General features: G+C 37.8%; 9 protein-coding genes, 1 long non-coding RNA gene and 1 pseudogene across 20 annotated transcripts in view; 9 read left to right on the top strand and 2 right to left on the bottom strand.

The window, feature by feature from the left end:
- LOC139976397 (uncharacterized) overlaps positions 1 to 2485 on the top strand; it is an 87034-nt gene extending 84549 nt beyond the window's left edge. The window contains exon 24 of the mRNA XM_071985103.1: positions 1123 to 2485. Within this exon, the coding sequence (XP_071841204.1) occupies positions 1123 to 1239 (117 nt within the window). The 3' untranslated portion in view covers positions 1240 to 2485. The remainder of the gene's footprint in view (positions 1 to 1122) is intronic.
- Positions 2486 to 31660: 29175 nt separating this feature from the next.
- Positions 31661 to 38050, top strand: LOC139975696 (uncharacterized). Of its 2 annotated transcripts, XR_011795841.1 has the most exons (4): positions 31661 to 31741; positions 35807 to 36016; positions 37058 to 37163; positions 37652 to 38050. It is a non-coding gene; the product is annotated as an uncharacterized lncRNA (long non-coding RNA). The 2 variants fall into 2 exon arrangements; XR_011795842.1 differs by lacking the exon at positions 35807 to 36016 and having other exon boundaries at positions 31663 to 31741.
- A 46806-nt stretch (positions 38051 to 84856) lies between these two features.
- On the top strand, positions 84857 to 85086 carry LOC139976564 (U2 spliceosomal RNA; annotated as a pseudogene).
- A 2370-nt stretch (positions 85087 to 87456) lies between these two features.
- On the top strand, positions 87457 to 110730 carry LOC139976396 (uncharacterized). The gene is made up of 16 exons (XM_071985102.1): positions 87457 to 88052; positions 90683 to 90838; positions 96178 to 96495; positions 98745 to 98777; positions 99591 to 99635; positions 101483 to 101527; positions 102304 to 102336; positions 106373 to 106417; positions 107522 to 107608; positions 107869 to 107893; positions 108033 to 108103; positions 108201 to 108243; positions 108772 to 108824; positions 109221 to 109379; positions 109831 to 109941; positions 110549 to 110730. Exons 1-16 carry the CDS (start codon positions 87572 to 87574, stop codon positions 110728 to 110730), a joined length of 1887 nt encoding a protein of 628 aa, XP_071841203.1. The 5' UTR covers positions 87457 to 87571.
- Positions 110731 to 111555: 825 nt separating this feature from the next.
- On the top strand, positions 111556 to 121110 carry LOC139975687 (fibroblast growth factor receptor 3-like). The gene is made up of 14 exons (XM_071983797.1): positions 111556 to 111604; positions 112709 to 112795; positions 113056 to 113080; positions 113220 to 113290; positions 113388 to 113430; positions 113959 to 114011; positions 114405 to 114566; positions 115018 to 115128; positions 115736 to 115899; positions 116217 to 116336; positions 116827 to 116941; positions 117552 to 117645; positions 118153 to 118234; positions 118485 to 121110. The coding sequence occupies exons 3-14, from the start codon at positions 113061 to 113063 to the stop codon at positions 118599 to 118601; spliced, it is 1152 nt and encodes a 383-aa protein (XP_071839898.1). The 5' UTR covers positions 111556 to 111604; positions 112709 to 112795; positions 113056 to 113060; the 3' UTR covers positions 118602 to 121110.
- A 14143-nt stretch (positions 121111 to 135253) lies between these two features.
- LOC139975909 (solute carrier family 22 member 13-like) lies at positions 135254 to 160456 on the top strand. The gene is made up of 10 exons (XM_071984197.1): positions 135254 to 135864; positions 138207 to 138310; positions 139608 to 139762; positions 140085 to 140253; positions 143192 to 143339; positions 145004 to 145095; positions 147848 to 148056; positions 150238 to 150346; positions 152225 to 152434; positions 153178 to 160456. Exons 1-10 carry the CDS (start codon positions 135460 to 135462, stop codon positions 153266 to 153268), a joined length of 1692 nt encoding a protein of 563 aa, XP_071840298.1. The 5' UTR covers positions 135254 to 135459; the 3' UTR covers positions 153269 to 160456.
- On the bottom strand, positions 160061 to 166454 carry LOC139975910 (uncharacterized). The gene is made up of 6 exons (XM_071984198.1): positions 166257 to 166454; positions 165117 to 165293; positions 164237 to 164377; positions 162712 to 162822; positions 161440 to 161705; positions 160061 to 160501 (listed from the first exon to the last, which is right to left on the bottom strand). Exons 1-6 carry the CDS (start codon positions 166341 to 166343, stop codon positions 160486 to 160488), a joined length of 798 nt encoding a protein of 265 aa, XP_071840299.1. The 5' UTR covers positions 166344 to 166454; the 3' UTR covers positions 160061 to 160485.
- An 8332-nt stretch (positions 166455 to 174786) lies between these two features.
- LOC139975604 (kelch-like protein 36) lies at positions 174787 to 180225 on the top strand. 3 transcript variants are annotated; one of them, XM_071983643.1, is made up of 2 exons: positions 174787 to 175260; positions 176991 to 180225. In XM_071983643.1, exon 2 carries the CDS (start codon positions 177019 to 177021, stop codon positions 178711 to 178713), a length of 1695 nt encoding a protein of 564 aa, XP_071839744.1. In that variant the 5' UTR covers positions 174787 to 175260; positions 176991 to 177018; the 3' UTR covers positions 178714 to 180225. The 3 variants fall into 3 exon arrangements, with proteins under 3 accessions (XP_071839744.1, XP_071839742.1, XP_071839743.1); XM_071983641.1 differs by lacking the exon at positions 174787 to 175260 and adding an exon at positions 175280 to 175441; XM_071983642.1 differs by lacking the exon at positions 174787 to 175260 and adding an exon at positions 175280 to 175476.
- LOC139975606 (tRNA pseudouridine synthase-like 1) lies at positions 178451 to 188293 on the bottom strand. Of its 5 annotated transcripts, none has more exons than XR_011795800.1 (10): positions 188149 to 188292; positions 186652 to 186748; positions 186144 to 186204; positions 185183 to 185370; positions 184172 to 184321; positions 183550 to 183781; positions 182682 to 182844; positions 181886 to 181960; positions 180374 to 180578; positions 178451 to 178588 (listed from the first exon to the last, which is right to left on the bottom strand). XR_011795800.1 is itself a non-coding variant. In XM_071983644.1 (9 exons), the coding sequence occupies exons 2-8, from the start codon at positions 186702 to 186704 to the stop codon at positions 181902 to 181904; spliced, it is 906 nt and encodes a 301-aa protein (XP_071839745.1). In that variant the 5' UTR covers positions 186705 to 186748; positions 188149 to 188293; the 3' UTR covers positions 178466 to 178588; positions 181886 to 181901. The 5 variants fall into 5 exon arrangements, 1 of the variants encoding a protein (XP_071839745.1); XR_011795802.1 differs by having other exon boundaries at positions 188204 to 188250; XR_011795801.1 differs by having other exon boundaries at positions 188138 to 188162.
- Positions 188294 to 188373: 80 nt separating this feature from the next.
- Positions 188374 to 255789, top strand: LOC139975603 (arf-GAP with coiled-coil, ANK repeat and PH domain-containing protein 2-like). 4 transcript variants are annotated; one of them, XM_071983638.1, is made up of 28 exons: positions 188374 to 188571; positions 199545 to 199602; positions 207945 to 208003; positions 208848 to 208908; positions 210246 to 210299; positions 211816 to 211874; positions 213206 to 213389; positions 213845 to 213889; positions 218125 to 218220; positions 221553 to 221627; positions 223107 to 223207; positions 226074 to 226125; positions 227124 to 227224; positions 228020 to 228137; positions 228295 to 228365; positions 231284 to 231345; positions 232328 to 232391; positions 233106 to 233175; positions 234391 to 234485; positions 239355 to 239533; positions 240652 to 240729; positions 241644 to 241667; positions 250100 to 250197; positions 251384 to 251500; positions 252363 to 252472; positions 253003 to 253113; positions 253631 to 253683; positions 254174 to 255789. In XM_071983638.1, exons 1-28 carry the CDS (start codon positions 188519 to 188521, stop codon positions 254281 to 254283), a joined length of 2358 nt encoding a protein of 785 aa, XP_071839739.1. In that variant the 5' UTR covers positions 188374 to 188518; the 3' UTR covers positions 254284 to 255789. The 4 variants fall into 4 exon arrangements, with proteins under 4 accessions (XP_071839739.1, XP_071839738.1, XP_071839741.1 ...); XM_071983637.1 differs by having other exon boundaries at positions 240649 to 240729; XM_071983640.1 differs by lacking the exon at positions 241644 to 241667.
- Positions 255790 to 266279: 10490 nt separating this feature from the next.
- LOC139975911 (arylsulfatase B-like) overlaps positions 266280 to 288358 on the top strand; it is a 26894-nt gene continuing 4815 nt past the window's right edge. Inside the window, exons 1-5 of the mRNA XM_071984200.1 lie at positions 266280 to 267757; positions 284012 to 284198; positions 284968 to 285149; positions 286626 to 286833; positions 288276 to 288358. The exon at positions 288276 to 288358 is cut by the window's right edge and continues 173 nt beyond it. Coding sequence (XP_071840301.1) covers positions 267398 to 267757; positions 284012 to 284198; positions 284968 to 285149; positions 286626 to 286833; positions 288276 to 288358 — 1020 coding nt within the window. The 5' untranslated portion in view covers positions 266280 to 267397. The remainder of the gene's footprint in view (positions 267758 to 284011; positions 284199 to 284967; positions 285150 to 286625; positions 286834 to 288275) is intronic.

The following is a 288358-nucleotide window of genomic DNA, read 5'->3' as shown; positions in this document are numbered from 1 at the left end:
ACTTTTTTCCCCTGACCTAATGTACTATACCTGCTAAAATATCACCTTTGCAGTAATTAAACTTACCGACTAAAGCATGTCTGATTTCCAGCGAAAACATCAATGGGACTTTAGTGTGTGGTTTTCCCACGTGTAGTAATGTCAATGGAGAAGCGCCATTGACTTACTGTGTATGATCGTTTAAACAACGTTCCATCGGAAGGTTTCCCTTGCATATGGCAAAACTTGAAGCAAACGTTCGGGATTGTGTTATCTTTTTCAATGAAATATTAAAATAAAACTGCTTATCCACTAAAGGTAATAGGCATCGGCCCGATTGTCACAGAAACTAATCGGTACTCGGTAAAGCTGATTATCATTTAACAGGTCGAACTCTAATCAAGAAATCTTTACCATAATTTGGGTTTTTGTCACACCGTAACATTGGAAAATAGTGTTGTTATAATCTACTAAAATGTGTATACTGACAATTGAAAGTTCTACATTAGCTGGTTATATTTTGAGCAAATTTATTGCTTAAAATTGCCGATAATGCAGTCAACTTTTTTATATAAGATTCTTTCCTATGACATGCAATGAATGAATGACACACACACACTTAAACCGTATACCGATCGGAGAGTTGTATAAATGCACACATTATGTGAACATATGTACTGTACTCTTAACTGTGAATATGGGGACATATGCAAGTGTCCCTCTATCATACTAAAAATTGTTTGAAGTACGTAAAGAAGACACAGTTACTATCGCTTTTCTGATATATCTGTCAATGAGTTGCATAAAAGATGCGATCCAAGTTCCATGCATTGCTATCAATCCCTCCAGTCTGCGGTGAATTTATCCTTAACGACGCATTTGCATTAAGACTTATATGTGGCTTTAAATGGAAAGTCCATCCAAGGTGGGTTTTTTGACGGTGTCCTGGTACTGTACACTTTAGGGTTATATATATATATCTATATATATATATATATATATCTATATATCTATATATATATATATCTATACCTATATCTATATCTATATATCTATATATATATATCTATATCTATATATATATATATATAGTATATATATATAGTATATATATATATATATATATATTTTTTCGGTTCATAGATATTCGAAAAGCTAATAGAAAATAGTTTCTATGAGATACCGGTATCAAGTTTGTACACACCGATGGGGCGGAGCGTTCTTTCATCTCCAATCAGACAGCCGGATGAAGGTGAATGATCCCAAATTTCGAACGAGAGGCAGGCTTTAAAATATGCAGAACTATGAAAGAATCACGTAGTACCGTATTTAAATAACAGAATAGAACCAGAGAGAACAAAAGCAAACTGACATCGTTCGTATTGAGTGTATACCGTGTTTGATTCTCGTATTTCACCGTTCTCCATACACGCTTTGCCTTATGCATTTTCAAAACCTTTAACAGCTTATATTTCAGTATAGACTAGATAGTGATGGTTAAACAATATCAGTTTAAGTTGTTTGCTGACTGTGTTCATATTCGAAGCAGAAGCAATTTCAATTATTTATTATCATCGTCATCGACATCATTAAGTGTACAACTTCTTGACATATCGGCTAACTCCCTCTCAAGAGATATAATTTGGTAATATTTGCTTTGTGTAAAACACAAATCAATATTATGGGGTTCCTGTGTCAGTGTACGCAGCGTGACCAAACAATATTTGTATCGCGCTTTGTAACTGGTTTTAAGCATGTTATGTGTGATAAATATAAAATTATTCTTCTTTCTGCAATCTGTATATAAAATTACTGTCGGTTCTTGTATTATTTTACATCGTAATAACTGTATTTTATATTTCAATCTCGTCTACTCTGTGCATTTGTTCACTGACAGTGTACTTCTTATCATACACATTTAATTATAATTATGATGCGATGAAAATATAATTAAACGTTGATTATACCTGTGTTGTACAACTTCATGTGCCGATGACCTGCATGGCTAATTGTAAAGTTGCATTAATTCTGTGATATCGGCTTGAATCAATTGGGGTATGATCTTCTTCGGGTATCTTATTGATTCTTCCAATTTATGACACTGAATATATTACTCTTTTAATATTCATGTTGGTACATGATAGAGACGTGTGTCAGAACAGTCTTGTGGTATGGTCATGTACTGGGTGGGATGATCAGCGTTGGCGTGGAAAAATTGTCGCCGCCAAAATAACGATTAATTTTTTGCTTGTTTAAATTGGGGTTTTTTTCGGTAGCATAACGTCAGTGTTTCGACATGACAAATCAATGTAAATGTTGCTTGAATAAACCCAATTGTCCAACCAAGAAAACATTTCTTTATATTTCATTGAATTGTTGGTGTTTATCTTCAAGAATAAAATGAACACATTTCAATTGATATGTAAAGTGACATGTGCAAAGTGGATGTGTCGAACGGTTCAACAGATTTAGATTCAACAAACAAGCACATGTGTAAAGTAAACATGTACATGCTCTCAACCCCAGTCCCCTTACATCTGGACTGTGACTGTGTGATCATCGTCTGGTAAGCATCACCATTCCCCTCGAAAGGGAACAGATACTAAACATAATCTTAGCTGAAAAGCATTCCAAATATAATGTATCTTTCCATGTTGTACACGACTCATGATACTATAATTCACATGCCAGACATGTCACACGTCAAAAGTTGAAAATACTCAGAATTATCTCAATTAATACAATATTCATCATTAAAGGAAATATCTTGTATCTTGGTGTTAATATCTTTGTTTTGTTTATACGTATACTACGAATAGCAGGCTTCAGCTAAGAATCCGTAAAACGTTTTAATTTGACAGTTTTGGGAAAGGTATTGTGGAATATACAGTGCCTTGGTGTGAATAGGCCTAACCATTGCTTTATGAACAATTGAAAGTTTTTACGACTCCGAGTGTGCTTTGTGTCTTATTCCTCACTCTTTTCACTGCATTATGAAAGTATATGAAACTTTTGTATGCTGACTTAGAAACACGCCTTTACGTGTGCAAAGATCATTTTGTGAATATTTTTAGTCGTTTACATATCACTAAAACAATAACACTATTAATCATATCATAAAGGAATGTAATAACGTTTATATTGTGTTATCAATAGCAACCTCCCACCACCCCATCGCATGATATCATACAAGGAAATGACATTATTGCACAAGGTTCACATATTAGTCATTACGATTAAACAGCACAATGGAAATTCCGTAATATAGGTAAAAGTGTTGTTCATGATATAACCTCATAAGCATCTGAGAACAAGCAAAACTGCTTCATATGTAAGAATAAAAAATTCGTTCTAAAAACTGAATAGTTTAGTACTTAGCGACAGGAAGTTATCTAATCTACCATAGTGAGTATTCTTCATAAATGACTGCGCATACCTTCAGTTTCTGAAAGATTGCTTTAGATCTGTTTTTATTCTTTTAGTTTCACATGGGCTTAAATTCTGATGGCAAATGGCAAGGTGACATTACTGAAATACTGAAATTGCTGACACTGTACGAGTTCGTACTTCAAAAGCAGATTGAATGATGCCATTATGGTAAATAAGTGGAAAATATTTGGCTTTTACGAGCGAAGTATACTAGTGGTGCTTCACTCTCATTACCGTCGTTTTGCATACGTCATATCATGTTCCTTTTGTTAGAATGGCTTCTTTGAGTCCTCGAAATATAATGTTATGGATCATATTTGTGCAATGTGAATGAATTAATCAAATGTGATATTATTGACCTTCCTGAATTCTTGAAATTTAAAAGGAAAAAGATGAATTAAACGTGCATATAACGTTTTCTAAGCACGTACGTTATATGGTACCTTTCATCTATTATGGTAACGAGGATTCTAAACACCACAAAAAGGCGACCAGCAAGCAACGAAACAAAACACCCCTCCCCAGCACACCAGTGTCCAACAAAGGCAGCCCCAACTGGCAAATTTCCCCCTAAAAATCTATATCGCTTCTGTTCCTCCAAATATTTTTTTTTTTTAAACAACACGGTGTAACACAGGAACAGAACAAACCGGACGGTCCATCCCATATAACTAAAAGCCCTGTTCCACCGACTTTGAACGGTCTCCTTTTACACGGTCGGTCAAACTCTGAAACAACTCCCACAAGCTTGAAACAAAGGAACAATCCCCAAAAACATGATCAGTACTCTCTAAGCTGTTACAGCCGGTCCTTGGGCACAGTCCATCACCCAATCGCCAATGGTACATGTGAACGAGGGCCGGCTGTGAGAGGTCAACAGGGGGCAACTCAATAAGAGCGGAACAAATTACACGCACCACCCTGCTTGGAGTACTACCCTGCTATGGCCTAAGAGTTGTTCTCCTGCTGCTTTTTTGGCACTTTTCCTGAAAGAGAACATTCGGGCGGATTGTCATAGACGACGACGAGTCAGCTTCAATGTCAACATTAAGTTTATTTAAGGTGATCCTAGCAGGTTAGGGTCATGTACCATAGATCCTATTGCTCAATTGACACATGCTTTTGCAATTTGCTTTCTTGCATTGCAATTGCAAAGAGATATCGTATAGTTTTAACACATTGACATAGTCCTAGATTTATCCATTTTATTAAATGTTTTCTTTTAATGGGGTTGCAATAAAAATAGATATTTAAATAATCAAACATAACCAACTAATCAACCAAGTAAACAATCAATCAATACTGTAAAATAAAAGCAAGCCTTTGTCAAAGTTAATGTACAGTAAAGGCTGTTAAACGAACTACAGTATTGATTAGATGAGCATGATTTATATTGCTCTGTATTACACAGCCTTAATTTTTATTGATGAATCTTTCTTAGATGATCAACAAAGCAGAAGGATTACCTCAAAAGGCCAAAAAAGGACATGTTTACGTCGGAACCGGGTAGTATTTTCGGAACCAGGTAGCAATCAGTTGGGCGGGTACTTGGGTTACTTGTGCAAACACTAGTTTATATCAATCTCATATCAAAGCTTTAAAGAGACTATTGCAGCGGGATCAAGACCTTTTCTGTATCATAACATGACACAAAATCTTAAAATTTTGCAAGAAAATTGGTATGTGTAGCAATTGAGATGTGAGACGTATACATCTCCCATGATCACAGAAACTGCAACAAATCAACTAATTGTATCTTAAAGATCTGTACTTACTGGCCCCATATTAAGCATGCTATCACTTTAAAAGCTTATGATATTACATTCTAGCTGTAGACTTAAAAAAAAAGTTACAAAAAAAAGCTCTGACTTCAAATTAGCCTGGAAATATATATACATCATTCTTCTTATGTTTTTCACTAGTATGTGTTCTTCTGGTACAGTTCAGTTTGCAAAGACGATGAAAAAATAAATGTTGTTAAACTGATTGATTCTGAGAGGTTCAGATCATGTCTAGCTTGGCTTGAGCATTATCTCTTGTAGAGTTGGCATGTTGAATGTTGGAACTTGGAATACAGCAAGCACACTTTAAGTTACATATAAACTCTGACAAAATGCTTTGTACTAAGTTTAACTGGAAAAGATACAAAATTTAACAATGTACTGTACCTATTTTGTCATCTATCCAACAAGATGTCAATGAAGTGTGATCTGTTTTCTCTTTGCAGTAGTTAATAGCTGCCTGCAAATGGCTAGTTTTTCTTAATCTTGGACGTAACTTCATCTACAGGTCTGAAATACAAAATAGGTGTAAGATGGATGGTCACAACTCTTCTAAGACTAAAGTAACAGTATAGGCCTAGGATATGTTATGTTACTCTATGAGTATTATACATAGATGTGACTGAGTTCAAAGACACCCTTCTCTAATCTGCACTATTTGAACAATTGTGTCTGGCCATAAATGAGTAAAAAATTGTAGACAAGTCAAGCATAGCAGGCTGGTGGGATTTATCTCCAAAAGGTAGGTTGAAGCGTGAGCATTCTCATTATGCTCCCTGTTGATTGAATATACAATCTTATATGGACTAAAATGAAGTCAATCCACTTCCATAAGTCATGCAGATTTTGATTAAACAATTGTCCAGCCTAAGCTCAAATTTATTGACAGCCAAACCTTCCAATATTTCCCTATCAAAGCATTGTTCAATTGAAATTACACAATTCACATTACACTAACAAATCAAAAACCAATTGCATTTCATCAGAAAAAGATGATGATTGAGAACTCCTTGGGTCCTTTATTCAAAGAAAATGTCCCAAGACCACGGTAGTACTTTATTGTTCAAATTGTTGAGTGGTAATGGCAGTGGTGACAGCTGCTTTGATTTGCCAGCATGATAAATGTGATACTTACTTTCTTAGTGAGGATGCATTGAATTAGTTGAATTTGCGATTGATTAGCCTACACGTAGTTTGTAAGTTGTAGGACTACCAGTACTGCAGTACCTAGTACTAGGTATCACCATTCAATACATTACACGCGCAGTAGTAACTAACTGTAATATAGTAAAGGCTTCATGATTGACGCACCCTCGTAATTGACACACCTTCAAATATTACTAGCAACGATACAGCAGGCCACCTAAACATTTTGCAGTGTAGCAGAATTACATATTTCATCAGCTTGAATCCATTTCAGCTATTTGCTGACCAAATTGTGGTTTTTCTTAAGCTTTTAACACCCTCCACCAAGTTTTGAACGTTTCTTGGTCATTTGGAATCTTACACCCTAAAAATAACCAACATTACCTCAATATGATACCACTTATCTCTGGGACTTGACCTGTCTGAGCTTAGAGGCTCAGAGCATAGCAAACTGCATACAAAGTCAATTGATGTATACTAAGGCCTCACTACACTACACTACAGTTAGCTTATCGACGAATGTGTCAATTTAGGGGTATGAAAGAACAAAGTGGCTATTCTTACGACTAGTTGTAACAATAATTCCCTTTTGCGCATACGCAGATGCTATTTTTACGACTAGGAGTACTATTTTTACGACCAGGAGTAACAATAATTTCCGGTTAGGGTTAGGGATGGATTGAGGGTTAGAGTTAGGGTTAGGGTTACCCCTACTTCATGCGCAGTTGCTTTATTTACTTTGAATTCGCATGAATTCGCCGATGTCATAAGAATAGTTTATAAATAATTGTTACAACTAGTCGTAAGAATAGCCACGGCCATGAAAGAACTTGACATGGCAGACATTTTGAGGTCAAATTCTGCTCAATTGTACAGTGCATAAGCACAGAACCCTAAATATTTAGAGATCATTACATTTCTGAGGAACTACACATATGAAAAACACATACAGTTGAGTGATTTGGATTTTTCCTTGATATACAGTACATTGTTGATCAAATCCTATAGGCTTAAGTGCGTCAATTATCCCACCATGATACTAGTAGTAGTAACACGTAAATTTAGGCTACAATTCTTTTGAACAGCAAGGAAGCCCCAAAGCCCCCTACTCATTACCTTCAAATATAAACAAGTAGCCTAATGAATGAGATAGGTACTTGTTCGGCTCGGCACACTCGATACCTCCTACCCTATAGTACCTAGCTTACTGTAGTCTTGCCTAAGGTACAGTATGCCATACAACCGGCTAATATGCAAAATTTCCATCCAATAATACTGCTGTTAGTGGCGACAAGTTTCACATAAAGTATATTGGATATTCAGGCAATGCGTAAGCCTTGGTTTCAAGTGAGCACCTTATCGGTAGTCTTTCACCGATAAAATTACAGCTAAAATGAGATACTTACGTTGCTGGATGATATACAGGATGCAATGATGTGTCTTTAATACAAATTCTGGATGTCGCTGATATATATATCCTAGTTTTCCCGTATATTGCGCGGAAAGTTGAGGTTAACATATATCCTACCTACACCGTATGCGAAAATAACGTTATATACACTGTTGAGTGAGGCTCAGATTGCACTGAAAATGCTCTTTATAGCAAGAACATACAAACAATTCTAAGTTAATTTCTGATAAATACCATCATGTTGGCTACATACGAAGAGAAATTTGTTTACACAACGCACGATACTTGAATTGGTAATGCCTCAGACTTATGTTTACCAAGAAGTTGGTAAACATATGCCCAAGGTACACATAGGCCCCAGCTACCACCCACGAATGTAAACATATGCCCGCATTCATAACTATATATATATACATATATATATATATATATATATACATATATATATATATATATATATAAATATATATATAAATATATATATAAATATATATATATATATACATATATATATATACTTATATATATGTACCCGATTACCCATTGATATGACTGAATTTAAAATAAGCCTAACAATGCATGGATTAATGTAACAACTTGTACCCTGCTTTCTATAGTCATAACGGGAAGTTTTAGACCAAAACGCTCACAGCGCAAACTAAGAATTGCCTGTGCAGCAAGCACAGCTTTGCGGTTCATCTGCTGACCTACTTTCCCCCCGCTGCGGAGAGCGTCAGGGACTGTTCCATTATATATTAGGGGGTTAATACCAATGTAATACTTGGTCGAACCCCCACTACGACTTGTACTTGAATTAGTTTATTGGCTACAGTATCAGTAATAGTGTCTTATACGCAGCTAGTATAGACCTTACACTGTAAGGCTATATTGCGTGCTAAACAGTACAGAACTATAGTCTTTAGAACAACTACATAACCCACAAACTGTGGTTTGGTACGTTCCAACTTGGTCGTTTCATCGCGTGGTCAGAAACAGGTTCAAAAGGATACAAAAATGTCACTTTAGAGGTATTATTTTCAACCGAAATGACAATTTATTGAATGAATAAAGTCTTCTGAAAGTTACTGAGAAGCATTTTGAGTTAAATCTAACAATAACTCAGGATATCACAATAAAACGAAGACAACAACAACACTTCTTGACTGCACATTCACCAACGTGTACTGAGTACATTATTGTGACGTCATGTCGATTGAGAACAAAGGGAAACAGAAGGAATATCCCTGATTTCTTTTTAGTTTGTAATTTGGCGTAAGGTTCTCATTGGTCAATTCAGTTAAGAATCGGTAGAAAACGTGATAACTATTCATAGTTTAATTCACCGTTTGAACTGGGATTATAGGACTTCGCATACAAAAGTTACGGTGCAAAAATAGCCCACACAGTGCGGAAAAACTAGGGTTTTCAAGTGTACTCTCATTGAAAATATCCTAAAATCACTTTTTTAATTAAAAATTGGCGTAAGGCTACCAAAATATATATGGATTAAGGCATACACTACAAGAAAGCTAACAGGTTAAGCTTGCGAAATGTAGATGGTCCAAAATGATTGACCCAATACACATGAAGATACATGTCAAAACACACACAAAATGGCTTTTGCGCTACACAGTTAAGGACCCTCTCGGAGTGCCGTGAGCGCTATGTTCCGTTATGTCATATATATTTATGCATTAAAATTGTGAATAATTGAAACAATATCCAGATTTGTGAGCTTTGACATAAAATTTGAAAGAAATTTGTCCTATTTATGATATAATAATATTTCGATTTATTTTATATAAAAAAGATTCCTTTCTATATTTGGTTTTAATTAACCAAGTCCTAAAACTACGTTTGATACATAAACGATAATTGAATATATTCTGTACAATACCCTTCTTATTGAACCTAAACGGTGACACTAATTAAACGACATACTTCTGACCCTGTAATAAACACAACTTAAATTGTGAAAATTTCCAATGCCGTTCGTTAGAAAGAAGTACTTTCAATATATTTAAATTGAGTATGCTCTGAATTATGAAAGTAAAACCAGGAAGCAGATTATGTGTCTATATTACCTTTCCTACGAAAACAAGTTACCCAAAACTGTTTCGATCAAGAAATGAAATCACTTCCTTAATTTATTCTACACAAGATCAAACAATATTCGAAAAAGAAACAATGAATATTCACCTGACTTTTTAATCATTGAATCGAATATAAAAGATAAAACTATAACTATGCTGAACAAATATTTAAATTGTTAAATGAAAATGAATGGCAACCACCATTTCAAAATTAAGTGTATCATATGACAAGATAATCAGAGAAGAGAAAATGATAGCATTTATTATATAATATACCTTTACAAACCGATCCTTATGGTAGAATACTGACATTTGACAATTACAAGTATTTTCCGTCGTTATGTATATTATAGTTAAGGGTTTGTAAACGTCTCTGTGGTTCTGGAACTATCATTTTTAGTATTTGTGCTAGACTCTATAGACAATCGTTTGGTGTTCAATGTGTTTCTTTTATCATCATTTCTGATCATATTTTGCTTCAAGAGACCTTTCTTGGTATCGTCTGGCTAGCCGTTAAGGTCAAAGAGATTTCAAATTATTGATTATTCCGTAGGACAGAATGAGTATTCTTTACGATTCCAGATGTGCCGTTACTTCTTTCCTCGGCTTTGTACATATCCTTTTGGATGAGTGCTTTCTGATTTTGTGATATTAGTTTTTTTATTGACTCAAGATATATTATAGGTGTTTAAAAGGTTTTGGATCTTTTCCTATTGGTGTTTGGGACAATGTGATGTCATGTTTTAGAGAACTAGTTTACGCTGTAACCAAGTAAAATTCATTATTTTATGTTTTAGCGCTGTTTGCGTTCATAATTAGTTATTTGGGTTTTGCTTTTATCATATTGTTTTTTATTTGTGATTCAAATTCATGTAGCGTATTGTGGTCTGGATAGATTGCTTAGCATTTGTCAATCTATATGCATTGTTTCATAATGGTGTTTACATTTAGTTAAATTAATTTTACAGATGATCAGTATGCGGTAGGCGCATTATTTACAGCTTTCAATAGCATGACCCAACTACCAGCGGTAGAACTCATCTTATATCAATTCTCCGTATCACCGATTCCCTTGACTCTAGATTCATATTTCATCGGGCACTTCGCGGACCTCTCGTGAGCTAACCTCGTGGTACCTTCAACACTCATTTTATTGAAGTTATAACAAAAACAATCTTCTCATTGGTAAGGTGTACAGGTTACTCGCCGTAAGTGTCCTCTGATATCCGCCGTATAGCACTTATCCACCCTAGCATTTCACTATGTGCCAACCAAAACGCCTCGTTTTACCTGGAATAGCTACGGTTTTAAGAATCTACTTTAAATAAAAGTTAACTTACGGTGGTTGACAGATAAGATAAACTTCAAATCTCAGTGAGAGGATCTTCAGGTAAAAAGTCAGACTACAAAACCGTGACAGATTAAAGCACAAATATCAAGCATCCTACTTGCTTTTGTTTTGTTATTTATGATTTCATTGAACTGAAATACACAGCAATTTTGGTGAATTTATCGCGAAAAGAAAAGAACGAACGTTTCTTCACAATTCTACGCACTTTATTTTTTCCATTGAAGTAGAGTAAAAAGGGAGTAATAAATATAATGACTATAATACTATATGAGGGTGTACATCTAGGTAGTCTACAGTCAACCAACACATGTGTAATCAGAAGAATATGTATAATATTATGTTCTCTTTTTTTACATGACACGCACAGCCACGACGACATACATCCCCACGTTGACACACAATATACGGTCCGCCTAGAGGCTCACCAACCCCTCCGGCCCAAACGCCATCCCCTGGCTACGCTGATATTAAATCTTCAAACGTGAGTCTCCGTTACATCCTACTTATCTTACATTTCTGGTCTTTATATATTTCCTATGTCTCTATTAAAATTACACAGAAGTCTCTGTGATTTGTGGTTTGTCCATTTACCCAGCCTAATGACGCTTATACATTCAGCGGATTGAGAGAATTGGAAAGAAATACATCTAATTCACTTGAAATGGTTGGCTTAGGTTCTAAGAACTGTCTTTTGTATCACAATATTTACACCATATTAGAACAATATAGGTAACAATATAGGTATTAATATAAAGTCTAATCATTTAAATACATATCATTTATTCAAAGTAGAGAGCGAGGGCAACTCACACGCAAACACCTCATGAACATGATCAAAGCATGTTCAATAAAGGCGTAATGAACAGGCTTTAAATGTATTCATGTTGGTGTTACAGTGTCACATATTTTGTATTCAAAGAAATGTAACGGGTGAGATGAACAAGCACTTCGTACTGATTGATAAGCGATCTAACTGTGTTTCATCTCGAAGAACTTTAATCATGTTACTGCTTATCGATCTATTAATTATATTTCTTTCTTTCTTTGTCCTCGTTGAAGCATTCATGATCTTTCTTCGGGATCGGCAAGATGACATCGGTGAACTTACTTAAGAGTCAAGAACTGTAGAAGACTTGCTCTAATTTAAGTTCTATGTCGATCTCAGTGGATATTGTTATCACAGCAGCTGATTCATAAGTGGGGGTGTTCACCACTTCCCTCATTTTAACCTAACATCAACATTTAAAAGTAGCACAGTTGCGCTTAGACCTAATATTAAACATAATTTATAGTTTACAAATTCCTCAGATTGCACAATTTTCCATAAGGATGCTGCCAACATACCCACCGCCTACATGGGAGGGATCGACCAAAGGGCAATCCATTTCCTTAAAAAAAAACATGGATTCGCCCCAATTAATAGTTTGATATCGCCTACGAGGAACACGGGAACATGCAATGAAACCATCTTTGTGAGGCAGCAGCTTTCATGAGAGATTATGTTGGGGTAGAAAGTGATATTATTAATACATGAGAGGGCCAATTCAACTGGCTGACCAACTTTGAGAATATGATTGTTGTAAAAGAGTAGGAATGTTGGAAGACGTGACTTTTGTTAAATAACAATAATGTTTAAAAGTTAGCGACGTTAAGACATAATTAATATTCTTTTAAGATGGTAAAAAACGATCAAATGAACGAAATGGAAGATAGAAGGTTGGTTAAAGTAGGAAATATAGGAGGTTAACATTCCATGTTTCACACAACATACAATAAGTCGTATAACTCGATGAAGCAAGAAATAATATTGATCCTTTTATTCAAAGATATTTAATAGATACTGTGAAACATGCCTTCGAATTTGTTCATTACATCTTCATCCCATAAGTAACTGTGAGGTATTAAAAAGACATGTTAAAATAATAATAGAAATCAACAACGTGTATAATCAATGTCTTTAAATACACATATTATAATAAGATTGGCCAATGGTAAGGAGAGCGTGTTACTTATCGTTCACAAATATTAGGTACTTGTTTTGGGTACGTGGAAACTATCTTTAATTAACTTTGTAAGAATAGCACAACGGACCTTACTTTAATGTCAAAATACAAGCATCATTTCACATTTAGGAGCTCAAAGACAGATTGTCATTTAGAAACAAGAGATAACTTTCTCTTGAATGTGAGGGCGACATTTCAGTTTCATAGACCTTATTTAAAAAAGTTAACAATGTAAAAAAGCTGGAGCCCTTGCAATGATTTGTATCTATAAGAATCGAATATAAATATCTTTGGGAATGCTTCCATCGCCTGGTAACATCTTGGTGCTGGGATAATCTCCCGAAAACGTACGACAAGTATGGAATGTGTTTTTCGAGTCTCAGACATACCGTCTGGGGCGGTGGATTAATACACTAGTCCCTCAACCGCCAAGGTTCTTAGTTGCGTAAAATGAATAGAAAAGTAAAGGTGGTAAAAAGAGTAAACAAATTTGGACGGCGAATATTTGCCCCTAAGAATGAACCGTAATGACTGTCATCTCTTATACTCCTATATCTCATCAAAATGGCAGCCCCCGACACTGAATTCAACCCATATGTCTCCTAAATAGAACAATTATTTCCTTAAACCTTTTGATGCTGGGGGTTGTTCACTAAAGTAATCCATGTTTGCTGAAAGCCATTTCCATACACACAGTATGGAAATACCATTAGGGGATTAGTGCATTGGATATGCAGCGTTAACCTTCCCCTTCGCCACCGTCGGAACTGTGTAGAAAGGAGTGGATGAGACGAATCGACGGTAACTTAAAATAACAACCTGATTAATTCAGATAATCAACCCGGTATCCCTTCAGTTACACAAACAAAAGATAGTCGCTAGTTTTGGTCAATGTGTACTGCGGTATTGACCGTTAAAACTCAGTACAATTCAAGTTTTTAATCTAATTCAATTTTATTTCAACCACTTATTTAATAAAGACGAAAACATAAACTTACTCCGGAGAGAGAACATGAATATATACAAATATAAATGAAAAAAATATGCATGGTATATCAAACAATATGCTAATTGATTGAGGTGACTAGGGCTGCTGAAAAAGTTTAAAGGAAACACGCAGAGGAGAATAAAAAAAGATGAAGAAGAAATAACAATTCTTTGAATGCAAAAATGACCTCGCCCGTCCACCCTACCTATATCACCAACGGCATTGCAAACCACGCTACAGCGAGCCAGAAAAATAACTACTATAATATACTATATTATGTACATAATAAGGAGACCAGACTAATAGTTTTCGGATATTAGTAACTTAGAAACATCGTAAGATATCCAAAATGTATTCCTCATGAACCACTTTGGTCAGATTTATTGCAACTCATACGAGGCCAAGCTTCCCGGCCTATATGCTGATATTCTCACTGAGAGGGAGGGGGGGGGGTTACGTAATATGGTACTCCCAGTGGTTTGGAACCGATTGTTATTGGTTGTAACTTTACTGTGCTGTTAACGTGATCCGCCCAGAGGAATTCAAAACGTCACGGCTTAAATGCTTTCAACACCAAACTCTACCCGTACTTTAACTAAACTATCAGCAACAAACAATTACTACAAACATCCAACTGAACCGCCCTTTTGCACACACTCACCGAACTAAACACAAATCATCTACAAAAGTAAAAACGGTCGGACCGTCCGTAGGCCCTCTATTACCCCAAACCAGAATAACAACGGCCCTTGGAAACAGGTCTCGACAAGCCGACAAACTGATTATAACTGGTTGTTATTTTACTGCAGGCTACGCCATCTCATTCACCACCAAGCAATCTTGCACAATGAGTTGTTGAATTGAACAATCATAGATACCATATTCTTCTCGATACAGGCGAATTGTATGTTACAAGCTATTATATGCATACTTTTTAAGAACATTCACCCAGGAAAGAACCTGGGCACGAAAACCAAACTACCAAACATACTGAACAACTGATCCGCTCTCAACCTCAGTCCCCTTGCATCGATATTGTGACTGTGTGATCATCGTCGGGTGTGTATCACCATTCCCCTCGAAAGGGAAAAGATACTACACATGATCTTAGCCAACAGGCCGAGAAGCGATTATATGCATTGGCATTTTGACGAAGAATCCCAACGTAATCAGTTGTTGAGCTGCACGTGGCTGGACAACACGCCAAATATTGTATTTTTCGCTAGTGCTTTTTACGTGACCCGCCAAGCGGGATACAAAACGTCACGGCCAACGGCACTACCGAACCATCCCATTCTGACAAACGAAACTCAGGTCAAGCGAGCCCAAAAAAAAAACATACGCCCACCAACCTGCAGAGACAAAACGCCCACCCCCCCCCACTCAAACATTCAAAAAACCACAAAAGGACGACCAGCACGAAGCGAAACGAAAAACACCTCCCCAGCACACCACCGTCCAAAAAAGGCAGCCCCAGATAAGCGGCGAAAATCGCCTTCAATTTGAAGGCGATTTTCGCCGCCTCCAGGACTGCCTGCCAACTGGCAAATTTCCCCCTAAAAACCACATCACATCTAGTCCGCCAAACATGTTTTTTCACAATAGAACAAACAAAAATAATGCGGTGCAACACAGCAACCGAACAAACTGTATTTTTCGCTAGTTGTCGGGTTATACTAACGCAGTTAGTCTGCAACTCGTCTGTTCCATCAGGACCACCGTAACTATATTATTGGTTTTCATTATTGTTTGATTTGCAATTACTGGATATTGCGACAGATAACTGTCAATGAAAGGTGGTCAGGTGTTCAAGGTCGTTCCAATACCAATTGCTGGATGATGTATATAAAAGAGACAGATAAAGACATTCCACCCGAGATATTGTCCTCTGTAATATATGCTCATAACAATCGATCTCCTACTTGAAAGGAACAAGAACATTTAATAACACATACTCTATCTACTCTTATCACCTAAAGAAATATGCAGTTAGAATTCTGTAACTTCCTCTTGTTATATAGTGGTACAGCGCCATCTGAAACTAAATGCTTATGAGCATGGTTACTAGACTATTTTAATTTTTAATTAATTGTATTTTATTGATAAAAATAAATGACAGCTATTGCAACTACGTTGTGCACTTTGACGTTCTCTTAATGCTTTTTGGCAGTCATCACATGGTGTCCTGTCATAGTCATGTATTAAATTGCGTCAAAAGTTCATCACTGATTCGTAATGAATTATTTTTCATTTAGGAAACCTCGACTTCAGGCCATTTAAAATATACACTGAATTTTATCGAATCCCATTGCCATAGCAGGCGTTTAAAGAAGCAATAATGTTTCGGGGTGTGGGTGGGAGGGGGGATGCATGGGAGGAAGAGATATATTTCTCTCTTTAAATTGTGAAGGGGCAGGAGTTTGCTTCTCGCCTCCATTGTTTAGCACGGCATGTACTCCACGGAGTTGTTGGATCATTCCACTTTGTTATTGAATTATTAGAAAATAACACTAGGAAAGCAACATGGTCGGATTTTTGTTCCATATACCTCGATCATAACGATTCAATAAACTTGGACAACCTGCAGAACGTATTGAATAATACACATAAAGATCATCACTAAACTATTTCAAGATGGCTTTTTATAAATATTTTTTTATTCGAAAAGGAAAAAAAATCATAATGTAATAAATATTACCTTTGACAAATCAAAGCGTTTTTTGCTTTCACATAATTAGTTAATTAGCTCTATACGAATAACTTTGGTCAGATTTAATAAAATGCATACAACCTGCCTGTATAAAGTCACAACATGGTGCATCTAGTAGTTCCAAACCATTAAAAACAGATATTAATATTACTGTAGGCCTCGACATCTACTGCATCATCAAGCTAATCTTGCCTCAAGTTAGTAAACCGAACCATATTCTTTTTGAAACAGGTGACACGATAAAACCTATTAAAAATTGGAGACAAAGTGTGATGTTTGTATTATTGCTTGATTTACAATCACGGGAGACTGCTACAAAGAAAGCAATTATCATTGGATATTGGTCAGGTGGTCAAGATCATTCCATGGTGAATAGCTATAGATGGTGTATGATGATATTCCATTCGGGAAATTTTCCTCTTGAATGATTTAAGAAAAACTAATGCAGGAAAATATTATTTCATTTTAAATGTACAACTTTGTATGGATAGAGCTTGAATCAATAGCCAATTATGAATAATTACCTGTAACAAAAACAGTAACACTCACACATACTCTGAATATAGCAAACGATCTATTACGAACACAATTTAGCTTTTGTATTAAACTGAATTAAATAACCTTAGGTTAGATTTCACACAAAGATTTAATGTTCACTTTGAAATGGCGGTACAACGTCATCTAAAATTGAATGTTAATGTGTATGATTATTCTCAGTTTTAACTAATAATGGCTTAAATTATCACAAATAATCACTTCGTTTTGATCTGATGTCTCATACTTCACAACCAATTGGTAGTCTTTTTCAAATAAGATGTAAAAAAGACATGTTAGTTTTTGCCTGCGACTGAACCAACTATACCAAACAGTGTAACGTCTTGATTTGGATAATGTTCATCTTTCCGCCAATGCCTACTGAGATAAAGTCGATCACTGCATCAACGGTGACACTGCGCATTAAAGAGTTAACTAGGCCCACTTGATTTCACCACTTGTTGACCTACCTATAAAGCAACATATTTTCTATTTTCCATATTTACTTACACACACTACACCACCAAAATAATGTTACAGTAGTCTCTATGCCCTTGTAGATTTTTTCATTGGGTAAAAGTTGTCCTTCACTTGAGAACCGAAGCGTTAGCTATTCGTGGTAACTTCCGTAATTTTCCTTACCTTGAAGGTTTTAAGTCCAGGAAGTCGCAACTTTTCGTCACTTGTAAACAAGCCTCTTTACTCGCAGGTTAACCAATGTTCTACGCTGCTCTTTGTAAGCCTTACGTGGTGTAAAATAGCCTCAGTTGAGTCAACCGTCGCAGAAATCCTGCTCTTCAAGTTGCAAACTACATACAAACAAGCACACAGAGGAAGACATATCTTTGATTACATATATACTAGGATTTTTTCTGCTTTTGCACTTGTCATTAGAGTGAATAATCGAGCAAATTGATAACGACCCTAATTGGAATTTTTTACCTTAAAGGTCAGAAATGATTACGATCATACTATCTGCTAAACAATTATTGCTGTAGTTGAAGTTTATAGCACATTCTTCGTATAAAGAACAAGCCCCTAACACGACAGTAACAACACTAAACCTCTGGTCACAGGTAATTTAATTTCGCACCCATATACACATTGTAACAGTTGCTCTCGCGTCCTTTTGGGGAAATCCACCGAATGTACATGGCTTGATCGGTTTGAACTGTGAATAAGAGACAAGCGGTAATCAGTATAAAATGAAGTATGTTATAACACCTTTACACATGTTAAATTGCACATTTTGCGCGTTCTTTAGTAAAGTGTCATCCACTATCTGTTAAAATGTGGACGAAATTATTGACGAAGACATTTATAATAGTGTGGTAAGTCCAGTCAATTATTATGCAAAGGAATGTGTGTTTAGCATTTTCTGTTTGTAAGTACTTCTCAGTAGCAACTGATTATAAATATAAATATGTTAAGAAATTATGACACACATCAGTCTAACATGATAAACGAGTTCTCACCTTTACCAATTTTACCTGATAATGCCATGAGTATCGGCTTGGAAATCGTATAGGATGAGCCATGCATTTCACTATGTTGGTTATAACTAAAAACTTAAGTCCCATGACAAAGGACACTACCCAGTGATCCAATCAGGATTTGAACATGTAATGCTTATATTATATTAACCAAATTATCACAAACGCTCTCGATTAATCCTTTTATATGATTGCCAAATCTACCAATCAAAATGAAACGCAATTCACACAAATGTAGAAAAAATATTAAAGAAGCTTTACTGTTTCAAAATGTATCATCCGAAATGACGTTTTGGTGGATGGGGCGGGAGGGGTGAAGAGAGACAAATTTCCGCCCTTTTATACGTGGGAGGGCAGGCGTAATTTCCTGCCCCTCACTTCTCTAGCACAGGATGCCCCCCATCGTCGACCAAAACATTGAATTGTTGAAAATAAGCTAGGCAACCAATGGACGTTTTTAGTCTCACATACATGATAATAATATTTTAACTATCTTGTAAAATTCAAAAATATTGAGAATACACATGAAATATTCTCTCTAAATAGTACTATAGATGGTTACAACTACCAGCGTTGCCCACTAATTGCCTAATATGTAGGATTGTAATAAAAAGGTCATTGTTTTCGAAAAAGGCTTGCTTCGAATGATTAAATGTTTACTGCTTTTCATAAATAGGTATAACAACTCATTCAGTGGTGAATCTGGTTGAGTTAATATTATCTTTGTAAAATTCACGAGACTCCATAATCAATTACATACTTTACGCTGAACGCATGCTTTCTTACAAAAAAAGCAGATGCAGAGAATTCAATACATGTTTGACATGCATGTATAAATCAAATCATCTGAGCGATTTCCATTGTCTTATATCCGTTACGATAACCAGTTAAAAGGTTATGATATCACTACAGACATCAGCAGAGTATGACTTCCCTCAAAACTACAAGTTCAATTGAATTTCATTGTCACGTAGCCATAAACCAATTAAAGCCATAAAACAATTAATTCCATTGTTATCCTGTTCATTTTCAATTTGAATCAGCACATATATTATTCAAATGAAAACACACACATGTGCGCATGTACGGGTGTTACTTAAGAACGACTCCTTGTTTTGATTGATAAACAGCGCTCCTCGCTTTACAGACAGACGCGCGAAGTGTTGCAATAAATTCATCATATTTACTGTGAATAATTGTCACAATACAGCGATCTATCGATATGGGATTTGTACCTGTTTTACATTGTTTTCTAATTTTTCTGATCACTTTTTCATTATCCGAAGATATTGATCGTGACTATCACTGTCAAGATGGACCTACAGTAAATTCAACAGACTGTTATGTGGTAGTAGGCTGTGACTTATCGTTTCCAAATATTTCATTTTCATATATATATACTTAGATTAGATTTGAACTTCACCGAGCTGGCTACCGATGATGCTGTTCCTCGAGCTCCCTTTCTTTACTCTGGAATGTTCCGGATTTTTGAGGATCATACTTATGATCGTTATCTTTTTCAATTTGAAGACCTTTATTGTGACCTTCGGGATTGCATTTGTAACTTTAATTTCTCAATCCTAAATATCCAACTGGACGATGCTGGAACTTATCAAGTTGACATAAAGTCTACAAACAGCGACTGGACTGTCGGCCCGACTGTATTGCAACACACATACCGTCTATTTGGTAAGTTCATTTATCTACTCATACCTATCTATGTATGACTAAAAGCCGTCGAGTGTTAGAAACACATATTCAGATTAACAAAAATCGTTGAAACATCTGGCAAGACGTTAACAAAAAAGCGGACAGAAATATCCAAGTGATTAGCTGTTCGCGAAAAAAACAAAGAGTTTAATAAGAAATCACTTTAAATATTCGTTAACAAGGATGACATCATGTGTCTTTTCGTTTTCTGAAGTGAATTTGAATATATTTCCACATTATAGAACTACCATTATACACGGATGGTTATTAGGTAAGGTGGGTTAGAGGACCATCAAAATGGAGACTGATGTTCAGTTCTCTGACAAAGTTTTGCCATATTCTTTGAAAACGAATTGAGTTCTAAGCCGGCTTGAACTCTCGTTATCGAGGTGTTCATAGTTAATATAAATTACCAGATAACGGCACAAATGAACAATGCGATTAATTATATTAATAAAGGTGAAGGATTATCACAAAAAAGCAATGGAAGGTAAATAAAGGTCTCACCATTTGTAAGTGCGTTATACTTATCTTCCTACCATATGAGTCCACGAGCCCGTTACATTTAAACTGCGATGAAGTAACACTAAAAGTAATTTGATGCAGATGATCGAGAACCATGAATATTTTAATTCACCTGGATGTGAAATATAAAGCAAACAAAACAACAGAATAGTAAATCCGGATTTTTTGTCAATACCTCATATGAAAGATGTTATTTTAGCCGTCAATTGCTGATGCTGTTGTTATCTACACTGTTGCATCACATTTTGAATTCATTCGTCAGGTCAGATTAAAGTAAAATGCTCAAGAATTCAGTTTTCGTTCAATGTTTCACGTGAGAGGGTCATCACTTTCAGGTACAGTCATTCCGTTTCATGAATGTATCACTTTAAAATGATGAAGATAATGTATATATGCCTATGCCCTGCCAGTGCTTCATTTCAAGCTCCACGTTGCATTCTAATTCTCTGTTTTTCTCGGTCTAACTCAGTATAAAAGTATAGTAAGTATGAAAGTATAGTAATGACATTCGTTACATACTAAAACTTGATTTGATGTTACTGGAGGGTACTGTTTCAAAAGCCACGTAAAAGTATTAAATTAATAGCGAGAACACAAAAAGACAACAAAAGGTTCATGCACACACCCTTATAAAAATATGTTTGTCATTAAATAACAATGTTATATTCAATTTATTAGCCTACTTCTTAGCTTATATAACTGCTCAAATTAAAAAAAAACACAAAGCGATGCATAAAATTCGAAACACACTCGTGCGTGCATGTTGTCATGTCGGAAATATGTTTTCCAGTCATGCACAGTGGAAAGCAAGCTAACGCATGCGCATTGTAACAAAGATCACTTTCTATCTTTCATAAGAGTATTCAAATAAATGTGCTTTTTACGTGACCCGCCATGCGGGATCCAAAACGTCACGGCCAAAAGGCACTACCGAATCATCCCATTCTGATAAACGAAACTCAAGTCAAGCCAGCCAAAAAAATAAATATGCCCACCGACCTGCAGAAACAAACCCCCAACCACTCACTCAAACATTCAAAAAAACACAATAGGACGACCAGCACGCAGCGAAACGAAACACCCCCCCCCCCTCAGCAAACCACCGTCCAAAAAAAGGCAGCCCAAGATAAACGGCGAAAATCGCCTTCAACATGAAGGCTAATGTCACACTTGACCGCCTCCAGGACTGCCTGCCAACGGGCAAACTTCCCCCTAAAAACAACATCACATCTATTCCTCCAAACAAGTTTTTCACAATAGAGCAAACAAAAATAATACGGTGCAACACAGCAACCGAACAAACTGAAGGGTCTACCCCATATAAAATAAAGCCCTGTCCTACCGACCATGTGACAGGTCAACAGGGGGCAACTCAATCAGAGCGGAGCAAATGACAAGTACCACCCTGCTTGGAATACTTCTATGCGGTTTTCAAATAAATGTAGGCACAAACGCACGTCTGCGACGTTGGACAACTTTTAAAAGTCGTTATTTAAACATGGATGGTTTCATTGTTTCAAAGTTCTTTCATCTTGCCATCTTCCTGATATTATATACTTGTAACGTAATCGGTTGTTACTATCACTGCACAGAAGGACAAACAGTAAATTCAAAGGAATGCTACGCTATGCTAAGCTGTGACTTCTTGTTCCCGGATATTGCTGTTAATAAAGATCATATTGACTTTAATCATAATTATATATTTGGTTCACGGGTAGCGATGAACTTTACCGGACGTACGAATGGAGAAGTTCCCTCTGAAGCCTTCTACACCTCTTGTTTGTGAAGGCCCCTCCTCATCCCCATCTGGCTCCTACCACGTAACTATATCTTGTTCAATAACAAACGGGTTTCCACCGATACATCTGGAAATGATTGAGCCCGACGGCTGTGATTTTCAGAAACATTACACGGTTGATAACGGTATTCAAGTGCTTTCTATTAACGTTACGTCTTGTGATAAGAACTCAATTGTTGGATGCATCGCTATACAGGAAACGATGAAGTTCCTTTCTACACCGCAGTATTCGGACAGATGTGAATTCAACATCTCTAAAAGTAATCCAGGTGAGTATTCTGTCATTTATTTTATTGACCGTGTACGCAAATGCTTTGAAAGAGAAAACTGTATATTCGTCATTCTTAAAGTCATCGCCTAACATATAAAAATACCCCACCCCCTATGAAAATGTTTCAGCCTAAGACCAATTTCCGCATACTAAATTGCACCAACACAAGCAATGTACTTTTCTAACTGATAGTTCCCTGTTATTGTTAAAGTACGCCATTTTAATCCAATATGACTTTTAGCTCTTTCAAAGTGTTTCCTTACACGCGTTGCTCCGAAGTCCGTGGGCTGTTGGGTATGGTCGAGGGATTTTTTCCTGATCCTAACTAAGCTCCATTATGCAGGCGCCTTCTGATGTACCTGTCTTTGCCTGGTTCATATTTGTGAACTTTCAACGCTATGGTACAAACACACATGTACTTTAGTACAGTGATACAGCGAGGCCTTGCTGTGTTGATAAATAATCTTCATAATGTTATTTTAAGAAACGCTGCACGTACTGCATGCAGTGTTGAATATTACTACATTAGAACATATGCTAGTTATATTATATGGAAGACGGCACCATTGCATGATTCACATAGGCTTTTGACATAAGGGCCAATGAAAAGTTAGCAAGTATTGATATAAAGAGGGCACTAGATATAGTCTTTAAAGAATGGTGTAGTGACTTAGTTGAAGCAACATGTAAGGAAATTGGACTGTTGTTATTTCAGTGGGTTTTGTTGTGTATCGAATCTGTGAAGATATAGGGTGAGTTCATGGCATATTTAAATAATGGAACGAGCGACATTCTTTTTCCTACGTTTACTATCTTCAGTTCACATTCATGTTTTACGAGAACCTGCAATACATTGTCAGTTAGTAATTTATCTAGTAATATTTACTTTAATCAGTATTATGATCTCCCAGCACTCACCGTTTGAAATTTAACCGCGTAAAATTTCTGTAAAGCAACGTGTGAAAGTCAAATTAAAACCCACTATCCTTGTTCAGTAAGTGGGTAGTATATTCTGGTTATACGATGTCACACTCTTTAGTAGGTGACTCCCTATGGACAATTACCCCCCCCCCAGACGACCCCCCTGGACGAGTACCCCCGGACAATTCCCACCCAGGTAATACCCACCCTGGACAATTCCCACCAGAGAAAACTCCACCTGGACAATATCCCACCCCGGTCAACTCCCCACCGGACAATTTCCCCGGACACTATTGGCCCACAGATGATTGTCAATCGGGAGCACCAAGTTGGGACGATTATATAAAGTTAGTTACCAATAAAAACTGTGCGTGCGTACTATATTATATTATATTAGCATAACCAACAGGCCAAACTCACCTGAGAAAGAAAATAATCTCGAAGTTAAAGATACGAGTATCTTTGTGCGAGATTCTCGTGCAATGGTGATATATTTATTTATTTCCGTTTTCTGTGTGTAAACCATGTCTACCCTGTAGAGAGTGACTTTCGCTTAATTTTTCCACATAAAGGAGTGAAATATGGGTTTACTTTGGTCTACTTACATAGAGATCTGAATTACCACTTTCGTCCTGTCACGCTACCAATGTAATACTTTAGCAATGTAGTAAAACTTGATAACCTTAACATTTTCTGCGCACTTCGCGCGCACTATAGCTGCGTTTGTTTCCTGGTAGACTTTTCCTTGACTTTTTTTTTATTCCTTGTCAGAGGCAAAAGGAATATATGCAGTCACGCTTCAGTGGGGACACAACAACAATATGAACACGTGAATCTTCTGTTGCAGTTAGTTCTAGCTTCACCCTCATTTTTACTGGACTAATAGCCTAAACCCCGCCTACATCGGCCGTCAATCAATCGTCGAAATTTTCGAGGAGGGGGATTGTCCGGGGAGAAATCGTCCGGAGGGAATCGTCATGGTTGGGAATTGTCCGGATTGGAAATTCCCCGGGGGGGGGGGGCTTTGACCCGGGGATTTGGCCTTTGAACCCTTTAAATTATGTTCCTTGTCAGTAATTCAATCTAAAAATATTAATTTCATCAATATTAATCACATCTGTTTCCTGTAAAGCAAAATTCGATAGGCAAATTAAAACCCATTATTCTTGTCCAGTTAGTAGGTAGTGTATTCTGGTAATGTGACGGCACACTCTCATATTAGTTGTTTTCAGGATACTTTGTAGAAAGCAGTCGACAAAGACGTAAAGAAGGACAGAGAGCGTATATGAGTGTGAAATATGCAAAACATTGTAATTAATAACGGTTAGAAGCATCTTTCTATATATTCTCATGAGTGTTTACGCCTATTACTTATACGTTCTGTTAGGTTGAAGGTTCTCTCCCCGTGTTCAGTTCATGACGATATGGTACAAATATGTTCGCGTTTTCTTTCTAGCATATTTCTGTGATAAGCGTCCACTTTTGGGATTAATTTCAAGTTCTCTTTCTTTCTTTTTCGTTCAGCTTGTGTTTCCCTTCCCTCTTGTCTCTTTTGCTATATATAAAGGTACAAAAAACAACCAATTTAATTCGTAAGGTAATGAATCACTATTATCTCTTTGACGGTGGATACACAGATTATCGTTATTTTGAACTGCAATTTTGCCCAACTTTTCCATAATTAAACAAGAGCAACTTGTCAAATAACGTCATCCTGGATAAAAGAGAACAAACAAGTGCTATGAGTCAACAATAAATTAACAAAATATATTACTCATAAATCTAATATGTTGAATACTACGAGTAATAACCGTATGCAATGATGGCCTCTCGGAATGTATTCCGAGCGCACAACAACTCCTTTCGCTAAGATATCGAATCGTCGTTCTCTTTTCCTGTCTAATATATCTTGTTTTCATTTTCCAAGCTAAGTTTCATTGTTCTTCATACTTTAATAAGAATCAATAGCCACAAACTGCGTCTATACTGTAGTGTCCATTACACGTATAAACGATTTTGATGGTGACTGGTCAAATGTTGACGAACAATAGAGGCATTGACATTGACAGCCAGGGTTGGCCTGGGGCATTTTATTAACCGACTTAATTAAATATATTATAATAATGACTACAACTTATTGTTAGTCTCATAAATCTCGGGTACCCCTCCGTCTATTTGACCTTTTTTTAAATACATTTCGATTTATATTACTTATTATCTGCTGTCATGTATAAAAAGAACCCGGGTGGTCAAGGAACTGTGTGAAATGTTTGTAAGTAAGATGCCATCCTTGTTGCATTCTTTCATAGTTACTACAACTACCAACCACTTCCCATCAGGCAAACTTCACGTTAATGAAAGAGGCTCAGACGAATACGTTGCTCTTCCATAATTATAGTCGACACAGATCGTACCATCAGCAAAGAAAGGGAATTTGTCTAAAATCATTAAAAAAGACTGTGTAATATATTTTATTTTACTATTAGACGCGTGGCTACATTGATATTACATGTTCTGAATACTTCCGTGCATGCGCACGAACCTTAATCTCTTCTAGAATGCCTACTCTTTACTATTGGTTTCTATCGAAAGAAGACTACACTGCAGAGCTAAGCATCGGTAATTATAACGCACAGCGTAAATATCGTACTATATGATCTCTTGAAAAATGGAGATTGTACATTTTTCTGATATTTTCTTCTTCCTATTGTTGCAGTTAATGTGTTTTTCCGAGTGTAGCGATTGTGATTTTAATTGTCAAGATGGACCAGCAATGAAATCGACAGACTGCTTTTCGGTTGTAGGATGTGACTTTGCCTTCCGAGATATTTCCTTTTCATATAAATATGATATATATACTTCGATTAGAGTTAAACTTCACTGAGATGGCCCACACCGGAGAAACATCTACCCGTACTTTTGCTTACACTGAGCTCTTCTGGTCGGATTATGATCACACAGTCAATCGTTATTTATTTCAAGTAGAATACTCACACAGAGATTATCCATCGTACTTTTATGACTTTGGTTTTTCAATCCTAAACCTCCAACCAGAAGATGCTGGAACCTACCATGTGTCATTGTTCCATGATTATTATAACATACTTCTCGTTCAACATACTTACCGTCTGTTTACCATTTATCATCCTCCTTCACCTCTCCTCTGTGAAAGGAAAAATCTTACTTTACATCAGAATAATGACTATAAATTTAAACTGACATGTTCCATTCCAGACGCATATCCAGTTGTAGACTTGCACGTTATTGAACCAAATAACTGTAGTTTTAAGAAGCACTATTCACGTGAAGGTAAAGATAATATGATAAAGATTTATATTACCTCGTGTAGTGGTAATTCAACAGTGGGCTGTTTTGCTACCCAGGGATACTTAGACTTCATGTCCATCACAGGTTTCTCTGATAGCTGTGCTTGGGAAGTTCCAAAGACATATCCAGGTAGGACACACTGTTATTTGATATCAACTTCCAGCTTTTCTAGGTCAACGTTTTTTTCCTTCATTTATACCTCGTTCATGATTTTAGTGACAAAACACATGTTTTATATGAACAGGGAGGAGTGGCTGGGGATAATACCGGAAATATTAGCCCAGTTACATGTTGTAACCGAAAGGACCAAAAGAATACAGTTAACAGTCATAAAACGCTTTGTATTCTGCAGATCTTCTTTGTGAGATGATATTTATTTATCATTAAGAAAATCAAATAAATGAATTACATTTATTACCCATCACTTAAATTATATTTCGTGGGAAAGTGATAATGTCTTGAATACTTTCTCCATCGGTAGGGCTGGTAAGTTTTAATTTATGCACACAACCTCGTCGTCTTGACAGACGCTATCACTTTAAACGAAGAAAAAAAACAAACACAACTTGCAGAAAAGCAGTCCATAAAGTTCACAATAAGGTATGATTTGCCATTTTTATCACGCTCCAGATCACTTCCGTCACGTATTAAATATATGAAAATAATAATATATGAGTCTCATTGGTCATTGCGATTATAAGCACTCTTAGAACCAATAAAATAATATAGGTGACACTAGTGATATATCATAATTGTATCACGTTCTTGAAGTAACACTTTCATGCATTTTTGGTAGTGTTACTAGTGTTACTAGTTTAAAACTGTATTAACATGGTAAATTATCGACGAGAAAAAGTCCTAAATGGCAGAGCTACTTTAAAGTGGTGCGCGGGTCCTCGAGAACTACATCATATAAATCAATGATGAACCGCCTTGATTAATACACAATGTTGAATATACTTTTACCGATGTAATACGCACTCAGTCTGTGCAAAATTATTAAAGATAGCATCAGTGTTTTCTAATCTCGTTTTGTGGCATCTCCAAAACTCGATAAATATTACATTGATTTCATATGGAAACAGGAATTCTATATAGAGTATATATGAGTGGTTCGAAAGGTTCTTCCGGGAGTATTACTATTAATACTTTTTGCTTAATGCTTAAGATGAAAGTGTATTCATCTTAGTCATGCATTTAACGAGGTGTAGGTGTCTACAATGTAACGTAACATTGTGGAAGCATTCGTCAATTATTGATAGCTAATTAAGGTAGAATGCTCACGGAGTTATGTTAAGTCTGATATTGCATGTGAGAGCGTCGCCAGTTTTCTTTACATTCTTTACATTCAGTCTGTGTATTTTATTATACGAGTGTACCACTTAAATATTATGACTTAACGTAATATTGCTACATTTCGTCTCTAGCCCCACATATGTGTCGGCAATCTTTAAGTGGTAATGACCTTTCTTGTATAATAAAGGTGAAATAGGATATGTTTGCTGCAAAGTCAATATATATTTACTTAAGTTAATGTTAAATATATTGAGGAGGATTCCTCGTGGTACTGTCCTTGAGTTCACCCTTCAACGAGAGGATGTTCGTACTTTTCATCTATCATTGACTGATGATAACTCCTGTATACTCTTTACAGTCTACCAGCCTCCTACACCTCTTGTCTGTGAAGGCCCCTCCTCATCTACATCTGCATCATACCACGTCGTCCTATCTTGTTCAATGACAGACGGGTATCCACCGATAAATCTGGAAGTAATCAAACCCGAGGGCTGTGATTATCAGAAACATTACACAGATAATAACGGAACTAAAGAGCTTTTAGTCTACGTTAACATTACTTCTTGTAATCAGAACTCAACCATTGGATGCATCGCTACTCAGGAACCGTTGGAGTCCCAAGCTACATCACAGTACGCTGACAGATGTGAATTTAACATCTCTAGAACCGATCAAGGTAAGTCATTACTCATATTTGTATTTTATGAAGATTGTAAGAACGTTATTTGAGCGGGAAAGATATATCTTAAAGAAAACCGCCTAACCTATAGAAACATTGCTGGCAGACAATATCTCATTCAAGACACAACCTTTCTTATTCACATTGTTGTACATATTATTTGCAATCTTACAACCCAAACGTACAGAAACACGTATAATGTATTGATGTATGATATTAAATTGACTGTGATATTTTAGGGGAGCAAAACCTAAGCAAATTGTGGGTAGTCACATGTTACAAATTGCATGATCTGGAGCATTAATTTTTTTTTCAGCATGGTTTTTCGGCATTCTCTTCAGTTATGCGAATTTCCTGAAGGCAAACGTAGTCGACATCAATCCACTTACAATATTGAAATATGTAACACCCTCACATTTGACTATGACGATGACTCCAACCGTTTCACTCGGGTTCGTTCCCTTATTTGATGCAGACCTTCAGGTTAGCCTCCCGACCTCATAAAACCAATCCATTCCATATAGGGATCCGCAATTGTCGGGGATGGGTAAGTGACTACAGGGGCTGTGGAAGGGCGAGTAACAGCATGGGACCCACCGGTCCCGGCAACAAACACGTAGAAGTCACCTGGACCTCCACCTTTGTAAATTGAAGCAGAGCAGGTCCCGTTGTCTGCTGCTCCTCGCGTTTACGCCATGCTATATATGACAAGGGTCAGGCGCGATAAACATGACCCTCCTTTCCACAAATCGAGCTAACTACCTTGCTTGGGCAAATGGCACTGTCAACCGCCCATTTTAATTGGTGAAGTCTTCTGCCTCATTGCCAGTTCCACTCTGCTCTAATCAGCATAACCACAAAGAAATGTACATTTTTCGCGGAATATTGCTTTCTAGTTTACAAGTTAGTTTTAAATTCTAAAACAATTCTAACACATATTAAAGCATGTCAATACTTATTTAAACAAGGCACAAAACGAAAAAATAATAACTTGGTCACGTGATTTTGTTTCATATCAATTAGCTATAAAAGACGATCTGTCACTTTGCCTCAAATCGATTGCATTCGTTTGACCAAGTAAGAGCGTTGTGAGTAAACAACATTTCAACATTTACTTGGTTTGTGGTTATTCTCTATTGACAAATTACTTCTTTTCTTCTTGAGAAAAACTTAGTTAGCGTTGCGGGATAGATCGCTCTTTTAATTAACAGTAACCGGGGACCCCAATCAGTATAAATTGCAATCAGTATAATTGCAGGAGAGAGTCGATAACCACATAGATCACACATTGAACGACGTACTTAAGGGCAAACGGAATATCAAATGCGACGTTTCCATTTGGTGGGTGGGGGGGGGATGATGGGTACCACAGGGTAACATCTGATGTGAGGTTCACCATTTAATATATGTGACTGTGTGTGGGAGTAAAGTAATGTTTCTTTAGAAACGTGTGGAGTTTTATTTCAACGGATTATGAGAGTAACAATTTATCAATTGATTTTTCAATGGTTCATATTACTTTGTCGGCGTCCATGATGAATGAGCCAGGGTTCGGAAAATGGAGCATTTTTGTCTGCAGAATTACGATTTGTAAGAAGCATACCCCTATAATAATCAATATCATCATGTGAGCCTTTTTCCATGTCAATAGGTGAGCGGAGTTTACACAAAATTTAATTAAACTGGATGATACATATCTAGTAACTGCAAAATGATAAAAAAAAAATCAGTTTGACGAAACCTTGAATTGAGACTACATTAAGAGCTAAGCAAAGCAATCTAATGCATCACATTTTATTAAGTTAGTAAATATACTTCACAATTTTTTTCACATTTATATATATTTTAAATTTTAAGAATTTGTTTGTATCATTTTCGCTTTTACATTTGCAGTTTTTATACAATTTATTGTCAGATGGTATTTAACAAATTTTCTACCCTTTTTATACCTTACATTATCGATTTATATATTTGTATTTCATGATTGTTTGTATTTTACTGTAAAGCGCCTTAGAGCAATTTCTGATTGGATAAGGCGCTATAGAAATTTTGTATAATAAATAAATAATAATAAATAAATAAACAAATATTATTTATGAAACAATGTTTTCATTTCGAAGAACATTCACCCATTTGCAGTGAATTTAATCCACTTACGTAGTTTGGTTGCTGATATTAACATATTTGCATATCTTAATGTCATCTCTACAGACACGAACAACATAATGAAGTTGGTGATGATCGTAATTGCTGTAGTACTCGTCCTGTCCGTGATAATCATCCTATATTTCTACAGGTAAGCAAAGAAATCCGTTATAGATCGACAGAAATATACAGTAGTTCAACTATGAATGAAACTACACATAATTTCATTCATAGTAGGTCTTGTGTCTATGTATCGTTAATTACCCTTAAAAATAGGAATAAATGATAAATTGCTATTTTATGTATTTTTGCGTTGATTATCCAGAATAAATATGAAATGTATAGACAGAGTTTCTCACTGGAACCAAATGTGTTTGAAAACTTAGACACCTATGCAGAGAAAGAAAGTATCGTACTTTTCCATGAACGAAATATATAAAAACATCCTTCTTCCAATTCCTAATTTGAGTCATTTTCGCTAAATTTAACCTTTCTGTTGATAGGCCATCAACTATTTCATTACATTCTATTAAATATAGTATTACTATCTTTTAAATATAATATCTTATAAATAAAATGCGATAAAATAAATATCTGTGCTTAAAGCAGCTGTTTGAATTGAATATAATTAACACATCAATAACTCAACGATGACATCAAATGTTAACATCTATTAACAATATGGTTGGATTGGTAAAATTTAATTTCAATTTTCAAATCGAAAATTTTGACCTGGTCTCAAAGTTGGGAAACTACTTCACCCAAAAGTTGTTACGTATGTATCCAATAATAGTGGTTAAATTGTCATAACTTTTCTTGTTCTTGGGCAATCCGTTACTCAGTTTGGGGGAGTGGTGAGAGATGTGGGGGGGGGGGACTTCATTAGATTATCCATCGTTCTTCAATAAATGTTTTTTTTTCAATCCAAAAATTTCAACTAGAAAGCAATATACTGACAGCGCGGAATTAAATTTTCTATTTTATTCCTCGAAATCGTGGTGTAAATGCGTTATTTTCCAAGAATAATGATTGTAATTTTCTATTGTCAAGATGGAAGAACTGTCGGATCTAAATATTGTTATTCGCTTGTCTTTCAGTTGCGTAGCTTGGTCTTTCTATATATTTCCTTTTCGTATAAATATTATATAGTATTAAATAAAATAGAGTTGAACTCCACCGGTATATCCCAGACCAGAACATATCTGTCGGCCTTCTGTCTACAATAGGATGCTCTTTCCGCTATGGATCATAGATTCAAGTAGATACTTACACTGAGATTATCAATCGAACATTTGCAATCCTACAATGCGACGATGTTTTATGCGATTTGGAGGGGAGATTATATACCATACTTCCATGCTAGCGACATTTTCCGCATACTGATTTGACTTGTTGTCAATGGCTTTACTAAATATCAACAATATGTTGTTTGGTTGTATATGTCACTCCGCCTTTTCAAATATTTCCTTTTCATAAATAAATTATATAGTACTTGCAATGGATTAGTGTTGAAACTCATGGGAATGACTAATTCCGGATACAAATCTGACCGTAGTGTTGCGTACAATCGGAGACACAAACGGAGAAGATTCATTGTATTTGGTATTTTCATTGATAACCTTTAACTGGAACGCGACATTGCAAAGTAAGTTGTCTGCAGGAACGGCTGTAACTCGCATCTTAAATGTGAACTAACATGTTTCGAAGTAATTTCTTGCAAATGTAGTGACCTATTACCTTTTTTTTCTGTTTCATTCTCCGTCATGTTCCTGGTTTTCCTGACTTATATTTTTATTGGCAAGATATACCAGCTTTCAGGTCAACCTGTTCTTGTTCGATTGTTGGAAATTACTATGCTTCTCTGATGTTTCTTCTTCACAAAAGTCAGACAAGAACTGAACCGGAGACATGTATATGTCCTTACATACATATACAATGGGATACAATTTTCTATATGGATACTGGATAAAATCTTTATTTTGTTCAAGTATATACTCACAAGGATATTACCAACTGTAATGATATTGGTTTTATGTAGATTTGCCATAAATATTATATAGTACTTAGATTATAGTTGAACATCACCGAGATATCACAGAGCGGCTACATATCTGTTTGTACTTTTGTGTACAAATGAAATGTTCCTTCCTATATGGATGATAACTTCAATCGTTGTTTATTCCAAGTAGATATTCACACGGAGAATATCAGTCGAACGTTCATGATATGTTATCAAGCCAAGACATGTGGAAAATGAGACAAAATAATCAATTCTCTGTTACTAACACACATCATGAACACATTTGATGCTTCATTGCAATGAAATATATCAATATGGATATTTTACCTTTCCTGTCTTCCTCTTCGTAATGCTCCTGCTAGCGAAACATTCCGCATGCTGATTGTGTATCTGTGTATTCTGTGTGTTATAGGATACCTTTACAAATATTTCCTTTTCATAAAAGTATTATATAGTACTTCGATAAGTGTTCAAACTCATGGGGACGACTCACAGCGGAGACAAATCTGGCCGTAATATTGCGTACAATCAGCTATTTGTGGATATGTATCATAGATTAAAACGTTATACATTCCAAGTAGAATAATCACATGGAAAAATATTATTCATCGTAAGTTCATGATGTGTTTTCAATCTTAATTAAACTAAGATTTTATCATGAACAGATTTTCCATTTTCAGGTTTAGTTTTTGTTTTGTTACTGCTAACGATATTTCCCAGATAAAAGTTTATATTTGTATTGCCAAGGAGGACCAAATCAGATCAACAGTTTGTTCTTTGGTTTTAGGAGATGAGCTTTTTTTCCATATTAATATTATATAGTACTTAGATTATAATTAATCGAATTTGGGTAGTTCAATCCTAATCGTTTAACAGGACGGGCCATTGTAAAATAAGATTTGCGGCAACATCGTTAACGCACAGTTTAAAGACAGTCGAATATTTATTGAGACGAAACTTTCGTAATGTCGTAATGTTCCTGCTAGCGTCGTTCTCCAAAGAGAACTGATTGATATTTTTATAGTGAAGATTATCAACTATCACGTCAAGCTGTTCTTATTCGAAGTTTTATGCCTTCTCTGATATTTCTTCTTCATAAATATCATATAGATGTACTTAGATTTGAGTAGAATGTTACCGAGCTGTGTCACACCGGAGACATATCTGTCCGTACGTTTTTGTACGATGGGATGCTTTTTACAGATATGGATTCAATCGTTATTTATTTCAAGAAGATACTCACACGGAGGTTTTCCAGCCCTAAACATTCTACAGGAACGCGACACTGCAACATTAATCTGCGGTAGTTAACATACAGCGTGTAAAAGCAGTTGGAGATTTTTGTAAACTAACATAATTCAAAATGGAGCCCTCCCTTCTTCCCGGTTTATTTGTAGAAATGTTCCTGATAATGTCTTTTCCCGAGAGCACTGAATGGATTTGTTTGTCAAGATGAACCGACTGTCAGATGAAAAGATTGTTTTCTGTTTTCGGTTGTGGGATATTTGGAATGTGGGATAAGTTACTTTGATACCAAAGCAGAGTAATAAAACGGAAATTGTCCTTTGTTCATCTAAAATTTGGGTTTTTCAATCCTAAACTGTTAACTAGAAAGTGACATTGCAGAATATGTCTGCGGAAAGTAAACGAACCGCTTAAAACAGTTGAATATATGTTGAACTGATTTTAGTGGCAATCCTCGTTAAGGAAAAACACTACAGTGCATATCTTCTTTATTGTTGCCGGATGTATTGGGGTCCACGAGTATACAATCACAATCATAATAATAATAATAAGCTGTTTGAGTACATATTACGTTGAGCAGCAATCATCACTACGCCTCTCTCGAACTATATCAAATAAGGGGCTTGAATGTGACTATAACCTTGTGAACGTTGACAATAGGATGTTCAACATATTCATTGTAAATTGGTATAAAGTGAATCGTGTCTTGCCTTACAGCATTTCATATTTAAGATTCCCGTAGACTGTTATACCAGATAAAACATTGACCAAAGGTAGATTTTCCGTATAAACAGTTAACCCGTATCAAATGATTCGTGTATGTTTGAATTTTGTTAGTATCTTTGATCAGTGAGAAATATGCGTTAATAAAGCCTCTGAATATTGTTCACATACTGATTTTGATTGAATCTTGGGTGTATTGAAGACTTCTCTCTGATGTAATTTTTATAGGACTTCAGATCTGTTTGAAGAGAAGAAGCACTTAGACTTAGTACACACATGTTAACGAACGTCAGTGTCATATGCACCCAGTCATTGATATATTAGTGTACTATTACCTTGAAGATGAGGGATAGAGAGAAAAAACAGACAACGTCGATCATTTATTAACAGAGGGGAAAGTAAAAAACTACTCAGTGTCAATAGTCTATTGTTACCTAGGTAAGTGAAAGTATAAAGTGATTCTGTGTCATATTCGTTAAACGAAACCACCTATTCATGAGAGTTTATATATGCTGATTTGAACAATGTTTCTATTTATACGCAACTGGCATTGTGTGGTTATTTCTATTCTTTTACAAAGTAATAATTGTAATATTGCAATTGTAATACAACGCTAAAACTTTCGGAGAAGTTTCTTAATTATACCTTATTGAAATATCAAAACAGATCCAAATGGTTGAATACTTACACTTGACGATTACAAGTTCTTTGTTTATTGTGGCTGTATTTTCCTTTATAATAGTTAAGGGTTTGTAAATGTTTCCATGGTTATGAAAATATCATTTTAGTGTACCGTATTTGAGTAGGCTCTATAGATAATCGTTCGGTGTTTTAATATTTTTTTTTTATATAATCATTCAGCATTTATGATCGTCTGACTAGCCAATAAGTTGAAAGAGATTTCAAAGTATTGATCTTTCCGTAGGATAGATTTTACTATGACTATTCTTTAGGATTCCAAATGTGCTATTACTTCTTTCCTTGGTTCTGTACATATCCCTTTGAGTGGTTTCTGATTGTAATATTAGGTTTTCCTTTGATTGATTTTAGATTTAGTGTAGTAATTTAAGAAGTTATTGATCTATTCCTATTGGTGTTGGGGCTACTGTGATGTCGTGTTTTAGAGGTACATCGTATATGTTAATTTTTTTTTAAGTAAGATTAAGTGTATTGTTTTTTAGCATAGGTTAATTATCATTAGTTATTCTGTTTTTTTTTTTTCATCAAATGGCTTTCAACGGTTCTATATGTATCGTTTTGGTATTTGTGTTTCAAAAAATATAATTATAATGTAGCTTATTAGCGGTCTGGATATAATGATTGGTATTTGTCAATCTAGATGCATTGTATCATAATGGTGTTTAAACTAATTTGAATACTTCATCTTTACACCATTATTGCACGACTCTCGATGTACCGCATTGTTTAAAGGTCTAATTAAGTTTTCCAGTCACGGACTATTTTTTTTTTCTTTTGCAGATGTCCGGTTGGCACGTTATTTACAGAGATGCTGTAGAAAACAGGATCACCTATCAGGAACTTTCCAAAAGATGACCCGAGTTCTATCAGAAGTGGCGCTCACCCGGTACTTTCCGAGGTTCCAATTTTTTAGTCTCCGTATCACAATTTCCCTTACCTGTAGGTTTCCTATCTCTTAGTGCACTTCTCGGGACCCTCATGAAATACCCTCGTGACACTCGTTTGGTACCTTCAACACTTCTCACTTGATTTAATTTATAATTATAACAAGTCTCATCTGATATGCACAGTAAAGCACTTATAAGGAACCTCTAAGTTGTTCGAATATCGAAAAAGTTAGTACCCACCGCAGTACTCAACTTTTCGCTTAACCTTACGCCTTGTCTTCCTGGAATTGTTACGGTGTTAAATAAAGTAAACTTATGGTGCTAGAAATAAGTCAGACTATGAAACCTTAATGGATTAAAACATAATAGCATTATACCTGCTTTTTTTAGTCATTTGTGACTTCATTGATATGAAATGCACAACAACTTTGGTAAAGCTATCGCGGACAGGAAATCTGACATCATTTTGCATAACTTTTTTTCCCAGGAATGCCATTATATCAAGATGGAACGTTTCGTCACGTTTCTAAACCTACACCAACCTCTCCGGCCTTAACCCCACCCCCTGTCTACGATGACATTGGTATGCTTCAGACGTGATTCTCGGTTAAGTCCTAGTCATCTTTAATATTACTTATCTTTTAATCTATGGCTCTATTAAAAATAATGACAACTTTTATTACACAGAATATCTGCAGGAAAATTTTAATTGCAATGCCCAATATAATGACACGCTTCTTTCATACCTGCAATCGGTAACATCCAGCGGATTGAGAGAAATACACGTTATTTATTGGAAATGAATACATCTATAATTCACACCACATACTTAATGATATAACGTAATCATTACAAAAATATCATTTGTATTCAAAGAAGAAAACGAGAGCAGCTCACATGCAAATACTTCATGAACATGAGAGACCACGGCATGTTCAATAAATGCGTTACGAGCAGGTTTTTTCTCTATCCATGTTGTGTGTATTGTTACTGCGTTACAGATGCAATTATTTATTTTGTATTCAAGGAAATTTAACGGGTGAGGTGAACAAGCACTCCGTACTGATATATACAGCGATCTAATTGTGTTTCATCTCGAAGAACATTAATCATGTTACTACTTATCGAACTATATTAATGATATTTATTTATTTTCTCGTTGAAGCATTGATCGTCTTTCATCGGGACCGGCGATAAGACATCGGTGAGCTAACTTACGATTCAAGAATTGTAGAAGACTTGCTTAAGTTTAAATTCGATGTCGATCCAGATGAACATTGTTATCACCACCACCACCACCTTCCTACAAGGGGGCAGCGACACAAGGGACCATCCCTTTCCTTAAAAAATATGGATTCGCCCCAATTGAAAGTTTGATATCACTTACGAGGCACACGGGAACATTTCAAGTGAGAAACCATCTCTGTGAGGCAGCAGCTTTTCTTGAAAAAACATGTTGGGAAGAAAGTGACATTATAAGAAATAAGACGGTTAATTCAACTAGCACACCAACTTTGAATGTTCATAGAGAGTAGGAACTCTGGAAGACATGACTCATGTTAAATAGTAATGTTGTTTAAAACATAGGAACGTTAAGACATTATAAATATTCTTGCAGGGGAGTCAATCCGATTTGAAACGTGGGGGGGGGGACGGAATCGATTCGAGTATTCCGGCCGTAAGTATTATCTAAGCGGAGCGCCACCATCGGTTGGCGCACAGCTTACAAGAAATTTTTCTTCTGGCAGACCCCTCAGATTGCAGGAAACGGCACTTCCCGTGCATTATGGCAGAAAGCAACACCCCTAAAATTGAAAATTTCCGGCAATTTTTTTTATTTTGGGAAATATTCTAGAAGGAAGTGATCGCCATTTATTCCTAATTCTACCAATTCCTCGTCTCCCAGAAGAGCCCAACATTTAAGATATCGAAACATTTTCGTGTTGGCTGATCCATGATCACCGCCCATCAAGGGCGGCGGAAGCACTTTTAATCTGGGGGGGGGGGTGGCACCGACATCAAAGGGCACTTTGCAGCAATTCGATTGGACTGATGCAGCCTTATATTTAGTACCTTTTACAACTCTTATTGTATTATCTTATTTGTGTACACACATCACTCCATCAACGCCCCCCCCCCCCTCTCAAGGAAAATATGCATACTAGCACTGCAATATCCAATGTGCAAATTGGGAAACAAGGAACAAGTTTTCTTTTGAGACAAAATGAGGCGAAATCATGCTAATTGCTAATGTAGGAATCTTCCGAATTAGAGTTTATTTCTTGTTAATATGTTAACAAATTTGTTTCATTCGAAATAGCTTTTTTGATAGCTAGTTTGACCCACAGAAATTCACTAAGAGTCAGAGGCGTAGCCAGGAGTTGCAAAGTTGTATGCCCCACTATCTAAGCGGAGCGCCACCATCGGTTGGCGCAGAGCGTAGTAGAAAATTTGTGGTTTTACAAACCCCTCAGATGGCCGGAAAAAGGCCCTTCCCGAGTGTTCATTCTGGTTCCCTGGCCTCTTGCTAACTTGAGACACCTCAATTTTTATGTAGAAAATGAGCACATTTTTAACCTGGGGAAATGTGGGAGCACGTGCCCCCTGTGCCCCCCGGTTCCGCCGCCCTTGCCGCCCATTCCCGTGAGAAGTGGTGACTGGGTGAAGAAAAAGGCATGCCGTTTGAAAGCATGGGCAGAAAAAGTGAAAGTAGCGAAACCTAAGGTAAAACGCGCGATAACGAAGTGATTATTTTCCAGGTTAATTGAGACTGTATCAAACGCGAGCTTAGGACAAACATATTCAAAGGTAATGGCACTACTAATCCCGATATGTCGTCTTTGAGGTGTGTGGAAAATCCGCAACGACCATCAAAGAGCAATTGAATATTTAGTCTACTTTTCGATTTCGAAAACACTTTTTTTTTTAATTATGACAACATTTTATGACACCTTTGATTTTTTTGAGGGGGCCATGGCCCCCCGGGCCCCAATGGGCACGACGCCACTGACCCCAGGGCCTCAGATATAGGCCCATTGCAGGGGTGGGCAACCTTTTGAATGAATGGGCCAGATTTTAGGAGTGAAAGATTGACAGGGCCTCACCTAACCAACGGCCTGCTGCTGATTTCAAACCTTTGATTCCGAGGACGTTCAAGCAATAGATGTGTGTACTTAATCTGTATTCACAAAACCATAATGTCAATACAGTCCTGTTGATAATTAATGGTGATAATAGACCAACCTGACAGCATCATAAGTGCAGATAAATTCTAAGCAGCTAGCTCGTTTTTGGTGATGATGCAAAATAGATTGATTTTTTTCTTTTTCTTGAGACATCTCACGGGCCGCAAAAAATCACTGGCGGGCCGCATGTGGCCCGCAGGTTGCCCACCCCTGGTCTATATATAGAACGATGTCCCAAAATTTCCCCGGACATATAGGCGAAGGAAGCTATCCGCCGCGACTGCATGTGAGTTTCTCGACTTTCTGTCCTGGGAGTCATACCACAAATGGTGCATTTCCTCATACGACATTATTAATAATTTAAATAACTAACTAATAAGGCACAGCCCATATCCGAGTTCGTATAGCGAGCTTAGCGCAAATTTGGCGCCAGCATGTTAAACCAGGTTGCTAGGTCTACGAGAATACATTTACATGAAATTTGAAAACAAGGATAGCAAGACAAACAACTTTTATTATGTTTTCAGGACCTCACACATGCGCATGTATCGTCAGACTTAGAATAGGTCCCATGTGAGTGGTGGCTAAAGTTATGTAGGCATGAAAATAAATCAGTGGTTGTTCGTTGGAGTCCTCAAGCAAGATACCTGGGTTGCTAGGTGGATTTGCATCTGGTTATCGGGTGAATTCTGGTCGGAGCGTACTATGTAACCACCATGTACCAAGGAACGTAGCTAAGGCCTGATGATTGGGGGGGGGGGGTGTAGTGGCTGAAAATCGGTTTTGAAGCCAGAAAATTCCAACTGCTGCTTGTACCCCCCACCCTCCAGCTACTCGTCAACGATACGTTCAATGCCAGTCAGAAAACTGCACTTCTGTTACGAACTTGTTGCGATACATTTGTACCCACTGGCACACATTTCAAAAACTTATTGCCCCCCCACCCCAACCAAATATTTTTGTGAAATTCGGGCAATATGCTGATAGCTTTTTTGATAATTTGCAATGTGTTTTTCAGTGGTTATACTGATATTATTATTACCCAACAATTATCACCAATACGGAAGGGTAATAAGACGGAAAATGATTGTATGCTATTTGTATGCGATGTAAAACCGATGCATGCCTGTATGATATGCACATGATAATGTGTGATGCGCGCGCAGCGCGCGAAAAATTTTGGTTATATTTTTCGGGCAAGTCGTTACAACCCCCCCCCCCCCCCCCACAAAACAAATTGGGCTCCTACGCCTATGACGGTAGTTCTATTAGGCATTTTTTTGTAGTAATCAAAATCATAAGAAGTTTTGTACGGTGGAGTATAAGAATCGCGAGAAACAATTTCCCAAAGTGGCAAGGAAAACGTGGTAAATATGACAGGTTAAAGGTCAATTTTGACCGAAATTTTTAAAAATTTTTACATGAAAAGGCCTATAGATTAGTTAAACTAGAGTGCGACAGTCGGAAATTCCGACTGTCGCACTCCAATTTTCCAACTAGCGTCAGTTTTACCATGGCTTGGGGGTGAGACACACCCCCACCCCCTCTAACGACGTCCCTGCGCGGTGAATATGGAACACGATCACATGGTTCAGCCTCTGTTGAGTCATGGTGCTCCGTAGCCTTGTCTTCAAACGCCTCAAAGCAAGATCTCTCGGCTTCCGTACTGGCGGAGGAGACGAGGAGCAACCGCAAGAGAGCTTCGACTTCACCAAACATAGCCCGTACCACTGGATTCATCAACTTGAATATTTGTCTATACCCTTCAACCGACGACGAATGGAACTGGCCTCGAAATAAAGGCAGACTAAGCTTAAGATTGTTGGAGAGCTCAGGGTACCAACTCACGAGATCTGGGTGGAATTCTCCATTCAGCAACACTGAGTGATATTCGAGGATATGAATCCTAAGATGTGTAAGCCGTAACCAAATAGAGCCACGACACTACTCTTTTTCCAAATGTGTGGGGGGGACATTTGATATTGTTTCCCCCATCCATCGAAATGTGGGGGGACGTGTTCCCCCGTCCTCCCCTGGACTGACGCCCATGTATTCTTGAATGATGGGAGCTGAAAACCCCGAAATTGATGATAGATGCTTGGGTAGCGTTAAAGGATAAGTGCTTTTTACGTGACCCTCCCTGCGGGATCCAAAACGTCACCGCCAAACAGCACTACCCAACTATCCCATTCCAATAAACAAAACTTGAGTCAAGCGAGCCAAATAAAGTAAATGCGCCCACCGACCTGCAGAGACAAAACCCCCAACCACCCACTGAAACATTAAAAAACCCACAAAAGGATAAGTAGTGAGGGATTAAAATTACATCATTCACACAGCATACAGTAACTGTCCGTATAACCCGATGACCAACAGGTATAAAGAACATTCAGGAAAGAAATTTAAAAACATCCCTTTATAAAAAGATATTTAGTAGATATTGTGAAACATGCGGTAGAATTTGTTCACTACATTTTTTATCCCTAAACTGAGAGTCCTTAAAAGGAACCTTGTTCACGTAGTGATAGAAACTACGTGTGTATTAATTACGTGTTTATTCAATGTCATAAAACACATATATAATAATACGATTAGCCAGTGACAGACAGAGGGTGTTACCTTTTATTCATATTGTATATGTCGACTATCTTTATTTACCTTTGAAATAACATAAAGTGTTACTGTTAAAATAGACCAAAAAATACAAAGCAGCATTTCAGGACCTAAAGACCAAAGCTTTTCATTTTCAAACAAGCGATGATTCTCCCCCTGAAAGTGAGGGCGATGTTAAAGTTTTACTAGATTTAATTTCAAAAAGTTCAGAATGTAGTTATTGATGGCACTTGTTATGTTTATTAACTAGAATGAACATATTTGCAAGAAACAATGCAAACAAAACATTTTATGATTGATATGTTGCAGCTAATGCAAAATGAATTTTGTAGGCAGCCGAGAGCAGATAGGTGGTAGATGGAAACGATTCAGGGTATTTATCAGGTAGAATATTTCTTAACGAACGGCTTTATATGATCGAGTTTTAGCAGTTTTCAATGACAACGTATGCGGGTATATGACATGATACTTTTGATCTCGTCTGAACATACTCATTGACATACTAAAAAACCTTTCTCTGAGTTTTCTAATATCTGTCTTTAACGCTCCTCGGGTATTTTAGACCATATAATTGTATCCGTTTCTGAGTGCCTCCATGAATGCACAGACCATATAGCTCCTCTAGTGCGCCTGCAAATTGTTACAACAGAATGGGATAGGTGAAGTGCCTGTAGTATGTGTATCACAAAGCAGCTGAAATCCAAACATTAAAAAAGATTAAACATTTAAGAGAAAAATTTACAATAGGGACCTTTCAATCATGTTTTGAGAAGTTGTTAATAACTGTGTAATTTCGTTGTTGTCTTAAACATGACGTTTTTACCGTGGTAGTTTCATTACATATAAGTATGCCAGTTACTAAAAAAATGGTTCTGATATGGAACTTATTTTGTACCATCAATTAGTGTAAAATGCTTTTGGCATAATTTATGTGTAAACACACTGTTGCTGAACACGGTATTACTTATTTAAGAATGGATTACTGTAAACTATACTATTTTCTAGACCTCTACAACACCTTTAGACAGCGCGTACACAAAGCTTTCGGTAATGTAGTTCATTTAGTCATTGTAGCTCGTTAGTGAAAAGCGATATATCTCTAATATTACCTAACAAGTAATGAAAAGAAATTCTACATTATTCCCTTTGCTGAGCTCACCGTCACAAAAAAAAAATAATAATAATCAGCCGGGCCATCTCCAAACACTGCTGTTAGCCTTACAAGTTTCTTCTAGATATGCGCAATAATTTGCTTTAACTCATATTATTAAACAATAATACAAATGAGAATATCTCAATAGGCAATATCTAAACACAAACAATTTGGTATTCTCCATACAATTTTACCTCTCACGTGAACCCTTTTTGTAGTGTCCTTGTGGTGCAGATCGTATTTCGTACAGTAAAGCTATTATGAATTTTCGAGCTTATTGCAATTTGGTGGCGTTATCGTAGTATTCATTGACAGTGTAGTTGTCAATGACGATAGTTTGCTTAGCATACAAATAGTACGTAAAACCCCAAAATGTAGAACAATTGCCTTTCAGATTTTCTGGAAATTTAAAAGTAATAAATCTGTCTATGTAACATGGGCGATGTTAGGCGTAGATCGGGACTTTGCTGCTTTCTCCCATTTTCGCCTCAAAGTCTCTCTTGTGATGCACTCAATCTTTTGGAACATTCTAAACCATTTAAAGGACACTCAACCAATCAGGGTTATCATCCAAAATGTAGACAAAATAGGAAACATTACAAAACAGTGGTTGCTCTAAAGAATCGATGTTTGTCTTCCTTTCATAACATTAATTGAGACTAAGGTTAAAGGTTGTTCAATTTTTCAACAAAAAGTATTCGATGTTGCACATAATGTAAAAAAAAAAACTTCAAACTTTGGAAGACAGTTACATTTTCGGACGAATTGTCTATAATTGAAACCATTCATACACCTGCTCTATCTGTACTGTCTGCAAATACTACACAGGAAAATGATTAGCCGGTACACACTTGCTGCTGTCAACGTGAGAGGAGAGGGCAGCAGAGCTTAATTGGAAGATGGAGAAACAAATGTGACGTTTTAAACCCGTTATTGTTATGGATACATTTCAATAAAGAGCTAACAGCTGTTTGTGATCATGGGGTAAAAAACGATCAAATGAACGAATTGGAAGATAGAAGGTTGGTTAAAGTAGGAAAATATAGAAAGACTAACATTCCATGTTTCACACAACATACATTTGGTCGTATAACTCGATAAAGCAAGAAATAATAAAGATCCTTTTATTAAAATAGATTACATAGATACTGTTGAAAATGCCGTAGAATGTGTGCATTACATCTGCCCATAAACAACTTTGAGGTATTAAAAAGACATAATAATAATATGAATCAACAACGTGTATAATCAATGTCTTTAAATACACATATTATAATAAGATTAGGCAATGGTAAGGCGAGCGTGTTACTTATCGTTCACAAATATTAGGTACTTGTTTGGGTACGTGAAGACTATCTTTAATTAACTTTGAAAGAATAGCCGAACTGACGTTATGATAATGACAAAATACAAGCAGCATTTCACATGTAGGAGCTCAAAGACCACAGTTTGTCATTTAGTGAGGGCGACATTTCAGTTTCATAGACCTTATTTTAATAAGTTCACAATGTAAACATCGAGGGCACTTGCAATACTTTTTATCTACAAGAATCGAATATAAAGGTCTTTGGCAATGCTTCCATCGCATGGTAACATCTTGGTGCTAGGATAATCTCCCGAAAACGTAAGACAAGTATGGAATGTGTTTTTCACGTCTCAGACATATCGTCTGGAACGGTGGCTGAATACACTTGTCCCACAACCGCCAAGGTTCTAAGTTGCGTAAAATGAATAGAAAAGCATTGTTGGTAAAAGAGTAAAAACAATTGAACGGCGAATAGATAAAGAGAATCAATACAGTTATGCAAGGTAGATCAAACAATATGCTAATTGATTGAGGTGACTAAGGCTGCTAAGAAAGTTAAAGGAAACATGTTGAGTAGAAGTCCAGAGAGAGCATATAAGAGAGGAGAATCAAAGAGGTAACTTTAATAAGCTCTTCCCATTCACCACCAAGCCATCTTGCAATGAGTTGTTAAATTGATCGTTCATCGATACCGAACCATATTCTTCTCAATACAATGAAATAACGATACGAGAATAAATATGCAGTAATGAAGATATGTTGTTTCTGAAGGGGCAGGCGAATTGTACACACCTCGAAAAATTAGTATGTGTTTGCCTAAATGAAAAGTTATGCTATGCATTGGCATTTTGACGAAGAATACCAACCTGATCAGTTGTTGTGCTGCACGTAACCTGGAGGCTGTGACAACTTAGAGAGTATTGCTCATGTTTTTGTTTGCATTATTCCTTTGTTTCTATCTTGTTCTGTGCTTTTCACGTGACCCGCTCTGTGGGAACCAAAACGTCACTGCCAAACGGCACTATCCAACCAGCCATCTCTTACAAATAAAAAACAAGTCAAGGGAGCCCAAAGCACAAACACGCCCACCGACTAGCAGAGACAAACCCCCAACCAACCACCAACATTTAAAAAAAAAGGGGACGACAGCACGCAGCAAAACAAAGCACACCTGCCCAGCAGACCGGCGTCCAAAAAAGGCGAAAATTACTTTCGACCTGAAGGCGAATGCCACACTTGACCGCCTCTAGGACTGCCTGCCTACTGGTAAACTTAAAACTGTATTGCATCTATTCCTCCAAATACGCTTTTTCAAAACAGCACAGACACACACTACACGGTTCAACACAGCAACAGAACAAACTGGAGGATCTAACCCATATAAAACAAAGCCCTGTCTTACCGACCATGAACACGGTCGGTCCAGGTCTGAAACCACTCCCTCAAGCTTAAAACAAAGGAACAATGCCATAAAAGAAAAAAATGGGCAGTACTCTCTAAGCTGTCACAGTCGGTCCTTGGGCACAGTCCATCACCCAATCGCCAATGATACCTTTTTCAGATTGGTCACCAAGGCACCGTGTGCAATTCTCCAAGCTAGATCTTGGAGCCTGCAACTATTCAGGCTCGAATGCACTGAACGCCATACTTCGGAAGGATGACGTTCCTGTACAAATACTGCATTTAAGGCACTTTCCCGCAAGGAACTGTGAACGAGGGCCGACCTTGGCAGTTTAACAGGGAGTAACTCTTAAAGAGAGGAACAAAGAACATGCACCACCTTGCTCGTAGTACTACTATGTGGTTCTCTGTTGCTAAACAGCGCGGGGACCCATCGACACAAGTGCAACCCGCCCCAAAATCGTAAAAATATAAACAATGCAAAACAATCTCAAGTTGTTGGTACCACCCGACCAAATGAATGAAAATATCGTTCTCCCCAACCGCACCAGGACGCAACGCGGAACTGGGTACACCGCGTCCGGGTACCACAAGATGGGCGAAACAAACGATTAATGACGGTGATTTTCCCCAAGATCGAAAGTCAGCGGATGCTAAAGGTTGAGGCTGCTCTCAAATACCTCAGCTCTCTCGTTCTAGGTGACATCACAAGATGCATCGTAGCCGAACCATAAGTAATAATTTTGATATTCTGATCCAACCACGATGCACTGAATGGTAAGTCTCTGTATCTCCAGCTACCAAGGCGAAGGCCCTTTGTCTTTTCCGGATTCAACTTCGCCCCGGTAGCTCTCTCAAAAATACATAAATCCTGTGAGAGTGCGCGAAAGGAGCCCAGACTCGAAACAACACATGTCACGTCATCTGCATATTGAGCGCATTTCACTTTGGCACCCCCTGGCACAACGAATGGAACAAGTTTGGAGTCCCTTTCCAAAAGACGAGAGAGGGACTCGCTAAACAAAACATAAAGTAATGGAGACAGAGGGATCCCTGTCGCACCCCCCTCTCTATGTTAAAAACCTCTGAAGAAAATCCATTTACAATCACAGAACTGAAACGTTCCTGATAAAAAACAGAAATCCATTTAGGAAAATGTGGGTGCAACTGAATCGCCTCCAATGCATTCATTGAAAAACCGCGATCCACCATGTCAAAGGCCTTCTGCTGGTCAAGAGAGACCAATGCACATGGCAGGTCACGCTCAATAACAAAGTCGCGCATAATTTAGAATCTTTTTTGTTTTAAATTGTAACATCTAAAATGACGTAACAAAGTTGTGATCGATTAATGATGGACTATTGTCATGAACGAGATCTCCACTTCAAACCACGTGATATTCATAGGGTTCTTTCGGCTATTATTTTTAATAGTCATCAAATTCATTGAAAAGTGTTCTGGGTTGGCGGGACGGGAGGCAGGGGCTGCATGGAAGATACAACCCACCCCCTGGACGAGTAGCTTCCCGCACTTCACTTCTCTCTGCTCAGGATGCACTCCACATCGTTGTTGGATCATTCGGCCAAAGCATTGAATTGTAGAAGAAAAACTGTGCAACCAAATGGTCGGTTTGTAAGTCCCACATACATGATAATATTGTTTAACCATGTTGGAAACTTTGGAAACTAAAAGAAAAACATATGAAACATTCTTTCTAAAATATTACAATATATGGCTACAATTACCTGCGTTGCCTACTGTGTACGACTGTAAAAAAAAAGGACAATGTTTGCTAAAGTCTATGAGGGTTGTCTCCCCTTGATTACTTACAATCATCTTATTTTGAGTAATAATCGGTACGATATAAAGTTGTTGAAATAGAAAAACTTGCGTCAAAGGATTCCTCATTTTAGCCTCAAAGATATGTTTCTGTCTTTAATAGATACGTATAACAACTCATTCAGTGGCGAATCTGGTTAAGTTAGATAGTCACTATGTAATATTTACGAGACTCGACAATCAATTGCATACTTTAAACGCTTAACGCATTATAATTTCTTACAGTAATGCAGACACAGGTAATTCAATACATGTTTGACTTGCATAAAATAAAATCATCCGAGCGATTTCAACTGCTTTGCATCCACTCAGTAAGATTACAAGTTAAAACGTTATTAAAAAACTACAGACATCAGCCGACTTCCTTCTCTCGAAACTACAAGTTAAATACATTTTTATTGTCACGTAGCCATAAATAAAATCATTGTCAGGCTGGTCATTTTCATTTTGAATCAGCACATATATTATTCAAATGAAAACACACACATGTGCGAATGCACGGGTGTTTCTTAAGAACGACTCCTTGTTTTGATTCATAAACAGCGCTCCTCGCTTTACAGACAGATGCGCGAAGTTTTGCAATAAATGCATCATATTTACTGTGAATAATTGTCACAATACCGCGATCTATCGATATGGGATTTGTACCTGTTTTACATTGTTTTTTTAATTTTTCTGATCACATTTTCATTTTCGGAAGATACTGATTGTGTTTCTCACTGTCAAGATGGACCTACAGTAAATTCAACAGACTGTTATGTGGTAGTAGACTGTGACTTATCGTTTCCAAATATTTCATTTCCATATATATTTATATAGATTAGATTTGAACTTCACCGAGCTGGCTACCGATGATGATATTCTTCGAGCTCCATTTCTTTACTCTGGAATGTTCTGGCGGAATGAGGATCTTACTTATGATCGTTATCTATTCTAAATTGAATACCTTTATCGTGACCATCGGGATCGCTTTTTTAACTTTGATTTCTCAATCCTAAATATCCGTCTATTTGGTAAGCTCTACCTAACATTTATCTACTCATACCTATCTATGTATGAATAAAAGCCGTCGAGTGTTAGAGACACATGTTCAGAGTAATCAAAATCATTAAAACATCTGGCAAAACGTGACTGTAAATGTTAAAATTCCTTACATGCATTGATGTAAGAAGTTACTTTGATTGAAAAAAAAACGGACAGAAATATCCAAATGATTAGATGTTTGCGAAAAATACAGTTTCATAAGAAACCACTTTAACTATTCCTTAACAAGGATGGCATCATGTGTTTTTTTCGTTTTCTGAAGTGAATTTGAATATATTTCCACATTATAGAACTACCATTATATACGGATGGTTATTAGATAAGGTGGGTTAGAGGACCATCGAAATGGAGACTGATGTTCAGTTCTTTGACAAAGTTTTGCAATATTCTTTGAAAACGAATTGAGTTCTAAGCCGGCTGGGACTCTCGTTATCGAGGTGTGCATAGTAAATATAAGCTACCCGATAACGGCACAATGAACAATGTGATTAATTATATTCCATAAATTATTCAATATTGAAGGGAAGGTAAATAAAGGCTTAACATTTGTAAGTGGCGTTTTACTAATCTTCCTACCATATGAATCCACGAGCCTGTTGCATTTAAACTGTGATAAAGTAACACTAAAAGTAATTCGATGCGGATGATCGAGAACCATGAATATATTAATTCCCCTGGTCGTGAAATATAAAGCCCAAAAAAAAACAAAAAAACAACATAATAGTAAATCCGGATTTGGTGTTAATACCTCATTTGGAAGATGATACTTTAGCCTTCAATTGCTGATAAGCTCTTATCTACACTGTTGCATCACATTTTGAATTCACTCGTCAGGTCACCAGAGCAGATTAAAATAGAATGCTAACGATTTAAGTTCAAGGTTTCACGTGAGAGCATCATCACTTTCAGGTACAGTCATTCCGTTTTTGATAAATGTATCACTTTAACATGATGAAGATAATGTCTATATGCTGATGCCCTGTCAGTGCTTCATTTTAAGCTCCACGTTGCATTCTCATTCTCTGTTTTTTCTCCCACTCCACTCACCCTTCAACAAATATGTTTGTCATTAAATAACAATGTTATATTAAAATCATTAGCCTACTTCTTAGCTAATATAACTGCTCAAGTTAAAAATACAACAATCAAAGCGATGTGTAAAATTCGACACACACTCGTGCGTGCATGTTGTCACGTCGGAAATATATTTTCCAGACAGGCACAGTTGAAAGGAATTAACGCATGCGCGTTGTAACAAAGATCACTTTCTATCTCTAGGCTATATGAGTTTTCATACAAATATAGGCACAAACGCACGTCTGCGACGTTTGGCAACTTTAAAAGTCGTTAGTTATTAAAACATGGATGGTTTCATTGTTTCAAAGTTCTTTCATCTTGCCATCTTCCTGGTATTATATACTTGTAACGTAATCGGTTGTAACTATCACTGCACAGAAGGACAAACAATAAATTCAAAGGAATGCTACGCTATGCTAGCTTGTGACTTCTCGTTCCCGGATATTCAAGTTAATGAAGACAATATTGAATTATATATCAAAACCATATATGGATCTATATATGTATATGGTTTGCGAGTAGCAATGAACTTTACTGGACGTACTAATGGAGACGTTCCATCTAAAGGAACTTACTCCTACAATGGTATACAAAGAAGACTGAATCAGACAGTCAATCGATATTTATTTCAAGTAAAAGTAGACTATATCGAGGAAGATCTATCCTACGACTGGCCTGAAGTTACTAAGGTTGATTTCTCTTTCTCCATCTTGAACCTTCAACGACAGGATTCCGGTACTTATCATCTGTCATTGACTGATGATAACTCTCCGTATACACTTTACTCTCATCACACCTATCATCTCTTTACAGTCTACCAGCCTCCTACACCTCTTGTTTGTCAAGGCCCCTCCTCATCCCCATCTGGCTCTTACCACATAACTATATCTTGTTCAATAACAAACGGGTTTCCACCGATAAATCTGGAAATGATTGAGCCCGAGGGATGTGATTTTCAGAAACATTACACAGATAATAACGGTACTCAAGAGCTTTCTGTTGACATTACGTCTTGTGATGAGAACTCAACTGTTGGATGCACGGCTACACAGGAAACGATGGCGTCTCTTACTACACCGCAGTATTCGGACAGATGTGAATTTAACATCTCTAAAAGTAATCCATGTGAGTATTTTGTCATTTATTTTATTAACCGTGTACGCAAATGCTTTGAAAGAGAAAACTGTCTATTCATCATTTTTTAAGACATCGCCTAACATATGAAATTAACCCACTCACTTAGAAAATGTTTCAGACTAAAACAATTTGGGAATACTAAATCGCAACAACACAAGCAATGTACTTTTCTAACTGCTAGTTCCCTGTTATTATTAGAGTACACAATTTTAACCCAATATGACTTTTAGCTCTTTCAAAGTGTTTCCTTGCACGCGTTGCTCCGAAGTCAGTGGGCTGGTGGGTGTGGTCAAGGGACTTCTTTTTCCTGACCATAAGCTCCATTACCGTACAAACACAGGAGTACGTTAGTACAATGTTGATTCATAGTCTTCATATGTAATTTTAAGGAACGGAAAACCGCATGCAGTGTGACGAATATAAGCTATATTAGAACATAGAATGCTATAACATATATTGTTAGATACAGCAAATTTACGACACCATTGCAGGATTCATATAGGCATTGACCTAAGAGCCTATAGAAAGTTGAAACTTTAGCAAGTATTAATATAAAATGAGGGAAGTGCCAATGGTCTTTAATGATTGATGTATTGACTTAGTTGAGGCAACATGTTCTTGTATGGAAATTGGACTGTTGTCATTTGTGTGGGTTTTGGTGTGTATCGAATTTGCAAACATTAAGGGTGAGTTCATGGCATATTTAAATAATATTGGAATGAGCGACATTCTTTTCTCTACGTTTACTATAAGAAAATATCTACAATATTCAGTTAACATCCATGATGTGGAGGGACCTGCAATACATTGTCAGTTAGTAAGTTCTATATTTACTTTTATCAGTATTATGATCTCCCAGCACTCACCACTTAAAATTTAACTACGTACGATTTCTGTAAAGTAAAATTCGATAGGCAATTTAAAACCCATTATCCTTGTTCAGTAAGTGGGTAGTGTATTCTGGTAATCTGACGTCTCACTCCTTATATCATATTTGTTATTGTCAGGCTAATTTGTAAAGCAATCGACAAGGGCATAAAGAAGGACAAAGAGGGTATATGAATTTCAATGTGAAATATAATTATAAGCAACAACAAAATTAATAACAGTTAGAATCATCTATATTCTCTTAAGTGTTTACGTCTATTTCACATCTACTGCATATGGTTTCATTCAGCCTCGTCTTCACATGGTCACTGTATATTTCTGCCTTTTGGTTTTAGTATAAATTCTGTTCGTTGAAGGTTCTTTCAATTTGTTCAGTCCATCGCGATTAAGTACAAAATGTTCTCATTTTCTTTCTAGCATATCATTGTGAAAAGCGTCGATTTTTGGAATTATTTTAAAGAACATTCTATCTTTCTCGTTCAGCTTGTAATTTCCTTCCCCCTTGCCTCTTTTGTACCAAAACAACCAATGTAATTCGTAAAGTAATGAGTCACTGATTTTTTTCTTTTTAACTGAAATTTTCAAGAGCAACTTGTCAAATAACGTCATCCTGGATAAAAGAGAACAAACAACTGCTATGAGTCAACAATAACGTATATTACTCATAAATCTAATATATTGAATACTACCAGTACTAACGATATACAATGATGGCTTCTCGGAATGTATTCCGGGAGCCCAACAACTCTTATTTTAAAATATTGAACCATCGTTTTCTTTTCCTGTCTAATATGTCTTGGTTTTATTTTCCAAGTCACATGTATGCCTACAGGAGCTACTTAAAGGTCAAGGGAAATCTAATTCCGCGTCCATTTTCCTTCTCAAAAGGGGTAGAAATTAGTAACAAGTACTATTGCGTAATAGTTAACGTCACGTGACGGGAGGAATCGCAGAGGAAGAAGAGGGCAAACATGTAACTGCTCTACCCGTTGTTAAGGGTATGGAGAAATATATAACTAGCGAAATACTGCCTTCCTCAACAGTCTGTTACAAGAAAGTCAAAGATTTGGATGTAGATAAAAAAAAATCACAAATCGGTACATGAGACATATAACAAAATATTGAAGGACTTGTTTTTTCAAAAATGTATTGCATTTCCCTCCTGTCAAGCAACTTTATATCTATATATCTCTATATCTATATTTCTATATATATATCTATCTATCCATATATCTATATCTATATATATCACAATACTGTGAGAATGACTTGAAAATAAAACTACATGCATATATATATATATATAGGAATAACGAAAAAACTGCTAAACAATTATGCTGCATTTAGAGAAAGGCTGGATCTCGAGTTTGGATCAATGTTTGGTTTTTGTTGAGTTTTCGAGCAAAACTAGATCTTCTTCAGTGCATGATCACCGAAAGTGACAAGGAGTAGCAGGAATGGAAACTATTTTATAGAGAACATTGTCGGCATTCTTGTAGAGTCAAAGCGACTTACTGATTTCTGCTGAATGGAGAAGAAGTTTTAGAAATTCGGATTAGTTTTTATCCGCGTCGGATTATTTTAATCAAATTCCGTCGTCATTGCAAAGGAATTGTTTTGGTTTATCTGGGACGGCAAATCGTTTCTGATGTTTAAACCGAATGGTGCCGTGGTCTTTAGGTTTTGTTCCCAAAAATTTTTTGTTCCCTTCCTAGATTTATCTGTCCAAGAATCGTTTTGGTCGATGGCAATAACACGCAAATTCTGAATTGAATGATTTTGGAGATTGAAGTGATTTGCAACAGGTTGGTTGATCTTTTTTGTTTTGATCGCCGATCTATGTGTCATTCTCATTTTTAGAGTGGTTTTTACTCTCCAACGTAATGTAAGTTACAAATATTGCAGTAGATGAGGTAACTGATATTTTTGGATAGGCAGTTAATTTTGTGCCGAATTTGGACCGTGCGTTTGGTTTAGTTGCTCTGAAAGGCCCCAGTCGAATCGACACGTTTTGCAATTTTGCGTATAGGGCGATGATCCTGTAATTTCTATTTTGCTTTCCCTTGGTGGGGTGTCATCCCGAAAAGATGCCCAAACTAAAATATCCCGTTGGTTGCTGGGTCTTTTAAAAGCGATGACAGGTAGTTCTGAGTAAACTGATTTCAGTTTATTATCATGGAAATAACTGCTGACATGTATGAAAAGAACCCGGATGTTCTAGGAATTGTGTCAAATATGTGTAAGTAAGATGCCATCCTTGTTTCAATTTTCCATAGTAACTACAACTACCAACCACTTCACATCAGGAAACCTTCATGTTAACGAAAGAGGCTCAGACGAATACGTTGGAAAATAAATAAATTCATTGAAAAGACGAAAACGGCGATCTTAGACGCGTGGCTATAGTGATATACCATGTTTTGAGCGCTTCCGAGCATGCGCACGAACCTTAATCTCTTCTAGAATACCCACTGTCTACTATTGGTTTCTATCGAAAGGAGACTACATTGCAGAGCTAATCAACGGTTGTTATAACGAACAGCGTAAACATTGTAAAGATAAGAAGTCTTTAATAATGAAGATTTTACATTTTTCTGTTTTCTTCTTTGTTGTATTTTTGTTAATGTCATATTCCAAGTGTACCGATGGTGATTTTTATTGTCAAGATGGACCAGCTTTCAGATCAACAGACTGCTATTCGGTTGTAGGATGTGACTTTGCCTTTCGAGATATTTCCTTTCCATATATATATATATTTCGATTAGAGTTGAACTTCACCGAGATGGCCCACACCGGAGAAACATCTACCCGTACTTTTGCTTACACTGAGCTGTTCTGGTTGGATGATGATGATCATACAGTCAATCGTTATTTATTTCAAGTAGAATACTCACACGGAGATTATCCATCGTACTTTTATGACTTTGGTTTTTCAATCCTAAACCTGAAACCGGAAGATGCTGGAACCTACCATGTGTCATTGTTCGATTATGTCAATAACATACTTCTCGTTCAACACACTTACCGTCTGTTTACCATTTATCATCCTCCTTCACCTCTCCTATGTGAAAGGAAAAATCTAACTTTACATCCGAATAATGACTATAAATTTGAACTGACATGTTCCATTTCAGACGCATATCCAGTTGTAGACTTGCACGTTATTGAACCAAAAGACTGTAGTTTTAAGAAGCATTATTCACGTGACGGTAATGATAATGTGTTAAAGATTTATATTTCCTCGTGTAGTGGTAATTCAACAGTGGGCTGTTTGGCTACCCAGGGAAACTTACACTTCATGTCCATCACAGGTTTCTCTGATAGTTGTGCTTGGGAATTTCCAAAGACATATCCAGGTAAGCCATACCGTTATCTGCTTCCAGCGTTCTAGGTCACCGGTGTCTTACCATTTTCATATCTTGTCTGCTTTAAGTGGCAATACACATACTTTGTATGGAAAGGGAGGAGTTGGCTGGATAAAATACCGGAAATATTGGCCAAGTAAACTGTTGTAACTGAACGGAACAAAAGAATGCAGGTACCAATCATAAAACGCTTAGTACTCCGTAGAACAACTTTGTGAGATGATATTGATTTATGTTTTATTATACCAAATTTCATTGATATTTCTTGTTCTTTCTTAATTTATGGAGAAAAACAAAGAAATGAAATGTGTGGAATATTTGTGGATCGGAATCGAATATATTTTTGACTCATCACTTAAAATTATATTTCGTAGGATACTGATAATTTTAGTATCATATTTTGAATAATTCCTCCGTCGGTAGGGCTGGTAGTTTTTAAATTTACGACATACACTATCACTTTAAACGAATAAAAATAAAATAAAAACTTATAAAAAAGCAGTCCATGCAGTTCAAAACAAGGTCTGATATGCCATTTTTTACTTTTTAATATACTTTTACCGATGGCGATAGCCATCAATGAACATATCTACAAACAAGTACAAGTAATTCGAATGTAACTATGAGTTTGTACATTGTAACGTATTCTAAGTTCAAACTTGTCTTGCTTATAATATGTTCGTATTTCAATGTTTTTATCCCCTACTCACTCAAGTATCAGATACGTCTGCTAACTGTATATGCATCAACAGTGAACTCATAACAAGATTATTAATACATTAAATATAGTTTTACTCTCAGTCTGTGCAAAATTATTAAGGATAACTTCTATGTGTTTTAATCTCGTTTTTGTGGCATCTCAAAAATTCGATAATTATAATATAGTTGATTTTATATGTAAACAGGATATTCTATTATAGTATATTATTATTGGTTCGAAAGGGTTATTCCGGGAGTATTTTATTACCCAGCCATGCACAAAGTGCGGGCTGGGTCTTGTATCTTACTGTTTCTTCTGCTTCTTCTCTCTGTCACAGGAATCGCTATAGCTCGTATATGCCTTTACCGTGGTTCACCAAACTTAGTCACAAGAATCATTGACAGTAAAGGTACCTCAGGCCATGACCAGTTTGGGGTCAAAGGTCACACAGGGGTCACTAGGGTCAAAATAGTTAACTGTGCAAAACAAATAGAATAAGCTCACATTGCAAAATTAAATATCTCATCTTGTAGATTATGACCAAAGATAAAGAAAAGTCAACATTGACCTTTTCATCTGACATACGGTTATGGGGTCAAAGGTCAAGATGCAAAATTTACAAAAAACGCTACTCCTCCTACAGATTACGTAGCCTGATCATATGTTTTGTGCATATGATTAAACTTAAAGCCCTCTACAAAACTTATTTTTTGAAATTTTGATTAAAGGTCATTTGGGGTCACAAGAGTCAAAACAAGGTCAAATATAAAACAAGCTAAATGATAAAAGTAACAGTGTCAATGTGTTGGCCTTGGACAAACATAAAACAATGTCCACCGTGACCTCTTCGTCCAACCTATGGTTCTGGGTCAAAGGTCAAAGAAAGATCAATTCACAAACAACCTCAAATGGCAAAAGTAACAGTGTCAACATGTTCACCTTTGGCAGACATCCAAAATTGTCCACAGTGGCCTCTTCGTCCAACCTATGGTTAAGGGGTTAAAGGTCAAATCACTCCGATGCCTATGATAATGCGACTAGCACATTATGCATTGCTTTTCACCAGTGTCTATGAGGTATACACAAATTTAGGGTCAAAGGCAATGAAAGGATAAATGGCTGGGTCCGTGTCACTTCGGTGACACAGTCATGTCTAGTTAATACTTTTGCTAAATGCTTTAGATGAAATATGTCTAACTTAGTCATGCATTTGATGAGGTGTAGGTGAATGTCTACAATGTAACGTCACATTGTGGAAAAATTCGTCAATTATTCATAGCTGATTAAGGTAGAATGCTCACGGAGTTATGTTAAGTCTGATATTGCATGTGAGAGCATCGCCAGTTTCTTTTACATTCTTTACATTAAGTCCTTGCATTGTATTTAACGAGTGCACATTATGTCGGCAAATTTTAATTGGCAATGTCATTTCTTGTATAATGAAGGTAAAGGAGGAAATGTTCGCTGTCAATAAAAATTTACTTAAGTTAATGAGGATTACTCGTGCTACCTTCCTTGAGTTACAACGGCTGATTTCACTTACTCCATCTTCAATCTTCAACGAGACGATGTTTGTACTTTATCGTCTATCATTGACTGATGATAACTCCCGTATACTCTTTACTCTCATCACACCTATCACTTCTTTACAGTCTATCAGCCTCCTACACCTCTTGTTTGTGAAGGTCCCTCCTCATCTCCATCTGCATCATACCACGTCGTCCTATCTTGTTCAATAACAGACGGGTATCCACCGATAAATCTGGAAGTAATCAAACCCGAGGGCTGTGATTATCAGAAACATTACACAGATAATAACGGAACCAAAGAGCTTTCAGTGTACGTTACTTCTTGTGATCAGAACTCAACCATTGGATGCATTGCTACTCAGGAACCGTTGGAGTCCCAAACTACGTCACAGTACGCTGACAGATGTGAATTTAACATCTCTAGAACCGATCAAGGTTAGTCATCACTCTACGATATTTGTATTTTATGAAGCTAGTAAGAACATTGCTGGCAGACAATATCTGAACCCACTTTCCAAATACTAAAGGAAACAATACAAACAACATTGTTTATGAAGCATACTAAAGTATAAAGCTGTAATAAATATTTTTTACGCGTGTTTTTATTTCTCCAGTTTCTCTGACCTTAAATATAGTGGAGAGAGGGAGAGGTCCTGTTCCTGAGTCACCACATTTGTAAAACTCATTCAAGATGCAACCTTACTTTTTTGTACATATTATTTGCAATCGTTCAACCTAAACGTACAGAAACATTTACAACGTATAGGTATTAAATACTGTGAAAGTTTTGGGGAACAAAACCTAAGCAAATTGTTGGTATTTCCACGTTACAAATTGCATAATCCGGAGATTTTTTTTTTTCAGTATGGTGTCCCGATATTGTAATGGCATCCTAGGATTCATAGTTGGATTTAAAATATCAGTCTAGAAGATACTCTTGACAAACTTTTCATGACGTGATATGAAAAACGTGTTTGTGACCTAACAGTTCCTGTGAGGGGGGAGGCAAGACGTAATGATCTCATGGGCTTGTTGTGAGATGGACGAGGGAAGATGCAAGTTATATTCACCACAGCTTTAAAGGGATCTACTACTCCCAAAATAATTAAATATATGGAACAAATAATATGGAAACATCATAAACTAAACTGTTTGGTGCTTTAGTCACAACTATTGACTAAAGGAAGCTGTATATTATGTTTTGTTAAATGTCAGTATTTGTGTAGGACGTTGATAATCCCAAATACTTACAACTGAATCCATGGCACTGTCATCTCAAGCACTATCACTGCAGCACATCTAACAGTTTCTCTGGCAATGCAGTGTTAGGGAACTACATCTCATGTTACCTTATCATTATGTAACTATGCAATTCGCTCTAATCTTGCCTGGAAGATCATCAAAGTTTTAGTCTTCTTGCTAGCATAGGATCATCAGAAAAAGAACAGACATGGTTTAATTTTTATTTATCCTAACAAGTCATTTATTATTTTGAAGTGATTTAGACAGAGAGACCATCTTTTTTGATGTTCTAAAAACAGAAATAACATCATTTAGTTTAGTTCCGCTTAAAACGAGAATCAAATAAAACTTTCATCTAGCTCACAAAAGCTCCCTTTTCCAATCGAAGGAAATGTGATTTGGTGTTAATAATAATTAACTTTTTGAAAAAAGTGCGAGTACTATTTAAAAGAAATAAGATTTATTATCTCTTTTCACTCGAAACACTTATTTCGGACGGTATGCAGACGTTCAAATGCTGATTTTTCATGCGTTGGAAGGAAGTAGGCAAATTTTACCATATTATAGTTATTATAATTTTTTAATAAAATTTTCTCAAAAGAACATAATTGCTAGACATTTTTCCTATAACTAGTAATTGTTCACGAAAGTAAGTGTAATGCTAATCGATCAATGAATACAATCACCACATTAATATCGTCATCGAACACTGTAAGGTCAGACAAAAATTCAAAGAAAGTTTTCAAAAGTGAAGTGTATCGATAAGAAGGATTCATTTGTCATACCTTCTAAAAGCATTTAAACACAAGTTATTCCACTATACTTTTCTTAAAGAATCCTTATAAATGCCATTCGTGAGAAAATGTAATTCCAGCGTCTTCAAGCTTGTTATGCTTTGAATTGTGAAAGTAAAACCCAGAAGTGTAATTCTCTTTTCTACATGTTTTACATGTTCTCATGTTTTTCCTACATACAGGCAAACAAGTTGAATCGTTTGTTTTGATTCGAGGAAATTTCTTCATTCATTGATTGTTGCTTATTTCTACAAGGTCAAACAATGTTAAAAAACGAAAAAAAAAACTGATCAATTAAGTGATTGACAATTGTATCGGACAAGTAGGGATTTTGCTTTGAAGGGGTTCTTTTCAACACATTCCAGGTATAACAGCAAACGAATTCATGTATTTTATTGAACATTTCAACTCTCGGTTTGACATTTATCTCAAAATTCAATCATTTTTATGTATTTTATTTTCTTTAACCAGACATCGTCGGTAGTAGGTTTCGTCGATTTGACGGACCGCATTCAAACAAGTCAGCATATTGCTATGTTCATTGCAGGTGCTTTTAAGTAATGCGCTAAGGGGAATCCAAAACGTCACCAAAAACTACACACAGTAACTAAACTATCAGCAACGGATCAACCAAGTAAATTACAAAACTCTGCCCTACTGACCATGATCAGTCACAAGTTATCATGTCCTTGTATTATGTAACCTAGAATGTACAGATCGCCATACATCGGTTGGATGACGATTCATACGGACAGCTCGGTCAATCAAATAAGTTCTAGTTCTAAGATGATCGTCTGAATATTAGAAGGCCGAGACAAATCCACAGAAGGCTATTGATCACGCAATGTTTCAATAATGCTAACAATAACATCAGATGGCGTACTACGTTGTGGTTCCGAGTTCCGTAACATATTTGGAACCCAACGACGCACATGTAAGCCACCCCAAAATCTGCAAAAATACGAATATGGCAAACAAACAGTTGCCTTAGTAGATAGTTTGCTGGGCAAATAAACCACACCCGAATCCCCAGTGACGAAAGTCTGATATAAAACCACCCTTTTTTAAAGTTCTGTTTTACCAGACCAAATGAAGTAAAACATTTCACAATAAAGAGGACTCCAACAATTTTACGCGGGTTCTGTTACATAATTCCTTAACGAATTCATATGATGTCGACCTCTTTAGAGAGGGCTCCCGACTTCATCAAACCACGACACGATTTCAAAGAGACCGAGTCACTGTTCGACAGACTGGTGGAAACGTCTGTCGGAGGGGTTACGGGAAGCGAGTAACAGCAGGGTGATCTGCGGGGTTCGGTAAGGGGTCAGTATCAACAAGGGATACACAGTGGGCACCGGGACCTCCAACATTTTACCCTGTCTAAGCCCCTTTGTAACTGAAGTAGAGCATATCCCATTGCCGGCTGCTCCTCGCGTTTCGCCTTTGCTACATTCGACGAGGGGCAGGCACAAATTACTTAACCCTCCAGTCCACACTGCGAGCAAACCTACCTCGTTTGGGTAATTGTTAATGGTGCAGAAAATCAATTCGACGAAATCTTGTTTCTAAGCAAAATTTCCAAATGTGTAACATTTTACAAAGTTAGTACATATGTTATACACAAAAGAACGTCATGTTGAACTCACAAGAACATTCACCCAAGTGCGGTGACGTTCATCTTACTGTCATTTCTGCAGACACGAAGAACACGATGACTTTGGTGATGATCGTAATTGCCGTAATACTCGTCGTCTCTGTGATAGCCATCGTATATGTCTACAGGTAAGTACAGTTATAGGCTATACATCTACCGTAAAAAATAGTTCAACTATGATTGTAACTACATATAAGTTCATTCAAAGTATGCCCTGTGTAAATGCATCACTAATTAACAGGAATAGATGATTAATAATATTTTATTTACTTTGGCGTTCATTATCCAGATTAATTTACATGATTATGCTATGATTGACGAATTATCTTTCCGAACATGTGAATGCATATATTTTCAGTCTATCATACTTATCATAAAGTTTATAACATTGTGAGTTTCACACTGGCTGCCAAATGCTTTTGAAAAGTTTTAACCTTATGCGGCCTTTTGGGTAAGATCATGTGTAGTTTGGTTTCGGTTCCCTTTCGAGGGGAATGGTAATGCACACCCGACGATGATCACACAGTCACAGTCCCGATACAAGGGGACTGGGGTTGAGAGCGGATCAGTCGTTCGGTAGTTTCGTGTCGTGCCCAGTTTCTTTCCTTGGAGCCTTTTTCTAAAAAAGTACCCTTATGCGGAGGATAATCAGGTTGAAGGTGATTTTTGCAGTTTATCTGGGGCTGCCAGTGCCTTCTACGGGCGCTGGTGTGCTGGGGGTCGGGGGGGGCAGATTGCTTCGTTGCGGGTTGGTCGTCCGTTTGTAGCACTTTGAATGTTCGGGTGGGAGGTGGTAAGCCTTTTGTTTCTGGCTTGTTTGGGTTGTGAGTTCTGTTTATGACAGGCGGTTGAATTCTCAATGCCGTTTGGCCGTGACGTTTAGTTCCCACAGGACGGGTCACGTAAATAGTATAATGCGATAATGTTTGATACGATTTGAAGCGGAGATTATCTATCTTACTTCCATGATTTGTTTTTCAATCCTAAACCTGCAACTAGAAAACGGGACAACATAATTAATTCTCTGTTATTAACGCAACTAAAAATCAATAATATGTTGTTTGGCTGTAGATATCATTTCCCCTTTACAAGTATTTCGTTTTCATAAATATAGTACTTAGATTAGTGTTGAAACTCATGGGGATGACTTACACCGGAGACAAATTTGATCGTAGTGTTACCTACAATCGGCTGTTTCCTCGGAGATGTATCTTAGATTCAAAGATTATATGCTCAGGGAAGAATACTCACACAGTGATTATGATCATTTTTTCTTGTTTCTTTCAAACTTACACCTTCTAAACTATTTTAAAAGGAAAATGCCCTTTTTTCTCGTGAATATTGATTGCATTTTTATTGTCAAGATGGATGAACTATGAGATCAATATATTGTTATTCGCCTGTCTTTCTATTGTGTGGCCTGGTCTTTCTATATATTTTATATATAAATATTATATAGTACTTAGATTAGAGCTGAACATCACTGAGATATCACAGAGCGGTTACATATCTGTTCGTTCTTTTGTGTACAATTAAATGTTCCTTTCGTGTTGAAACTCATGGGAATGACTTACACCTTAGTGTTGCGTACAATCAGCTGTTTTGGGATGTTAATCATAGATTCAATCGTTACGCATTCCAAGTAGAATACTCACATGGAGTTTGATAAAAATGGGCTGGTTGGCTAATGCCGTGTGGTAAGAAACACTCACGTGGAGATTATCTACCGTAAGTTCATGATTTGTTTTCAATCCTAATTAAACTAAGATTTTATAATTTACCAATTTTCCATTTTTCTGGTTTATTCTTCGTTTTGTTCCTGCTAACGACATTTCCCAGATAAATGTTTATATTTTTATTGTCAAGGAAGACCAACTATCAGATCAACAGTTTCTTCTTTGGTCGTAGGATATGATTTTTCCTTTCCATATTAATATTATATAGTAAGTAAATTATAATTAAACGAATTTAGGTAGTTCACTGTTAATCTTTTGACGGAACGGACCATTGTTAAAATAAAAATTGCGGCAACATTGTTACAAACAGCCTAATTGCAGTCGAATATTTACTGAGACGCAATTTTGCAACATGTAACATTTAACATATTATTCCTCGTATTTTTCCTGCTAGCGTCATTTCCAAAGGGACCTATTGTTATTTTTATAGTGAAGATAGATCAACTATCAGGTCAACCTGTTCTTATTCGAAGTCTTATAATTTGACATTGCCTTCTCTAATATTTCTTCTTCATATAAATATCATAAAGATGTACTTACATTTGAGTGAACTTTCACCGAAGTGTGCACACCGGAGAAATATCTGTCCGTACTTTTGTGTACGATGGGAAACTTTAAGATATGGAAGACATGGTAGTTAACGCACAACGTATAAAACCATTTGAAGATTTTTCTAAACTGGAATAATTCAATATGCAGTATACCCTTCTTCCTGGTTTATTTTTCGAAATGTTCCTGATAACCTGAATGGATTTTTCTTGTCAAGATGAAGCAACTATCAGATGAAAATATTGTTTTCGGGTTGTGGGATGATGTGACTTTCTCTTTCCATATGATTTCAATGTCATGCAAATATTATTAAGTACTTCGACTAGAGCTGAACAATACCGAATTGTATCGTATCGGTGATGTATCTGCCCGAAAATTTACTGATGAATCATAGATTCAATAGTTAGTGATACCAAGCAGAGTAATGGAAGTTGAGCTTGTCCTTCGTATCTGCAGGATTTGGGGGTTTCAATCTTAAACATTTAACTATAAAAATTGCAGAATGTGTGTGCGGGAACGTAAACGCACAGCTTAAAAACAGTTAGATATATGTTGAACTGAAATCTTTATATATCGTTGATTTTATGAAGCTAAGGAAAAGTTCTATAATGGAAAGGCTTCTATGTTGTTGCGGGATCTATTGGGGTCTACTAAATATACAATCATTCCAAGTGAATATTATAATATTGAGTACACATGGAACTGTCATCAATACGCCTATCTAGAATCAAAGTATATGAGATAAGTGGCTTGGATGTGACTATCACCTTGTGGACGTTGGTAATAGGATTTTCAAAACATACATTAGTGTTATAAAGTTAATCGTGTCTTGCCTTATAGCATTTCCATAGTTAAGGTCCCGTAGACTATTATACCAGATGAAACATTACTAAAGGTAAACTAATACGTGTATGTAGTGCCTTTGATCATCCAAAACAGCTGCGTAAGCTGAGAGTGAGAAACAGGCGTCAATCAAACCTCTGAATATTGTTCACATACTGATTTAAAATCATATAATACTACATACTACTTATATAATTAGTAAAGTGGTATCAAATAATACTTGTACGTTTGGATCTTGTTATTACCGTTGGTTAGCCCAAACAGCCGCGTTGGCTAAAAGTGGGAAACAGGCGTTAATGAATTTTCAGAATATCATTTTTACTGTTCTTTGGTTCTGATTTAATTGAACTATGTGTGTATTGTAGACACCTCTGTGATGTAACTGAGGTTCACAAGCATAGTGTTATTTTTAATGGACTTTCGATTTGCTTGATGCAGAAATCAGGTAACAGCATGTTAATGAAAGTCAGCGTCATGTTCTCCACGAAAGCTTTTACTATTACATTGAAAAATGAGAGAGAAAAAGACAAAGACAATTATCGATCATTCAGTAACAGAGGGGAAAGTCAAGTTAAAACTGCTTTAACGTTAATAGTATATTATTTCCTGGGTAAGGGAAAATATTAATGACACCTAATGTAATTATGTGTCATCTTCGTTAATCGATACACCTATTTATGAGAGTTCATATGCCGACTTAAACAAAGTTTCTATTTATACGCAACTGTCATTATTTTCATGTTTATATTCGTTTACAGAGTAATCATTGCAATTGTAATAAAGCATTAATCCATTAACCATGTAATAAAAACGATTTAACTTGTGAATATTTCCAATGCGATTCTTGAGAAAAAATACTTTCTATGTATTTCAAATGAGTGTGCTTTGAATTCTGAAAGTAAAACCCGGAAGGAGAATAGATCTCTTTATTACCTTTCCTGCGAAAACAAGTTAAATTACCCAAAACTGTTGCAATCAAAAAATGAAGTCACTACATTTATTTATTCTACAAGATTAAACAATGTTTCAATAAGAAACAATGAATATTCACTTGAGGTTATAATTATTTAATCGAATATAAACTATCATAAGCTATATCTCTACAGAAAGAAATAATTAAATTGTTAAATGTAAAAGAATTGAAAAGAACATTCCAAATTAAGTGTATCACATTACAAGATAATCACAAGAGAAAATGATAGCATTTCATATATAACATACCTTTAAAAACCCATCCTTATAGTAGAATACTGACATTGACAATTACAAGTGTATATAATATATCATAGTTAAAGGCTTGTAAATGTTCCCATGGTTCTGCAAATATCATTTTTAGTATTTGTAGGAAACCATCATCATCATTTCTGATCATATTTTGCTTTAAGAGACGTTTCTGGTATCGTCGGGCTAGCCATTAAGTTCAAAGAGTTTTTAGATTAATGATCTTTCCGCACGACAGAATGAGTATTGTTTACAATTCCAGATGTGGCATTACTTCTTTACTCGGTTCTGTATATATCCTTTTGAGTGATAAATTCGTTTTTTTCCTTCAATTTGATTGATTCAGGATATATTGCAGGTGTTTCATTAGAGTTTCTGGATCTCTTCCTATTGGTGTTTGGGATGACGTGATGTCGTGTGTTAGAGGACTTTGTATAGGTTTACATTGCTGCTAAGTAAAATTCACTATGTTATAGCGCTTTTTACGGTTATCATTATTTATTTGGGTTTTGAATTTGTCATTGCTTTCAAAGGTTTTGTATGTATCATTTTGGTTTGTGTTTCAAAATCATATTTCATGTAGCGCATAGCTGTCTGGATATATTGCTTGGTATTTGTGAATTCATAAGCATTGTATTCAAAATGGTGAATAAATTAGCTGCACCAATATTGATGTACCGCATATTGTAAAGGACTACTTAATTTTCTAGTCCCGGACTACTATTTATTTTGTATTTTCCAAATGGTCGGTATGCGGTTGGCACAGGATCAACTATCCGGAACTTTCAAAAGCATGACCCAAGTACTGTACCATCGGTAGAACTCATGTTATATAAGTTGGGAGCTCTTTACGTGACCCGCTCTGCGGGATCCAAAACGTCACGGCCAAACGGCACTACCCAACCATCCCATTCTGACAAACGAGTCAAGCGAGCAAAAAAGGAAATACGCCCACCAACCTGCAGAGACAAAAACCCCAACCACCCTTTCAAACATTTAAAAGACCACAAAAGGACGACCAGCACGAAGCGAATCGAAACACCCCTCCCCAGCCCCAGATAAACGTCGATTATCGCCTTCAACCTGAAGGCGAATGTCGGACTGCCTACCAACTGGTAAATTTTCCTCTAAAAACTATATTACACCTATTCCTCCTATATCAGTTTGGTGCTCACATGTTACTTATTGAGGTTCCAATTTGGTACTCTCCGTATCACCGTTGCCTCTAGATTCTTATCTCATCGTGGCACTTCACGTACCCCTCATGAACTAATCTGTGGTACCTTCAACATTTCTCATTTCATTGAATTTATAATAAAGAAAATCTTTTCATTGGTAAGGTGAACAGGTTACTAGGTTACTGTTTGTGGTTTGGGGTTGGCTTTTGGGGGCCGGTTTGTAGTGTTTTATTTCTTTTGCTTCTGTTGGCCTTTGGGTCCGTGTCCTTTTCGCGGCACGTTAAACGCTGCGTTAGTGAGAGATTGATGGGTTTTAGTTGTTGTTTTGCAGACTGGGATTGTTTTTGTTGACCTTTGGTCCGTGTCCGTTTTCTTAGCACGTAAAATGCACACTAGGTACAAGTGTCATCTGATATCCGCCGTATAGAACTTATTTGGAACATCTAAGATCACTCCGGAAAAGTTGGTATCCATCGTAGCATTTCACTTTTTGTTAACCAAAACGCTTAGTTTGACCTGGTATAGCTACGGTATTTAAGAATCTATTTGAAATAATCTATCTGGAAATAAGTCAGACTACAAAACCGTGACAGATTAAAACACAAATATCAAGCATTGTGCTTGCTTTTGTTTTTGTTACTTATGATTTCATTGATCTGAAATACACAGCAATTTTGGTAAAGTTTTCGTAAAAAGCAAAAAATACGAACGTTTCTTCACAATTTTACGCAATTTATTTCGTCCACTGAACTAGAGTAAAAGAGGGTAATAAATATAATGACACTACTTCTATATGAGGTTGTATGAAGAGAAACAGTTGTTATACAAATTAGAGAACTATATGTTCTTTTTTTTTACATGACACGCACAGCCACAACGACATACATTCCCACGTTAACACACACTTTCCAATCAACTAATTTTCTAAAACAAAGGCCGGTCCGCAAACAGGCTCACCAACCCATTCGGCCAAACGGCCATCCCCTAGTTACGCTGATATTATATTCTTCAAACGTGAGTCTCCGTTACGTCCTAATCATCTTTATCTATTTTCTATGTCTCTATTAAAATTACACAGAAGTCAAAATTAATGGCGCGCTTCTTTCCCAAGCCTAATGACGCTTACATTCATACAAATAATTCACTTGGCAATGTTGGCTAAGGTTCTACTAACTGCATTTTGTCTCACACATTTACACCATATTAAAACAATATACGTAATAATCTATTCATGTAAATAAATATAATTTTATTCAAAGTAGAGAACGAGGGCAACTCACACGCAAACACCACATGAGCATGCGTAATGAACAGGCTTTTTATGTATGCATGTTGGCGTTACAGCGTCACATATTGTGTATTCAAAGAAATGTAACGGGTGAGATGAACAAGCACTTCGTACTGATAGATAAGCGATCTAACTGTGTGTCTTCTCGAAGAAATTTAATCATGTTACTGCTCTTCGAACTATTTAATTATATTTCTTTCTTTTTTCTCGTTGAAGCATTCATCATCTTTCTTCGGGATCGGCGATATGAAAGCGGTGAGCTTACTTACGAATCAAGAAGTTTAGAAGACTTGCTCTAGTTTAAGTTCAATGTTGATCTCTAGTGGATATTGTTATCACAGCAGCTGATTCATAAGTGGGGATGTTCACAACTTCCCTCATTTTAACCTAAAATCAACATTTGAAAGTATCACAGTTGCGCTTAGACTTAATATTAAACCAAATTTATAGTTTACAAATTACTCAGATTGCACAATTTTCCACAAGGATGCTCCCAACATACCCACCCCCTACATAGGAGGCATCGATCGAAGGGCAATCCATTTCCTTAAAAATAAAACATGGATTCGCCCCAATTAAGTTTGATAGTTTGATATCGCTTACGAGGCACACGTGAACATATGAAATTAAACCATTTTTGTGAGGCAGCAGCTATTCTGTGAGACGATGTTATGGGGGAAAGTGATATTATAATAAATGAGAGGGCCAATTCAACTGGCTCACCAACTTTGAAAATAAGATTGTTGTAAAAGAGTAGGAATTTTGGAAGACGTGACTTTTGTTAAATAACAATATTGTTTAAAGTTAGCGACGTTATGAAATGATTAATATTCTTTTAAGATAGTAAAAAACGATCAAATGAACGAATTGGAAGATAGAAGGTTGGTTAAAGTAGGAAAATATACGAAGACTAACATTCCATGTTTCACACAACATACATTTGGTCGTATAACTTGATAAAGCAAGAAATAATAAAGATCCTTTTATTAAAATAGATTAGATAGATACTGTTAGAAATGCCGTAGAATGTGTGCATTACATCTGCCCATAAACAACTTTGAGGTATTAAAAAGACATAATAATAATATAAATCAACAACGTGATAATCAATGTCTTTAAATACACATATTATAATAAGATTAGCCAATGGTAAGGCGAGCGTGTTACTTATCGTTCACAAATATTAGGTACTTGTTTGGGTACGTGAAGACTATCTTTAATTAACTTTGAAAGAATAGCCGAAATGACGTTATGATAATGACAAAATACAAGCAGCATTTCACATGTAGGAGCTCAAAGACCACAGTTTGTCATTTAGTGAGGGAGACATTTCAGTTTCATATACCTTATTTTAATAAGTTCACAATGCAAACATCGAGGGCACTTGCAATACTTTTAATCTGTAAGGTCTTTGGCAATGCTTCCATCGCATGGTAACATCTTGGTGCTAGGATAAAAAGGAAGAAGACACAACAATTCTTTGAATGCAAATATGACCTCGCCCCGTCCACCCTACCTATCACCTACAGCCATGCAAACCAGGCTATAGAGAGCCAGAAAAAGTACAAGAGGAACAGAACAAGAAAAGATTAGGAAGGTTTAGAAAATAATAGAAAACTATATTATGTACGTAATTAATTTATTCCTCATGAACGAGCGTAATATGGTTCACCTAGTGGTTTGGAACCGATAGTTGTTGGTAACTTTAATGTGCTGTTAACGTGATCCACGAACGTCACGGCCTAAAATGCACTAAACACCAAACCCTTCCCATACTTTAACTAAACTATCAGCAATTAACAATTACACACACACCACCCACCTGAACGGATCCCCTCCCTCAAATAAAAAACACACACACCCCGAACTGAACACGAAACATCTACTAAAGTAAAAACGGTCGGCCCGTCCGTAGGTCCTTCATTCACCCAAACCAAAATACCAACGACCCGAGGAAACAGGTCTCGACAAGCCGACAAACCGAATGTTAAATTGATCTTTGACCGACCAGCAGAGACCAACCACCCACCCTAACATTTAAACAAAAAACCCAAAAGGACGACCAGCACGCAGCGAAACAAAACACACCTCCCCAGCACACCAGCGTCCAAAAAAGGCGAATATTACCTTCAATCTGAAGGCGAATGCCTCACTTGACCGCCTCCAGGACTGCCTGCCTACTGGCCAAGTTTCCTCTTAAAACTGTATTGCATCTATTCCTCCAAATAAGTTTATTTTCCTCCAAAACAGCACAAACACAAACACACGGTGCAACACAGCAACAGAACAAACTGGAGGATCTACCCCATATAAAACAAAGCCCTGTCCTACCGACCAGGAACGGTCTCTCTTTACACGGTCGGTCCAGGTCTGAAACCACTCCCACAAGCTAAAAACAAAGTAACAATGCCAAAAGCTGTCACAGTCGGTAGTTGGGCACAGTCCATCACCCAATCGCCAATGATACCTTTTCAGATTGGTCAGATTGGTCAGATTGGTAACCAATGGCACCGTGTGCAATTCTCCAAGCTAGATCTCGGAGCCTGCAACTATTTAGACTTGAATGCACTGGGAACTGTGAACGAGGGCCGATCGTGACAGGTCAATAGGGGTAACTAATAAAGAGCGGAACAAATGACACGCACCACTCTGCTCGGAGTACTACTATGTGGTTCTCAGTTGCTAAACAGCGCCGGGACCCATCGACGCAAGTGCAACCCGCCCCCAAATCGTAAAAAATATAAACAAGGCAACCCTGGGTCAGTTCCCGCTACAAACATTTGCTTAAATAACAACAAAAAAGTCAATTTATTTCCCAGATGAACCACTCCTACCCCCTCCCCTTTCTCAAGTTTTTGGTACATTAGATTCTTTTGACAAGCTCTGTACCACCCAACCAAATGAATGAAAATATCGCTCTCTCCAACCGCACCAGGACGCGACGTGGAATTGGGTACACCGCGCCCGGGTACCACAAGATGGGTGAAACAAAACGATTAATAACGGTGACTTTTCCCAAGATCGAAAGCCAGCGGGTGCCAAAGGTTTTGAGCCTGCTCTCAAATACCTCAGCCCTCTCGTTCTAGGTGACATGACAAGGTGCATCGTAGCCGAACCATATATAATAATTGTGATATTCTGATCCGACCACGATGCACTAAATGGTAAGTCTCTGTATCTCCAGCTACCAAGGCGAAGGCCCTTTGTCTTGTTCGGATTCAACTTCGCCCCGGTAGCTCTCTCAAAGATAGATTAATCCTGCGAGAGGGCACGAAAGGAGCCCAGACTCGAAACAACACACGTGACGTTATCTGCATATTGAACGCATTTCTTTTTGGCACCCCCTGGCACAACGAATGGAACAAGTCCCGAGTCCCTTTCCAAGAGACGGGAGAGGGACTCGCTAAACAAAACATAAAATAATGGAGACAGAGGGCACCCCTGTCGCACCCTCTCTAAGTTAAAAACCTCTGAAAAAAAACCCATTTACGATATAATATAATAAATACCAAATATTAAAGTGCTGTTATCATGAAATAAAACATGCTCAAGAGCACTGTACAAAAGATCCATTGCTTGGAATATAAAATTACCAAACTTAAGAAAACCTAAAAGTAATAACAACAGCAGTAAAAATAAGAAAATGATATAAGACAGGGTTAAAAACCACAATAAAGAACATAAAAAGATAAATATACATAAAAATGGGCACAGCAATGAGAATAAAACAACGAATAACATTAATGCCCATACTCAAGCCTGAAGAGAAAAGTTTTTAAATGCTTTTTAAAAGTGTCAATAGATGTGACATTTTCCAAGTGATGAGGAGGAGAATTCTAGAGTTTAGGACCTGCTGCACTGAAAGAACGATCTCGATATGTGACTTTGTTAGTTCGAGGAATAACAAGAGAAAGATGACTTTGGGACCGTAATGCCTTAGCTGGAGTGTAGCGTTTCACCAAATTATAACTCGGAGATTGATCATGAACGATCAAAGAACTGAAACTTTCCTGATACAAAAAAGAAATCCATTTAAAAAAATGTGGGTGCAACTGAAACGTCTCCAATACATTCATTAAAAAACCGCGACCCACCATGTCAAAGGCCTTCGGCTGGTCAAGAGAGACCAATGCACAAGGCAGATCACGCTCAATAACAAAGTCGCGCATCATCCAAAAGTTCTGCTGGATGCAATGACCCTTCACTGCACAAGTCTGGAGATCACCCACAAGATGCGGCATAGCCAGTGCAAGGCGGTTGCACAAAGCCTTATCCAGCTACTTGTAATCCACATTTAACAAGTTAATCGGGCGCTTGTTACGAGGTGGTTAGTCCAGTCAATCCACATATGTATAGGATTGTGTGTCCTTCTCAGTAGCAACTGGTCATAATTTATAACACATCAGTTTTATCTGATTATTTGGTACCCACCTTAACCAGTTTTACATGATAAAGCCATGAGAATCGACAGGGACGTTGTATACAATGAGTAATGCACAGGTCCCCTGTTACACACCTGAATGAAGAAAGGTAATTGAATAAGTCAAAGGATCTGAACATGTAATCCTTGTAGAATATAAACCAATTGATAATAGCACTCTGGATTAATCGTTTTATAGGATTTCAAAATGAAACGCATTTAACACAAATCAAGAAATAATATAGAAGCTTACTGTTTTAAATTGTAACATCTGAAAAGACGTAAAAAAGTTGTGATTGATTAATAATGGACTAGTGTCATGAACGAGATCTCTACTTCAAACCACGTGATATTCATATGTTTGTTTCGGCTATTATTTTTAATAGTCATCAAATTCATTGAAAAGTCTTCTGGGTTGGCGTGACGGGAGGCAGGGGCTGCATGGAAGATACAACCTACCCCCTGGACGAGTAGCCCGCACTTCACTTCTCTCTGCTCAGGATGCACTCCACATCGTTGTTGGAGCATTCGGCCGGAGCATTGAATTGTAGAAGAAAAGCTAGGCAACCAAATGGTCGGTTTTAAGTTTCATATATAACCATGTTAATATTGTTAAACCATCTTGGAAACTGTGGAAAGGAAGAAACAACATTTGAAATATTCTCTCTAAAATATTACAATAGATGGCTACAATTACCTGCGTTACCTACTATGTACGACTTTTAAAAAGGACATTTTTTGCTAAAGTCTATGAGGGTGTCTCACCTTGATTACTTACAATTATCTAGTTGTTGAAATATAAAAACTTGCGTCAAAGGATTCCTCATTTTAGCCTTAAAGATATGTTTTCTGTCTTTAATAGATACATATAACAATTCAGTGGTGAATCTGGTTAAGTAAGATAGTAACTATGTAAAATTCACGAGACTCGACAATCAATTGCATACTTTAATAGCTTAACGCATGCTTTCTTACAAAACAAGCAAAGCAGACAGAGGGAATTCAATACATGTTTGACTTGCATGTATAAAATAAAATCATCCAAGCGATTACAAGTGCTTTGTATCCATTAAAATTACCATTTAAAAGGTTATGATGTCACTACAGACATCAGCAGACTTCCTTTTCTCGAAACTACAAGTAAATTATTTGTTATTGTCACGTAGCCATAAAGAAAAAAATTCATTGTCAGCCTGGTCATTTTCATTTTGAAAACACACACATGTGCGCATGTACGGGTGTCGTTAAGAACGACTCCTTGTTTTGATTCATTAACAGCGCTCCTCGCTTTACAGACAGACGCGCTAAGTATTGCAATAAATGCATCAAATTTACTGTGAATAATTGTCACAATACCGCAATCTATCGATATGGGATTTGCACCTGTTTTACATTGTTTTTTCATTTTTCTGTTCACTTTTTCATATTCCGCAGATATTGATTGTGATAATCACTGTCAAGATGGACCTACAGTAAATTCAACAGACTGTTATATGGTTGAAGGTTGTGACTTATCGTTTCCAAATATTTCATTTTCACACACATATATATATCTATATATATTTAAATTATATTTGAACTTCACCGAGCTGGCTACCGATGGTAATGTTCTTCGAGCTCCCTTTCTTTACTCTGGAATATTCTGGGAGTATGAAGATCATACTTATGATCGTTATCTATTCCAAACCGAATATCTTGATTGTGGCCATGGGAATTGCTTTTATTACTTTAATTTCTCAATCCTAAATATCCAACCAGACGATGCTGGAACTTATCAAGTTGACATACAGACTACAAACAGCGACAGGACTTTCGGCCCGACTGTATTGCAACACACATACCGTCTATTTGGTAAGCTCTACCTAACATGTATCTACTCATACTCAGTTATGTATGACTAAAAGCCGTCGAGTGTTAGAGACACATGTTCAGAGTTACCAAAATCATTGAAACATCTGGCAAAACGTTACTGTAAATTTGAAAATTCTTTACATGCATTGATGTAAGAAGTTCCTTTGATTGAAAACAAAAACGGACAGAAATATCCAACTGATTAGATGTCCGCGATAAAAAAAAAAACAGTTTAATAAGAAATCACTTTAACTATTCGTTAACAAGGATGACATCATGGTATTTCGATTTCTGAAGTGAATTTGAATAGATTTCCACATAATAGAACTACCATTCTATACGGATGGTTATTAGGTAAGGTGGGTTAGAGGACATTCGAAATGGAGACTGATGTTCGGTTCTTTGACACAGTTTTGCCATATTCTTTGTAAAGGAATTGAGTTCTAGGCCGGCTTAGACTCTCGTTATCGAGGTGTGCATAGTTAGTATAAAGTACCTGATAACGGCACAATAGACAATGCGGTTAATTATATTCCATAAATTATTCAATATGTAAGGTTGAAGGATTCTGCCAAAAAAAGCAATGGAAGGTAAATAAAGGTCTCACCAATTGTAAGTGCGTTTTACTAATCTTCCTGCCATATGAGTCCACGAGCCTGTTGTTTTTAAACTGTGATCAAGTAACACTAAAAGTAATTCGATGCGAATGATCGAGAACCATGAATATATTAATTTACCTAGTTGTGAAATATAAAGCCAAAAAAAAACAGAATAGTAAATCCGGAATTTTATGTTAATACCTAATTTGGAAGATTTTGGCCGTCAATTACTGGTGTATTGTTATCTACAATTTTGCATCACTATTTGAATTCACTCGTCAGGTCACCAGAGCAGATTGAAGTAGAATGCTCACGAATTCAGTTTTCAGAAATTTATTTTCTAGTCATGCACAGTTGAAAGCAAATTAACGCATGCGCATTGTAACAAAGATCAATTTCTACCTCTCATATAAGTTTTCAAATAAATATAGCTAGAAACGCACGTCTGCGACGTTGGACAACTTTAAAAGTCGTGGCTGTGACTTCTCGTTTCCAGATATTGCTGTTAATAAAGATCATATTAGATTATCTATATATGAAATAGATGTAGATATATTTGGTTTACGAGTAGCGTTGAACTTCACCTATCATTTCTTTACAGTCTACCAGCCTCCTACACCTCTTGTTTGTCAAGGCCCATCCTCATCTGGCTCCTACCACGTAACTATATCGTGTACAATAACAGACGGGTTTCCACCGATAAATCTGGAAATGATTGAGCCCGACGGCTGTGATTTTCAGAAACATTACACGGATGATAACGGTATTCAAGAGCTTTCTATTAACGTTACGTCCTGTGATAAGAACTCAACTGTTGGATGCATCGCTACACAGGAAACGATGGCGTCCCTTTCTTCACCGCAGTATTTGAGCAGATGTGAATTTAACATCTCTAAAGGTAATCTTGGTGAGTCTTTTGTCATTTATTTATTAACCGTGTACGCAAATGCTTTGAAAGAAAAAACTGTCTATTCATCATTCTTAAAGTCATGGCCTAACATATAAAATACCCCACCCCATTATAGGCCGTCTTCCATGTGCCAAAAAAGTGCTTAGTTTTTGGATTTTGCTCAATTTTTTAGGGAATACTTGATTTGAGTGAAAATGAGTACAATTTGATATAAGGTTTGGTTTTCTGTTTGTTGGCAGCCACCAAATGTGCACACGGCTGTGCCAAGAACCAAAATGGCGGCTAGCTGCCCATATATGACTATGATGAATTTGGAAGTTTTTTTAATAGCCAGGGTGGAAGAGTAGAGTAATATAAAACAATCTCTATGAAGGGTCTTCTGGAGAACAAAAAGCCCACCAAATTTGAAATTTTTCCGATACCGACTGGGGGAACTATTAACAGAAAACCAAATAGAGGGCGCCCTTTACTCGTTGATTAGACTTTTTAAGAAAATCTACCGACCTGTTTAAGAAACAATGCAGAGGTTGTATGTAATAATTTATGACTGAAAGTTACATACACATGTGAAATCTTGTATCATAGTATATTCAATGCTATTATGATGACCTCAGAAAGTATTGCTGTTGCCAAGGTTACCAAACATTTTGTCGTTTTTGAGGATTGACCAGAAGGAACTTTAGCTGTGATATCTCTATATCTACTTGAGCTTTAACCTCGAATCTTGATAGGAATGTATTATTCTTGATTGAGACCAGTTTCATAACAACTTTTCTTTGGTTTCTGTGGTATAAATAGATTTCTGCTGGTCAGAAATTCATGATACACTTGTTTCAGCTTTCTGTATAAATTATAGGGCATATTGTAAATTTAACTCACTCTAAGATTCGGGGTATTTGGGGGGGGGGGGTGGGGTTGGTGCCTGAATATTCCTTACTGAGGACTGGTGGTTGTATGGAAACAAATGTGGCTTCGATGGCAGTGTGTTAATAAGGACGAGTCTTGAACCTCGCTATTACATGCAAAGAATATAACACATAGATTAAAGAGTAAAGAAGGAGCGCTGAGATTTTGCAATCTATTACTATAATCAGCCACGGTACAAACAATACATCGGGACGAAGCCTCAATAATAGGTAGAAAACATGCACTTAAACGAAAATGGTCACAAACGAGGTCTCAATACGGAAGTAGTGTCCTATAACTATACATACAATAGTGTACAAAAGACGAATACAAAACAGATACAAGTACGACCACAATGATCGGAGCCAGGGCTACTACCGAACCAAACGATTCAGAACGGGAGGGAAGACTGATTCACAACTCTCACAATCTGATCCAGCTGAGTTGATGAACAAACGTCACATGACCTGTAATACTTACAGTATGTCACTGTTCGCATCGAAAGCACATGTGGCTGAAAACAGTGACATGTAGCCTAGATAAATAGAGGACGACAGACTTTAGGTCAAACGAGTGGGAAGTTGGTTTTTTATTAGAATTAATATTTTTCATCAATGTGCATTTCTGTATGTACACCAATGTTTATCCCCACTAATTTTTCACACTTGTTTCACTTATGTAGCTATATTTCACATTTGAAAGCAACAAAAACATAGGGTACTTGCAAATAGATGATACTTTTTTAAGCAATTTGATAATGACTCTGGAAATAAATTATAATTGCTAGTTAGTTAGATTTGCTAGAGGCCTTCCTTCATATAATAGATTATACACTCCTCTGGTAGCACATTCTGTGACCTTGATGAGGAAGAAGCCAACTTTGATGATTGGAGTTGTTTTCCAGAGGTTCATCAATTTCTGTTTGGTGATCTTTTTCCATAGAGGTATCTAGATCTGAAATCAAATTAAGAAAATGTAAAACAATTAAAATCCCTCAGGATACCTCCTATATCTGAAAGTGACATACAGTTGCTTTGTTGGGTTGATATGTTTTTTGTGTATGACATTCCTATGTTGAGTTGGAACAATTCCTTTTCAGAGATGTCTGTGAGTGACAGCTTTTCTCACATTTTATGTGGGCCCAACAGACACTGACTATTCGTTGCACAGAAAATTATTTTTGTCTTAGAAATGGCAGCATGACACATAGCACAGTGAAGCCTCACTCAATTTAGAAAACATACAACTGATCTTTATCAATTTCAAATTATTCCTTTCTGCTAACAGATTAAAGCTAAAATGATGATTGAACATCCTTTTTTGTTAATAGTCATAACAAACTAGCCTCATTTTAAAATTCATAAATGATAACAAGATGTCTAATGGTCTTATCTTCCTTCATTTCGCCTAATGTTTTCAAAATTCATATTGCACTGCAGGTTTTCTAACAATTCTTCAATTCCCAATTTCATGTGTAATCAGATAAACTCATTTAACAAAATTATGCCTTAGAGGCAACTACCTTCAAGACAGGATATCTAAATACCAGGATCAGGCATAAAAAGAACATTTGGGAATAAAACAATAAAAGGCCCTTTTTGCTCACATTAAATCTTCTAGAAATCTGCAGTACTTATTGACCACGTATTCACATACCAATGTAAATTCAAGCAGTTCAATTACATTGTATGCAAGAGAAATGAGCTTTTAAAGTTCCAACAAGTGAATTAATCCAAGAAGTGTTACATCTCATCATTAAATCAATTTGTTTGTGTTCATTGACATGTTTCTGTATTTCATTACTGTTTAAAGGTAGTCTGTATCAGCCCCAAATTATAGCATGCTATAATTTAGAACAACAAGTTTTCAAAAAATCGTTCCCTGTGGGTCTTTACTTTCCAATTTGTTCTTAGACATACTACATGAGCATACAAGATGACTGAATGTCCTGGTGAGGTAAATTTCCTCCAGGGTGGTAATAAAAAAAGTTAAAGAATTTTGACCAAAAGTTACCATATTTGAAAATGAGGCATATTTGGGATCAATACAGCATACCTTTAACTCATAACAAAATGCATTTTGACAAACTTCTTACCTTCAACTGCTTTATGTTGAGGTTATTTCATATGTCATTTCTTTGCTCTGATAATATCTGTTTTGTTGGTAAAAGCCGCATAGCAATCACGATGTTAGAAGATGTCCTCAAAGCTGTCAGGCTGTTCTTTGCAGGTGGATAGAACTTTGTGAGCAACATCACACTGTGGGTCAGATAATTTGCACCATTCCTCAGCACTGGCAATAACTTTAGACCAACTGATTGGGGTGAACCTCTTTAATGGCCAAATCTTCCAAGCACAATGGAATGCACATTTGTGAGAAGTCATCATCGAACTGTTAGAGAAAATAGCAAATAAAACAAAAAGCTGGAACTTTACTAGTTCACGCATTCATAACCATAGCTAGTCGATATGGAGTAGTGAGGCACAGTGGCTGCTTTCCTGGTCCATGGGATAGAGGGTAGGCCAAGTGCAATCCACTTGAACAGATCCTAGTGTTATGGTACTTTGCAAAGCCTTGGTTGTTTTATCAAAACGTCTTTGTCTCTTATTGACTTGTGCAGCGCCTAGCCCTATTGCATCTAAAGTACAGTTACAGTAATTACAATTATAAATCAAGCAAATTTGGCAAATGGATAAGTCTAGCATCTATGCCAGTAGGCTAATCATTAGGGTTAGTCTGAGCATGTATACCATCTACGATCTAACGTCACCATCAGTTAAGTAGGCCCATGCCAAGGATGGTTCTGATTATTTTTTATGCTAAAACTTAATAGGAGCAACAACTAACATTAGACGTAGGCCTACGCCAATACAAATTGATACGAAAGTCAACCCTGCTCATTGCAGCAATTCCTCGATTAGAAATCTAGGAATAAACAACATTGGATGTACCAACGTTCAATCGTCCGTACTATAAGGACATCATAAACTAGGCCAAGCATATGCATAGCCTATATTGTTTGCTAAGTCTAACGTCAACGAAGACTTTGGTCAGGCAGATATATAATGTAGGCTAATGCAATATCGCAATCCCAACCGGCGTTAGGCGTTACAACTGTGCAGCGTAGGTCTACAGTTATTCTATTCTTACCTTTGTCAAAACGTTTTCTGATCATTTGGACTGCCACCTCCGATAGATTGGAGCAATGGATGGGCTACAGGCTCTATATGCAGACAGTGCGTGATCTAGGCTCGCTACAGTAGATGTAAACAAAATAAGTTCGGGCCGGGTCAAAAGGTCACGAGAAGCAGCCCTATGATTGGTCAGTTGCCTAAAATCAGGCATGTCCCATAATCAATTAAAATACTACAGTTTTACTGCATTTTTAGAGTAATGTGCAACAATCCTGTTGTTGGCATAGCAAATTATGAATCTCGTGATTATTCTCCGCATTTTAAGCTACAGTAACACCATTACCCTAAAAAATTGAGCAAAGGAAGAGAAAAGCAAGCCATGGAAGACGGCCTATTAGAAAATGTTTCAGACTAAGAACAATTTCAGAATACTAAATCGCACCAACACAAGCAATGTACCTTTCTAACTGCTAGTTCCCTGTTATTGTTAAAGTACACAATTTTAATCCAATATGACTTTTAGCTCTTTCAAAGTTTTTCTTTGCACGCGTTGCTCAGAAGTCCGTAGGCTGGTGGGTATGGTCGAGGGTAGTACCTATAGTCTTTAAAGCATGGTGTAGTGACTGAGTTGAAGCAACATGTTCTTGTAAGGAAATGGGAATGCATGTGATAAAAAACAGGAGGATCTGTCTCATCGTGAGTGATGGGTGGTCGATGCGTGATACAATTCGAGATCTGATCTTGAAGTTTCCAATTAAATATTTGTTCATCTCTTGTTTTTATTCATTACAATGTTACACTATGAACTTGATCTTTCGGTTTGTCTCTGCTGGTCGGTGGGCGTATTTACTTGTTTTGGCTCACTTGAGATTTGTTTGTCAGAGTGAGCTGGTTTGGTAGTGACGTTTGGCCGTGACGTTTATATTCCCGCAGGGCGAGTCACGTAAAAATTATAATATATTATATACACTTGTAATAGTCATATGTCAGTATTCTACCATAAGGATCGGTTTTTAAAGGTATATTATATATTAAATGCTATCTTTCTCTCTTCAGTGATTATCTTGTCATGTGATACATTTGTAGAATAAAGGAAGTGATTTCATGTTTTGATCGAAACATTTTTGGGTAATTTAACTTAACCTAGGAAAGGTAATATAGAGACCTATTCTGCTTCCGGGTTTTACTTTCATAATTCAGAGCTAAAGTATTTCTTCTCACGAATGGCATTGGAAATGTTCACAATTTAAATGTTGATTACGTTATAACCCGTAGTCTCTTTTAATTAGTGTGACCGTCTAGGGTTCAATAACTTCTCCGAGGGATTAATGTTTCATTACAATTGCAATATTACAATTATTAACGTCTTTTTCACGAAGGCACTGAGTGGATTTATCTTGTCAAGATGAAGCAACTGTCAGATGAAAAGATTGTTTTAGGTTGTGGGATGATGTGACTTTCTCTTTCCATATGATTTCACTGTCATGCAAATATCATTAAGTACTTCGATTAGAACTGCCAATACCGAATTGTATCGTATCGGTGACGTATCTGCCCGAAAATGTACTGATGAATCATTGGATTCAATAGTTAGTGATACCAAGCAGGGTAATAAAAGTTTAGCTTGTCCTTCGTATCTGCAGAATTTGGGTTTTCAATCATAAACATTTACCTGGAACGTAAAAATTTCAGAATATGTAGTATCTGTTCCCTTTCGAGGGGAATGGTGATGCACACCCGACGATAATTACAGTCACAGTCCCGATGCAAGCGGAAGGGTTGAGATCGGATCAGTCGTTTGGTAGTTTGTTTTTAGTGCCCAGGTTCTTTCCTGGGCGACTTTTTTCTTAAAAAGTAACAGATGAAACATTACTAAAGGTAGATTGTACGTATAAACAGTGAACCCGTATCAATTGATACGTGTAGGTGGTGCATTTGATCAGCCCAAACGGCTGCGTAAGCTGGGAGTGAGAAACAGGCGTCAATCAAACATCCGAATATTGTTCACAAACTGATTTAAAATCATGTTTTAATACTTAATACTTATATAATCAGAAGTGTTATCAAATAATACGCGTATGTTTGGATCTTTTTATTACCTTTGGTTAGCCCAAACAGCTGCGTTAGCTGAAAGTGAGAAACAGGATGAAGCTTCAGAATATTGTCTTTACTTATATTTTTACTGATTTACTATGGGTGTATTGTAGACACCTCTGTGATGTAACAGAGGTTCACAAGCAATAGTGTTATTTTTAATGGACTTTAAATTTGCTTGATAAAGAAATCAGGTAAAAGCATGTTTATTAAAGTCAGCGTCATATGCTCCACGAAAGCTTTTACTATTACATTGAATATGAGAGCAAGAAAAACAACCAGTATCGATCGTTCATTAACGGAGGGGACAGTAAAATTAAACTGCTTTACAGGGTAAGTGAAAGTATTAATGACACCTAAAGTGATTTGTTGTTGTCTGCGTTAATCGATAACACATATTCATGAGAGTTAATATGCTAATTTAAACAATGTTGCTATTTATACGCAACTGTCATTGTGTGAACGTTTATATTCGTTTACAAAGTAAATATTGAAATATTGCAATTGTAATGAAACATTTATCCCTCTGAGAAGTTATTGAACCCTAAACGGTCACACTAATTAAAAGAGACAACGTGTCATAATGTAATCAAAGACATACTACTGATCCTGTAACAAACACAAAATTTAAATTGTGAATGTTTCCAATGCAATTCGTCAGGAAAAAAATACCTTCAACATATTTCAAATGAGTATGTTCTGAATTATGAAAGTAAAACCCGGAAGCAAAATATGTCTTTATATTACCTTTCCTATGAAAACAAGTTAAATTACCCAAAAATGTTTTGATCAAAACATGAAATCACTTCCTTTATTCTACAAGTGTATCACATGACAAGATAATCACAGAAGCGAAAATGATAGCATTTAATATATAATATACCATTAAAAACCGATCCTTATGGTAGAATACTGACATATGACAATTACAAGTGTATATAATATATTATAATTTTTACGGCACTACCAAACTAACTCTGACAAACTCAAGTCAAGTGAGCCAAAAAAAGTAAATACGCCCACCGACCAGCAATTTGAACTTAAACGGGTAATCAAGGAATGGAATGCCGCTTATCGTGACAAATCGAAGGATATTTCACTGAAAACAACATGAAGCGTGTCTGGGAGGGGATGCGCCTGATGAGCGGACACACAATAAAACCAACTCTTGCCAACTACCTGCTGTTACAGTCGATTATACAAATGAATTATTTTTATAACCGTTCTGATAATCATGGTTTTTCTACCGAGCATATAAATCTGCAAGGACTGCTGACTGATTTTAACTGCAACCTAGTGGTGACAGAGAACAACATATGTTGTCAGTTATCTAAGTTACATTCATCAAAGGCTGCCAGGCCTGATCATCTCTCATCACGGGTATTAAAACATTGTGCAATAGAACTGGCTAATATTTTCACTATTGTATACAATCGGTCTTTTAAGTTTGGACATATTCCTTTTTTATGGAAACAATCATGTGTAATACCTATTCCTAAAAAATCAGTAATATCATGTATGAATGACTTGCGCCCTGTAGCACTCACGTCCCTGCCAATGAAGGTATGTGAGCGTTTATTTTTAAAACATGTTAAACCTTTAGTAGCTCCTTTTCTAAACCCTTTACAATTTGCATACAATTCTTGTCGCAGCTGTGAAGATGCCATCTTTGTGATCCTTGACAGGCTATACTCTCACGTAGAACATTCTGGTAATTCTGCACGGGTCATGTTTTTCGATTTTTCCTCTGCCTTTAATCCAGTCAACCCCATAATATATAAACTCTTGAAAATGGACATCACCGATGGTTTAATTAAATGGATTATGACGTATCATACCAACCGTACACAGTTTGTGAAACTTAGTCCCACCTGCCGTTCAGATACTATTATGTCCAATACAGGGGCACCTGAAGGGACTGTCCTGTCTCCTTTTCTTTTCTCGTTATACACGTCTGATTGCAGATCTCTGTCGGAGAGGTGCCCTCTCATGAATCTCCGCATATCTCCGCCAAAAGGAAATCATTATCGCTTCTCGCTTCTCGGCCTTTTGGCTAAGGTCATGTGTAGTATCTGTTCTTTTCGAGGGGAATGGTGATGCACACCTGACGATGATCACACAGTCACAGTCCCGATGCAAGGGGACTGAGGTTAGAAGCGGATTAGTCGTTCAATAGTTTGGTTTTCGTTCCAAGGTTCTTTCCTGGGCGACTTTTTCCTAAAAAGTATCATTCGTGGACTACTGTGACTAACTTTTTACAATTAAATGTCTCTAAAACAAGAGAAAAGGTCATCGACTTTAGACATAATGCTATTCCACCACCGCCTGTAATTATTAAAGAGAATGAGGTAGAACGTGTGTCTACCTATAAGTATCTGGGAATGGTTTTCAACGATAAATTGACTTGGACGAATCATGTTGCCGTCCTGGTTAGAAAATTGAATTCGAGATTATATTGTCTGAGAAAAATGTCACTTTTCAACGTGCGTACGGAAATTTTAGATATGTTCTATAATGCTACCATCTGTGGAGTTTGGATATACTGTCTCATTTTTGGGGTGGTAATGTTAGTAAGACAGAAGGAATCGTGTTGCCAACATCATTAGAAAAGCTGAAATATTAGTAGGGGGTCTCAGTCTGCTGTTGATTTCGTCTACCAGTGTCTCCTACAGTCCAAGCTCAACTCCCGTTTGGGACGACTGTAGTCACCCATATCATGTTCAACTCCATGATAGTTTAACAGATAGGGGCATTGGTAGACTAAGACTTCCGCAACTTAAGACTAACCGGCACCATAATTCATTTATCCCACGTGCAATAAAACTTTACAACCGCAATTTGAGTCGTTAGGTGGTTGCCTAGTCCTTGGATGGGTAGGTTCTCTGTCTTTAACTATTTAACTTGATCTTACCTCCTGTAGTTATTAATTGTAATATGAATATAGTGTTATATATATATATATATATGTTTGTATTTCTTATAATGGGTGAGTATCGAAATTTCCGATTATATGGAGCAAATAAAGTTTCACTTACTTACTTACAAACCCCCAACCACCCACTGGAACATTGAAAGGACGACCAGCACGCAGCGAAACAGAACAACCCTCCACAGCGTCCAAAAGGCAGCCCCAGATAAACGGTGAAAATCGCCTCGAACCTAAAGGCGAATGTCACACTTCACCGCCTGCCAGGACTGCCTGCCAACTGGCAAATTTCCCCCTTAAAACTATATCGCATCTAATCAAACAATAGGAGCAATGCCCAAAAATATGAGCAGTACCCTCTAAGCTGTGACAGCCGGTCCCTGGGCACAGTCCGTCACCCAATCGCCAAAAATACCTTTTCAGATTGGTCACCAAGGCAATATCGCGGAGCCTGCAACTATTCAGCCTCGAATGCACCGAACCCCATACTTCGGCAGAATGACGTCCCTGTACAAATATTGCAATCAAGGAGCTATTCTTTGAATCATCTTGAAAACGATTTTCCGTTCGATTGCTAAACAGCGCCATCCGCTGCACATAAAGCTTGATTTCAGTTTTGCTTGTACCGCGTTCATGACATAAACATAGTTACAGAGCATAAGTCTCATATTTATTTACGATATGGAAGTTTTGTCTGTGGTACTTTACTCGTTCATGTTTCTAATCAAGTTGTCACTTTCTGATCACATTGAGTGTGATTATCACTGTCATGATGGACCTACAGTAAATTCAACAGACTGTTATGTGGTTGTAGGTTGTAATTGTACAAAATTTGCCTTCAAGGCCCTTTCCCGCAAGGAACTGTGAACAAGGGCCGGCCGTGACAGGTCAACATATACAACAGGTCAACACACGTGACGCCATCTGCATATTGCACCTCTGTCGCACCTCCATCTCTACGTTATAAACCTCTGAACAAAACCCAATTACGATAACAGAAGTTAAATTGTTAAATTACAAAACAGAAATCCATATACGAAGTTTCGGTGCAACTAAAACGTTTCCATTACATTCATTAAAAAAAACGATCCACCATGTCAAAGGCATACTAAACAAGAACATTTAAGAACGCATTGTCATTCTACTTTTTATCTCCTAAATTCAATAATTTCTTCTGTGATGTAGTGGTACAGCGCCATACAACGCTAGCATGCTAAGGAGCACCGGTTACTAGATTAAGTTTTAATTGATAGTAACGTATGGATTAGGATAAATAACATAGCCTATTACGCTCACGTGTAAAACTACATATCATTATCCAAAACATTTACGACTAAATGTAACAGGAACAGTATATTTATATCATTCTATCAACTGTTTTAATTCACAGTACTCAATGTTCTGCATTGAAATAACCCTCGTATTCTGTTGAACCGCCCAATTTTTAACGCCTATTCTCATCGCTGAAAAAAGAAAGAGAACAAATGCATCGCTTAGACGAAATTGAGAAAAATTAATGAAAATGATGGTATATACTAATCGATACATAACATCGCCACATACATTTGCAGACTATATCAGAAATTGAAAAGAAAAAGAAACAAGTGGTTGAAACAAAGATTTATTTGATGAGCATCCGGATCAGTTTCATTTTTTATTCAAATGAAAACCCACAAAAGTGTGCGAATGTGCAGGCAGTAATTAATTGATAAACAGCTCTCATCACTTTTCACACATATCGTGAACAGTGTCACTTTAACTGCGGTTACTACATACATCGTAATTACTGTTAAAAGTAGTCACATTACCGTAATCTATCGATATGGAAGGGTTGTTTGCTTTATCTTATACTTCCATGTTTCTTATCACGTTGTCTCATTCAGGGGCCATTGATTGTGATTATCACTGTCAAGATGGATCTACAGTAAATTCAACAGATTGTTATGTGGTTGTAAGTTGTGACTTATTGTTTCCAAATATTTCATTTTCATACAAATATAAATATAAGCTACTTAGATTAAATCTGAACTTCACCGAACTGGTAACCGACGATGCTGTTCCTCCAGCTCCCTTTCTTTACTCTGGTACGTTCCGGTTGTATGAGGATCATACTTATGATCGTTATCTATTCCAAGTTGAATACCTGCTCTGGAATTTATCGGGGGACTTTTACGAGTTTTCGTTCCGAATCCGAGACATTCAACCAGGAGATGCTGGAACTTATCACGTCAGCCTGTTGGGGACAGACTATTACGACGGGACTGTCGGTCCGATTCTAATACAACACACATACCGTCTATTCGGTAAGTAATGTACCCCATGAATGCCATAGATTACATGGAGCTAGGTATTTAATAAGAGGGCAATAAGAAATGATAATGACATGAACTGTTATGTTACATCTTCACTTTGAATCAAACTCGATTTGTTCTATTATTGCAATATTTATCCGTGAACATCGATATCAAGTTGGAGTAATCGGAACGATTAAATAACTTAGTTTTAAATTCCCAAAATAAGAGAGAGGGAAACAGGTTGGTGGACAGAGAGTTGCACTATAGAGAAAAAGAATTATACTGTATAGCCCATATGTAAAAGAATATATAGTTAGACTAGTGAGCGAGCCGTGATATTAGTGGTCATTTAAAATAATATAACTGCTGTAAACCTCACATATCTGTCAGGTACGAAAACCTCTTCAAAATCGTACCCGAAGGGGGGGGGGGCAAGCTAAGTCTGTTCACAGAAAAATCCAGTATGAAGTTTGAATTAGCTCTTTAAATGTTTGATTTTTGACGTAAGAGCCTAAACAAGGTACTTTTTAAAATTTAGTATAAATTAAGTATAAGAAAAAATGAAGCAATACAAACACAAATAATACGCTGCAACACAGCAACAGAACAAACTGGAGGATCTACCCCATATAAAACAAAGGTCTGTCCTACCGACCAGGAACGGTCTCCCGTTAAACGGTCGGTCCAGGTCTGAAACCACTCCCACAAGCTTACAACAATGGAACAAAGCCAAAAAACATAGGCAGTACTCTCTACGCTGTCACAGCCGGTCCTCGGGCACAGTCTATCACCCAATCGCCAATGATACCTTTTCAGATTGGTCACCAAGACACCGTGTTCAATTCTCCATGCAAGATCACGGAGCCTGCTATTATTCAGCTTTGAATGCACCGAACGCCATACTTCGGCAGGATGACGTCCCTATACAAAAATTTCACTCAAGGCCCTATCCCGCAAGGAACTGAGAACGAGGGCCGGCCGTGACAGGTCAACAGGGGGTAACTCAATAAGAGCGGAGCAAATGACACGCACCACCCTGCTTGGAGCACTACTATGCGGTTCTCTGTTGCTAAACAGCGCCGGAACCCAACGACGCAAGTGCAACCCACCCCAAAAACGTACAAAATATGAACAAGGCAACCCTAGGTCAGTTACCGCTACAAACAATTGCTTACAAAACAAAATAGTCAATTTACTTCTCAGATGAACCACCTCTAATCCCCCATATACAGTTTTTGGTACATTTCCGCCCTCTGGACATGCTCCGTTCCGCCCTCTATACAAGCTCTGTACCATTCAATCAAATCAATGAAAACATCGCTTTCGCCAGCCAGCCAGCCACCCCCCCCCCCTCTCTCTCTCTCTCTCTACGTTAAAACCCTCTGAACAAAACCCATTTACGATTACAGAACTTAACATACAAAACAGAAACCCATATATGAAAGTTTGGGTGAAACTAAAACGTAAATGCATAAAAATAAACCACCATGTCAAACGCTTCCTGCTGATCAAGACAAACCACGACAGATCCAGCTCAATAACAAAGTCAGTCACGTCACGTATCCACCACAAGTTCTTCTGGCAATGACCCTTCACTGCACAGGCCGTTACGGTCACTAACCACGGCCCATCAGTAGCACGCATAGTTAGGACGGGTCTGTCAACCGCCGATGAGCTGACGGACTGGCTAAACCTCAGTGAAGGGCGGTCCTAAGCCTCCACCTCTTCGGCACGCGGGCACCGTGATACTTTTCATCAAGGTATAGGTCTGCAACGAGATGGCAGCAGAGCTACAACAGTATCATGGTCGGAGACCTGACAGCTCAGTGTAACGCAACCCGAAAATTGAAAACTTACGGGCGCGTACACTCGATCTATACTGGAGGCATCTTACCCGTTAGGTCTCACCCACGTATACACATTACTACATGGGTGCATATGCCTCAAAACATCAACTAAAACACAGAAGCCCCGAGTCTGGTACACAATATTGCAAGCAGTTACAGTGTCATGGCATCACTGCAAACATCAACAGACTACACTCTCTCGCACCTACAACTGGAAGTGAAATTTCACTATGACGGAACCATATAAACTTCATTCATTGTATATAACTCTAATTAGTTTCATTTTGAATCAGCACAATTGTTCTTTGGGAACAAACACATGTGCGCATGTACAGGGGGTTCTTGAAAACGATTGTCCGTTTGATTGCTAAACAGCGGCATCCGCTGCACAATAGCTTGAGTTCAATATTGTATGTACTGCGTTCATGACATAAACATAGTTACAGAGCATAAGTTTCACATTTATTTACGATATGGATGTTTTGTCTGCGGTAGTTTACTCGTTCATGTTTCTAATCAATTTGTCACTTTCTGATCACATTGAGTGTGATTATCACTGTCATGATGGATCTACAGTAAATTCAACAGACTGTTATGTGGTTGTAGGTTGTAATTTAACGTCTCCAAACATTTTATTTTTTGATAAACATGTGTTATTTTCACTTAGATTAGATTTAAAGTTCACCGAGCTAGCAACCGAGGATGTTAATCCTCGAGCTCCTTTTCTCTATTCGGAAATGTTCAGGTGGTATATAGGTCATACCTATGATCGCTATTTATTCTACATTGAAGATATACACTTCAGGAACTCATTTGGGGACTTTTACGAGTTTTCGTTTCGAATCCGAGACAGCGAACCAGGAGATGCTGGGATTTATCAAGTCAACCTAACAGAGATAGACGTAGATGCCGGTCCGGTTCTCTTACAACACACATACCGTATATTTGGTAAGCTTCATGCCCCATAAATATGATGTCTTATATGGAGCTAGGCCAGGGACGCTTCCATTGCCTCCCCCCCCCCTCTAGCTACGTCCCTGAACTAGGCTATTTTAGGATATTAACAAAGAACAAGTGCAGAGACACTGCAATTCTAGTATGTCACTCCCTGTATAACACAATTAATCTAATACATATGAACCAACAAGTGCTTTTCACGTGACCCGTCATACGGGATACAAAACGTCACGGCCAAACGGCACTACCAAACCATCCCATTCCTACAAACGAACCTCAGGTCAAGCGAGCCAAAAAAAGTACATACGCTCACCGACCTGCAGAGACAAAACGCCCAACCCCCCACTGAAATATTAAAAAACTACAAAAGGACGACCAGCACGCAGCGAAACAAAACACCCTTCCCAACCAACAAGTGATAAACTAAGAACATGTATAACAAAACAATAAATGACAAAAGCAATGCAAAAGACTACGTTACTCGCCTCTGCCAAACCTCCTCTCCACTCTTTGATGTTATCAAGCAAAATTTTCTTTCTTCTTCTTCGTCATCCTCTTGCATACACCACACTCTCTCTTAGTCGTTGCCAAAACTAAGCTGTTGTCTCTCCCAATAACCATACATTTTCAATTTCCTCTTCCTCACTTCCTCCATTATTCCTTTCTCTACAGTTATACAAACTCTCCTCCTAATCCATTCGTTTGTACGTATCTATCTCTCCAGTTCAAAAACCCCAATTGCCTTCTCCTCTGTCTTCCCAAAGTCCAGCTTTAACAGCCGTAGAGAACAACACTCCAATGCATACACTTTGCAAGCTTCACTTTCAGCTTCAAGCCTATGTCCTCAGACTTCCATACATCTGATATATTTGTAACTGTGCTCTTGGCTGGTCCTATTTTGACCTTAATGTCCTCAGTTTTTCAAGCTCATCATGCTGGATCTTCACATCCCCCTTTCCATGCAATATCATGGTGGATGTCTTTGAGTTGTAAATACGAAGACCCATCTTTAAGTTTTCTAGTTTGAGGTGCTCTGCAATGTTCATGATTTTCTTCGTGTTGGTGTCATTGGCATAGCGGATAATGAACAAAGTTATTGAGAGGAAAACACTGGTCGTAATACGATTGCAGTGAAGAGAACAAATGGTTTAGGAATGATTCGAACCATCCTCAGCGTAAAGAATTTCCAGTCATGGTTACAGATAGAGTAACTTCGATCATAGTAACCATCCTGTTTGCAGTATCACTAGGATCACTAACACCGTTATTTCTACATTTCTACAGAGCAGATACTGGAAATATCATTCATAAGCACACAAGTTGTAACGTTATCATTAGTTATGTTTGTAAGAATGTTGTAAAGTAGAGTTGTCAGTAAAACAAACAGGTCTATTGATTGCAGGTTAGAAATTGTTGGAATAGATAATATTCAGGAATTAGGATGTACAATATTTAGGTAAGTCATTATTAAAGTCACCCATAATAGATGCTTCCTTTTTGCGATTGCAATAACATACAGAAGAGTATTTATATTTTTATCAAAGTTTCTAAAAATATATGATTTCGACGTCATCAGTAAAAATAGAACGATCAGACCTTGTCTTTTTCTGTTAGATCTATTTCAACTACAGTTTTCTGAAGTATGTACACGTTCCCTATAAGCGTCAAACGAGCCCAGACACAAAAGTCACCTATTAACTAAAGGATTTATTATGTAAAAGAAATAAGCAAATATTTAATGGTGTTTAATAAAACATTATGTGTTGAGTCTATATGTAAAGGAAAAACATCATGGCACGTTTCGTACTATTATTACCTGTAATGAATTTGATAATGAAAGGGCCTTTATTTATCTATTCTATAGGACAGTTCTTTTCATATAACTACTAATACGGTACACTGGAAGGTTGCGTTAATAGACAATATAGATTTCTTCAGTCGTCTTACTTCACATAAAAATCAACGACAGATATTTGCTTTTGAAATTTATAAAATGTCTCCAGTACTAAACAGAAAGTTGGTGGTAACGTCATTTTATCGCATTCTAGACATAATTGTATATACATATACATATATATAGAACATAACAGAGGCGACTGAATCAAACAGTCAATAGACATTTATTTCAAGCAAAGTAGAATATGTGGAGGATTGGTACTACTATTTGTCCGGCGTTAGTTTAGCCATTTCAACGTCTAACGACCAAATGATTACGTTTTGCCTTTCATTTAAGACATCTCTAAATATTGCAAATATTGTTTGTTTAAATAACCAACTGATGAAGGTTGCTCAAGTTATCAATAAACTATTCTAGAGCTCGCTTTGCCTTTAAAACATGCTAAGTTAAAGATTTTTGTAAATTACTAGATTTTGAAAATGATAAAAGATCTTTGTAATTCAGTCGATTGTCCGTCACTGCAAATACTACATATTAAAATCATTAATTTGGACAAATAAATATGTGCTTTATTTATCACTGCGATGAATGGCTGCGTAATAGAATGTTTAGAAATGGAAATCCAGTATTAAGTCATCGTTTTCTTTCCCTATCTAATATTTCTTATTTTAAGTTTTGTGGTCGTCAGAACAGGAAACAATTATAATAGTATGATACACAAGCTTGTATATATTGAAAGGAACTTAATATGTCATACAAACAAAGAAGCTTCTCTTTGTGTACTTACGTACACAGCGCAACATATTATGAGACCTTTCATTTTCTGTTTCAATTCATTATTGCTTATTATTCACTGCGATGGATGGCTGTGAACAGCTTTGGTTTCGAAATAGAATATTTTTCATTGTTCGTTTGTCTAGTCGTGAGAACAGGAATCAATCATAATACTTATCACTTTTCATATGATGATAAACAGGCTTGGATATATTTAAGAGGAACTTAATATATGTTATAAGACAAACAGATTCCCTTTGAGTACTTACGTGTACATCACAACGAACTATGGGGGGACTTTTGAATTCGTCTGTTTTCTGTTTAAATATCTTTTATAATGTTAGTTCACATGTACGACGCATATGACATCTCATAATTACATTTTCCTATAGCCATAATTGGTGCATATATGTATAACAATTTCTTTGAAATTTAACAAAAACCAAAGAGGATGTAAGAAGGCGTTTGTAACGCAACAATGGACTTTTACTTTCGTCTCAGTGACTAACTGACGCATGAATTAATAACTACCAATTATGGCTACTGTATAATGTCCACTACATAGATATATATAAGCTAAGCAATGTGCATGGAATGGTATATAGTCGAAACCCAGTAATATATGTACGAGTCACACAATGATTTTGACGTAGACTATATTGGCGGTAACGGGTTGACTCTTGACGAATAGGAATCATTTGGCGTCGACAGCTAGGCTTGGCCCGAAGAAAATTTATCACCTGTATCCATTTTTCTTCTTTGTTTGAAGCCTTAAGCTACCATTAAGACTTTTATGAAAATGAAAAATATTATTCTTCTCATATTTCTCTGTTCCTACTAACTGACGTTATGTCTATTTAATAATAAATATGATGATTCAGTTCACGCCTATCCTCAATTCTTTCTGGACCCCAATTTATGTACAAGCAAAGCATATGCAGAGCAAGGTTGTGTTCACAGCTACCAATCCATGCGCTCATTCCCAAAGTCCGTATTTTATCACAAAACTGTGAGAGACATTAAAGGAAAAGTTAAGGTTAATTTAATAATATTGTTGACTCCTCCTTCCAACACGTGATTTAACTGCTAACAATTGATGCATGCAGATTCTTGCTCACCGTTGTGTTCTCGCATTTTATATGCCACCCTCACTTTATATACCTCCAATTCTCGCCATTAATATTATATATTAATAATGATACATTTTAGTAGAGGAAGACACTGTCACTTTCACAGGGGTGCAACTAAACATGAGTGAAAGCTTTTATACATCAATGATGTACCTTGTGCAAAACAGTACAAACTGTGGTAAAACAATTAGGATTATCATTATTACGCTAATGATTCCTTGCGCGTAAAAACCATTAAGCCAAAGGAAGTTTGAAATTTTCAAGTATTGAATGTGAAATAGTTTGTTGTATGTTGAATACGTGGTATTCGATATATTTATATTCTTTGGGAATTCAAAATTTAAAGTTCAGACCGACCCACGATATTTTTTTCTGTTAGATCTATGATTTTCAACTAGAGTATAACCATTTGGTGCTTTACATTTTAAGGGCGAAGTGACCAGAAAGCGTTACGTTTCTAGTATATGAAAACAGTGTTTATGATGATTAGCATTGCAAATTGACAGCCACTTTAACCATCGTCAGAAATATTATTAATCAATTTAGTCTACAGAAACTGCACATAAAAAATGTACAGGACGTCAGCGTAAAAAGTTAAATATAATGGAAATAAATGATGGTCAGTAAATTGTGTTAAGTGTTTGTAAGATACTTGGGAACTTAAACACAATCATATCCTCTTTTCATTAAAAGTGTCGACCGCTTCAAAGCCAATAACACAGCCGCAGTGTCGATGCAAAGGTACTGAGGTTGAGAGTGGATCAGTCGTTCGGTTGTTTGGTTTTTCGTGCCCAGTTTCTTTCCTGGGTGACTTTTCTTAAAAAGTAGCTTCGAAGGCAATCGTTATGTTAACGAAAGAGGCTCACTCTTCCAAGTTTGCAGTCGACAAAATATCGTACTATGAGTATTTTATGGAAATTAAAATTATATTTCGATTCTTAAATGTTGTGCTCTTGACGTGTTTGACAACTAACGTGGTGCTTTACACTTTAAGTTCGCGTTATTTCACTTTCACAACGCGTTATTATGTATGTGAAATTTTGTCTACACTTGGGAAGACGGAACAATTACAACGATGAAGAAAAAATTGGAAAAAGGAGGCGAAGGTAGATAACAAAAGCTATACTAGAAGGGCACGCCGCGGGAAATATTTGAAATCACATTATGCATAAGGTGGAGGGCGCTGTCAATTAGTATTGCATTTCTAGCTCCACTTTTTTTCGGCACTCGTTTATACTTGTCTTGGTCTCTTGGTCTCACCATGGAGCTATAAACAGACCCATGGTCTTACCCAATCTTTAAGTAGCAGTTACTTTTGCTGTATAATAAAGTTTACCAGGTAAAGTAGGAAATGTTCGCTGCAAAGTCAATAGATATATTTTTTAAAGTAAATGTTGACTATATTGAGGAGGATTACTCATGGTACTGCCCTTACAAAAGCTGAATTATTTTCTCCAACGTCAACCTTCAGCAAGAGGATGCTGGTACTTATCATATATCATTGACTCATTTCTCTCATATCTTAACAGTCTACCAGCCTCCTACACCTCTTGTTTGTGAAGGCCCCTCCTCTTTTCCATCTGCATCATACCACGTCGGCCTATCTTGTTCAATAACAGACGGGTATCCACCGATAAATCTGGAAGTAATCAAACCCGAGGGCTGTGATTATCAGAAACATTTCACAGATAATAACGGAACTAAAGAGCTTTTAGTCTACGTTAACATTACTTCTTGTGATCAGAACTCAACCATTGGATGTATCGCTAATCAGGAACCGTTAGAGTCCTTTTCTATATCGCCGTATTCTGCCAGATGTGAATTTAACATTTCTAAACCCGATCAAGGTAAGTCATTGTTGTATGGGCATTTTTTTTTAATAAACGGGAAAAGTATATCTTAAAGAAAACGCCTACCCTTTAGAAAGATCGCTAAAACAAACAATATCTTAACCTTCTTTCCGAATACTAAAGAAAACAAGACAATCAACTTACTTTTACAGCTAAATTATAAAATTGAAATAAAATATGATACAATATGAGTTTATTCCGCGCTGAAGTTTTTTCCTTGCTCCCTGTTTCTTGTACGTAGGTAGGTATTGTTTGGTGGCTATCTGAAGATATTCAATACGCAATCTTACTTATTCGGATTGTTTTACATATATTATTAATTGCAATCTTTGCATATCAATTCCTTCGCGCCGAACTGAGTTCGACCGCCGCAGTTTTAGGCCTATGACTTTACCATACAGACCATTTTCCTACAGCCATAACGTGAACAGTTTATACCGAAACAAATTAGTTCAAACGGCACTAAACAGAGAAATGTGTTGTCTCTCAAATTCTGTTATTTTCTTAACATTACAGTTCGAAATTCCATCGGACTTTGGTGATTTACGATGCAAGGTTAATTAATATCGAACTCAAAATCCTCATTGATAACACACAGTAAATACTGAAGAAAATCACCATTTGATAGCCGTACTTTGTTTGCGTAACCATCCTCTTGAATATTCATTGACAAATTTAGTTCAAACGGTTTTGGAAAGGACTTTTTCTTAACTTTAAATTGATGTTAAAATTTATTTTCATTGGTCACTATCTTCAATCGGACCAAGTACAATCCAATCGAATGTCTTCTAAGAAAAATATAAGTCTCGCTTTCTTCGGTGGGCACGCCGTTACGTAATATGTGTATCCTGTACTCTGCAATAGGGTACAGCCGCGCAATGCACAGTGTTCACCTACAACGTCACAGCCGAGATTCGCTTATAAAACGTCTTATCATATCGAACTTAATATTATTTTCAAGAAAATTACCGTAGAATATGCATCATTAAATGTTGAAGCAAGTAACTGCCAATTTATTTATCTAATGCAATCCTAATTATATAGAAACACCGTTTAAGATCCTCCTGATGAATGGAATAGTCCAACCAGCTTGTCCGCACAAAGCCACAGGACTTTCGGTCAAGGTGATGAGTCATACGCGTTGGTCAGTAAGAGGGCTATTTTGAAGGATGTTTAGTGTGCAATTTAGGTAGAAAGGAATTGATATGAACCCAAACGTACAACAATAAGTACAGTGTATCAATACTAAAACTGTGAAATTTGAAGGCCCACAAAAGCTATAGAAGCAAATTGTTGGTGGTGCCATCATACAAATTGCATAATCTGGAGAATGTTTTTGCAGTATGCTGTTATTACGTAAGGCAATTGTAATGAAAAACGACATCCTATGAGTCATAAAAGAAACGTTATAGATGGAAAATTTCGGATAATCGAATTGCAATCAACTAACTACAAGACACCCAGTGTAATGCAATAGTTTTCCTACTAAATGATGTGTTATAAATGCGCGCGTCTTTCATGTTACAATTTTACAATGGAACGACATCATCACAGCTGTATACCAAATATGTAATGCAGCACTTTTTAGCAGTCCGCCATCATGACATTTTGTTGTCTACTGAAAAGTTTTTATGTAATATTTTCACATGGTAAATAATTCTCCATTTGTAACGTTCAAAGATCTTCAGTGAAACATAGTGACTCACAAGTTGTTATGAAATAAAATTTTATCACTTTATAACCTTAAAAGGATGCATAAATTTCTCACATATATTTAGTCGTCGTCGTCGTTTGCTTGGAAGGTGCGCCGTGTTTCATCGTATCCTTCTTTATTAGCACTCTCAAATCAGTTAGGCCCATACGACAGGTCGTCTTGACAAATTTCATGAATATACTGTCATCACATCGAATTCCAAACGTTTGTTATCACTTTTACTTGAGGTGAATCCTACTAACCCAAACGTCAGCAAGAAAGTTTGACTCCCTTCTCCCCAACATTGTTTTCGTGCCTCTGACCACCTCCCTGAACTTTTGTGCTTTAAAATTCACAGAGACAAAATTAAAGAATCTTTGTCTACCCCCCCCCCTCCAACACAGATAGGCCTAATTAAATACGATGTTCAAGCTTACAGTATCTCCAGTGTTACCATATATACTATTGCAAGAAGTTCTATACAAGTGAAACTTGATATGGAGAAATGATACTTAAAATGTTCCTCTTTAACGAATTATTATTTTTCTCACAGATGAATCAACAACTCGTTCGTCTTTTTCCTCAGGTTTGTCTCAAATATGATTATTAACCCCATACTATGAATTATCCGTTTTGTATGTTTTGAGAGCTTGAAATGTTAATACTAGTTTCGGTAAATTAGATATAAAACCCTACCTAGCAACAACCATGCACTGCATTACAAGTTTTTAGGTAAGGAGCTATTTCAAGTTTGAGTTTCTTCGGAAATTATAAAACCTTATAAGTATTATTTAACAATAAAAGGCGCCCATCCAGAGTGCAGAGATGAGGGTTGTGGATAACAACCCCTCTTTTCAACACCATACACCACATCATTATTAAATCTAGGATCCGTTCCTGACAAGAATGTTGTTCAACAAACATAGTCGTATATACATTTTGTTGGCTCGCTTGAGTTTTGTTTGTCAGAGTGGGCTGGTTTGGTACTACCGTTTGGCCGTGACGTTTAGGTTCCCGCAGGGCGGGTTACGTAAAATGCACAAACATAGACACTGTTTTAGTTTGATATCATGAAATGCAGGTTCTTTAGTAAGTCTATGTAATGACTTAATTTGGGTCTCAGCATTTCGTCGCCCGGAAATTCTTCATATCAACATTAATTCCAATTGGATAATGTCACATTGTGGGCTCTGGGTTCATTAAACGAAATAAAAAGTTAACTAATCAAACTATGCAATCGTCATCGTATATCAGTTTGTGTAGAATGCATATTGGAACTCGTCAAAGCCAACTGAAATAGCCCCAAGGCATCAACATTGAGCCTCCTGATTTGTTTTATATGGATATAGAGCACATTTGAATTTACTTTTCATTTGTTGTTACTTTGTGTATCTTTCAGAAGAATCAACAGGAACACTCAGTGAAGTGCGTTCCTCATCCTCAGGTATGGCTAAATATATTAATTACTTCATTCGATTCAAACATAACATACACGTTATCTATCTCAGTGAAGTAATACACTGAAAAAGAAACGTGAAACAATTTTAATTATCAAAGGCACTATCATTTCTGCATGATTCGTTGTTGTCATTACAAAGTTTCCGAAGGAGAAAATCGTTCGATTTTCTCTGTAGCTTATGTAAGAAACGGTATAATAACGTCCATATATGTATACATGTAAGCATCACGATTTAAACGGTTATAACTACCTGAGAGTGCAACCGTGCCAACTGTCTAAACAAATATACTGCATATACGATGAACTTGGTTTGGTGGTGGTTAGCCTCTATCTCACGTATTTGTAAAATCTACACCTTTACATTGTAAAAAACCCAAAAGTTAGCAATAAGGTTTTGACTCCCTTTCCCCAACATTGTTTCATGTCATTGCCACAGAAAAACCTCTCTGAGCTTTTGTGCTCTTGAATTCACCGAAGACAAAGCTAAAGAAATCTGAGTCTCCTCCCCGCCTCCCCCAAAACACATACTTATAAATATGGTATCCGAAGTCCCTGTCATGTTCAAGCAATCAAGCTTTTATGTAGAATATGTTATAACAAATTAGTTAATTAAATATCCACAGTATATCTCCAGTGTTACCATATATGCTGTTGCAATGAATTCTATACAAGTCAAACTTGATATGGAAAAATGATACTTAGAATGTCCTTCTTTTACGAATGTTTATTTTTGCAGGTTTGTCTCAAATATGATTATTCACCCACGAATATGAATGATCTGTTCCTTGTATGTATGGAGAGCATAAAATGTTAACACTAGTTACGGTAAATTAGATCTAAAACCCTAGCAACAAACATGCACTGCATTACAAGTTTTGAGGTAAGACGTTTTTCTAGACAGTAGCTATCTCAAGTTTGAATTTCTCCAGAAATTATAAAACCTTAAGTATTATAGATGAAGGCTGTGGATAATCACCCCTCTTTTCAACTCCATACACCGCATCATTAATAAAATCTAGGATCCGTTCCTGATAATACTGCAGTTGACCAAACATAGACACTGTTTAGTTTCATACCATGGAATGCAGGTTTATGAGTAAGTCTATGTAATGACCTAATTTGGGTCTCAGCGTTTCGTCGCCCAGACATTCTTCATATCAACATTAATTCCAATTGGATAATGTCAAATTTTGGGCTCTGGGTTCATTAAACGTAAAAAAAAATTACTGATCAAGCTATATAAACGACATCGCTATATCAGTTTAGGGTAGAATGCATATTGGAACTAGTCAAAGCCAACTAAAATAGCCCCAAGGCATCAACATTGAGTCTGCTGATTTGTTTGATATGGATATGAAGGACATATAAATTTACTTTTCAGTTATGTGGTTACTTCGTGAGCACCTTAGTTCATTCATTCATTCATAGCCATTTGGATTATTGCAATAGTGAATTAAGTTCAAAGCACTGCTCCTGGTGTATAGGTGCATTCATGGAATGGCACCCGCCTATTTGTCAGACGATCTGTCCTTCCAGGTCAATACTCGTTATACCTTGCGTTCTAGCAATACAATCACTCTAACTGTTCCCAAAACTAAACTGAAAACCTATGGCGACCGTGCCTTTCCATCAGCCGGGCCCAAGCTCTGGAATGGTCTGCCCATATCTGTGCGGAGTTCTCCTACTCTCTGTCAGTTCAAGTCTTGCTTGACGACTCATTTTTTCAAGTTGGCTTTCTATTAGGGTTGTACAGCGCTATTGAATACTTAGTAGATTTTAGCGCTTTATAAGTTCATTTATTATTATTATTATTATTATTGTGTATATTTCAGAAGAATCAACAAGAACACTCAGTGTAGTGCGTTCCTCATCTTCAGGTATGGCTAAACATATTAATTACTTCATTAGATTCAAACATAACATATACGTTATCTCTCTCAGTGAAGTAATATACAGAAAAAGAAACGTAAAACAGTTTTAATTTCAAAGGCACTATCATTTCTGCATGTTTCGTTGTTGTCATTACGAGGTTTCCGAAGGAGAAAATCGTTCGATTTTCTCCGAAGCTTATGTGAGATACGGTATAATCAAAATAACGTCCATAGATGTATATATGTAAGCATCACGATTTAAACTTAACACAGTGGAAGGTTATAACTACCTAAGAATGCAATCGTGCCAACTGTCTAAACAAATATACTGCATTAGTGGCGAACTTGGTTTGGTGGGGGTTAGCATTGTTTTACGTCTTTGTAAAATCTAAAACTTTACATTGTTAAAATCCCAAACGTTTGCAAAAAGGTTTTGACTACCTTCGCCCCAACATTGTTTTCATGTCAGTGCCACTGCAAAACCTCTCTGACCTCTTGTGCTCTTGAATTCACCAAGGACAAAGTTAAATGAATCTCAGTCTCCCCCCCCCCCACCCCCCCCCCAACACACATACTTATAAATATGGTATCCGAAATCCCTGTCATGTTCAAGCAATCAAGCTTTTATGGAGAATATGCTGTAACAAATTAGTTAATTAAATATCCACAGTATCTCCAGTGACCATATATACTATTGCAAGAAGTTCTATACAAGTGAAACTTGATATGGAAAAATGATCATTAGAATGTCCCTCTTTTACAAATGTTTATTTTTCTCACAGATGAATCAACAACTCGTTCGTCTTTTCCCTCAGGTTTGTCTCAAATATGATTATTCACTCACGAATATGAATGATCTGTTCCTTGTGTGTATGGAGAGCTTAAAATGTTAACACTAGTTACGGTTAAGTATATTATTTTACAATAGAAGGCGCAGATGCAAAAGTGCTATGATGAGGGGTGTGGATAATCACCCCTCTTTTATACTCCATACACCACATCATTATTAAATCTCGGATCCGTTCCTGATAAGACTGCAGTTGACCAAACGTAGACACTGTTTTAGTTTGATATCATGGAATGCAGGTTTATGAGTAAGTCTATGTAATGACCTAATTCGAGTCTCAACATTTCGTCTCCCAGACATTCTTCATATCAACATTAATTCCAATTGGATAATGTCAATTTTGGACTCTGGGTTTATTAAACGAAATAAAAAGTTTACTGGTCAAGCTATATAAACGTCATCGTTATATCATTTTTACGGTAGAATGCATATTGGAACTAATCAACTGAAATAGCCCCAAGGCATCAACGTCGAGTCTGCTGATTTGTTTGATATGGATATGAAGGACATGTATTTCTTTTCATTTCTGTTGTGCTTTTTACGTGACCCGCCATGCGGGATACAAAACGTCACGGCCAAACGGCACTACCGAACCATCCCATTCTGACAAACGAAACTAAGGTCTAGCGAGCCAAAAAAACATACGCCCGCCGACCTGCAGAGACAAAACGCCCAACCCCCTCCCCACTCAAACATTCAAAAACGTACAGAAGGACGACCCGCACGCAGCGAAACGAAAAACCCCTCCCCAGCACACCAGCGTCCAAAAAAGGCAGCCCCAGATAAACGGCGAAAATCGCCTTCAATCTGAAGGCGAATGTCAGACTTCACCGCCTCCAGGACTGCCTGCCAACTGGCAAAATTCCCCCTAAAAACCAAATTACATCTATTCCGCCAAACATGTTTTTTTACAATAGAGCAAACAAAAATGATGCGGTGCAACACAGCTACCGAACAAACTGGTGGGTCTACCCCATATAAAATAAAGCCCTGCCCTACCGACCATGAACGGTCTCCCGTAACACGGTCGGTCCAGGTCTGGAACCACTCCCATAAGTTTACTACAAAGTAACAATGCCAAAAAACATGAGCAGTACTCTCTAAGCTGTCACAGCCGGTCCTAGGGCACAGTCCATCACCCAATCGCCAATGATATCTTTTTAGGTTGGTCACCAAGGCACCGTGTGCAACTCTCCATGCAAGATCACGGAGCCTGCAACCATTCAGCCTTGAATGCACCGAACGCCATACCTCTGCAGAATGACGTCCCTGGACAAAAGTTGCATTCAAGGCCTTATCCCTCAACGAACTGTGAACGAGGGCCGGCTGTGACAGGTCAACAGGGGGCAACTCAATCAGCGCGGAGCAGATGGCACGCACCGCCCTGTTTGGAGTACTACTATGCGGTTCTCTGTTGCTAAACAGCGCCGGGACCCATCGACGCAGGTGCAAACCGCCCCAAAAACGTACAAAATATGAACAAGGCAACCCTGGGTCAGTTACCGCTACAAACAACTGCTTAAATAACAAAAAGGTCAATTTACTTTCCAGATGAACCACCCCTAGTCCCCCCTTCTCCAGTTTTTGGTACAATACCGCCCTCTTGACAAGCTCTGTACCACCGGACCATATGAATGAAAAAATCGCCCTCTCCAACCGTACCAGGACGCGACGCGGAATAGGGTACACCGCGCCAGGGTACCACAAGATGGGCGAAACGAAACGATTAATAACAGTGACTTTCCCCAAGATCGAAAGCCAGCGGGTGCCAAAGGTTTCGAGTCTGCTCTGAAATACCTCAGCCCTCTCGTTCCAGGTGACATGACAAGGTGCATCGTAGCCGAACCATATACCATTAATTTTGATATTCTGATCCGACCACGACGCACCGAATGGTAAGTTTCTGTATCTCCAGCTACCAAGACGAAGGCCCTTTGTCTTTTCTGGATTCAACTTCGCCCCGGTAGCTCTCTCAAAAATAGATAGATCCTGCGAGAGTGCGCGAAAGGAGCCGAGACTCGAAACAACACATGTCACGTCATCTGCATATTGAGCGCATTTCACTTTGGCACCCCCTGGCACAACGAATGGAACAAGTTTGGAGTCCCTTTCCAAAAGACGAGAGAGGGACTCGCTAAACAAAACATAAAGTAATGGAGACAGAGGGCACCCCTGGCGCACCCCCCTCTCTACGTTAAAAACCTCCGAACAAAACCCATTTACGATAACAGAACTGAAACTTTGTTCATACAAAACAGAAATCCATTTACGAAAATTTGGGTGCAACTGAAACGTCTCCAATACATTCATTAAAAAACCGCGATCCACCATGTCAAAGGCCTTCTGCTGGTCCAGAGACACCAATGCACATGGCAGATCACGCTCAATAACAAAGTCGGTCAAGTCGCGCATCAACCACAAGTTCTGCTGGATGCAATGACCCTTCACTGCACAAGTCTGGAGATCACCAACAAGATGCGGCATAGCCAGTGCAAGGCGGTTGCACAAGGCCTTAGCCAGCAACTTGTAGTCCACATTTAACAAGGTGATCGGACGCTTGTTATGGGGATCCAAGGGGTCCCCAGACTTTGGCAGCAAAGTAATCATGCCCAGACGTTGACTTTCGTTTAACAGTCCGTTTTGGAAGGCGTCTTCGAAGACGGCTCTGATGTCGGGTCCTATTATTGCCCAGAAGGTTCGGTAGAACTCCCTCGGAAGCCCGTCCGAACCCGGGGACTTGCCATTCTTCATCTTCGAAAGCGCCTTCCAAAGCTCAACAGTGGTTATTTCGCCCCCCAAAATATCATTGACATCGTGGGGAACGGTTTTTGAGATTCCCCTCAATAAATCGGCCTGTGCCGACAAGTCGACATTGCCACGCGTAAACAAACTCGAATAGTACTCTTTATATACGCGGACAATGCCGTGAGGGTCACTAACCACGGTCCCATCAGTAGCGCGTACAGACGGGACGCGTCTGTCACCTGCCGATGAGCTAACGGACTGGTAAAACCTCAGTGAAGGGCGCTCCTCGGCTTCCACCGCTTCGACACGGGCCCTGACGCGGGCACCGTGGTACTTTTCATCGAGATAAGTCTGCAAAGCGATGACAGCCAAAGGGTCGCCAAACTTCACCTCCGCGCACAGCTTCGAGAATTTTTCTCTTCGACGCCGTGCGCGGGTCACGCAATACTGAATTGCGTAGCGTTTGATGCGCAACTTGACCTCATCCCACCATTGGGATGTAGAAGCAAAGGCCGGCTTCAATGTTTGCCATCCTTTGTACCTGGTCTCGAAACCCTGGCGGAACTCTGCCTCGCCAAGAATCCGACAGTTAAGCTTCCATAGGCCCCGCCCGATGGGGAAAATGGAAGGCAAAACAAAACGTGCTACTACAGTGTCATGGTCAGAGAGCGGACAGCTGAGCGTCTCGCAACCCGAAAATGTAAAACTTACGGGCGCATACACTCGATCTATCCTGGAGGCATCTTCTCCGTTAGGCCTCACCCACGTATACACCGTACTACACGGGTGCATATGCCTCCAGACATCGGCTAAAAGGTGTGCCGAAGTGAATCTGTCCAATTCTGTGATCCCAGCGTCGGGACTTGCAGACACAGAAGTTCCGAGTCTGTCAAGACCCGAGTCTGGGACACAGTTAAAGTCTCCGACCATGACACACGGCGCACTACCAGGAACAAAGGAAGGCAGCGTGTTAAAAAAATCTCGTCTAGCAGAAGGCCGATTGGGAGCATACACATTGCAAATGGCGATGTTACCCTGTGGATACTTGAATAGAATGCAAACCAATCGGCCCTCGTGATCCGTCTCCACCCTAGTGGCACAACCCGCCTGACGAGCTGACAGAAGGATGACAGTGCCACAGGATGAAGACGAACCAAACGAAGCATGCAGCTCACCACCCCACTCATAAGCCCATAGAGGGACATCTTCTTCATTCATTCATTCTTTTCATTTCTGTTGTTACTTTGTGTATCTTTCAGAAGAATCAACAAGAACACTCAGTGTAGTGCGTTCCTCGTCTTCAGGTATGGCTAAATATGTTTGAATCGAATGAAGAACATACACGTTATCTCTCTCAATGAAGTAATATACAGAAAAAGAAACGTAGACAATTTAATTATAAAAGGCACTATCATTTCTGCATGTTTTGTTGTTGTCATTACATTCCTGGAATACCACTGGAATGCAATTTTTGTACAGGGACGTCATTCTGCCGAAGTATGGCGTTCGGTGCTTTCAAGGCTGAATGGTTGCAGGCTCCGTGATCTTGCATGGAGAATTGTACACGGTGCCTTGGTGACCTATCTGAAAAGGTATCAATGGCGATTGGGTGATGAACTGTGCCCTAGGACCGGTTCTGACAGATTAGAGAGTATTGCTCATGTTTTCTGGCATTGTTCCTTTGTTTCAGCTTTTGTAACGGGAGACCGTTCATGGTCGGTAGGACAGGGCTTTGTTTAATATTGGGATAGATCCTCCAGTTTGTTCTGTTGCTGTGTTGCATCGTATTATTTGTGTTTGTGCTATTTTGAAGAAAAAAAACTGATTTGGAGGAATAGATGCGATATAGTTTTTAGGGGAAAATTTGGCAGTTGGCAGGCAGTCCTGGAGGCAGTGAAATGTGACATTCGCCTTCAGGTTGAAGGCGATTTTCGCCGTTTATCTGGGGCTGCCCTTTTTGGACGTTGGTGTGCTGGGGAGGGGTGTTTCGTTTCGCTGCGTGCTGGTCGTCCTTTTGCAGTTTTGTTTGTTAGAATGGGACAGTTGGGTAGTGCCGTTTGGCCGTGACGTTTTGGATCCCACAGGTCGGGTCACGTAAAAAGCAATTCATTTTTGATAGTAGAACTAATGCACGATGCTGCTTATCACAGACTTACTGAACTAGAGCCATGCAATTGCCGCTTAGATGGCACAATTCTTGATATCTCGAATTCAGTTGAAGATATCTGTAATTATTAAATAAATATTAACATGGTGTTCTATACGCACGCGGGTAGCTACTACTTAAAAGAACAGGTGCGCGATTACCTACGTCATAATAAAAATACCTTTAAAATTTTACTCAAGGTCAGTTACAAAACTCTATTTATATTTTGTAATGGTTCATACATTTTGTTATTTTCAAATAGGAGTTGCCCATTTTCTTCCGTGGGTGAGTCCCATTGTAGCTGTATTGTGTATCCTCTCCTTTTATGGGTACAAGGTAATCTTCAAACGTGAGTGTGTTTTATAATATTTAAAGTAACAATTTTTAATGAATACTTTTGTTTACAAAATTCTCAATGTAATATAGAGGATAGTGCAGTTAATGAAATACAGTTTTTAATTAATGAGAAATTTGACAAAAAGTGTACAACGCCAGCTGAAAGACACATTGTAAGAGTGTTCATTAATTTATTTAAGAAATTGTGACACAAATATTACACTCTTTTGTTCTTATTTTTACAATTTTCTCCTTATTTCCACTTTTTTGTAGCTACAATGTCTGCTAACGTATCAATGTAAGTTATTTCTTGTGTCTTTACTTGTTCTTAAAGATTATTGCAGCAAAACAAAAGAGAACATTAATAACATTATACAGCAATTTACAATGTTAGCCTGCAATAACCTGCAATTCCCTTTCTTCCTTTTTTTTACTAGAAATACAGATTCCAATCTCTCTGGACCAACGCAGATTCAATTGAACAACCTGTCATTAACCGACCAATCACGTATGTCATATCACAACATTCCATACACTATTATAGGCTAGCAATTCCTTACAATTATAATACATGGAAATGATATTTATAACATTTTCTTCCTTAGTTTTGCAGAATAGCTTGCAAGGAAGTTTCAAAAGAAAACAAAGGTAAGAATTTATGTTTTCGTTGTATTTCGTTGGTTTTTTATGTTTTCGTAATAAGAGACGGGGCAGCCTCTCTTAAAAAATAGGATATAAGACATATTGTAGAAATAGATTCATTATGTTTAAAATATTCCGAAGAAAAAAATGTAGTTACATTTGATTCCAAACGTTAATTATTTATATCCACAACAGGTATACAATGAACATATGTACGGTTATTTTTATTGAGCAATTGGTCTTAATAGATACGTATAGTATACTGTTAGAATTTCATTAAGCTACGGGCTGACTGTGCTTTGAAACATGGAATCGTATTAGATAGAGTAAATTGGGACTTGATGAAAAACAAATCTAATACCTGGTGTTATATTCATTGCATATAGCTGGAAAGTCCATGTTGCATCGTTATGTATATTAATGAATAAATTTAAAGTGGTAAGGACAATGTGCTTTTTTTAATATCAGCCGTTAAACGTTAACTTGTAATGAAATGAACATCTTTCTAAATATACTCTCTGTCTCTCGATTAAGATCCGATCTTCCAAGCATCCCTAGTGATGACTCGACTGGATGTAGTGAAAGTAGTAAGTTATATTAACAATATTTTGTCGCTGCAGTTCGGTGTGCGTATTTACTTTTTTGGCTCGCTTGACTTGTGTTTTGTTTGTCAGAATGGGATGGTTGGGTAGTGCCGTTTGGCCGTGACGTTTTGGATCCCGCAGAGCGGCCACGTAATAAGCACAATATTTTATACTATTTGTCATGACCAATTGTATTGCAGGTTATTATTAATCCAGATATGTCTTTTCCGATAGTAGATTGAATATGAAAAGAAGCTGCAAACCGTATCACTTATCTCTGTCAAACAGTCAAATATAGCTATATATTACATCCTTAAACTGTGTCTTTATCAGTATGACGGGATTTGTCCTCTCATTCATTCATCTCTCCCTTCCACCCTCCACCTCTTCAATCAGTAGATTATTACTCAGCAACGACGACAGATACTGCAGAAAAATCCAGAATTTTCAGCGAGAACGATTTCTGTCTGCTATCAAGTATAAAGATGGGAACAATATATAATAGATGGATGGGGACAATTGACGCCAATAAAGTGGCTGTTCTAACGACTATTCCAGGTAAAAGATTACAAATAGTATTGTTAGTGGTGTGTATACAAATGACACGATGGGTTGTATTATTCGGTAAATAAGAATTGGTAGATTAATGTTGTGATATTGATTTAACTTTATATGTCTTCATCAGAAGAGGATGTCTGTGAGCAGAGGGGAATGGAGAGTAGAAATAAGGACAAAAGTGAAGGAGATGGTGAAGAGGTGAAAGGTATAAGGTGAATTAGGAGATGTGTGTTGGTTGGTTATGTTTGTGTTCGAAACGTGTGCACTAGGGCGGGGGAGGGGGCATGCACTGAGGCATTTTAATTCAACTTAAACGTTTTTTTTAGAAAGATAAAACGAATTATGAAAAGTTGTCAATGCAAATTTTTGAAATATTTATGACATAGGAATATTGGTCTAGATATTAAGAGACTGAACTCTGTAATATTTTCATTGTTTTCTATGACGTCAGAGGAACTTATAAAGAAGGAAATTATCCACTGGCATGAATTTGTTAAGCGAACACTTGATCTGCCCAAAAGTGATCACCTGATAAACATTGAAGGAATTGGAGTAAAGAAAAGTAAGTATATTTTAACCAAACATATTTACTTTGTGTTGGTATATTGATAAAGAAATGAAATTAATCTAGTTTCTATTTTTCTAACACTCGTAAACAGGATCATGACATTACCCTCACATGTTACAATCCTTTCTCGCGGCATCTCATGAATTATGTGTATCGATAAACTATATGTATAATAAAAAGTAAACCTCGTTGCATCATACCGGTATATGACAGATTCTTAAAGTGCATGTAGTGAATTTCGAAGTGAATTTGCGCATGTGCGTTCTTAGTCTTACCCCCAAGGGCACTTTTCGAAGTCATGTCGCGTCCAAATATTTCTCTTATAAGAATCTTCATAATTATTTTTAAGTCAACTGTTCCTATACTTCTTACGCCTGGACCATTAGCAACACTCTCTTGGTGGTTGGGGGTTTGTGTCTGCAGGTCGATGGGCGTATTTACTTTTTTTGGCTCGCTGGACTTGAGTTTCGTTTTTCATAATGGGATGGTTGGGTAGTGCCGTTTGGCCGTGACGTTTTGGATCCCGGATGGCGGGTCACGTAAAATGCACACTCTTCATGGTACATTCAGGGTTACTTATACATTTATGGTTTATTTGCAGTTACATATTACCTCATTACTGGACATGTTGATAGTGATACTTTGGCCAGCCGACTGACCTTTGACCCCAATTCAATGGGCACGCAGAGCCCAATGTTAGTACCTGATGTAATGAAGCATATATCTGGCATTTTAGAAGGAATGGAAGTTATCAAATCATATGGGGTAAGTCAGTTACATTGAAATAGGTTTGTTTTGTACTGAATTGCGTAGCGTTTGATGCGCAACTTGACCTCATCCCACCATTGGGATGTAGAAGCAAAGGCCGGCTTCAATGTTTGCCATCCTTTGTACCTGGTCTCGAAACCCTGGCGGAACTCTGCCTCGCCAAGAATCCGACAGTTAAGCTTCCATAGGCCCCGCCCGATGGGGAAAATGGAAGGCAAAACAAAACGTGCTACTACAGTGTCATGGTCAGAGAGCGGACAGCTGAGCGTCTCGCAACCCGAAAATGTAAAACTTACGGGCGCATACACTCGATCTATCCTGGAGGCATCTTCTCCGTTAGGCCTCACCCACGTATACACCGTACTACACGGGTGCATATGCCTCCAGACATCGGCTAAAAGGTGTGCCGAAGTGAATCTGTCCAATTCTGTGATCCCAGCGTCGGGACTTGCAGACACAGAAGTTCCGAGTCTGTCAAGACCCGAGTCTGGGACACAGTTAAAGTCTCCGACCATGACACACGGCGCACTACCAGGAACAAAGGAAGGCAGCGTGTTAAAAAAATCTCGTCTAGCAGAAGGCCGATTGGGAGCATACACATTGCAAATGGCGATGTTACCCTGTGGATACTTGAATAGAATGCAAACCAATCGGCCCTCGTGATCCGTCTCCACCCTAGTGGCACAACCCGCCTGACGAGCTGACAGAAGGATGACAGTGCCACAGGATGAAGACGAACCAAACGAAGCATGCAGCTCACCACCCCACTCATAAGCCCATAGAGGGACATCTTCTTCATTCATTCATTCTTTTCATTTCTGTTGTTACTTTGTGTATCTTTCAGAAGAATCAACAAGAACACTCAGTGTAGTGCGTTCCTCGTCTTCAGGTATGGCTAAATATGTTTGAATCGAATGAAGAACATACACGTTATCTCTCTCAATGAAGTAATATACAGAAAAAGAAACGTAGACAATTTAATTATAAAAGGCACTATCATTTCTGCATGTTTTGTTGTTGTCATTACATTCCTGGAATACCACTGGAATGCAATTTTTGTACAGGGACGTCATTCTGCCGAAGTATGGCGTTCGGTGCTTTCAAGGCTGAATGGTTGCAGGCTCCGTGATCTTGCATGGAGAATTGTACACGGTGCCTTGGTGACCTATCTGAAAAGGTATCAATGGCGATTGGGTGATGAACTGTGCCCTAGGACCGGTTCTGACAGATTAGAGAGTATTGCTCATGTTTTCTGGCATTGTTCCTTTGTTTCAGCTTTTGTAACGGGAGACCGTTCATGGTCGGTAGGACAGGGCTTTGTTTAATATTGGGATAGATCCTCCAGTTTGTTCTGTTGCTGTGTTGCATCGTATTATTTGTGTTTGTGCTATTTTGAAGAAAAAAAACTGATTTGGAGGAATAGATGCGATATAGTTTTTAGGGGAAAATTTGGCAGTTGGCAGGCAGTCCTGGAGGCAGTGAAATGTGACATTCGCCTTCAGGTTGAAGGCGATTTTCGCCGTTTATCTGGGGCTGCCCTTTTTGGACGTTGGTGTGCTGGGGAGGGGTGTTTCGTTTCGCTGCGTGCTGGTCGTCCTTTTGCAGTTTTGTTTGTTAGAATGGGACAGTTGGGTAGTGCCGTTTGGCCGTGACGTTTTGGATCCCACAGGTCGGGTCACGTAAAAAGCAATTCATTTTTGATAGTAGAACTAATGCACGATGCTGCTTATCACAGACTTACTGAACTAGAGCCATGCAATTGCCGCTTAGATGGCACAATTCTTGATATCTCGAATTCAGTTGAAGATATCTGTAATTATTAAATAAATATTAACATGGTGTTCTATACGCACGCGGGTAGCTACTACTTAAAAGAACAGGTGCGCGATTACCTACGTCATAATAAAAATACCTTTAAAATTTTACTCAAGGTCAGTTACAAAACTCTATTTATATTTTGTAATGGTTCATACATTTTGTTATTTTCAAATAGGAGTTGCCCATTTTCTTCCGTGGGTGAGTCCCATTGTAGCTGTATTGTGTATCCTCTCCTTTTATGGGTACAAGGTAATCTTCAAACGTGAGTGTGTTTTATAATATTTAAAGTAACAATTTTTAATGAATACTTTTGTTTACAAAATTCTCAATGTAATATAGAGGATAGTGCAGTTAATGAAATACAGTTTTTAATTAATGAGAAATTTGACAAAAAGTGTACAACGCCAGCTGAAAGACACATTGTAAGAGTGTTCATTAATTTATTTAAGAAATTGTGACACAAATATTACACTCTTTTGTTCTTATTTTTACAATTTTCTCCTTATTTCCACTTTTTTGTAGCTACAATGTCTGCTAACGTATCAATGTAAGTTATTTCTTGTGTCTTTACTTGTTCTTAAAGATTATTGCAGCAAAACAAAAGAGAACATTAATAACATTATACAGCAATTTACAATGTTAGCCTGCAATAACCTGCAATTCCCTTTCTTCCTTTTTTTTACTAGAAATACAGATTCCAATCTCTCTGGACCAACGCAGATTCAATTGAACAACCTGTCATTAACCGACCAATCACGTATGTCATATCACAACATTCCATACACTATTATAGGCTAGCAATTCCTTACAATTATAATACATGGAAATGATATTTATAACATTTTCTTCCTTAGTTTTGCAGAATAGCTTGCAAGGAAGTTTCAAAAGAAAACAAAGGTAAGAATTTATGTTTTCGTTGTATTTCGTTGGTTTTTTATGTTTTCGTAATAAGAGACGGGGCAGCCTCTCTTAAAAAATAGGATATAAGACATATTGTAGAAATAGATTCATTATGTTTAAAATATTCCGAAGAAAAAAATGTAGTTACATTTGATTCCAAACGTTAATTATTTATATCCACAACAGGTATACAATGAACATATGTACGGTTATTTTTATTGAGCAATTGGTCTTAATAGATACGTATAGTATACTGTTAGAATTTCATTAAGCTACGGGCTGACTGTGCTTTGAAACATGGAATCGTATTAGATAGAGTAAATTGGGACTTGATGAAAAACAAATCTAATACCTGGTGTTATATTCATTGCATATAGCTGGAAAGTCCATGTTGCATCGTTATGTATATTAATGAATAAATTTAAAGTGGTAAGGACAATGTGCTTTTTTTAATATCAGCCGTTAAACGTTAACTTGTAATGAAATGAACATCTTTCTAAATATACTCTCTGTCTCTCGATTAAGATCCGATCTTCCAAGCATCCCTAGTGATGACTCGACTGGATGTAGTGAAAGTAGTAAGTTATATTAACAATATTTTGTCGCTGCAGTTCGGTGTGCGTATTTACTTTTTTGGCTCGCTTGACTTGTGTTTTGTTTGTCAGAATGGGATGGTTGGGTAGTGCCGTTTGGCCGTGACGTTTTGGATCCCGCAGAGCGGCCACGTAATAAGCACAATATTTTATACTATTTGTCATGACCAATTGTATTGCAGGTTATTATTAATCCAGATATGTCTTTTCCGATAGTAGATTGAATATGAAAAGAAGCTGCAAACCGTATCACTTATCTCTGTCAAACAGTCAAATATAGCTATATATTACATCCTTAAACTGTGTCTTTATCAGTATGACGGGATTTGTCCTCTCATTCATTCATCTCTCCCTTCCACCCTCCACCTCTTCAATCAGTAGATTATTACTCAGCAACGACGACAGATACTGCAGAAAAATCCAGAATTTTCAGCGAGAACGATTTCTGTCTGCTATCAAGTATAAAGATGGGAACAATATATAATAGATGGATGGGGACAATTGACGCCAATAAAGTGGCTGTTCTAACGACTATTCCAGGTAAAAGATTACAAATAGTATTGTTAGTGGTGTGTATACAAATGACACGATGGGTTGTATTATTCGGTAAATAAGAATTGGTAGATTAATGTTGTGATATTGATTTAACTTTATATGTCTTCATCAGAAGAGGATGTCTGTGAGCAGAGGGGAATGGAGAGTAGAAATAAGGACAAAAGTGAAGGAGATGGTGAAGAGGTGAAAGGTATAAGGTGAATTAGGAGATGTGTGTTGGTTGGTTATGTTTGTGTTCGAAACGTGTGCACTAGGGCGGGGGAGGGGGCATGCACTGAGGCATTTTAATTCAACTTAAACGTTTTTTTTAGAAAGATAAAACGAATTATGAAAAGTTGTCAATGCAAATTTTTGAAATATTTATGACATAGGAATATTGGTCTAGATATTAAGAGACTGAACTCTGTAATATTTTCATTGTTTTCTATGACGTCAGAGGAACTTATAAAGAAGGAAATTATCCACTGGCATGAATTTGTTAAGCGAACACTTGATCTGCCCAAAAGTGATCACCTGATAAACATTGAAGGAATTGGAGTAAAGAAAAGTAAGTATATTTTAACCAAACATATTTACTTTGTGTTGGTATATTGATAAAGAAATGAAATTAATCTAGTTTCTATTTTTCTAACACTCGTAAACAGGATCATGACATTACCCTCACATGTTACAATCCTTTCTCGCGGCATCTCATGAATTATGTGTATCGATAAACTATATGTATAATAAAAAGTAAACCTCGTTGCATCATACCGGTATATGACAGATTCTTAAAGTGCATGTAGTGAATTTCGAAGTGAATTTGCGCATGTGCGTTCTTAGTCTTACCCCCAAGGGCACTTTTCGAAGTCATGTCGCGTCCAAATATTTCTCTTATAAGAATCTTCATAATTATTTTTAAGTCAACTGTTCCTATACTTCTTACGCCTGGACCATTAGCAACACTCTCTTGGTGGTTGGGGGTTTGTGTCTGCAGGTCGATGGGCGTATTTACTTTTTTTGGCTCGCTGGACTTGAGTTTCGTTTTTCATAATGGGATGGTTGGGTAGTGCCGTTTGGCCGTGACGTTTTGGATCCCGGATGGCGGGTCACGTAAAATGCACACTCTTCATGGTACATTCAGGGTTACTTATACATTTATGGTTTATTTGCAGTTACATATTACCTCATTACTGGACATGTTGATAGTGATACTTTGGCCAGCCGACTGACCTTTGACCCCAATTCAATGGGCACGCAGAGCCCAATGTTAGTACCTGATGTAATGAAGCATATATCTGGCATTTTAGAAGGAATGGAAGTTATCAAATCATATGGGGTAAGTCAGTTACATTGAAATAGGTTTGTTTTGTAAATCCTACCCTCCACCTTCCGCTCTCTCACTTTACTTCGCTCTCCCCTCAATCCCAATCTATTACCCCTCCCTCCCCCTTCCAGTAAATATGTGACATTCTCATCCAGACGCACACCAACTGTCGTTACTTTGTTTTGTGTAAGGCCCACTCATTCATGTTAATTTCTAAGAAGCTTCTTTTTTTTCAAATGTTCAGTGCATACTTCAAATATATGTTAGTTAGCAAACATGAAGCCGGTGATCGTTGGAAAATAACCCGGTTTTTTTCTTATTACTTACAGTTTTTACATCCGGGTTTATCAACAAAGAAGGTTTTATACACCAAAGACGGTATATGTAAATTATACGATTTTTGTCTAGCTGAGGACGCACCAAAGATCGTATCTCTCAAGAAAGCACAGGTATAGATTATAAATATACACAAAAATATTTAAAAAGAAAATATGTCTACTTTAATAATTTTAGTAACAGTTTACTCGTTTGTTCAATAAGTGTCTAACAAACTAGCTATATCGAATGTAGATGGAAATAAAATTGCAATTTACCACAGTGAGTTTCTGCCTCACACAGGCTAAACATAAACTGAAGAGGTTTTAATTGCATTTGTATTTCAAAAACAAAATTCACCAAGTAAACATTTATAAGATGAGAATATAATTCTGAATAGCTAATTTGACTATTCAAGATATAATGAACTACACTGCTATACCACAGTTGACCGCACTCCACTTAAAATAGTCTCAGGTGTCATTGGTATCTTATTTTGCTAACTGTGATATCATGTACGTAATATCTTAAATTCTCTTAGAGTTTCTCCTTTTAGGAGATATGGAGAACAATCATCAGTAGAGATGTTCTATAGCCTGAGTAAAATTGTTTCCTTTTCGATAGATGGGGTTTTTCACCTTAAACCGCTTCCCTCCAGAATCATTATTCCGGAATGAGTACACAAATGAAAGTGACGTATGGTCAACGGCTGTAGTAATATGGGAGATCTTGTCAGATGGTGATTATACACAAATAAATATTCTCAAGTTTACATGACAATTTATACAATCTTTTCAAACTATGACCAAAGTTTCAGCTGTCACGGTATGTTTGCATTCAGAAAGTTTTAGTATCGTTTATGGATCCGATGGACTGCGACAGTGTGTGTTGTTGTGGGTAACATAATTGTGAGGTCACTAATTGTGAAGATGAGTGCGACATTAACTCATCACCTCGAACCCCACCCACCCACCAACCCCCGCCCCAACCATCCCCGAAGTCAACGTTGTCTCTTTCCATTAATTCTACTCTATGGTAATAAATTATGAACGGAACATCGTGAAAAAGCTTCAAATACGTAACGAAGCCGGTCACTTCCGTTTTGTTGTTTTCATAACCAGAGCAACAACTACGTGGATAGAGACGGGGGAAGGGGAGGGGGGATGAGGAGATAATGAGTTAGGGAAAAGGGGAGAAATATATCCAAACGAACGAAAAGGGTACACTTTTGTTTAACACTTACTCATTTACTAATACATTAATATTAAAAATCAAGTCACAATTCACCGTATTTCTGTATAATGCAATAATAATGATGAAGAAGAACGAGGTTTGTCTTTTATATTAAGGAACCTCTCCGTTTCCCATTGACGAGGAAGTAAAGCCTGGAATAGATGTCGATACATCCAAATTAATGTGGCCTCCTAGAAACCTACAACTAAGGTAAATATAGCCATGGAGGTATAGCATATGATTTAACCAATGGAAATGAGCGGTTATAAATTCGTTTACAGTACACACGCAGGCAATTCTGTAAGAAATTATGTGAGGTGGGGGCTCATATGGGTGATAATTAAGGGGTACGTAAAGTCTAATTTGCTTACCCTGACGATTTCTGTTTAATTAAAAAGAAATTAGGTAGACTTATCCGATAACGGCATAACACATCACGTATATACGTTTATCTGGGGCTACCTTTTTTGGACGCTGGTGTGCTGGGGAGAGGTGCTTCGTTTCGCTGCGTGCTGGTCGTTCTTTTGTGGTTTTTTGAATGTTTGTGTGGTTGGTTGGGGGTTTGTCTCTGCAGGTCGGTGGGCGTATTTACTTTTTTTGGCTCGCTTGACTTAAGTTTTGTTTGTTAGAATGGGATGGTTGGGTAGTGCCGTTTGGTCGTGACGTTTTGGATCCCGCAGGTTGCATACTTACTCATTTCCTGGTCATATTCGACAGAAATGTTTCATTATTTGACTGCTGGAATCAAAATTGCTCTCTGCGGCCGTCTATTCATCATTTGAGATCTTCATTCAAATCGGTAAGAAATTTGTCAAGTATTGATTTAAATTTATTCCTGAAGTGAGTATGGTTCGAATCCCATGCTAAACACACGTAATTGTTTTGCTTTATTTTCAAATTTGTTTATAAAAAAAATGTTTATAATTTTCTGTCAGGTTTCTGTTGTTTACTTACTTATCTAATTTTAATTCGGAAAATATTTCCATATATATGAATATATTCAATATATATTATATTTTATATGTATGTATTTTGTTTTCGGTTCATAGATATTCGAAAAGTTAATAGAAAATAGTTTCTATGAGATACCGGTATCAAGTTTGTATACACCGATGGGGCGGAGCGTTCTTTCATCTCCAAGCAGACAGCCGGATAACGGTGAATGATCCTCAATTTCGAACGAGAGGCAGGCTTTAAAATATGCAGAACTATGAAAGGATCACGTAGCACCGTATTTTAAGAACAGAATAGAACCAAAGAGAAAAAAAAACTGACATCGTTCGTATTGAGTATATAACGTGTTTGATTCTTGAATTTCACCATTCACCATACACGCTTTGCCTTAATGCATTTTCAAAACCTGTAACAGCTTATATTTCAGTATAGACTAGATAGTGATGGTTATATAATATCAGTTTAACTTGTTTGCTGACTGTTTTCATATTCGTAGCAGATGCAATTTTAATTATTTATTATCATCGTCATCGACATCATAAACTGTACAACTTGTTGACATATCGGCTCAACTCCTTTCCAAGAGATATATTTGTTCATATTTGGTTTGTGTTATTCAAATCAATATTTTGGGGTTCCTTTGTCGGTTTTCGCAGCGTGACCAAACAATATTTGTATCGCGCTTTATAAAAGCAAACAACAAACTAGTTTTAAGCATGGTTTGTGTGATAAATATAAAATTGTTCTTTTTTCTGCAATATGTGTATAAAAATACTGTCGGTTCTTGTATTATTTTACATCGTAATAACTGTATTTTATATTTCAATCTCGTCTACTCTATGCATTTGTTCACTGAAAGTGTACTTCCTATCATACACATTTATTTATAACTTGATGTGCCGATGACCTGCATGGCTAATTCTGTGTTATCGGCTTGAATCAATTGGGGTATGACCTTCTTCGGGTATCTTATTGATTAATCCAGTTTATGACACTGATTATATTACTCTTTTAATATTCATGTTGGTACATGATAGAGACGTGTGTCAGAACAGGCTTGTGGTATGGTCATGTACTGAGTGGGATGATCAGCGTTGGCGTGGAAAAATTGTCGCCGCCAACATGACGATTAATTTTTTGCTTGTTTAAATTGGGTTTTTTCGGTAGCATAACGTCAGCGTTTCGACATGACAAATCAATGTAAATGTTGCTTGAATAAACCCAATTGTCCAACCAAGAGAGCATTTCTTTTTATTTCATTGAATTGTTGGTGTTTATCTTCAAGAATAAAAGGAATACATTTCAATTTATATGTAAAGTGACATATGTAAAGTGGATGTGTCGAACGGTTCAACAGATTTAGATTCAACAAACAAGCACATGTGTAAAGTAAACATGTACATACATGCATTAAAATGTGTAAAATGTTGCATTCTCAACTTTCACAATCTATGGAGAAAAAAATCATTTCCTCTGTTTTGTATTTGCATGCAAACATTGTAAATATACCCATTAAGAAAAAGTCGCCAGGAAAGAACCTGGGCACAAAAACCAAACACCGAACGACTGATCTGCTCTCAACCCCAGTCCCCTTACATCTGGACTGTGATCATCGTCTGGTGTGCATCACCATTCCCCTCGAAAGGGAGCAGATACTACACATAATCTAAGCCGAAAAGCATTCCAAATATAATGTATCTTTCCATGTTGTACACGACTCATCATACAATAATTCACATGCCAGACATGTCACCCGTCAAAAGTTGAAAATATTCAGAATTATCTCAATTAATACAATATTCATCATTAAAGGAAATATCTTGTATCTTGGTGTTAATATCTTTGTTCTGTATATACTTATACTACGAATAGCAGGCTTCAGTTAAGAATCCGTAAAACGTTTTAATTTGACAGATTCGGGAAAGGTATTGTGGAATATACAGTGCCTTGGTGTGAATAGGCCTAACCATTGGTTTATGAACAATTGAAAGTTTTTACGACTCCAAATGTGCTTTGTGTCTTATTCCTTACTCTTTTCACTTCAATATGAAAGTATATGAAACTTTTGTATGCTGATTTAGAAACAAGCCTTTACGTGTGCAAAGATCATTTTGTGAATATTTTTAGTCGTTTACATATTACTAAAACAATAACACTATTAATCATATCATAAAGGAATGTAATAACGTTTATATTGTGTTATCAATAGCAACCTCCCACCACCCCATCACATGATTACATACAAGGAAATGACATTATTGCACAGGGTTCACATTTTAGTCATTACGATTAAACAGCACAATGGAAATTCCGTAATATAGGTAAAAGTGTTGTTCATGATATAACCTCATAAGTATCCGAGAACAAGCAAAACTGCTTCATATGTAAGAATTATAAAATCGTTCGAAAAACTGAATAGTTTAGTACTTAGCGACAGGAAGTTATCTTAACTACTATATTGATTATTCTTCATAAATGACTGCGCATACCTTCAGTTTCTGAAAGATTGCTTTAGATCTGTTTTTTATTCTTTTAGTTTCACAGGGCTTAAATTCTGATGGCAAATGGCAAGGTGACATTACTGAAATACTGAAATTGCTAACACTTTTCGAGTGCGTACTTCAAAAGCAGATTGAATGATGCCATTATGGTAAATAAGTGGAAAGTATTTGGCTTTTACGAGCGAAGTATACTAGTGGTGCTTCACTCTCATTACCATCGTTTTGCATACGTCATATCATGTTCCAGTTGGCAGTTGGCAGTTGGCTTTCGTGGAGTGCGGACGTGTTTTCGCTCTTCATCTGTTACAGCTGTTATTGTACTGTGCTGTGCTGTGCTATACTTCCCGCCAGGCGGGTGTGATAGCTTGTGTTCGTGTGTTTTCCTCAGTTCGTTTATCGTTTGTTGTTTCACTATCCTGTCGTTTGTTTGTTTTGTGTTACTCCCCTGTGGCCTAGCCACCTTCGGTATCATGGCATCGCGCCGTGATTCTCGGATAGTTAAGTTGTCGTTCACCGGTGAACAAGCTGTTCCACCGGTGCAAGTTTTTAGTATTTTGAAGAGCAAGGGTGTTGTTGTGCCTGGAGAGGTTGATGCTTTGCAAGCTCTCCAGGGTCGTAATACGTACGATTTACGTTTTACCAGTGACGTGGCCCGTCAGAAAGGTGTCACGTTGCTGAGTAACGTCGAGGGGATGACAGTTACTCCATATGAGCGATCCGTATGGGTAACTATCATCCACGTAGGACTAGAGGTGCGGCAGGAACTTGTCGTAACGGTTTTGGGTCGGTTCGGGGCTGTCAAGGCTGCCAAAATGTGCTCCTATGCACAAGCCCCTGGGGTGTTGAACGGGCACCGACAGGTTCGGATCGACCTGAAACAGGACATTCCCTCCTTCCTGTTTATAGCAGGGCATAAAGCCCACGTGCGGTATCCCGGTCAGCCCCGTACCTGCTTCAGGTGTGGGGAGACCGGGCACGAAGCCAAGGGCTGCCCAAACAAGAAATGTGGGCGCTGCCTTCGTCTTGGGCATGATAGCACCGCTTGCCCAAACGAGGTTGTGTGCTCACTATGTGGGAAGGAGGGACATGTCTTTCGAGCTTGTCCCTCCTCTTATGTCTCTAGGACTAAGAGTGGGGGCAAGTCAAGTTCCGACGCACCTACTACTTCACGAGAGGAGGGGGAATCTGGTGGGATTTTACCCTCCCCTGCACCTGGTTCACCCTCCCCCGTCGTTGCAGACCCCAACCTCGTGCCCGCACCGAGAAAGTCTCCACCAGCTTCCCCCATCAACTCGTCCAGTTCCGTCCCCAGTCCGCCGCCGGTATCGCCAGATCCGGAGGCTTTGTCTGACGGAGAATCGGTGGTCATCGATTCTCCGGAGGCTCTGTCTGACAGCGACTCCGGTGAATCGCTGATCAGCGAGCCGAAACGTGCCACTGGGACGAGCTGGTACGACGAAATGGGGGAACCCTCTCTTAAAAGGTCGGCTTCAAGTGACGACTCAGACGACGATATGTCGTCAAGGGCGCGCTTGAAGCTTACGGAATCGTCGTCTTCGTAGTTTTGCCCCACTGCCCTCTCATGGCCCATGCACTTTCAGTTGCCACTTTGAACGTGAATGGCATGAGGGATCATCGCAAGCGCAGTCGCATTTTCCAATATTGTAAATCAATGGAGGTCGACTGCGTTTGCCTGCAAGAAACACATATTTTGGAAGAAGATGTCCCTCTATGGGCTTATGAGTGGGGTGGTGAGCTGCATGCTTCGTTTGGTTCGTCTTCATCCTGTGGCACTGTCATCCTTCTGTCAGCTCGTCAGGCGGGTTGTGCCACTAGGGTGGAGACGGATCACGAGGGCCGATTGGTTTGCATTCTATTCAAGTATCCACAGGGTAACATCGCCATTTGCAATGTGTATGCTCCCAATCGGCCTTCTGCTAGACGAGATTTTTTTAACACGCTGCCTTCCTTTGTTCCTGGTAGTGCGCCGTGTGTCATGGTCGGAGACTTTAACTGTGTCCCAGACTCGGGTCTTGACAGACTCGGAACTTCTGTGTCTGCAAGTCCCGACGCTGGGATCACAGAATTGGACAGATTCACTTCGGCACACCTTTTAGCCGATGTCTGGAGGCATATGCACCCGTGTAGTACGGGGTATACGTGGGTGAGGCCTAACGGAGAAGATGCCTCCAGGATAGATCGAGTGTATGCGCCCGTACGTTTTACATTTTCGGGTTGCGAGACGCTCAGCTGTCCGCTCTCTGACCATGACACTGTAGTAGCACGTTTTGTTTTGCCTTCCATTTTCCCCATCGGGCGGGGCCTATGGAAGCTTAACTGTCGGATTCTTGGCGAGGCAGAGTTCCGCCAGGGTTTCGAGACCAGGTACAAAGGATGGCAAACATTGAAGCCGGCCTTTGCTTCTACATCTCAATGGTGGGATGAGGTCAAGTTGCGCATCAAACGCTACGCAATTCAGTATTGCGTGACCCGCGCACGGCGTCGAAGAGAAAAATTCTCGAAGCTGTGCGCGGAGGTGAAGTTTGGCGACCCTTCGGCAGTCATCGCTTTGCAGACTTATCTCGATGAAAAGTACCACGGTGCCCGCGTCAGGGCCCGTGTCGAAGCGGTGGAAGCCGAGGAGCGCCCTTCACTGAGGTTTTACCAGTCCGTTAGCTCATCGGCAGGTGACAGACGCGTCCCGTCTGTACGCGCTACTGATGGGACCGTGGTTAGTGACCCTCACGGCATTGTCCGCGTATATAAAGAGTATTATTCGAGTTTGTTTACGCGTGGCAATGTCGACTTGTCGGCACAGGCTGATTTATTGAGGGGAATCTCAAAAACCGTTCCCCACGATGTCAATGATATTTTGGGGGCGAAATAACCACTGTTGAGCTTTGGAAGGCGCTTTCGAAGATGAAGAATGGCAAGTCCCCGGGTTCGGACGGGCTTCCGAGGGAGTTCTACCGAACCTTCTGGGCAATAATAGGACCCGACATCAGAGCCGTCTTCGAGGACGCCTTCCAAAACGGACTGTTAAACCAAAGTCAACGTCTGGGCATGATTACTTTGCTGCCCAAGTCTGGGGACCCCTTGGATCCCCGTAACAAGCGTCCGATCACCTTGTTAAATGTGGACTACAAGTTGCTGGCTAAGGCTTTGTGCAACCGCCTTGCACTGGCCATGCCGCATCTTGTGGGTGATCTCCAGACTTGTGCAGTGAAGGGTCATTGCATCCAGCAGAACTTGTGGTTGATGCGCGACTTGACCGACTTTGTTATTGAGCGTGATCTGCCATGTGCATTGGTGTCTCTGGACCAGCAGAAGGCCTTTGACATGGTGGATCGCGGTTTTTTAATGAATGTATTGGAGACGTTTCAGTTGCACCCAAATTTTCGTAATTGGATTTCTGTTTTGTATGAAGAAAGTTTCAGTTCTGTTATCGTAAATGGGTTTTGTTCGGAGGTTTTTAACGTAGAGAGGGGGGTGCGCCAGGGGTGCCCTCTGTCTCCATTACTTTATGTTTTGTTTAGCGAGTCCCTCTCTCGTCTTTTGGAAAGGGACTCCAGACTTGTTCCATTCGTTGTGCCAGGGGGTGCCAAAGTGAAATGCGCTCAATATGCAGATGACGTGACATGTGTTGTTTCGAGTCTGGGCTCCTTTCGCGCACTCTCGCAGGATTTATCTATTTTTGAGAGAGCTACCGGGGCGAAGTTGAATCCAGAAAAGACAAAGGGCCTTCGTCTTGGTAGCTGGAGATACAGAGACTTACCATTCGGTGCGTCGTGGTCGGATCAGAATATCAAAATTAATGGTATATGGTTCGGCTACGATGCACCTGGTGATGTCACCTGGAGCGAGAGGGCTGAGGTATTTGAGAGCAGGCTCGAAACCTTTGGCACCCGCTGGCTTTCGATCCTAGGGAAAGTCACCGTAGTTAATCGTTTTGTTTCGCCCATCTTGTGGTACCCGGGCGCGGTGTATCCAATTCCGCGTCGCGTCCTGGTGCGGTTGGAGAGAGCGATATTTTCATTTATTTGGTCGGGTGGTACAGAGCTTGTCAAAAGGGCGGTAATGTACCAAAAACTGGAGAAGGGTGGGTTAGGGGTGGTTCATCTGGGAAGTAAGTTAACTTGTTTGTTATTTAAGCAGTTGTTTGTAGCGGTAACTGACCCAGGGTTGCCTTGTTCATATTTTGTACGTTTTTGGGGCGGTTTGCACCTGCGTCGATGGGTCCCGGCGCTGTTTAGCAACAGAGAACCGCATAGTAGTACTCCAAACAGGGTGGTGCGTGTCATTTGCTCCGCTCTGATTGAGTTGCCCCCTGTTGACCTGTCACAGCCGGCCCTCGTTCACAGTTCGTTGCGGGATAGGGCCTTGAATGCAATTTTTGTACAGGGACGTCATCCTGTCGAAGTATGGCGTTCGGTGCATTCAAGGCTGAATGGTTGCAGGCTCCGTGACCTTGCATGGAGAATTGCACACGGTGCCTTGGTGACCAATCTGAAAAGGTATCACTGGCGATTGGGTGATGGACTGTGCCCGAGGACCGGCTGTGACAGCTTAGAGAGTACTGCCCATGTTTTTTGGCATTGCCCCTTTGTTTTGAACTTGTGGGAGTGGTTTCAGTCCTGGACCGACCGTTTAACGGGAGACCGTTCCTGGTCGGTAGGACAGGGTTTTGTTTTGTATGGATTAGATCCTCCAGTTTGTTCCGTTGCTGTGTTGCAGCGTATTATTTATGTTTGTTCTGTTGTAAAAAAACTTATTTGGAGGAATAGATGTGATGTTGTTTTTAGGGGGAAATTTGCCAGTTGGCAGGCAGTCCTGGAGGCGGTGAAGTCTGACATTCGCCTTCAGGTTGAAGGCGATTTTCGCCGTTTATCTAGGGCTGCCTTTTTTGGACGGTGGTGTGCTGGGGAAGGGTGTTTTGTTTCGCTGCGTGCTCATGTTCCTTTTGTTAGAATGGCTTCTTTGAGTCCTCGAAATATAATATTATGGATCATATTTGTGCAATGTGAATGAATTAATCAAATGTGATATTATTGACCTTCGTGAGTTCTTGAAATTTAAAAGGAAAGAGATGAATTAAACGTGCATATAACGTTTTCTAAGCACGTACGTTATCAGATTATGGTAGCTTTCATCTATTATGGTAACGAGGATTCTAAACACCACAAAAAGGCGACCAGCACGCAGCGAAACAAAACACCCCTCCCTAGCACACCAGCGTCCAACAAAGGCAGCCCCAGAAAAACGGCGAAATCGCCTTCAACCTGAAGGCGATATTACACTCCACTGCCTCCAGGACTGCCTGCCAACTGGCAAATTTCCCCCTAAAAATCTATATTGCATCTGTTCCTCGAAATAAGTTATTTTTTAAAAACAACACGGTGTAACACAGCAACAGAACAAACCGGACGGTCCATCCCATATAACCCATAGCCCTGTTCCACCGACTTTGAACGGTCTCCCTTTACACGGTCGGTCAAACTCTGAAACAACTCACACAAGCTTGAAACAAAGGAACAATCCCAAAAACATGAGCAATACTCTCTAAGCTGTCATAGCCGGTCCTTGGGCACAGTCCATCACCCAATCGCCAATGGTACCTGTGAACGAGGGCCGGCCGTGAGTGGTCAACAGGGGGCAACTCAATAAGAGCGGAACAAATGACACGCACCACCCTGCTTGGAGTACTACCCTGCTATGGCCTCTAAGTCTAGATAGAAGTTCTCACTAGCTTAACGCTGACAAGTTGGCCTTTCATGGCACTATCAATTTTCCGTATCATAACCGTGAATATTTTGTGCAATGTGAGCCTGAAGTATTCGTCACTTGTAAACAATCCTCTTAACTCTTTGGCAGGCTAAAGTGCTCTTAATTCACCCAATTGTTTTTTATCGCAAGTACTGCAATGCATGCTCTTCAACATTCAACAAGAAAGTAGATCCTGATTGATAACATATCTAAGAGTTGTTCTCCTGCTGCTTTTTTGGCACTTTTCCTGAAAGAGAACATTCGGGCGGATTGTCATAGACGACGACGAGTCAGCTTCAAGCGTGCCCTAGACGACAGATCATCGTCTGAGTCGTCACTTGAAGCCGACCACTTTTGGGAGTATTCCACCATCTGGACGTACCAGCTCGTCCCCGTGGCACGTTTTGGCTCGATTATCATCGAGTCTTCGGATTCGTTGTCAGACAGATCTGGATCTGGTGGCAAACGGGTCGGTGGTACCGGAGTCGAACTGGGGACGGAACTGAACGAGGGTGTGGGGGAGCTGGTGGAGACCCCATCTCCGCCTCATGATCTGGTGAAGGCGGTGTTGACACAAGGTTGAGGTCTGCACCGACGGGATAGGATGGATTCTCACCATCTTTCCCCTTTTTAAGTGAAAGTTCCTCTGAAGCATTAAATGCTTCGGAACTTGACGCCACTACTTGACCCCTACCCCTTTGTCATAGATGGACAAAAGATGGTTGACAAGCGCATAAAACACGACCCTCCTTCTGAATCAAAATGCACAGCAGGTACGAGGCTGACCGGGATAACGCAAAGTTGGCTTTGTGCCCGGCAATGTGAGTTTTCTGTTTTAGGTCGATTAGAACTTTTCGGTGACCAATCATAACCTCAGAGGCCTATGCGTGGGGCACAACCACAAACCGACCTAAAAAGTGGCGACAAGTTTCTGCCGCACCTCTAATCCTATGTGGATGAGAGTTAACCGCTCGTATGGAGTATCTGTCAACCTCTCGACATTACTCAGGAATGTGTGACCCTTCTGCAGGGTCACGCCACTGGTAAAACTTAGATCATACGTATAACGACCCTGGAGATAAAGATACTTGTTACTTTGGCACTGTTTTTCAAAGGCATTGCAAGTGTCAGATTTTAATGCACAAAAATACTTAGGAAAGCTTGTACTGTGACACGTTTAAACTGCTTAGACTAACAATGAATGCTCACAAACAAAACTAGTGAACAGGTGACTGGAAAACTTCTTAAAGGATAAAAACTTGTTATTATTTAGAAAAATGAGCCGACGGATAGTTTCGTAGGCGTGCAACAACCATTAAACCTGGTAACAGGTTCAGCTATACAGCCCGCTCCGCTGATGAATTTGATACCAATTGCTCTGCTGATATGCCTAACCCTTCTCATGTAGATACGTAACCTTATCCCACTTGTCAAACTGCTTATAAAAGGCTCAGCAAGTAAGAGTATGATAGAGTACTTAATTCACCATTTAAAGGACATGAGATTTTTGCAACTTAGTCACAACCAACCATGTTACTCAGGCCTAAAAAGCACCATGCTGGCAATTTTGATCACATGGCTTATAATGGCTTTGCTGGTGTTTATCAAAATCTACACGAAATTTGCTTCGTAAATTGGTCTCAATAAGAGTCAGTACAGTGCTATGGTGGCTTACAGAGAGACAAGCAATGAATGTGGGGGTATCCTCATATCTCTGTCTGAGTTGGAGGAATTGGTGGGACTTGCTCAAAGGTTGTGTTTGGATGCACTCTCTATAGCACCTCTATAAAGGTTTAAACCAAAGTAGCAAACCTGGCAGGAATCTGTCAGAACTAAACATTGCATTGCAGTTAGGCTTGCATCACTCTTCGATCAGCTCAAGTGCAGCTCGGAGATTGCTCAGCAGCATCACTCTTCCCAGTCCTGCTATCAGTCCGCAACAAAAGTCAGCTAACCAGTTTGGACATTTAATGAAATTAAATTACGATAAGGCCGAAAAGAGGTGTATAATAAAGGAGACAATGCAAGTACGTGTCCTCTCAAAGGACTCTCCAATTAATGCAGACTATGGTCGTCAGTTTCATAACCCTCTACGTAATGCAAGAAGTAAGACTCCTTTCCATCCTGCAAGTCAATACAGGGATGTATTGTAAAGAATGTCACAATGGATACATTTTTTATTGGTTACCATCACAGGGGTCAGAAGTACAATGTCCAGGCCATAAGGGTTGTTTAGCAAACCTAAGGGAAGATGCCAATATCGGAGATGAAAAAATTGTGGGAAGATTTGTGAATCCAAATAACCCAGTAAAGGGCAAGTGCCTCGTAACTGATGCTGATGGCAAGGCATGTAAATGGTTCAGTAGTATAATGGCTGCAGCTACAAATTCTGCAAAATAGAACCTGTTAGACCAAGTCCACCTAAACAGATCACTCCGCAGAGTACCGACAAAAGCAGAATTCTCCTCTGATGTTTCCTGCAAAGACTGTGACTAAGAAGCGCTTGATACAAAAGCGCTTTGCAGAGGACATGACCTACCCTTTACATGCATACGTGACTACTTGCAAGAAATCACTCAAATACGACCACTGCAAACTTGTTAAAGGTTTGTCAACATGTTTAGACTGCCTAATAAGACTAATAATAAGACTTATAATGCGCACACACCACTCAAAGAATGTTCATGGCGCAAATGACAATGAGAAATGATACAAATAATACAGAATAATACAAAACAATGACAGAAGAAAAACTTAATGGTATAAGATCATATAAAAGCTTTTGTCATTAAATGGGATTTTATGCTCTTCTTAAAGTTAGAGAGAGTAGATGTTTTTCTGATTTTTAAGGGAAGTTGGTTCCATAAGCGAGGGGCAGAAACAATAAATGACCTATCCCCCCAAGAATGTTTGGACTTAATTTCAGATAATAAAAATTGAGAGCTGGATCTTAGATTACGAGAGGGGACATAAATATGTAATAAGTCAGAAATATACATTGGACCATGTCCTTTAAGTGATTTATAAACAATAAGGAGAATTTTATACATAATACGATATTTTACAGGTAGCCAGTGCAGGTTTTTTAAGACAGGGTGGATATGACAATGCTTATGAGAATGAGTTACAATACGTGCAGCTGAGTTTTGGATTAATTGGAGTCTATGAATCTGTTCATGTGGAAGACCGAGGAGTAAGGAATTGCCCATATCCAACCTTGAAGTGATAAAAGAATGTACAATTGTACAGTGGAAATCATTCACATTGCCCAAAGCAGTAATTTGTTTGCAGGAGGAGCAGGAAGGACACCTTTCCATTTATTCCACATGATCCAAAGGATTCTCTGCTGGTATCACACACTGACAGCACTAAAATAAACAAGATACTTGAGACACGTATCTGCAGAAAACAATTTTGGTCCACTCGTTTTGAGACTTCCACTCAAAAAACAGAGGCAGTCAACAATGCTTTCGAGGTGACCAATCCAAAACATAGTACCAATTTTTCACGCAACAGTCAGTACAGGGACCACATTGCTATACACATCACAAATAATGGGCCCGGAGAATCAGTAGCCAGGAAGATGGAAGCTGCAGGATTGAAGATAAGCTCAAATAGTCCATAACTCTGAAACAGATTCAGAGAACACAACAGTGTGATAAATAAGAGGGGAAGAGCATGCAGAAGGAGGAGAGCACAACTTAGAGAGCGATTGATATAGAAGCTACTTCTATTGGTTTCGATCAGAGAATACAATTACGTCAGTCATTGATTCTTTAGTTTAATAGTATCTTTAACCGAATATGAGCTATATTGAAACCTATACTTCTGCTCAATGTAATAATTTTAATATGAGAGGGTTTAGACTTATTCCATTCAACAAACCAATATTTTAAAATTAAATGTAAAACGAGACAAGATAATCACACAAGGAAAATGAGTAATTATATCAAAACTAAATTTATTTTAAATAAAAACTGTTGGTTGGGATTTAATAACATCACAATTTGTTAACGGTTCTGCATATACTTTCAATTCCTATGATTCAGAGAAGACTAGATTGCTTAATATTTGTTAAATTAGCTGCATTGCATCAGATTATTGTTAATATTACTTGTGTGAAATTTACATTATCAGCCGTTGTACTTTTTACGTGATCCCCTCTGCGCCGCGGCCAAACGGCACTACCAAACCAGCCAACTCTGTCGAACAAAAATCAAGACAAACAAGGCAAAAAAGTAAGTACGCCCACCGACCAGCAGAAAAAACCCCAACCACCCACTGGAACATTCAAAAAACCAGCGAAACAAAAAAAATAATCTGCAGATAGACGGCGAAAATCGCCTTCAACCTGAAGGCGAATGTCACACTTCACCGCCTCCAGGACTGCCTGCCAACTGTCAAATCGCATCTATTCCTCCAAATAAGATTTTTTTTCAAAAAGGCACAGACACAAATAATACGGTGCAACACAGCAACAGAACAATCTGGAGGATCTACCCCATATAAAACAAAGCCTTGTCGTACTTACCGTGAACGGTCTCCCGTTACACGGTCGGTCAAGGTCTGAAACAACTCCCATAAGCTTAAAACAAAGGAACAATGCCAAAACAACATGAGCAGTACTCGCTAAGCTGTCACTGCCGGTCCTTGGGCACAGTACATAACCCAATCGTCAATGATACCTTTTCAGATTGGTCACCAAGGCACCGTGTGCAATTCAAATGACAGTTATATATGAGAATTACTCACAAAATTTGTTTTGTGTTCAATCTAGGCATTAGCAAATGTTTGGTAGCCTGTATTAGTGTGAAGTGCTATTGGTATTACCTACGTGTATGCTCACTATTGCTAACTATCGTACTAATTATTTTAGAATGATGGGTTGTAAACGAAATATATTATCTCTCCTCTCTATACCACAACCTTATACAGTGAGTATACTAGAAGTTTTTAGTTTCTCTCTCGTCTCTTCTATGCTATTCTTTTCTTTCCAATGCGTCCACACTTTCAGAAAGTCTCCATACAAATGTTCAATAATACCGTTTCGTGATCACAAAATTCATTCTGTACTTCCCAAATATCTTGTATTTCAATATTTATTGAAACATGTCAATAGGAAACACTTTCCATCAATCGCCACGTTACTAACACAAACGTGTTCCTCGCTGTTATCCAAATAGGGGTTATCAGCTAAAATGATTGACAAAATAGGCCAAAATCTCTAAAGAATCCATATTGTAATTGTGACGCAAGTTGAGGTCCTTCAGCTTTCCACAAAATTAAGTACCAAAAGGTAAAAACATGACAAGAATTTTTTTCTGTCTACAAATAATCCAGAGAGAAATGATTAGCTTGTACAAAGAAAAGGTGAAAAGTTGAAAAGGTCCTTCCTCGCGCAGAAGATTAGGTGCGTAAACGTTACATAAGTGTAATGTTTTTAACCTGTGGGTATTGTAACCCAATCGACCTAATTCATGGTCGGTATATTAACCCAAGATGGAGAAATTAGCACAAAAGTTCCAAAAAGCATGTAGGCTACCACCCCATTCATTAATCCATAAATCGACATCTTCAGTTATTTGGGTTTCCTGAAGACAAACTTAGTGACATTAATACACCTACAACTTGAAATTGCGACTACGTTTTTGTGACTCTCTCATGCTTTTCACAACGAGGGTGACTATTAAAAAGTCATGGGAGGATGGGAAGGAATACCCTCACATTTGATTTTAATGGTGAATTCAACCGATAATGCGGTTTCTGTTCCCCCTGTGGGAGAAGGTATTGACCGACATTGGGGGGTCGGAGAGGAGCGAATGACACAAGAGTCGACAGAGGTCAGTTACAACAGGGGGATCTGAGGCCGGAGAGGGGCAAGTAACAGCAGGGGGACCCACCGACGCAATAGCGGAATCGTTCCCAGCCCCGCCGACCGAATCTGCAGAGGTATATGGACCTCCATCTTCTCTCACTGTCTAGACCCCTTCATTACTGGAGGCAGTGTGATCCCGTTGCCGGCTGTTCCTCGCGTTTCGCCTTTGCTATATATGACATGGGTCAGGCGCGAGAGAAAACTACCTCGTTTGAACATTTAGCACTGTCGTGACCAAGACGTTGCGCAGGTCTTTGTCTCATGCCAGGTCTCACACAAACCCGAAACATTTACGAGGCTGACCGGGATACCGGGAATGTCCTGTCTTAGGTCTACTCGTAGCAGTTCCGGATCTACTTATTCTTGAATAAAGATACAACTTGTACCGGTGTAACAATTTGTTCACCTGTAAAAATCAATTTAACAATACGGCTATCCCGGCGCGAAGATTGATGATACCGTTTGAGGCCTGGACACAAATGAAGGAGAAAATTAAACCAAAACAACCATAGCATAGAGAGAGACACGCTAAAAAAAGGCTATGCAAATATGAACACTAACGCTAACACCACACAGTTAAGCTACTCCACCCGTCTGACGGGACACACTATAAATCCTAATACAGTATATTTGTACTGCAGCACACTATAGTAAAGCCCACGCTTGCGAAAACTGTAGTCGAGTGGAAAACGTGACAAAACCCCGTCTGCACTCCACGATATCAAACGAAAAACCATGGAGCGAAATGCTGTATACGGTGGGGCTTTGGGCAGTCCAGTGGCATCCAAAACGCGATGGCACTAACAGGCTCTAAAAACCAAACCCTTACCCGAACAGTAAATTAGTAACTAAACTATCAGCAACAACAATTATCCAACACAGCCACGTGAACCTATGGCAGTCCTGTAATGATAGATTTCCAGTTTATCAGAATTCAAGCAAATGAATGACAGAACTGATACAATAAACGACCAGCAGTAGGTTGCATTCTTTCGGGATTAAACTTTGATCAGAAGTGTACCACAAACCGATCTGCCGTATTCTTTCAGTAATGAAGACATGTCCATTCATTTCACTGGAATGTAAACTTAACAAAAGATATCATTGTGCAGAGTAGCTTGCTACAGGGTTTGTTGTTAGGATGGAACCTGTGTGGCAATAGATGAATTGAACTCCGAAATTGTTGGTTTTCCATGTTATAGTTCATATTATCGTGACCTTCACGTGTCGAAGATATTTCATTTGTTTCTTGTATACCTAACTGGCAAGAGTTCTGAGAGATAATTCTAATATCTGATGGATGCAAAACTTAATAAACGTAATCATTCTATTATTCCAAGATATATTTTTTTACAAATGAATACCAACAAGCAAGAGAGGTTAAAGAGCAGACTTTGAAGTAATTACAAGTTTCAAGTTTAATTACCAATTTACAGTGCTGTACTATGTTTGTATCTACGATCAAAAGACGCAAAAAGATAATGACGTGTGCTAATTTGTGTAGCCTGAATAAGTAATGGTCAAAACAAAGAAAATTAAAAAAAAAATACATAGTACTGGGTATTTGCCAGTCAGTAGAAACTACCAATTCACATTTTGATTTGGGAATATATACTGCAGGGGTACGGAACACGGGCGGGGTCCCGTTAGCTCGTTTCTAAATTTGAAAGTGAACGGAAAGTTCGCAAGTAAGTTTCTAAATTTGAGGTGATATACTGCAATAGCATATATATAGAGTATATTCTTTAGTTGGTCGAGAAAGTAGAATGCGTAGAAATAGTACTTTTTTAGTCAAAATTAATAATAAAATACTCATTATAAATACTGTAGGTAAGCACCACGTATATTTTTTAGGCACTTTACATCTTTCAAGTATGGCAAAAAGTTTTGTCCGTTGAATGATGTCGACTCGGAGTCGACATCATTCAACGGACAAAACGCCGTCAATTGTAAAATTTCCAGTTGTAAGACTGCACCCTTGAAAGCAAAATATGGTTTAATAGATGAATAAAAAAGAATAAACCCGCATTAATACAATAAATAAAGCAGTTAGTGATTTCAAAAAGAATCACATACAAGGTTTATACTTTACAAGAATATCTAATGAAAATAAGCTACGCTTTTCACTTTCCTTCCCATTTTTAATTATTATATTACAAAGGTTACCGTTATAAAACTACTTTACACTATATTGTACGATATCTACGACTGTTGCGAAGAGATTTAAACTGCAGAACAAAAGACAAAGACCCATAATCGGAGGTCCAACTTCACTTCCCCGTCCTAATCGTTATGCATACAGCGAATTTAGCTGTTGATAAGTGATTTCCAGTCTGTATTATTAGGTAAACACAGCGTCGTGTGTAGCCTGTGTGTATGTCGAAATTGCAGCACATAAACACAGATGGGGCAAAACATTGCGTAGGACTAACATCTATTCGAAAACAAGAAACAGAATTAAGAAATCAAAAGTTTACGAGATATTAGCACATAAAATCGGTAGTGATGAAATGTTTATGCTATAGGATTGGCGAAGGAAACTGCAACTGTAAATATGATAATTGATATGGGAAAAGATTTCATGTAACGTACTGTGTTATAACTGAATATACAGTCACATTGAAACATGGGAGTTTGGATACCTGCAACCCATTTGATATAACCCCATACATAAAGTACATGCTTTTTTCACAACGATACTATTATACCTTTGTTTACGGTGGTCCTAGATTACAGCAACTAGAACGCTTGGTAATCTAAGTATTAGCTCAAAAGAGCAATAGCGCTACACCATTGACGAAGTATATTTTTAACTTCATTTAAATAATCGACAACATTGAACGCGACTTAGTCTTATTTCAGATACGCTTTGAGCAACAACAACAGGGACCACTTGGTAGATTCGTAAGAAGGTGATATTATCTCGATAAGATGGATTTTGAGGCACTTCTAAAAGCGGTAGGCCACTACGGCCGGTACCAAAAATGTATCCTACTTCTGTTTGGTCTCATGGTTCTCTTAAACGCTACACATCTCTATATCCAAGTATTCACAGCCGGAAAGAGCGATCACTGGTGTCAATCTTGGGTGAACGAAGATTGTCCGACTGACCTCGACGATGCTGATTTCAACTGTGAGGTCTTTAAGAAAGCTCTGTCCACTCCCATGGTAGACAATGACACGAGTTACGAACAATGTACGAAATACAACGTCAGTGGTATTGACCTCCAAACAGCGATAGATCTCGGAGATGATGTTACGAAGCTGAATGTGATCCCGTGTGATGAAGGATGGGAGTACGACCGAAGTACATTTCCGAGTACTATTATTCAGGATGTAAGTTTATCCTATACTAATCATATTGTAACTTAGAGATGGTGTTAAACGTAAACTTTTTACTAGTTTATCTTTAATGACATTCGCTTGACTACTTTCTTGTGTTCTTTACTTTTAGTGACTATAGTTCACAGATAATGTTTCCCTGGTTCCACATCCTTTTAGATGTAATTAAGATGAATTTATATTAATTATAATTGGGCTAGCCTCATGTATTGGACAGTCTAAACTACGCAAAGAGTTCAAAGGCTGACTGTTAGTATTAATTTTGTGGATAAGCATGAAGGATTTTGTTTTTGTATTTTGTCACTACAACAATTGATTGATGGTTTATGCTGAGGCATATATCTTATAGGAATACAAAGTATAGTTGCATCCCTATAACTTACAATACATGGAAATGCCCGCCTTTCCTTATCAGTGCTACTTAAAGCATGGAACATTGTTACCCAGGAAAACATAAACTAATGCCAAAACGAAGCAAGCACTGGACAGAAATCACAGAATTTCGGGGAGTTAAAGGAGACATAAATCAAACCATATTTCTTGGTTGATATTATTAGAGTCCTTTGTGATGTATAACTCCCCCCAAAAGCTAATATTAAATCTTCTCAGCTACGTCAAAGCAGCAATATGCCTATAATGAATAGCTTTATTGAATAAATTGTTATTTAGGTCACTGTTTGTATTCTGAACGTATAACGTCTCTCAAAAATATGAAAATGTTTTAACTGAATGACAGATACACGTAATGGTTTAATGCATTAGTGACAAACAATGGGTACATAACATAATACATAAAATAACACCGCTGGGTCCGATCGAGGTGCTGAAGGTTGACTCGTGCCACACTCGACTTCCATTTGGTCGCGAAACGTGCTAAAATGATTTAAAGCCCCAGATGGGCAGCCTGCTTCAACTTGGCCGCCAACCCTACCGGTTTAATCAACGACCCCTTGCAACCATCACAAGAACGATTCTGCTGTAATTGCCATGTCACGGAATATACTACTTGCCTAACATAACATGAACAGTTAGCTGTCATATAGCAGATGTGCTATATAATATAGCCTTCATATAGTCATGATGTACTCAGCATTGTTACGAATGCAATGTTCTGCCTCCCTGCATGTGACTTCTTCTCTTTTACACTAGAAACAAACCCCAAGTACACACTCACAACCAGGCCTGTGCACAACATAACAATGTACGTTATCATTGAAGGAACATGGTACATCTTTCTTTCTAGTCAAAGTTACAAAGATATCATGTTTAAATAGTGAATGGTGCTTTTCTAAATTTTCCGAGGTTCTGCCGAATAGTCCCTTTCCGATTATCTGCAAACATTCTTGCATCTTCGGTACTCCAACGAAAACAGAGTATGTTGTGTAACGCTACTTGTAACATTACTTTTCCCTTTGTAAATATAGTGATGTTTTACTATAGGCTATCATATGTGTGAACACAAATATCATAACGTTAGGCCTTGTTGTCACTGGTTACGATATGAAGCGCTCATGGTATACGAAGACTGTCACGTAATAATTGAATTATCATTTGGGTTCAAGAAATGATGCAACCCGCTAAAATTTTAGTCGAGCTTAAAAAGTTGTGCTGGCGTCACATATTCACATTGTTGTCATAAATTGCTACTAAACCTCTTGACTAGTACATATATTATAGTTAACTATATTCACCCAATCTTTTGATAATTCCCTCTTTTTTTGGCAAATGTATATATTTTAGATCCTCCTGCAAGCAGGAACTCGCGAAGAAGCCATAATTAGCTATCAAAGCCGCAAGCTGGCCGAAGTCAGTCTCTTAGATTCATATTTAACATCCATGATTATGAATTGTCAATTATCAACAACTCTGTAACTGGACGACATACATTAATCTTGGAGTGACTACAACTATTGACATTGACAACTGTGGACTCGAACTATTGACAACATAGACTCGAAGTATTGACAGTTTAATGTTCCCGTTTAGATCGAGACGAAATGCTTCTATAGAGCTTCCATATATGCACGGGCGGTGTGTCGTTGCAACTACTCCCAACCATGTTAAAATTTGTATAGTAAATGAAAAACTGACCGTGTTTTTTTTTTTTTTCATTTTCAAAATATTGGTATAATGCATGGGATAACCGATGAAGATACCGTTGTAATTCACGTTGGTTTCCTGATCTTTTGTTTATTCCCTTCCTTACCTTGTCCTCTGACTCCCTCATCCCCCACCCCCACTTCACCCCAAGTCCATTTAGTCATATAACGTGATACCTGTTCGAGTAATATGTCAACTGTAATATTCTCCTATATAGTTCACGTTGTCTCTTACAGTTTGAGCTGGTTTGCGGAAAGTCTTACTTGCCAAACATTGCACAGTCTACTTATTTCGCTGGTTTCCTTGTAGGGAGCGCTCTTGCTGGTCTGGCCGCAGACTCGTAAGTCCCACACACATCTTTCCAAATATCAATAGTAATGTTAACCTAAATGTACTCTTTTCTTCTTTCTTTATCATTCCGAAATTTAGTCATTTTGAGATTTATTTCCAACCTAAAGATAATATACACATTATATCCTATATTATATACTATTTTTTTTTTATTTTGGTCCGTTAACAGTTTAGGAATAAATGAATCAACACTATATGTTGCATGATTCCAATTACAAGAATGACAAATCCCAGACACAAATATGTTTCGTAAATTGAATATGGATTAGGCATATCTTAAAATGTTGAAATAATCTCCCCCCCCCCCCTTCTCTCTTTTTTTTTTTTTGCCTCAACGCGTTACTTACAAAAAAGATCGTGCTGTTATCTCTGAAAAAGTCCTTTCTGTCTCAGGATAAGTTATGCATCAACTTTGACTGGATTTGACGCTAAGTGACGTCATATGTAAGGTTTTTCACGTTTAGTTATCCGATAAGCAGCCTTAACAAGGAAATAAATCGGAAAGTAAGGAATAATGTATAGTATATTATGCAGCTATTTATATCACATCTAGGTCATTGGTCACCACCCTCAATAAAATAGGTGATAGGATCTTTTAAGCCCTAGCTTACATTATATTTTGATTTCCTAGTCATTGACTGATTGACCGACCGACTTATTGACCGATTGATCGGTTTCCATTAAAGGATTAAGTGTCTGACATGTCTATCTTGTATGAAAGAGCTCAATAAGACAAACAGAACAGTGAAGAAACTACCATGATAGCATGCTCTGTTAAGGATATATCACACTTTGAAGATTTCAAAATTTCTTTGCAAATGACTTGTGTAGAAAGACTAACTGTGAGGGTGTGATGTCACATCCTCACTTCCTTAACATGTGTCAATATATTTCATTAAAAAATAATTACATTTCTGGTCACAAATCTAAAAAAATATAATCAAACATTCTTCAGATGTTAAATCTCAATTACTTCCCTTGACACATATGAGATCTCCTGACGTTATAAGTCAAAAAATCTTACAAAATATTTTAATTAAATATTAAAGACTTTTCAGGACTGTGAGGATATGACGTCACAGCTAGTCTGATTTCAGCAGTTTCTACACAATCAGATAGAACTTAAAACTTGAATATCTCCTAAACGGAAAAAGATATTTGAATAATTTCTTCACTATTGGGTTTCTTTTATTGTCCTCTTTCATATAAGATAAACATTTGTGACACCTGAACTAGTCCTTTAAAGACTCGGCACTGATTAATTTATTGATCGGTTTCCTTTACAGACTCGGTCGCCGCTTTTCTCTCCTTCTGAATATCGCTTGTTCGGTCGCGGTGGGGATATTCACTATGTTCTCACCAAACACGGCCATATTCATAACTTTGAGGTTCTTCATGGCTGTCTTCTTGAAGAGTATCGGTCAAATTAATTTTGTGGCGAGTAAGTTCATCATTTTCTTCACAAAAGCTGATGCTGAATACGGAACACCAGTTGTACCGGGATACCACGCACGGTTGATACACCCCCTGCCCCACCCACCCCCTTAGTCGGACTAGAATGGATACAAAATCTTTTCAAAGAAACAAGACAAATAAACATAGCCCCCCCCTTAATGGGGAGGCTGGGGAGTGGGGAATAATACCAACGTACACTGCTGTTGAAATTGATGCGTCTCAAATAAAACTTAATCGCTGCTGTCGAATTGTTGTATTGCAATCACTTACCGTATATCATTTCGTTGTTTTTTCTTTTACTTTTGCAGTGACTGAAGTAGTAGCTCCATCTAAGCGTGTCTTTGTTGCTAATTTTATGTGGATGTTTTTCGCGGGGGGATATTTCTTTCTCTCCGGAATGGCGAAACTGATTGGAAATTGGCGGCTCTTAACGCTGATATTTACTCTTCCTTACATTCCATTGTTTGTAATAACATTGTAAGTAATATATTGTTTAAAAACGTTTGAAACAAGGTCAAAGTTGCAATTGTTTAAACAGAGTTGTTGAACATTTTCGGTTCATACTCTTTGTCATTTGGAGGAATAGATGTGATATAGTTTTTAGGGGAAAATTAGCCAGTTGGCAGGCAGTCGCTGTTTATCTGGGGCTGCCTTTTTTTTGGACGCTGGTGTGCTGGGGAGGGGTGTTCGTTTCGCTGCGTGTTGGTCGTCCTTTTGTTTGAGTGGGTGGTTGGGGTTTGTCTCTGCAGGTCGGTGGGCGTATTTGCTTTTTTGGCTCGCTTGACTTGAGTTTCGTTTGCCAGAATGTGATGGTTGGGTAGTGCAGTTTGGCCGTGACGTTTGGATCCCGCAGGGCGGGTCACGTAAAAGCACTTATTGTTGTCATTTCCGGATACAATGGAAGCTTGTATCTTGGGATTTGGGTGATGTAACTGCATGCGCATCACCTTTCCAGTCTCACCCGGGCATGCATTTACACTTAATAACGAGCTTTGAAAATTGTCTGTTTTAGTGACAATAGCTCCTACCCTCTAGAGCAATATACATGGCCCTCGATATGTGTTACGGAATGGGGACCCTCCTCCCCCTCCTCGCCCCTGCCACTCACACACACACACACTGCAAATCTACTACCTAACACTTAATATCACACAGTTACATCAATTGATATCTTGACGATGTTAGCGTCAAAGTGGGTATGTAAATACAGGAAACATTTTCCCTTTCCCAAATGACTGTGTAATTATACAATACGACCCAAGCTATAGAACGCAACCTAAAAGTGGGTGGCGAAAAAAAATCCTCTGACCAAGTCGCTTGGTTCCTTTCATATACATTTTCCTATGTATTAAATATCAGAGAATATTTTACTGTATGAAATCGTTTTAAAATCAGTCAAAAGAAATCCAAAGAAGGTATTTTAGTACTTGAGTTTATATTACTTATTACTTACTTCAAATATTCGCTTTCGATATTTTAAAACATTTTCACAAGCAACTATGCTAGCTTTAACATTGAAAGTCTATTATCACAGCTTTATTTCATCTCAGCGACGATTCTGAGGGTTGGCGGTTTGTTTTGTCGCGTCTTGTCCCCATGGAAACTCCTCAGTTGCGGAGATAAACGAGTTTATACACTGGTTATCTCCATATGTCCACTGAGTTATCCGTCACATCTGTCATTTGGTCAAACATCTTCTTTGTCAAAATTAAGGACATATATAGAGGCATATCTTTGCTTTGGGCTTGTACAGTTTGCAGAAAGATCTTAAAGAATATAGCACTATTTGGCGATTTTGTGAAAATAATTATCATAAAAAATGATAACAATTTAGACATTTTCATTGCAAAGGGATGATCACTCATGCAGACTCTCGCCTCCAAACCTCCCTCCCCCCCCCCTTTCGATCTCGAGTTATATATGTCATAACGCATGTTTTTCTTTTTGGGGGGATCAAATGGTGGAATTCAGCCTCAGTAGAACCGTGTATTGAGAGTCGTACTGAGTGGAGAGCCTCAAACCACGGTCATGTGAGCCATGGGGGGGGGGGGGGGGTAAAGCACATGTTTTGGTACATAAACTATGTGATGTTAATGGAAAGATCACTTTTATAACCTGTATTGAGGTGTTAATATCAGTTTATATTTATATTGTGTGTGTAGAGATCTGCGGTACAACTTATTTTTCTTCCGAGACCGATTTAATACGAAATATTATGAAAAGTACAGAACTTGAAAGTATATGACGTGAGTTTCCCTTTTAACACTTGTTAGTGTGCACCGCAAGTCAATCCGAAATGCGAATACAACATTTATATTGTTATTCACGAATCGTATAACTTCACTACAAAATAATTTACATTTGTCTGAACACCAAGCTATTGAATATCTTAAAACTAATGATCTAATATGATCACGTGGCTAATGTAGTTTGACTGAAGTTGTAAGTAACTTCACGGCCAGGCGTAACTACGTAGGGGGTCCTACGGGGTGTATCGGGTATGCGTTACAGCTTGAAACTATTATTTTGGAAAGGCTTCGAACTCTCCTTTTAGACTTCTGTATAAACTAGACAAGTCATAGGTTTGTTTTAAGTTATAGTTTTATTGTCCCAAGACTAAAGTGGGCTTATGGATATGCGTTCTGATGTATATCTATATAGTAGAAGAGGCTTAGAGGATCAAAATTTCTGTTGATATGCTGCGTGCATATTCACCCTCGGCTGGTTGTTTAAAAAAAGTACAATATGTTATGATTTCCCACTAAACATTCTAAAAATAACGTTTCTTGCTGGTTTTGATGAAATAAATTTGAACATTGTATAGGCCTTTATAATCGATGCTTAAGCCATGTAATCGTGTATTTTGATTGAGCTTGTCATAATGTCTTTCTTTTAACATTATGCAGTACATGACTATGGGTGATGATATGTTGAGTTCCAAATGGAATCATAATGAACTTGCTTAATAACTTTTATTTGGTGAAAAACAACGAGTAAATCAGGAGGTAAAACAACTTTCTCTTGATACATGCTATACTGGAGTCGAAAGTGAAGGCGTTTGATGCTGCGACCAGCTTTCCATGCAGGTTAAAATCTCACCCAGAGTCAAATTTTTGGCCGATTCAAAATAACTGCTGTGAAATGGTATTGAGATTAGTGGTCCCCTCGAAATTGTTAGTAATATGTGGAATGTGGTTATACTCTGTCGCTGGTTTCGAAACAATTTCGTTTCATTATGGCTGTACTACAAGAATTGTTGACTAGCCTTATATTATTCTATCCATCCTTCGTGACCTCTGGAGATTGCTCGACCAAACGGGTGTCTCAGACATAAAAATTGTTCTTATCTGCATAATAAAAAGTCTAACGTACAATAACGTAATGCTTTGTAAACATTTTCTGATATTGTTTATAGCTTCTTTCTACAAGAATCACCGAGATGGTTGATTACCCGACGTGATACCGCAAAGGCACAGAAGGTGTTATCAAGGATTGCATCTGTAAATCAGAGAGATATCCAGGACGAGGAGATTCAGAAAAGCTGTGATGTCGACGCCCTAGAGGTGAGTTTATCAATAAAGTACTAAAATTAATGGAATAATATACTTCAAATATGGTCGGATCAGAATATCAAAATTAATGGTTTATGGTTCGGCTACGGTGCACCTTCTGATGTCTCATGGAAGAATTGCTCACGGGGCCTTAGTGACAAATTTGAAAAGGTATCATTGGCGATTGGGTGATGGACTGTGCTCAAGGACCGGTTGTGACTGCTTAAAGAGTTCTGCTCGTGTTGTTTGGCATTGTTCCTTTGTTTTTAGCTTGTGGGAGTGGTTTCAGAACTGGACCGACCGTGTAACGGGAGACCGTTCATGTTCGGTAGGACAGGGCTTTGTATTATATGGGATAGACCCTCCAGTTTGCCCCGTTGCTGTGTTGCACTGTAAAATTTGTATCTGTGCTATTTTGAAGGGAAAAACTTATTTGGAGGAATAGATGCATGCAATTTAGTTTTTAGGGGAAAATTTGCCAGTTGGCAGGCAGTCGTGGAGGCCATGAAGGGTGACATTTGCCTTCAGGTTGAAGGCGATTTTCGCCGTTTATCTGGGGATGCCTTCTACGGGCGGTGGTGTGCTGGGGAGGGTAGTTTTGTCTCTCTGCGTGCTGGTCGTTCTTTTGTGGTTTTTTGAATGTTCGAGCGGGTGGTTGGGGGTTTGTCTCTGTTGGTCGGTGGGCGAATTTGCTTTTTTGGGCTCGCTTGACTTGAGTTTTGTTTGTCAGAGTGGGCTGGCTGGGTAGTGCCGTTTGGCCGTGACGTTTTGGTTCCCGCAGGGCGGGTCACGTAAAAAGCACAGTGGTGTGCTGTTGTAAAAATTTAACACTCATTTGAAGGAAAAAAATCTGATTTAAGTTTTTAAACTTGTGAAAACGGTCAAACTTATTTCAAACGTTTCTTAGATTCAAACAGGTTGCTCATATTATTCTTGACATGTTCATACTGTGCTGTAACATGGTCATTTCGAAATACGATGATTTTGAGAGATGACGTGTTGATTTCAATTTTTGGCTGGTATTCCTGCTGACGTTATAGATGATAGGCAAGCATTATTTTGGGGCGTTTGGAAGAATGCATATACCGCTAGTATTTCAACAATCATATACCTACCCGCTAAATGTGAGGTAAAATCCATGCATCAATGCATGCACGTCAGCGATAGTAAGAAGAGGAAATTCAACGAACAGTAAAGTTGGTATGGTGGTATATGGTGAAAATAAATCGAGAAAATGGTTGTCCAATCTCTTGATGATACTTTCTCAAAGTCTACCAGCATTAGCATCTAAGTTATAAGGTAACAACTGAATGGGTTGCCGTTTCTTTAGCTGAATGTTGTGTATAGTTAAAATGATTGAATGAAGAACTCTCGGGATATGTTTATGTTTCTTTCTTGTTTTGTAATAAAGTATTCTTTAAACAATTAACTTTTAATGTTATGCTTCAATCTTCAAAATTCCTTCCCGTTCTAGGCTATCACTACAGTTGCATTCTTTGAAAAGAGTGTATAGAAAGTTGTGGCACGACATCACGTCCTTGTGTGTCTTTGGTGGTTGTATAGTACATCATATTTTGTTTGTTTGCTTGCTTTTTTGGTTGTTTGCTTGTTGTTGTTATTGTTTTGTTTTTTATTATATATATATATATATATATATATATATTCTCTATTTTCAGACTACCAAAACAAACGAAGCCGTCGGTAACCTAGCTGCATTAATTCGAAGTCCAACAATTGTACTAATTGTTGTCAACATGTGTTTCAATTGGTAAGTTGTAAACTTCGGGTAAATTTCTGCACCAGATTGGTTTACCAGTGTATCTACTTCACTACAGTTGTAACATAAGAAACACGAGAAATTTCCTTTGCTTTTCTTTTTTGCCCTTTCGTTTTCGTTTTCGATTTGTATTTTCTTTTTCAATTTGACAGTTATTCGATGGGTTTAATCGTACCGGTGACAGTCGCGCAACCACCATTTTTGTTATAGAGGGCTGGGATATAAGAAGTATCCCCTTGGTGATGGGAGGGGTACCCAAAAGTGCAATATGATACTATATATTTATCAAGTTTTGAAACAGTTTTTGAGGAATTTTCAACTGTTCTGGTGGTACTGTACACTTCATTTACATGTTTTTGTACTGTACACTAAGAAAGCCCCCCCTCCGCCCCCCCCCCCAGAAGTACAAGATCTTCAGCCCTTTACTGGTTGGTTATCCGTCAACATTATTGAATCGTTGTAGGCTTTAAACCACAACTATGCCAGCTTACCATACTTAACTGGAAATTAAACTTAATACGAAGTACGGAAATATCTTTGATTGTGTACTTTGTCGCAGGGTAAAGTTGCTGGATTTGATTAATATCTATCTATATATATATCTGTTTTTCATATTGCAAATAACAGAATCGAATAACAATGATGTTGTGTGTACATTCGCTTCTTTCTTTTTTTATTTAATCATATTTTCGGAAATGATATTCCGTTAATATTTGTTATTATATTATTGAAAATGACATAGTCATCCTGTATGTTTTTTTTTTTCAGTTGGTCACCTTATAACATGGGACACTGATTGTCCCACAGTCACGTGATTCTCACATAATTCCCGCGCGAATCCATTTATGGAAGAGTATTCTAGTTCTCGCTGATGACTTTAAACCGGTAACACGCAGCCTATAACTGTACAATGTACAAAACATAACAAACAGGACCCCAAATACATGAATAACCGGTAACTTCCTTTCCTTTAAATAACAGTGACCTGATCTTCAATTGTTAAGGAATTAATAATGAATGACGTCATCATTAACTTGCTGAAGAATGAAGATATAAAAAAAATAATATAGGAAAAATTATTTAACAAAATGTTGACATGGTTATTAACAGTTTGGAAGAACACATGTTGGGTAAGTCAGAAGTGTGAATAAGATTCGTGTGAATAATTTACATGTCTGTATTTGTATATATATGTATATATATATATATATATATATATATATATATATATATATATATATATATATATATATATATATATATATATATATATATATATATGACTGAATTTAAAATAAGCCCCACAATGCATGGACTTGTACCCTGCTTTCTATAGTCATAACGGAAAGTTTTAGACCAAAACGCTCACAGCGAAAACTAAGAATTGCCTGTGCAACAAGCACAGCTTTGCGGTTTATCTGCTGACCTACTTTCCCCCGCTGCGGAGAGCGTCAGGGACTGTTCCATTATATATTAGGGGGTTAATACCAGACCGAATACTAGACCGAATCCCCACTACGACTTGTACTTGAATTAGTCTATTGGCTACAGTATCAGAAATAGTTTCTTATACGCAGCTAGTATAGACCTTACACTGTAAGGCTACATTGCGTGCTAAACAGTACAGAACTATAGTTTTTAGAACAACTACATAACCCACAAACTGTGGTTTGGTACGTTCCAACTTAGTCGGTTCACCGTTGCTTCGCGTGGTCAGAAACAGGTTCCAATGGATACAGAAAATGTCATTTTGGAGGTATTATTTTCAACCGAAATTACAATTAATTGAATAAATAAAGTCTTTTGAAAGTTACTGAGAAGTGAGGACATCACGATCAATTGAAAACAACAACACTTCTTGACTGCACATTCACCAGCGTGTGGTGAGTACAATATTGTGACATCATGTCGATTGAGAACAAAGGGAAACAAAAGGAATATCCCTGATTTCTTTTTAGTTTTCAATTTGGCGTAAGGTTCTCATTGGTCAATCTAGTTAAGAATCGGTAGAAAACGTGATGAATATTCATACCGTTTGAACTGGGATTATAGGACTTCGCATACAAAAGTTACGGTGCCAAATAGCACCCACAGTGCGGAAAACTAGGGTTTTCAAGTGTACTCTCATTGAAAATTTCCTAAAATCACTTTTTTAGTTAAAAATTGACGTAAGGTTACCAAAATATATATGGATTAAGGCATACAACACCAGAAAGCTAATAGTTTAAGCTTTCAAAATGTGGATGGTCCAAAATGATTGACTAAATACACATGAAGATATAGTCAAAACACACACAAAATGGCTCTTGCGCTACACAGTTAAGGACCCTCTCGGAGTGCCGTGAGCGCTATGTTCCGTGATGATGCTACGCTAGACTAGAGCGATTAATATGATGAGATTACAAAAAATGTAATGTCGACACCTGTAGTGTTAAAATGTACGTGTTTGGACTCAAAGTGCAAACCATGTGCTGAGTACGAGATACAAATGCATCATAAAGACTGATCTTAAAATTGCGTCTAGTATTGAAAGAAAGTTTGGGGTGGGGTGGCTGACGATGACGATGATGATATTATGATGTTTATGATGATGATGACGACGACGATGATGATGATGTTGGTGATGATGATGATGACGATGACGACGACGATGACGACGACGATGGTCATGACGATCATGATGGTCATGACGATCATGATGACGACGATGATATTTTTTTCATCTTGTCATCAATTTTAACAGGGCTGTTCAGAGTTTGGTGTTTTATGGCCTGTCGCTGAGTACGTCTTCCTTGGGGATAGATCCCTACATATCCTTCATCATCTCAGGTGCTATAGAGATACCAGCTTACTTTAGCTGTATCTTTGTCGCCGAGTGGCTGGGCAGAAAAGGGGCCACCTTCACAACTATGATTCTCGGTGGATTATGTTGCTGTATAACGCCTTTGATTCGTAAGTAAACAGTCTTCTTGTTTACTAACCTTCACCGCAAACCTTTTCAGACCTCCCCATGCATAACAAAGATTAATAAGGATGGAAGAATACTTTGCATCAATCGGTTTCTTAATCTACACTAAATGTATCGCTCTCGTTGTCCACGATGGGTTGAATATAGTAGAATTATCAACCAAACGTCCACCCCTCCCCACACACCCACCCTCTGTCGTCAGTCGGGGGACGTTTTGTCGGGGAACTTTCAAAAGTATTTTATTTTAGCAAATTATTGTCTTTAGACCTAATTATAGACCTATTTTATCATCTAAATATGCCTCAGAATGCACCATTTGGCCTCTAATCTTTCATTTCTTTGGGTGGGGAGGGATGACCACCAGATACCCCTATATGTAAGTCACATTCAGCGACTTTCGGATTTGTCCCTCAAACCATCCTCCCCCCCCCCACATCCCCAGCCCACACCCCAAACCGCGCCTTCTTTGAAGTCTACTGCACGTTTCTATATCTGATAGTATTTCATCGAATAGCAAGATCCTTCGATGTCCCAGCGCCGTCGGTTGGATCACATAACAGGTATAGCAATCTATTCCTTAACCCCCCCCCCCACACCCAACCCCACACCCCACACTGCGCCTTCTTTGAAGTCTACTGCACGTTTCTATATCTGATAGTATTTCATCGAATAGCAAGATCCTTCGATGTCCCAGCGCCGTCGGTTGGATCACATAACAGGTATAGCAATCTATTCCTTAACCCCCCCCCACCAAACCCCACACCCCACACTGCGCCTTCTTTGAAGTCTACTGCACGTTTCTATATCTGATAGTATTTCATCGAATAGCAAGATCCTTCGATGTCCCAGCGCCGTCGGTTGGATCACATAACAGGTATAGCAATCTATTCCTTAACCCCCCCCCCACCCAACCCCACACCCCACACTGCGCCTTCTTTGAAGTCTACTGCACGTTTCTATATCTGATAGTATTTCATCGAATAGCAAGATCCTTCGATGTCCCAGCGCCGTCGGTTGGATCACATAACAGGTATAGCAATCTATTCCTTAACCCCCCCCCCCCACACCCAACCCCACACCCCACACTGCGCCTTCTTTGAAGTCTACTGCACGTTTCTATATCTGATAGTATTTCATCGAATAGCAAGATCCTTCGATGTCCCAGCGCCGTCGGTTGGATCACATAACAGGTATAGCAATCTATTCCTTAACCCCCCCCCACACCCAACCCCACACCCCACACTGCGCCTTCTTTGAAGTCCAGTGCACGTTTCTATATCTGATAGTATTTCATCGAATAGCAAGATCCTTCGATGTCCCAGCGTCGTCGGTTGGATCACATAACAGGTATAGCAATCTATTCCTTAACCCTCCCCCCCACACCCAACCCCACACCCCACACTGCGCCTTCTTTGAAGTCCAGTGCACGTTTCTATATCTGATAGTATTTCATCGAATAGCAAGATCCTTCGATGTCCCAGCGTCGTCGGTTGGATCACATAACAGGTATAGCAATCTATTCCTTAACCCCCCCCCCCCACACCCAACCCCACACCCCACACTGCGCCTTCTTTGAAGTCCAGTGCACGTTTCTATATCTGATAGTATTTCATCGAATAGCAAGATCCTTCGATGTCCCAGCGCCGTCGGTTGGATCACATAACAGGTATAGCAATCTATTCCTTAACCCCCCCCACACCCAACCCCACACCCCACACTGCGCCTTCTTTGAAGTCCAGTGCACGTTTCTATATCTGATAGTATTTCATCGAATAGCAAGATCCTTCGATGTCCCAGCGCCGTCGGTTGGATCACATAACAGGTATAGCAATCTATTCCTTAACCCCCCCCCCCCCACACCCAACCCCACACCCCACACTGCGCCTTCTTTGAAGTCCAGTGCACGTTTCTATATCTGATAGTATTTCATCGAATAGCAAGATCCTTCGATGTCCCAGCGTCGTCGGTTGGATCACATAACGTGTAGCAATCTACTCGTTAGCCCTCCCGTGTGTGGATCCATCGTTTTCCTTCAGGTCTATGACTGTATTCAGAGGATCACAAACGTACTATGGGGTATAAACAGTGAAATCTTTATTGGGCATTGTTTTAACAATAATGTATGTATTTATTTGGTCGTTTGTTTGTTTGTTTTCTATCCACAGCAATTGGTATTCCTAGAGCATTGGTGGCTATGGGTGGAAAATTCTTCATCACCATGTCCTTTTCTATTGTCTCTACTTGGTCCGCTGAGTTGATACCGACTCCTCTCAGGTGAAATATTTATATATGACATACTGTCTTAATATCCGTTCATCACACCAATTCCGTCGGTCAAGTTAATTACGAATGGACGAGAACGTCTTCTTGTGTCCATAGTCATGGAGTAACCATAGACATGTTTGGCGTAACAGAGGGTGGACAAGGGAGAAATAACTCCCCGGGCATGGGGACAAATTCCTATTTTGGTTGGATATTCAACCTCTTTAATACCACTTTTCAAATATCTCCATAGTATGACAACATAGGGTAACTGGTTCAACTTATTGACGGTTCAAATTACGAAACCTTATGACAAGTAGCAGAGCTGTTCTAGAGGGACCTGTCATGTGGTATGACTAGTCCTGCTGACTTCATGATAGGGATCAGTGGGTTATGGCAAAGGTTCAATCTAATATCGCTAGGGTGCCGTAAACCTTTCTTAAAAAGAACACATCCAACTCATGTCAATGTATATATATATATATGCATATATGTATATATATATATATACATAAATATACACAAATATAAATAAATTGTACACACATATATATATATATATATATATATATATATATATATATATCGAACTAGTATTGTTTGATACAGGTGACAAACGCCTACAGTGGAATTACGATCTTCCTTACCGGTTTCGAACCTCTGGACATACAATCAGCGTCCATAGCCTAGTGGTTAGGGTATCCGCGTACAGAGCGGAAGGCCCGTGGTTCGAATCCCGGTGGAGGCTGAAAGTTTTTTCACTGTTCTGGATTTTCCAACTCATTACGATTTTCATTTATATACATTCATTTGCCTTTGTCGTTTACCTCCATTGCATTAACATAAAGTCTGTTCAAAGTATCTCTTTCGAGATCCGGCTTTAGGAATCACAAACGATTTCGAGTTGGTTAGCATCATGTTTGATCTCTAGAGTAAGGCAAAATATGTCACCAAAAACAGAACTAGTATTGTTCGATACAGGTGACAAACGCCTACAGTGGAATTACGATCTTCCTTACCGGTTTCGAACCTCTGGACATACAATCAGCGTCCATAGCCTAGTGGTTAGGGTGTCCGCGTATAGAGCGGAAGGCCCGTGGTTCGAATCCCGGTGGAGGCTGAAAGTTTTTTCACTGTTCTGGATTTTCCAACTCATTACGATTTTCATTTATATATATATATATATATATATATCCAATTATATCCAAATCTATACATATAGAATCCAAAATTGTTTGTTTAACCTACACTGGAGAAAGCACTCAACCAAAGTGAGCAGGTAATGAAGCAAAACTATATCAAGTAAATTTAAAGGCATATTTTATTAAAAACTAATATGTTTCGTATAGATGGACGAGTCCACCTACACTCCTCAGTCTCACAAAATGCGTACTGATCAAGAGTACTTTATACCCTTAACACATAATTTACGCCCTTAAAAATGTTGGAAGATGCCCGCCAATACGTGCTTTACCTGCTGGCTAAAACGCGCTTCAAACAGTCTGAACACTCACGTCAGGTTAAGATATGCATAAATACGCACATGGAGGCTCCAACTAGACAATGTCAAAAGATAAAGCAGGAAGTAGGTTTAAAGGTAAGCAGTATATATGGATTTAAAAAGAAACTGTCCTAGAGGAACCTGCCATGCGGTATTACTAGTCCCGCTGACTTCGTTTTATGGATTATTGGGTTATAGCAAAAGTAATATCACTAGGGTGTCCTAAACCTGCAATTGATAAGATGCCTGACCATTATTTGTCTTTGTATCATATTTGGTGGCATTATTTTTCTCTATTAGGTTTCTAAAACATTGTTAATAATATGTTAAAAGTTAAAACGGCCATCTTCCGAATCCAACCTTCTCTCTTCCCACTCTTCTCTCTCAAGGAGTAGCGGAATTGGTCTCTTTTCTCTCACATCTCGTATCGGGGGAATCCTTGCGCCTTTAATCTTACTCCTGGACCAGGTCTGGACTAGCCTTCCGGTTCTCGTCTTTGGGTCATTTTCCATAACTGCTGGTCTTCTCTGCCTGCTGATGCCAGAGACAAAGGGACAACCCCTTCCAGCCTCTGTAGACGATACCAAGTCGCTTTACAAGTAAGTTGTGAAAACATTTATCGGTTATATGATTCCAAGCAGGTTTTCAAGTTTGGTCGCTCCATTACGACAACTTTTACCGCCCAATTGAAAGTTTCTGAGTACAAAAGAACTACAAAGAGCATTTGATTTAACTGGAACAACCGCATATAGATGTTTCACTATATATATATATATATATATATATATATATATATATATATATATATATATATATATATATATATATATATATATATATATATATATATATATATATATATATATATATATATATATATGAATGTTAATAAGCCAATAATTACCGACATTATTCGAGTCTAAACATTTTGTCGCCCGGACACATCACACATAAAATGCAAAACTTGAAATTTGTTAATTTGAATTTGTTTTCAATTTGATTGAAGTTTTTCTTTATTATTAGATATAAAACTTGATTGGTTAGGCCAATTATTTATCTTAGAAATTGACTTATAATACTACCACCCTCCTCCTATCAAAGCTTTTTAGATAATAAATGGTAGTTGTATGGTAGCTGCCAACATGACAATTAATCCACACTTCTATAGAACTCATATTTCAGTATTTAATTCCTAACTCTAGATGGCTGTTACAGGTAAACCCAGGACTAAATACTCTCCCTCCACTACATCCCCCCCCCTCACCGTTCTACCACCCCACCACATCCAGTTATTTTACCACCTATACTCATTCACCTTCTTTGGTGTTATTCTCACCGACAGGAAGACCCATCAAGCCGACAATGATGATGCTGAAAACTATAAAGACAATTACAAGCCTTCAGACGTTTCCGAGAAGCCAGCGTTAGCCTAAATGACGGAGAAATATACCATTCTCGTCGTAGCGTTTTTTCTCTCCATTACGTTGAAGGTACTATACTTTATGGAGGTGGGTGTGTGATGACGTAAATCGACTATCCTTTAAAGGCATATCATTAATTTTCTATACCCAAACTTAATTGTTCATTTAAACATCTGCGGCTCATCAATATAAGTGGCTGGACTACTTAGTCTAACAGACAGCCCATTAGATCAGTTGTTCAGAAGCAACATAAACGCAACAGGGAAAACATGGGAGTTGCAGTAGTACATCAATCGAAGAGATAAGGTGTTGAATGTTATATACGGGTGTTCTGTTGGTCCATATGAATTCATAAGAACATGATTTGGTAGAGTGATTATAATCATAGGCGTAGGAGCCTCATTTGATTTGGGGGGGCTGTAACGACTTGCCCGAAAAATATAACCAATATTTTTCGCGCGCTCAGCGCGCGTTCTACATGTTAATTTGCATATCATACAGGCATTTATCAGTTATTACATCACCTGCCAATAACATAAAATCATTTTCCGTGTTATTACCCTTCCATATTGGTTAGAATTATTGGGGAAGTCGTTACAACAATAATGATAATAGTTTAACCATTGAAAAACACATTGCAAATTCTTCTTCTATCAATAGGTGCCAGTGGCGGAGCTAGGGGTATTGGTCGGGGGGGGGGGTATGGTCTGTAGTGGTGCTTTTGACACTATCTAAGCGGAGCGCCACCACAGGTTGGCACGGAGCGTACAGAATTTTTTTGAGTAAAGATACTCCCTAGATCGCCGGAAATGACCCTTTCCGGTCCTTGCTAATTTGCAGATAAACGAAGAATAAATAGGTGTCATCGCCATTTGTCAGAAAAGTGCACCAACAAAATGTGACAAATGTCAATAGGTATTTGAGAGCGCAATACAAAAGTCAATAATCGCGAATAAGTAAAAAGTGGTAAAAAACTGAAAGGGCGCCAGCAGTCCATTTGAGTCCGTCAGGGGGGCATCCGCCCCCTCTGACTGTATGGACGCTCCGCCACTGGTAGGTGCCCGCAAAATTCTCAGCATATTGCCCAAATTTTCCCCCAAAAAATTGAAAAAAATGCAAATTATTATTCTTTCAGTAGATGCCCGAAAAATTCTCAGCATATTGCCCGAATTTTCACCAAAAAAATTGGTTGGGGGGCTGCAGCCCCCCCCCCCAGCCCCCCGCCTCCTACGCCTATGATTATAATCATGAAACAATGGATTTAATTAAGGCCTGCACCGAGGAGGGCCGATATGCACCATCGACTTACCCTTGAAGGAGCATTCAAGAGATATCTCATATTTGAACGGTGATTATCGTGATAACCAGCACAGCTATAGAAACGTTACTAGCTCTCAAATGTTACATCTATAATTGAACTATGAACATATCAAGACGAAACTGCTGTCGAAAGCCATCCTTTATAAGAAAAACGAAGTCAAAGATATAGCAAACAAAAATATTTATAATACAGAGCAAGTAAAAACAAACACATTGGTCCTACCTACATTATGATATTTTCTTTCATTGTGGAAACAGAAAATTGTGAGGTTCATTCATTTTATTTGGATCTGTACAGCGTGCCATAATCGGTGACGTCATTCGTGGGATAACCCGGTGGCGACAAATTGCGGGATTTCAAAGTGTGATAAATCGACCAATTTTAAGCATACAACTGAAATTTTAAAATAATAATAATGATAAATAAATAATAATAATAACTTTAAATGTTCGACGCATACAATAAATTTGGTCATATTTAAAGTGGTCGAACTACAATATACCTCAAAAATTTGGTGACTTAACATGGAATGACCGCTTTTCACTTTTAAGCTATCACATAGGAATTTGATTTTAAACACTAAGTTATCTTTAGAAAGAGCTGGGAGAAATTTGACGTAACAGGTGTAGATAATAGTAACTGCATGGTCTTCGATCTGGTTGTAAACGTATATGAATTAGACATGGCTGTAGGAAAGACACTTTGGTATGTGGCATCCATAACAACTCCCTGGTGGCATTGTGCTATATAGCACTTATAAAATATTTTATAAGTTGAAAGGATAGTCCAGTGTAAAATTAACTTTTTTTTTTTTAAATGAAAGACGAATATAAACAAAGCACTAGGCTGGTGAAATTTGCATGAAATTCATTCATTGCATTTTCGAGATATTGTTAGTTTATACCATATAAACGAACTTGAAGCAAACAGGTGTGATATGATGTTCCACACTGACAGAAAACGATGTATTTTTCTTTACTATTCTTCACTTTAATGTTTTGAACTTGGATTGGCGCTGTCCCCACTTTGCTCCAGTTGATGCAATATTGCTAAATGAATTTTCTAAATATTCTCTCAATTACTAAAGCTTACGCAATGTTTATTATTGTAACGTTTGGTCGTGGTTTATAAACAATATATATCATACTTATTAAAGTTCTCATTTTTCGGTATTTTAGTCATTTAATACATCATAATTATATTACATGTCATATAACTATTTGCTTCATTTGGTTACATACGATAAACAAATCTGACCGTTAGAATAACTTATTCTTCTCCATTCTTTGTTGTCGCTTATCAAAATTGCTGATACTGCAGAGGGGCCTAGTCCCCCCCCCCCCCCCGGTGGAGCCTCCTAATGAAAGCTACCTGATACTGCCATTTACAGTAGTCTGAGTTCGCAAAATAAAACCCACAGTAAACTTTCTCTTTCACATTCCCAAGTGCTCACTGAATTATTGTCAATAACAAAAGTGACCGTTTTAATGTTTGTGAGTGTGTTAGAGCCATTTAAGCACAATTTTAGGCACAAAATGATGACACGCGCCCTCACTTGTTGTTTTCACTTTGAATTCCAAACTTTAGTGAGTCGTAAATACCTTGGTGTACACGAACATCAAGTATGATGTGTTCAGAATCTGAAATTAAACACTACCACTCATTAAGAACTATCATCCTTTATAACAAACGAATTATGACTAGAATCATAGAGGATCAACACTACCGCTATTAATTTAAAGAGTGTGAAGACTCGCGCAAAAAGAAACGTCTAATGCCGGTAATTTGACCTAGTTTCGGATGAGATGTAACAGAAGTGTTAAACGCCACCATCGATCCCAGAAAATACACACACAGCTTGCCACCGTCGGTAATTAGACACTAGCTATAGTGTACAGTCAGTACATACAGCTGCGATCAATACCCACAACACAGTATACAAACGAAACAGCGATGGAAATCTCAGGTCCAGCTAAAGATATCAAGGTATCACGTTTCATTACTGTCTGCATTTTGTAGCGACACGAACAAAACGTGACTTGCAAGCAACAGAAAGTCAACTTTTTCAGATGGCCATACGCGGTTTGGGCAGTCTTCAATGCCTTTACAACTTAATGTATCTTCCAGACACGTCGACCCTTACTCACAAATACTCGCCCTCACATTCTCAAAGCCCACTCTAGGTATAAATCAACACACGGCTCATCGTACAATCATCACATCAACATTTACATCAACACATCACACACCCAAACATATTACAATAACCAAAGCTTAAGATCCCGACTGCTGAAATTCCTTATTACGACTTAATTTTCACGCTAACTCATCAAGCATTAACATCAAATAACCTCATAGACTAGCAAACACAAAACGTTATCATAACATTTTTAAAGGAGCCTCTAAAATATGTTTTTATAACGTTAAATGTGGTGTTATAAAAACGTCGGCATAAAGTTTTTATGAGATATTAATGTTATATTAATGTTTTAACGAAAACATGTTTTGAAATAATAGCCTGAAAACGTTTTCGTGACATATTTATTACACCACAAATAACGTCATCAAAACAAAAGATGAAGCGTTTTAATAACGTTTTAAAAACGTTTTTGTATAGACTCAAATCAAATGTACCTATACACACACAGTGATTATGGGAATACTTTTGAAAAGTAAATGGGAGAAATTTTTAAGTGATAGGCTAGTATAAATCTCATCCCTTGTAGTGATGAGTTTAAAGAGTTTATCCAATGCAAACACTCTGCGCTCTCTTTATTTCACCTAAATATAAGAAGCTTACCTACAAATCAGCTTCAATTAGTTGCTTACATGGAGAGCCTTTCGTATATATTTGACATAACTCTCTTGACACAGATTAGTCACAGCAATCTTGATCACTTGAGTAATATTTTATCTGATTATCAGTTCGATTATACCTCATCTATGAGCATGCAGTGGCGGAGCCAGGGGTATTGGTCAGGGAGGGGCGAGAATGGTCTGTAGGGGCGCTTTCGACACTATCTAAGCGGAGCGCCACCACAGGTTGGCGCGTAGCGTACAGAAATATTTTGAGTAAAGATACTCCCTAGATCGCCGGAAATGACCCTTTCATGGCCTGGCTAATTTGCAGATAAACGAAGAATACATAGGTGTCATCGCCAAATCACACCAACAAAATGTGACAAATGTCAATAGGTAGATGAGAGCGCAATAAAAAAGTCAATAATCGCGCATAAGTAAAAAGTGGTAAAGAGCTGAAAAAAAGGCGCCGGCAGTCCATTTGAGTCTGTCAGGGGAGGCATCCGCCCCCCTGACTGTATGGACGCTCCGCCACTGTCTATGAAGTGGTGCTGGTATTTATTATAAATAAAACCTTTGTCTACGTCAGGCAAAAAAGCAAGTTATGATATCCCATATGAGTTGTATATGTGCGTGAATCGCCCTGCAGAGAAGATACCTGACTTGAATTTATTCACAATAACAGATCCTTTTGTGTTCAGCTTGTTACCGCCACCCTAAGGGAAACATTAAGCATGCACTTTGAAGTTGCTCTCGAAAGAAAGCCTGAAATCATCTTCTGTCACGCCTTCAAGAACTTTAGGGGTTAATTTTAACATTGATTTTCTTAACATTAGAACTGTCCAATCGTTAATGATTATGTTAGTGTGGTCTTGGTCATAATTTCCTACCTACAATATTAATCGACCAACTAGAAAAAGCGATTCTAGCTTTACGCTCATCGATAATATTTTTTTAATTTCAATTACTTCCCGACTTAATTCATTATACATATTTTAACTCGCAACTTCTACACTGAAATAAGTGTCATCTGCCAAATTTCTGTATCATGGAAGGAAACGATAAGCGATAGTTAATATAAAATGACTAATGATTATAATTTACAACCAACGTAATTTCAACCATGCCATATGTATATCATTGGATGTATCACAGGACACATAGCATTTACCACAAACATTTAATCTTCGTCGTGTTTTGCTTGAATTGGCCACAACAAGGACTCCGCCGTGTTGCATCTTAGGCTTCTGAATAAGTAATTTCAAAGCAGTTTGGCCTATATAACCAACAAAAACAGAATGTCATCTCATTCCCAACAAAGTTGGTTCTCACCATGACTCGAGTTGAATTATATTGTTTCCGATCCTAGCAATTGGATCTATAGCCTAGGCCTTTAGTTACTACTGTAGCTTTAATACCAATTTACAACGCTTACTTGACAGTGATATTAGTACTAGTACACTTGTAGCTAGGCTAGGCAACCAGAGGCTATATCTGTGTCACTGCCAGTGAAATGCCAAAGGATATGACTAAGTCTAGCGGTAATCTAATACTAATCGATGAAAACTTCGGTTACATCCTACGAGCTGTATTTGTGCAGTTAAATGCCGCATTTCATTATTTCTTGGCACCTTGAAAACGTCGTAACCATGCAGTCTACTTAGTTGCCATTTGTAACATTTTCCTAAAACAACCTTAAAATATAAGGTTCTTTTGAGATATAGAAGATGATGCAACTTTACATACATTGGTTGCAGGTATAGGGTGTAGAAGCGTTCGGTTGGTGGGGGGGTGGGCACGTGCCCCCTTTTTTTCCAAAATAGCAAATGTTCCCTACAGGCAAATAAAATGTGCCCCTTTGATGAAGAACTGTTTTTTGGATATCTTAAGCCTTTGTTAATTTTAATATTTTATTTTAATTATTTATTTTTAGTCTGTACATGCTATTTTTAAAATGCCATCCCATATCTTTGTGCAGCACAGTTAACAATAAACAATCTCAATAAATAGAATTGATAGCATACTTACAAATCATAAATATTTAAGTGATATGGTCGGTAAGTATCGGTTTATAGCATAACGCAGGGGTTGTTGTGGAATGAGAAAAGTGCCCCTCTGATGTTGTGCCCCCCCCCACTTTTTGGAAGCTTCCTACCCCCCTGGTTGCATGGGAGGGTCCAAAGGGAAGGGTGGTATTCCTTAGATCGTTGATGCCGAATGCCGCAAGAACGGGGGAGAAGGGTTTTGGGGGTCCTATAGTCCAGAAAAAAATATTATACCTGAAATGGTGCATTATGAGGCCATAAATTAAGTCCATAATTAGGTATATATACACGCTTTGTTGAGTCACTGCAAAGTTCACCTATATGCAACTAGCTATCCAACTGTCTGACTTTCTGTTCACTTTTGTTTCAAATCAATGTCATGCCAGATAAACATTGTGTAATATTGTGTGAATATTCACGTTGCAAACTCATTGCATAAATTAGAAATTTTCGAAATTCACTTTTTTCAAATGTTTTCAGTAACTTATTACAATTAAATTTGTTTTAATGTTCAGAAAAGCGCTTGCGTTTCCCTTTACTTTATATTTATCATTTTATTTTTTATTGCTTTATTTTTTATTTACTTATTTTGCTTACGTTTATCGCAAGCGAAATATAATAAAATATATCAAATTCAGGTTCGTGGTATAAAACAAACTTTATTAACTGTTTTTGTAGGGTTTTGTTATATTTTTTATGTAAAAAAAGAGAGTAAAACAATTCGGAATAAACAAATCAAAGCAAACTAAAGTAATCAAGCCAATAAAAGAAAACAAATGAAACTACATTAATAGTCATCAGAGAAGAGTTTTTCATGTCTCAACACTCTCCCCGCCGTTCAAGTGCAGACGACTTGTGCGGACGGTGTTTGTTCACAATGTACGAGAAATGTCCCTTCATGCCTTCTCTAAGACCTCCGCCACATGCATGCTCACACATTTCCGGTCTTATACACTTCCGGTCCCACACACTTCCGGTTGTACAATGCAGTCATGATGCTGGTATAATAGCGTGATTTAACGTAGTTTAATAAAACTTTGATTTGCTTCTGTGCGCTTCTTGTATTATTTCGACTTTGGTCTGTGTAAAGAAAAGATAAAAAGCTTTGATTCGTTAATAGCCAGCTGGGATCAGGCTCAACTGATACCGCAATAACATCACATTATTTCACTTCACCCGAGATATTATGCCACTGTTTCGTATTAACACTTAGTAACATGTTTTATGTTTGAAATCAATTGTAAACTATAGCTAGCAAGTAAGTGTCCTGGTTATTAACAACCATCCTTTCCCGTCCTAATATACATATATATGCGGAGAAGATTCAGCTTAAATTATTTTTGAATGAAGACTTTGAAATCCTAAATAATTATTGTGTTGATTTTGAAAGTAAGCAAACCATCTTTTTCACAGCCACCTGTAGTAAAGCATTTGTTACCCACCTGACATGGTTCGTTTGAAGAACAACAAGTTGATGGTATTATAGCATATAAAACGACTGTATTACCAGTTTAAGCTTGTTTGCTTAATAATAGTAGTAATTATTTGCAATGCGACCCGTGCATTCTGGGTGTTACTGGATAATTTTAGTCAACTTTGCAATGATGCTATCTTTAAACTTTTGTGCACCAAACCAACAGATCATGGAAAGTCGAGTTCACCTGCGCTGTTAATAATATATTTTACCGTTGCATAAGTTTGTAATGATGGGGGAGGGGGTGGGTAAATCCGAAATTAAAACGATAAAGTACACTGAAAAAAAAACACATCAGTGATTAAACATCGGGCATACAACCACATTTCCTATCATGTGAGAGTTTCCGTCCGTATGTACTTTGCAACTGCTACGCGTTCCATGCACAGTCGACCAAGCTCAACAAGATGCTTGATGATTGGTCACTCTACTGATAACGTTATCGTGACTCATGAACAATACTGTCTTCGAGTCACTGCAGGCCCTAACTCCATAAGCTATATTAGTCGTTGAATATGGCTCTTTACAAAAAAAATATGCTTACAGTGAAATAACAAATGTTCCTCCTGCTGCACTACCATCTAGGACTATAACGGCCGCTGTTGCCCCGGCTGGGACGGATATGCTGAGGGTCAAACCATCTCTTCTGTTACGTGAGTCTTCTGTAGTATGATCTGTCGCCAAGACCAGCCAATAAGACGACAGATCCTGACAAAGATCAGCGAAAAGTGGACCCGCGCTCACTTCAAGAAATCCGTCTGGAATGGCGCCATTCACTTGCATCGTAACTTCCTCTCTGATTGCCATAACCTATAAAATAGATGAATACTTAATAAGTAAATAAGTAAATATTGAAATGAACATGGCCCCAACGTATGATATATAAGGCCAGGAGAAGGTCGAGGGATGTTCCCAACCCATTCACAAGTAATTTCGTCCGCAATCATGCAAGTCTCTTTCCCAACACAATAGTATTACCGACTGTACCTCTGACTTTTCTTCACGGCTTTTTGGCTTTTATATAGATCTTGTGATTATTTGGAATTCTTTGAAACAGTATATACACAGTATCGCTCACTGACCTGAAAGGTATATTAAAAGTAGTAACTAAATTAATTTTCGCCAGTACGAATAAGCTACGTCATGATTAAGGACAAACGCTCTGGAAATAGCATTTCGAAAAACATAACAATGTGAGTTTATGGAAAATTTCAAAATCATGTACATCCAGCCTCTAAAAACATGAACATTTACACCTGATCAGAAGAAAGAAATGGTGGGTATGAATGTGTATTTTTTTTTTTAAATATATTTATTGTATTCATGACTGGTTAAATATTCACACTAAACCACAGCAAAGTTAGTAACCTATTCTTTGGTGGAGAAGAGGATGTGGGAGGGGGGCAACCATGCAGACATATTTTTTACACAGTTTCAAGACTTTGCATGATACCGGTACGTCTTTAAGTTATGCTTTAATTTTTACAGTTGCGGTATCAACAAACATAAGATAACTCTAAATTATATTATAATTAATTAAACTAAGATTCGTATAGATTTTTATAACCCGGGAATTTGCATTATAAATCACATTCTAAAAAGGCAAAAAATCAATTTGTTAAATAGAGTAGTTACTTCATTCTTTTCAATAAAATTTGACTAGTCCAGAAAATCATTTAAATAAACTCAAAAAACTGGTTGTCAAGGAAAGTTCTCTTGATGCTATGTTATTCGATTATTCTCGGATGTATTCGGGACAGTCACTTTACTTCGGATACTGGCCCGCGCTGGCCTACCTCGAAATTTCGAAACTCACCTCTTTATTCCGGGCCTTGAGCTGAAGATCACTAAGTTGAATTACGGGTAAGTCATAGGCATTCATGAAGAAACAGGCTGTCCCATTGCTGTCCTTTAAGGCTGCCAAACCCTTAAATATGGAAACAAAGTGGGTGAAGAAGATATTCGAGAAAAACAATATCGTTTGAACTTAAAAACGTTCAGTAATTACGCGAATGAAACACACAGAAAGTCAATTAACTTATCACGACTTGTTATTTATGTTGTTCTATGTTGCCGTTGATTATTAATTTATGGTAACATCGACAAAGTGCAATCAGAAGACGTTGTGAGAGAGAGTCTTTCCGACCATGTGGAAAACACAGCGGCCAGAGACGTAGCAGTACCCGAGTCCGGACTCTTACTCTATACGACTCCGGAACCAAAATCGAGAGTTTATCATATTCAACGAAATATAGGGGCTCTGAAATCTGATTTCGGGAACTCTCGTTGTTTCGAAATGGGGATATCTTAGTATATGAATTTTGTTTTTTGTCGAACATCGTATGCGGTCTCGTAATTGGACTGGGGCTGGAATCGGACGTAAACTCGGATCTAAAATGGACTCGCCTATATACGGTCCTGAACGCTAGCGCTTAAATTGATACTACGTAAGTGTCATGTGCATGTTCTCACTTTCAACAGAACGCAACACAATTTGGCCTCCCATAAATTTAATGTGTAGATAGGGAAAAGTGACCGTCATGGTCACTATTCTATCTTCAATTTCAATGTGTATAGTTGTGCACCATTAATGTTTCTGACTCTCTCTGCCTGGCACTGTTGTGACGCTTTACTTAAAATAGTGAAAACTGCTGTTGTTTTAGAATTTCCACAAAGGTTTTTTTTTCTCTTTCTTCTTCTTCTTCTTCTTCTTCTTCTCGGGGATTATTTTTACGGCATTCATTTATAAGAGGGTAAGTTTGCCAACCTCCTTCCAATACAGTGTCAGTCCAGTAGAGTGTTTTAAAAGCTAAATGAATGTGAATGATCAACCTTGGCAATATTTATCATCGTGGAAACTTTGAGAAAATTCGGACTTTTTTTTCTTAACCAAGATTCGAAATATACAAAAAATGAGAAATAAATAATACGTGTATGATATAAAGCTGAGATATTTGATGAAACCCTGCAGTACCGGTACATTGTTGCGTGCAAAATACTTTCAGTGCCAGAAATTTGACCTAATTACAAGATCACACACCATTTTCAATGATCAATCTTCTAATAATGTGAAAACTGGAACAGCTACACAAACATGAGCAACACTCATGATCCTCTCTTTTCTCTATGGTGGGGGAGAGGGGGAGAATTATAAAATATCAAGACTAAATTCCTGCCTAAAATTTCCTTTTAGTATGCATGCTACTGTACAAAAGACAACCAATCATGTCGAATGCCGACCACCCATCTATCGTTTCCAAATTTATTGTTTCACATGTTATCAAAACATGGTGGTTCAAAGATGCATACGGCGATTTGTAACTGCGATAACATAAACATACCTGGTTGAAATCATACATAGCTACACCTCCCTCTCGTCCGTTTTCACCAGTGTAGTGGAAAGTCACTATGTTCTGTCTATCGTCTGCGTGTACAGATTCTGTGCATTTCTCACCATCGATATCAATGCGGAGGTTAAAATTCTAAATCGCGAAAAAAATAAAATGATAATTTTCATTTAATGATTCATTAATGATTCAATTATTCTAATCACCTGTAAAAGCGATGTAAGGTTCAAGGCTTCAACCATTGGTATTCTCAGGAAAAGACCCTAAATCTGCTCGGTTATACGGATGCCCATAGTAACGTAGTAGATACAACTGTGCAGTTATAGAATTGTAGCGTATAAATTAGCCACTATAAGAAAACTTTCCCACGCACAATAACGATTTCAATAATAGTTTCAAATAGGTACTTATTGCGTGCTCTAATGACAGAAAAGTCGTAAATGAAATATTCATGGAAGGACAGACGACACATTCTATGTTAATGTATAATAGCTAATATTTACAAAGGTTAAAACTAACCAGATATCTTCGTAACACATAGGCGGATGTTTAATTATGTGTGAATATTTAATTCATTTTAAGTTTAAGTCAGAATTCCTTGGGTCCGAATGAAATTCTCTGGGCGACGAAATTTTCGGAGTCGAACAGATATTTTATTCATTTAACACCAACAATGTCAATACTCCAATACCGTATATATTCCCAGAAAATTGAGGAGTGTTGAATAAAACAATTAAAGTCTCAAGTGAGAAAAAAAATGTGGGGTGGTAGCAAAATGTTTGTTGAAGTGTGCGGAGCATGATTAACCTTTGTTGGACTTTCTAGCATATTCGTGGGCAACACTGGTCACCTATTTTAACGTCTTGTTGTTTACCTGTTTGGTTTGCATTGCTGAAGCCAATAACTCATAATCCACTTCGGAAAAGCCTGCGTCCCCGGTCATTGAGTATTGAGCTCCAGGAGAAAAGGAAACGTACAAGGCAAACGCCATCACGCCAAGCAGAGCGATGAATAATAACGTTGTTACGACAGGCCATTTTTGCGAGCGAGTCTATAAACAGTTTGTACACAAAAAGAAGAAAGAAAATGTTTTCATCATGTACGAGTAGATGGCAAAAGATAGCAACATAATACATGGAAATATCTTACTATAAGATTAAAATAGCAACACACATGCAGTCACAAAATATATAAATATGGTACGTCAATTTTACCTCAGCTTCATCGAACATCAGTTAGAACTTGAGCTAACTGGTACTGTTAGTAGATCATAGGTCTTAGTATACTAATATCAGTTACCTAGTCAGAGACCTTGTTCTAATAAAGTTATGCTATTATACCTAGTCTGAGAGATATTGTGAATATAAGGAGTGTTATAGTTCAGTGGTTGACGCCGGTGCCTTTCAATCATAAGGTCCCGAGTTCGCGTCACTTCAAGATTAATGTATGTCGTCCAGTTACACAGTTGTTGACAATTCATCATCATGGACGTTAAAATATGAATCTGAGAAACTGACTTCGGTCGACCGTAATTAAACACTAGTGTACAGTCAGTACATACAGCTGCGGTCAATACCCACAGCACAGTGTACAAACGATACAGCGATGGACATCTCAGGTCCAGCTAAAGATAACAAGGTATCACGTTTCATTACTGTCTGCATTTTGAAGCGACAAGAGAAAAACTTCACTTGCAAGCAACGGAAAGTTAACTTTTTAATAATGGCGGCACGCGGTTTGGTGCGAGTCTTCAATGCCTTTAAAGTTGGACAACAGTCCGTGACGCAAAATTAGCGTTTGAAAGTATTTACATTCCCAAAGTAGTAAAATACCATCACGCTTCCGCGTTTGCCTACTTAGAAGTAAATTATGCTAACCTATTATACTTATTAAGTATATTTATCGTTACAGAAATAAGTGTTTGAAAGTTTGTGCTTTCCACCATAGGGTATCACAGACTAGAAAATCACAAAGACCTACGTGTTTCACTTCAGTGAATTTCAGCAATACTTACATAAGGTACAGCTGGCACCAGTGTTTGTATAGGAACCACAGTTGAACCTTCCGATCCTTTCTCATTTATTCCTGTCTCTAACTTCATCTTTCTTTCCGTTTTTTTTTCCTTTCAATCAAAGCTCCCGAGAAATCAAAGTATACAGACTATACTGCGACAACATGCGATGATACCAGGCACTGCGTATAATAATGTGGCAGGTGTAAGAAGATCGTTGAGTTTTATACCACTCGACGCTCACCCTGCAGATATTACGAGGTCATCGTGGGGGACCATTAAAGGGACTCTTACATTTTGGATAGTGCGACCTTTCCAAACAATGAACGTAATTTTTGGACGCTGTTCCCCGTAGTTCTTGCTTCAAGGAGAAACAACACCGGCTCAAGAAATAAGTCAATGCATCGGGTTTATGGGTGGGTGTAGGGGAGGGTTGTTGGGGAAAGGTTGGAGAATGCTATAATTTGTAAATCAAAGGTTCTACAATAGGGCTACGACGTAATGTGCACTTTATACTGTTTTAAGTGGGTCTGTTACATGATCGCTGTGCAGAGTCCATTATAAGTGGATACGAGATTCATATGGGAGTCAATCAACACCCCTTGGTCAGAATACACACAGGTGATGTGTAAAGCTGATGTCAAACGCGTTGATAATATTGCGAGCGCTCTATACAATATTCCAGTAAACGCGTGGCATTGGTATTAACAATGAAGATTTAATCGCGTTATGTCAAAATATATGTTTAATTAGTTGAAGAGACAAAAAGTCATCGAATCGATACAATCAACCGTTACTTTGGCAGAAGCCTAACTATTTAGAAAAAGAAGAAGAATGTAGTGTCTGTGGTGCGTGCGCATCCTCTTGCATGAAACGGGCGGTTGATGGATACTCAGTGCACATCGCTATGACACACACACATTTACATCATTATAGTCCTATTACCGTATTACGTCACACGGCCGACTATCAGAATACCCCACACCTCATCCATATCAGCTGGTGACTACAACGCGATAAAATAATGCTTAACGGTAATATCCCTGGGTGTTCAATAATGTAACAATCCTGCGTTAGTATGAGCCGTTTAGTACACCCGAACTCGAACCATATACACCGTACATCCTGTCCTATAAAGGCTAGGACATTGCCCCTTTACCATATTCTAAATTTGGTAAATTTGAGGTGCATGTGTAATTTCGTCATATGCTGTAATACAAATTCTGTACTTAGTTACATACTGGCAGGTTGGGGTGGCCGCGCATATGCGTGTAGGCCTATACTTGTGTGTTTTCCGTTTGTAAATGCAAATCTGTTCATTTGTATTTACTCTGAATGAAAACAACACTCTGGTAGATGGCTTCTGAAATAGGTTACCCAAAGCTCTTCTAACTGATAGTGTGTAACCTACATAGTGATATATAGTTATTTTATAGATATAATTATCTATGTCTAAATAACAGTCAGAGTTAACTACTGTCCCTGCAATTGTATTATGACTTCTACTGTGGGTATACTGTTGGAGGTATAGGGATGCGCGAGGCATGGTCCCAAATCATGTTCAAAGCATTAACTGGTCATGAGGGTTAGGTGCACTCATAAGCAGCACATTCTACACCCTCCATTTCCCTCATACTTTTACCGGGGTTACTGCATCATTTTTTTTATATAGTCGTTGGTACCCTGCGTCACATATCCTTTGCTCTGAGTCGTTCCTCTTTAATCGTTTTGCAAGATTCAGGTACAACCAAACAACTTTCTACCCTCAGATCCGGGTTTGAATAAATGAATTATCATGCGTAATTTTGATAAAAACTAAGGGAATTTCCAAGATTTACACGTTTCCAGAAAAACAACCACGATATGACAACACCTGCCAGGTCATTTTGTTAAAGAGAACATAATAACACGAATCATACGTAATATATATATATATATATATACATATATACGTATTATTAATGTCGTTTGCTGAGAAAAACCTAACCTTTGACTTACTGAACGTAGTGCGTGATCAACGTGAACGGTCGGGTGCGGTGTCTGCAAGAACACGCAAAATATGCCTTAATTTATCACATGTCGCAAGATGAATGTACGGAAGCCAGATAAAGTCATAAGCGGCTACCCATAGGAGGAATAAATATTACCCACTTTGCTTTACTGCATTGAGATACAGTTTGTTCTGTAACACGGTGTAGTTTATTTTGTATATGTGACTAATGAGTATACTAAGCCAATGTGGTAGACGAGAGGTGGGAAAGAACCTGAGACTGTGGATAGGTGACACGGTGTAGTTAGGGAATAGTGGATGATTTGACCGAAAAGATAATTCTTTAATATCAGACAGGCTGAAAGGCCAAAACACGTTTCCAATTGCTTCCAAAAAGTACATGGCCAAATGTACGTGTGACACCGTAGAAAGTGTTTTTGTTCTTAGCAGCATAATTATAAAAAAAAAATCATCATATTTAACGGGTGGTTGGATTTATTGTATATTACTGCCAAAGGCTGTCTGCACTTAAGAGTAAGATATTATCCTCAAATTTTAGTTTGGAATATGGAATCAAAACTATTTGCTTCAGGAACTGACATATATCCTCCGGTTGGTTGGATTGCTGGCCGGCATCAATAATGGCGGGCACCAATACTATATAGAGGATTACATACGCTCCTTGTGACTTGTTAAATTACCGACCCCCCCCCCCCCCACACACACACACAGGTCTCAGATTGGGAGTGGGGCGGGAAGGAGTCGGATAGTGGTGCATTTGTTGAGTGTGTAGTGGTGCATCCCCTCCCCCACCTCCGCTCCCCCACCAACACCAGCCCCGGTGTCTGGACTATGCTTGTGATTGATAACAACCTTTTGCTTAGTGAACTGGGTTGCATTTATTTTTGGTAATAGCTTGTAATCCATATGCATGATGGCGTAGTATATATGCTACGATGTTTGATTAACTCCGCTAGTTGCGCATTAACTTCTCTAAAACCTAATCCGCTAATAGATTTACTTGAACAGAAAATTAGTTCTTAGTTACTGGAAATGGGAACAGTGTCATGGAGAAATTTAACTCACTCTATTGAGAGACTAATGCTTATCGAAAGAAATATGAACACATCTATCGGGCTAACCTTTTCTATTTGAAAAAAAAAAACTGCTGATTATATTATTTTTATACTTTGCATAACAAAATATGTGCTGAATTTGTTAATTGGCAGCGAAAAATAAAAGAATTGAACAAAACAAAAACCTTGGCCTTTGTGTTTTTGGTTATGTAACACGATCAACCGCAGAGAGAACACAGTGAATTTAATGTTACATTGAAAATAGCGTGCTTGAACTTCGGTAAATAAACACACCGAGACTCCATGGGGTTTTCTGCGAAAAATTACCGTCCCGAGCGTTAGGTGGAGCCAGGGTCGTAGAAAGCAAGACCAAGCCTTTTGTTTCGGTTCAGGCAGAGTTGAGACTATAGTTTAAGTTCAAGTGTAGGACCAATAAATTAAACCGTGAATGTTTATAGTGCAGAGATAGGTATAGTAACAACTGCATGATCCGAATCACCAGGATCTGCACGCTGATTGTAATTTAAGTCCATGCAGGTATTTCCCCATGGATCACTGCATGCATGCGAATTTCATATCGTTACTGGGAAAAGTACAGGGAGTTTCGTAACAGCTGCCTCGTTTTACACAGCTACATCATACTGTTGCATAATGTTCAGCTGAGAAAGAGAAGCCAGTTGAAATACTAAGCTGTTCGTTCTTCAATCGTATTACGAAAGATTACCGTAAACGACGACCAGGTCCTAGTGGAGAAATCTTAGTAATGCGATATATGTAACTGTTTACCCAAGTCGATTTATGCCCCCTCCTCTGGTCATTGAGTAAGCCGGCTACTGTCTGTAATTAGTCCTCTATAGGCTGAAATAAATCACTTGATCAGATGTACGCTCACATGTGGGTAGTGGCATGCATAGGATTGCAAAGCTGGAAAGGGGGGGGGGGGATTCAAAATTCCCCGACTGATTGAAGTGGAAGCCTGACCTTTTGCGGTAGGGCCAGAGGCTAATGAACGATTTTCTTAAGGAGTGTGCATCAGTTGGGTCAGTGATCGAGGCCGATCAGTTTCTATGAAGGGGAAGGGGACGGGTGGGGTGGGGTCTTTCTGAAATTAAACTTTTGAGGGTCAAATAGTGCATTCTGAAGAGGAATATTTTAATAATAACTTAGATCTGCATAAGTAGATCTAGACGCGAGTTCCCCGACTGAAGTTAATGTAGGTGGCTAAACTTTCGTGGAAGTTGGCCCGAGACGAATTAATAAAGGATGTTATAGCAGAGGGAGACTGTATACGGGGTACTACGGAGAGTCCTCCCCCAGAAAAAAAAAATGAAAATTTAGACGCCGAATTTTGCCTCCGAGGGGAAAGTAACTATAACTAACCCAGCAAACACAAAAACGTTTTTAAAATATCAGGAAAATATTTGAACAAATGCTATAATAACGTTATAATTAATGTTTTTAAAACGTTAAATGTTGAGTCGCTAGAATAGCAGGATAACGTTATTACAACGTTAAACGTTTTATATAACATTATTTCGATGTCAGCACAACGATGTTGCAGAAAATGTTGTAAAGACGTTATAATAACATTTCGACTGAGAAATATTACGATAACCTTATAAAATAACGTTATAAAAACATTAAATGTTGAGTCGCTAGAATACCAGGTTAAAATTTTATATAAAATCGTTTTATATCACATGATTTCGATGTCAGCACAATTTTTTTAAATGGTTCAGAAAAAGTTGTAAAGACGTTATAGTTATGTTTTGACAAATGGTATAACATCATAAAAAATGGCATCTAAAAGCATTTCGAAAAACTGCTGTGAGTACTTTAGACGGGTTATTCGAGTTGTGAATGTAATTATTATATATTATATTCAGAATGGTTGGCACTGTCTGGTGCTTCCAACACTGTCAGAAAAGAGTTATAGACTTGAATGCTTTCTGTACTGTCAATTTATTGTAATAAAGTTCAAATCCTGACATTGTCAGAGAAAGCACATGTAATAGAAAACAATCATCACTCTGAAGATCCTGCACCATCTTCTTCCAAGGAAGTCCTTTTCCTCTTCTGTGCCAAAGAAGTTTGTCTCTGTTTGGAACCAAGAAAAACAAAACATGCTTGAATGCTTGATCATAGAGTAACACACTGTGAAATGTGGATTGTATATTTGGTTTTGCCTTCAAACATTACATGCCATATTTGTAAGGCTTTCTTCATACTATGACATAGTACTTAGGCACTGGTCATGCAACTGAAACAGTGAAAGTGGGAAACACATTCTTTTGATCCCAGATGACCTTTAGCTTATGCCAAAGACAAAAGGGGCTACTTGATATGGTGGATTCAAAACCCCATGTATGAAATCTGTCAATTTATTTTTTTATTTGTTTTGGGAAATTTGTCAAAATGTTAGCCACTTCTTGCAATAACATGATTTAGTCCTTCACACCTTTGGAACTCTTTAAACCTAATATTACCTTTCAACTCCAATATCCACAATGCAAAAATGCATGTGTTCTCTGTTGAGCCTATATGATCTTAAACCTCCACCAACATCAATATAGGGAGGGTGTTCTACCTATTAACACGGTACACTATATGCCAAGTACGAGACCTGTCAAGACTTGTCAATGTTACCCTTCCTACGATACGGTGTTTACAAAATGTACACACTTTGACCTGTGTTGACCCTAGATGATTTCTGACCTCCACCAGCATCAACAGGGTTCTTCTATGTTTATTATTTATTTATTTATTTAACATTAAAGGGTATACTCGGTTAGCGTAAAGCTTATCTCCTCGAGGCCCTGAAATAAAATAACTAATAGTGAAATGAAAAAATATAATCATATAAAATAATAATAACAATAAAAAAAAATAAAAAAAAAATAAATAAATAAAAAAACATGTTTGAACATGTTATATTTCAAAATTGGAAATAAGCTATGATGATGTTCAACCCCTGCAATATATGTCTTTAATTGTTCAAAACTGAATACTGAGTCAAAGTATACAAAGGAACCCCACCCCAACACCCCAAAGAAGAGTGCTATTCATTCAAAAGTGTAATTCATCACGTAGATGCTCATGTCATATCCATAGGCGTACGGGACCATTTCATTTTGGGGGGGGGCGGAAACTTTTGTGCCCGAAAGTTCCCGTGACACTATCTAAGTGGAGCGCCACCATCGGTTGGCGCGTAGCGTACAAAAAAAAAAAAAAATGGCAAAAAATGGCTCTCAGATTGCCGGAAATGGCACTTCTGAGGCCTTGCAAGTTGCATCTAAATAAGGGGTTAATCAACGGTCTAGCGTGCGTTACTCACAGGATTAATGCACGATCGGGGGATAATGCAAACGATGCACGAGGGCGGAGCCCGAGTGCATCCAGCGATAGCATTAACACCCGGAGTGCATTAATCATGTGAGTAACGCACGCTAGACCGTTGATTAACCCCGTTCATTCATACACTACCATTTGTGTGGGAGAAAAATCATAAAACAAAACATTTTTGGTTACATATAACCAAAGATTTATTAAAGTGATGCCCCGTAATTTTACCGTGCGTTACTCACAGGATTAACCACGGTCAGCTGACCTGAATGGACCAATAGGATTTAGGAATCTTTACTAAGTATGAATGAACATTCTTTATGTTATTATCTCACGTTTTAGAAATTTACACTTCCCCAAAAATTTGGTAAATTAGAATAGAAGAAAAAATGGTAACATCACTTTGAAGGGGAAAAACAAAACGCCCTCCACTGAATTGTCGGGCAAAAATTTGAAAAAGATTCGGGCAAGCTACTGCATATTTATATATATTTATAGTTTTATTGTCCTCTTAGGCTGCCCGAATTTTTCAGGACTTTTGCCGAATTTCTTGTCCTCTGGAAATTTGGGGGGCAGTCTGCCCCCCGCCTCGTACGCCTATGGTCATATCACACCACCCAGGTAGTGCAGTTCACCTTTGACATCCCTGCGAGAAATTTGGCCGTTGACTACTTACCATATCTGCAGGCCTGGACGGCATACAATACACACTGACGTACGGTACAGAACTAAAGTGTGTATGATAATGTTATATAGGCTATGTATATGCTGTGAATTGTCGGAAATCAAGTAAAACGAGTGTCCAGACATAATGCCAGCATAAAAATAAGGCACTAGTCAACTGATTTAAGTAAACCATTACGTGTTCCGGGCCTATGCCGTGAATGTTGAAATCAAGTAAAACGACTCAAGCTAGATATAATGCCAGCATAAAAATACTGCACTATAGTCAACTGATATAAGTGAACCATTAAATTCTGCGTGCATATGCCATGAATGTCGGAAATCAAGTAAAACGAGTATCTAGACCGAATGCCAGCATAAAACTTGTTGCACTTTTCAACTTATTTCCTCGAACCATTAAAGGAATAATCAAGGCAGGGATTATATTTTAAAAATATAATAAAACACCCTCCTGAAATTCGTTGTACAAACAGGGTGGTACTATCTATAGTAAAACAAATAATCAGATGTTTTCAACATGACACTTTTGAGATATTAGCTGTCAAAGATGACCTCGTTTTGTATAAGCAACTTTATAACATATTTTTCCTTTTTTTAGCTTTTTCAATGCCTTCCTCTAAAGGTTTCCAGAACATGTTTACAACATTTGTGGAAAATATTTTATAAAAAATGTTTTAATATATGATATCTACAAAATGTTATATAAACGGTTTACAATAAAATTTCGTAATAACATATCTACACCCTTCTCAAATTGTTATAAAAACGTTATGTGTTTGCTGGGAAGCAGGGTAAACAAAGCAGCTATAGTGCATGCAGGTATATGAATCACGTTTGGGTGGAGTGGTATATACGTTTGAACAGAAACATTCTCGAGTCTAGCATTTCAATGAGTCAAAGAGCGAAGGGCGTATAACAGAAGAAAGCCTTCTTCTTTGACTAGGGTGATTATTTGGGCGGTGAGACTTTGAAATACGTTTTGGTACTAAATTACCATTACACTGTAGTTCCTTTGCTGTCATTATGTTTCATGTACAATAAGGTAATGAAAATGACAAATTTTCAGACTGTCATATTTGTATGAAAATATAGGAGTCCTCTGTATGATTAATGGGTATATATATATATACATATATATATATATATATATATATAGTTTTAGAAAATATATTGGAATTTTCGGTCCAAAATTCCTTTTGTAGGCATATATGGCGTACTAGTTTTGAATTCATTGAGAACAAAAGTGCATCTTGTCTTTATCTTATCTTTATTCTGTTTATATTTTTCTGCTAAACACTGTCTTTTGTTTTCACTTTTGGGGGTGGGCTACCATATCTCTCCCCCCCCCCCACCCCTTTACTGTCCCACGCAGTTTAAACCCAGTCTAGGCTGGCCCGTTGCTCATACATTGTTGTATGCAGCTAGGGTATACTTCATCATATACTTCATTGCAGTCTCTTTAGTAAAGTTATACTGTGGTATACAATGGATTCCTTCCCCCTATTGATTCACATATCCTTTCTTCTCAGACTCAAGTTTTTATTATAGTTTTTTAAGAAAACTAGCAGTTGCCAGTGTGATAAATAATATTTTTCATATGGATTTGCCAGTTATCATAGCAACACGTGTGAACTCCCATAGCAACCGATCGAGACGCTCAATGATTTCGATTTTTGTCATAGACTTGAGCCACGGAGTGGGCGATCGATATATAGCTCACGATACAAGTGCGGGCAATTTGAATGAAACAAAAAGGACTGTAAACAAAACAGGTCGGGTATGAATCACGTTTGGGTGGAGTAACGTTTGAATAATAATATTGCGGACCATTTAAATGAGGAAAAGTGGGGCGTAAGAGAACGCAAGTACGTGGTAATATAAATCCACTTGGAAAACCAAGTTAACGGTTTATACGGTAAGAGCTGTTACAATATATATTTCCACTATTGATAGGATGAGGGATACTGTACCATGTAGAACACACACGGATACTTTGGTGATTTAAATGGGGGAAAACGAACCACACACTATAAAATTCGGAGAGCTTGCTAACTCATTTACGCGAGATCGGAGGATAGGCCACTATTTGTATTGCAGTAAGTCTAGAGGCTAGGCCACTATTTGTATTACAGTAAGTCAAGTCTAATCCATGTATAATATATGTATACTGTTGAGAATTGCGGCAGAATCCTGACAAACCGTCACTTTATTTGCTTCTGGGAGTAGCCTATACCGGTATACGGGGGTGTGTCGGATAAATGTTTTATAGGCCTACTTATTTATTTTTTCATCTACTGATTTGTTCGCATACATGTTTAGCTGTCAATGCAACTTTTCAAACCGGAGTGACTTTCATGATTTGTAAACATCAATACAATCTTTCCTTCTTTTTACTTGAATATGAAGTAATATATATCAAATATAATTAGCTGGACGGGAAGAAAGAAGCTAAGACAAGAAATGTATAAAAAATAGTATAACATGTAATTGGAAGAACATAATTCTTCAAATTTCTTTAAAACGTACACAACAATTATTGGTCGTTTCTCCTAAATAAAATAAAGTATTCTTTTTCAAAAAAGAAGAAAAACGTAAAGGTGGGAAAATGGTAGCATCTGGTGGTCTTTCGTTTATCCTGCATTTGGAAATGAAACATTTTACGTGTAGCAAAAGAAACTGAATAGGGTGGCTATATGCCTACTTATTGTTTAAGTAAACGATCTCTAAAGATAACTTTATTTTACCATTTTAAAGCTTTTATTGGTTACTAAGTTGACCTGTTTTCTCAAAAAGACAATTCTTACTGCAAATGCAGGGTATGAAAAGGATTGAATCTAGGGGGACAAACATAGGTGGGCAGGTAGGTGGAGGAGTTGGATATGTGACTTTGATTTGAGGGGCAAATCACTAAATTATCTTACAATCTGCCAACAGTATGAATCCTCTGTGTGTTCTTTATTATTTATAAACTGTGTTGCGATTTTAAAGTATTGATATAGTTTTTCAATACATTCAGTACATTCCCCTTTAACCACTCTGGCGTAGCACACTGAAAATTGACAATTTCCTGATGTTGTCTAGTGAAATGTTACATGCTTCACAAATACAAACCTTTGTAATGTGTTGGTCTACTCAGAACCTTTATCTATATTCAGTATTTTGTCGGGGACAAAGTTTTTAAAATCAAAATCTGCTTACAAGCACAAAAATGTAAACACTGCATTATCTCCTCTAGATAGTTCACCTCCGATCACGTTTTGCAACACCTTAGGTAAGCAAGAAAAAAATAAATAAACAAGAAACCATTCCTCATCATCACTGACAGAAAGCCAGTTATGTGCTATACTTCGAAAGGTCTAAGTCAAAAGTCTATCAAATATTCAATTTCGTCACAGAAATATTCAAACTTAATAACGGTAGGCCTATTCATTTAAAGGACCTGCATAAAATATATGACATAAAATATATGACACATCACCAATTTGGTAACTTTTCTTAGAAATTTAGCAATATCAGATAATTAAATATTCAAGTCTCATCTCTTAACTTTTCTTCCTCTATTGTGTAGTCAATAAAGAGTACTTTTTCACCAATATTGTGGTATATTTAATTGATTTGATTTTGATTTTAATTTTTTCTTATCAGGTTTCTCCCCTTCTACCCTTGACCTACAATGGATGACAAACAGGAAGCACAGGGTATGATGGAGACCATGCAACTCATGCAGAAGAGGGGAGAGTTCTGTGATATATTCCTCTTGGCTGGAGTTGAGAGGCAGCCAGCCCACCGATGTGTCCTGTCCAGCAGAAGTCAACTTCTACGAAAGAGATTCTTAGATGAGCGGACGAGAGACGGTACGGACTCCGTGGAGATCGATGGACTGAGCGGTGAGAGCTTGCAACATTTCATCCATTTTGTCTACACCGGATCGCTGGGAAAAGTGGAGTTGCCGTTCTGGGTCGTGGACCAGGTTCTCCAAGTCGCCCAGAATTTAGAGATGACATTCGATAAACAGACCGTCCTGGAATACTTTAGACAATTTATACAATATTCACAGTTTAAGCTCGTGCTCAACTTGGCTTCGCAGACGAATATCAGAGAACTGAGAGATTTCGCGCTCGGCTTTGCAACCGAGAATATCGCCGAGTTTATGGTCGAGGGCCGTCAGACTTTCTGTAATTTACAACTCGAGGAACTCACGGACATTCTATCTCGGCGAGAGATGCAGGAGATATCTCCTAGGATCCAGGCGAAGGCAGTCGTCTTGTGGTGTATCAATGAATTCCATCAACAGGTTGAATGTCTGGACATACTGTTACACTATGTGACCGTGAACCGGTCGATCCGAGGTCACCTACTAGCTGAGATCCAGAGACTCATCGATTCTGATGCAGAGTATTCTGATTATCTCGATCTCATCGACTGTTTGTTTGATAACGATGCTTCCATGCACGACAGCACTTTCAAATGTGATTCTGTCATCTTCATCACGGGAGGGGAGGGGGAAAACAGCGAACCATCCGACCGGATGCTTCTCTTCGACCCAAAGGAGAACAGCATAGTCCATCAAACTCATCTGCCGTCAAAGTGTCTCGACCACTCGGCGACGGTCGTCAACGGCAAGCTGTACCTCGCCGGTGGTCAAAGGTCAAATAATTCAAAATCAAAGGATAGCAGCAATCAGTTTTTCTCCTTCGACCCGGACACAAACGAATGGTCCAGTCTGCCCTCCATGCAGAAATCACGTTCCGTTTTCTCGTTGGTCGCCTTGGACCATAAAATTTACGCGGTAGCTGGGAAAAACAGCCAGGGTTCGCTGGCAAGCGTGGAATGCTACGACACACTGAACAACTCATGGTCCTACGTATCCCACACTTACACGGGTCTCTTCGGTCACGCGGGTACGTCCTTCTGCGGCATGCTCTTCATATCCGGTGGGGTTGTCGCGGGAAGGCACTTCACATATTCCTTACAATGTTATAAGCCGAAGATTGATAAATGGATCCACATGGCTCCCATGACTCACAAGAGAGCCTTCCACTCTATGTGCACCGTCAAAGACAAGCTTTATGCCACTGGAGGCAACACTTGTGATCAGTCTGGAAGACGCGTGGACTGCGACTTCGTAGAACGGTACTGTCCAGACAGTGATCAGTGGTCCTTCTTGATATCCATGCCGCGGCCGGTCAGTCTGGCTGGGACGGCTGCTTTCGATGGCAAGATTTTCGTCGTAGGAGGATACTCTGGAAAGAGAGGACAGAAATTCTCTGAGATTCAGAGATACCATGTGAAAAGGAAACAATGGAGTATTGTTTGTAGTTTACCGGCAACTGTTATGAGATTGGCCTCGTGTTCAAGTAAATCGTAACCCCCAGTAACTGACGGACATAACTAAGGCATCTTGTTTTCATAGTGACAGTAGAAAAGTAACAAAATAAACAGAATGGCACACAAAAAATAACCTTCAAAGAACTTGCGCCTCCTGATATCAAGTCCTTATCTTTGATCAAGCATGGTGGTCATACACAAACAACATTTACATTTTTAGTAAACATCAAGAAACAAAAAAATAGTGATTTTATTTGTCATACTATCACTGGTTGAAAAATGGACACTGTTAGTTATAATTTTGTACCAATCTTTCCCAATAACAAGCTTTCTCCTTGTTCAGACATCTATATAAAATATAGCAGCTATTAATTTCAAAGAATGTTTGAAGACTCATGGTTAGCAAACATCTTCCTGTACAAGAAGAGATTTACATGAAAAACTAACTCATTGTAATCACAGTGGGGAACCTGCTGTATAAACCAAGTAAAAAATGAATGCAAAACGTTTTTCTTTTCTGTTATCTTAGACTTTATTCCAATTCCAATTTCTGACCTCTGTGCTAGATCAAATGAACTGTATCAGAAACCATGGGGGATCTTGTACTCACTATTTGCCAAGTATAACAAAGATGAACCAATCTGTACTACTGTAACTACTATATCAGTCTATCCTGTTCTTTGGGACATCAAGTGCATGCTTTATATCATGTCCAAACTTTCAACATGCTAAATTCATAGAGCAAGTGTAAATAAAGGGCTTGGAAAATAGTCCGGCACTTTTGTGCCAACAAATGGCTACACAGCCCTAGCGAAATTATTTTTTTTTTTTTTAAAGATTCTTGGATGCTGTTATTGGCCCTTATCAGTCCTTCAATGTTGAAGGTTGGGAGTGTATCCATCATTCAACTCTGGTACTATTAATAATATTTATTTAGTACAGACTATAATAATCAGGGTACAGTTTTAGACTAAATGCAGTCAAATCTACACCCTTGATTTCTCTCTGATTACTGCACCAAGTTATGATATCACAGGCCTGTTCATAATACTCCAAAAAAAGTCCACCATGTGGTTGGTATCACTTTTGATACTGCAAATGCTACCCATTTTGTTCTGTTGTGTCATCGTACACACAAGGCTTCTACGGTGGACGATTGCTATGGCATAATTTGATAATAAACTCAAAGAAAAATGCTAATCAATACTTAAATGATGCCAAGCATCATTGAAAATCAATAGGCAAACATCCATAAAGCTATCAAAATGAAATACTGTTATGAAGGCAAGCGGTTACTCTGAGTAACGCAATGGATGTTGTGCAAAGAAATATCATAAACTTAAAGGCAAACACTGAATGTAAATATTTACTTCTTTGTTTTCATTTTCAACGTTGTTAGGTCAGCAACACAAGAAAGAGGAGCAGTAAAGGACTAAGGGAGGTGGTGGCTGCTGGGGTATGGAGGGGGGAGGTAGAAAGGTGAGGTTGAGGATGGAAGTATTCTATATCATCATGAAATGAAGTAGTGGGGTAAAATCGACCAACCTTTTCCCTGATGATGAATGAGCAAAGTCAATAGGGGAAGGCTGGGGGCCAACTTGTGGGGGGGGGGAGGGTACACATATTCACAAGAATAAGACCACTTGAAAGAAAGTCCAGAGCCAGTGGAGAGAGTAAAAGCTCACAGAAACTGGTCTTACCTCAAAAGCATAACTGAACTTGGATTGCTGGAGCACAACCTTTTTTGGTTTCACAGAAAGTGGATAAATTCCAAGGCATTCATCCTTGCCTGGCCAACCATCGAGGGATCCAGTATTCATGCGTGGATTAGTCAGAAAGTTCCTTTTTTGTCTTTTGACTTGTTTTCTTCAATTTCAATGTAAACGCAAAACTGTATGGTCGAAACTACAGAAGGGAACAACAACGCCAAAATAACGCCTGCTTGATTCCATAATATACACTTTGTGGTATTATTTTACTATTCACAGGATTCAAATTGCATGGCTATTATCAAGTCATTACAAGGATGCACATTCATTTCAACTTATTAGCATACTCAATATGCACAGAGTATATCATGTAACCCAATGATTCGCATCTTCAGTCGCAAATATCCAAAGTAAATGTTTGTTGTTTGCGATGCATATTTGCAATGGAAATTTCATTCAAATATAACATTAACTTTTATTCCTTTAGTGATCAGGTGATATCACACATAATTATCCACACCCTTGCTAGGAAATAATCCATAGGAAATGTTCTCCTTAGTGTACCATATATGGATAGGAAGCATGTTCTTTTTTTTTTTCCCTGTATAAATGTACTTTCTATATATGGTAACAACTGAATATATATATATATAGCTGTGATAATGGGATTGATATAACTGTGCAAACATGATTATTAATTTCTATACACTAACATGTTCAAACTGGATGGCTATATAGGGGTCAGTAAAAACAATTTACATTCTTTTCAAAAGCTGAACAGAGCGTACAGTAACATTAAGTAACTTGGTGAAGAGTTTGTAAGAATTAAATGGAATGATTCTTAATAACTTGCTAATAAGCTATCTCAGAGTGAAAAAATGTAGGGAGAAGGTTGCCTTTGTTTCATCAATTTTCACTCATATTTGAATCAAATAAGCATTGCGTTAATTATAGAATTAAAATTTTGTTGGTTTATTCAATAATTATGTCACAATTAATCCATGTTGTCCAGTTTTCTCAATGAAAATATTGTCACCATGGCAATCAAAATTTGTCCGTGTGGCGGTTTATACGATACGCAAATTAAAAAAAAGTACACATGCTGTATGCATCATTATATGTGACTATTTCGGAAGCATGGTATAACCATTTTCAACACACAAACTATATTGATTGATGATCGCATATTAGTCCCACAGGCTCGGTGGAAAAAACAATGTAACCCTCTTAAAACTCCAAAATTTTCTTCAAAGGAGAGGGAGGGATGCAATATCCCACTTTTCAACCAAAGAAATGAGGTAACCTTAGTTAATTCATACACCCAGTTGACCTGTTTCCTGACACACTCTAACATCACTTCCTACCAATTATTAATTGCTTTTTCATGATATCCACTACGGTAGTGGAGTGAGACTAAATTAATTTAAGAGAGACATAAGATCAATTGGAGTCAAGTCAAAATTAATTAATTAATTAATTAATAAAAGTTTTATTAAAACCTACCTCTCAGATATTAATATCATCTGTCCAGGCCCACCTCTTCATCTTCAATTCTTTTTTTTTCTTCTACACATAAATCTGTCGCCAAAAAAATATATATTAAAGCAAAAAAGTGAAAAATGAAAATAAGAGAACAGAAACATAAGAGTTTGAAAACATGCAAAATACAGAACTAACTTTGAATCTGAGGATTTTCAGCAAATGCACAGGGGTGATATCATCAAGAGACAGAGGGAAAAAAAACAATATAAAACTATTATAAATTTGAGGGCATTTTCAGTTGGAATACAGCCTTGTGTAAGGAACTAAGCAGTTTACCAGTAGGCAGTATGATATATAATAACTCATGCAAAATATATGAACCAGTTTCTATCAAATTAAACTGATATTTTGAGCTATAACTATTTGGTTTTGTTTACCTGTGACTATCAGCACCAATGCTTGAATACCAACTTCCATATTCCCACAAAATAATGTTCCAATCTAAAGGTCCTGACACAAATGTGATAAAGCAAGCCACTTCTGTAAGTACTTCTATTCCCTGTTATCGCAACGTATTTGAAATCTCACTTATTGGAAGGGGTATTGTAAAAGCATGTCCACATCTTTTATTGTTACAGCAAAAACGTCCTCCTAAACAACGTTTGTGATGCTTACATGATACCGTGTTTGATTGTTTATGTGCATGTAGCTTTTCTTTGTTACAGTTACCTTGCTTGTTTGTTTTTACTGGGGGGGGGGTGGTTATAGGGCAGGTTTTTTTTTTAATCATTATCACCAAGTTAAATGTACAACACACCTTTTTCATCATAAATGACATCTTTGAGGTAAAGTCCCGATGCAGGAGCAGGTCTTGTCCCTCTCATGTTAGTATTGTCTCTCGATTGGAGCATTGCATCTACATCCTCTGGAGTTAATCTGCCTCTCCCCACATCGATCAAAACTCCTACCAACCGTCGTATCTAGCGAATGTAGAAAAAACAAATCATTGTTGAAGACTTCCAGGATTAGTTTACAATTCTAAGAGTTAGGAAGCCCTTACGTAAGGTATTATCTCATTTTCAACCCTATCCATTAGAGACTTCAAAGCAGTGACCATGTGACTACAAATCCTATACTCTACCAACTCATAGGGTGGTGGTGATCCCTTCTTAACCACTCTGTTACTGGGGATGCCAGTCTGAAGCTATGGCCCCTTTGGATACCATTTAACCAAGAATCAAACCCAGTCGGTTTTCTGTTTCCGATATGTTCATACAAATTTGGTTGGTAACAATAGTGTGTAAGAAAACCATTTGCTATGGTCCAGTGGTTAAATGAAAAGTGACATTACAAGAAATGAAACGTACGTAGCATCTGGGAAGCAGTGGGCTCCAGCCCTGGCAAGCTAAATAAAGATGGGTTTTTCATCCAGGAGAAATATGAATTGGTCTTCCAAATTGTAAAGCAAATTCAAAATTGGGTAAAAACGGTAAACTTGGATGACCACTTTGACGAGAAGTGTAAGTAAAAAGCCATTGGGCTTTTTCCCACATGAAGATGTGTCTGCTTAGCCTTATTAAACAACAGCCATACAGGTCAATATATTCATTACTCGATTGATGAGTTCAAGTATGACTTGAGACATACAATGGAGTTTGCCACAGTAACGAATATGTACCACTTACTTGACGGTACAAGTACGACCTGGCAGAGAATTCAATATGGAGGATCCGATAGTCGTAGGGGTGCCATAGTAGGCTGCCATGGTGATTTGCTGGATGGTAGATAGAGACTGAATACATCTCTCTCTCAGTGTACAAATCCTTAAAGTCATGTCGAAGATTCCTAAATGTGGCAAAATCCTTGAGCCCGATAAAGAGGCCAGCAGCTTCTTGCATCTTGGCAATATCAAGATCGCTACAATTTAAAACCAGAAAAGGAACAAACAATGAACAAAAGACAAGGAACTGAAGAGAAACAACAACTTTCTAAAGGCCTCCCCTACAGTGTTCAGGGGTATCAAGATTCAGATAAGTCCCCAAGGACAATTTATGATCACTCTTGCCCTTGTTTTGAAGTTTTCATAAATTGATGGAATCTTCATGGGCCTATGAGGAATGTCTTCTAAAAGTGAGAATACACTGTTCTTCACCAACATTTACCTGAGCCCCCCCCCCCCTAAACCAAAAAAATCCATGATAGTTTCCAAGTATGATTGAAGAGAGATGTGTAGGAGAGGATTAAAGTTAATCAACCTGTGGTTTTGCTTATAATAAAGATAGAGAGGAAAGAATCCAGATAACTCACAATTCTTGGATTCCAAAGCACCGATCTCTTTCCACTACCGGCATCTGATCCTCTGATGGACAGCCTAAGGCCAGTCTATAGAGGTAGTCCCTCCTGATTGCACAGTGACGAGCATGGAAGGTATCTGGTACTCTATGTGCCCTGATGATCCTGGTAATAGAATAAATATATCATCATCATCATTATTTTACTCTACAATATCACTTTTGATCAGATATGGTGTATGCTTTTGATTTCCAGTTTTAACTTTTCCAGCAGTTTGCTATGTTTCCAGGATACATTTTCTTGCATTCAATTATGAGCAATTGGTAGGTTTGCAGCCAAAATAAGGATGCTTAAATCTTGAGCGAGTCTGTTTATATTTAAAATCGTGCCATAGCTGATCTGTGTGACAAATTCAAGAAAAAATATGTAATTTCCATACCAAATATTAGCACTTAGCCGAGGTATACAATACACTTTCATGGCTTACAAACTACGCATAAAATTAAACAAATGAAATTGACAGCTACAGCAGATGTTTTTTTGGCGAAAAAGAAACTTTTCATAGTAAAATAATGTGAAAATTATATTCAAAGGAAATGTTCAAATGAGAATTTTTCCTCACATTTCCAGACTGGACTTCAAAATTCAAGGACGTTCAAAACCCACAAGAAAGGTATCTCCTTTCCATACTTTTTCCACAATTTTTTTGTTTTCAAGACCACTTGGGAACCATGAGAAACCCTAGTGAGTTATCTTTATAATCAATTGTTGATTCTAATTATCAGCAATTGGTGTGCTGAAGTTAGGATATTAATGCTTCACAGTGTCTGTAGGACCAGGGACAGCTTTTACAGTATAGTACTGGCTGTAATAATCCCACTTGAACATGTATTTAATATACCCGACAGCATCAAAAGAAAAGAAAAGTAAGCAATAGTTAAAATGAAACAGGGGGGAGACATTGGTAACAAGTTGCATTTATGATAAACAAAATTGATATGGTTGTGAATGGTTTGCATTTCAAACCTTATATCTGTGCTTCTCAATCTGTTGTTAATGGATTTCACGAGGGTGTCTGGATGAAATGGACGCTGGTGGGGACGTCTCTCTACGTCAACGTGCACAGTGTTGGTCAGAGCATGGACACCAGCATCAGTTTGGCATGATGATGTCAAATTCTGGATCTGAATAGGTGTTAACTTCTGAATGGCCTCCTTCAAACAAAACAATACACACATACAGAGAATTAACATGATCATGAAGTTATAAGTGTATTTACTTAAAGCAGCATTTTTACTTAACTGATATGCTGTGTACAAGCCTAAAAGAACATTGAGGTCGGCCAATTCCCTTACTGTACACTAGTGGTCCCCAGAGTAAGGACTGCTACATACGGCGGCAGACAATTTAACTTTGCTGCTGGCAAGCTATGGAATGCACTGCCAAATAATATCTGTGATGCCAAAACATTAGCCACATTTAAGAAATTACTTAAAACTCACTTTTTCTATTTAGGAATTTCACTGTAAATCTATATTGTTTTTAAAATTATTCCTTAGTATGTATATACATTTTTATATTAATATTTAGGCTGCGTCCATTTTATTTTCTTATTCATAATTTAAAGGTTTCGTCATTTTGTTGTCATTGTAAAGCACTCTTGAACATGCTTAAGCATGAAAAGAGCACTATATAAATCTGGTAAAAATAAATTTTGATTTGCTTTTTACAATTTTGCATTGATAACACAAGAGTAAATTGATTAGCTTGATTTGACTGTTTTACTTGATATTATGTAGGAAGTGTCAAAACTTTTGCATAAGGTTCCAATTTGTCATATTTTTCAAATGTGATTTATTGAATATAAATATGAAATAGTGTCTGGGCAAGTGTATTTGTATTCACAGGAATGAAATTTGGATTCCCTCTTAGTGAAACAGAAGAGATTAACTAATGCACACAGCGTGCTTAAAGTAAAAGTGTTTACCTGCAAGATATCTAACACTCCTTGTTTGGACGAGTCTTTGGACCCGTTTCTGGCAAGACCACTGACAAAGGAAGAAAGATCCATGAAACATTATCATAAATTTAAAAGAAATATCTTAAATATAATGAATCAAATCAAAGGCAGTTTTTCATCTGGAAACTATCTCACTTTACAATTAACGATGACACCATAACCAATGAAAAATGGGAGGTCAATTCCAGCCCCCTCTATGTACCCCAAAATGACAGCTAGTGTCATTCTTTGATACTGCCCTCTATTGGAACTCAAAGGAATTTACTAATCCAGATTCACTCGCATTACTACGGCAATGCTCTGTAAAGTCTTTTATGACTGTTTTACTTCTCTTTCCAAGGTGTACGATTCTAAGCTCCTTAATTTGCCTCTTCAGATCCGGCCACAAATTTGAGTACTTTCAAGTTTGATGAAAGTATGGAATCTAGTAGACTTATTAGCCGACATACAAATTATAAGTGTACATATGACTCACCTGTAGTTTGTGCCAATATACTGGAAGAAGATGAGGTACCTGACCTTCAGCATTGTGTACACTAACTGATGCTCAGTCCTACAACAGCCTCACTATCCTGAAGATGATATAAGAATGAAGAAAATCGTTACAGATATATAGTCTTACAGTTGTCAGTTTGTCATGTCCACCTAGTCATTTAGGAAGGATCTGAACTAGTAATACATTGCCCTTATTGGGTACTGCACAATACAGTACGACTACAGTTTACTGAAATATATGGCTTTTCTTATATCTCCTTTCCTTTTTTCTGTATCTCGTCTTCGTATAAGAAACGTAAGATAACATAGATAATGGTCTGCAGTGCTGAGACTATCAGCATTTATGCAATCAGAGAGGCTAATTTACACTGAAATAGCATCTCAATTTTAACTAGTTAGCCTAATGTTGACTTAGGCCTAGATGCAAACGTCTTTCCTAAACACTGTATGACATGTTAATTACGAGTGCCAGTGCACCCCAAAAAAAAAAGGACCTTGAAAGGACGTGTTTCATTCTCTTCTCTTTTCGTTTTACTCCCTATGCTCTTACATTATTATATGTAAAATTTAAAATATATATATGTTAAAGGGTGGGAAGACTCACGCAAAAAGAAACATCTAATGCCAGTAATTTGACCTAGTTTCGAATGAGGTGTAACAGAAGTGTTAAGCACCACAATCAATCCCAGAAAATACACACAGCTTGCTACCTTCGGTAATTAGACACTAGTGTACAGTCAGTTCATACAGCTGCGGTCAATACCCACAGCAAAGTATACAAACGATACAGCGATGGACATCTCAGTTCCAGCTAAAGATAACAATTAAGGTATCACGTTTCATTACTGTCTGCATTTTGTAGCGACACGTACCAAACGTCATACCCTAGTTCCATGCAGTACTGATGATTTATCATTTGAAGTACAGTATCTCTTGTCATAAAATTTCAACACAAACATATATCTAGGCCTAACCAACCAAATCAAAAACTCTGACTCTGAGTGATATTGACTGCAGCAAAGCTTCGATGATGTAAAGTTTGGTTCGCTCTATCTATTCTGCTCCGCTATAGGCCTAAGTATGGGTAGATTCTAATATCTATGTCTATTTTAACCGATTAGTTAAGTTAGTTAGCCCTTGAGGGTTACCTAAGTCGGTACTAATTTAGAATCCGTACCATTCCTAACCCCTAACCCTACTTCCTAACCCTAATTCCTAACCCTATTCCCTAACCCTACTTCCTAACCCCTAACCCTAATTCCTAGCCCCTAGTAAGCTTTCCCATTCATATGGTACGGATTCTAAAGTTAGGTCCCTAGCCTAAGTCAGCTTACTACAGACTTGCAGTATAAATATAAAGCCCTAACTTAGGCCTAAAGTTAGGCTAACATTACAACTTTAGAAAATCACAGGTTCATTGACCATTCCTCAATAATTCCCGGGCATAACCCATTATTTATGCACACCAAATTAGTACCAGTTCATTAGCTTCGGTACGGCTCCCTCAGGTTTTTTAATACCACTTATATTACTAACTGCTGTAGTATTCATGATTAGTACTGTACTAATCTGGCTTGCGCAGTACAGTAAAACAATTCCGTTTGGTGGACAACGTGCATGCTGGAGGGGAAAGGAAAAAAACACAACAAAACTGAAACAGCACTCTCGAGCCAGCAGATTACAACCCGTCATTTTGGTTACGTAACTATGTTGTTGGGTGGCTTTTTTAACGTTAACTATACGAGGAGCAGAAGGCCAGGGCACAAGAGACTTAGTCACTGACAGAAGAAAGAAATCGTCCAATAAAGTACATTTTCGTGAACCTGGAGGAGTTGGAAGCCTTCAGTATGAAGCATAAGATAGATTTTGAGGAATGTATGAAGGATTCTCCGTCCTTTAGGTCAGTGCTTTTTCTTGTGTTTATGTGTTATGATATGCCGTTGCTGAAGAGGTGTAAGTTAACAGTAGTAACTGACGTGTGCAGTTAACGGTACAGCTGCAGTGTTTGTTACTGTTACTTGTTAGTGTTACGCCTATTACAGTACTTATTAGTGATGTATCCTTCTGTACCTAGCCCTGACCTTTACCTGACTCTTCGCCACATTGTACAGTAACCTACTGTAAGTTAGATTATGGCGTTCAACACCGACAAGGCCGATATTTGGGCAGTGAATTGAAATTTGTCACCACTGTCCAAGGCAATGTCCTCAGCGCTAGCTTGAAGCTGTTCGAATTTGCATTCCCTCACTTTCATAATGCTGATTAAAAGTAATAACAAACACCTTTCACTTAATTAATGCTTGCCTAACATTAGTATAGGGCCAGGCCCTAAGCAAAATTTTATTACAACCTTCCAGTTGCACCAGGATTTTATGCAAGTGGCTATGGGCTAACTTAGTCTATGTTACACACCATTAATTACCCCAGAGTCTGTTGATTCCATATGCTGGTAATAAAACATTGTTTATTTTGCTCTAGAATACAGTTGTCAGGAGGTATTATTCCAGAGCTACATACAGGGTTATAGCTAGGAGATTGTGAGTGCTGGTTAAATAAATTTGCGAAGCGTAGCCAGCGAAGCTCTCGCATTTCACGGCCGGGGGTCCAGGGGCCCGCTGAAGGGCCCCTGGTGGGGTCCAGGGGCAAATAACAGAAAAAGGTGACGTTATTATCATGTTTTACGGCAAGGGAAAGATAAATTTGTTACTTTTGTTGTATTTCACAAGCATTTTACTATTTTTTTGTGCCGGCCAATGGACTGTTTATTCACTTCCAATGCCGGCCGGCAGGCATGAGTGGCGGTTACCACCGGCCGCCGCCGGCCGGCGTGGCTATAACCCTGGCTACATATAAAGGTGTTTTTTAATAGCACATATTTGCACAACAATTAAATACCGGTTTATTTAGTGGAACTGACCTCTCAGAAGTTTAGAACTTGGAAGTACTCAGCATCTAGCTCAGCCATTGGGACTAAATACATGATGCACAATAACTCTGTTTAGACAAGGGATCTTAACAAATATTGATCAAATAAAGATCCCTTATTGCTATAGATGTTACAGTAGTTATGAACTGTAAGTAGGCATGAGGACAGGGAGGGTGGGGTGGGGGGAGGAGAAAGCTGAGGGATCAGTGGGCTACAGCCTTATGGCTCCTGGGTAAATCAGGAAAAACATTAGATTGGGTTTGTCAATGTCTTTAATTAAAAAGTCCTTAGCCATTAAATGCAAAACTAAACTTACTCTAACTTTTTTTTGTATTGCTTTAACCTTTTTTATTATGGATCCATTCACATGCCGAACATAATCTTAACTGTTTTCACTGAAAGCAGCTGACACGAAATGTGTGTGAACCTGTCAAATAAAAATTTAGCTGAAAAGAAAATGTTGATTTTTAAGTAAGCACATCATGAATTTGTGCTTGCTTTCAACTCGACACTTCTTTGTTTAAAATGCCATACCAGTGACATACATGTTCAAAATATATGCAACGCTGTAAGGTTTATATCAACAGTTATACAAAACGTTACTAAAGGTTAACATATATTTAAACATACCTGCATACGTGCAGATGTAGTTTGCAGAACAGTGCCTACACATTGCAAGACCTTGCCATGCAAATTTATGCATGGTACTTACTAATGCAGAATATATGCCAATGTACTTGAAAAGTTTATGTAGTATCTATGTAAAGAAATTTTGAAGTACTGTACTTTAAATGTATATGTTAGTCGTACTTTCGTATGTTAAAGTTGTAAATCAGAAAGTGCAAATGATGCACTGCACTCAAGATATGAGAATCTATGCAGTACAAACCTCTTACATACATACATGTGTGTATGTACAGTATACAGGAACAATTGTCTGTGAGGTTGATTAGACTTCCTGCATTAGTGTTAAAGGGTTTTACTTTGGGAAAGATCATAACCTTTAATTGTGATCTTTCTTTTTGGGGTCCAGGTTTTGGGACTCCTTGTTGTCAGCTAAAGAAAGAGCTCTGGCGCTATCACAATTGTGTAGCATCCTTATGTTACTGATTTATACATTGCATTAACTGTTGATATTATGCAGGGTTTTCCCCTGTTATTCATTTTTTGAGGTGGCCGCCTCTCTGTATCTTCAAATGACCGCCTCGCAACAATATTACCAACATCGCCACCTCACTGTTTCAGAGAACGAATCAAAATGCAATCCAACTTCTTTAACCCATGCCATCGTCTGACATTGAAGAATTGGCTGTGAATTATAGCAATGTTCAAATAAAAGTTCTTCTGGCCATTTAACACATTACTTTTTATCATATATTGTTAGGATGATTGTCATTAACTTATGTTTAACCAAACTTTTTGGGCAACCATGCCCTCACACTCTACCCCCTCCCCAGGTATGCTCAAGCCCTCCAGTGTTACAAACCATTTACAGCCTCCCACACAAGGAATCCCAAAGAAAATCCTGTATTGTACAATAAATCTTATCTAGATAGATACTGCACAGTAGAGCTACAGTATGATGTTTGACTTAGAGCCCACAAGGTAAAAGGAAGCCAGTTGTCTGCCAATTCTGTCCTGGGAAGTACAAAAATACTGTGTAAACATAGCTACTAGCCTACTGTACTACTACAGTATATATATATACAGTTTATCAAAATTATAATTTTTTTTTAAAAGATTGATAGGAAATTTAGAAAGGGTTGCCAGGGAGATGAGAGAATCCTCATTAAAAATGATACAAGTTTAATGCATGCCCTATCCTTCCAGCTACTTCCAGTCATTCTGATCAAAATGAATGTGTTCTTAAATTAAATATGTACAGTATATATTTAAAGATTTAACATAAACTGAAGTTAGTATATGCTGATACATACAGTACACATTCATTTTCACACCCACATACAGTAACTGTACTTGCAAGTGTCATACATGTGTCTTATGTATAAGAATGTAACAGACTGATACATGGAATGCATACAGTATATCTCAAGTTGACAAACCCACTCGCTCACTCAGTCCCATGACTGTGAAGTCGTCGGGGAGACATGACGGTTGAAGCTGACATCGTCCTCCATGCAGATCTGTTAGTAGCAGTGGCGAGCAAGTCTGGCATGTCCAAGCCGGTCCAGTGGACAAACTACAGTATCTCAATGGAATTTACTACTGCACACTAACTGTACTATATATGTCAGGGAGTAATTTAAATGTTCACAAGGCTCTGAACTTTCTGCAATGGTCGTAAATGGTTCATTTGTGCCCAAAACTACATCTGTGCATATGTATAACAATTTGCCCATATTATGTAGCATTTTGTGATTGGGATACCAGATAAACTATTTACCTGCTGTACAGTATGTACAGTTCAAGTATAAATAATTCCTTCTAAGACGTGATTGTGTTCTGATGATTTGCTTGAGCACAGACTTGCACACATGAGCATTGTTTTTAATGTAACTGTTTACAGTATGTGGCTGGCGCCATGCATGCATGCCTCCCAGATTTCTTTTCAAAAGTTTTGTTATGGAACGAAAGTGTGTCCAGAACATATTTGGCTGACATACATATTAATTTCCAATGTAATTACAGTTTTATACAATTAGATATTTATGATGCATTTGATTTAGTTCTGTTTATTTACCAGTGTCAGTAGATTACTGATTCCATTTCAGTGGAATATGCACATATGCATATATTTCATCAACTAGCTTTAAAATGCCATTATAATGCAAACTGCCTGCATGCATTGCATACTGTACTGTACTGTATATGTATAGTACAACCAGTACAGTCAGGCAGTGCATGTACTCGGGCTTTACAATGTACTGTACTGTATAGTACAGCTGTATAGTGTGTTATTGCAAGCACTTGATTCCAATTAGAAGAGTTCCATTATTCAATTAATCATATCCTTAGGCATTACCCGTGACATGGGAGCTTATCACACAAAAAACAATACCGGTCTTCTAATCTGAGTTAATTAATTTGATAAGCCTTGATCTACAATCTCAAACTACACTAACTGGAGACCTGCTGTATGTGGTTGCTTTGCTTTATTTTACCTACAGCACTTAGAGAACTCACTCAACCTTATCCATAATGTAACAGGCAATTGGTAATTAAATGTGTTGGTCGTTGGCCTTTGTTTTCATACTTTAAGATGTTTTGGCATCTTAATTGCATTGATACGAGAAAGTGTTAACGTATTTCCTCTTTTCTTTTTCTGTGTTAGCCTGAGTGCCGCATCTAATCCTGGGGCACTTTATGAGAGGCTGTTAAATATGAGTCATCCTGTTATCGTTTATGAATATAGTTTAGCTATATAACATTTTCTGTCCAATGACTTCCATCTGGGAACTGAATGGGACCTGTGCTGCATGTCATCAAAATTAAAAGGGCACCTGTAGGAAAGTTAGAAACGTACGTACTGCAGCAAAGGTGAATGTTCTGACTGCAATGTCTGTAATCAGAATTATTTAGAAGCGCTAAAGGTCATCAATGTTGCCCCTACTTAAATTTTACTGTGCATGCTGCAAATTCCTGTACAAGTTTGTAAAATATGTTGTTGGAAGTTTCTGCCACTCCAAAAGTATGGCTGACATATATTGAGGAGAGTCAAACTCAGTGTTGTTACCAAAGTATGACTGTGGGAGGGAGGGGGGGGGGGCTGTCCCGCAATGTTTGGTGATCCCCAAATGAAAAATTGCAATGTCAAGAAAAAAAAATGACGGTAAAAATATGCTGCCCAGGTACAACTCTTGTTTTAATGTAGTTTATACAGTAATGGAGCCCAATATGTGTGTATATTATGTGACAAGTTATGTACTTTTATACATACAGTACAGTATATAGATGTTGGTTCAGGATTCAACAAAGTAATATGCAGAGCTTCAGGCAGAGGGAAGAGGGGGGGAAGGAGGGAGATTCTCTCCCTGTATCCCCAGGAGGAGCTAACATGGCTTCCTGCTCCTGGGGACCTGTTGAAACCTCCTGTGCTGGCTGCATTACCCATATTCTATGCCCCCTCTCCCACCCAAATGTTACTACCCACCCCCTTCCCAAACTTCCAAATGTCTGGCTACATCACTGGTCAAACCATACAAGGTACTGTAAGGCTTCAGTGGAGTCAGTAACAACAATAAGGTAGCCCAGTTGAGGAAGACACCTGTACTACTAAATGCTCAGAATAGTAAATTCAACAGGGTTGGCTAAGATCCTTCCAGCATGATATACTGCTGTAAGAAGGAAATAGATACAATCTGAGTCATACAGATGTACAGTAGAATTTTGAATTAAAAGCTTTTTAAATGTACATTTGGAAAACTAAACAAGCAAAAATAGTTATTATGAGACTGTGCAAAGCATCCGCTAATTGTGAAGCTGTAGAATGAAACGAAACTTGACGAATATTTAACAAGCGAATTACACTGCGCAGTTTAATCTCCGGGAGTGAATTACTCATGGGCCAGTCTGTTTGCTGTCACCATGCTGAACTTGACAGACTGACTGATTGTGTTTCTATAACCACAGTACAACAAAACCTGTGTTACAAAGTTCAAGGATTAAACAGTATAGTGTGCTTTAACACTCTGTTCAGTGTACTGCACTGTACATAGGTCTACATGAAGCAATAGCATGTATGGTGTTTCTGTTGCCATAGAGTGCCAGCTCTTTGTCCCAGTGGGGAAAAAATAAGCTATTTATAAACATATGAGATATGTATGCCTACAGTATATGACAATTTGACAAGGTATAATAGCTGATATACCAACTGTAATATAGGTCATAGGCTTGTTGATAGACAAGTAAATTACAAATGTGGTGGCTCAGGAGGGGGGGGGGGGGGAATGTTTGAAAAGGAGGAGTTCACTTGGTTTTATTTGCTATTAATTTTTGTGGACTCAAAAATGTTTTAAGTTTGACTGAAAGGTCTGAATATAGGCCGGCCTACTTATTTGAAAAAAAAATTAAAAATTCATTTCTATGATGCATTGTAAATTTGTCAAATCCAGGCAGATTCGACAAACAGTTCCACAAATCCAGGACATCCAGGGCTATTGAATTATTTATTTGTTTCATTTCTTTCTGTTAATTTGTTTTTAAAACTCAGTCTCTTACGTACTTACTACTCAGAGAGGTCGTGTGAAAGTTTGTGTGAATTTGATATCGTATCAATCAAGAAACAAAAAGAAATTGTATGAAAATTAAAACAGAAAGTTTATGAAAAAGAGTTTTCAACAGGATTCGATCATAAGGATCTACGCCCAGAGAGTACTTTCTCTTTATAGTCCATGTTTCTCGATGGGCTCAAAAGTGTACTTTTAAACTTGGGTTTAAAGGGAAGTTTTAAAAGGGAAACAAGAATAATAACTTGGCAGGTTCGGGTAAAGGTTGATAGAATTAGTATAAATGTTACTGTACGTCACTCATGACTGTACCCTGTCTCCTCACAACAGTTCTGTTCTCTTGTTCACGACATGTCTAGAACTCCTTGACCGTAATCCTTAAAGTACCGTCCTCTCCTGATGACCTGCCCATTCCTGTCTACCGCCCTCCTTCTCGTTCTACCATCCAAAGTGTCTAGAGCTCTCCAGGTGTGTAGCTCCAGAAATTCGGTTTCGAAAATCCCACCTGGTAATTTACCCTTCGGGACTTCTTTCAAGGACGGTCCATCACTCATCTTTCCAAAGCATCTTTAATACCGCAAGAAAATTGCACGAATTAAAATCTATCCTTTTAGTTTGGGCTGTGTTTTTTTTGGGGGGGGGGGGAGGGGGAAACAGGATACTACTGTAAGAATTTTCTTGCATCTTAAAGCAGCATTTTGCGTTTGGTCGCCGTTTTCTACTTTTTTGACATGTCCATCGAGTTAATACATATATCAATCACAAAACAGCAAACTAAGATATAAGCCAAGTTTTTCCCTGCCAACAAGATTAATTGGCGAGTAATTAAGGATATTTGCAGATAATGAGAAAAGTGTCCACGACAAATTCCACAGTTAAAATTAATCGCATACAGTTCCCCCACACCCACTAGTTTGAATTCAACCAATCAGACATGCAGGTTTAGTTATGAGCCAATGCTAAAAATAGATTCAAGACTTTGCGTTGGTACAACCAGGGACTTGTTATGGAACTCCCTGGTACAACTGCCATATAGACTGTACACAAATCAAGCATGGTGTATTACGTAGGCCTATTGGTCAATGACGTTCGTAGTGTTTAAATATTCATATTATGGGCGCGGTTTATTGGGATTCCAACGGAAAATATCTTGGAGAAAAAGAAAGTTGAAAGTTGCAAATTTTTTGACGTTTATGCCACCATTTGAAGTAAGATTTAAATAGATCAGCTAGTTATGTATGTCGTTATGGCATAGTGGAGTCAGTGAGGTTGAGGAAAATCATAGAAAAAGACGCAAAATGCTGCTTTAAGGTTCTGTCAGCAAAAAGATTAGGACAAGGACTTGTATTGAATGTTCACAGTTATTTTGTGCACACGTATGTATGTGTGCAGTCATCCCAACATGTATCATACCTTGGTCACTAAGCACATCATCTAATCACAGAATTATCATGGGCTTAATGTTTTCCTTAATTGTATTATTGTATCATGAACCGTGAATAGCTGACTTGCAGTATTTCATGCAGGATTGAAGTTTGTATTTAAATATTTGACTAATTATACAAGCCTGATCTCATATATTCAATGAAGTAAACTGAGTGCTGTTAAAGAAACCCAGTTCTTGAAAACTGTACTTTGGTTTCGCTTTCACCTACTGTAGATAGAAATGCAATAATCTTCAGTTTGCAATAGTGATTACAATAGTTTCCCTTGAAACACTTGAAATTCCTGACTGTTTTAGTTTTGTTAGATAATATAAAGATCTTGTAACCCTGTTTTGATCAATAAGGGCAACTAATGCAAAATAACTTGCCAATGATCATAGATGTTCAGTTTGTTGCACTGTGCAATTAGGTTACTGTACAGTACATGTGCAGTACATGTGAGCATGTACTGTAGGACAGGCAAAACTTAAAAAGGCGGAACTTAAATAAATTGATAAATTTCATCGTCAATGGACAAGTACTACAGTAGTTATGTTTCTAAGTATACAGTAGCTATATTGGTTTTCGAGACATTTAAGTTTAACATACAGTGGGGAAATGTTTGGACTGCTCCTTTAATGCTAAATTGATGATGACACTGGGATCCTCAGTGCAGGCCTAAATGTTAATTGTTAATCCATCCATTGTTTTAAAGATTCTAATAAATCGACCATTTGAAGCATATTTATTTAACTTCATGAACAACAGATTACCCTTTGGTAACAATCAACACTAGTTATAGTATTTGTCCTTAAACAAGTTTTTAATAATTTGTAAACATTTTATTTGAGGTCTTGAAAACAAATCAAGAGTTTATTTTGTATTAGATCTGAGTATGTAACTGACTTATAATGGTCAGTTTTAGGTCAGGGAGTTGCATTGTTGGACTATACGTTAATGTGCAGTCACAAAGGCTCATAGCTCCAAGAAGAAATGTGGTATCGAAACGCTACCTCGACTGGCAGTATAGTGTTCATGAATGGTCTACAATTATCACTTGTGTCTGCAAACATTTGAATCCATGTAGTTGTGTAAATCTACTACTCTACATCAAGATACTTCGTTATTTCATTTAATACTCATAGTACTGTTTCCAGTACTACATTCATGTGTACCAGCATAACAGTGTTAAATTACTGTACCAACAATTTAAGGAGAATCCATCCATCGTTGCAGATGGTCATCAATGGTGGCAGTTGAATATATACTGTTAGTGAAGAAGTAAATTGACCATCCCTCCTCCCCCTCCCCTCCCCTACCCCCAATTTAAAAAATGAGTTTAAAATGCATATGTTTTCAAATACTGTACTTTAATTCGGACTGAAATATCAGTAAAACTCAAGAGAGCATGCTTGGTGAACTCTACAGAATGTCTAACCTACTATAGGGTACTGTATGTAAATGCACTGCCTGCACATTACATAAATATACTGTTCAGTATCTTCTTTGTTATCAGTTACCAGTAATCCTGATATTATACTGCAGGCTTGTTGGTGCAGTGGTATTCTACTGTACATCTATAGCTCTAATAACATTTCTAGTATTTTCTACCCTGTATAAGTTATACTATCAAGCACAGGAAGCAATAACTTGGATCATGGACACTCCATCTGTTCTACTGTACCAACTGCATATCTGCATGTAAGCTATAGAGCTCTCCGTACCATACAGTAGTGTTCTGTACTACATGTGTGTGTACACTCAGGACCATACTGTACATTATCTGAGCCATATTGGCATACTACATTATGGAGGTATTATGGAATACATGCATACTGTACATGTGTAGAAATTCTCACAGTGTTGACATGTACATACCTAAATGTACCCACTGCACATATGCAAGTAAGCTATAGAGCTCTCCGTACCATACAGTAGTGTTCTGTACTACATGTGTGTGTACACTCAGGACCATACTGTACATTATCTGAGCCATATTGGCATACTATATTATGGAGGTATTATGGAATACATGCATACTGTACATGTGTAGAAATTCTCACAGTGTTGACATGTACATACCTAAATGTACCCACTGCACATATGCAAGTAAGCTATAGAGCTCTCCGTACCATACAGTAGTGTTCTGTACTACATGTGTGTGTACACTCAGGACCATACTGTACATTATCTGAGCCATATTGGCATACTACATTTATAGTATGGAGGTATTATGGAGTACATGTATATATACATGTGTAGAAATGCTCACAGTGCTGTACATACAGTTCTTGAATGTGCTATACTGTAGACATTGAGAATTGCAAATTTCTATGCATACATGTACAAATGTCATATGGACTAAAGTCAGCAAATATCCCTTTGCATTATGAAGTCAAATAATGGTTCGACATGTGTCTTACAATTTAACATACTGTACATCCAATCTTTACTGAACATTTTACAAATGTTATAGTAATTATCCTTGTATCTCAGTCTTCTATTGGGATGATCCGTCAGAATTACTACCCATAAAAAAAATTTAAAAAAAATATCTTGAGCAATATTAGCAACATTCCAATCTGAAATTTGGATGCAATACTGCCTGGTCCTTCACCATTTAAAGACAGGTAAGGGACTGTGTGTCCAAACACAACATAAATTTTGGGTTATTGCCAACAACTGGTACAGTATGTTATATAGTGAACCTCTGTCCATGTCTCCATATGACAGCCCAGTTCAAGCTACTTTATGGGGTCATAATTCATGAGGACAAAGCCTTTCATACAGTATTTTCTTATTGGTTTAGGGGAGCCACTGTAACACTCAATGTGATTTAAAAGAGCCTTAAATATGATTTTAGTGCAGGTTATGAGTAATCTGAGATCAAAAGATTTAGAGCCACACAACCTTGCAAGAAATTTTTAAAAATAGTTTGTGTTCTGTTGTAAAGTTAAAAGTTCTAAACTAATGCAATATACTGTAGTATACATCTATACACATGCCTGTAGTGTACATATATCTAAAATGTATACATTGCACATCAGGCTCGTAAGTTAGTTAGTATTACTTACTGACATATATGGTGTTAACGATGTGTGTATTAGTAATTAAGGTCAAAACAGATGCCATAAGCTCGTTAGTCCACTTGTCAGCAGCTTTGGGTCAGGTTTGTATCCATGTGAAATATTTCAGTGCATTTGAGAACTAACGTGCAGTATGTTCCCAACTATATTGATAAGTTTGTTAAGAAGGCGAACGAGACGGAAATAAATCTGAAGCAATAAAGACTCCTTGCCAAACTTTCACTAATTATGAAACTAATTTATCTTTGCAGACTTTCAATCGAGAATGCAGAGATACGGATTCATGACCTTGAGGCCGGCATGGAAAAGGTATGGAGCACCTTTGGTGGTATTTCTGTATTTTCGTTAAACCTTTGCATGGTATCATGGATATATGATTCATTCATCCCTCACCTCTCTCTCTCCCCATTTAACGTATGTATGTATGCACACCAATTTGCCTAGATTGTCAGTAATAAGAAACATTACCCCTCCTCCCCACCCCCCCCCGCCCAGTCCACCTTACTTCCAGGGCAACTGCCACCCCCTTTCTGCCAAGTCTTCCATTCTGAAGGACTACAACTACAATTTTCAGTGAAATTGCCATTCCCCCCCCCCCCTCCCCTCCTCTTTTTTTTATACATTGAATGTCCAATATTTTTGACCTAGTCTTTCTACTATTTAAGTTCTTCATTCTTAATACTATACATGTGCCTGTGTCCATGCAGTATCATTTCAATGTACCGACTGTCCATATACATATGTCAGTAAACATTTTTAGTACACAGCTGCTCCCTGCGTACCTATACAGTATAGTACTTCTGTGTTTCCCCTGACTTTTGAGGTGTTCAATGAGAGTTGAATGGGTCGAGCGTCAGTTATTGTAGTGAGTAATCTGTGATGCTATGGTTCACAGATATATCCATGGAATAGTATGTTGTGTTTCAAACTGCAAAACGAAAAAATTTGTGGGTTTCTGTCAACATTGCTTATTATTTGATGTTGAGGAGCAACCGTGCACAATCCTTCTGTTGTGTGTCCTACAGTATATCAAAAGTGCAGTAACTTGTGTCGAAATTGATAAAAAGTTTGTAAATAAGGGTCTTACTGCATTTGTAAGAAGGAAGTGTCCTGAAATACAAATATTACAAGCATATTTCATGGTTTCTTATTTTTTTATAAAGATATCCTTTTTTCAAAACAAAAAACCAGAGCTCTAGGACAAACTTCCAAAAGTTTCCGATTCTAGCAGTTACGTACAGTAGGCCTGGAACTCAAGAATGTCTGATCCAAGTTTTTTAATTTTCAGTAAACATACTGGAGTCTATTGCGGCAATGTCAATACTGAACCGTACTGTAGACCAATTACTCTAATACTGACATACAGTACGACAGGGCAGGCAGGCTTTATGCATTGTGTACAACATCAAACATTCAGGATCAATATAAACATACATACTGTAGCTACTGTAACGACAGAATCATTTCCTTCTAAATAGGAAACAGATTAGGCACTTAAACTGTCATGAAGCTGTGTTATTGAATGGATGGTTCAAAAGCAGGACATCTCCTGTACGATATAGATATACCTTAAGGTCCCCCCCCCCCCTCGCAACCTGTTACACATACTGTATGTACATGTATGTATTACAGTATTAATGTTAAATTATTGTAATATTAGTACAGTATCACAAGTATAGGTCAAAACATCCAAGTACTAGAGATAGGAAGTAATCAGTTGGATTAACATTTGCTAGACAGTCTACCAGCTGCTGTGGTAGTGTTCTATCATTGCACACAGATATTCTATAGTGTACCACTGGTAGGCAACACTTGTAACACAGTGACATATCAGTGACACAATTTTGAAGTGGTAGCTAAGGGATACAGTAGAATGAGAGGGAGGGATATAGAACACGGGTTAAGTTTAAGCTGGTGCTGGAGTCCATCGGCTCGTCAAAGGGCCCCTGTGGGAGGGGGGCGTCACAAGGGTGAAGCACCCTGAAGATTTTATGGTTTTCATTATATGCAAAAATTAGATATTCAGCTAATTAAAATCAGCAGAATTTTGGAGGTAGACATACATACTGTGACTGAATTATATATAGTTGAAGTAGAAAAGTTGTGTTACTTCCTACCTTAGAATGTTTATTTGGGGGCTCCAGGGGTACAACATATTTGGTGGAGAAAAGTGCCTCCCATGCACATCCCTTCCCCCACCCCTCACCCCTGGCAGTGCCATTGAGCACTTGTACAAATACACTCATAAGTTCTAGACAGCATATCAATCTTAAGCTGAAGGATTGTATTACTGAAGCAGGATCTAGAAGATTAAAAAGAGTGCATTCAAACATGAAGTCCTGATCCAAAACAATATCTGATTTCCTGAACCTTTTATCTAGACTAACATGTAGTGTATGGTTGCATTGCTTGTATGGGGGGAAAAGGTTATACAGTAAAGATGAATGACATTTACGTCAGTGCTTGCTTACCTGTCTCCCCACAAAACCGTAGTACCTCATTCTACCATGCCTAGAATGAACTGGTAACCTTTTAACACTGTGCACCCTCTATGACCGGCTCCTCCGGTCAATGCCCTTTCTTTTCATGAGACCACTTGTTGTGGGGAGACAGGTAACCTTTTTACTCGTAAATATCCAAAACAGTAAGTTTTGGAATATGTACAATTTTGTACATGTCGTATAAAAAATGTTTCACTGTAAAGGATGAATGTGGGCAGAACTTCTTGTCTTGATGTGTTACAGTCGAAGAATATTAAAGAAGCAGTTGAGTGCTGCTTTTTATCTTTCGCCATCTCTGTTTTCCAGTGTTTATGATATTCAACTTTATGACATGCATGGTAAATCTCTGGAATGCTCCATTAAGCAGGCATGAGCTTTTTCCGCAAATTCGCGGAATATCCGCGATTTCATTTCTACCTCCGAGATTTACACCTCTCAATTTTGGGATTTCTAACAACAGCGTTGTATCATTTGATCGTTGTTCCCATGTTTTCATTACCTATGGATATCCAACCTGCAGGGGGACAAAAACTATTATCCTAATACACTGTAGCATACGCAAACTGGAGCCTATACCGCAATTTTTGCAAAGTTCTGTGATTTTTTTTTACCCCAGTCTCATCCCTGATTAAAGCTAAAAGGTTCATTCAAGAAGATGTTAGATCCTCCATGCAGGCCTTTATTTTATTTTTTTTTTTTTTTAATTCTTATATTAACTTCGCTCCTCGCTTAACTGGACCAGAACAAGTTCTTTCACCTTTGAACATATAAACAACAGATTATACCCTTGGATGATATTCCAATCAATTTGTCCTCAAGTGAGGAATTTGTAACACAATATAAATATATCATTTGGGGCTAGTGTTCAACCGATTAACCTAATCGGAATCGGAATCGGTACGAATATTGCATAATCGGAACATAATCGGAATCGGTAAAAATTACGTGGAATACCAGTTATTTCATACCGATTATTCAAAAACATATGGAAGGTGAAAATATCATTATTCAAAAACATATGGAAGTTGAAAATATCAACTGATGTATTAGGTTTGTTCTTTTACTACGAAATATTAAAATAAGACACCCTCTATACGTCTTTCACAGTGTATACTTTCATCAATTTACGCTGCCAGGGTCGCCGATTTTGCTTCCCTCGTGGTTAGTGACTTCAAATTTCTTGGCACAGTAGGCATAGCAGCAATACCAATTTCGCGAACTAACGAATGTAAATAAGCGGGAGCGATGTGCAGGCTAAAGCACAATTACGAGTGTGAAAAAGAAATATAAGAAAATCGCCCTCGTTATATCAGGTGTCTGTGTAAAATTGTGACATGCGTTTGCTTTAGCTACAGTAGGAATTGCAGTTGCAGCGCGAATCGCGCAAACAGTTTTCACATCTCGCATCAAATTTGAAGCAGTGCGGTAGGGTCGCGCACAATCCCCGGGAAGTTACCGTGGAAAGTTACGGCGTGCACGAAGCAATTTCAGTACCAGCGAAAATAACCTAAAATCCTCACAAATCTCCGGCACATGGTAGCCTTACTTCACACTAAGTCAACTGCATGGAAATCTAACCTTGCCATCTGTTTATTCGCTCTAGTTGTGTCGCAAATAACAAATAAAAATATCCACGGGAACTGCAATCTTCGACCACATGTTAGCCTAACAACCACACTAAGTCAATGAGAAATGTAGCCTAACCATCGGTTTGCCAAAAAAAAATGCGTAGCAAACTTTCAATTTGCTGGAAATCGGCATTTGTTTGGAAGGTACTGTAAGTGTCTTACAGAGGGAATGTTATATTTTATATTGGAGTAGTTTCTAGTTGTTATTATTTCTTTACATCAATCTGGTATTACATATTAGAGTAATTTTAAACAAGTTACGATGGTACAATTTGCTTTTCAGTTTGATTGGCCTAAGCTTACATTTTCTAATTGAACCTGAATAGAGTTAAATAGGTAACGAATAGGTATGTTTAACTTGAAGTTCGTAACATTTCTATTTGTTCATAAACGGTATAATACTGAAAATAAGTAGAAAATAATGTCGGAATGAAGGCAACATGTCATTAAAATTTACACTTTGGTAAAGATTGAAGATGGATGGTTTGCCTGAGATACTTTTTGAGATGGATATTGTGAGTAACTATTCTTAGCCCATTTCAAGCCATTAACAGGTGACATTCACGTCGAGGTGGTTAGGCCATTCGCTTAGCATAGTACTGACTAGGTAGGATGTCATATTTCCGTATTTTGGAAATTTAAAAAAGAAAAACACTTTTTTTTTCTTTCCGAGAAACTCCAGAGGTAATTTGGTACATACAAAATGATACCTTAGAGCCTTGTATAACAACGAAGCAAAAGGAAACAGGGGAAAATCACAACAATTATTGTTTTTGTCAAACTTTATTGCCGATTTCGTATATATACGGGATATTTTTTCATTTTCAAATAATCGGAATCGGAATCGGTACGATTATGGAAAAAATAATCGGTAATCGGTATTTTCTGTTATGCATAATCGGTTGAACACAAATTGGGGCCATCAAGAGTCTTGTGTTTTCTCATTGAGTTTAAATTGAATCTGAGGAACAGACCTAATGGTTTGGGTATTAGCGTATTTAGTCCTGTCACTTTCACTGATGAACCTTAGCTGCTTAAAGGGTCATTTTAAACAAAATCGCAAGTGCTGTAGAAAATCCAATCTAGACTGAGATATATAGTAGCGGTAATATTTAACGTTCTACGACATATATCTAAATTAAGGTTGCGCCTTTTAAAGTCATCCTTTAAGGTTCACACTTATTGTACCTTAATAATCTTGTATATGATCCAAAAGCGCTTAACTTGCTACGTAAATCTAACAAACAAAAATAATTTACAATAAATATTTTAATATCAAGTATAGAAGTTGGTTGAATATTAGTGTTAGAACCAATTATCCACAACAGCAGCTGGCCATTTAATTGAAGTCTATTGGAGTTTTATTTCTAATGACATCATCAGTTATTACAGTATTTCAAAGTTTGATCTAGACAGACAACAACAAAAATGAACCACTGATTATTTAGTAAACGTCTGGATATCTTTCCACCTTCAAATCTAGAACAAAAGGAAGAGCATCTTGTGGCCGGTACACAGCTGCATACATTATTGCCTTAATTGAGTAAACAATCGTCCGGATATTAATATACATAACAGTGTTAAGACTGCATAAACTTACCTGAGCATGAAATTGATGAAAGCATATATATCATTCATGACTAATCTAGGGTGTGGTTAAGCTATGTACTCTATGTGCTAAATATCCATATTTTTCCTGAGGTGAACAAAGGACAAACAATACACGAAAGGAAGCAACATGTAAACAGTATGCCAAAGTTCATAATTAGATGCTACTGTATGATAGTAGATATGTCGGAAATGCAGTTCTTGTCCAAAAAATAAACAATATTAATTAAAATAGAATAGATATTAAATATATACAGTAACAAAGAAATGGTATGTACTGTAATTTGTAGTTGCCATAATTAGCAAAAGTAATTTCACTTCAAATATAAAAATGAAATGTCAAATACATTTTGTACAGTATCTAAGCAAATGAGTGGGACAGCGGTCCAATGGGGATCATCAGCCATGCCCTAAACCTAACGAGGGTGCTGTCTTCATATCAGTCCTACCCTAAGTTCCATGATAATTGACAAGCTGAAGCAGCATCTGAAATCACGGAAAAGTCTTTGATAGATACTTCTATTTCTAAGTTACGGCAAATTGCACAGGTCTGCACATTTCCTAATTCTTCTTGTAACTATTGTAGATATGCTGAAGATATTCGTTAGCTGAGTCTACTGTACAGTGTAAACAATTCTTCAATACAACACAGAATGGATCACTCGCATTGGATCCAGAGCTGTGTATAGAGATCCAGCTCTGCTGGGACTGACATGACAGCGCCCTCAGCAGAATGCTGAAGATATACATTAAGTGCGTCTACATAGTAAACAATTCTTAAATACAACAAACTAACGGTTGACAGCTGCTAATGTACCCTTGATACAGTACAGCACAGTTTCCTTAATTACCCAAGTCGAGATATTATTTTGTTATCAATCGGTTCTGCAGTTGTTGTTCATGCACATACTGTAGCTATATAGTTTATTTTCATGAAAGCTGGTTCATGCCAACTTGGCATTATAAATTTGTAAGTATGCCATCGTAAAAAATATAGCTAAGATAAGATATCTAGAATTCTTGTTTCAGCTGTGTTAAAGCAGCTCTTGGAGATTATTTTGGTTAAAAACAAGTTAAATTTAGTGCACTTACAAATTAAAGATCAAATAAACAAAAGTTCATTGCTAACCTATAGCTGGTCATTATTAACTGAAGGTCTGCAGTTTTACTTCAAATAGTGTTCAAAATGAAAGTTGAAAATTTTGGGGAAATTTTCCCATTTTATGTGTTTTGAACTCAATGTACCATGACAGCAATCAGGGTGACAAAATATTTAGGAATGTCTTCAATTAAGTAATTATCACTAATTAACCTCTGAATTGAATTGTGAAACAATAATTAGGCTGCTTTAAGTGGTGGTGATGAAGATGACTGGAGGACAGTTTAAAAATATCCCTAAAGAATTTAGAGGTCCATCTCAGATTTCAGAGCTAATTCAAGATGACAGATAATTGGACCCATTAAAATTCCAATGGGAAGATATATTGTAGTGAATAAATAGCATACATATACATGTATGAAATGTAGAGCTCTATCTGTTTCTCAGATCAGCAGAAGTTTAATCTCTGCTCAGGTGGAAACAGTCATCCAAATATTCCAAGTATATGTAAATAAGTCTGTAAATCATAAATGCCATGCCAGGAAAAGACCTTAAGTACTGTAATTAAAAAGGAGTAGAAGCGAACCAATGTATACCAAACAGTGAGCTACCGTATGTAGATTGTACCAAAAAGCCAGTGAAAGCCTGTCCTAATAGGAAAAGTTTGTGTTCGTCCCATGGCATATAAACTTTTGAAAACGTGTTGCCGCATAAATTATGATGGATATATGCCATTTATTCGGTGCAGTGTGTTTTACTGTACATTTAAAATTGAGACTATAGTAAAGTTTAACATTCGGGTACTGAATATGTACAGTATCTCATCATGTTAAGTTCCCATATTGTTGCTATATATAATGCCTTTTAAATTAAAATAAATGAAAAGAACTTACTGTACTTAAAAATTGCTAAAACAATTAAATCAAGATAATTAAATACACTTCCCTCAGTTTACCTGTCTCCCCCTCACATGCATTTTTTTCTCATCTATGTCCTACTGTAACAGTGTGTACAGTTTGCAAATTGGTGACAATTTTTAGCACATAGTGCAGTATGTCCTTTTGAACCACTTTCAGATCGTTTGCCCAATTCCCTTTTCTTCAATATGAACAGTACTTAGCTATTCTAAAGTGACTGACTTACTGACTTAGGTGCGTAGGACGCTGTGTCCCTTTGCCCTCTGGCGAGTAATCCTCCTCCAATTTGGTCTATCTGCTGCACAACTTTCAACAGCTTGGGTTGTCATACCTAGGTCTTTCTGGATTAGGTCCTTCCATCTTGAAGGTGGTCGTCCTGGAGGTCTTGGCTTGGTATTCTAAAGTGAAATGTCTACTATTTGTTAGGTATTTATCTTCTTCAACTTAAACTGGAGTTGGCTATATTTGTACATAGTATGAGTTTTGGATTCAGCAAGGATCTCAGCAAATCCTGAATCCTGAAACAAACTCACTCACAGTGAGTGGCTTTGTCATCCAAAAGAGTTAGGGTGATAAGAAGAACGTGAATAAGAAACTTTTCAAAATTGTTGCTTATAAATGCCACAAGTGACCACTTTTGTTCTAGATGTAGGGAGCAAAGAGGGAATAGATCCTGTAGGACCCTCACTACTGTATATCACAGAACCTCTGCGTGAACTATGAGAGAATTGATTTGTATTACCGACTTGTAATTAAATTCAATATAATAATCAAGAAAAGATCAATTAATGATTGATGTATATTATAAAAATTGTGCCAAACTAAATCATATTGCTGAGTATAATTGGTAAAAGAAGAAAAATGATGCAAATTTCTCTCAATTTTACTTCCATTGTAGCTCGTCAAGACCAGCAAAGAGATGACAGACGCTGGGAAGATTTACAACGCAAATTTTGGGTGAGTTACATTTGTTTCCTGGTACAGTAGATCATCATATCAGAATACCGTGAAGCGTACAATGATCGAATCTTAAGTATACTGTGAGTTGGTTGGGCCGTCAAATATTTGAACAGACGCTCACCTCATTGCACTGTTACTGTACATTCACATCACAACAAATATTTATAATTGAGAAATCCTGGCACCTGCAAAACAGACACTAACAAATTGAAATAGACAGCAGGCAGATTTAGTGAGCTTGAGGGGGACCGATTTAAATCCAACCGTCGTGACAAAGATCTTTGTGGAAAAGAACACGCCAAAGGCCGAAACAGCTGAGAGAAATAACTTTTTATACCGTTTGGGGAAGGTTACACTATGTACAGTAGTGTAAAAGACTTGATCAAGTCTAAAGCTATGTGTGAAGGAAAAATCAACTCTGTGTTATCTTCCAAAAGAAATAAGAAGTTTCTTAAAACAGCAGTTTGTGGAGGGTTTGCTCATGGCATTCTTTATTTTCTATCACATTTGCTGATGATGATAGTAGGGTTTGTGTAGATCTCCTAAATTAATCTGCATATTAGAATTAGGGCTGAAGATAGTATCCAGTCCTTAACTCTGTGGGATATTTAGTTAACTTTAAAAGGTACTTTTAATCCAGTCAAGGTGACCGTATTCGAAGGGGTTTATAAGGAGTAGTGAAATGTGTGAATTAGCTGGAGAAGTAGCCACTGCTATAATTTAGATGTTTACAACCATATAGAGTAAGTTATAATATAGATGTTAACAACCATATAAGTTATAATATTATTATAGATGTATACAACCATGTAAGTTCTCTTTGATCTTCTTCCCATTGCAGGAATTTTATCACAAGTGTTAAAGACCTTACAGTATATTTCAATGAGGACACTTTTGTCATGGTAAGGTAGTCTCTTCAGTTTTGAAAGTATTTTTTTTGCTAAAAAATATCATCTGAATGTGTTCATGTCTTGTATAGATCTGTTTTAATGAGTTAGTTCGGTGCCTTCAGAAACAAGTCAGTGTTTATTATCAACAAAGTTGCAAGTTGTTATTCAGCTGTATCCCTTCAGTGAAAGGGCAATAGGGTGAAGTGGTAGTGTGAACCAATTTTCCTTGCATATTGGGCCTAACTGTATCATTAAAGCCTCACTGTCCAAGTAACCTCACTGCGGTAATGGGTAAATGCCCTCCTAAACCCCTCACCATGCCTCTCCCTCCCCTACTTCCCAAGCCTTTTAATTTCAAGCACTGATGACTTTGTGATAACATTTTGGTTAATTAAAACAATCTTGATCCTACATGCAAACATGTGGAAAATTGTGGTAGAAAATTAGCCATGGAAGTAAAAAAAAAAAAAAAAAAACCTACCTCATCTTGGATCATTAAAGTAAATTGAATTATTAATAAATCAGAAGTCTGAGAATATCATTTTAACAAAGTTGTGGAATTTGAATGAGAGGATTTGTAGGTTCCTGTTCTCTGTCCAGATTTCTCTCAGAGCTGTTTCTCTCATATTGGATAAAATACCATTGGTGTTCTCTCCAAACTTGTAAACTTGCCTTTGAAGCCTTTTGAAAACTAAAAAATTTATGTGGGAGCAATGAGTTGCCATTTTGATAAACTTTCTTGCCCTAATATTTGTGGTATGACCACCTATCTATAACTTAATTCAAACTCTTTTAGGCAAACAGATTGATAGAATTGAACTGTTGATTTTATAGTGCACAGCTGTGCTTCTCATGCCTCATGAACGAAACGATTGAATTTACTTTTCTCCTCGCTTACCTGTCTCCTTACAACCTCAGCACTCCCGCTTTACCATGTCCAGAGTGAAGGTTCGGTAACCTTTTTAACACTGAGCGCCCCGTTTGTGTCCGGTCAATGACCTCCCTTCCCATTCTTTCCTAAGTTGACATTAAAGAGAAAATGAAAGCAACCTAGCTTCTTACTTGAGCATTTGAGTTTCATTATTTTACCAAAAAAGACATTTATTACGGTCTAATTACTGGGTACTCTTTAGACTCTATTGTCCTCTTGACAAAATACTTGCTTACCTCAAGTTTTAAAGTGATTTTGACGACCTCCGTCAGATCGGAAAGCAAAAGTATGTTGCGTGTGAATCTTACGGTAATGTCTTCCTTTATGGTACTGTAGTATAAAAATTTGAAAGTACGCAGTTTAACTGTCGCAGTTTTCAAATTTCCAATAAAACATTTCTCTTTCCTCACTCTCTCAGGGCAATGTGATGAAGTTTGTACAAGTTTTGAGTGACCTTAAAAGCTACCATGTTGTAAGTATTAATTATTATTATTATTTTTTTATGATATAATTTGTAGGCCTTACTGTGTACATAAGCCAAAGGGTACACAGTATACATATGTAGCCTCAAGGCTCTCATTAATAGTCGATGATATCTTTGGTCAGTACAAGGATGTAGTCCTGGACATATCTCAAATATGACGCAGATTAATCACTTTGGAATGACTGGAATTGTTCATTAAATTTGACTTTTTATGCATGCATGGATAGATTGGTTGAAGTTCACGGGTGAGTTGGCTTCAAACCTCATCAAAAAGTAAATCAGCTATAGGACACTATATTCCCTTAGGCCTAAGGCATGGAGATGTGATCAATCTAAGAGGGAGAAAAAGTGCTTAAGTAATTTCACTATCGAAATTACCTTTCGCCTTTTTTTTCTCTTCATTCATTAAAAAAACTAAAAAGTGGGTAGCGTACGATCTGCGTAATTATTAATAATGCATCAGTTGGTATTTTTTTTTCTTCTTTTTGGCTTAAATTACAGTATAATGACTTGATTTACATTATTTATTGTATATATTACATGATATACATACAGGTACAAGTTGGTATATATTGATAGATAGATACCTAACGTTATGCCATGTATTAGTGTGTATATATATGTATAGATACAGTATATATAAACTCTACTTGTGTTGTGTGATTCCACCAGTTTAACCAGCCATGGTGTTAACTTACAAAACTGAAAAGAATTGAGATACGGACATAAGGGTACCAGCTTTTCATAAGGAGGACAATTGCTGTAACATGTTGTACCTGTGCCATCCATTAAACTAAGTTGACAATTAAAATAGTACTGTAAAATTTCTGAAAAAGTAGAATAACATTTTGCACTGATTTTGGCAAAGCATTGAATTATATAATCAGAATGTGTAGTCCCACCACCTGCCGGTTGTTAATTATTTTACCAAATCAAAGTTTCACCGTCACTGTACCTTGTACTTAGTATTACACTTGCCATGTAGATCTGGTTTACAGATTTGGTAACATTGTGAAATTTTGTCAGAAGCTGGTGGCCTTCCCTTATCCCCAGTCCCGCCTTTTTCTCTCCTTACAACCCCCACCCCCTATTAAGTATTATCACCTCACCCACTCCCTACTTTCCCTCCTCCCATCACCCATCTGTATCAAATTTGGCTACAGTATATACTCTGAAGGCCAAGGGCCTAAAGTGTTTTACATTTCCTTTGATAAATTCTGAATAGTTCAGAATATATGTTAATGGTCTGTGGAGTGGCTTTAAATCATTATTATCATTATACTTATTATAATGGATGCGTGGCCACAACTCGTATTCAATGGCTTCAGAATTTATACTGTTAACACAAACCTTCTGCTTAATTAAACTGCTTGGTGTTTCAAAGAGCCATATAGTTTGAAGTTTGTTTTCTTTTGTTTTCTTTGTCAAGGAATAATTATTTCACTTTTTATATTACTGACAAAAATGTACAGTGAAACTTCAAGTAATGTTCTCTCTTCTTCAGATGCTGGAGGACCAGATTGGAAGGGCAGTGTCAACGGTACTAAATAATTTTGTCAAAAAGTAAGTTTCCTTGCTATAAGATTACTAATTAGTGTCATGTCAGCAGTGTTGAAGTGATTACAACAGACTTTATAAACATCAAGAGTCAGTTATAACTACAGAACAGCTTGGTGCAATGCAGTACAGAAAAATTGTAAACAAATTGGTGGTGAAAGAATAAAGATGTATATAGAAAGCCCAAACTTTGTTCGTTGTTCAATAACACAAATATGTCTTCAACTTATTGACATTGGTTCATGTGCAACTCCCTTCACCATCCCCTCCACCTTTCCCTAGGATTCCATTCACCTTCCATGCTGTTCAGCTCTCCTTCCAGGTTCCCTTGGAATCCTCTTTCACCTCCCCTTCTTACCTCCCCTTTCACATCCTCTTTGACTCCTCCCCTCTTTGCATCCCTATTTACCTCCATCTTCACCTCTCCCTGTACCCACCGCCATGTACTTCCCCTTTATTGCCTCCACCCCCCACTCCATTTACCTCCCCTTCCCTCCTTTTTTTTACCTACCCCATCGACCTTCCCCTTTTATCCCACCCCCTCAAAACTAAGAATATTGTAACAGTGGTTACACACACAAATACAGTATTGTACAGAGCAATCATGTCAAATGTATGAACAATTTGAGTTTCTAAGCTACTGTACCACATATAGACATTTAGTGTAATAATATTACACTCTGTCAACCACATCACTCACAAACACTCCTCAATCTATATTGTACCTAGGGATTACCAATGGATACAGTAGAGGCTTAAATTACAATGAAACTGTTTATCCCTGCAGAGCTATGACTCAAGAACAATTATTTTGACTGATTTATTGGTCTTTTACTGCATTATAGTACAATACATCAAGCTCCTCCTGTTATATCTTCCTTCTTGATGGGATCATAAATAACAAAATACAGGAGAAAAAGAACCTTAGAAGTAAAGAGATGCAAAAGTGATCAGTTGCTGTCTTGTTAGAAACTGACATTTTATGGCAATTTTATATTTTGGGAATGTTGCAAAATAGTATGGGTTTTAACTCCAGGAATGTTTGCATAGTCGAGTCATAGTTGAAGGTAAAGGAGAAATAGAAAAAAAAACTTAAAAATATGTTTAATGTTTTAATTTTATCTATTTGCAAAATAAAACTTGAAAAGTATAAAGCACTACATTTCCTCTGTGTTTGTTTCTTAGAGAAGTTAATATCACACTACATGTACTTTTGACTCGTTATAAGTAAATTTATCAATCTGATTATATCTCCATAATTTGTGTTAAGATTTGTAACACTTGACCCTTTTTCCTCTTTTTTTTTTCATTCTTTTTTTTGTTTTGGTTCATTCTAGGGACATCAAGAGGGTCAAAGACACAAAGAAGTATTTTGATAAAATCACAGAGGAGCTCGATACGGCTCTGAACAAAAACGCTCAGATTATCAAAGCTAAACCCCAGGAAGCAGAGGAAAGCAGAAAGCTAGTCTTGGCCACCAGATCAGCGTTTGGTGTTACAGCCTTTGACTACTCACTGCAGGTAAATTTGTCGAGACGCTTTAAAAATCATCCTATTTAAAACCGATTAGTAGAAAAACAATTGTAAAAAATTAGACTACAATTTGTTATAGTTTGATGTAATTTTTCAGTATTTCAACAAAGCAGTATTAATCTGTTTAGAGTTACTGTGAGCAAGATGTACAGTGTAACTGTGTCTGTAGGGTGCATGTTAAACTGGTGGCAAAGCCAAAGCAGTAATCTATTTAGAGTTACTGTGAGCATGATGTAACCATGTCTGTAGGGAGTCCATAACCATGTCTGTAGGGAGTCCGTTCTGGTTCGAAAGTAGTGTGTGTGGCTGGCTTTACACCCCAACATCTCTTGGGTGTGGTTTAAGTACGCCAATCTCTGAGGGGAACTTGGGAAGGTGTCAGTTTCTCCTTGAAACTGACATCATTCGCATGGTTAATGCTTATTGTTATTCCATTTTTACAGATCAATGAACTCCAGTCAAAAGAGAGACAAGATGTACTAAATACGGTGAGTAGCATCTGGCAGAAATATTTACTTAATATATTCAAGAGATTTACTTGCATAGAAATGAAGGACTTGGTGTTCTTGTGTAAATTGAACATCAGGTACATATATACTTACAGTATTACTATATTACTTACTATATTACTTATATATTCAAGAGGTCTTCTTGCATAGAAATGAAGGGCTTGGTGTTCTTGTGCAAATTAAACATCAGGTACATATATACTTATATATTACTATATTACTTACCTGTATATACTCAAGACTTTTACTTGCATAGAAATGAAGGACTTGGTGTTCTTGTGCAAATTAAACATCAGGTACATATATACTTATATATTACTTTATTACTTACCTGTATATACTCAAGAGTTTTACTTGCATAGAAATGAAGGACTTGGTGTTCTTGTGCAAATTTAACATCAGGTACATAAATACTACAAACAGTTCCATGAAGTTACATTGGATCCTCTCTTACCTGTTTCCTCACAACTTTTGCACTTTTGTTGTTGTACTACCAGCTCTATCTGAATCATGCTCAAACCACTAGAAATCGGACCAGTGGCGGAGCTAGGGGTATTGGTCAGGGGGGCAAGAATGGTCTGTAGGGGCACTTTCGACACTATCTAAGCGAAGCGCCACCACAGGTTGGCACGGAGTGTACAGAAATTTTTTGAGTAAAGATACTCCCCTAGATCGCCGGAAATTACCCTTTCCGGGCCTTGCTAATTTGTGACAAATGTCAATAGGTAGATTAGAGCGCAATAAAACAGTCAATCACGAATAAGTAAAAAGTGGTAAAAGCTGAAAAGGGCGCCAGCAGTCCAACTTAGTCCGTCAGGGCGGGGCATCCGCCCCCCCTGACTGTATGGGTTCTCCGCCACTGAATTGGACTGTTGCTCTGTTAGCCTTAATATTCCAAGTAAAATACTTACAGAATGTTAAAGTCGTTCAACTTCATGAAGAGACTGCCTGGTTGGTTCAGCCGCATGGATGTGGTGTGACCAGATGACAAATGTTTGTGAAAGATACAGTAATAAAGAATAGAAGGAAGGATACAATACAAAGTACTGGTAAAGCATGATATCCTATGTACAGAGCTGGTTATACTGTATGTTAACTTGACAGGTTTTTTGAACAGCATAGATGCTGGTCAATGTCTATGTTTACTTCACATAAGTATTCCATCATGACTGACTGCATGATCTAAATTTTTACCGTTATCTGTGGGAATTAGTGAAACTTGTGTTAATCCTTCTAGGTTTCAAGGCTCTTTGGCCGTCATGTACCGTACCTGTATTCTATGAATGGTTTTATTTATGTAGACGAGAGAATCAGTGAGGACCGAACACTCTTACCACCTACACAGTCCAGTGTGGCTACAGCATACCCAATATCTGAGATGCTCATTTTCTCTGATTCAAACGAACCCTAAAATAAACTGTTTCAGCCCTTCTCAGGTTTCAAATTTCATATCTTCACTTCCAACTTAATATCCTGACCTCTCTCATTATTGACACTTCTTGCTTAAAGTTTTGCACAAATATTTTGATTTCTGTTTCCATCACAAATGATGTTGACTTCCTGTTTGGTAAACCTTAAATGTCTTGTGGCCAAGTTCCACTCGGATTAAGCAGAGCCTGTGATGTTATGGGAATACATATCACAGCTAATTGGTTTGACATTGTCGAGTCAGGAGATAATTACAGTCTGTTACTACAATCTTCCTTTGTTTGTCCCATCCAAAAGACTAACTTTATGTTATGTGGGCAACCCCTTTAATTACGCTATTCCTTTCTCAAATTACATAGTATCCAAGTTTAACTTCCCACCGCAGTCACTCACAGAACTAAAGTACTGCGTTTTTCTCATGTTGTTAGACTGCGTGTAATAATGTGTTGTGTTATTACACCTTCACTTTTTTAATTTTTTTTTTTTTTTTTCAAACTTACATGGCATCATGTATTAACAATTATCAAATGATTGGGCTGAGAAATTAAATACATATTCAGGCTACAGTTTGTTGTACTGTAGGTATGAGCATCTTACAAGATGCATTATGTACAAGTAATACACATGCACAGTATGTCAGGGCTACACAGTCTTAACAAACCAGTTCACTTCACGCCTTTGAGAAAATAGATTCGGAAGGAAGAGGGCAGTGACCTCATGGAGAGAGATAGAGAGAGAGGGTCATTAGGGGTGCAGTACAGTACAAGAATGAGTACAAGAGAGAGGGTCATTAGGGGTGCAGTACAAGAATGAGTACAAGGGAGAGAGGGTCATTAGGGGTGCAGTACAAGAATGAGTACAAGGGAGAGAGGGTCATTAGGGGTGCAGTACAAGAATGAGTACAAGGGAGAGAGGGTCATTAGGGGTGCAGTACAAGAATGAGTACAAGAGAGAGGGTCATGAGGAGTGCAGTACAAGAATGAGTACAAGGGAGAGAGGGTCATTAGGGGTGCAGTACAAGAATGAGTACAAGGGACAGGGTCATTAGGGGTGCAGTACAAGAATGAGTACAAGAGAGAGGGTCATTAGGGGTGCAGTACAAGAATGAGTACAAGAGAGAGGGTCATTAGGGGTGCAGTACAAGAATGAGTACAAGGGACAGAGGGTCATTAGAGGTGCAGTACAAGAATGAGTACAAGAGAGAGGGTCATTAGGGGTGCAGTACAAGAATGAGTACAAGAGAGAGGGTCATTAGGGGTGCAGTACAAGAATGAGTACAAGAGAGAGAGGGTCATTGGAGGTGCAGTTTACAACAAGAATGGCACCAGTTTGTAGACTAGGTAGATCAGAACGTATAAGAAACAGGTATAAGTGCAGTACCATCATTCCTAAAGTTACTTCTGAAGTTACCCTTTATATTATGTGAGGTTCATCATGTGTCTGCAGTGCTTTAATACTGTAGTCTAATGGGCAACCTGAGCAGGGGAAATAGTCATGAATGGCATAGAAAATTTATTTACAAAGCTCTGCTGCCCATTGGTCACTTTGTAGTAAAACAAAACTATATAGTATGGGTTTTATACTTTGATCCCAAAATTAAACTAGTTTCTTTTGTGTGGAATCTGAAGTGTCGGTATAAAAAGTACTCTTGATACAAAGACGTTTGCCATCTGTAAACACTGGTCTGCAATTTTTAGTGAGTGCACACCGACTATATACTGTAATGATCTTTTACGTAGACACATCGTAACAGAACGTCAGGACTCGATTCTCATGCCAAGCTGTCGTAGTTCCTTGTAAAGAGAGAAACTTGCTGGCTTAGCTAAATTGTGATACGGACAGGACTCTTGGCAAAGTGAAAATGTTATACACACAGGGGAAAAAAGCTTGCGCCTTTGCTAAGTTTCCCTTTTATTTTTTTGTTTCATATCAAAGAAAATGATATCATTCCTCACAAAAGAAAGAAAACATTGCAATTGCAATGCTTAAATAAAAGTTTCGAAACTGTTTTGTCTCATGGGAAAGGGAATAAGAGAAATGTATCTGTGGCATTTTGACCATGTAACCTTACAATCACTTTCTTTTCTCCCAAAGGTGAAAATTAATAACTGCTTGTGAAAACAATCATCTTGACAGTTACAAGTTAAAGATTTACAGTTTATATATATATATATATATATATATAAGAGCCTTTGGTGTTCATGTTCTCAAGGAGAATTGTGATGTTTCCGGAAACTACATAATGTGATTCCTCTCAGATTATATCCTTGCAAGTACGCATGCTAGGATCATATGAGATTTTACATTCTAACACTGTCAATATGTGATAAGGCACTATAATGGTAAAAATTCCAAAAGTATAGAGAGCACAGAGACTTGAAATAAAATATTTAACCCCCCCTGTAACCCTCACGCCCCCCCCCACCACCAAAGCTCTAAATAGGTTTTCTCTTTCTGAAATTGCAAAGACTGAAATTAACACATCTGACATTAATTTACTGTTAAAGTGTTATTTTTTTTTTGTCTTTTTCTTTTCATTCATTATCTTTGGGGTCATAAATTAATGAACAGTTAATTGCAATTCTTGAGAATAATATGGGTTCACTGAGGGTGACCAATGACACCTTACCACAGTCAGCTATATATATAGCATAAAATCAAAGCATATAAGTGCCACCACAGCAAAGATGAAGAACAAGTACTTACTGACTACAGTACATGATATACAGTACTGTACAATTTATGTGACTTTATTCAGTTTTCTATATTTTTTTCTCCCTTTTCAGCTGATGTCTTTCATGAACGCTCAGTACACATTCTTTCACCAGGGATTCGACCTCCTCAAGGACCTACAGCCAACCTGCAAAGGACTCGGAAATAAAGTGAGCTCCTTATCTGTAGTTATTTCAGGGAATTCACCCCCTCTCCCCACCTCCTTCCTCCTCCCCTACCCCCAATGTTGATCAATACTCATTTCCTAGTCATTGTTGAAACACTCACTTTTTAATTGGCATCTGGCTGACTGTATGTGATTCAGTTGGCATTGTGATACCGACCAGAATTCTACTTAAGATTTGAAATGACCTTTGTTTTTGTTTTTTTATGGAGTGATTAGCAATAGTAATGGATATACTAAAAACTATTAGTTCATAACGCATTGAATCATAAAAGGTTATTTTCATTTTTTGTTGTCTTATTTTTACAGTTATTGAGATGATTAAACTTTAAAAACAACAAGTCTTGCGTGTGTGCAAATAATGAGAAAAATGAATCGGCATCTGTTTTAAGTCGAGTCAATGTCATAGGTAAAGATATTTGTAAGACAAACTCATGCATATTCATGACAGGAAGCACAGTAATTGATGGCTACCTCTCTGCTGTCAACTTTGCCCGGTGTTTTCTTACACTGTATAGGAATACACAGTAATACAGTGTGACCATTTGTTTTTTTATTAGTGCTAAGTCACAAACAAGGAATTGATAATTTGGCTCTTATAATACTGGATTTAATCATGGCCTGCTTGGCTTTCCGTAGAATTATTCCTTGCTTTTGTTCTTACAAAGAGGTGAGATTATTTCTTTCATCGTATATACACAAAGTTCAATATCGTTAAAAGTTACAGTTCCAAGGCTTTTTATTACACTTAGTTGTGATGTTTTCCTGCCATTAACTGTAGCTCTAAATCTGAGCTTTTTAGGAGTTAAGGCCCAACTTGTAGAGCCATTTATAATTATTTAAAACTTAGCCAAATTGTTGATCCGTGCATGCAGACGAATCGAGACAATGGCCCCCAGTCCCCTAGTCTCGTAATGGTTAGCAGCCTCTGCATAAACCTACAGTAAATTTTAGGGCGATAAAGTTAAGAAGAAATATTGTATAAGCATGAAAATGGTTTTTGGCCAAATTCATTCCAATACCTCTTGGCTAAGTGCAGGAATAGAGGGGTAGTATTGCATGCACCCAAGTTAGAGCTAAGAGAGCTGTTTAGGAAATGATCATTGATTACACATTGAACATGCAATGATCCTTGCATTTGGGCTAAACCAACACCACTACAACCCTTCCCATCCCCATCCCTCTCCCCGAGAAATTGTGTGGCGTAACTTCTTTGCATTCACTGCAAGGGTTACATAGATAGAAAGCCATCTACAAGAAGGATTTTTGGTTTCATGACATCCAATTTAAAGATAGCTGGCATCAACCCTTTTGCCAAGAATTAGTGACTGAATGTTCCCAAATTTGTGGATAGATAGACACTTGCCTGGAAAATGGTCACTGGTGTTCATGCAGCCTTCATTCTCTGTCTATCTACCTATATCTAAAAATAGTTGTACGCAGTGTGCATACATGGGTCAATGATTACTAATGGTCAATAAATATGTAACTAGTATTGGCATTATGCAGTGAACTTTAAGCTAGCCTGGAAATAGCACTGAATAGGAAAATGGTCACACAGCTTGCATACATGGGTCAATAATTACTAATGGTATCACCAACCCTCTAGTCACTAAATATGTAACTAGTATTGACATTATACAATGAGCTTTAAGCTAGCCTGGAAATAGAACAGAATAAGAAAATGGTCACACAGCATGCATATATGGGTCAATGACTAATAATGGTAGCACCAACCCTCTAGTCACTAAATATGTAACTAGTATTGACATTATGCAGTGAACTTTAAGCTAGGCTGGAAATAGAACAGAATAGGGAAATGGTCACACAGCATGCATATATGGGTCAATGACTTATAATGGTAGCACCAACCCTCTAGTCACTAAATATGTAACTAGTATTGACATTATGCAGTGAACTTTAAGCTAGCTTGGAAATAGCACTGAATAGGAAACTAGTCACACAGCATGCATATATGGGTCAATGACTAATAATGGTAGCACCAACCCACTAGTCACTAAATATGTAACTAGTATTGACATTATGCAGTGAGCTAGGCTGGAAAGTTCACTGAATAGGAAAATGGTCACACAGCATGCAATCTTCAATATATGAGTTCAGATTGGCATCTCATGCAATGAAGTGGCCTGCAGGAGTCAATCCCAACTTACAGTAGAGTGCTCAAAAAATGAAAGACTTAAGTGATGCCTGGGAACCTAACCTGACCAGGAAGTCGTCACACACTGTCAGTATATAGTATATATTCCTCTGACCGGTTTAATAGGTCAACTGTTGGATCAGATTTCGCTATAAACCAATATTTGCTCCCTTTTCAATATATGGGTTGTTTTTGTAGACAGTTGTCTTTTGTTTTAAAAGAATGTAACAAAAATTCTCATCAGACTCTAATTTTTGTTCTGATGATATGGGGAAAGCATGCGCTATTGATATTTCATCCTATTCAAAAGGAAACTCCAGAGGAAAATTTTATATTTGACCGATCAAAGAGGAATAAACAATATACATACTAAGTATCAAAGGGAAATTTGTATTCAATTCATATCAGAGTTATCATTCAAGATGTTGATAATTGAAATTGTCATACATGGCACCATAAGTGGCAACATAAGTGGAAACATGTGTGATGTCATAGTTTGCGCACAGGTGGCAAACAATATATTCTTTTTAGTTTTCATTTTATTGTTTTGACCTAGCAATGGATAGGTTACCAAGTTTACAATGAATCTGTTTGGGGTTGTGTTCCTTTATAAGCTGGTTGAAGTTTAGTAGAGAATGCCTGTGAAGAAGGACATGTAATACTGCTGTTTTGTAAAACTGTAACTGGGCTAGGTCACTCACTGTCTTTAATATGCAATAACATGACCTCTGACCAGTTACAGGAACCTTGTATATAGCAAACAATATCTTCTTCTGTAATTACACAATTGATGAAACGTGAGCTGTCATAGTTTGCACACTGGTGGGAAAAAAACATATATATATATGTTAGTTTTCATTTTATTGTTTTGACCTAGCGATGGAGTTTACAATGAAAATATTTGGGTTTGTGCTCCTTCATAATCTGGTTAAGGGTGAGTGGAGACTTCCTGTGAAGAAAGACTTGTAATTACATGATACACTAGATCTACTTAGAAAAATATGATTGTATTCAGGTACTGTAGCATGACATATCCTGGAATGATGGCTTCCACACTTTGAAACCTTGTTATGTAGCTGTACAATAGATCTTGAGGAACTTTTCTCCCCCCATTTCCACGGTAATTGAGATATTCTTTCTTTTGTAATTTTACTTTTCAGATTCAGAACATGAATGAAAGAGCTCAGGCTGAGAGCAAAGAGATGGAAGGCAGGAGAAGCATGATACCGAAAATTGTAAGCGTCTTCAGTTTTCAAGTTTAACGTAGGCTTTTGAATAATTTGGTTGCCAAATTCTATGGCAATTCTTACCCACACATATTGAGTAATATTCCCAAGTGAGTTTGCAGTTGATCAAGGAAAGACACCTTTTCTGAATTCATCAGTTTTTAAATTAGTAAAAATTGTCAATTTCATTTGATTCTCAAAACACTTTATTGGGTTTCTTCACTCACTAATTGATACAGTTTTTAATCACACACATCAAACTGTTGATTTTTTTTTCTTTTGAAATTATGAATTTTTCCTTCTCTTTATCTTGAATAACACTTGATTTGCCAAGATACAAACGGGATCATTACATTATGAAATTTTCATCATTTCATGCAGTCAGCTTGGAAGTTTGTGTAGCCCTTAGTTATCACCATTCCCACAACCATCAGCACCACAAGCAACAACAACAACAATTGAAAAGATGTATCTCGTCCAGTTAAGGTGGTTTCATTTCCTGCTTTTCAAGGTTTTCTTCAAAACCAACATTTCAAAGATTCAAGCTGCCGGAATCAGGATTTGTTCAATTTTTCAGAATAACAGTCCGAGGAAACGTTAAAAAAATTGTTCATACAAGAGTAAAAAATTGTATTTCCAAGGACATACATTATGCAAAATAGAGCCCCAAACAAAATGAACAAAGTATGATATGATAACTTATCTTAAATTTTGAGATCCTGTCAAAAGTCAAAGACAGTCGAGTGACTTCCTACTTTGCTGTCATATAAATATGTCAAAATAAAATAAAACTGTTAGCAAACTGCTTATCCACTTAAGAGCCTGTGTGATAGAATGTGTAAAAGTAAGTTGGCCTGACGTTTCGATCCTAGCAGGATCTTCTACAGAGGCTAAATGACAAGTAACAGTGAGTAACACACATAAATATGTCAGAAGTCAAAAAGGAAATACATCAGTGCCTTATTTTATTTCATTTATTTATTTTTGTTCTATAACAACATAAGTATGACATAGAAGGAGATAAGAAACAAAACTTGTGAAAGGAAGTGTACTAAAAAACCCTATAAGGCTTGTCGGGTAGTGACACTCCCTGAAAAAATACAGAACTTTACAAATAGAAATGAGAACCAAAAAAACAAAACAAACAGAAACACCCTTTCCTCTCTCTTCCCTCACCTCCCTCCCCCCCCCCCTGTTTCATTTCGCAGTTCTAGTACATGTTGACGAAGTGCTCTTGTAAGCTTTTTCTAAAAGCAACTTAACAAAGCATTATAGCTATTGTACATAGTTCTTATTGAGCAGTGCCGATAATTTTTGTGTCATTGCAAGATTTTTGAATGAAAACATGAACTCTGCTCGATAGAAATAATGTAGTTCCTATGTTATATATAATGTAAGGTCATCCTACATTTTTAACTGCTTCCTTGTTTTGTCTGTTTGTTAGAATTTTCATTTTTTTTTTTCTTTTGATTTTTGACTCTTTTTCAGGAAGAATTTTGGGAGATTGCTTTTGACGGTACCAAAATACCTGTCACCATGGAGGGTTATCTCTATAAAAGGGCCACAAATGCTTTCAAAACATGGAACAGGTATGAACTTGTGTACATTTAGCCATTGATGAATAATTTTGCATTTATAAAATACTTTCAAATGCTTCTGAATGGGTTTGGCATCCAGGCACCAGGGTCATCATTATGTGAAATGTTTGGTTTCTACATGTGTAAGCACTGATGTAACCTTTCCTGATTTCAATTTTTTTTTTTTTTTTTTTTAAATGTTGTCTTCTTTTCCCCTTTAACAAAAAAAAAAATATTGGAAGATATCCTAACATAATATTTTGAACACAAACAATGTCATCTGTAATAATTTTCAGTGATGCATTTGGTCGTTCCTCGTTTCATTTTCACTATAAAAGAAGGCGTGAGGGTACGACATATTCTTGACGTGCCGATTAAAGACATAAGCAACGTAAATGATAGTACCCTTGAACTGTCTGGTAATTAAATAAAATGTTCTTTTAATAACAAATAAAAGAAACATTTATAATTGCTAAATAAAAGTACATGGATCCAAGATAATAATTATAATAATATTCTACAGAGTTGCTGAGTTAAATATTGTTATGGAAGATTAATAAAAGAGATATATACATTTGTTTAAAGAGAGAGTGTTGGTCAAGTGGTTATAAATGGCAATGTATGAACTTGTAGGTTCATGTCCTGGCAAGATCATTACCTTGTGTCCTTGGGCAAGGCACTGTAAACCTCTTTCACCAATGTGTGTCAATGGGGACACTAAATATAGTTGTTTAGGCCAATTTTGTGGCAGCACCAAATGGGAAGGTCCTCAGGGGACATTAAGATATGGTAAGCTGTAGTGCCCCAAGAGTGACTGTTTGAGTTGTGCACACTTTGGTGTGAAGGTGTGACTAGTCACCGAATGACCAGGGCTTAAGTGTTGTGTTGTTGCAAAGCCTTATGAGTAAGACCTTGGCCTTGTACAAAACTATAGACCTTCAACATCGACAAAATGCAAAAATGCAAAACAAAATTATGTGATTTGATAAAGGAATCAAACTCCGGCTAATGCATCAGTGTGTCTTTGAGTTTTATTTTTATTCTCTGTTTATGTAATGACATACACAGATATCTAAATACCATTATCATATAAACAACAAGCAAGGATGAAATTTTAATGTCGCAAGAATAGTCTTGGGAAGTACAAAAATAATCAAAATAAGGAAAGCAAACAAAGAGACAGGGAAATGTAATAGAAACAAGAGAGAGAGATAGATAGAAGAAAACCAAAAGCCAAAAAAAAAGTTGCTGATTGTCCATGGCAAGAATTTAATACAGTAGCAATCCCTGTAGCAAATGTTTTTTGGTTTTTGCCAGAATGAGATGGTTTGGCCCCAAAAATGTCATCAAGTCACAACATATTGACTCAAATATCAACAGAATTGTTCTGTTTTTTTAACATCACTAGCTCATCCCTGCCAGAAATATTGCATATAAAGTTGAGTCAGCAGCAATTTCCACCCACCTTCCACCAAAACAAACACTAGTCCCGTAATCAAAAGCAACAATCAGAGACCATTGTAAGCAAAAGCTCAGATGACACATTATTGATAAAAGGATTAAAGATAATTTCATGTTTGTTGTCATAATTTAAGCCATTTATTTACATATAGTATCTGGCAGGAAGGAAGCATCTGACAAATAAACACAGAAAAATGTGAGGGCTGTTTTTTAACTTTCCTTGAGACCCAATTTAACAGAAAGGAAGAAAGATAATTGCCAAGCTGTCGTTTGGCCTTGTGGTATCTGATCAAGAATTCTAGATCAGACAGTGGTGGATTCATAAGTCACCTTTGACCTGACATCATGCTACCATACTACCACTTGAAACCTAAGTTTACATTCACATCCCTTCAAAAATTAAAAAGAAAACAATCGCCCTCGAGAATGGTTCAAGGGACCCTCTGTGTGAAGCATTAAAAAATGTTGGAATATAAAGAAAGTGTTCACAAAGTTTATTTACACCTCGCAAACAGGTTGCAGATATCTGCTAGATATCTCTCAGCCTCAGTGCATCGATTGAGGGTCGAGATCAGACATTGCTAGATGTTAGACTCCCCTTAAACATGACATCATGCTATGATACTCCCACTACAAAACCTATACAATCACAACTCATCTGAACGAAGAAATACATATAAAAAATGCATATATATATGTAATAAATCATTTAAAAAGTATAGTTCTAGTCATGATTAATTTCCCTGTTCACTCTGTTATTCATCTATTCCCCTGCCTCCCAAACAGTTTCCTTAGCTTTAGGTGTGTAGTGAGCTTCTTAGGCTAGCTGCAACCCATACCTTACTATGGCCTATAAGACATGGAAAATATGTCAGGTATCTCATCTCAAAATGCTACTGCAAAAAATGGTCAAATTGCTATACGAGTGCAAAGATGCGTAGCATCTTCTTTTTACACAGGAATCATATGATTTTATAAGAGACAAAACTCCTAGCCTTCAAACCTGCTACTCAAAATTTGAAAACTAAATTATTGCTTTGAGAGTCATCCAATATACCATCACCCATTGTTGATTAACCTGCACATTGGTTCATTTGATTGCAATTAATTGCACCTCGACTGAAAGTTAGTAAAAAACAGTGGCACAAGATTTAGCAAAACTTGTCGTACCAGTCACCTTGTGGAAGAGAGGGAGTATTTATTTCCTTTTTATCGTTTTATTTGTGAAGCGCTTTGATACTTTTTGTGATTTAGCGCTATATAAATGACGTATTTATATTTACTAATATAACAGTCACATTCCATTCAGAAAGATTGGTTTGGTTTCTCTCGACCCGACTCTCAAGTCGCAACTTAGTGTAAAAACCTTTGTTGAGAAGCATAAAGCATTAATCTAATCCATTCTCTTCATTAACAGGAGATGGTTCACTATTAAGAACAATCAACTAATATACCAAAAGAGATCAAAGGTAAGTTAAAAAACTGTTTTTACCTCTTTTTAAATTTGAGCAAAACAAGTATGAGGAACTGTTTTCTTTGAAGTAAACCAAAATAGCGTGAAAGACATACAAGATTTTACCAGATTGAAACATTCCAAGTGTGAGATATGGAGTATGTCAGAGAAATGCAAAATGTAATTTCTTTTGCATGCAAAAGAGTTAAAAAGATAGCTGACTGTTCCCACTAAAAAATCAAGAAACACCATGAAAAGTTACAATTATAAAAGAATGAATTGTTGTCTTTGAAATACTTGAAACAGGGTCAGGATTAAAAGGATAATTACCTGTGAAATATATGAAATGAGATGAATAAGTACACTAAAAGGCAAAAGGACTGCCTTTGAAAGACATGTTATAAAGTTTGTCCACATGATTAAGTGTAATGCCCAAGTTTATGTTTCTTTAAGAGAGTTAATATTTAGTTGGCTTTATGTGTTTGTCTAAGAAAATTAATAAGGTTAACTTTATAGGAAATTTTGAACAAGTAAAAAGAGGAATTCAATTTATGAACTGGTTTTGAAGCGGTGACCTCTGGGTTACAAGCCCGGTGCTTTTACCCACTGAGCTGTCCAGCCCTTAATTGGTAGTGATCCCTATTTAGCCATTTCTTTGCTGTTTGGGGGGGGGGGGGGGTGGGGTGAGTGTGTGGCAGTTGGAAGCCACGGTACCTTGCATAGCATGTAGCCAGGGTCCCAGTTTCATTGGATACAATCCAGAAAATGGCAGGGAAGGGAATTCATGAGAAGTTCAGCTTTTTATATATAATTATATTAGGAAATGAATAATGAGAAAAGTGACATTGAAATTTTAGACATTGGGAATAGAACAAAGAAGTTTATGGCTTCTGTTTATCATCTGGTTTATCATCTTTTTGTTTTGGTTGTGGCAAAGGGAACTTGGTAAACTTTTCTCAACTTCAGGTACATCTCGGTTATTCACAATGTCCTAACTCAATTCTCTCCATTCAGGGAATTATAACCATAGCTGCCGAAGATCTGCGATTGTGCAATGTTAAACCGTTTGAAGAAATTGAAAGGAGGTTCTGTTTCGAAGTGGTCTCTCCAGGAAAGTAAGTAAAGGGCAATCAAAAATTGAAATGTTCGAAATCAGCGTTTTTCCCAGACGTATTTATACAGTATACAAAACAGGTACGATTAAAGACAACATACGTTTGTACTGTTTGTTTGTGTTTTTGCTCATCTGCTCGTGTGAGCCGAAAGTCAAGTCCTTGAAATGTGAAAGCAATCCACATCAAGACTGATGCCTCTAACAAGTTTTGCTTTCCACTTCCTTGCAGATTTGCTTGCCCAAAGTACAAATGACATTTTTGCAATGATGAAACAATTAGGATGGGGGGGTAGGGGTGTGGTGGGAGGGGAGGGGGGCACAATGAGCTGTCAATAGAAGGATTGTTTGGATGGCCTAAAGCAGCCATCTTAGTAGTTGTGGCAATCACTGTCACTGCCTTTAATCTGACAGAGGTCAAGCCGGTGCGCCGTGGTGGAACAGGAAAGTATATTGTCCATGCGACTAGATGCAAGCAAATCGGTGGATTTCTCCCGGGATTTTATTATCTATTGTAATTACAGGGTTCCAAACATGTGGTAGCAGGAGAGGTTCAAGTACAACATGACGCAGCAGCAGTATTAAAAGATCTGGTTTAGTATTGCGACATATTTATATAAAGTAGAAGTATTTTCGCACCAGTGCTGAATACGTGTAGAAACGTTTGTGCAGAGAATCTTGGTAGCTTCACGAGAAGACGTCATTAAGTTTGAAAAGTGCCGTGAAAATGTTGAACTCTCAAATGTACATCCATGCACAGTCAATAATGTGCATTTGTATGGTCGTTATTCATTGACAGGACAATAGTGTTGCAGGCAGACAGTGAACAAATCAGGCATTCGTGGATCCAGGCCATGCAAGCAGGAATCAACTCTGCTTTCAACCTCATGAGCCCACGTCCTTCAAGCGTGTCACAGGTATGCATAAGTACCCGTTTTTTATAGTTTTGGGTTTAGTTTTCAGGGATTTTTTGGGGAGAGGAGGGGGGGGGAGAGAGGGGCTTCAGATGAACTTACCAAGCTGCTAAATTTAAAAGAAATTGTACATTTTTTGTTTTGTTTGAAATTTCATCAGAGTTCTTTAGAGACGGTTGGATCTTCCCTCCACGACAAACCAGGAGAGGATGAAGAATGCAAGAAGCAGAGGTTTGTTTTTCCATTCATTATTCATGATTAATTAAGTGTTTTGTTACCTCATTAAGTCTCCCTCCGACATAGTATAAGGTGTATAGATGTATAGGGTCATCAGTGTTGAATTTGATGGTAGCTGTTGCATGATAACATTCATGTATCAAAGTCAGAGGGCCTGATGATTTGATCCTAGCAGGATCTTTGTCAGAGAGCAGCTGAACGGATATGATAAAAAATGGTATGACCCAGTCTGAAGTTTTCGGTCCTGACAGGAACTTCTCCAATTGCCAACTAATATCATACCATATGAAATGGTATGACCCAGTCTGATATTTTGGTCGTAGCAGGAACTTCTCTAAGGCCAATTAAAATCATACGATAAGAAATGGTATGACCCAGTCTGACATTTCGGTCCTAGCAGGATCTTCTCCCATTGCCAACTGAAATCGTACGATAAGAAATGGTATGACCCAGTCTGACATTTCGGTCCTAGCAGGATCTTCTCCAATTGCCAACTGAAATCGTACAATAAGAAATGGTATGACCCAGTCTAATATTTCGGTCCTAGCAGGATCTTCTCCAATTGCCAATTGAAATCGTATGATAAGAAATGGTATGACCCAGTCTGAATTTTTCCGTGCTAGCAGGAACTTCTCCAATTGCCAACTCAAATCATATGATAAGAAATGGTATGACTCAGTCTAATATTTCGGTCCTAGCAGGATCTTCTCCAATTGCCAATTGAAATCGTATGATAAGAAATGGTATGACCCAGTCTGAAGTTTCCGGTCCTAGCAGGAACTTCTCTAATTGCCAACTCAAATCACATGATAAGAAATGGTTTGACCCAGTCTGATATTTTGGTCCTAGCAGGAACTTCTCCAAAGGCCAATTAAAATCTTGCGATAACAAATGGTATGACCCAGTCTAATATTTCGGTCCTAGCAGGATCTTCTCCAATTGCCAATTGAAATTGTACGATAAGAGATGGTATGACCCAGTTCAAACCTGAGAGGGGAGGGATGGTTGGGGGTTAATGAAGACTAGAAGAAAACAGAGGACAACATTTAAATGGACAGATGGGACAAATGAGTAGCGTTGAACCAGTTAGAATAGAGGGCAGTAAGAGTAAAATAAGCAGGAAATGAAAGGACGACAGGGGCTGAACCCAGTCCGAATGTACAGGGTGGTATAGCCAAAGGAATTGGTGAGGAAGGAGTAGATGTGAGTTTTGATTGTAGCTCTTGATGAAATGCAAACAGTACATTTACATGTATCTATCTATTTAGTATATCTATCCATCCATCCATCTGTCAATCAAGTTATCCATCTGTATGTCTGTCTATCTATCGATCTGTTTGTCTATCTGTCTGTCTATGTTAACTGTCTGTCTGCCTGTCTATCTATTAATCTATTTATGTCTATCTATCTGTCTATCTATCTATCTATCTATCTATCTATCTATCTGTCTGTCTATCTATCTATCTGTCTGTCTGTCTGTCTGTCTGTCTGTCTGTCTGTCTGTCTGTCTGTCTATCTATCTATCTATCTGTCTATCTATATGTCTATCTATCTGTCTGTATATCTATCTGTCTCTCTATCTATCTGTCTGTATATCTATCAGTCTATCTATCTATCTATGTCTATCTACCTGTTTATCTGTCAGTCAGTCTTTTGCACAACATATATCATTAATGTACCAAAAACATCATCACTTCACTTTGTCGTATCATCAATCTATATTTCTATGATCGTCTGCAGTCCCTTCATAAACATTTATGTTATTCGGTGAGAGGAGATTTTCTTTCATTTAGCTCTGTTAGTACATTACCACACCATGTTCTATCTACCTTTCCTGCGGTCCTTTTAGCGTACAACCCTTAATATACAACATTCAATATGCCTGTGCACTCGCTATAAGGACATTTAGTTGTGTAACACTTCTCTTAATGGACTTCATTAATAAATCATTAATAGACCGATAAGCTAGATCCTTCAGAAACAAGTGTGTCTCATATATAAACTCCACACGTTGAAGGTTTCAATGGCTAGTGTCTGTCAGTCAGTACACTCTGATGACAATGCCACGCTGTTCAATAAACAGTCATGGAATTGTTATCCTATTGTGAGAATAGAAAGTACAATAAAAGCGCTTTACATAACAGCTAGCTATAGAAAACAAATGCTTCCACTGATTGCTTTGATACTGTAGTATGGTCATAACTTTATATAAAAGCATTGAGAGGCTCTCAAAAGACAACAGCGCTTCAAATGAAAGGTATATATATTTGCTTGTTCCCTTTTTCTTTTCATTGAATGAACCTTTTTGAAATGAATGGCTAAATTTAGTAGCGCAGAATAAACTATTGTATCCTGATTGCAGAAAAGTGCAGTAAAGAAAAACCTCTTTGTCGATATGCGTGAGAACAGAATAAGAGGAAGAATTAGTGGATTAAAGTTCTATTATTTCGCTTGTTTGATAGTTTTGTCAGTCAGCGACTAATTTGGACTTTCCATTAGAGTTGCATGACTTCTTGTGACTGGCATGACAGCAGTTGTGTAGACGGGAGTGAACAGCACCTGTGTGGGTGTGGGTGGGTGGGTGGGTGGGGGGAAGGAATTGGTCCCACAATGCAGACATAGTTTTGCAAAAACTGAACATTTCTGGGTATGAAAAGGAAATGTGGGGGTGAGGGGGTGGGAGAAGTGGGTGGGTGGGAGGAGGGAGGGGGTGGGGGATCCTTATGAATTTGGACGTCCCTCCACTGAGCGTGATGAGATTAGAAGTTGTTTGAATTCTAGTTCAGACTGGATGTTTTTAGTCTGGAGAGACCAGGCTGTATCGTCTTTTGTTTCTTCGTGATACTAATTACTAATTAATGTAAACACGTCCGTATACACTGTGTACGTATTCTTTTTTTTTTTCCTTACAGTTTCAGAAGCAAGATCCAGCTGCTACCAGGAAATGAAAAATGTGCCGACTGTAAACAGGACCGTAAGTAAAAAAATTAAAAACTTCTGTATCTACTGACGCTCATCTTCAGTTAAGCAGAAGATCTTGTTTGGTTATCGGACTTAGAGAAATTTTATCCAAGCTTATTAAAGTTCAACTAGAAACTTAAATTAAGTTTGCAGTTTAGGAAACTTAACCGACTCATTGAGCTCCTCACCAAATCAACTTCAGATTTATAGTTGTCTAAACTGACATTTTCATTTGGTTTCGAATACATTTCATTGTTCTGACAATTTTCCACTCTAGAGCAGCTCTGACTTGAAAGTTCATTGCACTCACCAGTGAACTACATTGCGATGAGTTTTTTGTATGGAGTAGTATGAAAAGTTTACCAAAGGCCAAAAGAAAAGAAAAAAGTGGTGAAATGCTGTTTTTTGTTTGTTTTATCAAGTACCGGAATTAAGTACCTGAATCAAGTACCTGTATCAAGTACCTGTTCATTGATTTATATATCTGCCAGTTATTTCCTGTTTAGCAATATATGTAAATATACATATACAAATATATATAATTAAAATCGTAGTGAGTTGGAAAATCCAGAACAGTGAAAAATCTTCCAGCCTCCACCTGGATTCGAACCCATGCGTCCCCCTTCATATGCGGATACCCTAACCACTAGGCTATGAACGCTGATTGTATGTCCAGAGGTTCGAAATCGGTAAGGAAGGCCATAATTCCACTGTAGGCGTTTGTCACCTGTATCGAACAATACTAGTTCTGTTTTGGTGACATATTTTGCCTTACTCTAGAGATCAAACATGATGCACATGATGCAAAACAAAAGTGTACAACTTTAAGACTTACTATTCCATTTTAATACTTTTGAGATACAAATCAGTGGAGGTTATTATTAAAACGTTGACCTACTATATTGATTACAAATTTTTCTAAGAATTCCCCCAGCAACCCCCCCCCCCAGCCCTCTGCCCCGTTTAATTCATCTTTGATATTCCTTCTCTTACAGAAGCGACTTGGGCCTGCATCAATTTTGGTATCACCGTTTGCATCGCGTGCTCTGGTGTACACAGGTACGGCCATTGTGTCTTTACTCACTACAGAATGTATGGTTATTGTACACATGTTTGTTCAGGATTGAGTTACTAGAATCCATACAGAAATGTATTAGCATTAAGAAACATAAATTGGCTTCTACTTATGAGTTTATATCTTGAATTGTTATGACAGATAGTTAGCTTTATGTTAGTGATGACTACATCTTTACAGCCAAAATGGATTATATAAAGATGATAAGTTCCCATTATTTTTTAATATTGTTAAGATTACGAAATATTAGTACCTGTAGATATTCTACCCTAGAACAGCTGTTCTCTATCGGCAGCAGGGGACAAATTTCAATCCAGCCTGTGAAAAATATAAAAAATTATCGGGTATGCAGACACCCATCCAGGGCCTTTAAGTCGTGCATCCTACCAGCGTACCCTGCAAAAACTGCTCAATCTAGGTGCAGTGAGAGTTTGATTCTGGCCATGTAAAATACTAAAAAAACTAATGATACTCGCTGACCCCTTTGTAGAAAATTATTTTAGAAACCATTCATCCCATATTTAAAAGTAAATTTTACATTTTTAATTTTCACAAGGTTTTCTAAGATATCTAAGGTCAGTTGTATATTTTTATATGTCCTTTTTCTGATCACCAAATGCACTCTCTCCATCCATATTCTTCTTGGTCATTGAAATGATTTCATGTGACGATGTCATATCTTTTTCATGAATATTCAGGAGTATGGGGGTGCACCTATCCAAAGTGAGATCTCTTACACTGGACAAATGGGAACCAGAGACAGCTAAGGTAAGAGTAACATGCAGAACTGACAGGTTTAAGGTAGCATACTCCACATGTTTTGTATGTATTTGTATGTATTGTTTGTATTTTAGATCCTCCTGCAAGCAGGAACTTGTGAAGGAACCTCATTGGTTATCAAAGCCGCAAGCTGACCAAAGTCAGTCTCTTAGATTCATATTTAACGTCCATGATTATGAATTGTCAATTGTCAACAACTATGTAACTGAATGACATACATTAACCTTGGAGTGACCACGGCATTAACCACTGACCTAACACTCCTTGAGCTAACACTCCACATGATTGCCCCATTGACTTACGCACTAAATTTCAAAGTACTGTGCTCTCTAAGTCCTTGTAGAAGTACTCTCTAGCTAAACCTTACCCATCACTGGATAGCTAAAAAGTTCGCCATTCATGGCACCATCAATCTTCCGTATCATGACCTTGAAGATTTTCGCTATGAGAGCCTGACGTTTTTGTCACTTGTAAACAAACCTCTTTACTCAGTTGTACACAATTTTCCTATGCTGTTCCCGGGAGGCCTAAAGTGGTCTAAAATTGCCTCAATTGACCGAACTTGTGCACCACATTGTACTTCCATTTCTGAACCCTGACATCCAAGCCACAATATAAAAATCATATTATGTTTTGATAATATATCAAAAAAGATATTCTCCTGATGTTTTTCGGCATTTATTCTGAGAGAGAACACTAGGGCAGATTGATATAGACTCTATATGGAGTATGCCACATTAAGCATAATGGTAAAGACAGATGGCGCTAGTCATATATAGATTTAGTAAGTAGACTACATGCAATAATAACAATAATAATAATTTATTTTGTAAAGCGTAAAATCCACAAAAGTGCTCTAAAACGCTATGTAACAGCAAATAAAAAAATATATACAATACCAAATGTGAATCTCAACTGCCTGTTAGATTTGGCCAAATACTCTACTCTTACCCTTTTGTTTTGAGGGAAACCTTTTTAATATCCAACCAAACAATTAGTTCATATTTTTGTTATTTCTGTAACATAAGTAGGTGAGAGTCTATAGCATGCTTCTGTGAGGCTTTGCTTTCCTGTATATAGTAATAATATAATAAATAAAAATTGTAAAGTCATTGGCAAATCACAAGATGCTGAAATGCTTTTTGTACCCGGGTGAAATATATACAAATTATGTCTTTTTTTGTTCCCCCATTCTTTTTTCAGGTCATGTTAGAGTTGGGTAATGCCAAGATTAATCAGATCTATGAGGGCAAAGTAGACGAGAGTATAGCCCAGCCCGCCATCCCACATTGTTCAAAGTAAGTATAGCTTAAACTGATACAGTGAGCATATCTAATCCTGTTATTCCTGTATTTAAGATGTCTCACAGTTTGACCAATTAGGCTCTGGAGAAAGGGGGTGAGGTGCAGTTGGTGGGGTGAGGTGAGGTGTAGGGTGGGTGCAGTTCAAGAATGGGTGGGGTGCAGATAGAGGAAGGAGAGGTGTGTTGTTGTTAGAAGTGACAGGACAGGGTGTCGATAAAGAATGAAAAGTTTGTAGTCAGCAAAGGATTCAAGTAGGGTTGGGCGATATTTGCTTTTTAATGTCACGATAAATAGTTCAAAAATTATCGCGATATTTCGATAATTACGATAATTTTTTCTTGTTGTTTTTAGTGTGTTCGCGAACACACTAAAAACAACTGCCGATTTCCCACCGGTGTTTTCGCGCAGCAAACACACCGGGCATAATGGTGTGGGGTTCAGGGCCCGCCTTAGAGCCCCGTTGGGGTCAAGGGGTGGAACCCCTTGTAGGGGTCCAGGGGCGAAGGCCCCCGGAAAAGTTAAGTATTTTTTCGTGTCTGGCGATAAAAAATTCGCAATTGAGGATTCAAAATACTGACTAACTTTATGAATTTAAATTGTCACGAAACTGATGAAAGTTTTAAAATGACAAGTTAGAGTAGCTATATTATGTGATAAAATGAAAAGAGAATTAATCTGTCTTACAATCTTTATAAAGTTTAACTTACAAAACTGTCGATATTATGAAACAAACTACGTGCGGCAAAGCCCCGTTTCTAGACTGCCTAACAATCAGTTTACAACTGCAGTGTTTAACCGTACTTAAATATCACGGTAGGCTACAATGTGCTTCAAATTTTCTCAGGTACCTTGCAAAACAACCCCCCTGTCTAACACCTGTTTGTTAACATTTTTGGCACGGTTCCAAAAAACTTTTCATGGAGTAAACTTTTTTGGCTCCACTCTAGAATTAATTAGGTCAGTCAGTAAAGGATCCGTAAAGTTATGCGAAATATTATCTTAGACGTTCAAGGAAAGTAGGTAAATATCCCCGTAACATTAAGGTAAGTTAAACACACCTCAAGCCAACCGACTCCTCGGTATCCAGTCAAAACGTCCCTTTACCAAAACGTCCCCGCTTTTTTAAGACCAAAACGTCCCCGCTTTTTACCAAAACGTCCCCGCAGTCAAAACGTCCCCGTGAGTCAAAACGTCCCCGCTTTTAATATCAGTTGGAATACAAATATGGATGTTTTTAGTTAAAATCAAAGAGTAAGGATAGGTATAGTTTAGGTTGAAAACACGTTTTTTAGGATTGAGAAGTGCCGGATATGAGGGCGGAAACATTTTTGAGTATAATTTTCGGAGGTAGGAAATTATAAATAGTAAAGGGAATGCAAGAGGGGGGCTATAGCAGGATTTTTTTAACTACGAGTTGGTTTCTGAATGAATATATGCGATATTGAGGGAAGGGAATAAAAAAGAATTTTTGTTTTGTTTACAAGTTACTTTTGGAATATATCAACGAGTAAGGATATTAGGATAAGTATAGTTTAGGTTGAAAACAGTTTTTAGGAGTGGGAAGTACCGGTTATGAGGGCGGAAACACTTTTGAGTATAATTTTCTGAGGTAAGATAAAGAATCAAAATACATGCACAGAATACAGACAGGTTAATTAGCACGGTGAACACCGACAATGAGATATATGTAAGGGGATTAGTAGACAAGGGATGAAGAGAAGAAAGCAACAGGGGAAGAGGAGAGGTAGGAGATAAACAGTGGAGGGGCAAAAAGAGGATTAAAGGAACGGGGTAGGGAATAAACTGGAGAAGGACAATGACAGAAAGGTGTGGAGAGAAAAAGCAAAAAAAGGGTGCAGAAGAGAGCTGTGAGAAGAGGAGTGATGGGGGGGGGGGGAGAAAAGGAGGAGGGCAGAGGAAAATTTGGTCATGTCCTTCATATCACGTAAGATAATACAAATAGAAAAGGGTGATGCAAGAGGGCTGTAGGTTAATAGATTTTTTTTAAACACGGGTTGGTTTCGGAATGAATATAGGCTATACGATATTTTGAGAGAAGGGGGGAAAAAAAGAAAAATTTTTGTTTGTTAACGTACAAGTTACTCTTGGAATATACGAGACAGGCTTTTCCTACAACACATACGTTTATTTTTCTCTCTGAAGACACTTTATATTTTTGATTTTCGTGATTCTTTTGTTAATCCCTGTAATTCCGAGTATATTCGTAACAGTACGAGGAATAATACCCATTTTTCTGTTAGCAGACATCACACGAAACACGGTAAATTACTCTTAAACAACTACGTACTGCTTTAAAACCTGGAACGTGCTTCCAAATGATATAAAAACTGTAAAATCTTATGTAACGTTTAAGCGAAAACTTAAAGCCCACCTAATTGAAAACTACGCTGACTGAGTATTGATTATCTCATGTTTATTTATCTCTACTCTTAATTGTTACCTTCTTTCTTTTGTTTTTTTTTGTTATTTTTGGTCGCTAGCTCGATTAACTACTATTGTTTTTCTAGTGTCCTGTTTATACTATACCACTTTTACCTTATGTATAGACGAAATAAATGAAATGAAATGAGGTATCAGTTCATAACTAAGAACGAGCTCACAGTCACAGGCCTAAGCAAGCAGAACCACATGTAAACAACCACCACCATAGTAGTACTATAGTAGCCTAGCCCGCTATACAAATCATACCCTGTTTAATTCTACTTTACCCTCCCTTATTAAATATACAGATAAAGAAACGCCGACAAGCAACAAATCAACAACATACCTTAACATCTCTACTGAATTTAAGTTATAAACTACGTAAATAAACTACATTCTTGTTGTAGAACTTGTTCACCGACAAGCAAAACATGTAACGTTACAACACTAAAGGTAATCGAACAATAAATTCCATACTTCAAAATGTCAAATATCAACAGGGGCACGTACCGTAAATTTTACTTCGTAAAAATAAACGAAAAGTGATTTCACTGAATTTAAAATATTATAGAGATATATTTATATTGTTTAGTATACGCATCCAAAATCTTTTTTCATTCCTCTTGAATAATATTTTTTGTTTTCCTTAATTCGTTAATACACTAATACTGCGTAGGCTAGGCCTATACTTTTTTTCTACGATTTAGTCCATGATTTATTTAGCGCCTGTAATTCAACTTGCATGCCGATAACTTAGCAAAATTATAACTTAAAATTGATATATATTCACAACTGTGAATGAATCTGATAGACGGGGACGTTTTGACTAACGGGGACGTTTTGACTTACAGGGACGTTTTGACCAACGGGGACGTTTTGACCAAAAGCGGGGACGTTTTGGTACGGGGACGTTTTGGTAAAGGGACGTTTTGACTGGTAAGCGACTCCTCCGCATGAACAAAACAATCTATTCCCCATGATACACGAAGCACAGTCTATACCATACAGACATACTGAAGCACGATATCAAGGCCCCAATAGCTACAGTATGGCCATCTTTATGAAAGTAAACCTTGTAATTCCATGTTTTAGGCCACCAGGCGTGATTAACTTAATGCTAAATATTGTTTCCATGTCCTTGTAGAAATCGTCAACTTCGCAAAATACAATTAGTTGTGTTTTTGTTGTTACGTCATGAGATCCGTAACCGACGAAGTGGTTAGGCTATTTACTATACACTTAACTATGGTAGGATATTATTATTATTATTTTTTTTTTGTGTGGAAATTCTAGAAAATACTTTCTTTCTACCGCTTTACACCAGATGTGGTCTTCTGGTTTATTCATAAATGGGTGTACTAGAGCCTTGTTTACATGACACTTGTTGCATTTAGCACGATATGCCAGTTTCGCATGAATTTTTCGAAAGTATTTTGCTCGATCTTTCGTAAAATTAGAAAGGTTTACCAACTTACTGTTCGTACACAATTGGTTATTTCTCTACTGATTTTCAGAGTTTTGTTCTCTATACAGTCAATGTTGTAAAGAACGGGTTTTTACGAAGTTCAAAAGTCAGTAAATGAAGTTGATAAAATATTTCTTTTCAACTTTCTTAACCATGGAATGCTAGAATAACATTTACACATAAAACGGAGAATTTTTTTCTACATCTATTTCAAATTTCTTTCACAAGAAATTATCGTCATTTGTTCAATCCTCAAAAAATATCGTCTTGAAAAAAAATTATCGCGATAATAATAATTTTCGATATATCGCCCAACCCTAGATTCAAGTTTGTGCTTACCTAGTTGGATCTAGAAGTTTGTAAACAGCTCTGTGTTGTCTTCGCTTTGGTCAGCGTCGCTTCGGGTGAGCTTGGACTGCCCCAGGGAATGTTACCCTAGTCAAGCCCCCAACACTGAATGAGATGTTAAATCCATCAATAAACGGTCAGCCCTGTCCCAACAATTTCCTAGTAAAGGACCTTTTTTTTTAATGAGTGAATCTCCAGGAATGATGTTTGATCACCATAATACCGTAGTTGGTGGTTGGCACTTTAAAATAGGCAGTCCAGCAAGGGTCCTGTTTATGACTGTTTTAAAATTGGAATTTAAATTTTTTTTTTTTTTTACGACGAGCAGGAATGATATCGGTTATTTCTTCTTCGCTATGAAATGCAGACTAATTTGAAACTTAAAGACTGCTATATAACTGCATTATCTGCCCTCGCACTTCGTGGAGAGAATATTTTTAGTGGTTATTCATCCCAACTTCCATCTGGGTAACTCAGAGAATATGACTTTTCCATTGGTCGCAGTTTTGTGTTTTCATTTGTTTTCCATGATATTTCTGTCAGAGCCGGTCAATTTTCTGGTTCTATCCATGACAGCTGATAAATTTTCTCCCGCATTGTGCCTACAGCGCAATGAGAGAGAAATGGATTCGTGCAAAGTACCAACACAAGCACTTTGTCTGTAAGGAATCTTCCATATTCACGGAGAAACGAAACAGATTCAGGAGATTCAAGGAGAACAAGAAACAGAGGAGTAGTCGGAGGAAGGCCAAGGAGAAGGAGAAGGAGAATGCTACGGTCAAAACAGGTGAGAAGGACAGTCATTGTGCTGGGAGGATGGGGAAAGTCTGTCATAATATGGGAAGGAAGAGAATGGAGGATGGAGAACACTGGATCAGGCATTGTGCTGGGAGGATGGGGGAAGTCTGTCATTAGGAGGGAAGCAAGAGAAGGGGAGGATGGAGAACACTGGATCAGGCGTTGTGCTGGGAGGATGGGGGAAGTCTGTCAATAGGAGGGAAACGAGAGAAGGGGAGGATGGAGAACACTGGATCAGGCATTGTGCTGTAAGGATGGGGGAAGTCTGTCAATAGGAGGGAAGCAAGAGAAGGGAGGATGGAGAACACTGGATCAGGCTTTGTGCTGTAAGGATGGGGGAAGTCTGTCATTAGGAGGGAAGCAAGAGAAGGGAGGATGGAGAACACTGGATCAGGCGTTGTGCTGTAAGGATGGGGGAAGTCTGTCAATAGGAGGGAAGCAAGAGAAGGGAGGATGGAGAACACTGGATCAGGCATTGTGGTGTAAGGATGGGGGAAGTCTGTCAATAGGAGGGAAGCAAGAGAAGGGAGGATGGAGAACACTGGATCAGGCATTGTGGTGGGAGGATGGGGGAAGTCTTGTCAGTAGAAGGGAAACGAGAGAAGGGGAGGATGGAGAACACTGGATCAGGCATTGTGGTGTGAGGATGGGGGAAGTCTATAATTAGGAGGGAAACGAAAAAATGGAGGATGGAGTACACTGTAATCAGGCATTAAGTTGGAAGGATTTAGAAGGCCGTAGTATAGATTTCCTTCTAGGTGGTGGGAGGACTGTAGTTTTCACCTAGAAATTTATCCTTCGTGTAATAACTTTGTTTTGATCAAATCTCAAGGGGTCAGGAAGCCAACCTAAGCTCTTTGTAAACCCTGTTGATCTGGTAATCGTGGATGAACACCAGCTGCTATCCAAACCTTCTCTTTCGATGAAGGGGAAAGAAAAGAATTTGAAGGAGGAAGCAAACAGAGATTTGTTTAAAAAGATGTCACTCTTAAAACAAATCTGTAATTGATCCGTACCTAACGGGATGGTGAGGATTTGACTGGATTTGAGAAATAAACTAAAAGAAAGTGTTTGGTCTTGTCTCTTTGTTCTCTGTAAACACAGCAGTATCTGAAGATAGTGGCCTCGGTGGAAGTACTGATCAAATCCCATCCTCACCAGAACTCCCCAGAAATTTAGAAGAAGGTCAGTCTCATTTTAGAGAGATATTTATGTATTTGTTTGTGACTTCTTTTTTTTTATTTTTTTTTCATATCACTCATTCATTTTCTTTCGTTTGTTTGTGCACTGCTTTGTGTGTCCATTGTTTTTTTCATATTTCAAATAATTTTTTACACTGTTCCTTTCACATTGGTCGTGAGTGTCTCTACAAGGGGAGGGGCAGTGACTTTGAGTGTGTCATCACACTTTACTACATTTTAAGAAGAAATTTGCAAGTATTACATGCATGGTACTAATTCATAACTTAACAGGGATGTATTATCTGTTGCCCTTTTAACAAAGAATCATTGAGAAAAAATAAGATAGTATGTCAGGTGATTTAAATTTTTTTTAAAAACGTCATAAATTTGTAAAGTGCATTTTTCGTCTCTAAGTCAAAAGTCCACTTTTTTTCCCCTCTATAACATCAGTGACCTAATTTATCGTACTCATGATCAAATTCAATATCTATAGAAGAATGTTATTCCTCCTTTGGCAAGCACTTATATTCGACAATTAGAAATAGATCTTTTGGACTGTCTGTCGAAAGCAAGCTTGGATGGATAAGGATAAGGGTTCACTTATATGTTATCCATTTTTTTTTTTTTGAAATATTTTTCAAAGATGACATTTTGAATTAGTTTAATAGAATTTCATTATTGAGGACTGTTTAAAATTCTCCCAATCACTCCATCTGTCTTCAACTGATCATTCATTAGCATTCAAATTTCACTTATTCTGTGGAAGACTCTTGCCTGTAGTTCGGTCTTTGAGAAGTGGGGATCGAATATAGACACAGCAGAACATATGGGACGCAAGTATGTGTTGAAATATTTCCCATAATCCTTTGCTGAATGACTTTCTCCTCTCTCTCCGTTGTTACTCTTTTACATGCGCAGAATTGTTGGATATTGTACAAACAGGTAAATTCTTTACAGACAAAATGTACACACCTTCACTCTCTATATCTTCTCTATGTATATCAAAAGCAAACGTTTTGCTGCCACTTTGCATGCCGTGATGGTCAAATGGGCCACGGGTCATCGACCAGAGTAGGGAACGGACAATCTCGTAAAGCTTGAACCGACTGGGGGAAACATAGATAACGGAGCTCACGTCTTTGTGAGATATTGCTTCCAAAGTCACGTCACAAATTGACTTCCAGGCTTTTGAATAAAAACCACCCCTCCATTTCCTTGGTGAAAGTGTCAGGGATAACTAGTAGTGATGGGTGGATGCACAGGTTGACTAATAACAAAACGAACAGAGTGGAGAATACAGCATGCCAAAAACGACTTTAAATAAATACTTTTTACTACCACAGGAAGCAAAGACTGTTTTCAAAATATCGCCTTACGACACAAACCTGTATTCAGTGTCCTTGAAACAAGGTTGTCAAAACAAAGAAATAACATAACAGAAACTTGGCAGTCACTCCATTTATAACAGCAGTGTGCATAATTAGTTGATATTTATTCATATATGAAACTTGAATTAAGAAAAGACTTGTAAAATGGTCAATCTTTGATGGATTTTGATGGGAGTTGCAGCTATTTTCATTATTTCTAATGCCCATTAGAGTGATCAGGACAATGTTGTTCACAGATGTCCATAGAATGTTAACGGTCAAAAGTGTCCTCAAATTTATTAAAAGGTGGAGAGAGTTGTGTTTACTTAGATACTGTTCTTCACTAACGTGTTATTTTAGTAGTCAAACTTGGCCCTATGTTTAAACAACACACTCACAAAAGTATATGAATCAAACATGGGCCCTCTTAATAACTGGTTAGATGGCCTCTATCCTTTCTTTAATGTTGACTGTTATGGATACTGTACATGAATTTGATTAAAAACCAAATTTAAAATTCCCGATTATCAAAATAATAAGCAAGTATTTGGGTAAGAAAAAAAAAAATGGGTAAGAAATCAAACCTAAGCTTTGTTAGTTGCTTCAAGGACCTTATCCTTTTTTTCTCATTTTGTTCTTCTTCAAAACTAGAGGATATTTCCCCCATCACGCCCCAAAATGGAAATTAAATAAAAAATAAAAGCAAAAAACCCGCAGGCATTGTTTGTCGTTCCAACGTTTTGTCTTTGAGCTTTAATATTGTGGGTTAAATTGATAATACTCACCAACTACTCAACTAATTTTATGTGCAAAAGTGTCCTCAAAATTTATGAAAAGGTGGAGAAATTTATGTAACATACAAATCTAATGTGAGCTTTGTTTGAATCGTACAGAACTGCTTTCCTTCTTTTTTTTTTGTAAACATGGTAAATTTTTGGAAATCACAGAACATGGATGTATCAAGCATGACTTTTATAGAACAACTTGTTTACATACATGTGTATCAAGCTCTCTTGACTCAAACAATTTCTGTCAAATAATTATCCTGCTGTTGGACAACGTCTTAAATGTTTCGTGTTTTGAAATCCAGGTTGATGAATCTTATCAATGTGTTTTGCAACCCCCTCCGCCCACCCCCCACCCCTTCCCCATTTGAGGCAATACTTATAATGTTTGTGGACTGTAAAACCTGTTACATACATTCAGACAGATACATAAATGCCTACAGATGGACAGATACATTGCCAATTACTGCTAATACCTTCTTTATTGTTGCTTGGTCTGTGTGTGTTTTGTGTCTAGAATATTCTATGTGAGCTTTCTGTTGCATTATCGGAGGTTTTCTTTCTGTTCACCTATACAGTCAGTATGTTGTAGATTTAGTAGTTTCATAATTGTTATTATACTTGGCATTTAACTGTATTAGTTGTCTTCTAGTGATTGTGTAGCTTACAGGATGATTGAAGGTAAAACAGTTGTGTTTTTGTGTTTATATTTCATAAATCCCCAACAGAAACAAAACCTAAATTTAGTGCAGCATGTATGTTTCCTTACCTGTTCGAATGTTGGAAAATATTTTGGTCATGAAAATTTCGAAAATGTCTGGAGTGCTCCTTCAAAGGGCAAAACGAATGGTTAACGTTGGAACCTCAGCCCGGTCTAGTTGTTTACATAATAAAGCCATTGACTTTGGGTAGATTAGTTCACTTCATCTCATATCACCAGAACACTCTCATATATATATACCAAAATACCATAAAATAGTTGTAAGCCTGTTATTTTAGGCTGGCAAAGGCTTAACATTTATCTTCTGATGTTGGGAGTTACTGTCCCCTTTACGTGGTAGGTTTTGATGCTTTGAGACTCAGATGTGTTAAAATGGGTTGCTATTCAAAAAGTAGAAGTGAAATACAAATATAGCCTGCACTGGTGGAAGTTGTTTTTTAATTCTCTATAGACATATGACATTAATTTTGAGAGTCATGCTTTAATATTCCCTATCTTTGAAATTGTCCGTTGATGGTGGCATCCGTGATTCGTAGTCTGACCATGACAGGATGAGTGTTTAGTGGTTTCATGGCTGGCCTTGCAAGATCAACACCAGTAGGAAAAGGAGAGTTTGCTTATCTCCTCAACTTCAACCTCTCTGCTCATCCTCCCATCTCCTTGCGCTCAATGTTTTTCAGCAATAATTTAAAAGTAATTTGAACAAACAGCTGTCTGAATTCTAGTAACGTGAGGCCATCTCTAAACAGCATTTTGTTAATTGACAAATATATTGACTTCAATTTTTCCTCACTTCTTTCTGTCGTAATTAGAACTCAAAAACAGTTCATTTTAGCACTAGTGAAGTTAAGAACTCATTAAAAGTGAATTAAAGAAAGTCTTGGGTTATCGTAGGATTCAAACCAGTAGTTGTTCCCTCAACTAAAACCTAAACCAGTAAAAATCAAACCAAATGAGCTTTCCAGCCCCATATTCTGTGGTGATCCTACAGTATATATGGCCATTTCCCTGGGGTGAGGAGAGACAGTGGGGGGGCAGTATGAAGGTATAATACTTTGCATACAATTGTGTAAACCAGGGAATCCAACTCAGTTCCATGTCATCAAATCACAGAGCAGGGGCTCAAGAGAGAAAGTTAACTTTTCTGATATCTACAACTCAAAATATCAAGATAATATATTTGTATATTGGAGATAAAAAAATGTTGCAGACTAGTTTCCAGCTATCAACCCCCTCGCTTCCAAGTGTCTTTGGTACCCCACACTTTGGTTCATTTTTAATACATTGTACAATATGTGAGTCGTATATTTAAACATCACTCCCCTTCTCCACCCCTCTTCCTCCCTTCCCCTTGCTACCAAGTGTTCTGACACCCTACACTTTGGTTCATTTACATTGTACAATATGTGAGTGACTATTTAAGCATCTCTCCCCCCCTCCCCCCATCCCTCTTCCTACCATCCCGACCAAGTGTTCTGGCACCCTACATTTGGTTCATTTACATTGTACAATATGTGGGTTACATATTTAAGCATCCCCCTACCATCTTCACCCCTTTTCCTCCCTTTTGCCATTCCAAGTGTCCTGGTACCCTACACTTTGGTTCTCATGCAGTATATTGTATTAAAGTGGATATTTTCATAAGCAGCTTGGTATGTGTGGGCATATTCAAGCTGCTGGTGGTCTGTTTATGTGCGAGCCAATCAAGGTCATATGTCAGAAACGAATTATGCAATAAATGGTCCAAATCTTGAAACCAGTAAAATTTGCTGAGGCTGATTATAATCACGAACAGCTGAACGTTTTCTTTTACTGGTCGGCTGAGATCAAAGTTACCTTAAAAAAGGAGCCAAACTGTATTCCGATCCTTTCCCTCTGCTTATTACTATGAGACTAACATCTCTGCCATTTCAATTTACAACAACACTGATATTGCATCCCAAGCTGTAACTGCACTTCTTGTGTATTAATGAACCCTTAATATAACCAAATTGACCTATCCTGTTTTACAATCCCCCCTCCCCCACCCCCTCACACCATATATAGACTCCCTCGCTGAGCAAAAACACCATGCCTCCCTCAAACCCTCAACTAAAGAAGAAGACCTTGCAAATATCATATTTTTCTTGGTATTTACCTTTTTTAATTCTATCCTAATGCATGTTCCCTTCCCTTGACACTAATGTTCATTATACAGTAGCTCACTAGAATTAAAGGTGTGAAAAACTGTTTGTCATTGTACAGCCAAAAGCCAGCTATCAACATTCTCCGCCCCGAAAGTGAGTCTCAACAGGCTAAAGTGAGCTTGTCGACTCTCTTTGAAACTAGTAACCTCATACTGCCACCCTACCCCCCACCCCCTTCTCTCCTAGAAGTCAATCAATACCAAATCGTTTGAAGGCATCGATATGAAATTTTCCAAAGTGCAATATTTTACCAAACCTCCATCACTCTAATATCGATCTCAACGATGTTGAGTTCCATCTTTTCAACATGACTTTAATCTAAAAACTGAAGTTTGGTTTTTTTTACAGATCCATTGTGGAAAAACTTTGGTTCAGTCAAACTTGTGAACAATGAAACCGATGTTTGAAGAAAGTACTAACCTTTGGACATTGGAGTATCATTAATGAAGCGGCTGGGCTACCTAGTTTAGCACACACACACACACAGATTATTGAAAATTGATCGTTATAAGCTCATTAATTAAAGTGGCTGGGATACCTAGTTTAGCACACACACAGATAATTGAAAATTGATCGTTGGAGGCTCATTAATGAAAGTGGCTGGGCTACGTAGATTAGCACACACATACAGATAATTAAAAATTGATCGTTGGAGGCTCATTAATTAAAGTGGCTGAGCTACCAAGTTTAGCACACACACACAGAGACCATTAAGACCAACTCCCCAAGACTCGACATATAGATCAGTAGGATAGTGCTGACATTACATGTGGTCATAAATAACATGTTTAACAATAAAGTGCAGACTTCACCCAAGAGTTTGTGTGATCAAACAGGGTTCATCCTCGTGTTGCTTGTTTTTCAATATAAGAGGCGAAAAGGAATTTGTTTGGTCTGAAGGTAACGTTGGGTAGTAGAGAGGATGTTAAGTACAACAATGGATTAACATATGAACAATCATTTTAAGGCTTGGGAGCTTAAACATGATGATGATGATGATATTGATCTTAGAGCAGCTCAGCATTCCAAACATGTACCGTAATAAATATAACATTTTTTTAACCTTTGTCATGATGAGTTGCCTCTTAATGAATTTGTAAACACATGTAAAATTTGCTGAACATTTATTTGAGAAATACTTTGTGCACATGTCAAGAAAAGTCAATCAAATGAATGAATGAATGAATGAATTACTAAAGAATGTTTTCCATACTTCAGTGCTTGCCCATGTTCCAGTGCCTGTCCATGTTTGAATGTTATCCATACTTTAGTGTCTGCCCATGTTCCCGTGCTTGTCCATGTTCGAATGCTTGTCCATACTTACTGTAGTGCTTGTCCATGTTTGAATGCTTGTCCATTCTTCAGTGCTTGTCCAAGGTTCTAGTGCTTGTCTATGTTTGAATGCTTGTCCATACTTCAGTGCTTGTCCATGGTTCCAGTGCTTGGCCATACTTGCTTAAATCCATGCCTCAGTGCTTGCCCATGTTTCAGTGTGCTTGTCCCTGTTTCAGCCCTTGAATGGTCATACGGAGTCATGGTATGCATATTCAGTAGTACACCAGTATAGCTTTCACACAGATTCCCTTCATTGATTTTACATTTCACTCAACCAGATAGTTTGCCTCGGTGATGTGTGTTTTGTGTTCACCTGAAAAACTGCATGTGCAACTTGGTCTATTTTGTGTATATTTGATGTATATTTACAGTACGTTATATTTGCAGTGTAGTGCCGAATATTTTGTATTTTCAGTGACAAATAGTAGAATTTTGCAATGTTGCATGGTAACGATCTTTTGAATTGATCATGTCTCTGCTTGTACTTTCCGTCTGTAAAAACTGTCTGGAATTTTATTCAAAAATGGTAAAAATGTTCTGTATCCATGGTAGTACTGTACACTGACTTAAAAGAAGCAGTAGTTAATTGATCCGATAAAATTCAAAACTATCCGTTTCGTAAATTTAGATTTAAATCACGAACAGAAAACTTGAATAAGACTTTATGATCGAAATTTGAAAGGGCCAAAATATTATTGATTAGAATGAGATTTGAATCCAGTGACACTTTCTGCTGGCCTATAACTCATGATGGTAGATTCTGTACATACAGTACAGCAAATAGTAATTTTGCTGTGCCCGTTTCTCATATGTTATTGAATTCATGCCTTTTTTATTGTAATATTAGAGATACCCATAGATGCCGATTAGTTGGGTCCTAATGTGAAATGAACCCTACCTGACTGTACCCCCCCCACCCCCTCCCTCTCCCATCCCAAAGCCTTGCAATAAGGATACTTAATGCTTTCACTGAATGTGTTAGTCTATAAGATACTGATACAAGTAGTTCAAAGGCCATGTGGAATATTGTGTTTCATACCATGAAGTAGTTTCTGTAGCAAACTTCTACTGTATTCATATGAGCGGTTAGAGGATATTATGGAGCTATACCTCGCTGTATCCTCTTACTGCAGTGTAGCCTGTCTCCGTGTGCATGCATGTCATATATGGGCTAAAATCTCAAAATTTATTCAGATACCGAACCAACCCCCCCCCCCCCCTCCATCAATTCTCCGCCCATAGCCTGACAGAAAAAAAAATTAACTACTCTACTAGAATCTTAAGGTTCTGCTTTCACACAAAATGACAGTTGCAATGCCATGTGGAAGTGTGTAATATTGTGTAAAATGCCATGTGGAAGTACGGTATGTAATATTGTGTAAAATACTGTCCCAAGTAGCAATTTTGTATGCACGAGGGTAGGGCTGAAGAAATATAGTTTCTATCACTTATTGCCAGTTTTCCCTTTGCATACATTAACTGGCTAAATTGCCAAAGATGTGCTACTATCTTCTTTCATATCCTGGTAACAACCTTTTCAGTAGTTTATTACCAGCAAAATCATCAAAACCGACACAATATTTCAGAAGGAATCAGAAGGAAGATTTTTTTTTCTATAGATACAGAGCTATAAATTTAGTGCAAAATATATACCTTCACAAAGTTTACATTTAAGTTTTCTAGCAATAGGATCAAAATTTAACCTGCTCGACGTTGTTTTGCCTTAGTATCAATTGGAATGTGGAACACACAATTCTGTAAAATATGAGATTTTAATTTTCATTAGTATCTTTCTCTTCTAGATGACCTCTCTGTCAATAACCACTTTTGCATCACCCGATTTATGTTAGTTTATTTTTGTGTTTTGCACGAAGGACAAGTTGGGAGTGTTAGAGACAATATATTTGAATGTGCCAGGAGGATGCATTCATTGCACCAATTAGATTATGTACAGTACTGGCTTCCTCCAAAAGGTCTCTGGTTCTCTTGTCACTCTTTTTTCCCTCTGCCCACCGTCACAGTGGCTTGTTTTGAGTTGGTTAATTTCTTCTACCACTACAGTGGGTATGATTTGTGTCATCACGTTTGGTTTGATACAAACTTGTGACGTATTTGATATGCAGCATACTGACGTTCATAACGATGTTCAAGAAAGATATTTGGTCGACATCAGTGAAACACAATTATCTCGGCAGTCCAGCAGGGTGGTGTCTTTTGTTGTGAAAATGTGGAACACAATTGTATTGTTTTATGCAGCCTGGCTGCATGATGCTGCTTGTAATATGTTCACTGGAGTTATTGCCAAATTGATGATGCCATTTGCACCATTTTCTGAGTTGGTGGCATCTTGGTTTAACTGTGAAGAATATCCTACACTGATTTCTCGTTGGTGTTCCAGTTTGTGAGTTGATCCTATCAAGTTTTAGTAACATGTTGATGCTTTTGGCATCATTTTGTGTGCATTTTTATCAAGTGATTTTTCTGAAGCTGGTATTAAGTATTTTCCTGTATCTGATACCAGGTATTTTCCTGATACTGAGATAAAGTATTTTCTGATGCTGATATAAAGTAGTTCCTGATGCTGATATCAAGTAATTTTTCCTGAAGCTGATATCAAGTAATTTTCCTGATGTTGATACCAAGTATTTTCCTGATGCTCATATCAAGTAATTTTCCTGATGCTGGTCTCAAATACTTCCTGATGCCGATATCAAGTAATTCTCCTGATGCTGATATCAAGTATTTTCCTGAAAGCTGATTCAAATATTTTCCTGAAGCTGATACCATGTTTGTGACATTTTCGTGAGCTAATGCAGTAACAATATTTCAGTAGCAATTCACACCCATCATGTACATGTATGTTATTATAGCATTATGCAATGTCCTGGGTCACCTTGAACATTCGAAAACTTGAAATGGTAAATAATTTTCTTCAAGAGAACCATCAAATTAATCTGTGTTTCTCGTTTCTCTTTGACAGGGTTCGCTACAAGTGACAGCTCGGATGCTGAATACATGGATGACTCGCCCACAAATGGGGAAACACCATCATTTAGTCCTCAGCAAAATCTTTATATTGTGAGTCTGCTGGACTTTCCCTTTCTTGCAAGCTGCTCAATACTAGATAAATAGCTGGAGATTCAATCAAGTGTGTTATAGTTAAAGACAAAACCCATTACAGGCTTCATCAAGAGGATTTGTTATAACAGGCATAAAGAAATTAAATGAAACAATGGCAAAAAAATATATAAGAACATAAGAAATGATATTATTTTGTCACAGAATAGCAAAGAGAAACTTGTGAAATGCAAAGTTGAATAGTTTAGCTTTGCATCATATAAATCAGCTGTCTTTTAATGTAGAAATCATTTACGACTGCCCTGCCAGCAATTATTGTTTAGCAAAGAATGCTGCATTTAAGAAGCAATATTTTACCGGAGAAAGTGAGAGCTGTAATGACAGTTTATCGAGTAGAGACATTTTCTGTGCAAATCCATGGTTAACAACTTTGCAAAGTAGAAAGAACTTCATTCTTGTTGGACCATTAGAATCTAAATCCAATGGGTTTAACAGTTATTCAAAGTTTTGTCATTTTCTCACCATAAAGGAAAAGAATAGAAACTAAAAGGCAAATATAGAAAGAGACCATTAACAATCATTTTTTACCTAAGAGCCTTCCAATAAATGCTGAAAAATGAGTAAAACAAAATAATTTTTCTGGAGGCTGAATGAAGTTGATGGCATTAGCAAAATTGCTGGAATTTTTCTCCCACTTTAGGCAAAAGCCACATCCTGATAGCATTTTGTATCGTGAAAATGTGAGATTTGGAATTGTTGTGATATTTTGTAAATTTTGCATCTGGCAAGAACAGCAGAATGAATAACAACTCCGGGCCCTTCATCGTGGATTATTACTCTCTTCCGTTTACTGGTATGATATTATTTGCCACCATGCACCAGAATATCCGATTCACTGCAGAGCATCAAGGGAGTAGTGTGATATTATGACGTCATCCAATCACAGGCCTGATTGAATGTGTGCATAAAAGCAATAGTAGCACAGGTGTGTCGTTAAGTAGCAGAAAGAGAGTTTCAAAATCAGGTCACAGGTGAGAAAGAATCTATTTAATAGCTTATCCAATGAAGCTAGGATTTCAATTAAGAAATTTAATTATCCTCTGCTGTAATACACAATATGCTAATTTCTCAGGAGTGTTTTACCCCTTTTATCATGTCTCGTTTGACTTTCCATCTCTTCTGTCAGGCCGCTGCATCTGGACTCCTCCCCCAGATGTGTGAGTGCCTCGCTCAGGGAGCAAACGTCAACGAGATGGACGACAATGATAAAATGAGGACACCGCTTCATAAAGCTGTCACTTCGGTGAGTAAAAACAATCTATGCTCAGACATCCGCAAAGTTTTTTGTCTCATGATTCAGGATCTTCCTTGGAACTGATCCAGACCCCTCATCACTCAGAATAGATGCTCAGGATGCACATTAGGAGCTCAGCAAAAACTTTAGCTTAAATTTTTCCAACATCTGGAAGAATTCAGCCAACCCTAAGGAAACTTCTTATAATGTGCGGAACATTGCTATACGCAACATTTTTGCCAGGTAAAGAAGCTGGTTGGGTTGTCAGTGTTGTTTTTCTTACCAAGAAAATAACAAAGTGGTTAGTTTAGTTTAAAGGTAAGTTTACAACTGCTAGACTCTCAAATACTGATAGAGGCAAAGTCACTCCATCTATCGTACACTGCAGTCTATGGAACACTGCTGTTGATGTAAATCATCGCTTGTATAACTAGTTTGTTTTAGTATTAATGGTAGAGCTGATTTGATGAAGAAAGGAAGTGTGGAACCTTGAATCTGGTCAGAAGTGGGAGAAAGACAAGAAAATCAACCAGTTAGTTTTAAGGTAATGAAAATAGGGTGATTGTTGAAAGTTACTATGGCATCAAGCTGAGATTTCAAGTTTCAATTAACAACTTGCACAATAGTACCCCATACCCCGAGTTGCACATAATACCCCATACCCCAAGTTGCACATAATACCCCATTTGAGCAAAGAACAGTGAATATGGCGGGGCGAGTAAAAATGCAAAAGTTTTAGAGTTTCCAGATGAGAAATGCTTCAAACTTTTCAACCCTCTTTTGAGCTCTTTAATTTCCAGACTTAGACTAGCTAATTCATGATGAATAAGCTAACATTGACATATTTTGTTGTCTGACCTTTGACCCTCAGTGCAGCCTTACTGCAGTTGAATACCTTCTTCTGAATGGTGCCAAAGTAAATGTTCCAGATCAGAATTGCCAGACCGTGCTTCATCTTGCCACCCAGCTGGGTAACACTGGGTAAGTTCAAATATAAGTGGGGGAGTTATACATGTACAAGTGTCCATACATGCTTGTCAATGATTTGGTAAATGACTATAGGTATTTTAGTGTCACACTCATACCTTACCCCTGGCGTCCCCCCCCCCCCCCGCTCCTTCCTTCACATTCGACATATCTCTTAGATGGTCAACTGTACTCCTATTCTATATCTGAAAGTATTCCTGAAGATCCAAAACCACTGGGAAGGCACTGTTGAAAGCTTTCAGTAAAGATAAGGATGTCAATTCTAATGTCCTTTATGTCAGTTCTATTTAGTCTAGTCATCAAATAACTTATTTAATGCAACCAGCTAAGAACTACTGATCTCAACAACCAAGTTTATATCTCTTTACATTGTTAAATGTTTTCTTCTTTTAACTGTAACATTGTTCTTCTAGTGTTTGAATACTTTGACACAATACTGTATGTTTGTTGCCTAGATACACAAGGACCTGCTGTAAAAATCCAATAGTCAAATTACATCTGTAACTGTTTCTCTTTGCCACCAGAATGGTTTGTCTACTGTTGAAGAGAGGTGCTGACCAGACTGCTAAAGATGTAGATGGCCAGGATCCTATTATGATAGCTATTACCACCACTAATGCTGATATTGTAACACTGTAAGCTTGCTCAATGAGTTTGGGAACATCTTTAGAGGTTCTGGGGAGATGATGGGGAAGTGTGAGGAGATGGGGGGGGGGGTTCGGAGGGGGTGGAGGTAGAATGGAATATGAAGTGCATAAATTGAACAAAGGAACCGTTTCCAGAGGACTGTCTGATGGTCTTTAAATTGAGATTTGCAATATTTTATTCTGGAAAGGAAATTATTTTTAATTGAGCCATTTCATACATAAAAGTTCCACCATCCTTTTAACAGGGTTGGGCGATCCCATGACACAATGAATCAGTAACACATTTTAAGTTCTTTCGATGCAACGGTAAATTCAAGTAGATTTGGTATGTTGCAAAGGAGAGCAAGAATGCCACCAAATGGGGTTTTGCTATTTGCAGAATTATCATGATTTTACATTGGTCAAAAGATGTTATAAATAATAGCTGAGATGCTTTTAGTTGACCTCTTTAAATGCTTGAATTTGTGCTTAAATAGTCTGTTTACTTTGTCTTGCTTCTACTCAGGTTGCGACTAGCTAGATTAAATGAAGAAATTCGGGAAACGGAGATGCATCCAGGTAAATTAAAAACTTATTATGTGGTTCAGTAATCCCTATAATCTTTTTGATTTGTAAACTATAATTTAATTCACCATTAATTTGATTTTAAATTCAAGTTCCTCAATCCAGAGACATTTCCCTCATAGTCTTGTAAGTAGAGATAACTCCCCATTTGAGGGATGGGGGAGGGGGTTGGGTAAAGACATTTACAAGCTGTTAGTTTCACTTGTGGCAAAAAGGAATTTATTGGCACAAAATGTGCCATGAGTGCATTTGTTGGGAATATTTTTGCAATTTGTTGATTTATGTATAGTAATAGCAATCCAGCCAGCTACTCTTAAGAATGTGAAATTCAAAACCAGATATTCTAATAATTTTTTATGCGGTCCCATTGAAAGTGTCTTTCATCCTTTAGTTGGCACTGAGTATATCCAGCAAATGCTATTTTTTTAAAGTGTCCATATTATTCAACTTCCACATTTTTGTACCTTTCTGCTTGGTTTTCCAGGAGACGAGACCATGACGTTTCAAGAGGTGTTTAGGGATTTTACAGACTTGGCCTGCGACAGCCCTGAGAAGTTACACAGGAACTCACAGGGTAAAGACGACCCGGTATGAGACGGCTGTGACAAGCGCTGCCTCATTCTATGAGGTAGCCCTAGTAATAAGTACTTCCATATACCTCATGGAATGAGGGTAGCCGTATCTATTAAGGCCACCATATATTGCAGTAAAAGAGAGATTGGAACGTGATAGAAAAAGACAAAAATAGAAAGGGAAAAAAAAGTCCAAATGGAATTTAGAGTGTTGGGTTTGAAACTGTAAAGCTTGAGGTATTTTGGGGGCCTATACAAAGCACAAGCCATTTTGTTTATATCCTATAAAAGCATTCACATCACTTTTAAACCTGTTTTGTTTTCATCCTCTGTTTTTAGTAGTGGTCGTCTGGGTTTAAATTCCACTCTTGCATGATCCCAAATCGATGCAGAAATGCCATAACAGTGCAGTCTTAAAAACTTGGCTATTAAAGGTTCATTTCCATTAAATTATTCAAATTGAACATAATTGTGAACTATTTTGCTAAATTAATATAAAACCTGGTGTAAGAGTCATGGGAGGTTACTTTGAGTTTAGTGTAATACTCAAAAAGTTGTAAGATAAAACAAAATTGGTTTAAAAAGTTGGCAACCAAAGTTAGAAAGCTGCTTTATTCAATAAAACAGTGATTAGTGACTATTGATTGATTTATTTTTTTTTTTAATTTTATATTGATAATTCAATAATTTTTTTTGGGGGGGGCGTGGGGGGTCCTGTAGAGAAGCAACGAAGCCTTTGGATAAAAGTGGTTATCGAAGTGATCAAAATTATGCACTTTTAGTTATGATTTTTTTTTTAAACTTTGTGGTTCAAGCAATGGTAACATAAGCGGGAAGCACAAATGGTACAATATGCAATATCACAGCAAAAAAAATTAAAAATTTAATTATTTGACAAATTTATATTTACCAAAACCAATGTGCTTTTATTTGATTGGAATCTACCATGAATCGAATAAATACCTCTCTGTGGTGTAAATTTTGTATAAATTAGAAGTCTCATGTGTATGAATTAATCATGCTGTTTATTTTGGGGAAGTGTTAAGAAGACTTTCTCGGGGTGGAAGAGAGTGAAGTGGGGATGGGGGGGGTGGGGAGAAGAGAGTGTTCTACATGCTATAAGGAGTAGTCCATATTTTTTTTTATAAAATCCATCTACATCTATGTATTTCTGTTGCATTTTCCTTTGCCCCGTTAGATAACATTACAAAGCAACGTTTTCCATTGTTCATGTCGGGACAGTTTTGCTACAGTGGTGTAGATAGCTTTAGAGTTTCTAGATTAGTCAAGAGGACGTCACTTATCACAAACACGGTGGAAACGCCGTAATTAATGGCTTGACAAGGAGGATATGTATATTTATTTCTAGGTTGGGTCATTTCCAAGAAATTATGCATTTTAGCAATGCAAATTTGAAAAAAAATGCATCTACTTAATATGACATGCACACAAATGCTCTACGACCCAGATATGCAAAGTGGGGATTCCACCCCTTTTGAGAGTTTCCCCTTTCCCCCACTCCCCCCACCCCTCCCGCAAAATAAATAAAAAATGCAAAGTCGCCCAATAGTGGGAAAAAAAAAGAAATTGTTGATATCTGTGGGGGGAAAATATTGGAAAAATCTGCAACATTAATTGTATCAAAAGTTACAAAATACAACACAAATTTACAAGGTGACTGAGCACCACCCTCAATTATATAAGTGTTTCTCACGATGGCATGGAGATGCCTCCTCCCAGTAGATCCCCTTTCCCAGGCCCCAACATCCACCCCCACCCCCCCCCCCCCCGGAGGGTCACCCAGATGATGAAGGTGAAAATTGAGGTCACAAAGCTAAAAGGTTCAAATGATATTTCAAACAGATCATTTGTGTAATTCAGTGGATGTTGTAGTGCAAGTTGAATGTTATTTGCAAGTCAACAGATGTATTTATATGATGATCAGCACAACCTTCTAAAGAAAGAAATTACCTTTTTAATTTATAGATTGCTATATACCTAAACGCTCTCACTTTTACTTGCTTGAATACCTGACATGCAAGAAGATCATTGCAAATGGCCAAGTTTTACTTTTGATTACAAATTGTTATGACTCAATATTTATATGAGAAACTTCTATAAGTAAATATTCACCTGTACAAACCTTTTACTTTGCAGTTTAAAAAAGTGTTCAACTTGAAGCAACACTATAAATGACATTAAGAAATGCTAAAAATTTAAGAGAAATCATCTAAGAAAAAGGATTGCAGTATGCTTCGTTATGCTGGAGACAAATGCGGTAACTCATAGCGAGGCAACTCTAATGGCATTAGAAGAGCTAATTATTAAGAGAAAATTCATGTAAGACAAGGATTGCAGTATGCTTTTTTAATTCTGAAGCTCATAGCAAGATTTTGTTGACATTAAGTTATAGTTATTGTATTTCTCCCTCTCTTTTTTGTGTTAGCTCTAATTAAATACTTTGTTCTTTTATCTTTCTGTTGGTTCCTGATGATTGGGATACTGTCTCTACTTTATGTGACAAATGCAGATAGATGAAGTAGTTTCAAAACTTCCATTCTGCACCGCGTAGATAGTATGCGTGCATGCCTTACTCATGTTGTGGGATCCACATGTGATATATGTGCAGTCTGGACTATGCCACACAGGATCCACATGTGATGTATGTGTAGTCCAGGCTGTGACACACAGGATCCACATGTGATGTATGTGTAGTCAGGCTGTGCCACACAGGATCCGCATGTGATGTATGTGTAGTAAGGGCTGTGCCACACAAGATCCACATGTGATATCTGTGTAGTCTGGACTATGCCACACAGGATCTGCATGTGATGTATGTGTAGTCCAGGCTGTGCCACACAGGATCCGCATGTGATGTATGTGTAGTCCGGGCTGTGCCACACAAGATCCACATGTGATATCTGTGTAGTCTGGGCTATGCCACACAGGATCCACATGTGATGTATGTGTAGTCCAGGCTGTGCCACACAGGATCCGCATGTGATGTATGTGTAGTCCGGGCTGTGCCACACAAGATCCACATGTGATATCTGTGTAGCCTGGACTATGCCACACAAGATCCACATGTGATGTATGTGTAGTCCAGGCTGTGCCACACAGGATCTGCATGTGATGTATGTGTAGTCCAGGCTGTGCCACACATGATCCTCATGTGATGTATGTGTAGTCTGGGTTGTGCCACACAAGATCATCATGTGATGTATGTGTAGTCCAGGCTGTGCCACACAGGATCTGCATGTGATGTATGTGTAGTCCAGGTTGTGCCACACAAGATCACCATGTGATGTATGTGTAGTCCGGGCTGTGCCACACAAGATCCACATGTGATATCTGTGTAGTCTGGACTATGCCACACAAGATCCACATGTAAGGTATGTGTAGTCCAGGCTGTGCCACACAAGATCATTATGTGATGTATGTGTAGTCCAGGCTGTGCCACACAGGATCTGCATGTGATGTGTGTGTAGTCCAAGCTGTGGCACTGAGAATCTATATTTGATTGATGTACGATGTCCCATAGGATCCTTCTGTGTTGCATGTGTCATACCATATCAGTGATGTGTCATACCAGGCGGTTTATGCTCACAAGTCTGATTTTGATGTGAAGTATCCATTAATCTGGAGATTTTCATTTTCCTTTTTCGTTCCTTGCATACAAAGGTAACTTTGTTGCGACTCCAGATAAATCAATGTTTTTATTGCTTTTCTTTCACATTTTTTGTTTGGTTTGATCAGTTCATTTGTTAAATTTCGTTTAACTTACCTTTTGATATCTTGCCACAGTAATTCTAAAGTCCATGAGGTAAGAAAGGATTGTAAATAGAAGAATATTATGCGTGAGACTTTGGTAACACAGAAGTACTAAAATTATGTCTTGATCAATTAAAGGACATTGTGAAGAAGAAGAAGAAGTTTCATGAGAAAAATAAATTGTTTTCTAAAACCAACTTTCTTAGTCTGTTTATCTGGCCTTTTGAAAATTATGATATTTTTTTAATCATAAATTATTTCCTCACTGAAATATTTCAAGGTCCTTATTTAACCCATCTCAATTTTGCCCAAATACATGGCAAAAAAATAGCAGAAAGGGTACTTTGGAATTGTTTAGCAATTAATTTTAATTTAATATGAAAAAAAACGTAAATATAAAAATAGACTAGGGCCTACTTTGACAGTGTACGGAAAATAGCCAGTAGGACCAGGGAGGTTCTTCTTGGTGGGGAACATTGTTTCGGAAATCTTGTAACCACAGTCACTTCGAAGAGCCACTACGTGAGTGATGTAATGTCTCATACAATGGAAAATCGTGGTCGAAAACCAAACGTTAATTCATTTCAGGGGGGGGGGGTGGGTGAGGGGAGCTCGGGATGATCGATGGGTCGAGACCGAATACCCAGAATGTAAGGCTGGGGTCGTCACCTACAAAGATTTTGGTTGCTGTGCTAGAAATACTGACATTGATGGCGTTTGTGCTTGAACCAAGAGACCTCTTTCATTATAGCTGTTCGTTTATTATTACCTCATGTTCCTACAGTGCAGGTAGTTAACTATGGATGTAAATTTGAACTGACTAAATCACTATACGGCGATAAAGGTTGCATAAATTGTGGAACTGAACTGACAGGGATTATGTTAGAGCTCCTTGTTTTACAACGTGGGGAACGAGTTATAAATTGCAAAACTAAAGCATGTTAAACATTTTGGGTTATATGATAACCTTAAAGAGTGCTGCATGTTGGCTTATGTAGGTTTCTTGTTATTGTAACGTATAATATGTATTCTGCATGTTGCAGACAATTATTATCGGTGCAAACATCACGAATGAATATGTCAATTCACCTTGAAATCCAGTCATATCAAACATTTAATTCCGGGTGTTTCTTTAAGAAAAATAAATTTTAATTAGTTTGTCACCGTGCCTTGTTAAAAGTTGGTCGATATTAGATGTCCTATAGCACACAGTTAAGTGAAAACTAAAAAGGAAATATAAAAAGTGCAAACAAAAAAATTATATAATATCATAAACTTGCAAGGCAAAGATCAATTTAATAATGATTGTTGTGACTATTCAAGGGACTTTTATACCTCAAGTTTACTTTAAATTGTTACTTAATCAGTATAAGTTGATATTTTTAATAATATATGAACGAACCATCTCCTCGTGGTTTTTCCAGACATCTGGTTTTCATTTCACCTAATCTTAACTTCTTTTCTCCTTTCAAGTTCAACATATACAGCCTATAAAAACAAGTAACTGTTTATGCTACTATTGAAACTCCGATATTCCCATACCGTTCTATATATGTCTTTAACGTACCATATTGGTACAACTTGGTAGACTTTCTCGATCTAAAGCGACGAAATGTCGATTAATCGATTTTGCTTTTTTCTCGAAAATAAAACTAAACAAGGAAAAAAAATGTATACTTACAGCTGAAGATGTGTACGTTAAAAAAAAAAAAATCGTTTTTTTTTTTCGAACATTCATTGATCAAATTGTTCCAAGGACTACAAACGGAAGTCTGTTAAGGTTGCACGTACTTTCAGTATAACCATTCTCAACCATGTTGCTTTTCTTTTCTACATATGTTTATTCTTTAATCAATGGCTGGGGGTATAGGCTTATGTATTATTATGTGACCAAATACAGTTCGTAATTAATATACACTATGCATGCACTTGGCGTTTCTGTAAGTCAGTATATATAGGCCCCAAATTATAGCACGCTTTTAATTGCAAGAAGTTTTCAAACAGTATACCTTGAGGTCTTTACTCGCCAAATCGTTCTTATACATTTTTAAGGAACACACAAGATGACTGAATGTCACACAGTGGCGTCGTGCCCATTGGGGCCCGGGGGTACAGGCCCCCCCCCCCCAAATTTTGTCAAAGGTGTCATAAATTGTTGTCATAATTTTAAAAAAAAAAGTGTTTTCGAAAAGTAGACTAAATAGTCAATTGCTCTTTGATGGTCGTTGCGGATTTTCCACACACCTCAAAGACGACATATCGGGATTAGTAATGCCATTGCCTTTGAATATGTTTGTCCTAAGCTCGCGTTTGATACAGTCACAATTAACCTGGAAAATAATCACTTCGTTATCGCACGTTTTACCTTAGTTTCGCTACTTTCGCTTTTTCTGCCCATGTTTTCAAACGGCATAGCGTTTACTTCACCCAGTCACCACTTCTCACGGGCATGGGCGGTGATCATGGATCAGCCAACACGAAAATGTTTCGATTTCTTAAATTTTGGGCGCTTCTGGGAGACGAGGAATTGGTAAACTCAGGAATAAATGGCGATCACTTCCTTATATTTCCCAAAATAAAAAAATGCCGGAAATTTTTATCAATTTTTAGGGGGGTTGCTTACTGCCATAAGGCACGGGAAGTGCCGTTTCCTGCAATCTGAGGGGTCTGCCAGACGAAAATTTTTCTTGTACGCTGCGCGCCAATCTGTGGTGGCGTTCCGCTTAGATAGTCATCACCTGCTCACGGGCCCCCAAAAAATTTATTTTCGCACGACGCCCCTGATGTCACAGTGAGGACAATTTCCTCCAAGGTTGTCATAAAAACAGTTTAAGAATTTTGACCAAAGTGACCGTATTTGAATATCTAGCATATTTGGGGCCAATATACAGCATACCTTTAACGTCTCGCTCGAGCAGTTTACATGCCGGGCGAGTTTTCTTGCTATTTTGTTATTTGAGGTGATGAAACTCTTATGTTTTCGCTTTGACCTTTGTGTTGCATCAGAAGAACTGATATAATGATTGGAGTGTTAGACTAAGTAGTCCAGCCACTTTCATCGACGGATAACCCTCAGATGTGTAAATTAAAAGCACCTTTCTCAAAACTTAAACTTGATATAGAAGTATATATGTCCTTGAATATTAACAGTGTTTTATAACAGTCTACAAAATATCATATTAATTTTGTGCCTAAAGTCGCTCTTTAAATATCTCCTCTCAAGATGCAATCGTTAGATTGTCTAGCTGTATGAGCTAATAACCCAGAAACGACTGGCTGCTATAATGATTAGATATCACCTTCCGGTGTTAGGAAGATATTATAAGCCTCTAGGATATATACTTTCGCAAAACATTTAAATAAAACATATGTAAACGTGATACAATTTATCGCATGGGGTTTTTGTGTTATAAACTTGCCTTGTAGTTTCGAGAATCAATTAATTACCATGCAGCACGTACCATATGCTTCCACTGAAACCAATTACAATTCTTATATAGTTTATTAAGGTACAGAAGCAGTCGTTGTATTGTACTTTTCTGTATCTCACCTATTCACCACCTTTTTTGACGTCTTTCATTCAGTTGTTTGTCACAATCCCAAGGAAATTTGTTACCTGTTTCCACAGACATTTTCTTTTTCCAAGAAGCCCCTTAATACGTATAGCTTTCATACTCTTGGCAGGTTATTAACCCCTGTGAAGTCATGCATTGACACATGCTATACAAGGCCTATTTAGGGTATATTCAATCCAGTATTAATGTGTTTCATCGTGAAATGAAAAACGTCTGATCATTCTCAGGAATGTTCTTCAACTTTGGGCTGAGTACCTTGTTTACGTCACGCACCGAAGGCTCCATGAGAGTAATTACTGCGCTGTCGATTGCGGTAGCTTCGACATGATGGGTTAGCAATCCGTACGTCACGTCACGTGGTACACTTTGCGTTGTATACGTGAGACCCATAGTAGATTAATATATATATATATATATATATTCAAGTATATATATATATATATATATATATATATTCAAGTATATATATATAAACAACATTGGTGCAGTTGGTACACTGAGACGAGAGCTATATATGTTGTTATGCGGGTAAAGTAGAAACACGAATGTTTCATGACATGACTTAAAGGATAAGTAAATGTCAGCACAAGTCAACATTAATGTGATATCATGTAGACCACTGTATCCCTATACCCTCTAATATCCATTGAAGAGATTTTCTTTCTTTCTGAGTAGTAGGCCATAATCAATCAAAGTGTCTGGTAAACCTAGTCTAGCACATGATATTAACTTCCCTGTGAACGATACGCAGCTTTGAAATGACTTTATGTCTTGGAATATATTTCTTGTCAATAAACATTCCGTCAACCCCCCCCCCCCCCCTCTCCAACTAACACCCTTCCCATCCTCTCATATACGCTTATTACCCGGTAAGTTCAGTGCGAGGGCAATTGGATGCTAAGAGCTACAGCATTTTGTAAAAGAAATAAAAGGCCTACTTAAGTATCATTTATATATACGCATTTATATATGCCATCTATAAAATTATATATATAAATACACACACACACACACACACACACATATATATATATATATATATATATATATATATATATATATATATATATATATATATATATATATATATATATATATATATATATATATATATAAATATATATATATATATATAGATGGAAATATTTAAAATATTCTTACTTCTTGTTCTCCCAAAGAGCGAAGGTCGTGTGTTAGTACTCAAATACCGCGTTGTCAACAATTCTATAACTCAAAGTACTTCAGTGTTATCAATTACCATTACGTTTCCCCAATCATGAGAGATTGACAGGCCAAGATCGTCACATTAAAATTAAAGAGAATAGTTCTAATTCAGCTATATTCAAGGTTAAAATGAAATATTGTTCATCATCTGTCGAGAAACCATGTTGACTCATTTGATTGTATTCGTAATTGAAACCATCATTACCTTATCGCCAACCTTCCAATTGATGGGGACCTTATGTCGGTTTGGCTAATAAGTATGGACCGGTTCGGAACCGATGCGCCGCTGCAGGTCCGAGGCCTCCAAGGCGCAAGAAGCCGATATCCTCTAAGACGCTAGTAGGCCTATTTATCCCCCCCCCCCCTCAAGGGCCAAGTTCGCAGCTTGTTTAAGGGTCCCAGCACCGAGTCGGTCGGCGGACCTCTGAATCGGTAGAATTCAATGCTCCAGACCATCGCTGTATGAGAGATATAGGTGCATTGAGCGTACATGTTTCACTTGTTCGGTGAATTTTCGGGCGTTTTGTTTTTTGCGAGTATACAATTTCTATCTTGCTCAGATGACACGGATATAACATTCTGAAAACTCCACAATGGATTCAGTTCATTTGGCAAGAGTTGTCTTTGCCGGTCTTTCACTTTCCGGCACTTTACTAAAAGTCCTTACCAAGTTTACGTTAGTCTTTTACTATAAGCACAGTTATAAAATCCATCCTTTTTTCTTCTTCTTTATTTTTGACAGCATTTTTTCCCTTCTCATTGGGCATCTCCGCGGTTATTGGTTAATTGCTTGGGGATTAACTATAGGTCTTCCGTAAGAACGTCTAGATTTTCTATATATATATATATATATATATATATATATATATATATATATATATATATATATATATATATATATAGTATAACAAATATTGTGATATAGTTCTCATAAATTTGAATATTTTTTTATCTTCTATAATTTCTCTTAAAAATCACTAAGAGTAGGGACACACTTTCCCTTTAAATTACCTGATATGTTTTACATGTTGACGTCAATGGAGCCGATAATTATTCAGCAAACACAAGGTGGTTTGGTACTTGGAAACAGCACTGACTTTGAGCCGTGGTGCATAAAGCAATATACATAGATCTCCTGAATTTTAATTTTCTGTTGATAATATTCTGAAGAAGGTTTAAAGCAAAGTTATGATGATGGCACCCGAAAACATAATACCGCTAGTTAATCTACCCAACGAAATTCACATACAGAATGATAAACAAATTAGGAAATAACTTCAGAATAATGAAAACAATTAAAGACTAGACCTACATGAAATTTGTGGAACGCAAAACTTTCTTACGTTATTACCGGTATGTAATATCAAACTCACACTATGCATTGGATACGATTGATCCAGTCGCGTGCGAAAATGTGTATGTGAGGGGGGGGGGGGGGGGCGGAGGGCAAGGGGATATTTAAATAATTTTCTCAAAAGAATTATTAACCAATATCCATGGGGATGAAATATGTGAAGAATTTCGCACCTCCAATGAAACATACCACTTTAATAATCAAAATCGCCTTAGCATGCAACTGAACTTGCAATGACGGTATACGTGTGACATTTGACAAGATTTCTGTCAAGTTGTTTACACACACTTAAACATATAACAATACATTTGATGATGAACTCACAATGTACGAATGTCAAATTTATCTTCATCAAGAACTGAAGAACACTTTAATATAAAGATAAGCTGTGAAATCGAGCTAATGATGTGCTTGTAAGAAGAAGGGACGAGAGGGTTAGAGCAGCGGTCAGGGGGCGGGGTTGTACAAGAATAGTTTGGAAATGTGTGGAATGCACATATAATATTACCTTGGATGTCAGAGGAAATTAAACTATAAGGCTCACAAAACTAAAGATTTCTCTAGCTATAAATTAATTTACAAAAAAAATAAAGGAACTTTAGATTAATAAAATCGCGTTTCGTTGCAAAACTTAGACAACTTCATAATGCACTGTATTCATGGTACCTTGTTTTAAAAGAAAAACCATCCAAGATAGAGACTGGGCAGTATAAAACCAGACAACTTGATCCAATCTTATAATCCACAGGCCCCTTATACATGGAGAATGTAACTATGCGATCATGTATGTATGTATGTATGTATGTATGCGTGTATGTATGTATTTTAGATCCTCCTGCAAGCAGGAACTTGCGAAGAAGCCTCATTTGCTTATCAAAGCCGCAAGCTGACCGAAGTCAGCCTCTTAGATTCATATTTTAACGTCCATGATTATGAATTGTTAATTTTCAACAACTCTGTAACTGGACGACATACATTTATCTTGGAGTGACTCGAACCGGGGATCTTATGATTGAAAGGCACCGGCGTTGACGGTGTCAAGACGATGTTATGGGGTCTAGCTGAGGTATCACGAGTACCTTCTAAAGGGAATAGATACCACACATGGCATGGTGTTGGTAAGCTCTCATGGTATATATCTAGAGGTCACCCGAAGGGCCGAGTAGTAGGGAAAACTTTAACAATTCTATATGAAAGTTGGGGAGTGTTTCAACATACTTGTTGATAAAATGGTGAATAATTGTGGCCTGACTTTGAGCTCCGATTGTGACCTCTTTTTTCTTCTTTGTTTTAAGTATTAAAATTTACACTTGGACTCGTTTAGATATGGCAATGTACCAGCTGTTTACAGTAACATTTCGTTTGTAATGGTATGTATTACTCGTTATATGCAAACACTATTCATCACAAACTACTTTGCTACACAATTTTTTGCATACGGATAACCATGATGTAACTAAATTTGCATATAACACTCCACTGGTATAAGGGGGAATTACCAATTTATCTTCTCAACTGAAAAGAGGTGGCCTTCAAAACACTTGTGTTGTAATAGTGTAGCCAGATACCCGTGGATTACTCAAAAAGATATCTTGCAAGTTTCAGGGAATTCCTTTTTGCTGATACACATTCATGTGTGATAACCCCCCCCCCCTCCCCCTCTTCGCTACCTCACCTTTCTTATCCCCATCACTCTCCACTCCATCCTTCCTCGACTCCTCAAAAATGTCCATCCCATCCCTCAGTAGCCTACCCACCCACCCAACCGTATTGCAATACTTACCGATGCAAGACCTCTGAAACTGTGGGAAAGGGGTGGGGGGTACTGTGACATTCCCGCAATAATTCTCCCCAACGAGTGAACGTTTGTCAGATTCATGCAACCCCCCTCCCCCCCATCCACCCCACCCAATCTCAAACCATGTGCGGTGTTCGAAGTATGTTACTAATGTTCCCTTTGCATTCTGACTTTTAAATATGTTGGAGAATGACGACCCTTCCGTCGGGTTGGTAAACCAGCTGCTGTGTTAGACACTTGACGCACATCGGTAATATTATTACTCTTCTCTCGCACTGAGCCCCGGCGGTGTGACGTACCTACGGGTTTCCTGCGGCGGTGGTTACACTTTTTACACGCTCAACTCCTCGCCCAGCTTGACCGCGGCTGACAAAAAATGATCAAAACTATTATCTCGTTTTATTACTAGTTCAAGGTAAGCTAAATCGTATGAACATTGCATGTCAATCAAACCTGATTATAGTCTAACGGAACTGACGTGCCAGTTAGGGTGAAGCAAGCCCAGACCATATACTGTCAATAGTCAACGAGAGAAAGTATGTTGTCTAGATCTGTCGATATATAGGCATATTCTACTAACAAGGATTGATATATGCAGCATTGTTACCGTCGCTAATAACGTGCGGCGGCGGAGATCATTTACATGGCGCGGGACTTTTCTGCTCTCACTGCGGTTCGATCAGCTGAGCTATAAAAGCCAGTTCTATGTTATATATGCATAGGTGTATAACAACCGCGTTCACGCAAGGTTTCAAAAGACATCACGTTGCCGAGGATATTGTCAGCCAAAGGATAGGTTCTTCGGTTCAATGGAAGTTAGCGAGGCATGACTTACTTGCGAACCAAGTTACCGAACATTTGATTGTCCCTTTTCTGCCTGATCGACGGGACGGGACGAGCTAAGCTACTTTGTCAAAAAGAAGAAACTTGTGGTCGCTTTTGAGTCTTGCAAGAGGGATTACCGATTGATATTATTGGATGGCAATTATAATAGTACGGGTTTAACTGACGTTGAGTATAATAAGGTTTCATGACCAGTTTGAAGACAGCAGCGATAACGTCCTCCCATCCTCGTTTGTTTGTCACAATGCATTCATTATGCCGCTGGATTTCTTTACCTTTTTAACAAGCTCTTCCAAAAGTGAAGCTTTCCTATTCATGCATCTGCAGCTTCTCTCACAAGTTGATCATTCGTGTGTTTAATTAACTCCATCAAAGGAAAGCATCGAGTTTCTACATTGCCGAGTGAACACTGTGCCTGCACCCACCTGAGTGCTCGGAGTTTTTTTGGCATCAGAACTGAGCCTGATTCGACAGTCTCCGACCATATTTTTATTTTTTAAGTTTCGCTTTTAGACTTCCTATTGTGGGTAATTTTCACCATTTGCTGTTTATAAACTCTCACTTGTCAAGCATGGATATACGAAGATTGACTGTCTGTTTAGTTTACCAACTATTCCTGGTCATTTTAATATTCCGAAGAACCAATTGCAGCGAACCTAACCGCCGAAATACCAAAGCTAACGCACAGCGCGACAAATCGTCCAAGAAAGTAGGAGATAGCAAAAACGGTACTCCGCAGAAACCGAATATAATATTTTTACTTGCAGACGATCTCGGTTTTAACGATGTTGGATGGCACGCCGACGGTGGATCACGAATAAGAACGCCTTTCTTGGACCACTTGGCCTACAATGGCGTCCGTTTGGAGAATTACTACGTACAGCCCAAGTGCTCACCGACGAGGAATTCACTCATGACGGGCCGGTATGTGGTAAGTGGCCCCGAGGGAGGGGCTTCAATAAATTTATTTAGCTTGTTTATTTTTTATCTATTTTTAATTATTCATTTATTTAGTTAGTTTTTGAATGTGAACGATTAGGCTAGAACATAATTATGAGGCGGTGTGAGTTATAGCGTCGTGTATCAATTGTAAATTACTGCTATTTATATAATGTCCATAGGCGTAGGAGGCGGGGGGCTGGGGCTTCAGCCCCCAACCAATTTTTTTTTTTTGAAAATTCGGGCAATATGCTGAGAATTTTTCGGGCACCTACTGAAAGAAGAATAATTTGCAATGTGTTTTTCAATTGTTAAACTTATATGATTATTATCATAATTATTGTAACGACTTCCCCAACAATTTTAACCAATATGGAAGGGTAATAACACGGAAAATGATTGTATGTTACTGGTATGTGATGTAATAACCGATGAATGCCTATATGATATGCACATTAACATGTTGAACGCGCGCGGAACGCGCAAAAAAAAATGGTTACATTTTTCGGGCAAGTCGTTATAGCCCTCCCAAATCAAATTAGGCTCATACGCCTATGATAATGTTGCAACATTTATTTGGCAGTTACTTTACATATGGTGGTATCAATTATTGGTTGGGCTGATTAGATATATTTCGCAGTGTCAACAAGGATAATGTGGTCTTGAATTTATGTACTTGATCATAGTGGAGTCCGGTGCATTTGGGTGGGGGGGGGGGGGGAGGTGTGTAATCTTGAAAGATCGAAATGGTAGTTCAGTCATTTGAGATGGAAAGATAACCCGTTCCTGACTCGAATCGTTGACACGATTCACAGTATTATCTCTATGACTCCAGTCATCTCCCGTTATAAAATTGCATCTTGGGAGATTTCGTTTCATTATGTATATTCTGATGCTACATGGATCAGGGAGTTGTTAAACAACTCCCTGCATGGATGTAGGTACAGTGACTTGGTCCAATAATTGAGGTGAACGCTAGTTATATTGCACTGGAGTGGGGTGGGGAGGGGTGAGGACTCTGCAGCGGGGTCTAATAATCCCCCTTCTTGGTAACCCTGTATGTAATCTGAAAGAGGGCATTTGAACCAGGCAGATGTACGAGCCCATCTGTAATAAAGTTAAACCAATTGACAGTGGTAGATACTCGTATAAAAAGAAACAACTTCCTCGAAATCTAGCAGACAATGTATTCTGTTTGAGAAGACATCATATAGCCTATTTTGATATTCACGTGCCAGGCAAAATACTTGAGTAAGTGCAGTAATGACGTCACTGGAACGCGTTGTAATCAATAATGAAGCATATCTGGCTCGACGACGTCATATTTAGACTTGCTCAAGTCGTTGGTTTTGCTCAAGTAGACTTCATTCTTGTGTATGAAAGAACAAATAAACTGATTTTTCTCAGCTGTTTGTGGGAAGTTGCACATCACAAGGATCTTTGACAAGTACACGATGGTGGTTGGGTTTGATTCTATATCCAACGTCATCGTCCCAAGTATAGTGCATTCATACATACTGTAATTTTAGCATATTCATATCATTTAATATTCAAACTAGATATACCCTTTTTCTTATTATTATGATTAGGTCTCTTAATATTTTGAATTTTATATATCAAATACTTACCTTTTTTCAATAACTTTCATTAACCCGGCGATACCATCCGAAATTGCCACGTTGCCATGGAAACTGCACTGGTCGTAAAATGGTGCGACTATTATTTGAATATTCATGAAACACTGATATGTTAGATCTGATATAACTTAGGATATGAGTAATCGATGTGTATGATATACAAGGTAAATCGTTTATTAAAGGCGGAGAAGAACAACGATAGCAATCTTTGTATGTTCACAGAGAGAAATATTTTTCAATTGTTTCGAACATTCCGACCCCCCCCCCCGCCACGATTTTGTTAGCATAAAGGGTGTATCTTCCTGCTTGAAGTATATGATACCAGTTAATGGCAACCGTATTTGTTATTAAGTGTTTCTATTTTGATCGTCGTGTCACTTGTCCCAAATATATATGAGGCGTTACATCGATCAAAAAAGGGGCGCGGTCTTACGTCATCGTGCATCATGTCTTTATTTTGGCGGGAATGTGCACGTTAGCAACCAAATTGAAATGGAAAGGGGTAATTATCAGACGGTAAGAGCACTAGACTTTATTTTGCATGTCGAAGATCGTCTCACTGTGTAAGATACATTGTTGTTACAATTGGAGATAAGAAACCTAATGTTTAACATTGAAGCACATTGACTCTGTTTTATCTATTAAACTGGGCGCGTCTTTCACTAATAAAATAAACAGAAAAATACGACGTGTCGTCTGCTCTTCATGAAATTATGAATGATTTGCCTTCGTTCAAAATTGAAAACTTCCCCCAATTCAGGTAGGCATGTAATCCTTCTTCCGCTAAAACAGATATACCTCAGTTTAAACACGACGTACTATGTGGACATCCGACAGCTTTTTTCTCGTAGACATTTATGATCTAGCTTCTGACAGGCAGGGGCGTAGCGAGCGGGGGTGTGTGGGGGGGGTATCACACCCCCCCCCCAATAATTTGGTCGCTGTCGGCAAATTTTGGGTCTGTCGGCAAAAGGAGAAAAGGTGAAGAGAGCGGAAGCGGAAGAAAGAAGGAAAGCTGAATAGAAAAAGGAGAACGGGAGCTTCTTCCGTGCCAAATTTGACTTAAAATATGCACCAGATTGCATCTAAGGACGTTTCAAAACTAAAAAATTTCCAAAGGGGAGGGGGACACCCCCTCCCCTTAGACCCCTCCCCCATTTCAGTCACCACTTCCAGATCCGTCGGCAAATCAAATTTGACTTAAAATATACACCAGATTGCATCTAAGGACGTTTCAAAACTAAAAATTTTCCAAAGGGGAGGGGGACACCCCCTCCCCTTATACCCCTCCCCCATTTCAGTCACCACTTCCAGATCCGTCGGCAAATCAAATTTGACTTAAAATATGCACCAGATTGCATCTAAGGACGTTTCAAAACTAAAAAATTGCCAAAGGGGAGGGGGACACCCCTCCCCTTAGACCCCTCCCCCATTTCAGTCACCACTTCCAGATCCGTCGGCAAATCAAATTCTCCACACCCCCCCAACAAAAACCCCTTTGCTACGCCCCTGCTGACAGGATTAACTCGACTGAGTAATCTCATGAGATACGAAAGGCTGTCAATGTAGAAGTACTAATAGTATGTTATTGAAACACGTCAGTGATACCTGTACCTGCAGTATTGTTGTTCTCATGTATACACCGGTTTACCCATTGCATCAAAAGGGAGGTGGCATGCATTGGCAATTGACATGTTGGTATTGTGTAAACCATGCATAGGAATATTGAAACTGGGAGTTGCAACCCTGTTTAATGGTTCACCAAAATGTTTTGGAGGGTAGCAAAAAATATAACACCATTTTGCAACTTCCCACCGTTTACCATATTTGACATAGTGAAAACATGCATATAGCATTACCAGTTTCGAACCTCTGGACATACAATCAATGTCCATAGCCTAGTGGTTAGGGTGTCCGCATATAAAGCGGGAGGCCCGGGTTCGAATCCCGGTGGAGGCTGGAAGTTTTATCGCTATTCTTGATTTTCCAACTCATTACGATTTTATACTCATTATATATATATATATATATATATATATATATATATATATATATATATATATATATATATATATAGGCCTTTATATATATATAGGCCTATATATATCTATCTTTATATATATACATATGTGTGTGGGGAGGGGGTTATGGTTAATATTAGCATATACGTCGAAATAGTTCATTCGAAATGTATACATTTACCTTTTCAATGTGTACTATGTAAAGAATTTGTGACTCTTCTTTCACTTGTCAAGCGTTTACTGATCTATAGACAGTGCCCTTGACAACCATTGACAACCTCATTAAGGATTTCAATCTGTGGTAAAGACAGTACCTTTTTTTATTCCAGAGAGCATCTGCGTTTTCACTTTGTGCAGAACAGAAGTGTTCCATCTTGTACCGTATACTTCTGCAAAATTTGACTATTAAGGTTATCCCATTAATTCGTCACTCTAGTGGAGGTAACACACCCCACAAAAGGAAAAGAAATAAGATTAAGATAAAAGGTGTGCGTGAACCTATTTTTAAGGGTCCTTAGACACGTATATCTTAAAATAGGCCGATTGCTTGACCGTTCTAGGAACGTGTCTTTTTTTCATTTGATTAACCATTTAACTAATATTCCATGTTGATAGCACGTGGTGTCTTTACTTTGTGGGGACAGCAAAAGATATCGCCTTGCAAGGTTGACTGTCTTCCCGAAATTTTATTCTGATATGTTAAAGACCGCTAAAAGCCATTGTAATCTGTTCAAGTTGCATTTCTGTCCCAGTTATATTCTTCTTCTTAGATATAACCAATTAAACATGAGAGGCTTCTCAATCAACCAAGCGGCTGGACTATTAAGTCTAACACAGAGGACGGCTAGATCAGTTCCTATAGATGAGAAGAGGCAACGCAACAGTCCGTGTCCGGAAAAAACAGACATTTGTTTGTGGACGCTTGTAGAAAGTTAACAATGCATTAAGAAAACTTGTCAGGGGCATGTTATGACGTATGGAAAGAAAATTTGTTGTTGTTGAGATATTAGAATTTATGAAAGAAAATTGACCACCATGAATTGACTTAGGTATACACTAAGGCCTTTATTGCCAGCACAATAATCCACGCAGCCCTATGGAGTAGATATTTAACACATGTATTTAAAAAATTAGAACTCGCCTGCTATAGAACATTACTATATAAGCACACATATTTTCTCTCTTGTTGTATTTGGATATTTCAAAGTGCTGAAAATTATCATTTAATGCACTTCTGCCGCACGAAATTACCACATATTTCAGAGTACCACAAAATCAATTAATCGATCGATCGATCAATTAAGCTTAACCAGGTCGAGCTCAGTGGACGATATCACCGTGCCCCCTTTTTGAAGTATTCATTCTGTCTTGAACAAGTATAATATATTAAACAACATGAGATTAAATTATTGCATTATTCTCTATACCATAGTTCCCATGCAGCCCCCCCCCTCCCTCCCCCATTGACCCCATGAAGTTTATCAGATAACATTGAATTTCATATTGCCGACTGTATATAGGATATAACCCGACATAAGGTAAAATAAAGAGTCTAGTAATTGACTTATTGAACTCAGTTGTTAATACTCATAATTCCTTACGAATCGGAAGTAATTTAGGTGTCGATGGCACCCCTATGTGATGCCGCGACCAGCTCGGTTAGTTTGATAACCTATTAAAGGGATATTCGATGGCAGACAGTATATTTGAAGAGAATTATATTCCACGCTATTAGTTGGAAACTCCATCTCATTATATCTTGTTCACTGCACGAGATAATCATAACCAGTTAGTTATTTTTACGACACTTAAGCGACCACGAATGTGGGAGAATCCCGCAAGGGCTTATAGATTACAACTTTCACGTCGGGTGGCTTCCAATTCAAACAATCCAATTTAACATTTTAACTCAAATTCGGAATCTTTTCAGTTTTAGAAAGTCATTTCAGATGGGAAAACCGTAGATTTCTCTTGAATGAGAAACCCACCTTACCATGACCCGGCCGGGGATCGAACCCCGAACCTCCCGACTGCTTAACCTCATTGATGCATCCACTCGGCGATAACACCGTTGTTAAAAGATTTGCTTGTTGCATGAGGCAATGTTTTCTGATTGGCTAAACTATACCTTACCACAGGATATGGATCATAGTATTATGTCATGTCATTATCACCATATATGTTCCTGCAATAATCTTCTCCTTGATTTAACCTTCAAACGTGATACGTATTTGGAACGTAGGCCTATGCTTGGTTGACAATATTCTGTGGAATTTCATCAAAACGATATAATTTTGAAGAAATATTGTTTTCCTCTGTGGATAAATCATTCAAATGTAGCACAGAAAAAAAATGATTAAGCCTCAATGATATGATGACATCATTTATCTCCGCTATGGCCAGGTGCATTCACAAGATATCACAGAATTTAAAGATGTGTATACAAGTAAGTTGGCCTGACCTTTCGATCCTAGCAGGATCTTCTTCAGAGGCTGAATGACAAGTAACAGTAACATAAGGGACAAAAACACGCACAGAATACAGACAGGTTAATGAGCACGGTGAACAACACAATGAGATACATGTAAGGGGATTAGTAGACAAGGGGTGGAGAGAAAAAACACATTCTATTACACAGGCTCTCTAGTGGAGAAGCAGTTTGCTAACAGTTTTATTTTATTTAGAAATTCTCTACTTGGATGTGGTTATGACTTTCGGATGCATAACAAATTCTAGTAATGTTGTTAGAACAATCAACTGTTAGTTATATTCCTTTAAAACTCGCTAAATGATATCAGAATGCTGATGCTATGATCTATTGACTACCTGCTAAAGTCATACGCGGGAAAAATATGGAAACTTTTAATTGTAGTAACAGCCGCAGTAAGAATAGTTATCAAGGTGTTTACCATCGTTATCGTTCGGATAAAACTCATTTGAATTTTAACTGCATAGCAACAGATGCGATTTGGGGTTTTAACCAATTTAGCGGCCAAATTTAAGCAAGTTTAACAGAGACGGCTTGAAGTCAATCAACTGTATCCATCGTCGACTCCATACGTACGTCGACTTGAATTATGGAGACTATTTTAACTCAAAGTATGTCGACGAAAGAGCTGTAAAGTAAATGACAATATGTTAATTGTACTGTTAAGTCACTCAAGTGGCTCATGCTACGTCCTAGAAGATGCTTTGACGGACAAAAAGGACTTCTGAAGTAAACGAAAGACGTTTTGCTACGTAATTATCTATATATCTATCTATGGGCAGCAGTAAAGTCCTTGTTCAAATTTGAGCACCGTGTGTGACCATTATTTGATTGTCTAGCATATTTTAGGCCAATACTGAGGATATTGATATTTCACTGTAGTATATCTATACTAGATTTCCAATCATTCCCCGAGTACGAGAGAAAACACATTAAGGCGAGTACAGGCAAATATGCTACGAGTACTAGCGCGGACTCCAATTCTGAGTCCAATTCTCTGCTCGGTTTAGTACAGAAAATGTGTTTGGCCGATTAATGTTCCATGTATGGGGAACGGTTGTACACATGCAACAATATGGTTATACATATACGGTGCTTCTAATTCTTCCTGTGCGTGGGCCATTCCCTTATAAGCAATAAAGAAAGATTAAATTAACTATATATCTCAAAAGACATACAAGAATTTGTATATAAACCCATATTTGTATATATTTGTACATATTTGTATATATTTGTATTGGAAATTTATTTCCAATACATTTTGCTGTTTTGACAGCTTTTTCAGCCAATTTGTACATTATTTGTACAACTTTAGATAATAAAAAAAGAAGGATCAGATGTGTATACGTTTTGGCTCAAAACAGGTCTACCCCCTCGAAGCTCAAAGGTTTTGCAGCAAATTAAGTCATTTCAACCGAGCAGTGTTATCTAAATGGAAACTCGATGTACAAGTTCATGCAGAACATAGCGGATCACCGCACTGCTACTATAGCCAGCTTGCATTAAACCCGTCAATCATTTGGCCCAGGCATAGGAACCTCTTAAAGAATATGGGATTACTAGCCCACTAGTTAGTTTTTGTTTGTACACATGAGAGTGGAATTTCTGTCTGAACTCTTATAAAAAATCGCTCAAAAGACAAAAAAACTATAATTAATAATTATTTAAATTGGCGTGGCGCATGCATTGGGAGCTGTGTAGGCGATCTATTTTTCATGTGTGCAGTAATTTAAGCAGATATCACAATTTCGCATATTTATGGACATGTGTTTTACTCATGCATATAGCTGTATACTGATATGAATTATACCTAGCTGTGTTGGAATGACAAACTGTATAAATCACTCAGTCGATTCCTAATTCATTTGGCCATAGCATGAGAATGTCGACATGTTAGTTGAGTAGTGAGTTATACTATACCAGACGTGTTGTACGGGGTATACAACAGCACAAGTACAAGTAAAGCTCACATTGGAATGTGTTCGAGTGCGTGTACAAGGATATAGGCCTACGAGTGCCGTCCTATTGCACGTAGCCTCCTGAATCCTTACCGACTCCGTAGTACCGTACTTTACAAAACGCATCGAGTATAACGTTAGAGTACAAATATATAACGTTGTGGCTATTCTCACGAACGTAATCGTGCGAATAACATTGACTATTAGCACACATGTAACTTGACCAATCAGCGCTCGTGGTTGATGTAACCAATGAACTGTCCTGATATGTGCTGGCCGGGAGGGATGAACAGGACATCGATGGACAATAACACAGCAGTGCATGACAATGGAACAGGAATTTGATAACTATGTGGATTTCCAGGGTTATGTTCAAAGGATATCTGCGGATACTTTTTCTATTTTTGTAATAAAGAATTCCAAAACCGTTGAAGCAGCAAACAAGCGACTAGATGAATTAAATTCATCATATTCCTTATGCATTTTAAGAAAGTTTGCAACAAATCTCTTCTGAAATATTCCAAAAAAAATCTGTAATTATTTCTCTGAATTTTCCCAGAATTGATCACATCTCTGATTTCTCTCATATTTTACAGATTTGGCTATTGATTTTGAAAAAGATAACCATTATTTTGAGAATCAGCAAATTTTCATCGACCAAAATCTTGAGGTGGGGGGCGAGGGGGGGGGGCAAATCGACCGTGCACACCCAACACTGTGGTTGGGGCCATGGTTTACCTTCCCCGCCTACTCAGTGCTTTTCTAATCACTACATGCTAACATGCCTACTTATACCCACATACACGTTCGTGCGAATAACAATCCTTATTGGCACGCCTTCGTGTGTAAAGTCACTGTCTATAAGCACGAGCATGTTCGTGCGAATATCGATGCTTATTGGTACGTCAACGTAACAATAACGGTTGTTATTGGCACGTGCACGTGCCAATAGACACGACCAATATATAAAGGCGAGTACGAGTATAGACATGCAACTATGCTAGAATTCTAGTACGAGTATACACTGACTCAACACAAGTCTGATTCGTATTGATTAAACTTATCATATTCTAGCATAGTTGCCTGGTATTCGAATTCACAATCGTACATTTGTACTCGATTTAGTAGCATTTTGGAAATCTAAAGGCTGCACGAAAGGCCAAGAAATATATGTACTCGTTAATTTTCGTTCTTCGGAGGGTGGGAGTGGGTGGGGCGGTGAAATTAATCGGAAAAAAATAACCACCCATTCGCTGGAGCCAGTCGGAAGGTCGACATAGTGTCTAGTAGCCTATTTATATCAAATGTTCAATCTGTGAACTTGACGGGTCCCATATACTGCACTGGGTGTGTCTAGAGGTGGCAAATATAGAAAAAAATGATCACCTAATTCGACAAATGGTTTGGGGCCCACTTCTATTGCTGCACCCGGGCCGGAGCCCTGTTGCTATTTTGCTATTCGACACTGAAATTTATTTATTTATCTGCTTTACACAATGAAACAAAACCGAAACATTATAACATTTGATAAGTTATTTCGTGTTTAGTCTGATCGCCTTGAAAACGTTCACCGATTTATTTATGATAACGCTCTGAAATTTATCAATTTGTTTAAAGTTATACTTTTAATTCTCAAAACAGATGTGTTATTGTACAAGATAGCATTAATGCCTTAATTGGTTTACGTAGATTCCACATTTCTTATAGAACCTGGACATAAAATGCGTCCCTGGACAGCACCATATACGGTTATCAACTCTACTAACCACAGAAATCGCTTTAACACCACGGAGCGGCTAGTTCAAAGAGAGTGTCGCAACAACTCTACCCACGCTAAAAGAAGACAATGGCGCTTATCACGATGGTTCACCTTTTCAGGCTACAACAATAGGCCATTTCATTTCGAATTAACTTTAAATAGGATCCAAAGGTTTCTACTCATCTTCAAAAATCTATGCTACAAGTGACAAGTCATACACAAGCGTGGTAGTAACTTATATATTGTCAAAGAAAGAGCAGGAATATCTTTATAATGACTGAAAATGAGCTATTGTAACATTTGGGTTTTTAATTTTGTGATATATTCAACGTTTACTCGAAATTATTATTATTATCATCATGATTTTTGACTACCTTCATTTAAATTACAAACACACGGTATACGAGTCTTTAGTCTACATCAACTTTGTGAAATCATACCCCCCTCCCCCCCCCCCCCGCTCTCTACGCCCAACCTGTTGAAGCTCTATGTTAACTCGCATTAAGGTATACTCGCTCCTTATTGTCATCATACTATATGCCTTGCATTTGTTCATTTTTAGTTACGGTATAGGCTATGTTAAATAACAGACTGTATGGGAAGGTAAATAAATAGCTGGTGTGGGGTGGAGTGGAGTGGAGGACCATGTTTTCCCTATGCTGTTCTCAAGATTCTTAGAGTGGTCTTCAGTTTCACAAATCTGGCTACGCACTTCAACACTCAAACCACAGAGAACAAAACCTTAATCTGTGAGAAATTTCAAATCTCATTTCCCCGTTTTGCTTTCAGACATTTTTTCTTCTTCTTCTATAGGAGCTCGTTACTATATCAACTCTATACATGGAATGTGTCACCACTATGTATCATCCTTTTTAAAAGATATTTATAGAGACCCTGGGATTCACGTACAACCGGTGTTAAAACCACACAATAAATGTCATGCCTATTCAAATCATTTCAGTATAGTTATCATTTCTAACAGCGGTCATATTTCGGTTTTCTCTTCTTTTCTCCCCCCTCTTTTATTTGGGGGGGGGTATTTTTGGGGTCTTTGGTTAATTTTTCTCGTAAATTGTTAGTTCATCGTCCCTTGTCAGTATATCTGACACGAACAATGTGTTTGTATAAACATTAACAATGTGAGTGGGAGGATCGAATCCAGGGGTGTTTTAACGAACGTGGCGCAGAGCTGGGGTCAAGTTGAGTGCATATAGTTTGGTACCGCGAGGGTCATAGGCACGAAGTACAGGGAAAGGATTATGACTAGAGAGTAAACACACGCGGTTCCTCCAAATTTCACTGCTAGCAATGTAATATATTTCACTGCAGTCCACTGTTACATTGTAAGTCCACTGACTGCAGTTAAATACAATAGCCCATGGGTACGATTGCTTCAAGTCGTCGTAGGTTGTTGGTGTGTTAGTTTGTGTATGTGCGTGGGTTCGCGTGTGTGTGAGGGGGGGGGGGTCAATGACACATTTCCCCTTCATAAACTTTGCGGAGGAGAGGGGGTGAAATATGATACCATGATGGTAACGTGTCCACCTGAAATTCATAGAAACTTCTCCAGCGAAAGGCTGCTTCACTATTACATGCAGCTATTCAACACACTCATAGGAATGGACACTTTAAGCATTGCTTATACGACTGCAATACACACACACACACCATTCCTCCCCCACCCCATCCTATCCTATCCCACCCGACGACCGTGTTGACCTCGAAGGCTTCGATTTTCAAGCAGAGTTTTATGTTAACATGCCTATAAATTCACGTCATTTGAAACAAAGTCTATCAATTATTCATTTGTAGGTTGCGCGGAATTCCATCGTATCCAAAATGGCGTCGTAAAGAATCTCAAAGTACATTTAAAACTTATTACAGTCATTTAAACTATGCCGGTTACGTATATTGATGTTATACGTAAGGTACTCTATTTATATGCAGGCAACTTGTCTTACTCAGTTAAATAATGCAGCAATATACGAGTCAAATATGCGATTGAAACTTTTACCTGTCACTTGTCCCTATTGTTATATCAAATACTACTCTCTCAAGTAATGCCGACTCACACATACCAAACCATACTAATGAGAAAATCTCGGTCGCTCAGTGAACATTTTCTAGCGGGCCGAGATTCCTGAACGATAAAGGAATAGGTTTATTGCTAAAGTGAAACATTAACTATTCTTGAAAGAAGATGTGTTCATGCCAGTGGGAGGTTGGTATGCTTGTTTATAGCTGATCCAGTTAAGAACAGTCAGTGGTGATGACTGCGCTCACATGGAAACTATAGTGTGTTAGGATATAGCCGGGAAGAAAGCTAGGCGTCTTTTGTAATTAACCCTCTATAAACTGAATAGGAATGAGACGGGCTACAGGAGACCCTCACTGACCCCGGCCGTACCTTCCTCGTTATTGGTTGCCCATTGTTATCACAATTAGACCTATCATTTATGTTCTGGGATGCAGGGGCGTAGCGAGCGGGGGGGGGGTGTGGGGGGGTGTCACACCCCCCAATAATTTGGTCGCTGTCGGCAAATTTTGGGTCTGTCGGCAAAAGGAGAAAAGGTGAAGAGAGCGGAAGGGGAAGAAAGAAGGAAAACTGAATAGAAAAAGGAGAACGGGAGCTTCTTCCGTGCCAAATTTGACTTAAAATATGCACCAGATTGCATCTAAGGACGTTCAAACTAATTTTTCCAAAGGGGAGGGGTAGACCCCCTACCCTTAGACCCCTCCCCCATTTCAGTCACCACTTCCAGATCCGTCGGCAAATCAAATTTGACTTCAAATATACACCAGATTGCATCTAAGGACGTTTCAAAACTAAAACTTTTCCAAAGGGGAGGGGGACACCACCTCCCCTTAGACCCCTCCCCCATTTCAGTCACCACTTCCAGATCCGTCGGCAAATCAAATTTGACTTAAAATATATATCAGATTGCATCTAAGGACGTTTCAAAACTAAAAATTAGACCCCTCCCCCATTTCAGTCACCACTTCCAGATCCGTCGGCAAATCAAATTTGACTTCAAATATACACCAGATTGCATCTAAGGACGTTTCAAAACTAAAAAATTGCCAAAAGGGAGGGGACACCCCCTTCCTCTTAGATCCCTCCCCATTTCAGTCACCACTTCCAGATCCGTCGGCAAATCAAATTTGACTTCAAATATACACCAGATTGCATCTAAGGACGTTTCAAAACTAAAAAATTGCCAAAAGGGAGGGGACACCCCCTTCCTCTTAGACCCCTCCCCCATTTCAGTCACCACTTCCAGATCCGTCGGCAAATCAAATTTGACTTAAAATATATATCAGATTGCATCTAAGGACGTTTCAAAACTAAAAATTAGACCCCTCCCCCATTTCAGTCACCACTTCCAGATCCGTCGGCAAATCAAATTTGACTTCAAATATACACCAGATTGCATCTAAGGACGTTTCAAAACTAAAAAATTGCCAAAAGGGAGGGGACACCCCCTTCCTCTTAGACCCCTCCCCCATTTCAGTCACCACTTCCAGATCCGTCGGCAAATCAAATTTGACTTAAAATATATATCAGATTGCATCTAAGGACGTTTCAAAACTAAAAATTAGACCCCTCCCCCATTTCAGTCACCACTTCCAGATCCGTCGGCAAATCAAATTTGACTTAAAATATACACCAGATTGCATCTAAGGACGTTTCAAAACTAAAAATTTTCCAAAGGGGAGGGGGAAACCCCCTCCCCTTAGACCCCTCCCCCATTTCAGTCACCACTTCCAGATCCGTCGGCAAATCAAATTTGACTTAAAATATGCACCAGATTGCATCTAAGGACGTTTCAAAACTAAAAATTGCCAAAAGGGAGGGGACACCCCCTTCCTCTTAGACCCCTCCCCCATTTCAGTCACCACTTCCAGATCCGTCGGCAAATCAAATTTGACTTAAAATATGCACCAGATTGCATCTAAGGACGTTTCAAAACTAAAAAATTGCCAAAAGGGAGGGGACACCCCCTTCCTCTTAGACCTCTCCCCCATTTCAGTCACCACTGAAGAGTGTGGGTGAAGGGGGAATTTTATAGGTAGGAATACTGCGTAGTACGAACAGAGGCCTATATGTAAGCAATATCTTCATCCACAGGCTCAGGAGGCTGGCCTTCAAGACGAGATAGACCTTTATACCACCTTCCCCCTCCCTCCGCCCTTCCCCTCCTTCTTCCCCTCCGACCCCCCTGTAACCCACCAGAGGCGTAATTCACGTGATTTCTTGTAAACTACCCGGCCCTATAACATCACGACTTTATAAACAAATAAACCACCTTTACAGTGTTATTCACGACCAGTTTGAATTTCTACGAATTAAACTAAAACGAAAACCGCAGACGAAAACAAACTGTTCCTTTCTCTGAAAGGTTTGGAAGATTTTATTGTTTACAACAACGTGAATTATATAGTTGCGGCGAGCATGATCCAGCTAAGTTTGTTTTGAACGCGGATCTTTAACCGCATGTCTTTAAGGTGTTGTTTCTGGACTCAATTTCACATGTTGGTTAATAATCTTCACGCCACAGCCTACTATATTTACTATATAACCGAGGGAGGGGTGTGGTGGGGGGGGGTGGGTGCTGCTACTGCTACTTGGGCCAAGTAGCAGCTCCCTGCTGTAACTTGCCTAAGAGGTCGCTGATTCGAATCCCATCCTAGCAATGGATTTTATTGCTTTTTCTAAAATTGTTAATAGTCAACTGTCTGTAAAAAATGAAAATAAAAAACTGCCTGTAGTTATTGATTGACTAATCCTTACAAAAGGCCGATTTACCTGGAAATACCCCTTTTTGTTGAATGGCAATGGGGACGTGGCATTGTTATTTGTATAAAACATGTATTATGTGTTTCGTGGAACTATTGGGTTAACAAAAAATAATAAAATAATAAGATGATGATGGTGGTGATGATGATGGGTGATGATGATGATAGTGATGATGATAGTGATGATGGTGATGATGACGATGACAACGACGACGACGATGACCATGACGACGACGAAGAAGATGACGACGACGATGATGATGATGATGATGACGACGACGACGACGACGATGACGATGATGACGATGATAAACAATTATGATAATAACAATAGCAAATAAAAACAAAACACAAAGAAACATTACAACGAATAATGTTAAATATATAGAGCCCTAAATATTTCTCAAACCACGAATAATGTAACCTGTACCAGAATTGTCAAACAAGGTCTTTGAGCAAAAAGTATGTATTTGTGAGGTGTAACTAAGCTAGTCCTACTGTATAGGCCATAGCCAGAATCTCTCTCCGAATAATTTTTGGTCATGTGTTGAACCTTATTTTCCTTTTCGATCCATTATTTGTTATCGTTTTCATTATCATCTATAAATTCTTGGTAAGAAGCGGTTTCCTGTGTGGTTGGGTCGGTTTCCCAATACAATAATCCGACCACACTGACTATGGGATTTGCTGAATGTAGGCCATAATTATGCACAACGTTTAAGACACTTACAAAAGTTCAGAAAAGAGATTCGTTCGCTGGATGTATTTTTTTTCCATTTTTTTTTTGATTGTAATTTCATATCGAACATACAAATTCATTGTTGTCGAAATTCACCCAGATGGGACAAACTTTTCCTATAAAACTGTCCTCTCACATCATTATTCAAATCACGCGTACTGACAGTTTGAGTGGTATGAATATTCTTTGTTTATCCAGCTAAACGTTAGAAACTGTTCATACTGTAAGTACGAATGTTTTCCACGCATTATATTAGAGGACATTATGTGGTATAAGCATTGGAGATATTGTCCCAAACTGGTTGCGCAATTCAGCAACGTGATATCAATGCAACAACGTTTATGTTCAATACACTGGCTATACCAGAACGCTGTCCGCGTAGCTATCGCGAGAATTGCAATTAGGAAAGGTATTAATAACATGTTATGATGGCTTACGATACATCCTAACACTACACTATCAGACTCAGTTAAATTTCGAGAATGACGCGTTCTGATGCGCGCCATCGCATTTCTACGCGTGGAGTAGTACTTGAGTGCCTGCTCGTTGGTTTACCATACACCAAAAGCTTGTGCAAAGATATAAAATCGTCGGCAGGCTCAAACGTGAACGTGATGCAAGGGGGAGCTAGCGAATATAGGTTCACGTTTTTCTTTAAACCATTATAACATAAACAATGGAAATAACAGGAATTGCACCAGAAACTTGAGTTTAATGAAGCAAATAGTGTAATATAAAGTACGGTAAATCTATAAAAAGCTGTGTATTATCAAATGAAACGTTATATGTTCGTATCACTTACACTATCTCACCATGTATATATTCTTCTTTTTAACTACTTTTGCAGGCAAATATGGGTCTACAACATGTCAACTTTTCTCCAGTAGATGGTTTATGCACACCGAAAACTCAAAAGATTCTACCCGAGAAATTACGAGATCTAGGCTACGCAACACATGCCGTTGGGAAGTGGCACCTTGGATTCTCAAATAAATCTTGTCTTCCTACACGCCGTGGTTTTGATAGCTACTTGGGTGAGACAAATTATCTTTAGGACATCGGTCGGCCGTTGCCAGTGGTAACGTGCTACCGGTCTAGCGTGATAATTCAAAAGTGATAATTCCACGTAGGAACGACCATCTTGCTCTAGCAGTGCAAGTGAGACTATGTATATATGTATATATAAATATCCTATATCTTTTTGTGTGTATAGTAAAGGTTGTTTTATATTCTTCACAAATGTTAAAAGTACAATAAAATTGTGAAGGGACAGAGGAAAGGTATGCTGATACAAGGGTAGCACTCAGAGAGAGAGGGGGGGGGGGAGTTCAGATTGGTAGGGACTGGGTGAGATAGTGGAGGTTGGTGTTTTGATTCTTAGGTGGGTAGGGGTGGAGTATGGCAAGGGTGTGTGGAAAGGGGAGGAGTTGGTGTGGGTTGAAGCGGGGTAGGATGGGGTTGGCAACAGGGAAACAGGGACAACCAGCGTATTATCCACAGGTGTTAAGTGTGTATTTGCGTGGCAATAATATAAGTATACAGTACGTTATCATAATTTTATCATATATGGTTAACTATAGAGTCAGCACGCACGAAAATGGTAAAAAAAATAATAATTACGTAATGCGTATATATAGTAAATGTTTGTTTGAATTAAGAGTGTTAGGCATAGTCTGTAATGTCTAGAGGTGACCAAAGATGAAGATATTGTGCTTTCGTCACCACATAATTATAGCTCCCAGCTATTACGTTATTTGTACAGGAGGGCAAAATGACTTATTCTTGTATACATTAACCTTTCAGGAATTTTAACCGGTACAGCGAATCATTACACTCACAGAAGACGCATAAAAACCAAAAGGAAAATTGCTGGTAACGCCCTCTATGTCAACGAAACTCCCTCGACGGCTTACGAAGGTCAGTTCTGTAGCCATGTTTATACTAAACGTGCAATGGACATTATCAGCTCACATGACAAGTCAAAGGTCAGTCTCGATCGTTAACACAAAATGTCTTCATTTTATTTTCCGGTTAAATTTTTTTCTTCTCAAATTGGGGTGGAATGGGGTTGTCTAGTTGGGAGGGGGATGGGGTCAACTCGTGATAATGTAACTTCAAGCATGGAGGTAAAAACATACCTCCATGCTTCAAGTAAGGAATGAGTTGAAAACGGCTTATTTGTCTTGTTAAAAGAAGTAATAAAATAAATATCGTTTTAGTTGATCAAATGCAAACTCGAAGAAATAGTCCGCTAAATATTCTCGTCTGTGGAAATACATGTCAATCCCTTGGTAGTAGTAACCTTTATCTATATGCACGATACACCGGAACTACAACTACAACCGGTGTAGCAGTTAATTTGGTAACCAGTCGCCCAGTAAATTTCCGATGGGGCTCAAATTGTCCTAATTTAATTATGCCAGTATACGGTTTTATTATGTTAAATAATATATTATGAGGTTAGTTTTCAGCTTTGGTTCTTATATTCAATATAATTGAGGCTAGTCACGTCCTCTAGAAAAGTTGTGGGTTAAGTGTAGATATTATTATTATTATTATTGTGTGTGTTGTGTTGTTCTTAGTGCTCTGCTCAGCTCAGCCCTGCCCGGCCCGGCTCGGTTCGGCGTGTCGGCTCGCTCCGGCTCGTATTCATCATAATATATATAATATATATATATATATGTATATATGTATATTTGTATATATGTATATATATATATATATATATATATATGTACATATGTATATATATATATATGTATATATATATATATATATGTATATATATATATATATATATATAGAGATATATATATATATATATATATATATATATATATATATATTATGATAAATACGAAAGTCATCTGAACGGAAACATGAAACAATTTTGTGTTTTTCTTTCTAATCATGTAGCCTTCAACAGGTCCCTGTTAATCTCCTTAAAGGAGGCAACACAGCCAACCACACCATTAACCTAGTTTCTATTGCCAGAGAGTAGAGTGCCAGATTGAATCAATTTCTCGCTATATGTATAGATTGAGCAATAAAGTGTAAACTGCCGATTCCTCCATCTTTAAGCTACATCCATGCCTAACTGTGATTATAAGGTACACGTTACTACATCTATATATCAAACATTTTAAGTAAACATTAACACTAGTATAGGGATAACCATTCCCGCCTCAAGAAGAAAGATTTTGCCTCGTTGTTGTTTTGTAAAAAATGTCTGGTCTTTTATAAAAGTCAAAATGTTTTCTTTTTATATATTTTCTTCGTTTTTGAGGAATTGACATAATGGTCTGTTTAACCGTATTAGTCCAGCCACTTTGGCAAACGATTCTAACACTGGTTCATGTGAATGAAACTTTTTATAACTGTTGAGTTAATTCATTGAATATACGATATGTTATTGGAGAATATGCAAACATGTGACTCTATGCGTTGTCTTCGTCCTCCAGCCGTTGTTTCTGTACCTTGCCTTTGAAATGGTCCACAGCCCAGCCACTGTACCCAAGATATATCAGTCTAAGTTCAACAATATCGAAGATCGTTTGAGACGTATCATGGCCGGCCAGATTTATCTCCTTAACGAAGCAGTCAGGAACATTACCGTCACTCTGAAACGAAAAGGTCTCTACCAAAATTCTGTCATCATATTTACTTCCGGTGAGTGAGAACTTAAAAAATAAAAAGTAGTGAATACTTACGAAACGTGCATGATTGTGAAATGGTGGTTATAGAGTTATATTTCCCCACCAAAAGCCAAGGAAGACACTAGGCATGGAAGAGTCGCCCATTGACATTAGCTATACCAGTGAGCTGATAAATTGCAGATCCTTGAGTACAACTTGTAGTCTCTTTAGGTTGTTTTTTTGTGTGCTTAAATCAGAGAGCTGCTATCTATATACATAGATTATGATACCAAACGCACACTCACTTCACTACTGGCTTCCCCCCTCCCTCCACCCCCCCCCTCTCTACCTCTCCGCCTCAGTAGCCAAGGCTCTCATCCGTTGCTGCCCGAATAGCGATTTATTAAAGGGGATAGTATAACCAATTTTCCAGTGTAGGAAGACTGTTAGAAGGGAGCTATAGTGGTATACTCGCAAAGCAGGCCGCAAAGAGTTCAATAATAATACGTCATGACTCTAAGTCTATACTGGATTGTCACATTATTGTAGATACTAAAGTCGAAAGAATCATTCAGGAAAAGAATACAGGAAGAGAACATTATCATCAAATTTCCAAGTATGACCATATCAAAACATCTAAGTTAATCCCTTCTTCAGGGCGCTATTTCCCTTCGTTGTCATGACGATTTCATCCCAAGTACACGGATGGCCTCTATTGCAATTATCTTCTCAGGCAAAGAGATGCATCATTTCTTTAATCTCTGTAAAAGAGCTGGAGCCCTAAAATCAAACAGAACGGTCAAACGATACAGTTACATACCTGTAAATTGATCCTCTATTCACTCCCTCGCATCATCAGTATTGTAAATTTTTCGAAGTGCATGGGCGGATTGCCCTATACCGGCTTAGTGGCTCGGAATTGGTACCGGTACGTCGTTGGGTCCTAGTCGCCTAAGGGCCAACAGCTTTGAGTATACCTTAGGCGCCGGTTTCCTCTTGGGCGCGAATGATGATTGTTAAATCCGAGGGTTCCAAATACGCCAGTTCTCTTACGGGCCTTGGCGCCGACGGTTGTAGCTTTAAAGAGTCGGTAACAATTTATTCCACAGTTCGCACCTGCTGTACATAGTGATTTTGTTTAGTATAATACCGCATTAAATCAAGTGGCTGTGTGAGATAAAATGTCTTCTCTATATATGTTCACTGAATTTGTGGAATGTTCTTGTCGAAATACTGTCATTATTGTGAATACTTTTAAAGGTTATGGGTGATGCTAAGGTAACCTCTGCCTATTATACCATATTGGGCCCTTCATTATGCTGGAGGGTATGTAAAACTTAACTTTGGGGAGGGGCGATTTCCCTCACCCCTCTTCCCCCCCCCCATAATAAATGTGCAGTGTAGCTGTTATTAATCTCAGTCATAGACAAAGGAACACGCGAAAGCCAATTGCTTTAATTTTACTCATATTTTTAGACAACGGTGGACGATTGTACCAGAGAGGCAACAACTGGCCTTTGAGAGGTGAGAAAGGAACACTCTGGGAGGGTGGAATACGG

This window comes from Apostichopus japonicus, chromosome 11, assembly GCF_037975245.1.
Source record: "Apostichopus japonicus isolate 1M-3 chromosome 11, ASM3797524v1, whole genome shotgun sequence".
Classification (NCBI taxonomy): domain Eukaryota; kingdom Metazoa; phylum Echinodermata; class Holothuroidea; order Aspidochirotida; family Stichopodidae; genus Apostichopus; species Apostichopus japonicus.
Note: the sequence above shows the minus strand (reverse complement) of the source record. Positions and strands in the feature narration are given on the sequence as shown.

Excerpts from the sequence above, each read along its gene's own strand:
- LOC139976396 (XM_071985102.1), top strand. The coding sequence starts at position 87,572 with ATGGAAGGGTTGTTTGCTTTATCTTATACTTCCATGTTTCTTATCACG. Across the intron at positions 102,337-106,372 it reads TCGTTCGTCTTTTCCCTCAG|AAGAATCAACAAGAACACTC; the intron begins GTTTGTCTCAAA and ends TGTATCTTTCAG. Across the intron at positions 108,104-108,200 it reads GTCATTAACCGACCAATCAC|TTTTGCAGAATAGCTTGCAA; the intron begins GTATGTCATATC and ends TTTCTTCCTTAG.
- LOC139975687 (XM_071983797.1), top strand. The coding sequence starts at position 113,061 with ATGTCTGCTAACGTATCAAT. Across the intron at positions 113,291-113,387 it reads GTCATTAACCGACCAATCAC|TTTTGCAGAATAGCTTGCAA; the intron begins GTATGTCATATC and ends TTTCTTCCTTAG. Across the intron at positions 115,129-115,735 it reads AGGAATTGGAGTAAAGAAAA|TTACATATTACCTCATTACT; the intron begins GTAAGTATATTT and ends GTTTATTTGCAG.
- LOC139975909 (XM_071984197.1), top strand. The coding sequence starts at position 135,460 with ATGGATTTTGAGGCACTTCTAAAAGCGGTAGGCCACTACGGCCGGTAC. Across the intron at positions 143,340-145,003 it reads GTGATGTCGACGCCCTAGAG|ACTACCAAAACAAACGAAGC; the intron begins GTGAGTTTATCA and ends CTCTATTTTCAG. Across the intron at positions 145,096-147,847 it reads GTCAACATGTGTTTCAATTG|GGCTGTTCAGAGTTTGGTGT; the intron begins GTAAGTTGTAAA and ends CAATTTTAACAG.
- LOC139975910 (XM_071984198.1), bottom strand. The coding sequence starts at position 166,343 with ATGAAGTTAGAGACAGGAATAAATGAGAAAGGATCGGAAGGTTCAACT. Across the intron at positions 164,378-165,116 it reads CAGCAATGCAAACCAAACAG|AATTTTAACCTCCGCATTGA; the intron begins GTAAACAACAAG and ends TTCGCGATTTAG. Across the intron at positions 161,706-162,711 it reads TCAAGGCCCGGAATAAAGAG|GTTATGGCAATCAGAGAGGA; the intron begins GTGAGTTTCGAA and ends TCTATTTTATAG.
- LOC139975604 (XM_071983643.1), top strand. The coding sequence starts at position 177,019 with ATGGATGACAAACAGGAAGCACAGGGTATGATGGAGACCATGCAACTC.
- LOC139975606 (XM_071983644.1), bottom strand. The coding sequence starts at position 186,704 with ATGCTGAAGGTCAGGTACCTCATCTTCTTCCAGTATATTGGCACAAAC. Across the intron at positions 186,205-186,651 it reads TATATTGGCACAAACTACAG|TGGTCTTGCCAGAAACGGGT; the intron begins GTGAGTCATATG and ends TTCCTTTGTCAG. Across the intron at positions 182,845-183,549 it reads GGTCGTACTTGTACCGTCAA|ATACGACGGTTGGTAGGAGT; the intron begins GTAAGTGGTACA and ends TACATTCGCTAG.
- LOC139975603 (XM_071983637.1), top strand. The coding sequence starts at position 188,519 with ATGAAGCATAAGATAGATTTTGAGGAATGTATGAAGGATTCTCCGTCC. Across the intron at positions 231,346-232,327 it reads TGCCGACTGTAAACAGGACC|AAGCGACTTGGGCCTGCATC; the intron begins GTAAGTAAAAAA and ends CTTCTCTTACAG. Across the intron at positions 250,198-251,383 it reads CTCAGCAAAATCTTTATATT|GCCGCTGCATCTGGACTCCT; the intron begins GTGAGTCTGCTG and ends CTCTTCTGTCAG.